The sequence below is a fragment of the Onychomys torridus genome, chromosome 1, assembly GCF_903995425.1.
Source record: "Onychomys torridus chromosome 1, mOncTor1.1, whole genome shotgun sequence".
In the NCBI taxonomy this organism is placed as follows: Eukaryota; Metazoa; Chordata; class Mammalia; order Rodentia; family Cricetidae; genus Onychomys; species Onychomys torridus.
The window spans coordinates 12,595,998-12,858,895 of record NC_050443.1 but is presented as its reverse complement, the minus strand read 5'-3'; the positions used below and the strand labels follow the sequence as shown (position 1 = coordinate 12,858,895).

General features: G+C 50.9%; 12 protein-coding genes and 1 long non-coding RNA gene across 28 annotated transcripts; 6 read left to right on the top strand and 7 right to left on the bottom strand.

Moving 5' to 3' along the window:
- Nucleotides 1-673: 673 nt before the first annotated feature.
- Dedd2 (death effector domain containing 2) lies at nucleotides 674-16,041 on the bottom strand. Its single transcript, XM_036204218.1, has 5 exons — nucleotides 15,908-16,041; nucleotides 14,966-15,338; nucleotides 13,672-13,794; nucleotides 9,590-9,736; nucleotides 674-1,798 (listed from the first exon to the last, which is right to left on the bottom strand). The coding sequence occupies exons 2-5, from the start codon at nucleotides 15,297-15,299 to the stop codon at nucleotides 1,407-1,409; spliced, it is 996 nt and encodes a 331-aa protein (XP_036060111.1). The 5' UTR covers nucleotides 15,300-15,338; nucleotides 15,908-16,041; the 3' UTR covers nucleotides 674-1,406.
- Nucleotides 16,042-17,527: 1,486 nt separating this feature from the next.
- Nucleotides 17,528-24,971, top strand: Znf526 (zinc finger protein 526). The gene is made up of 3 exons (XM_036184747.1): nucleotides 17,528-17,809; nucleotides 20,214-20,298; nucleotides 20,390-24,971. Exon 3 carries the CDS (start codon nucleotides 20,407-20,409, stop codon nucleotides 22,405-22,407), a length of 2,001 nt encoding a protein of 666 aa, XP_036040640.1. The 5' UTR covers nucleotides 17,528-17,809; nucleotides 20,214-20,298; nucleotides 20,390-20,406; the 3' UTR covers nucleotides 22,408-24,971.
- Gsk3a (glycogen synthase kinase 3 alpha) lies at nucleotides 24,743-34,532 on the bottom strand. The gene is made up of 11 exons (XM_036184761.1): nucleotides 34,064-34,532; nucleotides 32,256-32,443; nucleotides 30,480-30,563; nucleotides 30,217-30,327; nucleotides 28,474-28,604; nucleotides 28,279-28,385; nucleotides 27,343-27,440; nucleotides 27,161-27,256; nucleotides 26,320-26,506; nucleotides 25,965-26,057; nucleotides 24,743-25,413 (listed from the first exon to the last, which is right to left on the bottom strand). Exons 1-11 carry the CDS (start codon nucleotides 34,344-34,346, stop codon nucleotides 25,340-25,342), a joined length of 1,452 nt encoding a protein of 483 aa, XP_036040654.1. The 5' UTR covers nucleotides 34,347-34,532; the 3' UTR covers nucleotides 24,743-25,339.
- Nucleotides 34,533-38,342: 3,810 nt separating this feature from the next.
- Nucleotides 38,343-46,593, bottom strand: Erf (ETS2 repressor factor). Of its 3 annotated transcripts, none has more exons than XM_036198715.1 (4): nucleotides 46,414-46,593; nucleotides 41,826-42,060; nucleotides 41,352-41,467; nucleotides 38,343-41,247 (listed from the first exon to the last, which is right to left on the bottom strand). In XM_036198715.1, the coding sequence occupies exons 1-4, from the start codon at nucleotides 46,433-46,435 to the stop codon at nucleotides 39,971-39,973; spliced, it is 1,650 nt and encodes a 549-aa protein (XP_036054608.1). In that variant the 5' UTR covers nucleotides 46,436-46,593; the 3' UTR covers nucleotides 38,343-39,970. The 3 variants fall into 3 exon arrangements, with proteins under 3 accessions (XP_036054608.1, XP_036054618.1, XP_036054625.1); XM_036198725.1 differs by lacking the exon at nucleotides 46,414-46,593 and adding an exon at nucleotides 44,229-44,335; XM_036198732.1 differs by lacking the exon at nucleotides 46,414-46,593 and adding an exon at nucleotides 42,161-42,544.
- Nucleotides 46,594-63,576: 16,983 nt separating this feature from the next.
- Cic (capicua transcriptional repressor) lies at nucleotides 63,577-89,708 on the top strand. The gene is given in 22 exon segments (XM_036208412.1): nucleotides 63,577-63,947; nucleotides 66,293-67,324; nucleotides 67,326-69,102; nucleotides 80,422-80,571; nucleotides 80,655-80,886; nucleotides 80,975-81,104; nucleotides 81,195-81,377; nucleotides 81,456-81,621; nucleotides 82,371-82,573; nucleotides 82,656-82,881; nucleotides 83,327-83,430; nucleotides 83,670-84,891; nucleotides 84,965-85,152; nucleotides 86,089-86,210; nucleotides 86,311-86,477; nucleotides 86,565-86,852; nucleotides 86,958-87,277; nucleotides 87,658-87,908; nucleotides 88,011-88,162; nucleotides 88,247-88,378; nucleotides 88,527-88,655; nucleotides 88,732-89,708. Coding segments are annotated over 21 exon segments (7,530 nt in total). The 5' UTR covers nucleotides 63,577-63,947; nucleotides 66,293-66,307; the 3' UTR covers nucleotides 89,103-89,708.
- Nucleotides 89,709-90,331: 623 nt separating this feature from the next.
- Pafah1b3 (platelet activating factor acetylhydrolase 1b catalytic subunit 3) lies at nucleotides 90,332-93,488 on the bottom strand. 2 transcript variants are annotated; one of them, XM_036208392.1, is made up of 6 exons: nucleotides 93,367-93,488; nucleotides 92,884-92,978; nucleotides 92,609-92,698; nucleotides 91,823-91,939; nucleotides 91,622-91,744; nucleotides 90,332-90,667 (listed from the first exon to the last, which is right to left on the bottom strand). In XM_036208392.1, exons 2-6 carry the CDS (start codon nucleotides 92,959-92,961, stop codon nucleotides 90,380-90,382), a joined length of 696 nt encoding a protein of 231 aa, XP_036064285.1. In that variant the 5' UTR covers nucleotides 92,962-92,978; nucleotides 93,367-93,488; the 3' UTR covers nucleotides 90,332-90,379. The 2 variants fall into 2 exon arrangements, with proteins under 2 accessions (XP_036064285.1, XP_036064293.1); XM_036208400.1 differs by lacking the exon at nucleotides 93,367-93,488 and adding an exon at nucleotides 93,089-93,198.
- On the top strand, nucleotides 92,890-99,136 carry Prr19 (proline rich 19). 3 transcript variants are annotated; one of them, XM_036208375.1, is made up of 3 exons: nucleotides 92,890-93,466; nucleotides 97,818-98,489; nucleotides 98,576-99,136. In XM_036208375.1, exons 2-3 carry the CDS (start codon nucleotides 97,871-97,873, stop codon nucleotides 99,055-99,057), a joined length of 1,101 nt encoding a protein of 366 aa, XP_036064268.1. In that variant the 5' UTR covers nucleotides 92,890-93,466; nucleotides 97,818-97,870; the 3' UTR covers nucleotides 99,058-99,136. The 3 variants fall into 3 exon arrangements, with proteins under 3 accessions (XP_036064268.1, XP_036064275.1, XP_036064261.1); XM_036208382.1 differs by lacking the exon at nucleotides 92,890-93,466 and adding an exon at nucleotides 95,814-96,265 and having other exon boundaries at nucleotides 97,865-98,489; XM_036208368.1 differs by lacking the exon at nucleotides 92,890-93,466 and adding an exon at nucleotides 95,814-96,265.
- Nucleotides 99,137-102,870: 3,734 nt separating this feature from the next.
- On the top strand, nucleotides 102,871-104,417 carry Tmem145 (transmembrane protein 145). The gene is made up of 2 exons (XM_036197050.1): nucleotides 102,871-103,101; nucleotides 103,593-104,417. The coding sequence occupies exons 1-2, from the start codon at nucleotides 102,898-102,900 to the stop codon at nucleotides 103,839-103,841; spliced, it is 453 nt and encodes a 150-aa protein (XP_036052943.1). The 5' UTR covers nucleotides 102,871-102,897; the 3' UTR covers nucleotides 103,842-104,417.
- A 645-nt stretch (nucleotides 104,418-105,062) lies between these two features.
- Megf8 (multiple EGF like domains 8) lies at nucleotides 105,063-156,008 on the top strand. 2 transcript variants are annotated; one of them, XM_036190278.1, is made up of 41 exons: nucleotides 105,063-105,960; nucleotides 113,860-114,023; nucleotides 114,624-114,830; nucleotides 115,760-115,940; nucleotides 116,028-116,116; nucleotides 117,461-117,876; nucleotides 118,249-118,394; nucleotides 118,575-118,697; nucleotides 121,457-121,611; nucleotides 121,870-121,989; nucleotides 122,536-122,680; nucleotides 122,759-122,922; nucleotides 125,602-125,802; nucleotides 126,198-126,398; nucleotides 127,092-127,316; nucleotides 128,069-128,187; nucleotides 128,267-128,398; nucleotides 128,486-128,599; nucleotides 128,849-129,097; nucleotides 129,566-129,765; nucleotides 130,106-130,316; nucleotides 130,413-130,662; nucleotides 131,311-131,443; nucleotides 134,068-134,315; nucleotides 134,396-134,506; nucleotides 134,644-134,762; nucleotides 135,086-135,293; nucleotides 135,962-136,142; nucleotides 136,572-136,735; nucleotides 137,296-137,440; nucleotides 140,552-140,783; nucleotides 141,923-142,046; nucleotides 142,157-142,370; nucleotides 142,560-142,774; nucleotides 146,062-146,269; nucleotides 146,423-146,582; nucleotides 146,905-147,097; nucleotides 147,959-148,129; nucleotides 148,607-148,737; nucleotides 150,232-150,364; nucleotides 153,255-156,008. In XM_036190278.1, exons 1-41 carry the CDS (start codon nucleotides 105,774-105,776, stop codon nucleotides 154,521-154,523), a joined length of 8,358 nt encoding a protein of 2,785 aa, XP_036046171.1. In that variant the 5' UTR covers nucleotides 105,063-105,773; the 3' UTR covers nucleotides 154,524-156,008. The 2 variants fall into 2 exon arrangements, with proteins under 2 accessions (XP_036046171.1, XP_036046109.1); XM_036190216.1 differs by having other exon boundaries at nucleotides 142,154-142,370.
- Nucleotides 156,009-158,109: 2,101 nt separating this feature from the next.
- Cnfn (cornifelin) lies at nucleotides 158,110-160,193 on the bottom strand. 2 transcript variants are annotated; one of them, XM_036167224.1, is made up of 5 exons: nucleotides 160,133-160,193; nucleotides 159,380-159,582; nucleotides 158,875-158,985; nucleotides 158,429-158,565; nucleotides 158,110-158,320 (listed from the first exon to the last, which is right to left on the bottom strand). In XM_036167224.1, the coding sequence occupies exons 2-5, from the start codon at nucleotides 159,414-159,416 to the stop codon at nucleotides 158,231-158,233; spliced, it is 375 nt and encodes a 124-aa protein (XP_036023117.1). In that variant the 5' UTR covers nucleotides 159,417-159,582; nucleotides 160,133-160,193; the 3' UTR covers nucleotides 158,110-158,230. The 2 variants fall into 2 exon arrangements, with proteins under 2 accessions (XP_036023117.1, XP_036023126.1); XM_036167233.1 differs by lacking the exon at nucleotides 159,380-159,582 and having other exon boundaries at nucleotides 160,133-160,187.
- Nucleotides 160,194-168,184: 7,991 nt separating this feature from the next.
- On the top strand, nucleotides 168,185-181,983 carry LOC118569875. 4 transcript variants are annotated; one of them, XR_004943093.1, is made up of 4 exons: nucleotides 168,185-168,288; nucleotides 176,300-176,447; nucleotides 177,812-178,069; nucleotides 178,189-181,983. It is a non-coding gene; the product is annotated as an uncharacterized LOC118569875 (long non-coding RNA). The 4 variants fall into 4 exon arrangements; XR_004943099.1 differs by having other exon boundaries at nucleotides 177,775-178,069; XR_004943095.1 differs by lacking the exon at nucleotides 168,185-168,288 and adding an exon at nucleotides 168,748-168,921.
- Nucleotides 172,192-191,650, bottom strand: Lipe (lipase E, hormone sensitive type). Of its 6 annotated transcripts, none has more exons than XM_036168106.1 (10): nucleotides 190,750-191,650; nucleotides 180,700-181,235; nucleotides 178,163-178,253; nucleotides 177,910-178,055; nucleotides 177,511-177,696; nucleotides 177,115-177,406; nucleotides 176,154-176,381; nucleotides 175,855-176,031; nucleotides 173,055-173,494; nucleotides 172,192-172,728 (listed from the first exon to the last, which is right to left on the bottom strand). In XM_036168106.1, the coding sequence occupies exons 1-10, from the start codon at nucleotides 191,648-191,650 to the stop codon at nucleotides 172,516-172,518; spliced, it is 3,210 nt and encodes a 1,069-aa protein (XP_036023999.1). In that variant the 3' UTR covers nucleotides 172,192-172,515. The 6 variants fall into 6 exon arrangements, with proteins under 6 accessions (XP_036023999.1, XP_036023965.1, XP_036023971.1 ...); XM_036168072.1 differs by lacking the exon at nucleotides 190,750-191,650 and adding an exon at nucleotides 188,921-189,454; XM_036168078.1 differs by lacking the exon at nucleotides 190,750-191,650 and adding an exon at nucleotides 188,487-188,748.
- Nucleotides 191,651-193,611: 1,961 nt separating this feature from the next.
- Cxcl17 (C-X-C motif chemokine ligand 17) lies at nucleotides 193,612-196,096 on the bottom strand. The gene is made up of 3 exons (XM_036196939.1): nucleotides 195,997-196,096; nucleotides 195,357-195,458; nucleotides 193,612-193,716 (listed from the first exon to the last, which is right to left on the bottom strand). Exons 1-3 carry the CDS (start codon nucleotides 196,094-196,096, stop codon nucleotides 193,619-193,621), a joined length of 300 nt encoding a protein of 99 aa, XP_036052832.1. The 3' UTR covers nucleotides 193,612-193,618.
- Between the last annotated feature and the right edge of the window lie 66,802 nt (nucleotides 196,097-262,898).

Sequence of the window (262,898 nt, the reverse complement as noted above, 5' to 3'; positions counted from 1 at the left end):
TGTAGCAGCAAGGAACGCCTCAGCTTCAGGAAGATGAGGAGTGAAAACCCAGGGTTGGGGGACCCTTGGCTGCCTCTCCTCTCCGGTTTCCCATCCCCAGGGCTCTGTCAGCCCCTCTCACTGAGTAGACTGAAAATCCTGGGGTCCTCTTCCAGAGTTCAGTTCCCAGCTGCCATTTCAGGCAGCTCACAACTAGGGGGAACTTCAGCTCCGAGGGACCTGCCACGTCGGGCCTCCATAGTCTGCACTCAGTGCACACCCTCCCTCCACCCACCCCACAGCTGAAAGGGCTGGAGATGCTCAGTGGTTAAGATCACTGGCTGTTCTTCCAGAGGACCCAGTACCCTCATGGCTACTCAATTAGCTCTAAGTCCAGATCAGGGTATCCAACACCCTCTCTGGCCTCCTTGGACCCCAGGAACACAACTGGTGCACAGGCATACATGCAGGCAGAACATCCATACACATAAAATTGAAAAAGAATTCCCCTCTATGGACATACAGAGTTCTACAAAGGGCATATGAACAGAGCTGGGAGGCAATGAATCCGAGGCCTTCCTTCCTTCCTTGACAGCTAAGGGAAATGAGGCCTATAGCAGCAACTCCAGCCCTAACACGAGGCCACCACAGGAGGCACAATTCTTCCCCTTGCCCACCAATAAAAAGTACTTAGTCATGATGCCCACCTATGCCCTTTCCAGGGCAGTTTTATTGGTGCGATTTGTAAAACATCTTGCCACTGGCCAAGTCTTTGCCTTCCCTTGAGACAGTGGCTGGTTCTGGCCCTAACTCTGTAGACAACGCTGACCTGGAATGGTGGATGTGGCCACAAAACTCACGTGATAGTCTGTGTCGAAGAGTCTAAGGACAAGTCTGTATGGAGCTCCAGGGAGCAGGGAAGGTGATGAGTGTTGGGTGTCTGTGTGGACAGCAGGCAGAGCCCTGGCTGGTTAGATGGGCGAGGTGAGCAAGCCCACAGGCACCCCAGCTCCAGGGCACACCGCTGTGACTGAAGCCCTGATGTGGACAGTAAAATCTGAGATCCTGAGAGAGAAGCCCATAGGCTAAAGTGTGTGGGGCCGGCCAGCCTCAGCCCAAGGTGAGAGACACAATGTACAGGGAGCTTTGGTGACTCTGGCTATGCCTTTCTGCTTTGGGGCTCAGCAAACCTGTCCCCAAGGCTGAGGGAATCCACCCGGAAGTGGGGGAGTTTGGGAAGGAAGCAGCTGGAAGTGGTTTATGCCTCAAAGCCCACATCCTACAGGAGAGGCTGTCAGGAACCTGCAGACCTGATGCAGTCCTCAGAGCTGCTGAATAGACAGTTGTCTGGGAGCAAGATGGTCATCTTCCAGGGAAGAAGGTGGCCCGGAGACTTGGAAGTGGGGTCAGTCTTGCCAGATCCAAGATCAGGATGCCTCTGTCCCACGCCGACCCCCTTCCTCCTCCATCAGCAACAGGCGGCGCCGGCCGGCCTCATAGTCAGCCTCGTCCACACTGACCAGCAAGCGGACAGCCTCCCGGCCCACGGCCTCCCGCAGGGCCTCAGTCAGGAACACACCCCGAAGGGCCTGCAGCAGGGCACCACTCAGATAGTCACCCCAGAAGGCATCCAGGTAGGAGAGCTCTGAGAATTTGATGTCACACACCACAGAGCCCAGGTCCCTTGACCGCAGCACGGCAGTGGCTTGTCCGAACACATCCAGCTGCCGGGCCAGGGCCTGCGGTCTCCGGGATGCCACGCCCTGCTCCAAGGCTGGCCCATGCTCACAGTATTCTGCTCGAACCCGGAGCCGGATGTCTGCGGAAAAGGAGCGGCTCATCAGTGGACACCACAGTTCCTTTGCCCTCTGCCCCCTCCCCCGCAGCCACACCAAGGAAGTCTGGACACCTACTCCTCTCTAGGAGGCCTGGTCTGCTACTTCTGAGATGTGGTATCCTCTCTCCAATTTTAACACCTCCTCACCTCCCTGAATCACCTGGCTGACTCCATCCAGCTCAACACTGCCTCTCCCACTGAGGGGTATTCTTTCCCCAGTTCCTACAATTCTTTGCTCCAGTGCCCCCTCCCATTGAGGCCCACCCAGATCAGGCCTACTCTAGATCCACCCACCACCTCACCTCACTCTCCTGCAGCACATTCAGCTCCCCAGACCCAGCCTGGTTTTCCCAAAGGTACATGTCATCTTCTAACCCACTCTAGCAGTGGCATCCTGAGTTCCCCAGATAGCAACCCCCTGAAGGACCTGTACATTGCTCTGGCACATACCCTGGGGTACAGAACTGGTACTCAGTATTTGTGACTGTTTGTGAATGGCAGCCAGCCTCACATCACCTCTCACACAGTGAGAGGCCCTGATCAAACAAGCAGCCCATCCTCCCAGCAAGCTCCAGGGAGCAAGGGGTCTCAGCAAAGCACAACAGACCAGGCTCTGCTGAGGTACAGTACTCTTTCCACAGAAGGTACAATGACAGAGAAGTAAGCCCAAGGCTGCTAAGGGCCACTGGGCCACCCAGGGAGGAGAATGAAGCCCACACAGGGCCAAAGAAAAAGGGAAGGAGACCCCTGAGTTCATTATGTATCAGGAAGAACCATCAGGAATGGCAGGCACCACCAACAGGAATGGCAGGCACCACCAATAGGATTGGCAGGCACCACCATCAGGATTGGCAGGCACCCCATCAGGATTGGCAGGCACCACCACCAGGATTGGCAGGCACCACCAATAGGAATGGCAGGCACCACCAACAGGATTGGTAGGCACCACCAACAGGATTGGCAGGCACCACCATCAGGATTGGCAGGCACCACCAACAGGATTGGCAGGCACCACCAACAGTTCCCACTTTCACTGAAATACTTTGAGGTATGTTTCTGTTACTTAGCCACTACCTACATCTGCCCAAAGGAGGTGGCACCTCTGCCCAGGGGACCAAGACAGGGCTTCTAAAGACAGTCCATGCTAGCTAGCATGAGTTTGGGCTTATCACTTCTCGTCCACATCCCCGTGGGAAGCTGTTCAGTGCTGCCTCTTCATACCTGACACAGCTGGGCAAGGTGCAGCTGTGCTTGGGAACCACAACAGCCAACACTTCTAGAACACTGATAACTGCCAAACATCCTGGACCCCAAGTGCCTAATCACAGAACTCAACTCACAAACAACCCTGTCAGGCAGGCCCTTTCAACATCCCATTTACAGATTTGGAAGTGGAAGCAAACAGGAGCAAAGTGACCAGCCCAAAGTCACACAGCCTGGCATAGCCTCCTAGATTCAGACAGCAAGCTTCTCCAAGAATAGAAATCATTGTAGCCAGGGGTCATTAGACCATTGCTGTGCCCCAGGGCAAGTCAGAGCCTCTGCAAACACAGGTCCTCACCTAGACCAAGGCATCTCTGCCTGAAGAACTGTTAAAGAGAAGAGTGGGCAGAAAGCAACGAGCCATTGGTGAGGCCATGGCACACTGGATGCTCCTGAAACCACAGGGGCCAACAGTGTGAAATGCCAAGTGACTGACACCGGGCATGCCCCAACCCTGAGGTCAGGGGCCACCTTCAACCCAACGGGAAATCAAAGCCCTAGGAGGAGGATGAGTCTTAGCATTGTGGGCTCCTGTCACCTTTCACGGAAGTTCAGCAGAAAGCAGAAGGCGGGTCCCCAGAACCCCAGATGACTTCTTACCACACTCACTTCCTCCCCCCACCCCAAACCCTTCCTCTTTGTGCCTTCAGGGGAACCCAGAGAAGTCGGCCCAGCCTCAGCTCCCAGGCCTACTCATGGACCCAGCTGCCTCCATCCTCTGGGCCCCCATCCTCGACTCCTGTAAGCCTCTGGCCACATCTTCCCAGCTGAGGGTGGGGACTGGGGGAGTGGGAGAAACAGAACCTGCCCAAGGCCATGCAGGGCTGGGGAGAGGCAGAGCCAGAGGCAGCTGGTAGAGTCCCACAGACCTGAAAGTGAATCCCAGCTCTGCCATACTCTAGCTGTGGGGCCTTGGGCATGTGACCTCACCTCTCTGAGCCTGTTTCCCCATCTGAAAAACACAAACAAGAGGTCCCTGCTGCACGGTGGTCACGAGGAGTCAATGAAGCAGCTGCTATAGTGCCTGACTCAGACTTCCAGCCACAGAAGGACACAGAATCAGGAACTGCGATTTCAAAACCCACCTCTCTATCCACATGGCTCCCACCCAGGCTCTCACCTCTCTACTGGGTCTCTAAGTCAATCTCCTCCAACCCTCCCAACTACTGTCCCATCTTCCCACGCCCTGCCTTCTGGCCACCATAAAATACCCCTCATGCCCTCACAGAATGATCTACCCACCTCCTCTGCCCAGACCACACACACTCACCCAGCAAAGCAGAGCATAAGAGACCCACTTCCAGCTCAGCCAGGCCCTTCCCTGACCCTCCTCCTCCACAGCACATAGATTACTGAATGGACATTGAAAACATCCGTCTACTCAGATCACGTGTGGAGGACAGAGCACAGAGTACCAGGCATCCAAGGATGAAGAAGGGCATGCCACAGGCGTGGCAGGGACAAGCCCCACTGTTAGCGCTCCTCCCATGACAGGGCCACCTTGGGGCTTTTCCTGTCTTAGCCCATCTAATCCTCAGGTACTTTCATCGCTGCTGTTCACAGGTAAGGAAACGCTCTGCCAGCCCACAACCCACCTCTGACCTGGACACAGATCACAGCACAGGAAAGAGAAGGACAGGAGGCACACAGTGAGCTCCACCTGCCATAGTTCCACCCCAGTCCTGAATCACCTGCTAACTACACAGGCTTCTCCTTGACCCTGAGCCAGGGTAAACAGGTGCCACCTGAGTGACGGGCTGCCCCAGCACTGCGTGCAGAATGTCCCTAAACCCTCTGATCATCTCCACAGCTTTACGAGGCAATGCTGTGCCTCCTGCTTGTGGGTGAGAAGCTGAGGCACACAGGTTGAGTCACCTAGACAGACCACTCCAGAATTCTATCTAAGGTGCCCAGCTCCATTCAGAGCCCAAGCTCTTAACCACCCAGTGCTGTCGGCTGCCTCTCACACAAGCGCATATAAACACGTAATTAGAAGGCATTCTAAGGCCACGAGGGAAAATGATAGGCAGGACTAGAGTTCCTTTCTAGGAAATGGCACTTGAAGTGAATGTGAGGAAGATACACTGGATCAGCCAGGAAAACCAGAGAAACGGGAAGAGGGGTGTTTCTGGAAGAGAAGAGTGTTCCAGAATGTGCAAGAAAAGAGCTTAGGACGGTCACCAGCTGAGGGGACAATGCAGCTGAAAGGAGGCAGAAGGACACTGGCAGCAGGGTTGGGAGCTCTGGTGTCATTCAGCAGCAAAGCAACTTGCTGCAGACATCTGGAGGTGACCACACCTCTGCACACCTCAGCGGTCTCCCCGCAGCACTACCCTCAAAGGTCCACGGTGACCACTGGGCCCCGAGCATGACAGACACGTGAGGACAAGACCCCCGGCCTCAGTGACAACCACTAGAGCCGCTTCGCGTGGGTGCTGAGTTGGCAGGAACAAGGAAGAAGCCGCAGAGAGGCACTCAGGAAGGAAGCAACATGCCCGGCTCAGGCTGCAGCCGTGGCCCTGGCTGGGGCTGGCTACAACAGCTCTACCTCGGCCGTGGTGGGGACATGCCTCTTACACACACGAACTTGAGCACCTCCCTGTCCCTGCCTCACTTGGGGGCAGAAAAAGGTGCAGAAATGAGAGGGCTTCTTGGGTAACACCAGAGTGATGGAGGGAGCAGGTTCCAACTGGAGTGTCTGAGAGCCCTGAGGTGAGTTCCCTTGGGGTTCCTGGGTGGGTGGGCTGGACAAACACCTAGACTCTCACAGTCCACATGGCCTCCACGGAAATACACACCACAGTGAGGGCTGGCCACTGCCCTCCTGGACTCAACCGTGGCCTCCCACTCCAGCTGTCTGGCTGTGTCCTGACTAGTCCAGAGTTATCTTTCTGAATGCCAACTCCTTCATCTCCCACTGAACTAGACAAGAGAGGCAGCTACCAAACCTCAAAGAAAGTAAGCAACTGACTCTTGATGGAAGAAAAAACACTGAGACCCCAGGAGAGAGCCTGGAAAATACAAACATCAGCAGAGAGTGCTGGTACATACCTGTGATCCTAATGTAAGAGAATGAGGCGAGGAGGATTGTCACAAATTCAAGTCCAGCTTGGGCTTGTATATGTATATGGTGTTCCATCCAAGCCAGCCTGAGCTAAGTGTGTTATCCCAAGAAAACTTAAAAAAATAAAAATAATTTTAAAAATTCAAACTTAAAAAAAAAAAGACATTGGATCTGTCCATGAAATAAATAACAAGACAAATGACAATTGGGATGACTGCAAGACATATACCCATGAGATGACATCAGCCATAATGGACAACTCATGACGAGCCTCAGAATTATTAGGTCACTCCATCTGTTGTATATTTTCCATATACAACACTGGGCCAGGCAGTGGTGGCACATGCCTCTGACCCCAGCACTTGGGAGGCACAGAGGCAGGCCAGCCTGGTCTACAGAGTGAGTTCCAGGACAGCCAGGGCTACACAGAGAGACCTTGTCTCAAGAAAACAAACACAAACAAACAAAATTGGAAGCTGGGCATGGCAAGACAACATGCTTGGAGACAGAGGCAGGACGGTCAGTTCAGGTCAAACCTTGGCTATATGGCAAGTTCCAAAAAAGGAAGTAGGGAAGAGGGAGGAAGGGAGGAAGGGAGGGAGGAAGGGAGGGAAGGAGGGAGCAGAGCCAGCTCTGACAGCTCACGTCTGTAACTCAGCTCTCAGAGGCAGAGGCAGAGGCAGGAGGGCCACCTGCCTAGTCCCCACAGCCAGACCAGAGGCAGGAGGGCCACCTGCCTAGTCCCCACAGCCAGACCAGAGGCAGGAGGGCCACCTGCCTAGTCCCCACAGCCAGACCTGCCTGGCCTGTTTCCGCTCCTAGCAGTTTCTCCCATCTCTCCATCAAACCCTCACGGCTTCCGAGCCAACCTGTGACCACTACAGGCACATGCACACGCAGGCTTTAGCTCCTGCTCGCCTTCCATGTGGGATGCTTCCTGTCTGGAACCTCTGATTTGTCTTATCTTCCCTCCAGAGAACCAGCTCAAGAGAACCAGGCCCCGGCAGGCACTCTGTAGACACCGAGGGAACAGCCAGAGGAGCTCCGGCCCAGCTCTGCTGCCATGGTCTCCTTCCCTTGCTCTTCATTACATCTGCATAATGATGGACACAGGCCCTACTTCAACAGCTGTCTTGAGAATTGGAGGTCAGACAAGTATCACACTCAGCAGTGTCCACTGGATGGCCCTGAAAAGTATGTGGACTCAGGGCCTGTGTCCATACCCAGGGCCCCAACTACCCTTCTCACTCCCTCAAGCACCCAGTAATTTAGTTCTGTCTCTCAACGGTGGCAGCTGACTGGGGGGTCAATCGCTTTAAGCATGCTGGAGCAAGAATGGCCATGTTAAAGGTAAGTCATCCCCATTTTTCAGAAGCGAGAACTGGGGCCCAAGCAGGAGGAACCTAAGGCAGCCCCACCCTGTTTGGTGACTCAGCATCAGATGAGCATTTCATGGTCCTTCAAATCCCAGCCACACCCTGACTAACAACCTCCTGGCCTCAGGGAAGAGACTTGAAGCCTGGATGGTCCTGCTCAGGTTCTCCCCAACCCTCAGGGCAGTGGCTCCCTAACCTACCCAGCCAGCTGGGTGCTGTGGTAATTGCCGGACTCCCTGCACTGGGCAGCCAGCCCCTCAAGCCAGGCCCTCGGAAGGACACAGGCTGGCTATGCTCTGTGCTCCTGGCACAGGTATCTGCCGCCTCATCTCTGAAGTGGGGGCAACACCCACTGCCTGGGAGGCCCCACAGTAATGGGAGAGGCAGGTGTGTAAGTGCTTACTCTATGGTTGGGAAGAGGCATCCCAGGCCAAGGCCTCCTACGGATCCCACAGATTCCGAGAGCCCCTTCTCCAGCTTCTGTGCTGGCCCCATCCTGGCCTAAGCATGTCAGCTGCTGTCTGTAACCTCTAGCTTCCAGGAGCCTCTTCCGAGTGTACTGGACACTCATCTGACGCATCTCACTGAAGACTTCCACTAGCATCACCTGGCCTCAGTCTCTCCACAAGGGTGTCCCTGCAGGCCCATCAGAGCACTTGGCCCATCCCTGGCTTTGTGCCAGCTAAGATCTCATGCTACCTTGGCGTATTTGTGGTTATCCACTTAACACACTACCATGAAGCCACGGACTTCCCAACCTGGTCTAATTCTGTGTCCTCAATGCTGGATGAAGAAGAGACGCTCAATGAGAAAAACTATGTGAAAGAAATGGGAAGTGAACCATTCTGGGGCTCCTACAACCCAGAATAAAATCTAGATCTCCAAGGCCCCTCCTGTCTCCACCCACAAAGCTTCTGCTTCCAACACTCGACCCCACTGGGCACTGCAGAGGTCACATCCCAGTTCCCTCTCCAGCTTTCTCAAGCTTGTCCTGAAAGCAGTACCTCTATAGAGACTGGAGGGGCCTTCTGTACCCCACTGCCTCTGTGTACATCAGCCTGGCTGCTGTTTCCCCTGATCTGTGTTCCCGCAGCCTAGACACATGATTCCAAGGTCAAGGCCAGCTTTGGGACTCTATAGTGAGTACCAGGTAAGTGTGGGTCATAACAAAAGCCTATCTCAACACAAAGAGGGAAAAAAATGAAACTAGAAGCATGGACAAAAATCCAAACTCCCAGCCATGTTGTAGCTGCCCAGCCTTCTGCTAGGGCCTGGCTGGCTCCCACCAGCCCTTGACAGCCTCTCCCATTGTCTCAGCAATCCCAGTTCCAATGGACTACCACCCAGCTCAGCAGCAAGGTCAGCTCTACAGGGACAGGGAATCTCTGCTACAAGCCCTAGACAGCAAACCTCACATACACACGTGGCTTGTACCAGGCACTTTTCCAAGTGGGTTATGTGGTTGACTGTCTCTTCTGACAACAGCTCTAGGCAGGACCATTATCATCTCACTGTACAGATGTGAGGACATGATCTTCACCCCACTCAGTCACCTGCCCAAGGTCAGGCAGCTTCTTTAAATGCCCAGGCTATAGCCAAGCACAGTGGTACAGAATCTTTAAGCTCAGCACTCAGGAGGCAAAGGAAGGAAGATCTCTGTGAGTCTGAGGCCAGCCTGGTCTACAGAGTGAGTTCCAGGACACCCAGGGCTACATAGTGAGACCCTGTCTCTAAAAAAAAAAAAAATGAAAAAACAAGGCTAAGATGTAACTTGGCAACATGACCTGGAGTCCTCAATTCTCTATCCCCACCACACCCTTCACTGAATCAGAAAAGGCTGCATATGTAGTCTGTCTGTCTGTCTGTCTGTCTGTCTCTCTCTGTGTGTGTGTGTGTGTGTGTTTGGATCCTTCACCAAACAGCACCAGAGAAGTCAAAAATACCACTGTGCTCCACAGATAGTTTACCTACCCACCGGGTGTCACATCCCAGATGAATGCAGTATGGCTCACCCTCGAGCTGTGTAGTCCACCATGGGCACAAGTGCTGTCCAGGCCCACGGGTACTTACCACAGGTCACTTTGCCTTCTGATGAGGGCCTGCCCAGCTCCTGTTGCTGCTGCTGCTGCATGGCTGCTGGGCCCACTCTTCTCCGCCGCCTGGCACCACTGCTAGGGCGGCCCCGACTACGACGCTGCCGTTTGGTTGGAGGGGAGCCTGAAGGACAGAGGAGAGCCAGCTCAGGACCAGGAAGAAAGAATACCAAGGTGGGTGTTCAGGAGAAGCAGAAGGCCTCGCTTGGTGCAGTGAGCCTGTGGGGGAGCCTTCTAGAAGTGGTCTTGTCTAGAAGAGGGGCCACCTACCAGTATCTGTAAGGGTGAATGTGCATACGCCACTACACAGTAGACCCTTGCAGGTCTGACCCTAAAGAGGGGCCAACACGTTCACAACACAACTGGTGTGATCCCTACCATTTGGTCTCATTTTCTCAGGAAAAAGCAGAGTATGGTGGCATACACCTCTAATCTCAGTAATTGGCAGAAAGATCAGGAATTCAAGGCCAGCCTATCTTTAAGAGATCTTAACTTCTTACCCCCAATCCTCCCACCCAAAACAGAGAAGCTGAGGATATAGCTCAGAGGTAGTGTGATCTAACGCACGCACGCACGCACGCACGCACGCACGCACTCGCACTCTTGCTCAGAATAACTACAAACCGACCTTGTGCTTCATCTAATGGATGCTGACAGTGGAGAGTGAGGCTGAGTTAGAAGATCAAGGAATTCCAGTGCGGACTAGACAACAAAGTGGTGCCTTACAACCAAAATAGCACCAAAAAGAGCTGCAGAGATGGCTCAGTGGGAAAAGGAGCTTGCTGCTCGGACCCAGGTGACCAGAGTTCAATCCCTAGAACCACATGAAGGAGGAAAGAGAGGCCACTCCACAGAGTCGTGCTCTACATTCATATGTGTGCACCACGAACCCCCACAGCATGTGCATGCGAGTGAGAGCACACACGCGCACACACACACTAGCTGTAAGATTTTAAAGGAAAATGGAGTTGGAAAAAATTACAAAAAAGGAAGGAGGAAAAGATGTAATGAAACAAATGTGTATAGGTTGCAACTCTTGGCAGTCGAGAGGAAATCAGAACACTCCTTACGTGTTCCTCCTCCTGCAAGCCCTAGAAGAATACATTAGGAACAAATGAACCTCTCCAGACAAAATCTGGTATTGCCTCATCACTGTTGTAAAATAAAGGAAGTAAACCTGTTCCAATATTAACGGCCAAGATTTCCACCGTAAAAGAAAAAAGCCAGGGACCCGGGAGATGACTCAGCAGTTAGTGCGCACATTACTCCTGTGCAAGACCCAAGTTCAGTTCCTTGTACACCTGCCTGAAGAGATCCACAACCACGAGTAACTGCAGCTGTAATTGTAACCGATACCTTCTTCTGGACTCCTTGGGGACCAGCACTCAAGCGCACAAACCCAAAACATACACACAATTAAAAGCAAATTTAAAAGCCTCAAGGATTATAGGCACGGGCCACCAAACCCAGCTCGGAGGGACATTTTCACCCACTTTCCCATGCAGCTGAGAAGCAGGGCACACACCCAGCCCCAGCTGTTGGTCTCTAGATATTGAGGCTCTAACAGAGACCAGGCTCCTGGACAGGCAGATGACTTTGGGGGTGAGAAGTACCCAGGACACCTTGGAATGTCATAAAGTACAAAGCACTCAAGAGAGTGATGCGCACATGTCAACAGGACGGAGCCCAAGCAGCCTAAACGCTGGCAAGAGCGACTAATTGACTATAACAAAGTAAACAGAGCAGGCCGCGGTGCGCACGCCTTCGATTCCAGCACTGGGGGGGAGAGGCAGGTGCAGCGCATGTGAGTTTTGGGCTAGCCAGGACTACTTAGTGATACCCTGTTGCTAAACTGGAAAGAGAAAAGAGGGGTTGGAGAGAGCAGCTCAACTGTGGAGCTCCTGTCTAAAATCCCACCATGAGGCTCCGGGGGCAAAGCTTAGTGACAGCAGCCTTGCCTAGTATGAACAGAGCCCTGGGGTTAATCTCTAGCACCATAAACACAGAAAGTAATTGAAGACAAAAACATGACATTGTTTAAATTACTCAATGTTCCAGCCTCATGGCACAGAACAGTAATCACAGCTACTGGGTAGGCTGAAGCAAGGGGATCTGGGCAACTGAGAACCTGTTTCAAGTTGTCAAACAAACAAGCAAATAAACAAGTGAGTCACTATTTACAAACATTAGTATGGCAAATGGTTCAGGCAGCGTTCACAGAACGATGTTACACCCCTGCCCCTCCCAGGGACGACTGAGCGCAGAGCAAGCTGAAGAGCATCATCTTATACACTACTAACCAAAGCAAGAAAGTTACATCTATTCACTGAGCCTCGCAGATGGATAATGCGCCTGCTGCCCAGGCAGCATATCCTTGGAGGCCCACCTGTAGCCCCGGTGCTCAAGAGGCAGAGACAGGATTCCCAGAGCAAGCTGGCTCTAGGTCAGCCAGAGACCCTGTCCCAGTAAACAGAGTGTGAATTAGGAAGACAGCTAGTGCTTCCCTACACACTTCGAGCCTCTCCACATACATGCACACAGTGAATGTGGACCTACACACAGATACACATATAAGCACATCACATGTCAATACACCCCACTCCCACAAAGCAGTCACTTCACAGCGTACAAATTTGGCCAGAGCCAACTGATGACATGTCTCTATGTCAATGAAAACATGACAGGCACCAACACAAGGGGACCACACTGATCAAGGAACATTCCAGCCAAAAATGCGTAACCCCAATCTAACCAATCCTTTGCACCTAAATCCCACTCCAGAGGAAGATGGAGAGAAAAGAGACAGGATACCATCATGTGACAACCAAGAGCAATCAGAATGGTGTACACACCAAGCAACCCTGTAGGTGGACAAGTCAGAACAGTCTGGGCAGGGGAGGAGGGGGCAGAGCTGTGGTTTAGTGTACAGAGGGCAGTTAGTATATAGGAGGCCCAGGTTCCAGGTCCAGCCCCAGAAGAAAAAAAGGTAGATAGGTCCATCAGTCTGTCTGTCTGCCTGGTAATGAAGAAGTTTCTATTCTATACAGGTTAAAAGACCACTGCATGCCAGTTGGGCATGGCGACTCACATGGGAAGGGTGAGGCTGGAGGATCGCCTCTAGTTCAGGGGTTCTCAACCTTCCTAGTGCTGTGAGCTTTAACAGAGTTCCTCATGTTGTGGTGACCCCAACCGCACATTTTCGTTGCTGCTTCCTAACCATAATCTCGCTACTGGTAGGAATCATCGTGTTTTCCGATGGTCTTAGGTGATCCCTGTGAGAGGGTCACTTGACAACCCTCCGAAGGGGTCATGACCCACAGGTTGAGAACCACTGCTCTAGTTGTAGGTAACTCTGGGGTACATACAAAGTGAGTTCCAAGCCAGCCTGGGCTACAGGAAGAAAGCCCATCTCAAAATAATAATCATTAGGGTTTTTTGTTTTGTTTTGTTTTTAGCTGCACACACAACAAACAATACAAAGAGACTCAACTAAACTTATTCTCAAATTATGCCAGCTAATTCAGAGGCAAGTCTACTGATGTCTGCAATTCACTACCAAAGAGCTCAATACAAACCTCAGAATTTTACACACACACACACACACACACACACACACACACACACACTACAGTGGCAGAATGTTAGTGATCCCTGAATCCAAGTGAAGATATTCTCTGTACCATCTTAACTTCTCTGGATGTTTGAGATTTTACATAATTAAAAATTAGGGGGAGAGGGATTATGTACATAGATTGGAATACAGTAATTGAACTAATGAAAGGCATTTGCCATAAAATAAATCTCAGAAATGTGCCCAACCAAGGCTGCCAGGTCACATGCCTCAACATGATGCCATCGGAGTGAAACATGAGTCCCTGTGACATAACTCTGCTGCTTCAGGACACACGCTTCTTCCTATAGCAATAATAAACACAGACACACTGCAAAACAGACAGAATGACCCTTCAGGCCATTCCCTTGATGGGCAGGATGCAGGAGGTTATCACAGTTTAGGAAGAAGACAGGGACACGGTCACCCTACCCACCCAGTGGACTCACCTGTGTCCCACTGACTCGGCTGAGAACCAGCAGAACTGCTTGACTGTCGCCGACGCCGGCAACTGCCCTCTGTCCTTTTGGAAGAAGAGCCAGAATTGCCATAACTGTATCGCTCAGGCGACACTGGAAAAAAGAGAATGGAAGAAGTATTCCCAGCTTCCTTACCTCCCAGGTCTAGCCTCCTAGGAAGAAAGCCTGAGCCAAAGGATGCCTAACCCTGGTCCCTCAGAGGCCACACCCAAACACCCACTCCTTCTCAAGCACCTCGTGGGCACAGGTTGCTCAGAGGCATCCCAGGACACAGTACTCATGGGGCTGCCTAACCCATGTCAACAGCTCCAGCTGTCAGGCTTATTCTTTTAGGAGTCCCGGTTCCTGCAATACCCTACCTGCTCCTGGCTTACTCTGGAGCCCCCAGATACAAGTATGCCTTTCTGCCTCTCTTCTAGAGCCTGACACTCAGACATATTTTTCCAAAATCAGACAGTCTATCCCTAGAGGTGCCCTTCTGTTTACACAAATCCCACAGGCTTATTATGGGACAGGAAAGCTCATAATCACCCCTCCCCAACCACCATACTCTATCTCTCAAAAAAGAGCCCAACAGCCTGCCTATACACAGGCCTCCCGGTACCTGACCCCTCCCAGCTCTTCCCTTTCTGCCCAGGGATCAAGGGCCTCAACCCTGGAGACAGGACAGGCAGGTTTGAATCCTGGTCCCCTTACTTGCTATACATGCTATGTGTTTGATGTATTTTCATGTTCCACACCCCCATTTTAAACGCCATCTTGTTGGAAGAGAATTCCTTCATCGTTACCCAGTTTAGGGCCACCTCCCCTCTTTTTGATCCATCTCACTCAATCTATGACTGTATCTAAAGCCAAGTTCCGTGTTTATTATTAATTGACTCCCTCTACTAATGCAAGCTTCAGAGAACGGACATCTCGGTCTGATTTCCTTTGTGGCCACCATGAAGGATGCAGTTCTCACATGCAACAAGGTAACTTCTCTGAGCCTGTTGTTTTTCCTGTGCGGGGGCAGGCAATAAGGTGACAGATCCTATGGAAGGTTTACCTCTGCCTGGCATACAAAGCTCCACACACAATCATTATTGATTGATACGGCCCAATTCCACAAGCTCGCTCCTACCTCAGTAGCCTGCCTTTGGGGTTTCCCATTTTAGAAAAGGGCTGTGGGGCGGGGGCTGAAACCTGTATCAGGACACCACAGGAGCCCAGTGGGAGCAGGGTGTTCCGGTCCCAGAAGTCCTGCAACCTCCCATTCAAACCTTACCTGGCCGGCGTCGCTTGCGGGCCAGATGTGGCAGTAGGTCGTGGCGGGCCAGCACGCGCAGGAGTTGGCTCAGCAGCCTCAGGTTGCTCTCGTCGCACTGCCCACGGCGTTCCAGCTCCAGGAGCAGCTCCAGGCCGCTGCGGGCGCGGGCCAGGCCTCCAGGGGCGCCGGGGGCCTCATCCAGCAGAAAGGCCAGGAGCTCCAGTTCGCACTCGGTCAGCTGCCCGCCCACCACCTCGAACATACGGTGAAGCGACAGCATGCCGTAGTAATCCAAACACTCCTCCTCCTCCCAGCTCGGGGCCGGGGCCGGGGTCGACCCGGGCAACGCCATTCCCAGGGGAGGGGTGCGGAACAAGCTCAGAACCAGGGCCTAGAACCCACACGGCGGGCGGGCGGGCGGGGAGGACGGCGTGGTCAGCGACGCGGCGGCCCGGAGCCCGCACAGGCCAGCGTGGGGCCCCCGCGAGGCGTCTCCGGGCAGGGTCGCCCCGCACCCTCCAGGTCGAGACGCCGGACCCCAGCGGTCCACCGACCCGGCGGGCCGGGCAAGCGCAGGCGCCCCTCTCCGGGTGGTACGTTCCGAACCTGCGCCCCGGCCGACCTAGGACAGCAGCCCGGAACGAGCCTCGCGGCCCACTGCAGGGCACCTGGTCCACCGCCCGGCGACTTCGGGTGGCAAATGTCCAGCCGTGGCGCTTGGTTCCGACCGCTAGGACCTTCCAGCTAGCCCCACGCCCCCACCCAAGCGGTCCCGTTCACAAGTGACCCCCGGACCTCTGCAAGCGGCACCCACAAAGGCAGCCCCGAGCTCCACGCAGGTAGTACCGTCGGAGCCCGGCCCCTCGCCCTACAAGGGCGAGCTGTCCTGCGATCGCCCCAGCACCCAAGTGGTTCCATCTGCCCGCCACCAAACGCCCTAAGGCCTCCCTGGATCCTCACCAGATTCCGGCGTCCGATGACTCCTGGGCGACGGCCGCAGCCACTTGTTTTGAAGCTTTCTGGCACCTTCTCTATTATTACGCCTGCGTCACCTCGCTCCTCCTCCTTTGCCCAACTCGCGCAGGTGCGACCGCCACGCCCCTACGGCGCAAGCGCAGAAGGAGGCCTCCAAGCCCCACCCCTCCAGGCCGCCGGATCTGCCCCCACCCCGCCGAAGCGTCCCTGTTCGCCCGCGCCGCGCTTGCGCAGCGCCAGAGCTTTGCCGCGTCCCGCAAACTGGATCGTGTTTTGAGTTTCGATGTGTGGCCCTTGGATCTCACGACGTGGCCTGTTGGAATTATCCCATAGACTACATCCCCGTCCTGATCACGACCTGCACGCCCACATGACTGATGCCAACAGTCAGGACGGCCAGGGCTCCCAGGAGCTCGCAGGGCTGATAATCCGGACTTTTATTAAAGTGCCACATCCCACCCCACCACCCGTTCCTAGGCATCCAGGAATCGACGCCTCAGCTCTGCTGCCGTCTGAGGTCCTATCTGGAAACCCTCCCTCATCCAGCTCCCCAGCCCCAATGTATAAAGTCCTCCAGTCGCATGCATGAGAACGATACCTCTTGGCAACAGACCCCTCCCCCCTAGGTGCACATTCCGAAGACGTCCATCAAGACCTCCTCCCACCACAGGCACCCACACCCAGGGGTAGAACCGCTCGTCTACACAGTCTCTTTTTTTTCTCTGCCCTCTTGGGCCTCGGAGCTACTCAGAAGCTCCCCTGATCTGCGTCTACGAGAGCAAGCCTGAGAGAGAAGTGGAGGCGACCGTGTCCTTGTGTCTTCGTGTCCCCTACACGGGGCCTTGGGCGTGATGGCCGCTGCTCCTCCCCACTTAGGTCACTTAGGTGAGGTCAGGGCTGGCACGTGCCCGAGAGAGCTCTCTTCTCCGACTGATCTCCAGCCCGGGGATTATCTCCCTGAGAGGCGGGAGACCTTGGCCGGAGGCACCGGCTCAATACTGGCTGTCTCCTTTCTCTGGACCTTAGCTTTTCCTCCTGTGAAACGGACGGCAGTGGAAACAGTCCACTGTGTACTGTGTGCTCTCTGTGTGGGTATCACTGAATCAGACGAAAGCCATTTATAAACGGGAAGGCTTCTATGTTAGGTGGGTTATATTGGGTACCCACAGGGAATCGGGCCGCGAGCTGAACTTTTGTTGTTGTTGTTGTTTCGGTTTTTCTAGACAGGGATTCCCTGTGTAGTTTTGTGCCTGTCCTGGAACTCACTCTGTAGCCCAGGCTGGCCTCGAACTCACAGAGATCCGCCTGACTCTGCCTCCCGAGTGCTGGGATGAAAGGCGTGCGCCACCACCGCCCGGCGAGCTGAACGTTTTTTACCTATACGAAAGTCCAATGCCTCTAATAGCCTTCCAGGCGGATGTGATTCAAGCCCACTTTGCATATGAGTAAAACTGAGGCGGCCCAGAAAAGTTCCTCAAGTGTGTCGGGCTTTGAAGCTATGCTTCAGAGACGCTCAGTCTCTTCCGCCCAGAGAGGCTACCCGTCAAAGCCTCGCGTAGCCCAGTTCACTTCGGAGACCTCGCTCTCTAAGGGTGCACACTTCTCTCTGAATTTTCAAACAGCAGGAAAAGGAGCGGCACGGGAGAACTGCGCAGGCGCCTCCCCTGGGCCCGGGCACCGCCCACAGGGCACTGATGTCTGCGTGGAGAAACTCTGCAAGCCCCGCCGGAGGATCAACACGCAGGCGCGAGGGCGCGTGCCCTGCGCTACCGGCTCTGATTGGCCGCCTCGGGTGAGGGCGCCGCCCAATGGGAGGCGTGGATAGTGAGGGGTCCCGCACGCCTGCTGCGGAGGGTCCGTGTCAAGAGCGGCAGGGGCTGCTTGGAGGTGAGAGAGACGGGCGAGGGCGCCGCGGGGCGGGCGGGGAAGAGAGCGCTCGGCGCAGGGGCAGAGTGGAGGAAGACGGGAGGGCACAGTAAGGGTCGGAGAGCCTTGGGGCCTGCGGGTAGGGCTGGAGTAGCGAGGGATGATCGACAGCTCCTTCCTGTGTGCCCTGGAGGCGTCGGTGGAGCCCCTGGTGTGTGCAGGACCCAGCTTGAGCTCACTTGCACACACGACCCCTGCAGGGGCCCTCACGCTGCAGGGGAGTCTGGTAGGAGGAAAGGGCGGTGTAGCGGGAAAGTTGAACTTTCCGGCCCCTGGTGGAGGTGCTCAGGTCGACTTTCTGTATACAGAGGTTTAAGCTGAATTCCACCTACCCTGACACGGCACAGTGGAGGATTGGGGGAAAGGAATGCAGGCAAGAAAAGTGCCAGTTTCAGGTTACCTGGGCTACTTTCTAGAAAGACATTTCTTAGGATTGTGTCCGTGTTGTTAAAGGCGTTTTAGAAGGGTTTTGTCTTTTAGATGAGATTCGTGGTGGATGGGCTCCTATGCACCATGCTTTTACTGCTGTGAGCTCATCGTACTTTTTAAAGTTTGTCCATCCACTCCTTCTGGTTCAAGCCAAGTAGCATGCTCTGATCCAACCCCCAGAATAGTTCTGTCTTGCCAGTGGGGATGTGATCAAGGCAAAATGCAACTTCCCACCTCCTGCCACCACCCCCATCCCCAGCCCTGTCTTAACTGTTTTTAGAAAACCCCTTTATGGAATGGTTCAAACCTAACGAGGAGCCAGGTGTAGTGGCACATGCTTTCAATGCCAGCACTGGAGAGGTAGAAGTAGGTAGATTTCTGTGAGTTTGAGGCCACCTGCTCTACATGGTGAGTTCTAGACCAGCCAGGGCTAGATGTTTCCAAACAAAACCCACTTAATGGGAGATTTGGAATTGGTAGATAAGGAAAGTTTAGGTCTTGAACATTTAGCAAATCATTTATTCATGGAGCATTCATTGGGCATCAGCTAAAAACAGGGCCTTGTGCTGGGCTGTGTGCTGTGGAAATGCATAGAATGGGAGAGTTGGGCTGGTAGAAGTGTAGTGTGAACAGGGATGATTAAGGTCCCAGGACCTCACTTCCTATAGGGAGCCTTATTCAGCCACTGAATACTCCTATGTACCTACTGTGTGCTGGGCATTGAAAACATGTTCCTTTCTTGGCATTGGAAACACCTCAGTGATGAAGAAACTAAAATTGCTGACCTCTGGGATCAGTCCATGAGCAGCTTCTATACCAGGGCTACCAGCAAAGTCTACTTGCTTCACATACAAACGGAAGTGAAGAGGTGAAGGTGGCCACTGGCACTTGGGAGGCAGAAGAAACAAGACTGAGAACCAGTCTCTGCTGTGTACATACTGAGGTCAGGGCTAGCCTAGGTACATATAAACTCCTGTTTCATAAACAAAAACCAAAAGCAGGGGCCAGCAAGATGGCCCAGCAGATAAAGGTGACCCAAGTTCAATCCTTGGAATCCACATAAATGTTGCAGGGAAAGGATGAACTCCAAAAAGTTGTCCTCTGACCTCCACATGAATGCCATGGAATGTATTCATGCATACATGCACACAGTAACATAAGCAAAAAATGGTGGGGGGGCCTTCAAGATGGTTCAGCAGGTAAAGGCAATTGACACTAAGCCTGATGACCTGAGTTTCATCCCAGAACCTGCATGATAGAACCAAATCCTGCAAGTTCTCATCTTACCTCCATACATTTGCCCTCAACTAATAAACAAGTGTAATAAAGTAAAAATAAACTGTCCTTTAAAAAGATGAGGATTGAAGCTGGGTGTTGGTGGCGCATGCCTTTAATCCCAGCCCTCAGGAGGCAGAGGCAGAAGGATCACTTCAAAGCTATCCTCTACTGCATAGCGAGTTTGAGGCCAGCCTGGGCTGCATACAAACCCAGGGAATTGGCTTTTGTTAACAAAGTACCTTAGTTTTGTGGCCAGTCCGTCTTTTAGTTCCATTTTACAGGCGAGAAAACTGTCTCGAGAGAGGGAGCGAAAAGGGAGAGCTCAAGAGCCAGGCAGTGGTGGTGCACGCCTTTAATCCCGGCACTCGGGAGTTGGAGGCCAGCCTGGTCTACAGAGTGAGTTCCAGGACAGCCGGGGCTGTTCCAGAGAGACCCTGTGAGGAAAACAGGAGCGCAGATTCAAGCTGAGGGAGGTGTAGTTCTCTCTTTTAAATGCTTTCCATGCGAGTGAGTGTACCAGAACAGGGAAGGGGTTGCCCAGAAAGGAAACATCCTGGGCAAAGGCTGAGAGGGGTGTGTGTGTCTGTGTCTGTGAGCGCACATCTCTGAGGGGGCAGCATCAGAGGCCAGGCTCCAGAGTACCCACTCTGTCTTGCAGATACCCTCCTGTAGTAGCTGCAGCAGGCTGAGACACGACATCATGAAAGACTGAGGTATCAACATTGAAGTTGATTGACAGACTGGTGAGTAATGGAATGAGCAAGGAAGCGCCCCAGACAACCCACTCTCCTTGGGTTCCTGGCGTGCCACTGGCTCCTGCCCCTCTTTCTCCAGGCATTGCCTTCCCCAGAATGGCAGAGATGGTGGCAGAGGCAGCTGAGATGCCGACGCAGTCACCAGGATCAGTGGAAATTTCAACACCTGTGTCAGGAGAGCTGGCAGAGCTGGCAACAGCAGTAACTGAGATGACCCCTGGGGAGGCCCTCGCCTCCTCCCTCTTCTTCCAGCACCACCAGTTCATGTGCTCTGAGTGCGGCAGCCTCTACAACACCCTGGAGGAAGTCCTCTCCCACCAGGAGCAACACTTGCCCACCATGGCAGAGGAGGAGGTGCTGACTACCCAGGCCACAGGCCTGGAGCCTGAGCTAGTGCCTGGCACTGGGGAGGGACCTTTCCAGTGTGGTGAATGCAGCCAGCTCATCCTCTCCCCCAGTGAGCTCCTGGCACACCAGGATGCCCACCTGCAGGAGTCTGCAAGCCAGATCCAGTACCAGTGTGGAGACTGCCAGGAGCTCTTCCCCTCACCAGAGCTGTGGGTAGCTCATCGCAAGACAGAGCACCTTTCCAGTACAGCAGACAAAGAGCCGCCCGTGCTGCCGCCTTTGCCTCCCCCAACACCACCACCCCCGCCAGCAGAAGTCAAGATGGAGCCCTATGAATGTCCGGAGTGCTCCACCCTCTGTGCCACCCCTGAAGAGTTCTTGGAGCATCAGGGCACTCACTTTGACTCCCTGGAGAAAGAAGAGCGTAATGGGCTAGAGGAGGAGGAAGAGGAGGAGGAGGAGGGAGAGGAGGAGGAGGAGGAGTCAGACGAGGAGGAAGCCGCTGCAGAGCTCACTGCTGATGATCTGGGAGGTGACAAGGCCACAGGCGATCCAACTCAGAGCTGTGGGGATTGTCCCCAGCACTGTGCCTCTTCAGGGGCACGCCGCCGCCGCCGCCGGGCATCTCGTGGCCTAGCATCTGCCACCCACCCCTACCACTGCAGCCAGTGTCAGCGCAGCTTCAGCTCTGCCAACAGGCTGATGGCTCATGGACGGGCCCACGTGGGTGGTACCCATGAATGTACCACCTGCTCCAAGGTCTTCAAGAAGGCGGCCTCTCTGGAGCAGCACCAGAGGCTGCACCTCGGGGAGGCCCGCTACCTCTGTGTCGACTGCGGCCGTGGCTTCGGCACTGAGCTCACACTGGTGGCCCATCGGCGAGCCCACACTGCCAACCCACTGCACCGCTGCCGCTGCGGCAAGACCTTCAGCAACATGACCAAGTTCCTCTACCACCGGCGAACCCACACTGGGAAAAGCGGAACCCCCACCAGGGTAGCAACTGTCTCCCCCGCTCCAGCTAAGCCCACGCCCCCACCTCCACCTCCGCCGGCCCAGCTGCTCTGTCCACAGTGCCCCAAGTCCTTTGTCTCAGCCTCCCAGCTTTCTGGGCACTGGCGTGCAGGGCATGGCTCCCCTGAATGCCAGCACAGCTGTGGGGTTTGTGGCAAGGGCTTCAAGAAGCTGGTCCATGTGCGTAACCACCTGCGGACACACACAGGCGAGAGGCCCTACCAGTGTCACTCCTGCGGCAAGACCTTTGCTTCTTTAGCCAACCTCAGCCGCCACCAGCTGACCCACACGGGCCTGCGTCCCTACCAGTGCCTGGACTGTGGCAAGCGCTTCACACAGAGCTCCAACCTACAGCAGCACCGGCGCCTGCACCTACGGCCGGTGGCCTTTGCCCGTGCCCCTCGTCTTCCCATCACTGGCCTCTACAACAAGAGCCCCTACTACTGCGGAACCTGTGGCCGCTGGTTCCGCGCCATGGCGGGCCTGCGACTGCACCAGCAGGTCCATGCCCGAGCCAGGGCTTTGACACTACAGCCTCCCAGGTCACCGTCTCCTGTCCCGCCTCCACCCCCTGAACCCCAGCAGACTATCATGTGCACAGAGCTGGGAGAGACCATCGCCATCATTGAGACATCCCAGCCCCTGGCACTGGAGGATACACTGCAGCTGTGCCAGGCGGCACTGGGCGCCAGTGAGGCGAGTGGACTGCTGCAGCTGGACACCGCCTTTGTGTGACAGAGTGCAGGAGAAAGGACGAAAGGGTTCGGTTACAAGACTGAGTCGGCACCTCGGGAGAGGAGGACCCCTCTGGTGAGCTGAGCTGGCACCCACATGGCGGAACCCACCATGCTGGCCTCTTCTAACTGCCGCCTCCTCAGAACAAGCCTGCCAGGTTTCTCCTGTCACCTTCCTCTGCCCAAGGTGAAACCGAAGCGCTGTGAAGAGATGCGATCGGCCTCAGCCCCTGCTGCTCTTGCAGAAACAGGGCTTGCCCAGGTTCTTTGCACAGCATCACCCAGTGCTCAGCAACACCAGGTAACCTTTGAGCACCAACCATAGGCCAGGCCTGTGCCACACACTCTCATATACCTCTTCAGATCTGCTCGTAAACCCACCCCCACACACCTTCCCCTGGACTTTGGGTGCCTGGGACTTAGCTCTACTGGGTACAGGAAGGCACGCAGTTTCTCTGAGCTTGCTTCTTCTCAGTTCTGACATTATGAAAAGAAATCTGTAGGTACCCCCAGCACTCAGCTCAGATTGGGCGATGATGAAGAGCCAGGAATGAACCAGACACAGCTCTGAACTCGGGCATGCTCAGCCCGGCAGGAGCAGCAGATGGAAGTAGTTTGAGTGCTGCCCTAGCTCTCTGGGCCTCCGCGCTCAAGGCTTCCCTCACAGGGGCCGTAGTGCCACAGGCCAGCGGCAAGTCAGACCTGAGGATCCCTAGGCTGTGACCGGAAAGTGGAGGGACAGTGGGATCTGAGGATAGGGAGCAAGCCTCCACAGGAGATGGTCGAGAGTGAGAGACTCCTAGTGGCCAGTTCCTGAAGTAAAAGCAGGAATCTGCCAGTGGAAAAGAACATTCCAGACAGGACATCCAGTTATAGCTGCAGTGAACACCCGACTGCCTGGCAGTCTGAAGCAGGGCACTTAGCATTGTCCATCAGGCCGGACATTGTGTATCATCCCTCTTGTATAAGCAAGGAAACAGCAAGTCTCAAGCTGGGTAGAGGTGTCGTGAGATTTGAACGCAGTTCTTAGGACCATCTGTATTGTTCTGAGTAAGATCTAAAGCCCAAAGATGTCACATGTCCGGGGTTTATTCCCCTGGAGAAGGCAGTGTCATGGAGCATTTGGGATTTGAGGGGCCTTGGAAACAGGAAGGGATCCTGTTTTTCATAGGGTATCCTTCCCTTCCCTAAGATGAGTATAGGAGACCAGGGGGGCAGGGCTCCCCCAGACCTTGACAGACCATGATGCTCCAACAAGTGAAGCAGAATGTTGCTGGGGCTGGGCATTGTCTGGGAGATATGCTCAGGGTTTGGAAGTTGGGGTGAGTCACTGAAGGCATGTCACAGGATGTCATGTCTCCCTGGATCAGAGCAAGAAGAGTGTGAGGCTGGCAGTGGTCCAAGAGAGGATGAACAGAATTGAGCATAGGGTCGAGTTGGTAGACAACCCCAGTGACCAGTGAACCTTCTAGGTCTGTCTCTTAACCCAAGGTAGCCATTCTCACCCTACTTCATAACTGGCTTGAGCAAAGGGATAATTCTGTCCTGCAGGGTAGACAGGGACCCCTGGGGCTGATGGAAGTGTCTAGCAGAGCCCAGAAATCTTAGAATCCCTCAAGGATATGTTCCAAAGTTCCTTTCTGGGCATCAGGAGACTCCATCAGGAGGACCCAAAGTTGCTCGCTCCCTTCTGGAGCCTCCTACCCACTCACTGCTTGGCACCATGTGGAGACGTCATTTCCTTCTGCCCATGGTGCCCACCATCTGGCTCCAGCATATTTTAAAAGTCAAGGGGAAAATCCAGGCAAGGTGGCACAAGCCTGCAATCACAGCATTTGGGAGCCTAAGGCAAACTCATCTCCAGTTCCAGGCAGACTTGGGCTATAATTAGAAGACCACCTCAAAAAAAAAAGGGAGAAACTAAACTCTCTACCTCCACCCTCCCGAGGCCGCCACTTCCCAACATCCCTGAGAGAAGAGAGGCAAGTGTTTCAGAGTCAAGCCCGGGGTAATCTGCCCGTCCACACACACCCCCCCACTGAGTTGACAGACTCATCATCCGGGGTCCCATCTGGACCCTGCAGAAGACATCCCTTTGTTCAAGTCCTGACCTTGCCTCTTAGTTCTGGGGTGCCAGCCACTCTGAACTCATCTCACTGATCACCCAGGACACTCACCCTTGCCCCAGCTGAAGCAGCTGGTTTGTGCGAGGTCATGGGCAGCCCCACATCTGTGGTGGATAAGTACTAGTGCTTTAGGGGTTTCCAGCCTAAGGTACAACTTATTCCAAACCCTGAACCCCCTCACCTCTGTGGAAACAGGCAGCCAGACAGGAAGAAGGGTTTCATGCCAATAATTTATTGAACGGAGGTCTGTACACAGGCAAACCTTACTGTGGAAACTAAGACACCAGGGGCTCTCCTACTCCCTCCTTCCAGGATGGGAGAGGGGGGAGCCTTGGGAGCAGAGGACAAGGGGGGGTACAGCTGAAGGGGGGGCAGGTTGGATGGTGTGAATCGACGTTTTTCTTTAAGAAAAAAATTATAACAATCTATTTACACCCAGGGGGCCAGGGAAGGGAGGAGGAGGTGGGCTGGGCTGGTTCTATTTACAAGGGACATGGGGAGGGGGGAAGTAGTGGTAGCCTAGGGGAGGGGAGGGGACCAAGGGGTAGAAGGTCCTCATACCCCCAAATCCCCTGTCCATCCTTCTCTTCCCTCCCCACAACCAGTTAAAATCCTCTTTAAAAAGCCCCCCACAAAGGTGAGGCTGGTGAGGGAGGGAGGGCCTAGATGTTGGGGGTAGGAGTTCATTTACCTCTGCCCTCTAGTCTAGGGGCCCAGCCAGGGCAGGAGCTTGATGGGCTATGGCCCCCCTTCCCAGCCCCACTTGGGAGTTCCCAGATGGATGTGGAGGGGTAGTTGGTGGGGCCCTCAAGAAGAGTTAGCGAGGGTAGGTGTGGCATCAGGTGCCTGCCAGTCTGGGCCGGTTTGAGTCTCAGTTAAAGCTGAAGGAGGGGAGGGGAGGAGTGGACAGTTAGCTTTTGCATCATACCCCACCCCCATGCCCATGAGAGCATAACTTGCTTCAAGACACTATGCAAGAAGCTGACAGCTGTCACTTCAGGATCAGGGCTACAAACTCAGATGCCAAGGGGCCAGCTTGACACTACAGTGGCTCACGTCAGGGAGCCACCCTCCACAGGAGAGGGGGGCAGCTGGACAGGGCTCCAGCTGCTGTCAGGAGAAAGGCAGATCACAGCTGCCAAATCCAATTTTCTTCCCCAAAGAAACAGGAAATCTGGGTTTTTAACCAAAATGGCCCAATCTTTAAATGTGGGCAACTTTCTGTTTATTTGTTCAGACCAAGAAATGTTTGGTCGTCTAGTTGGCACTTAAATGTACTGCCCTATAAAGCTGGCTGCTGACATACTGTAAAATACGCCTTCCGTGCCATCAAATGTCAACAACTGGAAGCCTGTAGGAGACTGTCGTCACCAAGGACAGCCCCCACTTCACACGCCCTGCTTTAGCCTTCAACACGTGCTGCCCAGCTTACCTTGTGAGGACGAGGTGAGGGCAGCAGGGCCTGCTGGGGACCTCAAGTGAGGAGGGATGAGAATGGCGTTGAGAGACGGTTGGATGGAGAGTTCTAGACACAGGAATTCACATGCCCAGTCAGGGAGAGGCAGGGCATTTGGAAAGCCAGTTAGGGTTAGGATGGGGTACCAACAGGGACCCGGCAAGGCCAGGTGTACACAGGACTCTAAGTGTAAAAGTGGAGAAGGCCTTGGCATCCAGCTACAATGTGGAAGCATCTGGCTAAGCCCAGGGCCGCCCTGTCCCCTCTCAGCCCCCCGGTCCTGGCTCTTCACACGCCCAACAACTCCTTAGGGCCCAAGCTGTGCTCTCACCACCAGGACTGAAGTTGAAGAGGGGGGGAAGCGGGCGGTTGTTGGGGAGCTGGGTTCCAAGACACCGCAGTTCATCGAAGAAGCTGTGGGCGCAGGCCTCTAGTGGGGAGAGCCTTGAGGACGGGGTGTACTCCAGCAGGCTCGAGCAGAGGGCAATGGCCTCAGGGGGTGTCCGCGATTTGAACACCTGTGGGGAGAGGCAGTGGGAGGGCTGTGGCACCAGTGTGGTGTGCCTCATAGTGCGTGCCCATGGCTGCCTGCCTCCCTGACACCCAACTCCCCAATAAGGAAACAGGCATAAACATTGAGCTGGGTTTCCTTGCCACTACATAAATGGGAATCTTGTATTTACCTACGGGTTCTCAACTTTTAAAATTCTATAAACCTCAAAATCTGAAAGTGTTGTTGACTGACTCCCTGGATAACTTACTTTTATGTCTTAGATCTGTTTATTTTACTTTATGAATGTTGCGCCTGTGTGCATATGCCTTGACCACCTCATGTCTGTAGGATCCCCTGGAATTGGCTTACAGGTAGTTGTGAGCTGCCACATGGATGCTGGGACTGGAACCCAGGCCCTCTGCAACAGTAACAAGTGCTCTTAACCACTAAGCCGTGTTTCTCTGTGTAGCTTTGCGCCTTTCCTGGACCTCACTCTGTAGACCAGGTTGGCCTTGAACTCACAGAGATCCGCCTGCCTCTGCCTCCCGAGTGCTGGGATTCAAGGCGTGCGCCACCACTGCCCAGCAAGCCATGATTTTTAAGCCAGGTCCCCAGAGCAGTTGGCCTCCAAGGGGACCCACCCCTTGGGCCATGCTGTGTATGTTCCTAGTTCTGCTACCTTTGTCCAGGGGTGAGCTTTGATCTGCGGGAACTTGAACTCTGTGTAGTTGGGGTTCATCTCTCGGATTTGTTCCCGGGTTGGCGTTCCTAGTACCTGTGAAGGAAGGGGGGCAGGATGTGTGAGACAAGGGCCCTTCCCTAGGCCCACCCCTGCCCTCCCTGGCTCTGCCCCGCCTTCACCTTGATGATCTCCACAAGCTGGTCCACCCCACTGTCCCCAGGGAAGATGGGCTGGCCAAGCAGCAGCTCAGCCAGGACACAGCCAGCCGACCACACATCTGAAGGGAAGGGTAGAGGTTCAACATTAGGCAGCCAGAGCCACCAAGCCCACTCCTTTGCACTCTCTGCTCCTGGTGGTTATCTCAGAGGTTCTTGCCCGAGACCATACCCGGTGTGGGAACACGGGGGCCTGATCCTAAACTTTCAGGGCCACTTGGCTCAGCTGTGCTTACAGCCTCCATGCCCTCTGTGAGTGATCCCAATGAACCCTTTACACCCTTCTCTGCTTCTTCGCTAGGCCCACACAAGGCCTGACCCTGCCAACTGGCACCTGTGTGCTTCGGGGCCCAAGAAAGCTTTCAATCTTGGACTAGCTATCTCACCACCTAGCCTCTGTCCTGCCCAGGGGAAGAGCTGTGGCCTGGCCCGCTCACCCTACTCTGTACCTTGGCCTGCACGGTCCAAGTTCACACCTAAGGAGCACACCAGCTCCTCAGACTGACATTCCCCTTAACCCTTTCACATTTCAGCCTTTCCTCAGGACAGAAAAAGACAGGCCCTGGGAGCAAGCCATACCCTGCTAACAGTCCCCCAAGGTTACCGCCATCCCCTTCCCTCCAACAGAACAGGTTGACTGGGAGGGGCCAGAGGCAAGTCAGTTTTGAAATTCAGCCCTGCCCTGGCCAGCTGTTGAGCCCCTGGAGGGGAGCTGCATAGCAGCCAGCCTTCCATTGCTTAGCTGCTCAAACAAGATGCACCAGTGAGCGCCAGCCTCGTCAGCCTGTGAGGACCAGTGTAGGAACAGACGGTAAGCTTTAATCACCAAGCTTGTAACAGTGCCCAAGAGCTCAAAACCTGCCAAGACTGCCACTCCCCAGTCCCCGTCCCCTAACTGACCGATGGATGAGGTGTAATCTGTGGCTCCGAAGATGAGCTCTGGGGCACGGTAGTACCGAGAACAGATGTAGGAAACATTGGGCTCCCCCCGAACCAACTGCTTTGCACTATGGGAAGAGACGGTAGGGTTAAGCATAAACCAAGGCTGAGGCTCTCACCCCTTCAGGAGTCCCACAGGCTCCAGGTCAAACCTACCTGCCAAAATCGCAGAGCTTGAGGACAGCAGTGTCGGGGTCCACAAGCAAATTCTGGGGCTTGATGTCACGGTGACACACCCCTTGGGAGTGGATGTAGGCCAAGCTCCGGAAGAGCTGGTACATGTACACCTAAGATGGACAGGGCACAGCTCAGCTCCAGCCCACTGCTTCCCACACGCACATTGGTGGCCCCATCAGGCCACTGTCCCTGCTGGCTGTCCCATGGCCTCAGTTCCTGAATCCTGTTTGAAACCCCTGGTTCTAGAACTTTAGTGCCTGCCATAGTCATTTGGACTTACCAGAATAGGCCAGAAGGCCTCATTCCCAGTTTCTGATTCTGCAGCTTGAGGATGGCATGCTGGGCTTGGGCCTGGCTCCCACATAGGGAACCGCTGCCCCAGTCACCTCCAGCAGGAGCCTTAGGAGTGACACCAGGTCTTGCCATACCCCAGGGTGTGGGCCAGGCACTCTGCCTCCTCTCTCACCCAAACCACCTCCTGCTGACAGCTCTTCTTCTCCAGCTTCATTTCCTGCCTTCCTTACACCCCCTAACTAGAACCTAAGTACGGTTTTTAGTTTGGATTTGTTTTCAATTTGTATTACATTTTGATTGTGTATACATGCCCGCCCCTGGGGGAGGGGGTTACACATTCGCCGTAGACCACAACTGGCAATCAGAGGACAACTTGCTGACATCGTGAGTCCCAGTAATTGGTTCTCAAGTTTGGTAGCAAGCACCTTTACCCATGGAAAAAATTTTTTTTTAATTTTTATTTATTTATTCATTTATTTTTTGGAGTTAGGGCCATACACTGGCTTCCAAGTGGGCCTTGAACTTGCAATCCTCCTGCCTCAGCCTCCTCAGTGCTGGGATTACAGGCATGCACCACTACATGCAGCCAGGACCTTTGAGTTTGCATTCTTCTGCATCCCCTGGGCCTGATGTATACCGCGGCACGCAAGGCTGTTTCTGGGACCCCCTCCTCCTGTGCCTGTATCACACTACTCTCCTCCCAGCGTTCCTTGGTCTTTCTCACCCCCAGGCAGGGGAGGGGTATTCAGTTTCCAGAACTCCCCGTGGCCCTCTACATCAGCAGCAGCTCCTCAGCTTTATCATTGTCTGTGATGGTGCCTATAACCTCATCAAACACAGGTCTTTGTTTTAAAGACTGTCCTGGAGCTTGCTATGTAGACCAGGCTGGCCTTGAATGCAGAGATTCTCCTGCCTCTGCCTCCTGAGTGCTGGGACAAAGTGTGCACCACCATGCCCAGGCAAACAGCTCTTCGCAGGCAAGGCCTGGGTTTCAGTCAGCTGTGCCTCAGGAACTGCTCAGCACTGGCTAAGCATAGGAGCAGCCACAGCATATCTCACAACTGGAGAACTGCCCTCCAGTAGACAGCCCGACGGTGGCGGCAGCAGCTCACCTGGGGACAAGTGCTGAAGCCATGAACAGGGCCACAGGTGGTACGGGCACAGCCCCCCGTGACTCTAGGCTTCCACACTTCCCAACCCCAGTGGTCCTACTGGGCGCAGCAGCCCTTTTCCACCTCCTTGGCAAGCCCTTGCCTTGGCCCTGCCCTGGACTTAGCCAAACCCATCTGCAAGCCACAAGGCTGAAGGTGGGAAGCATAGGCCTCCAAAGACCAACCTAACTGGAAGATGAAGGAACCCATGGGCATAGGTGGCCCAGAGCCCCTGGTTTTGTGGGCCTGTGCTCCAGCAGCCTGCCTGCCTGCCTACCTTGACATAGATGATAGGGATGATCAGCTTGGCCTTGGTAAAGTGACGGGCCACCCGGTACACTGTCTCGGGCACGTATTCCAGCACCAGATTTAAGTACAGCTCATCTTTCTGGAGGGCAAAGGAGAGGTGAGACGTTGTAAGGGAGGGTGTGCAGAGAACAGTGAGGGGCAGGCAGGACCTCCTGGGAAAGGCAGGCAGGAAAATGGATAGCATCTGAGTATGGCAACACCCCTACACACCTTAGATTCCCAATGTCTCACCTTCTCCCCACTGGAGTAGAAAAAGTACCGTAGCCTCACGATATTGCAGTGGTCCAGCTTACGCATAATCTGCAGCTCTCGGTTCTAGAGGGCAAAGGAAGAATCTCAATACATCCGATTCCCTGCCTCCCTCTGGCCCCAGTACCGTCACCTCCACCCCACACCTATTTCTGCTAACAGAGAGGCAGCTGTTCCCTGTGTTCCAAACTCAAGGCTCCAAGGCCTGGGGGAGGGAGAAGAGGAGGATTCGTTCTTCACCCCTGGCCCCTTCCCCTCACATGCAAGCTGGTGCCTATAGATCAGTTAGTCCTGGGCCACCAATGTGCTTACTTCAACATGCTTCTTAGAAGTTTTCTAACTACTGCTGACATGTAAAGCTCAATTATTTCCTTCATAAAGCCAGCCCTCAACATCTCTTGGAAAATTTACTGAAGCTAGGCCTGGTGGTGCTGGCCTATGAACTCAGCTATTCAGAAGGCTAAGGCAAGAGGATTTCAAGTTCAAGGACAATCTAGGCATACCTTAGTGCAGCTCTGGGTCAAAATAAAGAGGAAAGAGTGCTAGGGATCTAGCTAGCTCAGTGGTAGAGCATGCACAGCATGCACAAACCTCTGGGTTCAATCCCACATACCACCAAAACTAAAGAAATGAGACCACATAAACATCACCACCAAACACGGGCACAAGCAGCCATAAACAGCAGTGGTTGCCTGGTCCACCCCGACCCCAACACCCTTATCACCTCTCAGTTGTGAGTACTGGGCACTCACAACTCCAGCTTAGACCCTAGACTCCACACTTCCAATCTCATCTTCCTCTCCATGCCTGAGCCTCTTTCCACTGTCTGCCCCCCTCTAGGGCCTCAGAAGTCTTCCCAGATCCCTCTCATCTCTGCAGTTCAGCTCCATCAAGGTCTGACTGACAGCCCAGAGCTCCGGCTGAGAACCTTCACTGACCAGCCCCAGGCCCGGGCTGTTACTCCATCTAATCTGGTACAGTCCTCCAAGCACCACGCAGCATTCCACTTCCCTCTCGTTCTCCTGGTAGTTCCCCAGGCCTCTGCTAGCTCACAGAGCACCCTCTCCTCCAGAGACAGAACCCTTCCCTGCACCAAAACAAGTCTTGAGTGAGCATCCAAAGGCTGGATTCCACTGGGCACCTGTCGACACCTGGGACAGAGCGCGACATTCAGGGCTACCAGCACAGCCTTTCCAGACCTTTTCTTGTGGAAGAGATGTGACCAAGTGGTTGAGAAGGCCTCGGGAGTCAACAGGCCAGAGCCTCCCCCAAAGGGGCCCTTACTATGCAGCCTCATTTCTGCTGATGTAGGGCAGGAAGAGCAGCAGTACCTGCCCTCAGAAGTGCTTCAGGTAAATTAAATTAGAACTTGCCTGTCAAGCACTTACCCTAAAGAAATGCCCAGTAAACATTAGCTCTCAGCTATTCTGGAATGTACATTTCCCAGCTTCCTCCCAGTTCTTTCCCTTCCTTGCTTCTCCTGCGGCCCATGCTTGGGTCCCACTGAAATCCCAGGCTCAGGCTGGTGAGATGTTTCAATAGATAAAATGCTTGCCATGCAAGCCTGATGACCTGAGTTCCATCCCTAGATTCCACAGTAGTAGGAAAACCAACTCCCAACAGTTTGCCTGACCTCCACATGTGCACCATGGCACACATTAATAATTTTAAGAACATTAAGTCCCAGATACCATCTCTATTGCTGGGCACAACTGGCAGTCACTCCCAGTCCCCAATCCTCCAGTCCACCCAAGCTACCTTGAACCTTTTGTCCTGAAGAACCTTCTTGATAGCCACCAGTTCCCTCGTCTCTGCCAGCCGGGCCTGGTACACAACTCCAAATGAGCCATTGCCAATCACTTTGATGTCGGTGTAAGCCACCTCTTGGGAACGCTCTGGGCCTTGGCCTAGAGTGGCTACCACTGTGGTCACCTTCCCGCTGTCACCTAAGGAACAAAGGGAATACAATCCACTGATCTTTCCTCCTTGGCCAGCACAGCCCAGGGAGGAAAGCTGTTCAAAAAGCTCACTGCAGGGAAGGGACAGTGATTACTTCGTGACAGAGTAACTGTCTGGCACACACCTTGGGTCCAATACCTAAGCATGGGGGAGGAGCTTAGGTACTCCAGTGACCTGGAGCCTCTCTCCAATGAACCCTAAATTCTACTTCCGATATTGGAGGACACTGACATGCAAACATACTTTCCATTCATGGGTAAGCACCTCTTAATTTCTCCTTCTAGCAAACAACAGCAAGTCACTTGGTGGTGGGGGCCACCACCACCTCAGGTATAGAATCCAGCCACACTGGGCTCCCCAGCCTTTGGCCCCTTCTGCAGGGCAGGCACAAGGTACCATCTTCCATCAAAGGAGCAGAAACCACGGGGTGTTCTTTCTTCAGAAATGGTTCTTTGGCCATTTTCAGTCAGAGGGCACTGACTCTAAGTCCTCCCCAGCAAAGTTAGGACCATTACCACTGCTCCTGAGTGACAGAAATGAACTGATCGAAGTGGCAATGCCCTGACCCTCCCTTGGGAGTAGGGATGGGGGTGCCGTTACTGTTACCAAATACTTTGCATTGGGATGGGCACTGGCCTGGCCTCTCCATCTGTGTGGTCCTGAGTAGCACCTGACCTGAGAATGGAGCAGCTGATCTCCCAGACTGCTAGGGGACATTCTGTCCTGGTACCCAGTCTCTGAGGAGCAGCAAACCTTGGTGCTGCTCACCCACTCCCTTTAGGAAACTTATCAACAAATTCTAATTGGGAGGGGGCAGTGAGTGACATTTTGAAAAATAATCCTATATTGCTTTTTTTTTCCCCCCAGAGCCAAAGAGCCACTTCAAACCATATTTTATAGTAGGTGTAACCCATGCCATCCTGTTCCATTTTTGCTAAAGGGCCCCCCCCCCCCCCCCATGTTTTTTAAAAGAACACTGCCGAGGAGCTTGATTTGAAGCCCATGTTATTCCCAATCTGTTCTTATATATAAACAGCAATGATTATTTACTGTCTTCATTGGGGACACAAGGCTATACATTTTCAATGGGGTAAAGTGGTAATGTCAGGCCTTATGTTTTAAGCCTGGCCCTGTTCTGTGGGAACATTAATAATCCTAAATCTGTATTTCGAAAAGAGATTCAATCCAAATCCCCATTTCTAATGGAAAGGAAATGAACAACCTCCTTTTTGTATAGGATGGTGGCTGTGATCTTATTCTTGTCTCTTAGGGGACAATAATCCAAGATCACCATTGGCAAGTACTATGACCTCTGATCCTGTTCTCTGTAGATGGCAACGTCGTCAAGTACCCGAGACCTTGATACTGGATACAGGAAGAATGAGGCCTGTGACCTCTGTTTCTTGGATGTTGGTAATTCTGATTCTAAACTCCAAGTGATGGTAACCCCGAAACTCCTTTATCTGGGAGACAGAGAGCTCAGATCCCAGGCTGAAGCAGCACGGTGACCTCGAGCTTCTATCTGGGTCCGTGAAAGAATCTGATCGCCGTCTGATGGGCTTGGGAAACCCAGATCACCACCCCACAGGGCGCCCCTAAGTACTCACGGCCCAGCTTCACTCCGGGCGGCGGGAAGCTAGTGCCCGCGCCGGGGCCACCGCTGCCTCCTCCGCCGCTGCCGCTGGGGCCACCCCCGGAGCTCGAAGCTCCCACGCCCCCACCCATGGCCCCGACTGACGCCTTCCCGCCGCCAGTGCCTCCTGGGCCGGAGGCCGAGCCCCCGGGGCCGCCGCCACCGCCTCCGCCTCCGCCGCCTGGCTCCGCAAACGAGCTGGTCCGCGCCCGGCCCGAGCCCCCAGGGCCGCCTCCCGAAGGCCCGCCGCCACTCATGGCGCCGAGCGCAGGCCCAGGCCGCGGGGCTCGGGCTGCCTGGGCTGCCCCCGCCGCTGCCTCTGCCGCCGCCTGCCCTGGGCTCCGGCCTCTTCCAGGCCGCGCCGTTCGGGCTCCGGCTCCGGCCCAGCGCCCGCCGCGGGGCACGCCGGGAGATGAAGTCCCTCTGCGGTCGGCTTCGTTGTCGCCACCCACGACTCGCACAGCACGCCGGGAAATGGAGTTCTCAAGACCTCAGAGTAGCAGGCAACGCGGGGGGGGGGGGGGGGGGGGGTGTTTCGCGCTGCACGTCGGGAAATAGAGTCCTGGGTAATGTCATCCGACTCTGCCAAAAGACAACATGAAACCCTTCGGAAAACATAGCCAAAGCCACACACTCACTACACAGATGCAACAACAAGCCCCATCGGGTATCAGAAATAAAATCTTATCTACTTCGTTCTCGAGCAGCATCCCAGCCAGAGGCATGCCGGGAAATAGAGTCCAGTTACCCGCCAACTCTATGGGCTGTCGGTGACTTCCTGAGCCCGGTGCATTCTGGGAAATCGAGTCCGCACTCGTGAATACTCAGTTCTTGGACTGTGAAGCACACTGGGAAATGGAGTCGTCACCACGCCCTCACCGCATTGCAGGTGTAGAGCGGTTTATAAAGCACGCGAAGAAATGAAGTCTCAAGTGGTCCTCAAAACCCAAGTACATACTGTAACTGGAAAAGATAGGATAGGAAATGGAGTAGGCATCGCACTCTCTCTGCCCAGTTAGCTGCGCCGCAGTTCCTTCCGGGAAATGTAGTCGACACCAAGAGTTAAGCGCATTGCTTCAGTGAGCCTGATGTCTTCTGGGAAATGAAGTTCAAGACAGCATTGAGGAAGAGGATAGGAGCTACCATTTGCCAGAAGCATGCTGGGAATAGTCCATAGTGGCATCTGACTCTTTGTGAAGCTAGGCGCAGAGGCTTCTTGGGAACTGTAGTACAAAGGGAGTACTGTGAGGTGCAGGTGAAAGGTTAAGGACGGCAGTTCCCAGGGGAAACTGTAATAAGTTACAATGTCTCCTCCCTGGTCCCTAGGTCGTAAGAAAGCCGTGTCTCAGAACACTTGTTTTCAGTTATTCTACCTTTCTCTAGTAATATGGTTAAGACCAAGAGGATGAGCTGCCCAAGGTAAAAAATTATACAGATAGGTAGGTAGGTAGATAACTATTTCTGTCCTGAACCCCCTCAGTTTTCTAAATTACAGGATCCTAGAGAATCCAAATGAAGGGAACCGGCTACAAAAAGCAGTTTCAGCTTTCTTGCGCCTGTTGAGGCGCCGCGTTTACCGACTAATACCCGGAAGAAAAGAAGTAGCTCCAAAGGACACTGGGGAACTGTGTGTGTGTGATGAAAGTGCTGTCCGCTCTCTGTGCTTTACTTTACTCGCAGCCTGTGTTCGACCTGATTTGTTCGGGATTTTCTGAAGCCTAAGGTCCAGTCGACTCGGTCCGGGTTCCCGACTGCAATTCTCTGTGGACACAGAGACAGCGTAGGGCTAAGGCCTCCTTAGACTACATTATCCAGAAGGCAAAGCGCGAGTACTTCCGCACCCTTTGCAAGCCTACACACTTGGTGCTCGACTGGAGAGGGCGTTTCTGGAGCAGCACAGCCGAATGGACGGCTGCCGCCCTCTGATGGCTGCTCGGAGTTGAAAAATAAAATTTAAGTCAAGCCCGAAGGCATAGGACCAAGAAGTCTCACTAGGGTGTGCGGCAGGATATAACTGATCATTTAACCGCCAGACCCCGTGGGACCTGAGCAGTGGGCTAGTCTTTGCATTGGGCATTGGAGGGTGAATGTCAGAGATGATCTGTAAAATGTCTCCAAGTGTCTGTCTCAGAGGGTCCTAAAGATGTTTGGAGGAATTGATGGGGAGCCATGAAGAGATAAAAAGAAGTCTTTGATAGACTATAAGAGGCAGAAAACAATTGTTTGGGGGAATGAGATCTCAAGAGATCTCTGTGAAAGGTATGTGAGAGAATGAGAAATTCTGAGGATCTCCGAGCAGCCTGAGTAGGTGAAGGATGGCTAAGAAACACAAGGAAGAGACTTTGGAGTTGTGTACGTTCATGGGAGGAGGGCTAGTGTTGTAAATGGGATTTTAGGTGGAATGAATTCATCTGTAAAATGCCCTTGAAAGATCTGAGGACTTCCTAGTTGGAAGCAAAGATCTCAGGACCAAGGTCAGGTGTCTTTTGTTTGTTTCTTTTGAGAATAGGGTCTCAGCTCACGCTGGCTTCAAGTTCACTATGAAGCTGAAGATGCTTCCTGGCCTTCCTGCCTAGGCCATGCTGGGATTACAGGCACTAGGATGGATTTGTGACACTGCTGGGAACTGAACCCAAGGGTCTTGAACATGCAAAACAAGCGCTCTACCAACTGAGCCACATCTCCAGCCCTCCCTTCTTCTCTTCTGAAATAGAGCCTCCTCTGGCATGGTGGCGCACACCTTTAATGCCAGCACTTGGGAAGCAGAGGCAGGCAGATCTGAGTTCAAGACCAGCCTGGTCTACAGAGTGAGTTCCAGGACAAACAGAGCCACACAGAGAAACCTTGACTCAAAAAAAAAAAGAGAAGAAATGGGGTATTGTTCTGTAGCAAGGGTAGCCTCGAACCAGAAGCCATCCTCCTACTGGCCGAGCCTTCCCAGTGCTTGAGGCATGTGCCACTACACTGGGCTCAGGGCATTTTGCAGGAAATGTTCCAGGCCTACCAATGGATTTAGGTGGGCGATTAAAGACCTGGGGAGAGCTGCTGTCTTTAAGGCCAAATATCACCTGTGACATCCCACACAGTCAAAATCTGGGGCAACAAGTTTGATTAGACCATGATCTGACCTCTGGACAGGTTCTGAAGCTCAACGCTTACCAGACATGTGATTAGAAGTGCTTTGAAGGGTTCTGCTGAGGCTACTAACCAGTCCTGCTTCTTTCTTGCAACGACAACATCTGCCTTCCTCTATCACCCCACTAACAATTCAGCTGCATCTACGTTGCCAGGAGATATGTCTCATCCCAACTTCCAGAAATAACCCAGTGGTTCCCACCCCAGGGAATGGCTTACATCACCCAGGAGAGGGAGCAGTTGCCCACAGGCTGCCACAGGAGCCTGTTTCTTGCCAGTATCCCAGTCCTGGATGTCTCCTCACTGCCAACTGAAGGCATCATCTGGGACCACCCACCCACTGGGGGAGGGCTGGCACAAGCTGAAGTTTAAGTGCAAGAGTAGACAGCAGTTGCCAGTCCAGTGTTCGTTCCCCCTCAGGGCTGCACAGGGTGGTGTTTTATAGCGAAGCCAGTCCAACAGGCCAGGAGCTCTCCAGTCTCTCTCTTATCTCTTAGCAACTGTATGGCCTTGGGGGAACCCCTTCCCCTTTCTGGGCCTCAGGCATCACACCTGCACTGCCCAGGTGGGGTTTGTATCCACCAGCAATCACAACCTGAATTCTTGATGGTTGTTAATAGTTCCTTCAGGACTCAGCTCTCCAATTTGGTTTTCTAGCTTTATGAGCTCATCCGACTCAGCCATCTTGGCTTGCCACCGGAAAATCCAGTTGTTGCAAGACCACGGGATTTGGAGCCTCTTTACTGAATATCTCAGCTCTAGGTCATTGGCGAGTTTAATGAAGCCCTTTGTTGAATGCTTAAAGGACCAAAATGCTTGAATATAGGACATACAGTAATCCCTCGCAAAACCCACTGGCTGGGGGTCTCACCCTGGTGGGACAAAGATTACCAATTATCTTTGAGGGTTTAAGACTTAGTTTTATTGGGGCTGGAGAGATGGCTTGATGGTTAAGAGCATTTGCTGCTCCTGCAGCTGTCCGAAAGTCAGTTACCAGCATCCACGTGGCAGTTCATAGCCATCTCTGTCTCCTTCCAGAGCATCTGACACTCTCTTCTGACCTGGGGCACAGACAGCACACACGATACAGGAGTATGCATATAGACCAAACACTCATATAAATTTCTTAAAAGATTTTTATTAATGTGTGAATGTATTCCAGTTCTGCGTGGGTGCCAGGAGCCAGAAGGGGACAACAGATGCCCTGGAGCTGGAGTTACTAGTTGTCATGACCACCCTACATGGGTACTCTGAATGGAACTGAGATTTTTCTGGAAGAGCAGAAGCATTCAAACACCAACTCATCCCTCCAGCCCAAGATCTGCATTTCAAGACACTGCCGGGCTCACTGCAGAAGGATCCCCGGCAGTGATAACACGACACTCCCCTTCTGTTATATGGCCCAGGCAGGCCTTCAACTTACCTCATCAAGTGCTGGAATTGCAGGTGCGGACCACTACACCCTCCTCCTTGTACACTTAAGGGAGATGAGCATCATGCTAGAGGTAGTTCAAAGTACAAGACCCTCATCTGGGGACCTGATCAGGGTGTGGCTTAGCAGTCAGAGCCAGAGGGAAAAGCAATTCAGGTAACAGGGAGAACCAGGGACCAGAGGCTCGACCCTGCTGAGGGTCCAGGAGGCAGCTTGGATGATAGGAAACCAGTCAAGGAATACAAGACTGGAGAAAGCCAGAGACCTTCATCCTCAACTCTGAGGTTTGCACCACCCAAGAGTAGGCCAATAGCTCCCCAGGCCTATTTGACCTGTTAAGATGGAAGCAGGTGTGTCTAGACCTGTCCAGAATTAAGGCAAGCCTGTGGTGGAGCTGTGGCTGGCTGCACCCAGTCCCTAGGACAGATTACCACATGCAAAGGTCCAAAGTTTTATTGTTTTGAATACATTCTCCAGCAGCCCCCTTATGTCCCATCCCACCCTCCATTCCCCATACAGAATAAGGCTTGACCACAGCCCTCCAGGCCACCCCTGGGACCCCAGCTGGGAGGCAGAGAGGGGCTTCCAGTTTGGTTTCAAGGGACCCCCTTCCTGTCCCCTGACCCACCTGCCCATGGGCCAGACCGAAGAGCAGCTGGGGGTGGGTGTGAAGGGCCTGGACCAGTACTGGGGTGGCGTGGGAACAGGCACTTGTAGAGATTTGTGGCCCATAGGCGGCACCCTCACCTTCCTCTGCCTCCCACCCCACCACCCCCACAGAATTTTTGGTTTATAAAATTGTCCCTCTGGCCCCTGCTCAACCTTGTGGGGTATGAGAAACCCAGGCACTCACAGCCCCTGGAGGGGCAAGGAAGGCAGGGTCAGGGCTGGGAGGGGGCTATGGAGGAGGAGGACGAGGTAAGAGGCAGAGAACAGGGAGGGAGACAAGGCTTTACTTCCTACGATTGTAATTTTTAAAAAAAAGTTCCTGGGTGTTAAAGGCCAGAGCCTCTGTTCAAATAGAAATCCCCAGAATGGAGGTGCCCCCCCCTTAACACCCCCCTCCCGCCCCCCACCACCACTTTGCCCAGAACTTAGAAACCCAGAGATAATGAGATTAGCCCCTAGCCCTGGGCACCCACCCACCCTACCATTAAAAAAAAAAAAATTAAAAGTTTTATACAAAATGAGGGGAGGAGAAAGGGAGGAGGGGGAGACTGAGGGAGCTGCCCTCACCTCCAGGGCTTTTGGGGGGGGGTTAAGGCAGCAAAAGCTCAGGGAAGAGGGGGCACACGGGGCCCTTGCCCACAGCTCTCAGGAATCACGGTGCTCCAGGGAGAGCTGTGCTGTGGCGTGCTGGAGGTCAGAGCTCACCCGTCGTGGGGTGAGGGCCCCCCCGGCCTCCCCAGGGCCTGCGTCCCCACGCACCTTCTTGTCCTCACCCTCATCCTCAGGGCCCCCGGGGAGGCCCCCGCCCCCCTCCAGGCGACAGTCTTCACTCCAGCGCCGCTTAAAGCGAAGTTTAAGGGGCATGCACTGGGCAGCCCCAGGTGCCTCTCCGGGCTCCGGCTTGGGGGGAGCAGGTGGGGCACGGGGGGTCTTGAACACCTCCCCATCTTCCTCATCCTCGTCGCTGATGTCAGTCACCTCCACCTCCTCGGACTCGCCTTCTGAGATGGGCTCCACCTTGATCTGGGGTGGCGGCGGCGGCGGGGCCAATGCACCTGCCCCCTCAGCCAGCCCACCTGGGCCACCGCTAGCCTTGTCAGTGCCTGCTGGAGCCTTCTCGCCGGCTGCCCGCTGCCGGCGTCCTAGCGGGGGCGGCTGCAGCTTAAACTTGAACGGGGATGAAGAGGAGGAAGAGGAAGACGAGGCTGAGGAGGGGACCGGCGGGGTCTCGGGTGCCATGGGAGGCAGCGGGCACTTGTCAGGGCGCTGGGGCTGGGGCACCACCAGCCCAGGGTAGTGCAGGAAGGCTCGGGGACTGAGGTGGTAGTTGTAGACGCTTTGGGTGTGGGCCTGCAGGTACCGTTTCATGTCCTCAGGGCTGAAGGAGAAGTGGGAGCCTCCCCCTGAGCCACTAGGGCCCCCACCGCCACTAGGGTACATAGGACTCAACGTGGGCGAGGGTGTGTAGGCCAGGTGGGTGGGGGTCATGGGCAGAGCTGGGGAGAGCTGAGGGGGTAGAAGGGAGCCAGGCCCAGCCAAAGGTGACACAGGGAAGGGGCTTAGGGGTTCGGGGCCACCCCGGGGCCGGGGGTAGACACGGAAGACACCAGGGTCATGCGGGAGGCGGGCCAGGGGGGGCCCTCGGAAGGCACCCAGCTCTGGAGGGCCAGGTGGTCGTGCCCGAGGGTCCTCTCCCAAAGGCTCCTCCAGCTCTGACGTGCCATCACTACAGTCACTGACTGAGCCCCGGCCCAATCGTCGGGCTACCACAGCGGAGAAGAGAGAAGAGGAGGATGAAGAGCAGGCCGGTGGAGATCGGGGATCCTCGGTGGGGGACAGCACCTCGGAGGGCGTTGAGGGAGGGAAGCGGAAGTGGCTGCCACCCGATGGCACTGGAGGGGCGCTTTGAGGCACTGCACCCCCTGACAAAAGAAGGGAGGACTCGGCATCAAGATCTCTGGTCCACGCTGGACACAGGAAGACCCACCTCTTCATTCACTCCAGGCCGTGCATCCCCCACACTCACCGGCCAGACCCACGTCGATGAAAGGGTAATTAACCAGCACCAGTTTGTTGAAGTTGAACTTGTAGGTGAACCGTTTCCCCTTGGTCTTGTGCAGAATTCGCTTGTTATAATAATAGCTGTGGGCACAAAACACCATGGGGCCATCAAGCTACACTCCACAAGACCTAGGCGCCATGACACGTGGCTGGGTGCCACTCATACAGGGTACCCAATAGCCTCAGGCCATAAAAGAGAAATCAAGTAGCCAGAGAGTGAGGACCACACCCTAAGCTCCAGTGTGACTACATTCTCTGCCTAGGATACCTCTGCGTGACCCAGGAGCTCAAAGGGCCAGGACTTGCCCAGGGCCCCGAGTTCACACAGCTAGAGGATCTTATAGAGCCGGACATCAAACCCAAAAACCTGTCCTCATGCACCGGGGTTTCCAACCATGGGGACCTGCCACTTGTACTCGGGCCCACAGCCCCTCCTCACCGCAGGGCCCGGCTCAGCTTGTCATAGTTCATCTGGGGCTTGCACTTGCGGACCCCCCAGAGGCGGGCCACCTCATCGGGGTCCTTGATGACAAATTCCCCGTAGTCTCCCTGCCAGGCAATGACGCCCTGGTACTCCTCCTTCCGCAGCAGCTCCAGGATAAAGTGCCACAGCTGGATCTGCCTCGAGCCAGGGGACGACTCCGGCTTGTAGGCCCAATCTGGGAAGGCAAACCCTGGAGACACAAGACAGGGAGCGGCCTAGGGTCAAGATGCCAAGTTGGGGGCTCTGGGTCACACCCTAGAGTCCACCCCCTGCCCAGCCCCTCAGCCAACCGAATCAGAAGGTGACAGTGCGCGTGTGTGCATCTGTGTGAAGGGGTTCCACAGGCGCTAGGAGGAGGGGAAGCCGGAGCCCGCTCCAGCGACACCAGGAGAAACAGGAAACCAACGGCGGCGGGTCCCGGGGCCAGTGCCAGGGGGCCAGGCACCAAGCCAGGATGGCGGGCAGGGCTGCCAGTGGGGGAGGGGGAGGGGCAGGAAAGGGCACACGTGGCCAGCAGGATGGGGGTACAGCCCTCTCTATGTACCCCTACTTCCATTTAGAGCCAGTAGTGCCCACCCAGCCCCCAGCTTTTGGGAACCTCCCCTTAGAAACATATATGATCTTTCCTCTTAGACCCATAGATGCTATTCCTCCCACCCAGAGCTGGAGAAGGTTTTTTTTTTTTTTTTTTTTTTTTCTTAAAAGGACCAGGCCGGGTGGGGTGGCTGGTTGATGATGAGGTCAGTGCTTGCACACACAGAGGCTTCTGTCTTCCCTTGAGAGTGAAACCCAGACTGTCTGAGAGCCCCCCCCCACCCCAGCACTGGACCCTCGGAGCCACAATGGCCTCCCCCAGTCCGTCCTCAGGGTATGGATGGAGAGGACCTGGCGCAGACAGAGCCCAAGCAGGCCCAGAACTGTCTTCACCTTCCTCCCTCTCCTGCCATCTCATCCTCAGTTTATTCCCAGCCCACCTGCTGGCCCGCCCCCAGCATTAACCTTGGGTAGAGGTTGGCGGTGGGCTGACTTGGTCCCCAGAGGGGGGTGGGCAGCCTGGGGTGGGGGGGGGGCTGCGGTTGTTATTTCCCAAACCCCCGGGTAATCAGGGGCCATCAATAATTCAGCACTAGGCAGCCGGTAATGGAGGGGTGGGAGGAGGCAAAGGGGAGGAAGGGAAGGAAGGGGGGAGGCAGATCAGGGGCCCTAGAGCCACTGAAGAAAGAAGACCAAGGTATATGGCTAAAAAAGGGGCGGGGTCCCAAGCCCTAGCCAAACTGGTGTGTGTTCAGTAACCCCCTCAAGCAGAAACCAACCAGGCCTCAGTTGCAAGACTGAGCCTCCTCAAAGCCTCAACCCCAATGTGAGATCCAGAAGCGGCTCCTTCCCCTCGAGAAAGGCAGGAATCAGGAGTTCCACCCCTTCAGGAACCACCTTTTCCAAACGCGTTCACTACTCAGTGTTCCCCTGCACAGACTTTGGAACCCTGGGCCCAGGTAGGAAGGGATGGCCGGTCCAGCAATCCCCTCCCCTAGTCTATATGCCCCAGACAGAAAGAAATCCCTGCCTGAAACCAGCCAGCCACTGCCAGGTTCCAGGAACCCGATTTCTAGATGTTTGGGACCTGAGCCTAGAATCCTGCACCAGCAGCCCTACGCAGTTTAGCAGGGGCAGCCCCTGACAAACCCTCCTAAGACCCAGGCACCCAAGCCTCGTCCTTCTCTTGGGAATCCAGGTGTTCACCCCATTATCTTGGTCCTGCTACAGAGAACCAAAGTCCCAGGATATCCTCTAGGGTTCAGGGGTCTTTGTGAACCCAATTAATTAAGTCACCCCTCCATATACCCTGGAACCACCTCCAAAAAAAAAAATCCCCCGACTCCCATCAGAGCACGAAGCTCCATGCTACCTCCACCTCCGTTCCAATCTGACTCCAGTCCGGGGGCTGGAGGGGGGGGGCTGAAGTCCCTAAGACATCAGTCTGGAGGTGGAGGGGTGTACCGACTTCCACCCTCCCCCCCCAAAATTAAAGCCACCCTTCCCAGCCCACCAGCCCCAGCCTCCGTGTCCCGGTAACCAGGCAACGTGTGTGCAGCGGCAGTCCTGGGAGCGGGGGAGCAGGAGGCTAAAAATAAACTTTGCAGAAGAGAGGGAGAGAGACTACATGCAACACAAAGGGAACTCGGAAAGGAGGTGGGGGGGCTCTGGAAAGGCCTCAAGCCCACATTCTGGGAGCTGTCCCAGGCCCCCTCGTTAACCTCCGTCCCTGAGCAACACAACCCCCAGGGCCTAGACCTCGGCTGCCACTTCTGGCAGAGACCCCTCCTCAAGCCCAGGCCCACCCCAGCACCACCCTAGTACCAGCTTTCCTCATCAGGACACAGCATACACGAGGGCCTGTTCCCAGCTTTGGGGAGGGGACGGAGTGGGGGTGACGTCAGGGTGTCTCAATGGGGCTCTGTTCCCCAGGCCTTGGAGCCAGGAGCCAGGCACCGGCAAGGAGACCATGTGTGTGTTGTATACGGGTCCACGTGCTTAAATCACGGAAACACCAGCTCTGCAGGAAGAAAGCTTGGGAGTACAGGACCTCTCCGGCATGGGGGTCCGGTGGGCTGGGAAAAAGCCGCTACAACTGAGAGAGGGTTCCTAAAACAGACAGGGTGTAGAGGTGGCTGCAGACAGGAAGGGCTGTGATGGCTGGGTCCCAGAAGGCACACCTGGATATCCCAGACCGTGCAAGCCTGGGTGGGGGCGTAAGTTCTGGGAAAGAACCCCCAACTTAACACGACTGCCTAAACTTTTTTCTTATGGGATTATAGGGGTCAGACAGGAGGGTGAGGGGGGGTTGAGGAAAAATACGCCTGCCTCCCGGGGGGCCTGAACACCTCCCCCACTCCAGGCAGACCTCGATGGCGCCAGAGCCGGGAAGAAAACAGGAAGTGGGAAACAGCCACGGCGGAGAAGAGAAGCGCCGGGATGGAGGATCGGATGGAGGGGCGCGCAGTGGCCGGCAGCCGGGGAGACAGACCGACCTGGAGGCCGTTCCGGCCCCCCGCCTTCCCCTGAGCAGCTACACGCGACCAGGACCCCAGGCAGGGCTGCACTGGCCCTACAGGTCCCGTCAAGCCAAGGCCCGGAACACAGAGGGAAGACAAGGCGGGGTTGTCTGGGCGCCTCGGTCCCCTCCCCGGGCGAGGCGAGGCTCCGGTTGCCCCCAGGGCCCGGGAGCCTGTGGGAGTCGGGGGAGTGAAGTGGGACGCACGTGACTGACCCTACGGCACAGCGCACCCCTGCCCCACCCCCGCCCCCTCCTCGGCCCCAATCCCCCGGCGCCGGAGCCCCACTCGGAGCCCTTTAAGAGCCGCCCCCACCCGCCGAGCAGGGAGGTGGGGTGGGTGGGCCGGTCAGGGCACACACCCGCACATCGGAGCCCGGGCCGCGGCGGCCGCCGCCGGGGGAAGGAAACAAGTTTGAACAGCGGCGCCCGGCCCCCTTCCCCCCCTCCCTCGTCCCCGCCCCGGGCCGGATTCCGACGGGGCAGACGGGCAGGGGGCGGCGAGGCCCCCTCCCCCCACCCCCCCGCGCGCGCCCGGGCGCAAAGTCCAGCCTGTGCAAGCCCGGGGGCGGCGGGGGAGGGGAAGGGGGAAAAGTCCGAGTGGGAGGGGGGTTAATCCTGCTGCCCCCCGCCCAGCGAGGGGGGGGAGGGGAACCCTGGCCCCTTAAGGAGGAGCAACTTGGCGGGGAAGAGAGGGGCGGAGGAAAAGGACGGCCCGCTGAAAAGAGAGGCGCAGGATCGAGGAGGGGGGAGGACGACGAGGGAGCCTCTGCATTGGCCCCCCCCCCCGTCTTTCCCACCCTTCTCAACTCCCGGCCTCCGCCCGCGCCGGAGGAGGGTACCCAAGTCTCCCCTGAGCCACCTTAAAGCGGCGCGTTCTAAGGTCGGAAACAAAAAGTTCCTTTTTCGAACGTTCGGGCTGCGCTTTGGAACTTTGCGACTCCGCGCGGGCGGGGGAGCGAGAAGGCGGTCGGGGGAGGGGCGGTGCAGCCCGGACCCCGGGTCCCGTGCTCCCCACTCACGCCCTGCTCCAGGCCCTCCAGCATCCGGCTCACCCGGTGCGGGGCACGCGCCGCCGTGAAGGTCACGGGCCGGACCGCGCAGCGCAGAACCCGGCATAGCGGCCCCGGTGTCGAGCCGCCCCCCCCCTCGTCCCGCACACGTCCCGGCCCCCGGAGTGCAACGTGACAGAACGGCAGGGAGGGACACTGCCACCCCAAGGATCCGCCAGAGCCCAGGTGGCCGGGTCCGAGCAGGCAGAGCCCAGCACCCGCAGCACCCGCACCGTTCCAAAAGGACCCACGGCATTGGGGCTCCCAGGCAGCACCCCGGCTCGCGCCGCGAGAAGCAACAGGTCTCGAGTGCTCGGGGGTCCCCCAGAACTGGGGACCCATCGGGCTCCCCTGAACCCCTTCAGCCCCCGCCCAAAGTTTTTCCTCCCGGTTTCCCGGGGCAACAAGTCTCCCCCACACGTGCTGCCCCCGCCCCCACCTGTGTCCGCCGGGGTCTTCATGCTGGGGGGCCCGGGGCAAGGCGCCCCGACTCCGGGCCGCTACTCCTGGTGCCCGCGTTGCCCCGTCCCGTCCCGCGCCCGTTGGGACGCCCTCGCCGCCGCACCCGGCCTCGCCTCTCAGAGCCTCTCCCCTCCCCGCCGCCGCCTCCCGGGTTAATATCGCACTCCGGGGCCGGGACGCCCACGCCCCCCGGCCGGCGACGTCACCACCGCGTCGCCATGGAGACGCTGTGCCCGCCCCCTCCCGCGCACTCACACACGCTTGCCGGCGCGCAGCCACTGAGGACCGGCCGGCTCTTGGCTTAAAGGGGCCGCGCGGCGGGGGAGGGAGGAAGAAGAGGGCGGGGAGGGGCTGGGGGGGTCCTGGGGGTCACGACCCTCCTTGGAGACTCTAAGTCAGCAGAACTTAAGTCTTCAGCACTCACTACCTGCTGCCTCTCTTCTGCCTTTTCCTGGCTCCGGAGTTTCTTTTGGGACCTTTCGGAGGAAAAGGAATTTTTTGGAGGGGGACGATCAGAAATTTTTGTGGGGAAGGGGCAGAATCTTCTCCGCAGGGGGCGGAGTCTGGATCTTGGAGGATGATCAAGAGCATAGCCATTTCCCAGCCTGGGTTTACCCAACCCCCCTCAACCCCGAGCCTGAAAGAGGGCAGCTGTCCAGGGGTGGGGTGGAATGGGTGGGAAATATTTCCCAGCATCGGAAATGGGGAGGCGGCTGTACCCTCGGCTCCTGTGGAGATGGGGTCTTGGCCTTCCTGATAGACCCAGTCCAGCTGGGGAGGAAGTGACCAGAGGATGCATTCGGGAGCCCCCACAATCATCACCGTCCTCAGGCTGCAGCTGTCCTGGGAGCGCGGCCGGAGGTACCCCCACCTCCACACTGGAGCAGGGGGTTCCGGAGATAGTGCCAGGATGCAGGGGGCGACCCAAGTCTGAACAAATGTGCTCCGGAGGAGCACTTGGGGGTGAGAGGAAGACAGGGCTTAAGACTAAAGGCCTGAGCGTAGGGGAAGTGTTAAGAGTGTTCTCTGCAGCAGATGGGAGGAATGGATGGAGCCTGAGGCTGGGAAACAGGAAATCGGGGTACCGATCGGATGCAGGTAGGCAGCCTGCAGCGGGGTAGAGGGCAAGCAGAAGCTATATTCTCACAAGCTAAGCATAAACACAGTCTCAGGGAAAATGAAAAATAACCCGGAGTTAGCAAAGCGAGGTAGGGCTGGGAGACTGAAAAGATGATGAATCAGACTCAGCCGGGAAGAGGGAGGGCCCATCGGATCGGGTTCAGGCTATGGGTTCTTAGTGCTTTAACCCCACACTTCTCCGTTGCTGGATTCCCATTTAGCCTTTAAACTAGCTCACCGGTGCTTCAGAGACGTCTCATGCGCCTCCTTAGGGAGAGAGACGAGGGCCTCCAGGGAAGTGTCACCCCCTTGGGGAATTATGTAACCTTGCCTGCGGACAGTGCCGCTCCCCACGGATATGTAACCCTCCCGGAGCAGCGTGGTCCAGCAATAATCACCATTGTTACAATAACAGCTCTCAATTCTGAGTGCTCACGATGTGCCAGGCTCTGAGCCAAGTATTGTCTGAGGCATCTTCATACTCCCAATGAGGGTGTTACTACTGTAACCCCTATCACAGATGAAAAATAAAAAAAGGCTCTTTCTTATAGGGGAAATCATTCTGCCAAAATCCTATAGCAAGGAAGTGCTGGGATTAGTATCCAAGCCTGTACAATTAGTATCCAGATCTGTATAATTCCAGCTTTGCCTGCACTTCACTGTTTGAAATAGATCAGTAACAGGCCCAGTGTCCCCTCTTCCCACCAGGAAAACAGACCTGAGTGGCAACCCTAACTAACTCTGCTACCCTCTCTCTGACCTAAAACAAGTGAACTCACCTCTTTGAGCCTCATCTGTAAAATGGGGCTACTGGTAGACCCTAAAAAGATTAAAAATTCTTGTTAGAGCCGGGCGGTGGTGGCGCACGCCTTGAATCCCAGCACTCGGGAGCGGACCTCTGTGAGTTCGAGGCCAGCCTGGTCTACAGAGGGAGTTCCAGGACAGGCTCCAAAGCTACACAGAGAAACCGTGTCTCCAAAGAAAAACAAACAAAATTATTATTAGAAACCAGGATATGATGTAAATGCACAATAAATATTGGGCTGGGGTCTAGCTCAGCATATGTTTGGCATGCTTAAGACGCTATGCTACACTGCCAGCACCAATAATTAATTAAATGAAACTAGGCATGCTGGCTAGCTCACTCCTATAATCTCAGCACTCAGGATGCTGAAGCAAGAGGATTGGTCCAGTTCAAGGCCAGCCTGGGCTATTTGGGAGTTCAGGACTAGCTTGGGCTACATCCTGAAGCACTGTCTCAAGAAAACCTATAAAACAAGGGACTAGAGCAGTGGCTGCTCCTCCAGAGGACCCAGGTTCACTTCCTAGCACCTACATGGCAGCTCACAACTGTCTGTAACTCCAACTCCATGGGATTCAGCACCCTCTTACTGACTTACTGCTCTTGCAGAGAACCCTAGTTAGGTTCTTTTTTTTTTTTTTTTCCTTTATTGAGAAATCTTTTGTTCATTTTACAAACCAACCACAGATTCTCCTCTCATCCATCCTCCTGCTCCCCCCACAGCCTTCCCCCACTACCCACTCCCATCCCCCATCCCCTCCTCCAAAAAGACCTCCCATGGGGAGTCAGCAAAGCCTGGTACATTCAGCTGACACAGGACCAAGCCCCTCCCCCCTGCATCAAGGCTGTGCAAGGTGTCCCACCATAGGTAACAGGATCCAGAAAGCCAGCTCATGCACTGGGCTTGGATCCTGATCCCACTGCCAGGGGTGTCCTCAAACAGACCAAGCTACACAACTGTCTCCCATATGCAGAGGTCTAGTCTGGTCCCATGGAGGCTTCACTGCTGCCGATCTAAAGTTCTGAGTTCCCACGAGCTTGGTTCAGTTGTCTCTAGGTTTCTGCATCCTGATCTTGACCTCCTTACTCATAGAATTCCTCTTCCCTCTCTTCCACTGGGCTCCTGGTGCTGGCTGTGGATCTCTGCATCTGCTTTCATCAGTTACTGGATGAAGGCCCTAGGAAGGTTCTTAACACCTATATAAGACAGACAGTTCACAACTGCCTGTACCTCTAGCTCCAGGGAAATCAAATGCCCTCCCTGTCCTTAGCTGACACTCACAAGCACACACACAATTTAAAAAACTTTTTTTTTTTTTAAAAAAAGAGGGTCTTAGCCGGGCGGCCTCCCAGCACTCGGGAGGCAGAGCCAGGTGAATCTCTGTGAGTTCAAGGCCAGCCTGGTCTCCAAAGTGAGTTCCGGGACAGGCGCAAAGCTACACAGAGAAACCCTGTCTCCAAAAACCAAAAAAATCAAAATAAAATGAAAAAGGGGGTCTTGATTTGTAGCTCTGGGTAGTCTAGGACTCACTATGTAGACTAGACTAGACTGACTTTGCACTCACAGAGATATGCCTGCCTCTGCCTCCTGAGTTCTGGAGTTAAAGGCGTGTGCTACCCAGCTAAAATATTTTTTAAATAACAAAATAAATATACAAATAAAGTTGATGCTGGAAATAATTATAAACAGTGAAAAACATACATTATATATATGTACATGTACTATATATGTGTGTGTATGTGTGTGTATGTGTGTGTGAATATGTTAACTGAGTGATCATATTCCTCATTGATATGAGCACCCTGTGCCCCGCAGACACACAATTTTAAATGACACACATCATTGGCAGTATGAAATTGTGCCAGTCATGGTGGTGTATGCTGTAGACTTGAGACAAAGATCCTGAGTTCAAAGCCACTCTGAAATATGTGGCAACATTCTGTCTCAAACAAACAGAAGGTGTTGGGTTAGCTACTATGTCCACTGCGCTCTTACAAGGTACTAAGTTAAGATTTTTTTTTGCGGGGGGGGGGGGGGGGTTGAGACAAGGTTTCTCTGTATAACAGGCCTGACTGTCCTGGAACTCACTTTGTAGACCAGGCTAGACTCAAATTCACAGAGGCCCACCTGCCTCTGCCTCCTGAGTGCCAGGATTAAAGGGTTAATCATCACTGCCTGGCAAGTTGAGTATTTTCTAAAATAATTTTATTATTTTTTATGTGTATGTGTGTTTTGCCTGCATGTATGTCTGTGTACCACATGTGTGCCTGGTCCTCAAAAGGCCAGAAGAGTGTGTCAGATCTCCTAAACCTGGAGTTAAGGATGGTTGAGAGCTACCAAATGTATGCTGGGAATTGAACCCAAGTCCTCTGGAAGAACAGCCAGTGATCTTAACCATTAAGCAATCTCTCTACCTCCAACAGTACAATGCTAAATTAGAAGGGGGTTGAGCACCTGACAGCAATGGCGCATGCCTTTAATCCCAACACTCGGGAGGCAGAGGCAGGCGGATCTCTGTGAGTTCGAGGCCAGCCTGGGCTACAAAGCAAGATCCAGGACAGGCACCAAAGCTACACAGAGAAACCCTGTCAGGAAAATTTTTTAAAAAAGGGGGGTGGGGTGGGGGTATTGGGCACTGCTGCAGATGCAGCCCAGCTACTCCTGTGCTTGCTTCTTCTGCACAAAGTCCTGCATTCTATCCCCCAACCCCATTAAACAGGACTTGCACTCTCTTGTCATTCCTGCACTTGGGAAGCTTGGCTGCTGGATCAGGAGTTCAAGGTCACCCTTTGCTGCACGAGAGGTTTGAGAGCACCATGAGCGACCGCACATTCACATAGACTCGTGCTGACAAAACTAAAGCCAGAGTTTAGTGATGATGCACGTCCACAATCTGAGCTAGCCTCCTCTACCAAGCAAGCTTAGTGCAAGGCCAGCCAGAGTTGCAGGAGACCTTGTCTCTAAAGTAAATAAATGCTCAGGTGGCTGGCGAGATGGCTCAGTGGATGAAGGTACTTACCACTAAGCCTGACAACCTGAGTTTTATCCTGGAACCCACATAATAGAAGGAAAAAAGAGTCAACTCCTAAAAGTTATCCTCTGATGTTTACATGCCTGCCATGCATTCAGGCACACATGTATACAAAACTAATAAATAAATAAATTGTTTGTATTTCTTAATGATTTATTTATTTTTATTTTATGTGCATTGGTATTTTGCCTGTATGTCTGTCTGTGTGAGAAAGTCAGATTCCCTAAAATGGGAGTTACAAATACTTGTGAGCTGCCATGTGGGTGGGTGCTGAGGATTGAACCCCAGTCCTCTGGAAGAGCAGCCAGTACTGTTAAGCACTGAGCCACCTCTACAGACCTAAATGCTTTTTTTTTTTTTTTACTATTTTAAAGTTTATTTTATGTATATGAGTACTCTATCTGCATATATGACTTTATACCAGAAGAGAGCATCAGATCCCACTAAAGATGGTTGTGAGCCACCATGTGGGTGCTGGGAATTGAACTCGGGACGTCTGGAAGAGCAGCCAGTGCTTTTAACTGCTGAACTGTCTCTCCGGCCCCTAAAAGTTATTTTTAAAGCGCGAGAGAATGGGAGCCCTGGTGAAAATGTCTGTGGGTTTTATGACTTTTGCAGTAATTTATTCACGGATCTTATTGTAACTTCTCTCCAATCCATGTAACTACCATATGGTCACTCACCCTAAGGTTGTAAAGTGGTGATCCCAACTGGAAGACACCCAAAGAGTCAAAGTTATGTATTAATGACCATTCCTTGCAGGGAGGCCATGAAATCAAGGCCACTGAGTCGCCGTAGTCAGCCAGAGTACCTCCTCATACATCCTTAGTGCCCTGTAAAACCTCTGCTTTCATTTGGTTTTGGTTTTCTTTTTCTTTTGTTTTGTTTTTGTTTTTTGTCTTGTTTTTTTCAAGTCAGGGTTTCTCTGTGTAGTTTTGGTACCTATTCTGGATCTCACTCTGTAGATCAGGCTGGCCTTGAACTCACAGAGATCCACCTGGCTCTGCCAACCAGTGTTAGGATCAAAGGTGTGTACCACCATCACCGTGGTGATCCTGGAACTCAACTCGCTCAGTAGACCAGGTTGGCCCTAAACTCAGAGATCTACCTGCCTCTATTTTTTTCCCTCAGAGCTGAGGACCAAACCCAGGGCCTTCTAGGCAAGCACTCTACCACTGAGCTAAATCCCCAAACCCCTACCTGCCTCTTTTAAAGATATACAACACTGCCCTGCCACCTAGCACCCCCCCCCATTCTTTTTTTTTTCTTTTTTTTTTTTTTTTTTTTTGAGACAGGGTTTCTCTGTGTAGCTTTGGGAGCCTTTCCTGGAACTCATTCTGTAGCCCAGGCTGGCCTCAAACTAACAGAAATCTGCCTGTTCCTGTCTACTGAGTGCTGGGATTAAAGGCTTGTGCCACCACGAGCCCCCCCCCCCACACACACACACCTTTTAAAGACCAAGTTTCTCTGTGCAGCCTTGGGTGTCCTTGAACTGGCTCTGTAGACCAAGCTGGCCTCCAACTCACAGAAACCCACTTGCCTCAGCCTCCCGAGTGCTGGGGTTTAAGGCATGAGCCACTACTCGGCATGGTGGTGCACACTTTTAATCCCAGCACTCAGGAGGCAGAGACAGGTGGGTCTCTGTGAGTTCCAGGCCAGCCTGGTATACAGAGTGTGTTAACAGTGAGTGGACAGCCAAATTTTATAGTGAGACCCTGTTTAAAGAAGAAGAGGAGGGGGCTGGAGAGATGGCTTAGAGGTTAAGAGCACTGGTTACTCTTCCAAAGGTCCTGAGTTCAATTCCCAGCACCTACATGGTGGCTCACAACCATCTGTGATGAGATCTGGCGCCCTCTTCTGTATACATAATAAATAAATAAATCTTTAAAAAAGAAGAAGAAGAGGAGGAGGAGGAGGAGGAGGAGGAGGAGGACCACCAGGTAGTGGTGGCGCACAGCTTTAGTCCCAGCACTTGGGAGGCAGAGGCAGGCGGATCTCTGTGAGTTCAAGGCCAGCCTGGTCTACAGAGCCAGATCCAGGACAGCTGTTACACAGAGAAACCCTGTCTCAAAAACCCCAAAAAAAAAGGAGGAAGAGGAAGAAAGGGAAGAGAAAAGAAAGCTTTGTGTCTGCTGCCATGAAAACCGGTGTAAATAACTTCTGTCCAAAGGACAATGAAGATGACCTCTCTCATGGACCTGACTGTGGTGATATATTGTGTACCTTAATAAATTTGCCCGAGGATCAGAAAATACAACAAGCCACCAGATCAAACATAGATGCCAGGCAGTGGTGGCACACACCTTTAATACTAGCACTCCGGAGGCAGAGACCCATCTGGATCTCTGTGAGTTCAAAACCACCCTGGACTACATGAGATTGATTCAGTCTAGGAGAGAAACAGAGCCAGGCAGTGGTGGCACACCCTTCAGTCCCAGTACTTGTAAGTCACATGCCTTTAATCCCAGCACTAGGGAGGAAGTGACATGCCTGGGCAGAGAAAGGTATATAAAGCTTGAAGAGACAAGAACTAAGTTCTTTCGTACAAAGCCTTTTCAGCTAGAGCTCTTTCAGCTAGAGAGCTTTTCTGGCTGAGGACTTAGAGACATTCAGTCCGAGGATTTGTGGAGTTGTTGAGGTGAGACGTGGTAGTGGCTTGTTCCTTTGTCTCTCTGATCTTCCAACATTAACCCCAATATCTGGCTCCAGGTTTTTTATTAAAAGACTACTTAAAATTTCGAGCACCACATGGCAGACTTTATTCTGTTGCCACGTTGACACAGATCACATCCTCATGTTGTCAGAGCATAGACAAGACCTAGACATGATGGCCATAGCCATTAAGAAGCTGTGTCAGGAAAATTGTTGCCAGAATTGTCTACATAGTGAGTTCAAGCCAGCTAAGTCCAAAAAAAGGTCCCCACATTACATACAGACTTATCCCGTCCCGTCCCCCACCCTTTTTTTTTTTTTTTTTTTGGGAGACAGGGTCTCTATATGTAGGCCATTCTAGCCTGGATGTATCCAGGCAGGGCAGGATAGGCATAGATAAAGCTCAGTGGCTCAGAGCTGTATTCACAATACCTTCATTAGTATGATTTATGAAGCAGGAGGACTTCCACATTACTTGGATTCCTCTGTCTTTGGTGTCAACTCTCAAAACTGAGGAGACCCCATGGGAACAATGTGGGTGGACAATCATAAAAGTAAGAGCACTCTTGTAAGCCATGTGCCTCATGAACATAAACCCCATGAGCAACATGACTATGTGGCTTCAAGCAATACAACTCAAGGACACTGTACGCTAACATGGACAGTGCTACCTATCTCCTGGGTAGGCCACCAGTGGTAGTGATATAGACCCTGAACAGCCATCCACTGTGCCTCCAATAAACCACAGTCAGGGCATAGCAGTTTCATTACAGTCTTGGTTAATAGATACCTCATGTTCTAATTAAATTCCTTGGGCCTTTGTAAGCATACAATTATGTGATCTGTTCCCCTCCACCGATCATTGAGGGAGTAACTCACCTCCCTTCTTTCTATATACAAGTTAAGACAGTAGGATTCCCCTGAAAGGTGACATATCCTCTCATTTTCAATGAGATGAAGGAGGTATGGTGGCAATGTACCAATAATCAGCACACTCGAGAGATGGAGTCAGGAGCATCAGGAGTTTGAGGTCATCTTCATCACATGTCCAGCATGAGGTCAAGAATAATGTGGACAGAGCTATGTGTGGTGAGTTAGTCCCAGCACTTGGGAGGCAGAGACAGGCAGATCTCTGTGAATTTGAGGCCAGCCTGGTCTGCAGAGTGAGTTCGAGGCCAGCCAGGCCTATTAAACAGAGAAACCTTGTCTCAGACCAAAAAAAGAAGAAGAAAGGAGGAGGAGGAAGAGGAGGAGGAGGAAGAAGAAAGGAGGAGGAGAAGGAGAAGAAGAAGGAGGAGGAGGAAGAGGAGGAGGAGGAGGAAGAGGAGGAGAAGGAGGAGGAGGAGAAAGAAAAGGAAGAAAAGAAAGAAAGAAAGAAATAAAGAAAGAAAGAAAGAATGAAAGAAAGAAGGTGGTGGACAGAATTGGGGAGACAGGGCTTCTGTGTGTAGTCCTGACTGTCCTGTAACTCACTCTGTAGACCAGGCTGGCCTCGAACTCACAGAGATCCACCTGCCTCTGCCTCCCAAGTGGTGAGATTAAAGGTGTGAACCATCATGCTTGGTTCCTTAAGATTTCTTTGTAAAATTATTTTAAGTCACATGTCTATGCTTGTGCATCTGTATTTGCATGTGAGGACAGGTGCTGTGGGAGACCAGAGGTTTCAGATCCTCGGGAACAGGACTGCAGGCAGTTAGGAGCCACCTGACACAGGCGCTAGGAACTGAAGTTAGGTCCTCTGGAAAACAGCAAGTGCGGTTAGCCCTTGTGGCCTGTCTCCAGACCACCCTTTAAAGATTGGTTTATTTGCATTGTATGTGTAAGAATCTTTTGCCTGTGTTTTTGCAAGTGCATTGTGTGTGAACCTAGTGCCAGCAGAGGCCAAAAGAAGGTGCTGGATCCCCTGAACTGGAAATACAGACTGTTCATGTCTGTCTAGTGAGTGGTGGGAACCAATCCTGGTCCTCTGTAAGAGCAGCAAATGCTTTTAAGTGCTAGACCACCTCTTTTCTTTTCTTTTCCCTTCCCTTCCCTTCCCTTCCCTTCCCTTCCCTTTCCCCTTCCCTTCCCTTTCCCCTTCCCTTCCCTTCCCTTCCCTTCCCCTTCCCCTTCCCTTCCCTTTCCCCTTCCCTTCCCTTTCCCCTTCCCTTCCCTTCCCTCTTCCCTTCCCTTCCCTTCCCTTTCCCCTTCCCTTCCCTTCCCTTTCCCCTTCCCTTCCCTCTTCCCTTCCCTTCCCTTCCCTTTCCCCTTCCCTTCCCTTTCCTTCCCACCTTCCCTTCCCTTCCCTTCCCTTTTCCCTCCCCTTTCCTTCCCTTCCCTTCCCTCCCCTTCCCTTCCCTTCCCTTCCCTTCCCTTCCCTTTCCCCTTCCCTTCCCTTCCCTTTCCCCTTCCCTTCCCTTTCCCCTTCCCTTTTCCCTTCCCTTCCCTTCCCTTCCCTTTCCCCTTCCCTTCCCTTCCCTTCCCTTTCCCCTTCCCTTCCCTTTCCTTCCCACCTTCCCTTCCCTTCCCTTCCCTTCCCTTCTTCCCTCCCCTCCCCTCCCTCCCTCCCCTTCCCTTCCCTCCCTCCCCTTCCCTTCCCCTCCCCTCCCCTCCCCTCCCCTCCCCTTCCCTTCCCTTCCCTTCCCTTCCCTTCCCTTCCCTTCCCTTCCCTTCCCTTCCTTTTCCCTTCCCTTCCTTTGAGACAGGGTTTCTCTGTGTACCCCTGGCTATTTTGGGACTTGATCTGTAGACCAGGCTGGCCTCAAACTCAGAGATCCTCCTGCCTCTGACTCCTGAGTGAAAGGCATAAGCCATCATGCCCAGCTGCTAGGCCACCTCTTTAGCTCTCCAGAAATATTTGTAATCAAAAAGTGGTAGCTCGGATTAGGGATTTAGCTCAGTGGTAGAGCGCTTGCCTAGCAAGCACAAGGCCCTGGGTTCGATCCTCAGCTCTGAAAACAAACAAACCAACCAAAAGTGGCAGCTCATGCTTCCTATAACCTAGCACTCGGGAGGCTGAGACAGGAGGATTTCAGGTTTTAGGTCATCCACTGAGTCCAGATCAGCCTGATACATGGTTAACCCCTCCATGTTAAAGAACAGAGACAACAAAGGTGGCTAGAGAGATGGCTCGGTGTCCTTCTGGAGGACTCTGGTTCAGTCCCAGCGCCCTATGGTGGCTCACAACTATTCATTTCCAGGGGATCCAACAACCTCTTCTAACCTCTATGGGCAGTGTGCACACATGGCACTGCTACATGCATACACATAAAATAAATACATCTAACAAAAAGTTAAAAGGGAGCCGGGCGGTGGTGGCGCACACCTGTAATCCCAGCACTCGGGAGGCAGAGCCAGGTGGATCTCTGTGAGTTCGAGGCCAGCCTGGTCTACAGAGTGAGTTCCAGGACAGCCAGGACTGCTTCATAGAGAAACCTTGTCTCAAAAAACCCAAAATAAATAAATAAATAAATAAATAAATAAAAATAAAAAAAATTATTGGACATGTTAGCCCATCCCTTTAACCCCAGCACTCAGAATCAGATGCAGGTGGATCTGTGAGTTTGAGGCCAGCCTGGTCTATATAGCAAGTTCTAGGACAGCCAGAGCTATAAAGTAAGACCCTGTCTCAAAAAAAATGCCCCAAAGTATTTTATTTTTTTGTGTATGAGTATGAGTGTTTGCCTGTATGTATGTCTGTGTGCCATGTGTGTGCTTGGTGCCAGTGGAGATCAGAATGTGTAACAGATTCCCTGGAACTTGAGTTACAAATGTTTGTGAGCTTCCTGGTGAGTGCTGAGACTTGAACTCAGATCCTCTGGAAGTTTCCAGCCCCTGGTTTATTTGGTTTTTTTGGGGGGTTTTTTTTGGGCGGGGGTTGTTAGGGGGTGTTGAGACAAGTCTCATTTATAGCTCCGGATGGCCTAGAACTCAGAGAGATCCATGCTGGGTACAGGACATGTGTGTATCGCAACACACAAGATTAGAAGACCCCTTGAAGGAGTTGGTTTTCTTATTCAAACATGTGGGTCCCGGGGATTGAACTCAGGGACTCAGTCTTGGTGGCAAGCACCTCTGCCTGACAGGCCACCTCCTTAGCTCTCTTTTCCGTTGTCAATTTATTTATTATGGTGCTGGGGATGAAACCCAGACAGAGCCTTGTCAATGCTAAGCATGAGCTCACCTACAAAGCTACATTCCAAAATCATTAAATAACTTATAAGTGGTAATAGATTATAGTACTAGGTGATATTCTGAAATATATATGTGTCATAATGTACAAATCAGATTAAATATTCTTTCTTAAACATTTAGCTCCCTTTTTTTCAGATAGATAGGGTCTGTCCATGTAACTTAGGTCTTGGTCCTTCAGCCTCCGAATGTTGGGATTTCTTCCTGCCTTATTATTTCTTCATGGTGAACACGGTTGTTGTTTTGTTTTCTTGTTGGTTCCTGAAATAGGGTCTCAGCTGACCTCCAACTCACTCTCTAGCTAAGGCTGGCCTTGAACTCCTGATCATCCTACTTCCAACCTCCGAAAACAGACCTGGGCCTGGGTTTCCTCCCCCCCCCCCCCCCCCCCCCCAGACAGGGTTTCTCTATGTACCTTTGGAGCCTTCAGGCCTCAAACTCACAGAGATCCGCCTGGCTCTGCCTCCCGAGTGCTGGGATTACAGGCGTGTGCCACCAGGAACCAGCTTTCTTCCTTCTTTTGAAAATAAGGAACTTCACCCTGCTGTGCAGAAAGCAGTGCCTCTCACTGCTCTAATTCACTACCTGGTCCTAACAAAGCCACCCGGATCTTTTATTCTTTATCTTTTCTCCCCTTCCCTGCCGGGAATGGAATCCAGGACCTCAAACCCAGTTTGCAGACGCTCTACCTCTGAGCCACACCCTCAGCCCTATTTACATTTTAAAAGGGGTGGAAATCAAAGGGGAGGAGGGATTAAGTGACCTTCCCACTATCACACAGCTGGGAAGAAGCAGCCCAGCTGAGATGTGACCCCAGGCAACCTGAGGCAGTGCCGTCCCACCTCCTGCAGCGTCATTGCTCATGCACAGGGAGTGCAACTGGGTACATAAGTTAACCACAGTTTATGTAATTCTCCCAGGGGCAGGGTACAGCTCTCTGAACACACACCTTTCCTCCAATAAGGCTTGGTCCATGTGCTTTCCCACTAAGAGCTCTCCTTGAGTGCCTGCTTGCTGTTAACTTTCGCCAGTAGTCTGGGTGGGTGAGTGCTGGGGGATCCCCCTCTGTGGCTGTCATAATCACATTCTATCCAGAAAGTCCGCACTACAGCAGAACACTTCCTTGGCAGGATGTGTTTGTTTAATCCTCACACCTGATGTGAACGGACTGGGGACACGACTTCACCCTGACCCATTCACGTCTCCGCAGTGTGCCTGGATGGACAGTGGGAACTGTGAACTGCCCAGCAGGAGTCTCCCCACAGACAGCACAATCTCCTTTGTATCCAAACTTAACAAGGGCAGTTGGCATTTGCACACTTGAAGAATTCTCTGTAACTGCTGTAAACGCCCTGGGTGACAGCATGAACCATTCACTAGGGGCTATCCAAATGATTTATGTGATTTCTGTCTCTGTTTTTTGTTTGTTTGTCCTGGCTGGCCTGGAACTTATGGAGATACCCTTGCCTCCCTCCAACTTCTTAAATCCGTGGATCTCAAACTTTGTAATGCTGGGACTTTTTAATACCGTTCCTCATGTTGTGGTGACCACCCCCCCCCCAACCGTAAATTATTTTCATTGCTACTTCAGAACTGTAATTTGCTGTTAAGAATATTAATGTAAATATCTGATAAGCAGGATATATAATATTCGACCCCCTAATAGGGTCCAGACTTACAGGTTGAGAACCACAGTCTTTTTTTGTTGTTGTTTTTCGAGACAAACTTTCGCTGTGTAATAGCTCTGGCTGTCCTGGATCTCGCTTTGTAGACCAGGCTGGACTCGAACTCACAGAAATCTGCCTGCTTCTGCCTCCTGAGTGCTGGGATTAAAGGCGTGCGCCACTGCCAACCAGTGAGAACCACTGTCCTCAAATGGTGAGCTTAAAGGAGAAAGCTATGCCCAAGCTGGTTTTTTTTTTTTTCTTTTTTTTTTTTTTTGGTCCTAAAAATTTTCTTTTATTCTTGCGTGTGTGTTTTTCAAGATAGTCTCACTATACAGCCATGGTTGGCCTTGAACTCTGTAAACCCCTCCCCCCCATCAGTTTCCCTAGTGAGGACCACCGCTATTGTTTTGGGTTTTGTTGTTTGCCCCCAAAAAGGGTCTCATGGTAGCATGGGCTGGCCTCAAGTGGTGTGATCTGGAATAGCTTCTGCTTTTGCCTGCCCCTCCAGAGTGATGAGATCACAGGTCTGTGTTACCCAGCCTGTGCTGTTGGTTGGTTGGTTTTCCAAGACAGGATTTCTCGGTGAAGCTGTCCTGGAACTTACTCTGTAGACCAGGCTGGCCTCGAACTCACAGAAATCTGCCTGCCTCTGCCTCCTGAGTGCTGGGATTAAAGGCATGCACCAGCACTGCCCGGCTGTTGTTTTAATACAGTCCTGATACTGAACACAAGGCAGCTATAGCTCCATTCCTGGACTTTCTTGACAAAGGTAGATTTTCTCCAGGCTTGGCATCAACCTATGTAAATGCACAATGTAGTTGGGTTTAGGGCTGTTCTGTAATCCCTGCACTTGGGAGATCCTGTCTAAAACGAAGAATAAACCAATGTGCACAGTATAAATTTCTCTGAGGCTGATTGATAGAGCATTTGCCCAGCAGGAAAATAATGAAAACAAACTGCCCTACCAGTCTCTTTAGTCTAGGATCTTTTAGACTAGTATAGAATCAGGGATTTTTGTTTTGCTTTTTTGTTTTTCAAGATAGGGTTTCTCTGTGTAGCCTTGTCTGTCCTAGAACTCACTCTGTAGACCAGGCTGGCCTCGAACTCACAGAGATTCACCTGCCTCTGCCTCCCGAGTGCTGGGATTAAAGGTGTGTGTCACCTTTTTTATTTTAATGTGTATTTCTTTTTGTTGTTGTTGGTTGTTTTGAGACAGGGTTTCCTCTGTGTAGTCCTGGATGTCCTGGAACTCTGTGTACACTAGGTTGGCCTTGAACTCAAGAGATCCATCTGCCTCTACCTCCTGAGTGCTGGGATAAAGGTATGTGTCCAAATGTGCATTTAAAAAATGTGCATTGATGTCTTGCCTGTATGCATGTCTGTGAACAACTTGTGTGCCTTATGCTTGCAGAGGCCAGAAGAAGGTGTTTGATCCCTAGAACTGGAGTTACCCACTGTTTATGATGCTGAGCATCAAATCTGGGTCCTCTGGAAGAGCAGCCAGTGCCCTTTACCACTGAACCATCTGTCCAGCAACAGGCATGGACTTTAATGTTCAAAATCCTAACATCTGGGGGACTGAGGAAGGAAGACAGCCTCGAATTTGTGGCCAGTCTGGACTACAGAGTGAGAGCAGAGTTGGGGGGGGGGGGCGAGGAACAAGAAAGTGTAAGATTTTATTAGTTCTACAATAACATGGGTAATAGACTAAGTTCTCTGCTCTGTGAACTTCTAAGGACAGTTAATTTTTCCTGAATTCCTGTGGACAGTGGGAAGTTCCTATATGTAGTGTGGAACTGCTTCCATGTAAGTGCCATGGACAACTGGTACTTTTTGCATACCCTGTGTGAAGCAGCCATATACCACAGGACATTCTTTTACAAGTCATCCAAATATTAGGATAGTGTCTTAGTTAAGAGTTTCTACTGCTGTGGTAAAGTACTATGAGCAAAAGCAACTCAGTGATGAAAGGGTTTATTTCACCTGACATATCACTAAGTCCATCAGAAGTGAAGCCAGGGCAGAATTGAAGCAGAAGCCATGGAGGGACTGTACGTAGTGGCTTGATCTCCATGGTTTGCTCAGCCTGCTTTCTTATATAGGACCACTTTCTTAGTGGCACCCACACACAATGGGTTGGACCATCCCGTATCAGTCACTAATTAATTATGACAGTGTACCATGGACTTTCCTACAGGATAATCTAGTTTCTCCAGACAGGGTTTCTCTGTGTAGCTTTGCGCCTTTCCTGGATCTCGCTCTGTAGCCCAGGCTGGCCTCGAACTCACAGAGATCCGCCTGCCTCTGCCTCCCGAGTGCTGGGATTAAAGGCGTGCACCACCACCGCCCGGCAATCTTACGGAGGCAGTTGAAGTTCACTCCATCTCAAGACTCTTAGCCCGGGTCAACATGTCGTAAAAACAAGCCTACACTGACAGTACGATGAGCTGCGATAGAACAGACGCGTTTTCCTTGCTACTACAGTCTGGAGCGTCCATCAAAGGCAAGAGAAACATTCGTCAGAGCTGGTTTAAATCGTTCTTCTTTATCCTTTGGTCCAAGGGAAACCTGATCCAAGGGAAGGAATTCACACCTGGTGTAAACTCGGCATCTGGCAACAACCTTCTACGGCGCAGAGGGTATGCGGCACAGGCTCTCCTCCTCACCTCCAGTGTGACACCCACCCCGAGATCTTTACAAATCTTTCTTCTGGTGTGAGCAATCACAGGGCTGTTCGGAGTGGAGTGTGAAACCCCAGGAAGCGCCGCATTTCCCCATCCTATGCCTCAACCCAAGTTTGGAGAAGGGAGGGTGCTATCAGAAAAGTGCGCCGTCCCAAAATCCATGTCTTGGAGTTGACTTGGCCCCACGGCCCCAGCCACGCGCGTTGCCTACACCGCAGTGCACGCTACCCCACAACCGCAGGTCCTCTCCTCTCTCCTGGTGGCAACAGGGCTTTCCGCGGGGCCGCGCCAGAGTTTTCGAGACTGCTGATTGGTCGTAGTTCGGCCACCCGACAGCCAATCACGCAGAGGGAAGGTGACATCACTAGTTCTTTTCCCATCCCCCTACCCCAAACTTCTCTACTCTGGCTACCAGCACCAACAACCTCGTGGGGGAGGGGTAAGAGAGTAGAACCGGTGAGGTCATTGCGCCGCCCCAGCCGTTGCTGATTGGCTGCGGGACTCGAGGGTGTCGGTTGGCTGCTCCTCGCACCTCCCCCTCGTGCCGCTACCGCTGCCACTGCGAGGAGCCACTGGCGACGCCAGAACCGGGAATCCGGGTGAGTCGGGGCCCTGGGTCTAAGATGTTCCCGGTGTCCAGCGAGACTCAGGAGGAACTGCCCTTTCAGACTTTTTCTCCTCGCCCGGGTTCTTTGGTGCTCCAGGCACTCTGTCACATGGGAGTTGTAGTCTGCCTTATGTTGTCGACTACCGGCCGGATACAGGAGAAGACTACTATTCCCAGCAGGAACTGCGATCAGCTGGTCAACAAACGCTCGGGTCACGCCTCCTCAGCTTTCTCATTGGACGACATGTTCTTTAGCCCCTCCTCCCGTTAGTTCATTGGCTACTGTCCTTTGCAGGGGCTGGGTTCCTGCCAAAGTGCATGGTGATTGGGTACTGTATTTGTCATTCGTCACAGAACTAGTCTGTTAATTGGTTAAAGCAGATGTCCATCACTTGTTGTAAGGTAAGGATCTAGGCTTATCAGGCAGTCGTAGGCTTAGGTTGGTGTCGGTCCCGGAGGGAGGCCGGTCTTGGAATTTAGCCCCGCCTCTTGGCGCTGCCGGAAGGGCACGATTGGTCTCAGCGAGTGTCGCTCGTGGCCGATAGGCGGAGCCGACTAGACTGCGAATATCTATTGGTCTAGGTTGGCGCCGGTCAGCGGGGTTGTGGCCGCCAATTGGCTGGTTGCTCCAGCTGTTGCAGGTCCATTCACCATTTTGTGTGTTGGAGTAAAAAAAAAGGGAGAATCGAGAGGGAGAGCCGGAGGGGGGGCGGGGAGGGACCGGACCGGACTGAGCCGGGGCCACGGCCCCCCGCCCCGAAACCCCGCGGAGCCCGAGGTGAAGGGCGGGGCCAAGGCTGACACAGCGTGCGGGGTGGAGGGGAGCTGGAGGCCGAGAGGGGACAGGTGGCAGGGACGGGAAGGGGGTACAGGGCAAAAGAGGTGGGCGGAATGGTGTGGGAAGGGGAGACAGAGTGGAGGAAGTGGTGGGAAGGGGGGAGTGGCAGAACGGAGTGAGTGGGGGAAGAGGGTAGTGGGCAGAGCACTGGCAACAGGAAAGGAGGGTGATAGGACAGGATTAGATGAGGCTGACGGGGAGGAAGGGGATCGAGTTGAAGGGGGTGATGAAGAGAGGCGATGGGCAGAGGTGTCAGGTTTGGAGGTCTAGAGATGGCTGACCGGAGAGTGACTGGGAGGAATAGGTGATAGAAATAAATGGGGTGACCAGCAGGGGTAACAGGAGGGGGCCTAGTATCCGAGGAGAAAGGTAGAGGAGGTGACAAGATGGGAGAGTGCAGAGAAGATGGTGCCAGGAGGGTGAATGGAAATAGAGGGTACGAGACCCTAAAGGACATGGGGTGACCTGGGCTTCAGGAGTCACCTCTCCCTTCTGTGAGAGAGGTGAGGGCCCACAGGACCCTGGCTGGTAGTCAGCTACGGTGGACAGGAAGAGAGTAGGCCCCAAGAAAGAGAGGTTTGGCTCCAGGGTAAAGAGACCGACCAGTTCAGACAAGAGGGCTAAGGGATGTCAGATGGTGTGCTTGTAGGCCCTGGGTGGGGTGTAAAGGTTCGTGTTTGGGCAGGGTTGGTACCAAATCCCAGGCTCCAGAACGGTGCCCTAGCAGGTCAGTGGGGAGATGGCAATGGAGTCTGCCTAACTCCAGAGCACTTTGGGTGCCAATCTCAGGCCCTGCAGACTCTGCCTATGAAAACCCCGGGATTGTCCCACAGGAAGAGAAAGCCCCAAGTTGGAGAGCTCTGGGATTGCGGGTAGCCTGAAGACTGTCAGAGGGGCTCTGATTGTGTGTGACTTCTGGGAGCATCTAGGGCAGTTGGACTCATTTTTGGCCTCTCAAGTTTTCCAAGTCACTTCAGAGTAAAGTTTTGGGGGTTTTGTTTTGCTTTTTTTTCCCCTTTCTTTTCTCAGGGCAGCTTGAAAGGGGGCGGGCAGAATGACTGTTCAGGAAGTGGGTGAGGTTGGCTTGTTGGGCTTGTCCTGCTTTCTCTGACCTCATCCTACTTATCCCCACCTGGAGTTGGAGGGCATATTTGGGTATTTAGGGACACTGACCAGTTAGTTCAGACATACTGCCCAGCCAGCCCAGTTTGGGTGAGGATGCATGCAGACCAGAAGTGGGGGCTGGGCCTGCAGGCATCGCACTGGGTGCTGTTGGGGGAAGGGGAAGACTCCCATGTAGTGGGACAGAGAAATTCTGGGGTGTGCAGTTCTGTGTCCCACTGTGTGATGACGTGTGCCTGTATTTGTGCGCATGCGTGTGCTCATGTACAGTTCTGTGGCCGTGCTGGTATGAGCTCTTGCCCCAAACGTGTCCCTGCCTGCTCTCTGCCAGGATCTGGGAAGATGGCTGTGCCTGGCAGCCCTGGGATGCAGAGCAGAGTGGGCAACCTTCCCTAGGGACTCTCAGCTGCGTACTCCTTCCTTCCCACAGTACCTGGCCATGCAGGACTTCCTGGAGGGGTGGAGGGAGGAAAGAGGCTCGCATCTCAGCTGTGTGGCCTCCCTTTCTGTGGCTTGGTGCTTATGTATGCTGGTGTGTGTGTGTGTGTGTGTGTGTGTGTGTGTGTGTGTGTGTGTGTGTGCGTGCATTTGCCTGTGTGCTCTTGGTGTGGTAAGAGTGAGAGCAAGCATGCCCTGTGGATCATGTGACAGGCAGCACACAGAAGTGGCTAGGAGCACAGACTCTGGAGTCCTAGAGAGCTGGGGTTCAGACCCCCTGAATCGGCTACTTCTTAGGTTGATGATCTTAAATCACTTTGTCTCTCTGGACCTTGCTTGATAGTAGCACCCATTTCTTAGGGCTGTTGCGAGAGGAAATTAGCAAGCTTAGCAGAGGGCTTAGGACAGTATGAGTGCTCTGTAGTGTGAACTCTCAGGGCTCCTCACACTGCTTGGGGCAGTTAGAGCCTGTAGGCTCCATGTCCCCTGTGGAGAGAGCAGGTATGCAAATGCTCCCCAAGGAGCCAGGCTGTGTATGTTTAGGAGACCCAGGTGCCAGTCTGTGTCTGTATGCTTGCCAGAGCTCACATGAGTTAGGGATAGCCTTGTTGTGGGTCATGGAATTCAGACAGTCAGCTCAGCAAAATAGAAAGTCCCGCGGGCCCCTGGGTCTGTGGGTATTCACAGTTGCTTCCGATGATCTCTGCTGCTCTCCTGTCTCATAGGTGGACAGACAGACAATGAAGCCAATGAAGAAGGTGTGCCCTAGCCTTGTAGGTTCTGCCAGCGGCAGCACGTCCCCACCAGCTACCAGGGCCAAGGCTTTGAGACGGCGAGAGGCCAGGGAGGGTGACAAGCCAGAGGAGGGTGATGAGGAAGCACAGCCACAGGAGCAGACAGGGCCAGAAGAGGCTGAAGAAGGTGAGGAAGAGGAGGCTGAGCAGGACCCTGGAGCTGAGGAGCCACCTCCAGAGCTGCAGCCCAGTGACCCGACTCCAGGCCTAGCTGAGGACCCCAAGGGGGATGGGGAGGCGGGCCGCTGGGAGCCTTCACTTAGTCGCAAGACAGCCACATTCAAGTCCCGGGCCCCAAAGAAGAAGTATGTAGAAGAGCATGGTGCCGGAAGCGGTGGCATGGTAGGAGCCCCTGAAGAGCGTGAGCGGACCCCTGAGGATGCCAGTGCCCTGGGTGTACCTCCAAGGCCACCCACTTCCACCCGGTCCTCCTCTACTGACACAGCCAGCGAGCACTCAGCTGATCTGGAGGATGAGCCCGCTGAGGCTTGTGGTCCAGGCCCCTGGCCCTCTGGTGGCACCAGTGGTGCCTATGACCTTCGGCAACTAAGGTCTCAGCGGGTGCTGGCTCGGCGTGGTGATGGCCTCTTCCTGCCTGCTGTTGTGCGCCAGGTGCGCCGTAGCCAGGACCTGGGTGTGCAGTTCCCTGGGGACCGGGCCTTGACTTTCTATGAAGGGGTCTCAGGTGGTGGTGTGGATGTAGTTTTGGATGCCACGCCACCTCCAGGTGCACTGATGGTGGGCACAGCTGTCTGTACCTGTGTAGATCCTGGTGTAGCTGCCTACCGAGAGGGGGTAGTGGTGGAAGTGGCCACTAAACCGGCTGCCTATAAGGTCCGTCTCAGCCCTGGCCCCAGCTCCCACCCAGGCCCACCAGGCACTCTGCCACAAGCCCAACAGCCACTGCACCGTGAGCCCGAGGAGGCTGTGTGGGTCACCCGCTCTAGCCTGCGCCTGCTTCGCCCCCCCCTGGGAACCTGAGGCCTTGCTGAGGAAGCACCTTGCAGGCCCAGAGGAAGAGCAGGCTGAGCCTGGGGTCACATTGCCTCCTTGCCCTTCTTCCTTGGAGCCCAAGCAGCCTGAGGATGCTGAGGTCTCCAACATCAGCTTTGGTAGCAACCTGGGGACTCACTGTGCAGAGGGTGAGGAGAAACACCCTCCAGCCCTGGGCACCCCAGTCCTGCTCCCACTGCCTCCACCCCAGCTCCGGTCACCGCCCCCGAAGTCCCCAGCCTTTGCTGGCCCTGGTCGCCCCGGTGAGCAGCCTTCGCCCTGCCAGGAAGGAAGCCAGGGTGGCAGCCGGAGCAGCAGCGTGGCCTCCCTGGAGAAAGGAGCTGCACCATCAGCCCGTGCTCGCACACCATTGACAGCTGCTCAGCAGAAGTACAAGAAGGGTGATGTGGTCTGCACGCCCAACGGTATCCGAAAGAAGTTCAACGGGAAGCAGTGGCGCCGGCTCTGCTCTCGGGATGGCTGCATGAAGGAGTCCCAGCGGCGGGGCTACTGCTCACGCCACCTTTCCATGAGAACCAAAGAGATGGAGGGCCTGGCAGACAGTGGGCCAGGTGGGACTGGGCGGCCTGCTGGTGTGGCAGCCCGTGAAGGAAGCACTGAGTTTGACTGGGGTGACGAGACCTCGAGGGACAGTGAGGCCAGCAGTGTGGCAGCCCGGGGAGACTCTCGCCCACGCCTGGTAGCGCCTGCCGACCTGTCACGCTTTGAGTTTGATGAGTGTGAGGCGGCTGTGATGCTGGTGTCACTGGGCAGCTCCCGGTCAGGCACACCTTCCTTCTCACCGGTCTCTACACAGTCACCCTTCTCGCCAGCTCCCTCCCCCTCCCCCTCACCACTCTTCGGCTTCCGCCCTGCCAACTTCAGCCCCATTAATGCCTCACCTGTCATCCAACGCACTGCTGTTCGTAGCCGCCACCTGAGCGCCAGTACCCCTAAGGCAGGTGTGCTGACCCCACCGGACTTGGGCCCCCATCCACCGCCACCTGCCCCTCGAGAGCGCCATTCCTCTGGCATCCTACCCACCTTCCAGACCAACCTAACCTTTACTGTGCCCATTAGCCCTGGGCGGAGGAAGACGGAACTGTTACCCCACCCAGGGACATTGGGGGCCTCTGGGGCAGGAGGTGGAGGAGCTGCCCCAGATTTCCCCAAGAGTGACAGCTTGGACTCCGGAGTGGACTCGGTGTCCCATACACCTACTCCCTCCACACCGGCTGGCTTCCGGGCTGTATCACCTGCTGTGCCCTTCTCTCGCTGCTCCCGTCAGCCGTCACCATTGCTGCTGTTGCCCCCACCTGCTGGACTTACCTCGGACCCAGGGCCTTCTGTGCGAAGGGTGCCTGCCGTGCAGAGGGACTCACCTGTCATTGTCCGCAACCCCGATGTGCCACTGCCCTCCAAATTCCCTGGAGAGGTGGGCACTGCCGGTGAGGCACGGGCTGGGGGACCCGGGCGGGGTTGCCGAGAGACCCCAGTGCCCCCTGGGGTGGCCAGTGGGAAGCCTGGCCTGCCTCCGCCTCTGCCTGCCCCCGTGCCCATCACTGTGCCTCCAGCCGCTCCGACTGCTGTGGCCCAGCCGATGCCCACCTTGGGCCTGGCTTCTTCACCCTTCCAGCCCGTGGCCTTTCACCCTTCACCTGCTGCCCTGTTGCCAGTTCTAGTGCCCAGCAGCTATCCCAGCCACCCGGCCCCCAAGAAGGAGGTCATCATGGGCAGGCCCGGAACAGGTAAGCGGGTAGGTGGCTGGGCTACCGTCTGAGCTGGGCTTTCGAGAGTGATGAGCCGCCTGTCCCAGGATGGCTATGGGGGAAGGTGGTCTGCCCCTGCACAGATGCGCTAGAGGCTCACATGCCAAGCAAAGGACTTTTCAGACTTGGTGTGGCATTATCAGAGGCTGCTTGTTAGGGACTGTCGTCAAGGTTCTACTGAGAATGCATTCCCCAAGTCAGGCCTCTGTGGGGCAGATGGAGGGACAGAGTGATAGTCATGACGACACCTCCTGGGCCTGGAGGACTGGGCCTCCAAGAAGATAAGCATTACGCACGGTTATCTTGCCATGTTTCACACCCAGCCCGTAACACAGCACTCGCCACATACACCCTGTGCTAACCCATTTCTGATGTTAGCTCATTTTGTCTTTGCATCCCTGATAGGTGGGTGCAAGGAATGTGCTTGTTTAGAAGAAACTGAGGCCAAATTAGTGATGTTACATTATTAAGGCAGGCTGGCTCTGGTGCTTAGTAAAAGAAGGGAAGACAGACGGCTTTTTTTTTTTTTTTTTTTGCTTTTTGAGACAGGGTTTCTCTGTGTAGCCCTGGCTCTCCTGGAACTTGCTGTGTAGAATAGGCCAGCCTTGAACTCACCGATCTGCCTGCTTCTGCCTCCCAAGTGCTGGGATTAAAGGTGTGCACCCCCACCCCCAATAAGACAGAGAAGACTCTTAACAGGCCCTTTTCTATTTATGTGGAAGGCCAGGATTGGAAGGTGGGTACTGGGCACTCCTCCAGCTGTGAATCTAGCTAGCCTGGCTATCCTGAGAACAGGGTGTAGTAGATAGCTGTCTGTAAACAGTGACAAGCTAAGTGGTTGGGGGTTGGTGGTCAGTATTCTGGAAGCCACGCAAGTCTTGAGAAGATGTTTATCCAGCCAGAAAAGTCAGGAAGGGCTTGGAGGAAGGGCCAGAGGCCTGTGAACGGCGACGCCATGATGGGCGTATAGATGGATCAGGCTACGGCAGGTAGACAGGGGAGTGTGCAAAGGCATTGAGGTAGAAGCAGATAATCAGAAGGCTAGAGACTATAAAATTAAGGTCCCTGGAAAGTAGGGGGTTATTGGGATGTGCAGCTGAATTGGTGAGCAAGAGTCAGACTTCAGAGGGTCATTTTTATCCTGGGGACAGTGGGGGAGTCATTGAAGGTTTTGAGGAGATGTGATCATTGCTGCACTGTGGAGGGTGAGTTCAAGCCCTGAGGCCAGAGGAGATCATAAAGGCAGGAGTCTGGTTTGTGGATGTGGGTAGCAGTTGATGTGGCTTGGGGAGGAGCCTTGCCCTTAACAGGCACCAGCCTCGGCCTGCCTCCAGAGCCAGGGCACGGGGACACGGCTGTGTCTGTCCGAGGCTGTGAAATGCACCCTTCTCTCCTGCACATTTTGCACTTGTTACAGAAGCTGACCCATGGACTACCATTTCAGCAGGGATTTCTGTTTAAGATCTGTAAAATGCAGGTGGAGGTCTCTAGCCACCCTCTGAGCCCTGTTTCTTGCATGCCCACAGCCCCTATTGCTGAGCTGTATGCCTCTCGGCACACACACGCACTCCAGTGCTGGGTGGGCAAGGTTGGCATCACTGCAGGTAATGCTGAGGCCTACCAGGACAGGCCTAGGAGGGGCTCTTGTCATATCCAGATGAGGAAAACTGAGGCCTTGTCCAAAAGAAGGTCCTGATGTCACCTGACAGGGAAGGCACATCTTTGCCTTACCCAGGTCTTCCAGCTTCCAGATCGTAAGACTCACTGCCAAGAGCTCTGGTAGGCTTAGTGAGGACCAGCAGTACTGTAGCTGGCATACCATGCATGCGCCCTGCTGAGTATTCACTCAGAGTCCTCACAGCACCCTGGGAAGTCAGCATGAAGATTCCTTCCCATTAGATGCCTGGGGGCCTGCCTGCCGCTCAGAGAATCTGTAAGTCACTTACCTAAGGTCACCGAGCTAAGAAGAGAGAGGGCTGGGATTTGAACACACACTATCTGGCTCCAGATACCAGGCATTTGAAGCACTATCAGTGTAATGATGATGATGATTACAACAACCCTTTATTGAGCATATACTATGTGCCTAGCCCCAGGCTTGGGGCCATTTCATCAAATCCACCTGATGCTAGGAAACAAGGATTCCCAGCTCTGTTGTCCAGATGTAGAATTAAGGTTCAGGAAAGGGAGGCCCTTTGCTGGAGGCCACCTGGTTGTCAGAACTTGTTCAGCGCCTGTCCTGGCAGTTCTGAACAGTGACTCCCTGACTACACCCATACTGTGGTATCTGGGCTGCCCTCAGGGCTGCAGGCAACCAGCCTTTCATTCTTCTCGCAGAGGCCTCCCTCTGGAGGGCAGGTGCCTGGGGGGCCTACTGCCTCTAAAGTTCAAGTAGGGCAAGCTGTCTAGTGGTACAATAGGGTCACACAGTCCTGGCCCCTTTTGCTCTTCCAAGTCAGGGCCTGACCCTCTATCAGAGGGTAGCAGGTGTGAGGGGGTGGGCCAGGGCAGCCTGCCTGCTCCTGCCCCCTCCCCAGGCATTTGCTTCCTCTGGGGGACATGCTGGGGCAGGCTGCTGGCATTCTCTGCATTCTGTTCATGGCATGGCCAGCCAGCTGCCATTGCCACCTCCCTTTGACTCTTCCCGCCTGTTCCCCAGGAAAGGAACCCGCCCCTCCTTCCAACCTGTAGTCTCTGCCCAGGAGGCCAGATGTCCCATTCCCATTGCTGGGGGTCTCCTTCCCAGCCCCCAGCTTCCTGCATGGCTCTGCAGTGTCGACACTCACTGCAGCTCCTGGTTCTCCGTGCGGTTGTCTTCTCGGGGCTTGTGTCCCTCTTCCAACCACTGTGTGTCCATCTTTCCCCTGGGCGCCAGGTGGTTTTCTCTTCTCTTCCTGGGTCTTTATTTCATTTTCTAGACCTCTGACCTCTACCTGTCTGTCTGTCTGAGGACTGGCGAGGTACACCTTCATGGTTTTGTTCCTGCTTAGGCTCCAGACTAGCTTGTCAAGCTTCCAGCCTTGGCTCCCAATACAGGGGTTCTGGGTCTGCCTCGGCCTCCCCTGGCCCTCCCTTTCCTAGCCTTCCATTGACCTTCACCTGTCTGGTATATTTTGTTGTTGGTGCTGGTTTTTTGAGACAAGGTTTTTTATAGTCCTAGCTGGCCCTTGAGCCCTTCCTTCTGCGTCCACCTCCTGGGTGCTGCGGTCACAAGCATGGGCACTGTACGTGGCACTGGGGGATCAGACCCAGGGGTTTTTGCATATTTTTTCCTTTGGAGACTAGGTCTCATTTTGTAGGCTAGACTGACCTTGAACTTAGGGCAGTCCTCCTGTTTCAACCGCCCCCCCCCCCCAGTGCTGGGATTACAGATGTGTGCTGCCACAGCTCTTATTGTTTAGATCCTCTTGCTGCCTTTGCCCCAGCCTTCTACCATAGTCTGTGTATGTCAGAGTCTGTTTTTTTCAAATGTTCATTTATTTATTTTGAGAGAGAGAGAGAGAGAGAATGTGCATGTATGTATGCCTGAATGTGCCACTGTGAGTTTGTGAAAGTCAGAGGACAATGTATGTTTATCATGTGGATTGTGGGACTTGAACTGAGGTAGTGAGGCTTGGCAGCAAGCTACTTACCTGCTCCCTCATCTCTCTAGTCCAGGTTCTTTATCTTTTCAAACCAGTTGCCAAACACTAAGCCCCCCCCCTCCCACTTCCTTTAAATTATTAGTGTGAGGAGCCAGAAGACAGATTGTAGAGTCAGTTCTCCCCTTGCGCCTTTACGTAAGTTCTGGGAGTTAATTCAGGTTGTTTGTACAGCAAAAGCCTTTGTGTGCAGGGCCCCCCCCCTTCCCCACACCTTTCTTAGAGAGTATGAGAAGGTTGTCCAGGCCTGGGAGCTCTTTCTTGGTCCTTTACAAATTAGCTGTCCATTTTTGCCCTGAAACCTGCTGAGAAATGTTGGTGTCTAGCTTGTACATCCACCCACCATACACCTGTTCCCCACTGGCAGGAAGATGAGGCTATATGGGCCAAGCTAGGAGATCCGGCTCGAGGGGGTGGCAGGAAAGCAGGTTCCATGCCCACCCACCCACCCACCTGCTAGAGGGCATGACCCCAAGCATCCCCACCCCAGTCTTCCAGGGGACACATTTGGTGCCAGCTCGAGACCGAGCAGCATTTCACTATGCCATGAGCTGTGGGAAAAAATGAGGCCTAGAGAGGGGCTGATCAGTCCTGGGGTAAGTGAGTGGAAAGGCAGATGCTCCGGGATGGGACAAGGGAGAGCCAAGAGAGCTATTTCATCTGAGGAAGCTAGAGGCCAGGGACAACTCTGGTTCTTGTAGGCTTGAGAAGGAAGTGGAGGTAGGGTTTTCATTAGAGGTAACATATGAAGTATGATGAGTAAACGGAGTTCAGGGGCGTGAAAGAAAGTGTGAAGGTGCATGAACTGTCGGCTGTCTGGAGCTGGAGATGTCACTAGACTCCAGACTTGGAGGATGGGTGCCATGGAGGAGGAGAAGCCCAGGTCGGGCTTGAGACCAAGGCTGAGAAAGAAGCTAGGGCAAGTGAAAAGCCTAGAGGAGGGGGAAGGTTGGCTCTCAGTGTCAGATATCAGAAGACTATCCGAGAGAGAAAGAATCATGGGAAGAGCGTTACTTGGGGGAGACGATAAGAGAAGGAAGGAACTTTCCTGAGCCTGTAGGAATCTTCGTAAGAGACCCCCAGTTCTCTCCAAGCTTAACAGCCTCTAGCACCGGATACTTAGAGGGGTCAGGCTGCCTCCTCGTGGCAGCTGGCGGCAGGGCAGTAGACGTACGCATGCGCAGCGCGGGGGGGGGGGGCTGCATCCCGGAGACCCTGGCGCCCGGGCATTAATGGCTCCATTAGTGGCCGGGAGGGAGGCGCATTAGTAGCGGCGGCGGCGTCTGGCTCCCATTACCACCGGCGGCAGCGGCTGCACCGCAGGCGGCTGGACCCTAGCCCGGTGCGCCGCCTTCTCCGCCCGCACTTCGTCCCTGGTTCCCGCTCCACATGAGGGCGCGGGTAGGAAACCCGGGTCTCTATTTCGGCTGAAACGCTGGAGTCGGGCAGGCTTGGGTTCAGATGTCGGCTGTGTCACCTCCTGAATGCAAGATGTCTCTCCCCGCCACCTCAGCCTGTTGCTTGAGAAAAAGACAGGAAAACGGTGCACCTGGGGCTTTGTGGACACAGACAGGCCGCGCCCAATCCCACCCGCACCTATGGGTGCGTGCTCCCGCGCACCCTTGGGGGAAGCTTACCACCCCCCTAACCAAGGCGGCGGGTCTCGGTCCTTTCTATTGGTTACTGTTGCACCTTCCGACCGCCGATTGGCAGAGCACCCCCACTTCTGTGTAGTTAACCCCTGCGCGGCCAGGTCCTCCTGCTGGGTGATCCTCCCCCCCCATCCCAGACAGACTGGGTGCCAGCTGGCCTGCGCCCCGTCGCGGCCCGCGTGGGTGTCAGGCCGGTCGGGCACCCGCCCGCCTTCCAAGCACAAAGCGGCTTTGTAGGGCCTGCCGGGGACTGGCTGGGGGCCAGGAGGCTAGTGGAAAATCTCGTGAGCGCTGAGAGGAGGGGAACGCAGGGCGGCGCCCCCTCCTCCGCCGGGCCGTGGCGCCTCCCTCAGCTGGAGCGGACCTGCCCGGGAGCCTGCACACAACCACTCACTTCCCGCCTTCGCACCTTTCCACCCCCAGGCCCCATCCCGCTTGCCACCTGCATCCTGCTCTTCTCCCAATCCCTGGGGACCCCCCCACTTACCCCCTCCCTCTTTTTTCCTTGCTCCCCCTGCCTACCCTACCCTAGCTTGGCTCACACTGACTCACCCTGACGCTATTTTTAGCCCCCCATCCCTGTGGAGCCTTGCCAGCCCAATCCTAGGCTCGTTCCCCAGGCAACCCTGGCCGTCGCCGACGCCTCCTGGGATGGGTGGGTGGGTAGGTGGGTGTGTATGTGGAGAACCGGTGAGGGAAGCTGGGGACACCGGGGTGGTGAGCCGAGCCCGGACCGGGCTGGAGAGCAGGGTAGGGAGCAGCCAAGGGCGGCTGGTGAGGGCGCGGTGCCTCACGGGCTCAATAAATGGGCCATGAGTTCCGAGTCCCTTGGTCCGTCAGTATCCCTGGCAGCTTGCCGCAGGCGTGGGGCAGGCCCTAGCCTGCACCACCCTAGGTGGCTGTTGATGTGTCTGGGCTCTCTGTCCCCAGGCCAGGATGGTGTGTTTTGTTGGGAGCTATGTGGTTTTGGGCTAAAGCTTTTGTGGAGCTGATGAAGGGTGGTGCTGCGGGTGGTTCCCGTCATAGCCCTGCCCAGTACCTTCCGTGAGTGAAGGATGGCTGTGTACCTCCCCTCAGATAGGGCTGGGGCCCTGGTTTAGGGCAACCCTCAGCCCTTTCCAACTTGGGAGGCCCCAGTGAGGGCTGGGTATGGCTGGAGGGAAGCTGTTTGGGGGATAGGACCTGCTCTTTCCCTTTCACTCACAGACCACCCCCACCCAGGGTTCTTCCACTCCGAACAATAGAAGCTAAGTATAGGGCTGGCCCAGTGCCCAGGGCAGGGGGGCCCTTCCCACCCGGATTCCAGCCCCTCCCTGCCACTCAGGGCCCCCACTTGGTTGTACCCTGCCCTGAAAAGGGCCTCTTCCTAGCCTTTTTCCATGGGTACTGTGTGTTCTACCAGATGTGCAAATCGCCCCAGATGTGAGGCCCTCTCTCCGTGCTGTGCTGTGCATGGCTTTTTCTCACCCAACAGTGGTGGGGAAGACAACCTTCTCTGAGCTCTGTCCCTGGGCCACACTAGAGTGGGGAAGGGGTTAACTTGCCAGTGGGTGACTCACTGAGACTTACCGTTGGAAAGAGGTGGGGAAGCAGTGGGGAGATAGTGGGCCACATTGATTTCAGCCTCACATTGCAGTCCCTGGGGCAGTGAGGTAATGGAGGGTCTGAGTCTGGGGCTGCATAAAGGAGGGGCAGTCACCTAATAGTCCCGCTGGTAGTCCCTCCAGGCTGTCAGCCAAGTGTCTGGCCCTCTGGAGGTCAGAGGGTTACCGACCTTCCTGTCCCCTTAAGATCAGGTTGCTCAGTTTTTGCCCTCTTCTGCCTTCAGCTTTGTTGTTGACTGGGGGCAAGCTGAAAAGGAGGGGTGCCTGCTCTTGTTGAAGACCTCTCCTTTATAGAAGCCCCTCTAGGTCCGCCTGACCCTCTGTGACTGTTCAGCCTATTTGTCAACCCCAGACTCTCTCCTGCCTGTGCTTACCTTTCTGTACTTTATTGTCATGTTTGATCTTGTTTCTGGGCCTTTTTGGAATTCCCTGTTTGTGTCCACCTTGAGTACTGACCAGAGCACTTGAATTGGATTCCTGAGTTTTTAAAGCCCTGGCTAATCATGCATAATTTACTCAGTCTCTTTGAACTTCATTTTCTCACTTAAACAATGGGTGTACAGCTGATCTCCCTCTCTGGGTGGTTGTGAGACTTCTGAGAAAGGAAACATACAAGCTTCCAGCACGTGGTTGCTCCAGTCTTTTCTTTTTTTTTTGAGACAGGGTTTCTCTGTGTATCTTTGGAGTCTGTCCTGGAACTCACTTTGTAGCCCAGGCTGGCCTCGAACTCACAGAGTGCTGGGATTAAAGGCGTGTGCCACCACCACCCAGCTACCTTTTCTTTCTCCTGGTCTTTTTTCTGGGTGCCAGATGACCCTAGAAGGTGGGTAGTGGTGTGACTCAGTGCTTTACACTGTACAAGCTCCAGAGTAGCTGATAGCTTTCTAGTGGAATGATGGTAGAAGGCCACAGGACTCTGGATACTGAAGGAGTCGGTGCCCTGGAGTGTGGGGCTAGTGTCTGTGAGTTGGTGTGGCCGGGGATGGCAGTACTGAATGGGTACTTAGAAAGGCTGTGTGAGAGTGAGTCTGGGTATAGTGGACAAGCAATGTCTGCTGAGGTTGGCCTAATTCATGTGGGCTGGTGGAAGTATTGAGTGTTACTAAGGCATGAGGTTGAGGAATGTGAAGTGATGGTGGGGTAGGGAGGTAAAGATCATGTCCTTTTGAGGTAGTACATCTATGCCAGGAGGTGGGTGGAGTATGACTTCGTGTGTGACAGTACGGGTGTAAGACGTGCGGTGTCCGTAGTGGTGTGTAAGCGATAATGGGTGTGGCATGGAAATAGATCTATGAGGAGTCTGCGCACGCCTGTATACTTGAGTTAGGGCTCAGGGATGATTTGCCCAAACCTTCACCTCCCTGCAAGACCCGGCTCGCCAGGTCGGCCACGCCGCGAGTGAGCGTGTTCCTCGCGCGCCCTGGACACAGCACGGCACTCCACTTGGGGCCTCTGCAGCACGGCACCCTGAACCGCCCCCCTGGCTTGCTGCCTTTGCTGCAGTGCGCCCTCCCTGCCACCCTGCTGCGGGCCCGCCCCCGGCCGGCTTGGAGCCAACCGTAGTCCACCCCGCCCCGCCCTTATTTGCATATGACTGACGTTCCCCCGGGGCGGCCAATGGGGGTGGGCGCGGTGGGGCCTGACCCGCGCGCGGCGTCAGCAGCCAATGGGCTCAAGCGCAGGGGGCTGGGCTTGCGCGGAAGGCCGCGGGGGAAGCGGGGAAGGGGCGGAGGGAAGGCGCGGCGGGGGGAGGGGAGCGCGTAGTAGTGGCGGGGCGGGGAGGCGGCGGTGGTTCGGCGCGGGGCTCGCTTGGAGCGCACGGACGCAGCCACGCTAGTCCGTCTATCCGCCTGGGACCCGAGGTCGACCAGGTGCCCAGCCGCCGGCTCAGGGCCCGAAAGGCGGGGCGGCGGCGCTGTCTGCCGGGCGCTCCGGGCCAGAGCCGTTACCCGCCGGAGCTTCGAGGGAGGGAGGGAGCGAGCCAGCCAGCCAGCCAGCCAGCGGAGAAGGGAGGGGGCCGCCCCCGCGCACGCGCGCCGCGCCCCGCCCCGCCCGCCCCGCCCGCTGGACTCTGCGAGGGAGGAGGGAAAGGGAGGGGGCGGCGCCGATGGCCCCCGAGCCGCGCGCCCCGTGACGGCCCCCGCGCGCGCCGGGGGGCGGGGCGGGGACGACTCGCGCTGACCTCCCCCGCCCCCTGGGCGGCGGGAGGCAGCGGCGCTTTGCGCAGGCGCGTCCGGCGAAGACCCCCGCGTGGGGCGGCCGGAGGGGGCTGCGGGGGGGGGGCATGCGGCGACGGCCTCCCGCTCCCCCCGGGCCGGAGCGGCGACGGCCAAGGAGCGGGCTGCGGGCGGAGCGGCGTCGGCCGCTGAGGAGGTGCGAGCCCCTGTCGGGCTCCCGCCGCTCCGGACCATGTACTCGGCCCACAGGCCCCTGATGCCCGCGTCCGGCGCGGCCTCTCGTGGCCTCGGCATGTTCGGTCAGTAGCGTCCGGCGCTGGGACTGCAGGGGTCAAGATGTCGGGGTGCGAAGTGCGGAGTGTCGGTTATGGGATGTAGTACCTGCGCGGGTGAGGAAGAGTAAAGGGATGGCAGAGAAAGTTTGGACTCTAGCAGGGCCGAGTGGTTAGCGATGGCAGGTGTGAGTGTAGCCGAGCGGTGGGAGTGAGGAGTGGGGTGTTCATGGAGACAGGTGTGGTGCTAAAGTGACGGGGTGCTACAGATCCGTTGTGATTGGTGGGTAGGGGCTACAGAGTAACAGGCTTTGGAGTCTGGGTTAGAATAGGAGCAGACCGAGTCCTGCTGGTGGAAGGTGTGGAATATGGGGGCACGGAGTAGTGGTCCCAGGACAGGTTTTGTGAGAAGCCCCGTTGCTCAGAACAGACTGTGGGTAGCAGTAGTGATGGTGTGATTTGTTGGGAGGGCGGGAGAGAGGCACACCTACCTGGAGGGTGAGGGTAGCACCAAAGGACTGCCCCATTGTCTGCTTGGCCTCTCCATCCCTCCGTTTCCAAGAAAGCTAGGAGGTCTTGATGAGGAAGATTTTTGTGGAGATGGAAACACATCCAGGGCCTTGCAGGCTGTCCTGGGGTTGGAGTCCCTAGCTGGCTTTGGGGTGGGGGGGCAAGGATGTTGGGAATCTTGAGTGCCTTCCAGTTTTGTTCCCTGCTTCCCTGTTCCCTCTTTCTTTTAGGGCTCCTTTCCTTTGTCAGTCCCTCAGAATCAGGTCTCGAGGCCAGGTCTTCATATAGTGCTCCCCCAGATTCGATTTCTGGTCTTGGGGTGGGGTCACCTCAGGTCAGGTTGCTCTGGAGCAGGGGGAGGCAGGGAATGATGGATATCAGAGATAGGGCGTTTCCCTCCTTCCCTCTCCCCCTGAGCAGGGGCCTCTCTTCTCTGCTGGTTCCACTTCCCCTGGAGCCTGCGGCCTGGCAATGTGGGGAAGCTCACTGATAGCCTTGCTCCTCAGTCCAGCAGGCGTGGTCCCAGCTCAAGAATCACCTACTTTGCCACCCAGCTTTCAGGTGGAGCTGAGCCTGAATGTTGGACCTTGTAAAATCCCACTGGTGATGGGATTATCTTCCTGTCTGTCACCTCAAGGAAATACCTGGCACTTTAGCTTTCTCTCCTCTGTCCCATTGTCCCTGCCTCCTCTTCTGGGGAGTTTACCACACCTTCCATCTTTCTGGGCAAGGAGACTGGACACTGGGCATGAGATAAGCCCAGGGGTTCACAGGGAGGGAAGCTTCTGACTGGGTGTTGGAGTCTGTTTAGAAGACAAAAGAGGAGAGCCACCTGGACCCCACCCAGGAAGGGCAGGTCTAGCTCTCTGGGGACTGGTTTGGGGGTGGCAAGGAGGGTATTACTCACTATGGGGCTGTTTGAGATTCCAAGCCGTGGAAATGAGTAGAGACAGAAGGGGAAATAGGGCCCTTAACCTCAGGAATGGAGAAGGGGGAGTGTGAGGCCAAGGTGAGGGGCTACATCAGATGGCAGCATAGTTGTGAGGATGTGATGACATGGTTGTGGGGAGGGTTGTCCAGCCTTGCAAAGGTCTTAGGACATCAGAGTGGGGAATGGCAGCTGAGAATGACCTGGTTTGTGGCAGGAGCCAGTTCCTCTGGCTTGGTCCCTGGTGGCAGGGCTGGTGGAGGTTGGGACGGAGGACTGGGACATGAGTACTATTTCTCTTTCCTGCTTCTCTTTCTTTTTTCATTTTACTCACTTATTTTTTTTTTTGTAAATCTAGAGACCTTTTAGGGATTTTTTTCCCCCTGATTGATGTCTTACTGACCGACCTAAGAGGCAGAGGGTATAAAGACTGGGTGGAGCCATCTCACACAGGTTGGGTGGAGGTTAGGGCCAAGCTCTCCTGGTACCCAGCTCACATGGCTTCTTCCTACAGTGTGGACAAATGTGGAACCTCGTTCTGTGGCTGTGTTCCCCTGGCACTCTTTGGTCCCCTTCCTGGCACCCAGCCAGCCAGACCCCTCTGTGCAGCCTAGTGAGGCCCAGCAACCTGCCAGCCACCCTGTGGCCTCCAACCAGAGCAAAGGTAAGGGGTAGGGACTATGGGAATGCTTGGGGATGGGGGTCCAGGTAGCCCAGGAGCCCTCTGATTGACTGTTCTGCTCCTAGAACCTGCTGAGTCAGCTGCCGTTGCTCATGAGCAGCCACCAGGAGCTGCCCCTCCTGACCCTGGGCGGCCCCCTGGAGCCACATGCCCTGAGAGCCCAGGGCCTGGACCTCCACTCACTTTGGGGGGTGTGGATCCTGGTAAAAGTCTTCCTCCTACTGCTGAGGAGGAGGCCCCTGGCCCCCCAGGAGAGCCTCGGCTGGACAGCGAGACGGAGAGTGACCATGATGATGCGTGAGTCCTCAGGGCCTGGCATAGGCTGGGGAGCTGGGGGCTGCAGAGTCAAACACATGCTCCTCACTGCCCCTCATGCTCCCCACAGCTTCCTCTCCATCATGTCTCCTGAGATTCAGCTGCCTCTGCCACCTGGAAAGCGCCGGACCCAGTCCCTGAGTGCCCTGCCCAAGGAACGAGACTCATCTTCTGAGAAGGATGGACGAAGTCCTAACAAGGTGTTTCCCTTATACCTGAGCTTTGCTCCCCGGGACCCCAAGCCTGTGTCCCAGCCCTAACTCTCCTTCTCTGGGCTCTGCTAACGGCAGCGGGAGAAGGACCACATCCGTCGGCCCATGAACGCCTTCATGATCTTTAGCAAGCGGCACCGGGCCTTGGTCCACCAGCGGCACCCCAACCAGGATAACCGGACTGTCAGCAAGATCCTGGGAGAATGGTGGTATGCCCTGGGGCCCAAGGAGAAGCAGAAATACCACGATCTGGCCTTCCAGGTGATTCTTCTTCCCCTTGGCCCTTCCCAGTGTCCTCTGGTGGGGTGGTGAGTGAAGGGTCGCCCCCTTTCCTGCCAGGTGAAAGAGGCCCACTTCAAGGCTCACCCAGATTGGAAGTGGTGCAACAAGGACCGAAAGAAGTCCAGCTCAGAGGCCAAGCCCACGAGCCTGGGGCTGGCAGGAGGGCACAAGGAGACGCGGGAACGGAGCATGTCGGAGACGGGAACCGCTGCTGCCCCTGGGGGTTAGTCAGCTCCTTGGCTCTCCCCTGCCACCTCTCCCCGAGGGCTGCCAGCCTTCCCCTTGCTTGCTCAATCCCTGCCTGAGCAACTTGTCTTTTTCGTTGCTTTTGAGGACTCACCCACAAAGGAACTGGCAGTTATTTTACGTGAATGAGCCAGGGGGTGCAGAAAAGAGACCCAAGTACCAATCATTGCCTACTACTCTTGATTGAGCATTTACTACATGCTCAAAAGTCAGATCTCTTTTCCAGATGAGGATATAGCCTCAGAGATGCCAAGTTACTTGAGTAAAGTCCTAGGCTAATAAGTGCCACAACCAAGATTTAAACCCTAGTTTGGTTGGCTCCCCGAAACCATAGTTGGAACCACTGCCACTCAGTGTGCCCTGGATCGGCTGCCTCTAGGAGTTCTGGGGTACTTTTGGGGGTATAATGGTGTGGATATGTGAGAGTGGGGAATCTTACTGCTTCTCTCACATAGGAACACTAAGGCTCAGAAAGTTAACTGACCAGCCAAAACCTCATGGACCAGTGTCCAGGTTTGCTCACTGAGAATGTCTGCTGCCAGGAACGGGCTTGTCCCAGAGGACAGAAACTTCAGGGAGGAGATGTTGGGCTGGAGATTGGTGTTTTATCTCTACCAAGTGACTCAGGAGCTCCAGCCTGTTTGTGCCCAAGATCTGGACACATCTGTCCAGGTGCTGGTGGGAGGCCTCCTGACTTTGACAGCCCCAACAACTTGTGCTTTCCAGTGTCTTCTGAGCTCCTGTCCGTTGCAGCCCAGACACTCCTGACCTCGGACACCAAGGCTCCAGGCAGTGGCCCCTGTGGAGCAGAGCGACTCCACACGGTTGGGGGACCTGGTTCTGCCCGACCCAGAGCCTTCTCCCACAGCGGAGTGCACGGTCTGGATGGTGGGGAAGTCGACAGCCAGGCACTACAAGAACTGACCCAGGTTTGAGGCACAGGTCACCAGGGAGGGAGGGCTGCATGAGGCAGCAGACCCAACTAAATCCTCCCTGCCACCTGTTCCACAGATGGTTTCTGGCCCCACGTCGTACTCGGCCCCAAAGCCTTCCCCCCAGTATGGCACTCCAGGATCCTTTGCAGCTCCTGGTGAGGGAGGTACCTTGGCCACTAGTGGGCGGCCCCCACTGTTGCCCCCTCGAGCCTCTCGATCTCAGCGTGCTGCCAGTGAGGACATGACCAGTGATGAGGAGCGCATGGTCATCTGTGAGGAAGAAGGGGATGACGATGTCATTGGTGAGTAGGGCAGGTGTACAGTCCTGGTGGGGCCTTGTACCAAAGGCTCAGAGAGTGTCCAGAATCCAGGTCCCTGGGCTTCAGGATCCTTCAGCCTGTTCTTTTCCATGTTTGTTTGTGGCTGTAGACCGCCAATTCTGCTTTGGCCAAGGAGGCCGCCTGCCATGCAGGAAACCCAAGGACATGGGTGTCATTCGCAGAGCACTGGATGCTCCTCCCAGTGTATGTTTCAAGTGCTGCTCTGGTCAGATGCACACGGCCGTGGGCCCAGGACTATCCTCCAGGGCCCCTCTGTCCTGCCATGCTGCTGCCATGGTCACCATCCGTCCACTCACTAGTCTGCTTGGCACAGAGCTGAAGCCAGAGCTCAGATTCTGTCCTAGACTGTTTCCTCCTGGGTGGTTCGGTATTCATTCCCTTCCCCACGCTGTTGCTGTCCCCTCAGCTGATGACAGTTTTGGCGCTGCCGACATCGACCTCAAGTGCAAGGAGCGGGTGACTGACAGTGAGAGCGGAAACAGCTCTGGGGAGGAGCCCGAGGGCCACAAGGTGAGGCTTGTTGGCGGGGTAGGATGCTGTCCTGCTGCTCTCAGAACGCTCCTGGACGGTTGACCCGGGGAGGATGGGTCTGAAGACAGCAAGCTGCTTGGCTCGTGGGCAGTTGGGTCACATCCAGAATGAGTTGGCCTTCAGCTGGCAGAGGTGCTTTTGGTTTTCCTGGCTTATGAGTAGGCAGGGGTTCCAGCTGTCTACACTCCCTGACTTGGATTTCTCTTTCCTTAACCCAGGGCTTTGGCCGTAAGGTGTTCTCACCTGTCATCCGCTCCTCTTTTACCCATTGCCGTCCAACCCTGGACCCCGAGCCGCCAGGGCCCCCGGATCCACCTGCAGCCTTCAGCAAAGGCTATGGTCCCACCCCATCTTCCTCCTCCTCACCTGCTTCCACTTCAGTCTCAACCTCCTTTTCACTGGGCTCTGGAACCTTTAAGACCCAGGAGTCTGGTCAGGGCGGCACAGCAGTCCCGCTACGGCCCCCACCTCCTGGAGCTGGGGGTCCAACAACACCTTCCAAAACCACTCGGTTTCTTCCTACGGATCCTGGCACCTTCCGGCGCAAGAGACCAGAAAGTGTTGGCAGCCTGGAGGCACCAGGCCCCTCGGTCATTGCAGCACCTCCCAGTGGGGGAGGAAACATTCTGCAGACACTGGTTCTGCCTCCAAGCAAGGAGGAACGGGAGGGCAGTGGTCCACGAGTGCCCGCAACCCCGGCCCCATCACTGGCCTATGGGGCTCCAGCAGCCCCTCTGTCCCGCCCTGCCGCCACCATGGTCACCAATGTGGTACGGCCTGTCAGCAGCACCCCTGTGCCCATTGCCTCTAAGCCCTTTCCCACCTCTGGCCGGGCTGAGGCGTCTTCAAATGACACAGGTGCCAGGACTGAACTGGGCACTGGGTCTCGGGTGCCTGGGGGTTCCCCATTGGGTGTCAGTTTAGTGTATTCAGATAAGAAGTCAGCAGCCGCCACCTCGCCAGCCCCACACTTGGTAGCTGGTCCCCTACTGGGCACTGTGGGGAAGGCACCTGCTACTGTCACCAACCTGCTGGTGGGTACCCCGGGCTACGGGGCTCCTGCATCGTCTGCTGTTCAGTTTATTGCCCAGGGAGCCCCAGGCAGTGTGACCCCTGCAGGCTCAGGAGCAAGTGCTGGGAGTGGCCCCAATGGGCCAGTACCCCTGGGCATCCTGCAGCCGGGTGCCCTAGGCAAGGCTGGGGGAATCACCCAGGTGCAGTACATCCTGCCCACACTGCCCCAGCAGCTTCAAGTGGCACCCGCCCCAGCACCACCCCCTGGGACCAAGGCAGCAGCTCCTGGTGGCCCTGCACCCACCACCAGCATCCGTTTCACTCTCCCTCCGGGCACCTCGACCAACGGCAAGGTCTTGGCTGCCACTGCGCCCACTGCTGGCATCCCTATCCTGCAGTCCGTACCTTCCGCCCCACCCCCTAAAGGTGAGGCACGGCATGGCAAGGATTTGGGCCCAGCCTGTTTGATTGTCTCCTAACCTTTTGTTGTCTCTTCTAGCCCAGTCAGTTTCTCCTGTCCAGGCCACACCTGCAGGGGGCTCAGCCCAGCTGCTTCCTGGGAAGGTGCTAGTTCCACTGGCTGCCCCTAGCATGTCAGTTCGAGGTGGAGGGGCTGGCCAGCCACTGCCCCTGGTTAGCTCTCCTTTCTCAGTACCTGTCCAAAATGGTGCCCAGCAACCCAGCAAGGTAAGTAAGACACTGGTAGTGGCTCACCTTGCCTCACTGTTGGGTGTCATCCTTGTGGTCACCTGTGCTACTGCTTGTCTTCCCTGTTTTCCCCTTTGGGACTTAGACTGGTGGTTTTTCCACTTACGTGTTTATCTGAAGCTTGGGGGTTGACATTTATTAAGAGTGTGAGAAGAACAACAGGGCAAGCGCAAGCTGTAAATCCTGGCAGTTGTTGGGAAGGATGGGGATAGGAATAAGGAAGAGGAAGTCATGCCTTTTGAGTAGGGGTTAATTAGCAAGGGAGGTCTGTAAGCTGATGCAGAAAATGAGTTGGGGCTGGGTATGATGGCACACCCATTTACTTCTAACACTCGGGAAACAGAGCACATGGACATCTGGGTGAGTGTAAGGCCAGCCTTCTGCACAATGAGTTCCAGGCCCACCTGTCTCAAAAAGGTGGGCAGGGAAACTGGAGAGCACTTGTTCTTACAGAGGACCTGGGTTCCCAGCACCTCTTTAGTGCACAACCATCTGTAACTCCAGTTCCAGGGGATCAAACGCCCTCTTCTGGCTTCCACAGGCACTGCATGCACACAGTGCCCATGCAGGCAAAACACTCATACATAAAAGTAGAAATAAGAAGAAAAAAAGCTGGGGATGTCCAGAGAAAGCCCAGAGTGTCTGCGAAAACAGGCTTAGGAATTTGCTCAGTATCCTACGAGGGAGACGTGAAAAGGGAACATGGACATTGTAGTTAGAACTCAGGAGAGCAGGTAGGCTTAGCAGGGAGGATCTGTGAGCAGCTGCCCGTTTTTCTTAATGTTGCTGTGCAGCCCACTGCTTTCCTCGTTGCTCAGTGTCTCTCTGTACCTGTTCATCATCTGGACCCTCCTCAGCCTGCAGTCCGTGCTCTCCTTCTTTGGGATCACATCTCACTCTAGCTTTTGCCCACAGATTATCCAGCTGACTCCTGTGCCCGTGAGCACACCTAGTGGCCTGGTGCCGCCCCTGAGCCCAGCCACAATGCCAGGACCCACATCGCAGCCTCAGAAGGTCCTGCTGCCCTCTTCCACAAGGTGGGTCCAGTTACCCCTTTTCCTCACTGCAGGGCAGACCGGGGGTGGGGTAGGGCCAGCCCACCTCACTTGACTCCTCCCATTTCCTCTCCTGTGGCAGAATCACTTATGTGCAGTCAGCAGGTGGGCACACTCTGCCTCTGGGTAGCAGTCCTGCATGCAGTCAGGCTGGAACAGTGACCTCATACGGGCCCACCAGCTCTGTAGCTCTGGGCTTCACATCGTTGGGGCCCAGTGGTCCTGCCTTTGTACAGCCCCTGCTCTCAGGTGAGGGCTGGCCTGGGGACTTGGGGTGGGGTTGCAACAGCTCCAGACCCTGACTTGGTTCCTGCCTTCTCTGTCTTACCCCAGCAGGCCAAGCTCCACTGCTGGCTCCTGGCCAGGTGGGCGTGTCACCTGTACCTAGCCCCCAGTTGCCTCCTGCCTGTACAGCCCCTGGAGGTCCTGTCATAACGGCGTTTTACCCTGGCAGCCCTGCACCCACCTCAGCACCCCTGGGCCCACCTTCCCAAGCTCCTCCAAGCCTGGTCTACACGGTGGCCACCAGCCCCCCCCCCCCTGCTGCTGCCATTCTGCCCAAGGGCCCAGCAGCCTCTGCCACTGCCACTCCAGCCCCCACTAGTCCTTTCTCTAGTACCACAGGTGGGTGTCAGGGAGACTCTGCGCAGGGTTTGTGCAAGTTGGGGAATTCAGGGAACGGGCTTCAGTGAGGCCTGGCTTAGTAGATGTTCCTTTCCTTACCAGCAGGCTCCATGACCTACAGCTTAGTGGCTCCCAAGGCTCAGCGGCCTAGCCCAAAGGCCCCCCAGAAGGTGAAGGCAGCCATCGCCAGCATCCCCGTGGGGTCTTTCGAATCAGGTGCCACTGGGCGGCCTGGACCTACATCCCGACAGTCTCTGGACTCTGGCGCAGCCCGAGAGCCAGCTGCTCCAGAATCCGAGCTTGAGGGGCAGCCCACACCCCCAGCCCCCCCACCTCCCCCAGAGACGTGGCCTCCTGCTGCCCGGAGCAGCCCACCCCTACCCCTGCCTGCTGAGGAGCGACCTGGCACCAAAGGCCCTGAGACTGTAAGTATCTAGCTGGCTATGGACTTCCCTAGTGCTGGTCTGGCTGCTGGCCGCTTTTAACTGTTCTTTTTCCTCTGTGAGTCTCCTGCCTATCTGCTGTATATCATCATATTTGGGGTCTGCATTTGGGGTATCCTGGCCTTTGGAGGGAGGTCAAGGGTCTCATTTTTCTTCTCGCCTCATCTTGTTTCTGGCTAGTGGCTCCTCATCTACCCTACTCTGCTCCTTTTTGAGGCTCGTCTCTGTAGCCTAAGCTGGTCTACTACTTGTGGCAGTGCCGAGTGCTGGATTACAGGCCTGAGCTCCCATGACACCCCCCCCCCCTTTATAACTCCAATACCTCTATCTAAGCCCAGTGTTCTTGCCTATCCCCACCCTAGGCCAGCAAATTCCCCAGCTCATCCTCAGACTGGCGAGTCCCTGGGCTGGGCCTGGAGAGTCGTGGGGAGCCTCCCACTCCCCCCAGCCCAGCTCCTGCTCCAGCAGCCACAGTCCCTAGTGGAAGCAGCAGTGAGGGCAGTAGTGGGAGGGCAGCTGGGGAGACACCTGAGCGCAAAGAAGTGACGACTTCTGGCAAGAAGATGAAGGTGCGGCCCCCACCCCTGAAGAAGACCTTTGACTCTGTGGACAAGTGAGCAGGGACCGGGATCTTGGTGGACTACCTAGGGCTGGTGGGAGATGGGGCAGCTGCAGACTGAGACAAAAAGGGGTGACCCTGCTGGCCCTCCAGCAGGGTCCTGTCAGAAGTGGACTTTGAAGAGCGCTTTGCTGAGCTACCCGAGTTTCGGCCAGAGGAGGTGCTGCCTTCACCCACCCTGCAGTCTCTGGCCACCTCGCCTCGGGCCATCCTTGGCTCCTACCGCAAGAAGAGGAAGAATTCCACTGGTAGGCAGCCCTGGCTCCTAAGTAAGTGGGGGACAGCCAGAGGCCACCTGCCTCCACTAAAGCAAAGTCTGCTTGTTTGGCTAGACTTGGACTCGGCGCCTGAGGACCCCACCTCACCCAAGCGCAAGATGAGGAGACGGTCGAGCTGCAGCTCAGAGCCCAACACCCCCAAGAGCGCCAAGTGCGAGGGTGATATCTTCACCTTTGACCGCACAGGTGCCAGTATTCAGGAGACCCAAGGGCTTCCAGGAGTGGTGGTGTCGTGAGGGTAGTGGGGCAAGGCTTGGTGGGCACTTGGGTGATGGCAGGGAGGACGGGGTCTCTGCTGCAGCCGTGACTGGACTCCTCCCCTTGACCTGGGCAGGCACTGAAACGGAGGATGTGCTAGGAGAGCTGGAGTATGAGAAAGTACCCTACTCATCGCTGCGGCGTACCCTGGACCAACGCCGGGCCCTGGTCATGCAGCTCTTCCAGGATCATGGCTTCTTCCCCGTCAGGTGAGCAAGGCTCATACTCCTGGGAATCACTCATGGGGACTTGACCACATCTCTCACCATCTTTCTGTCCCCCAGCCCAGGCCACAGCAGCCTTCCAAGCCCGCTATGCAGACATCTTCCCATCCAAGGTGTGTCTGCAATTGAAGATCCGAGAGGTTCGCCAGAAGATCATGCAGGCAGCCACTCCCACAGAGCAGCCCCCTGGGGCCGAGGCCCCTCTCTCTGGACCACCCCCTACTGGCATGGCTGCTACTCCTGTCCCTACTCCCAGCCCTGCTGGGGGCCCTGACCCCACCTCTCCAGGCTCGGACTCTGGCACTGCCCAAGCTGCCCCGCCACTGCCTCCACCTCCAGAGCCTGGGCCTGGACAGCCTGGCTGGGAGGGGGCTTCCCAACCCTCCCCACCTCCCTCTGGCCCCTCCACAGCTGCCACAGGCAGGTGAGGCGCCCTTGAGAAGACCCCAGGACCCACAGGTCCACACCCTCAGGATATGGACAGTACAGATGGCAGGAATTGGGGGTCAGACAGTGGGTAGTTACCTCCTCCCCAGGAAGCCATTTTGTCCTTTCCAGTTGGCGTGGGATGTGGCCTGTTCCCCTTGTATATAGTCCCTCCCTGTGCTGGGGGTGGGGGGCACAGCTGAGGGGCAGCAGGGGCACAGACTCCCTCCTGAGCCCCCTTCAGAGCTTTTCACTTGTACTTTATGCAGAACGGCTCCTGTTGAGGGCTGCAAGCTGGAGGGTAGCATGAGCCTTGGGCCACAGGAAGAGGCCTGTGGAGTAGTGGGGAGTTCATGCATCCCCCCTTTTCCCCCAGAGGGGCTAGACTCAGGTTAGTTTGGGGTGGGGGGGGCTCCTGCACTTTGCCACAGGCACGGGGAGGATTTTCCCCACCCTCTGCCCTCCCAACTTGAGTTGTACTTTCTAAGAAGGTGATTTCCCCCTTCCATTGTCCCCATTCCCAGAACAAAACATGTTGATCATGTGCAATATTTCTTACTGTGCCGAGAAGCCGCAATGACCGAGATTAAAGCTGTTTAACACACCCATGGCTGCTGACTTGCTTCTCAAATATTACTTGGGGCAGTTCCAAGACTGCCACTAGGCCATCACTACCCTGTTATAGTCAGGGGACTTTGTGCTGACATCTCTCTGCCTGTGTGAGTGAGGCAGCCTGAGCAGTCTGGGTAGGCTGAGACCTTGAGCTGTGAGAAAGGCAGTTTATCACTTCACTTAATCACTGCAAGAGGCAGAACTTAGGAGGCCAATTTGGGGCCAGTGGAGAAGAGTCCACCTAAGACAGACTTAGCAAAGGTATGAATCCTGGAGGGTGTAGAAGGTCTGAGATGGCATCCGAACTTGGGCCAGACCACCAGAAGTTAGTGTGTGTCAGCCGGGACAGCTCCCTGAAGGGACAGCTCGGGGGTGTGATGGTGGGATTTGATGGGACACTGATCCAGAGATTTTCTGACTTTGAACCTAACAGTAATGACAGCAAACTGGTTCCACCCAGAACTTCCCCAAGCACACTACTGAAATTCAACTGACTGCAAGAACCAGAATGCCTTGATGGATTAGTGATCTACCTCAGTTACAAATAGAAACACCCCGCATAACTATGGGGGTCAAGGATCTGGCTGACGGTGGTACCCAGACAAGCCTAGCCATAAAGCAAGAAACAAGCAGAAGGAGAATTTAATGTCATGGGAAGGAGAGACGCTTAGGGTGTGGTCTCTGGCAGAGGGATGCCTTGGCCCTGGTCTTGAGCCAGGAGACGAAGAAGCAAGGCGTGTAGGGCCCGGCAAACAGGTGTGTACCCCAAGCGGCTCAGATGTAGGTAATCATACATGTCATGGTGGCTTATGGTGCCGTCAGAATGCACAAAGCCAGGGTCTGCATCTAAGAAGTGGGCTCGGGGGTGGCCAGCCAATGCTGCTCGTACCAGCTCGTTTACCTGTCGGTTTTTCTCCCGAAGTGGGTTGGGGTGCTGGCCCCGTGGAAGCAGGCCCTGAGGAGGCACACCAACAGTAAGTTGTCAGATCAGCATTTCCCAGACCACACTGAACTGTCCACCCCCCCCCCCCCCCGGAAATTCTCAGCTGTAAAATGTTTAGGGATGTGAAAATATGGAGGACAAAAGAATAGTTCTGGATACCATGTCCCAGCTCCCAGTCAGTAAAAACCTAGGTGGCAGGCAGCCTGTTTCCAGAGATCACTCATAAAAGACATCATGCCAATGGGTCAGTGGCCTCTTTCAGAGGTGGAAATGTCTTAGCTAGAAGTGATGAAGCTTAATTTATTCCAGGAATGACTGACAACTTTTTTGAGTTACCCAACTCTCAAAAATACCCAGCATTCCTTTGGGCAACAGGCTAACTGGTCCCTGAACATAGCCTCAATCACAGCCACCCTTTGTTTGAAGACAGGGTCTGACTGTCCTCACTGCATAGACCAGGCTAGCCTCTAATTCAGAGATCTCCCTGCCTCTGGAGTACTGGGATTTAAGGTGTGAGCCATCACACCTAGCTCACAGCTACTTTTTTTTTTTTTTTTGAGACAGGATTTCTCTGTGTAACTGGCCTCAAACTCACTCTGTAGACCAGGCTGGCCTTGAACTCACTGAGATCTGCCTGCCTCTGACTCCCAAATGCTCGGATTAAAGGCATATGACACCACTGCACGGCTCACAGCCACTCTTAAGAGAGTATGGAAATCTCCTACCAGACAGAAAGCCATTGTGCCAAGCTGCCCAGAAGTGTGCCAAGCAGAGCTAGCTACTTCTGGGGTCCCACATCATAACCACACTTTTTTTTTTTTTTCAAAGACAAGGTCTTGCTGTGTTGCCCAGAACAACCTCAGTCTCAATGATCCTCCTGCCTCAGGCCCTAGAGTGCCACGATTAAAGGTATTTGCCACTATGACTGGCTGCCACATTTCCTTTCCCACCCTTCCAAGCTCTCACCAGCACAACCACCCGTGCCTGGGGCTGCAGCTTGTTCACAAGTTGTACAATGGCTCTGATGCCACCCGTCACCTGCTCTGCTGTGTGGCTGTGGTTGTTGGTGCCCACCCAGACTACCACGATCTGTGGAAAGAGCGACACAAAGCAATGGTAAGGAGGCAGGCAAAGGGAGCGTTAACTCGCCACCCAAGCCTTGCTCACCTTGGGTCGGATGTGTTCCAGCTCCCCATTCTCCAGCCGCCAGAGTACATGCTGCGTGCTGTCCCCACCAATGCCAAAGTTAAGTGCGTGCAGAGGAGAGAAGAGCTCCCGCCAGATCTGTGGGCGAGGAAGGATGTAGGCACTGGCCAACCACCCATGTCTGGGTGATAACTAAATGCCACTATGGATAAGCCTTACTTGATGAATGAAGTCTGGTTAAATCTCAACCTTGAACAAACTCCAGTAGGGAAAACTTCATTTCATAGAACCTAACAGTGTCTTGCTTTAACCAAAATCCCACCAGAGGTACACTCATTTTATAAAATACCTGTCTGCTTGAACCATACAGGGAGCTACCAGCAATACAACTGAATCTCACTGTGAAAAGAGCCACTGTGGCTGAACCTGTCTTAGGGAAAGATTTTGTGACTGGCAGTCTTTGCAGACTACTATTACAATCGACTTCACTTTCTGTAAAGCTATTACAACTTTGTGTAAATCTAATAGGGGCTGTGCTCTATTTTAAAGTAAATAGCAAAGAGCCTCACCTTCAAGCTATTTTGAAGGAAAGCCTCAATTTAAGTCTTGAGATAGACAAACCCAGCCTGACGAACTCAGGGCACACGCTATATTCCTAGCAGACTATTGCACTGACATGGGATTCTTAGATTCCTTCTACCATGGGCATTTCTGTACCCGCTTCTTTGTCTGGCTTGGGTTCTGGGCCCAAAGTGCTAGTGAGGGTATATGCCTGGATGAGGAAGGAGGAAAGGGGCGAACCCTCACCTCACACTGGTGCATTAGCTGGACCAAGGAGTCCCCGATGAAGACGACTTCTGGTTCCTTGTCTTTGCTGTCGGCCACAAAACGATGGTGCTGCAAGGAACCAGGAAAGAGTCCGTGGCACGCATGCTCCAGGCCCCGCCCCACCCTGCTTCCTCAAGCTGGACAATCAAAACCGGCTTCCCACCCAGGGGAAGGCGAGGACACCACGAAGCAGGGTTCTCTACACGCACCCGCCCCTACGTCCCTAACCCCGATGACTGCGTGGGGTCACTCACCAGAGACATCCAGCGCCCGTCGCCCTGCACGTCCTGCACAGGCGTGGGCTTGCTGGCCGGGTTCTCTTCCCCGCTCATCCTCAACACCGCAGCCCCTGCGGAGGAGATCCGTGGAGTCCGCCCGGGAATGCTCCGCCAGGACGTGGATCCGCCACGCCCACCCCTACCCCCCGGCCAACACAATGGACCGTCCCGCCGCGCTCACTCGCGCGCGCGCAGGGCGAAGGCCAAGCCGGGGACGCCGCCTCCTCTCGCAGAATGGAAACCGTCACGGGGGAAGGAACTCTCGCTCCCCTCCCCTCCCCTCCCCTCCCCTCCCCCGACGGAGGCCGGGCTCGTCTGTCGCTTCCCGCTGGGACCCTCGCGACCACGGCGGCGCGGCGCGGCGGGGCGGGGCAGGCGAGACCACGCAGCGTGCGTGGCGGGGGGCGGAGGGGTGGAGAGGGAGAGACAACCCAGAGTTGTCGGGAAGGGGTAGCGTACCCGAAGAGCCGGCAACGAGCAGGGACAACCTAGCGCACTTCCTCCGGGGAGGCAATCATTTGCTGCCAGGCCAGAAAACTCCGGATCAGACCACCTACGGGTGTGTGTGTGTGTGTGTGTGTGTGTGTGTGTGTGTGTGTGTGTAACCCATTCACGTGGGAGAGGGAGTGGACGGGCTCATTCTTGGATCCCGGAGGGGGTGACTCGGAGGCACCCGGGAAGGGACGCTCCCATTTCCTACTGGTGTGGGGGAACTTGAAAGGAAGAAGCCCAGCACTCCGGAGGCAATGGCCGACTGATCTCTGAGTTCGAGGCCAGCCTGGTCTACTTAGTGAGTTCCAGGATAGCCAAGGCTACACAGAAAAACCCTTGTCTCAAAAACAAACAAACAAACAAAAACAAGGAAATGAAGCTGAGGCGGCACCAGAGTTGCTTTGAGGGTGTCGAGATTTTTGTTTTGTTTTCAGATGACGTCCCAGGCTGGCTTTGAACTCAGAGATTCACCTACCTCTGCCTCCCGAGTTCTGGGACTAGCTCCAGCTTCAGCATTAGGTTTTTAATTGGTATAAAATCTCAAATACCTAACTTTATGCCTTCGAGGCACCATAGTACCTACGTGGACTCTAGAAGGTGCAGAAAGCGGAAATTGGAGATGGCTGCAGGGCCCTGCCCAGGTCCGACCTGGCACCGCCCCTGCGGATCCCCGTGCGCATGCGTGGCCTCTTCTCCTCGCTCTAGATACCAAGTGCCTCCACTCACTCCAGTTGGGTGGGTCTGGACTCTAGCCAAGGCTCCCTGGCTCTAATCCCAAAGCAGTCTCCCCAGGGTCTTACCCTTCCCTAAATGGCCTAGCTGTTTTCACGCCGTCTCACCTCCAGGTTGGACATTCGAATCTATCCATTCATTCTGGGTAGTGTGATATTGAAATAGTGAAGAGTTTTACTTATTGTGTGGTACTGGTATAAAGTCATTACTGAACAGGTACAGTGCTTGCCGAATGAATGTTAATTACATTAATAGGTCAGAAGTTGGCTGTCTCCATGTGTGGAGGAGACAGATTCTAAGGGTTTGGGTTTTTCTTGAAGTTTGGAAGTGTGGTGTCCCATGCAGCTGAGGATGACTTTAAACTCTCCATCCTGCCACCTCTACCTTGGTGAACAGGGTTTCTTAAACTTTCTCTGCTTGAGCCCTCCTGTTTTTAAAAAGACAGGTCTGTCTTACTTCATAAAGTAGTAGACTGTCCTGGAACTCACTGTGTAGGCCAGGCTGGCCTCGAACTCACAGAGTTCTATCTGCCTTTGCCTCCCAAGCAACTTTTCTGTTTTTTTTTTTTTTTTAATGTTTATTTATTTATTTTTTATATTTCCAGCACTGTGCTTCTATAAGGAGGGAAAACTTTTTATTTACAGACAAAACATTGCAATTCATAGCATATAGTCTTGGAATAGACTCTGAGGCAGGCTCACTGGCATTGCATAGACTGATGGTGTGTATAGTTCAAATGTGTACACTATATGTTCCCAGCCACAGCTGCCATGAGGTATTTTGTTTTGTTTGTTTTCTGAGACAAGGTCTACGTAGTTAGCCCTGCCTGTCCTGGAACTTGCTATTTGTAGACCAGGCTGGCCGTGAACTCACAGAATTCCTCCTTCAGAGTGCTGGGATTAAAGGCTCTCACCACAAGTTTTGAGTTGCAAAATGGATAAGCACTGTTAGAAACACCTTAGGTTTATTATGTTTGATTTTGTTGTACTTTCAGAAACCTTTTAGTATTGCCAAATTTTTCATGACCACCCTCCTTTGTTAGGTAATCCACATGAGCCTGTGACCCAGAAAGCCTGTGAGCAAGGTTTGAGAGCCACTGAAGATTAGAGAAGCAGAGAGAAAAGTCATATAATTATTAACATTTTGACAGGGATATACGCTGGCATAGTTTCGTTTGACTTGGAAGTCTGAGGGCCACCCGTGGTGGTGCACACTGCAATCCCAGCGCTTAATAAGTAAGGCAGGAGAATAGAGTACCAGGCTATCCCGAGCTACATACATAAGGACACTACCTCAAGATCTAAAAACTAGTCAGCTGAGAGACAAGAGGCCAGCCTGGGCAAATGAGCCAGCTAAACAAAACAACCCTAAAAACTAAAAAACACGTGAGGGGACACGTCGTGGTCAGCAGATAAAATGGAGGTAGAGAGAATACCTGAAGCAAGTGGAGAATGGAAACTACCAAGCATTCACCCACAAACGTGCTGGTGGTTCAGTCAATCTCTTTACAAACTGCATGGGAGAAGTCCTACTATCAACCGATTTTACAGATTAGGAAACAGGTGGGCAGTGGTGGCGCACGCCTTTCATCCCAGCACTTGGGAAGAGGCAGAGGCGGGCGGATCTCTGTGAGTTCGAGGCCAGCCTCCTCTACAGCACGAGTTCCAGGACAGCCAGAGAAACCCCTGTCTCGGAAAAAAAAAACAACCAACAAACAAAAAGGAAACAGGCTCAACGCAGTCACAAAGTTTTCTGAAGTCACACAGCTTGAAAGCGCTGGTTCCAGTGTGTGTTCACAGAGCCTCAGTGAGCATGGAGCCCAGCGCCTTCCATTTGGACCTGATACGCCGTCCGCCAGTGGCTAAGCCAATCAGCATCGAGCAGGGGGGCGGGCCTAGAGGCAGGGCTGGGCGGGGCTATAACTGTCACTCTTGGTGCCACGTGCTTCTCCTGGAGACGCTGAGGCGGGGGCGTGGCCAGGGCGCGCATGCGTGTGGCGTGCTTGCTGGTTTAACACGCGCTCAAGGGCCGGAAGAGCGCGAACAGCTTCGAGGCCCGAGTCTCTACAGCAGAGAAGCCATTGCTGCCCACGGCCGCGAGGAGCCCGGGGTGGGGTTCGTTGGCAGAGACGAGGGTGAGGCACCCCTCCCCCTGCCCCCACTCGGCCTCTGGGCCGCCTCAACTGTCAGGGGTAGACCCCCACTCCGAAAGCCCTTAGGAATTGAGTCCGCCCGAAGCAGGCCCTGCGGCTCCCCGGTGCCCTCTCCTCCCGCCTTACGTCTTGCCTTTTTTATTTTGAGACGAGGTCTCATGTAGCCCAGGCTGGCCGCAAGCCTAGGAAGTTGAGGATGTTGACCGTGAGCGCCTGGTCCTCCTGCCTCGGCTTTCTAAACGATGGAGTTACAGACCTTCACCACCGTGCGAGCTCCCCCTCCTGCCCTCATTTACCATTTCCTGTGTCCTGTGTACCTTGCCGAACCGTGGGCATCCTCGCTCTCCCAAACCTCGTTCTAGTCCGTCAAGTTCCTCAGTTGCTCATGATCTCGTTCCATTTGTGTGTGTGTGTGTGTGTGTGTGTGTGTGTGTGTGTGTGTGTGCTGTTCTTTTTGAGGCACTATCTGGCTGTGTAGTAGTCTTAGCTGGCTTCAAACACATGATGCAAGGGGAATGAATATATCAGGTAGCATCCCACTTGGTCCATCTTCTATCATTCATTCATTGTGTTCTTTCGTTTGTTGGCTTGTTTTTCGAGACTAGGTTTCTCTGTGTAGCCCTGATTGCCCTGGAACTCACTCTGTAGCCCAGGCTGGCCTCGAACTCACAGAGATCTGCCTGCCTCTGCCTCCCGAGTGCTGGGGAGAAAGGCTTGTGTGAACACCACCGGCTTATTTATTTTTAATATTTAATGTTACACACACACACACACACACACACACACACACACACAGAGGTGGTACTGCTGCTGAGTATAGGAACCTAGGTTTATGCAGTTGTTAAGCAGGTGCTCTATCACTCTGTATCCCAGCTTTTATTTTTCCAGTGCTCAGGGCTTCATGTGTGCAAGCCCAGACTTTTTTTTCTTCTAAAATTTATTTTAAATTTGTGTGTGTGTGTGTGTGTGTGTGTGTGTGTGTGTCTATGTGGGAGTATGGGAATGTGATTGATTGCAGATGCCTGCAATAGCCAGACGAAGACATCAGATCCCCTGGAGCTAGAGTTAGGCTGTAGGGTTCATCTGAGATGGGTGCTGGGAACTGAGATTGGTCCTTTGAAAGAGCATTGAGTGCTCTTAACTGCTGAGCCAGCTCTTTAATCCCCTAAAACACAGGGTTTTTACATTTTTTATTTTTAAACAGGACCTGTGTTACTTAGGTTGGTTTTGAATTCACTCTGTAGCCCAGGCAGGCCTTAAACTTCTGATTCTTCTGCTTTAGCCTTGTTGAACAGACAGGATTAGAGGCTTGCACAACCAGGCCTGGCCATCATCTTTTAACTGTTTTTTCCATGTTCTTATTCTCTGTTACTTTGTCCCCATTTCCTGATCTTTTTTCCTATTAACTATCACTACCTGGACCTCATTTTGGACTCCTGTGGCCAGGCCTTTTCCAGTGGTTCCCTGTACACTTTTTTTTTCTCATCTCTCTAAATAGTATTTTTTCTTTGCCCTGACCATCTTTCCCACTTAGCTACTGTCCCTGATTTATCTGCATCTGATGACCACCATGCCTTCTAGGCCATCATGGACCCTCGGGGACCAGTCTCTCAGCCTCTCCAGCAGCTTGAGAAATCTGGTCGCATCCGGCGTCGCAAAACTAGGGGGGAGCGAAACAAGGCCCTGGTGAGTGGCTATCGACCATTGGCCCGTCAGGATCCCCCCGTGTCCAGTCGGGATCCATCTGCACTCCTCCAGGATCCTGCAGCGTCTGCAGCCCCCAAGCTTGTCGTCATAACTCAAGGCAGGTTGAGTCGGGAGCACCGGGGTCTCTTCAGCCATGAAGTGAAATCCCTGGATGTGGCCCGGCTGCTTAACAGTGGCTCCTTGGAACCATGTACCCCCCCACTACCCACCAAATCCTCCTGCAGCCCAGGCAGAGGCCAAGAACCAGCCTTAGAGTCAAGAGGCAAGGAGAACCAGGTACCTGGAGGTGTAGACTCAAGCCCACCAAGTTCCCCAGGGCTCCCTGTGTTGGGACGACTGCTGGAGGAGATGCAGTGCCAGCTGACTCTGCCACAAGCCTTTCCCACGAGGGACCTAGTGCGCGAGTCCAGAGATGCCATTCTAAGAACCTTACAAGGCTGCCATGGCTGCGTGCCTGATCTTGCCCTGGTGCTCCGAGGTTGCCGTTCACCCTTGCCTGGTGAGTCCACTTCCTCTCCCCCATCCTTCCCTTTCCCTTCTCCACTGTGGTTCAACTGGTCTCCATGCTTCTTTCTTCCGTGCCAGAGACGAAGCCTAGGGTCCCTGAGAGACGGAGGAAGACACCTTCTGGTATCGACGTTCCTGAGCATGCTCCAAGGGAGGGGAGGCAAAGGACTCAACAGGGGACAAAGGGGATTAACCTTGCCGGGCCTCATACTTGTAGCAGCAACCCTTCACACAGGGCCAGCCTGGTGCCACCTACAGATCACCAGCTGCCAATCGTGCCCTCAGTATCTTCACCATCTGCGATAGCTTGTGGTCCCCCAACAGCTTTTGATATGCTGAAAAGCATCTGGCTCATAGCCACACCACCCCAGCCCCAGCCCCGGGATATCTGCCCACCTCAACCCCTACCTCAGCCACCATCACCCTTGTTGCCCCGAACATCTGGCAATAAGGACTTGGACTGGAGCCCCGACCCTCCTGCCCCACTACTCAGCCTTTCCTGGGTGGTGACCCAGAGAAGTCCAGAGTCTTGGTCCTTCCCCCCAATGAGACTGTACTGAGGAGACTGTGGGTAGGGTTGTGGGGCAGGGGTCCCATGCTCCCAGTCACCTCAATAAAACACCATCTTGGTCCTCTTGATTTCCGGTGAGTGGCTGTTTCAGGAAAGCAGCTTTGTAGTTTTGTTTGTTTTATTTTATTTTTTGGTTTTGTTTTGTTTTATTTTATTTTTGGGGGGTGGGGGGTTGTTTTGTTTTCTGAGACAGGGCTACTCTATGTAACCCTGGCTGTCCTGGAACTCACTCTAGACCAGGCTGGCCTCAACTCAGAGATCCCTCTGTCTCTGCCTCTGGAGTGAAGCAGCTTTCTTTCTTTCTTTTTCTTTTCCTTTTTTTTTTTGGTTTTTCAAGACAGGGTTTCTCTGTGTAGCTTTTCGCCTTTTCCTGGAACTCACTTGGTAGCCCGGGCTGGCCTCAAACTCACAGAGATCCGCCTGGCTCTGCCTCCCGAGTGCTGGGATTAAAGGCGTGTGCCACCACTGCCCGGCTAAAAGCAGTTTTCTTTTTTAAAAAAATATATTTATTAAAATTTTTTTCATTTTACATACCAACCCCACTCCCCCCTCCCTCCCCTTCTCCCCCCTCCTCACCTCCCTCCCACTTACCCCCATCCACTCCTCAGAGTGGGTAAGGCCTCCCATGGTAGTCAACAAAGTCTGGCATACCAAGTTGAAGGAGAGCCTAGCCCCTCCCCGTTGTATCAAGGCTGAGCAAGGTATCCCACCACAGGGAATGAAAAGCAGCTTTCTTTAGGTCTGAATTCTAAGGCCAAGATGGAGAAGTATATGACTTGTTACCTCGCTGGAGCCTGAGGGACCAGCAAGCCTCTCAGTGCTTGGGGTGGTGGAGACAAGAGGGCTGAGTTCACAGTTATCCTTTGTTTGAGCCAGCCTGGACTATGAGTCCAATGAACCCCAACAAAACAAAACAACTCTCCCCTCTAATACACACAGTAAATTAATAATCATCCCAAGTCACATGGTAAAGACCTCACACAAAGTTTTCCCATGCATTTCTTGCCCCCCCCCCCCCACACGCCCGTGTGTGTGTGTGTGTGTGTGTGTGTGTGTGTGTGTGTGTGTGTGTGTGAGTGTTTTGAAATAGTCTCCCTGTGGTAGCCCTGGGTGACTTGAAACTTGCTATGTAGACCAGACTGGCTTAGAATTTGGAGCAATCCACCTCCGTTTCCCAAGTGCTGGGATTAATTGCTTGTACCGTGGCTCACACTAGGAATGGTATTTATTTGCCACTTTGGGAATGTAATTTAGGACCATGCACATGCTAGGCAAGCACGCTACCACTGAGCTACATCCACAGCCAAAAAGCTTTTTGTTTGTGGCTCTTTGTTTTTAAACAGATTCTCACTATGTGGCCCTGGCTGGCCTGGAGTTCAATGCACAGACAAGTCTGGCCTTGAACTCACAGAGAACTGCCTGTCTCTGCCTCGCAAGTCCAGAGGTTAAAGGTGTGCACCACCACCACTATTAGTTTGTGTGTGTGTGTGTGTGTGTGTGTGTGTGTGTGTGTTGTTTTTTGAGTCAGATGCTCACTCACTGGCTGACTTGGAACTCGCTATGCTGGTTTTGAACTCACAGAGATTTGCCTGTCTCTGCCTACTGAGTGTTGGGATCAAAGGTGTTTGCCACCACACCTGGTTGGAGATTATTTATCTATTTTTTGGTTTTTCGAGACAGGGTTTCTCTATGTAGTTTTGGTGCCTTTCCTGGATCTCGCTCTGTAGACCAGGCTGGCTTCGAGCTCAAAGAGATCTGCCTAGCTCTGCCTCCCAAGTGCTGGGATTAAAGGCGTGTGCCACCACTGCTTGGTCAGGAGATTTATTTTTTTAAGATAGTCTCACTGTTGTTCAGGCTGGCCCCATGTTTGCCATGATTCTCCTGCCTTGGTCTTTTGAGTACTGAACTTGGGTTCCACATATGCATCAGTATACCTGGCTCACAGTATTAATACACACACCCATCAACTATGCCCTGTCTCCAACCAGTCTGCTTCTTTCTTTTCTCTATCCTCCCCCCCCCCCCCCTCCCGTCTCTTGCTACATAGCCCTGACTGCCCTTGACATCACAACAATCCTCCTGAGTTCTGTGATTAAAGGCCTTTGCCAGGACACTAGGCTCTAGCCTGATTCTTGATAGAAATATCCATATGGATTTTTTTTTCTGTCTTTCTTGTTCAATTGCCAGACAGCCCAGGAGTCACTGTATGTACTATACAGAAGGTAGGAGCTGAACCCCGAAAAAGGAGATGAGTTGCCAGGGTTTCATGGCCTTTGGGAACAGAATGTGCACTTTGAATCCTGTTCTCTGGCAGATAGATCTCACGTGGGGGATAGTGCACAAGCAGAAACAGGTATTGTTAAATTTGGTGTGATAGCACATGCCTGTAATCTCAGAATTTGGGAGGCAGAGGCAGGAGGATCAGGAGTTCAAGGTCACCCTCCCACAGAAATACAGCAGAAAAAAATTAAATAGAAAAATATAATTTTTGAGGTTAGCATGAGCTATATGAGACCTTGTCTCAAAAGCTAACAAAAACGAAACAACAAACAAACAGGTACCCTTGAATGCTCTAGCTTTAACCCTGGGGACCTACAATCTATAACACATTCAGCTCCCAGGGAAGGGATCAGGTCTGCTATCCTTCACCTCAGAACCTAGCTTAAGTTCAGACTCATGCACTTTCCTTAGGTGGTGTATCTTGAAGCTCAGCAGGAAGTCAGAGAGGGACAGAAAGAGAAGAAACACTGAGAACCCACCACGCAGAAGGCTCTGCACCAGTGGTTTTCATTTCCACCCTCTCATCTTTCCAGATAGGCACCGTAATCTTGGTGGCTGGTGAGGCTCAGGTTGTTTAATCAACATGCCCCAGATCCCACACTTAGCGAGGGATGGAGCCAAGAGCTGGCTCTGAATTTGGGACACGTGTTCAGCTTAGCTCTGGCTGCCCACTGCTCTCCATCCAGCACCGCCTCAGTGTGGACTACAGCCGGCTGGAGAGAGATCTAGAAACATCACCAGTAGTCTGGAAAAATCCAGCCAGTACTGAGAGCTAGGCAGTACTCTAGATTCATCTTGGGTTTTAACAGGGAATAGAAAAGTCAAGTTCTGAGCTAACTGTTGTGGTAAATGCTTAAAACTGAAACACGTGGTGGCCTAGGTAGGAGGAGGCTACATAACTTGTCGTTAATTTCTGCCTGTGTGGGGCTGACATTCTAAACAGCCTATTAAGTGAGGTTTAATTGAACTTTTTGTGTTTATAGACATATTCTTGAGATGGGCATGGTGCTGAACACCTATAATCCAACATTAGGAGGTGGGGGAGATCAGGAGTTTGGGAGGGGCTCAGGAGTTCAAATCCTTAGCTACATGGCAAGTGTCAGTCCAGCCAGGACTACATGAGACCCTCCCAAAACAAAACAACCAAAAGAACGGTTAAAACAATTGTTTTCTAATCTTTATGCTCTCCGATAAGGTGCCTAATGAGCACTTAAATTAGGTAAGGTAGTGTAAAGGAGAAACAACTTTAATTTTGATTCAATTTAAGCCATATGTGGCTAGTGGCTATCGTACTGGACAGCACAGGTCACTGTCCTTAACCCATCAGTTATAACCTACTGGTCAGGATTATGATGGAGGAAACACTGAGAAAAGTAATTAGAGGTACGTTCATTGACGGAAAAGGTCAGAATGCAAGGAGACACCCCACTCCTGGTGCCTAAGGTTCAGGAGGAATGTAGAGAGGTCAAGTGGAGGGCGATCATTTACGTCTCTAAACTTCATGGGGTCTGGACACGGCTTCTCTAACCTGTCTTCTTTCTTTCAGATCATGACTCGCCCATCCGCGGCCAACAAGAACTTCCCATACCACGTGCGAACTTCGCAGATCGCCTCCGCTGGGGTCCCCGGACCCGGAGGGAGCCAATCCGCAGATAAGGCATTCCCGCAGCACGTCTATGGAAACGTGACGTTCATCAGCGACTCGGTGCCCAACTTCACGGAGCTCTTCTCCATCCCCCCGCCCACCTCCTCTGTAAGCTCCGCAGCCCCGGCGCCCGAGGAGCTGCTGGCGCCGCCCCTGGAGTACCTGACCCCGCTCCCCGCCCCGCCGCCGCCCCCCGCGCCCTGGCGCCTGAGCCCACCCCTGGCCTTCCGTACTCCCCGCGCCCCAACGCCCCGACTCGACCGTCCCCCGGCGCCTGCGCCCACCCTGCCCGACTGGGTCCTGGCGCTATTGCGCACGCCCCCGAGGACGCCCCGCGCAGTGCCCCCGCCGCCCGCCTTCCGAGGCTGGTCCCCACCTCCCCCACCGCCGCCAGAGTTTGCCCCGCGCACCCCGACGCCACCCCTTGAGTACCTGGCCCCGCTGCCCAGGCGCCCAGCCACCCACTCCTTCCCTGACTGACACGTGCGTCCATGCTTGGGGTGGTAGGGGTCCTCTAGGGGGAGGGGGACGGGCCTTCGGGGCCGCATTTGCTCCCCCGAGGGTCCCAGACGGCCTCTGACCCTGACCCCCCATCCCAGGCCGGGAAGCAGGTGGAGGAGACAGCGGTGGCGGCGGCAGCGGCCCCGAGGGGCCGCGTGGTGACCATGGCCGAGCTGGGCGCAGCCTCCCCGCCCCCTCCGGCTCGGTACCCCAAGGCGGTCGACTCGGGCTGGGATGGCCCGACGCCGTCCTACCAGCCGCTCGTACCCCAGACGGCTGCGCCGCACACCGGCTTCACCGAATACTTCAGCATGCACACGGCCGGGGGCCCTGCACCCCCGGTCTGAGCATCCCTGCCCCGCCTCTGCCCCACGGGCGGCGCACCGGGCCCCGGCTGGGCTCCGGAACCCCCTCTCTTTCCCGGCCCAAGGGCTCGGCCATGCCAGGCATTCCCTGTCCTCCCCGCTCCCCGCCCCTCTCACACCCCGCACCCAGGTAGGGTGCGCTGCGTCCCGCCCCTTTTCCTCTGGTGCCAAACGGTCCCGCGGAAGCCGCTCTCCGCGTCCCCTCCCTCAGCCCCTGCCCCGAACGGCTCCGGAATCTGGACTCCCGCTGTTCCGTGATCTCCGCCCCCCTGACCCCCTCCGAGACCTCTGACCCTGCTGGACTTCGGAACACCCGTGACGACCGCCTGGACCCTGCCCGTGACTCTCCAGGACCCTGCGACCCACGAGCCACTGTTCGGGGACGGATATTGTGAAGTTGGTCGTCTCTACGTTGAAACCCTCTCTGGGGTTTGTGACCTCGGACCCGTGCTTTGTCCGTCCCTATCTGCATGTCAGGGGCCTTCCCATGGTCCCTGGCAGAAAGACGTTTTCTCTTCTTGCCAAAATAAAGAGGATTCGTTGAGTTTTTATCTATAACATGGCTTCTTTTCCATCTTAAATTTTTTTTTAAAAAGTCGTATTTATGAGTGTTTTTTCCTGCATGTATGTCAGTATGTGAGCGCCTCATGCAGGAGGCCAGATCCTTTTAGTAGAAAAATCTACTGGATCCCCTGGTAGATAGTTGTGAGCCACCATGTGGGTGCTGGGAATGGAACCCAGGTCCTCCGCAAGAGCAACAAGTGTTCTAAACCACTAAGTCATCTCTCCAGCTTCTTTTCTGTCGTGATGGTGCTTAGAAACAATTTAAGCCCTACGGGTTTCAGTGTGTCCATCTATGAAACAGCACTTGGGGTCTGGAGGCCCGAGCCTGCATAACCTGATCTTTATGTTGATCCTGAATCTGGAGCACAGAAAAATAACCATCTAGCGCAGCTTTCTACCTCTCCTTTATTTTGTTCCTATCAGAGGTGGAGGCGCCCTCCAGTGGCGCAAGCTTTGCTCAGCCACCGACTGGCAAATACTTTCTTTTGAGGGGATTTGGGGTTACAATCTTAGCAGTACGCATGCGTAATCCTCTCTGTGCTGGATTCCTGTTCACTGCTGCGCAAGCGGCTGGGAACAGATGGGAGGGAAAGTTTCCGGAAGTCTTCCTCGGAGAAGGGGTGGGGCTAGGCGCTCCGTAGTCCTCCCGGGGCCGCTCTTACCCGCAGCTCTGCATCCTCTCGCCTCCTCCTAGCCTGGCCTCCTCGCAGAAGCTGCACGGCTCCCGCCCCCTTGCCCTCTCAGCGGGTCTCCACCCCCCCCTCCCAGGCCTCTCTGGCCCGGGACTCCCCAAGTCTCTCTGATCTAGCCCATCCGGCTCCATAGGGAGGCTTGGGTGGGTAAGCAGAAGAGTGAGCCCAGGGGATCCGGACCGGGACCCTGAAGGCAGGCCCCGCCCCCGCCTGGAGGGGTCGCCCCGGGAGTGTCCGGGCCAGGCGGGTCCCGGCCCCGCACCTGCTATGGAGGACCCTGCTAGGCTATAGAGCACGTCGCCTCTCGGGAAGGTCTGTTTTGGCCTTGCAGCAGCCTGAGTCCAATTGTTGGGCACCATTTATGGGGGCGGCCCCCTTATGGGGGCTCGTGACGCTAAGGGACCCCTACGGTCCCTAGGGGTCGGCCCTATCCACAACAACTCCGTGTCCAAGGCCTTCCGTGGGTCGCTAGGGCCGGCACCTCGGCTTCAAGAGCCTGTCCACAGCGGCCCTTTCCTTGGCCCGGACTGCGTCGCGGGTACATCGCTGGGCTCCAAGGCCATGCTGCACCTATAAAGGTGGCACCTGCAGGGCTGCACTCCTGTAGAGGGTCCTCTCCGGGTCTTCACCGCCCTCCCGTCCCGGGCGGGAGGCGGCGATGGCCTTGGGCCGAGCTCTGGCCGTGGCCCTGGCACTGGCTTTGGCAGTGCCGGGGCCGCTGTCCCTCAGGGTCCTGGCGGGTGACTGCAAGGGGCAGCGGCAGGTGCTACGGGAGGCTCCAGGCTTCGTGACGGATGGTGCGGGCAACTACAGCGTCAATGGCAACTGCGAGTGGCTTATCGAGGGTGAGTGGGGCCGCGTGGGTCACTCATTTGCTCGTTCATTCACCGGCGCGTTCATTCACTCTGCGCATTCCTAGAGCCCGGCTCCTTTCCGGGACTTTCGCTGTAAAATGTTGAACGCACAGGGTTGCAGCCAGCCCGGGCCCTAACTCTGATAGGAGGGATTGTATGAAGAGTCAGATTGACAGTTACAAACCAGGAGTGTTAGAGAGGGGTATTTTTCCTCACTTGAAAAACTTGGACTCTTAAGTCCTCAGGGTCTAGGCTCCATTTCATACTAGTTTTGTGACGTTGGACAGATTAATTTTGAAGGCTCAGTTTCCTTTACTCCAAGTGGGCATAACATTAGTACTTCTCTCTTAAGTTAAAATGAAAGGAGTCAGATATTTAACACGCCCGATGTCTGGTATAGTGTATTAGTCAGGGTTCTCTAGAGAAAGAGAACTTACAGAGTGAATCTGTATAGACATAGAGTTTATTAGAATGGCTTACAGGCTGTGGTCCAGCTAGTCCAACAATGGCTGTCTACCAACAGAAGGTCCAAGGATCCCGTTACTCTACAGTCCATGAGGCTGATGTCTCAGCTGGTCTCAGTGCGTGCCAGAATCCTGTGGGCTCTAATGCCAGGGAAGGAATGGATTTGCTAGTGAAAGCTAGAGCAAGCAGGCAAAGAGAACAAGCTTCCTTCCCCTGTGTCCATTCTACAGGCTGCCAGCAGAAGGTGTGGCCCAGATTGAAGGTGGATCTTCCCACCTCAAAAGATCTGGATTAGCTGGGCGGTGGTGGCGCACGCCTTTAATCCCAGCACTCAGGAGGCAGAGCCAGGTGGATCTTTGTGAGTTCGAGGCCAGCCTGGTCTACAGAGCGAGATCCAGGAAAGGCGCGAAGCTACACAAAGAAACCCTGTCTCGAAAAACCAAAAAAAAAAAAAAAAAAAAAAGATCTGGATTAAAGTGGGTCTTCACACTTCAAATGGTTTAACTGAGAAAAAAAATTCCCTTACAGGTGTGCCCAGCCATTTAGGTTTTAGTTAGTTCCAGATATAGTAAAGTTGACAACCAAGAGTATCCATCACATATAGTAAATGTTCAGTAAATGCCATTAGGGTTATTGCTGTGTTTGAATATTTCAATAAAACCATCTTTTCAGTCATAATCAGAAATTATATATGCCACCATGACATGGCAGAAAGACCAGAGACCTTCTTCCCAGCAATCCTGTGAGGGAGACCAACATATTAACAGTTGACATACCAGAATGCTCCCCAGAGAGAGCCCAGAGGAAGTCCATGAACTGGGAGTGAGGAGAGCAGAAAAGCATTCTGGAAGAACATTCTAGAAAGAAGGAACAGCCTGTACAAAGGCCCAGGGAAGACATCTGTCTCAGGAGTCTGGTTGATACAAGGGCATGGATGGGAGGGAACAGGAGCATGGGATGCTTTTGAACAAGTGTGTGTGCTAAAATCTAGTATGCTAAAACAGGTCCAGGAAGAAGCCAGGGCTGGTGGCAGAGGCGGAGGTGGGGTGGGGTTGTGAGTTTGAGGCCAGCCTGGGCTACAGATTGAAAATCTTTTTTTTAAAAACAATTTATTTATTTTTATTTTCTGTGTAAGAGTGTTTTTGCCTGCATGTATGTCTGTGCACTTTGTGTGTGCCTGGTGCTAAAGGAGGCCAGAAGAGGACGTCAGATCCACTGGGACTGGAGTTACAGATGGTTGTGAGCTACTGTGTGGGTGCTGGGAACTGAACCCTAGTCCTCTGAAAGAGCAGCCATTGCTCTTAACCTCTGAGTCATCTTTCTAGGCTGCAGACAGAATCTTAAGTAGCCCAGGTGGCTTGAACTGGATTCATCTTCCTGCCTCTTCCTCCTTAACTCTGGGATTCTAGGTGTGTGCCACCATGCTTTAGGTGGTACTTTGGGCTCGAACCCAGGCTTTCATGCATGCTAAGCAAGCACTCTGCTAACTGAGCTACACCCCTATCCTGAGACCCTGTGATCACTTCCTCTTCCCTCTTCTCCTCCACATGTGCATGAGCGTGCAGGTCTGGATAGCATGTATGTTGCTTGAATTTTAAAAGGTCTTATAATAAAAACCCAGAGCCGGATATTGGGGTAAATGCTGAAAGATCCGAGAGACAAGGGAACAAGTCACTGCCATGTCTCACCTCACCAATTCCACGAACCCTCTGTGGAAAGCCTCTGAGTCCTCACCTGGAAGGCTCCAGCTGCAAAAGCTTCTAGCTGAAAGGGATGCGTCTACGAGGGGTCAGAGGGCAACCTCTTGTATCAGCCCTTGCCCCCATCTTGTTTGAGGCACTGTTGCTTGCCTGGTCCAGGAGCTTCTGGACATTCTGTCATTTCTGCTCCCCAGCTCACTGTAAGTGTGCTGGTGTTGCAGCCATGCACCAGTGCATCCAGCTTGATGTAGATTCTGAGGATCTGAACTTTGGTCTTTTATTGCCTAGGACATCTCCTCAGCTTTGAGGGTTTGGTTTTGTTGTGAACAGGCTCTCATTGTATAGCTCAGGCAGGGTGGGATGGGCATGTCTGTCAGCACCCAAGGAGACAGTGTTCAGGACTGAGGTAATGGTGGGAAATGGGAGTTTAGTGATTGGGCCTAGGGGAAGGACAGAAATCTGCAGGAAGCTACATAGGAACGGCCACTGAATACATACAGTTTACTGGGGAATAAAAGTGACCAGCCTCTCTGAAGACCCGAGGGAGGTGAGTATGTCTTAGCATCTATGTCTCCGTTTGTTTGGTATGTCTCTACAATAGACTGGGAGTTGAGAAGGAGCCAGAGCTGGTTCTTGAATATTACATTGGCAGTTTGGGCATTTCCATGGGGATGCCAGAGAGCTACCGAATGGTTTAGAGCAGGCATTTTTGTTAGCTAGAGCCTGGGTAGAGGAGGACAGACTAGAGGTTTGGTACGTGGAAACAACGGAGTTCTGAAGTGGGTCAGGGGTTGAGGTATGAACCATGCTGGGAGATGTTTGTGAATTTTATCCAGTGAGATAGGAGCTAGCTGGTTGAATGTGGGGTGTGGGAGACACCTCTGAGAACCAGCATCTTAGGTAAGAATGTAAGTGTGTAATCCAAATACTTGAAGAGGCAGAGGCTGGGACATCCCAAGTTAGAGACTAGCCTGGGCTATATAGTAGACTCTTGTTTCAAAATAACTCCAGAAGTCTAAGTGTATTGGTTGCTTATTGTTTGTAGCCCAAGTTGGCCGTGAATTCAGAACTCCCCTACCTCAGCCTCCCTAGTGCTGGGATTGTGAGAGTGTGCACCATGCCTAGCATACCCACTTTTTCTTTTTTTTCAGAGATGAGGATCGAACCCAGGGCCTTGTGCTTGCTAGGCACGCGCTCTACCACTGAGCTAAATCCCCAACCCCCTCTCATACCCACTTCTTATACCATGATTGTATTTTGTCTGGTCCCAGACTTCCCAGCATCCTCTGGAGTAAGAGCATCGGGCTTCCACCAGGGGCAGGGCAGGAGGTGGGGTTTGGGATCAGATTTCTTTCTGGAATAGTGTCCGGTAGAAACCAGAGACCTTGAGCTTTGGGGGGGAGGCAGATGGTGAGCCATCCTCCAACTGGCTCTTGACAGACTGGCGCTTGTTTTGGGTCCCAGATGGAACGGGGTGTTTGGTGAAGGCTGGTGAGATTCTGGGAGATCTGGATTCTTGGTTCTGCTGAATGGTTTTTGTGCAATTTCCAAACCCTGGTGGGGATGTATGTTATATCCCTGGGCTCTGGTCAGGAATCTGTATGTGGTATCAAAGCCAGAGAGAGTGGTCAGCTAGCTTCTCTGTCTATCTGTCTGTCATTCTTTCCTCCTTGTCGTCGTCTTCTTCTTCTTCTTCTTCTTCTTCTTCTTCTTCTTCTTCTTCTTCTTCTTCTTCTTCTTCTTTTTTGGTTTTGGTTTTGGTTTTTCAAGACAGGTTTTCTCTATATAGCCCAGGCCTGGCTGTCCTGGAACTCGCTTTGTAGACCAGGCTGGCCTTGAACTCACTGAGATCCCTCTGCCTCTGCCTCCCGAGTGCTGAGATTAAAAGTGTGCACCACTGCTGCCTGGCTTGGTCTTTTGTTTTTTGAGATGGGGTCTCATGTAGCTCAGGCTGGTCTCGAACATGCCATCAATGACCCTAAATCTGTTTCCCAAATGTTAGGATTATAGAGATGCCTCACTACACCTGGCTTTGTAGTGGTGGCTTTTTGTTTTTGTTTTTGTTGTTGTTTGTTAATTTATTTTAGGTTTATTTTTGTATGTTTGAGTATTTCACCTGTGTGTATATATGCATAACATGTGTGTGCCTGGTGCCCAAGGTCAGACGAGGGTGTCAGATCTCTGAAGCTGATGATTGTGAGCCCCCATGTCGGGGCTGGGAATTGAACTTGTTCTGAGCTACAAGTTTTCTAAGCTGATGAGCCCTATCTGTAGTCCAGACTTTTTTCTTTTAATTTCTTTGAGTCTTTGAGATTACAATTATGTTTCTCTGTTCCCTTTTCTCCTTCCAAACTCCCATACACTCTCCTTGCTCTTGTTCAAATTTATTTTAAAAACTTAATTGTTGTTATATACATAATGTATATAAATGTATATTGCTCAATACATAAACACAACCTGCTTAGTCTGTATGGTTTGGCTTCTGTTTTGTGTTTTGGTTTGCTCCGGAGGCAAGTTCTTGTTGTGTTGCCCAGGCTGGCCTTGGACATGGTCTTTTCACTCCCGCCTAACCAGAGGTAGAATTACGTGTGTCGACATGCTTTTTCATGTCTCTTCGTTCTCTCTTCCAGCAACTGCTCAACCCTTGCTCAGTGCCAGGCCAGTACCAAGGCAGTCTTTGGGAAGAAATCAGGCCTGGGCCCAGGTCCTGTCCTGTGGTCCTCCTAGACTTTGTGGGGACAGGGGATAGTCCTAGACACAGTGCTGACACAGAAGATTGAAAGTTATCTGGGGGTGCATGACTCGCAAAGAGAGGCTCCTAACCCAGCCCTGAACCATCACGGCAGGCTTCCTGGAGGAGGCCTCCAAACATAAAGCAGCTTGTGCAGAGGCCCAGATCCCCATGGAGCCGGGATTCCAGACATGATTCACTATGCCTGACTGCTCTAGTGACAGTATGAGAGATGAGGTCAAGTTCCAAATACCAGGTCAAGGGGCTGGCTTTTCTCCTCGACTCAACCGTGAAAGCCTTTTGAGCAGAGGAGGGCCAGGACCACGTGTCAAGTTGGGAAGAACCTTTAGAGACCGTGTTGGGGTGAGGCCTCAGGCTGCATGTGGACGGAGGCTGTATCAGTGACTGGGAAAGGGAAAATGACGAGGGCAGTGGCTGGGCAGGGCTCATTACTGAGCATCCTGGCTCTGGCTGGCAAATTATAGTCATCTTGTTGAGAGTTCACACCAGCCTCGGTGGGTGTGGAGAATCTTTCCCATTTCATAGGAAGGAAGCTAAGGCCCAGAAGACCCATAAAGCCGAGGCAGGAGTAAAAAAGATAGAGAGAGCATAAGAAAAGAGAGCACCCTCATCCTTTCAGGGTTCTGTGTTGTTTTTGAGATTGTCTGGTCATGCAGTTCTGCAGGCCTGGAACCATGATCCTCTTACCTCAGACTCCAGAGTGCTGCAATATAGGCAAAGATGCCTTCAACTTGAGATCCTCCTAAGTACTGGGGCAGCAGGTGTGGGCAGCTAAGCCCGGGTTTGTGCAGTTGGGAGCCCGGGGCTTTGTGCATGCTAGGCAAGCACTCTACCAATTGAGTCACATCTCTAGCTCCCCAACTCTATCTCTTCTAAACATCTGTGTGCTTTCCAGTTTCTTGGCCTGTACTCATGCTGTTTCTGCTAGAAACAGTCTCCTGCCCGAGAACCTCCTAGTGCATGCTAGCCCCTCACTGGGGGATTCTAGGCAGGGGCTCTACCACTGAGCCACACCCCAGCCCCTCACTGGGGGATTCTAGGCAGGGGTTCTACCACTGAGCCACACCCCAGCCCCTCACTGGGGGATTCTAGGCAGGGGCTCCACCACTGAGCCACACCCCATCCCCTCACTGGGGGATTCTAGGCAGGGGTTCTACCACTGAGCCACACCCCAGCCCCTCACTGGGGGATTCTAGGCAGGGGCTCTACCACTGAGCCACACCCCAGCCCCTCACTGGGGGATTCTAGGCAGGGGCTCTACCACTGAGCCACACCCCCAGCCCCTCACTGGGGGATTCTAGGCAGGGGCTCTACCACTGAGCCACACCCCAGCCCCTCACTGGGGGATTCTAGGCAGGGGCTCTACCACTGAGCCACACCCCAGCCCCTCACTGGGGGATTCTAGGCAGGGGCTCCACCACTGAGCCACACCCCAGCCCCTCACTGGGGGGTTCTAGGCAGGGGCTCTACCACTGAGCCACACCCCAGCCCCTCACTGGGGGATTCTAGGCAGGGGCTCTACCACTGAGCCACACCCCAGCCCCTCACTGGGGGATTCTAGGCAGGTTTTACAGCAGAGCTGCTCCCTTGGCTCACCTTTGGTCATTTGTATTCCCACTTCTGTCAGATTTCCGAAGAGGTCCCTTTCAGAATTGCCCGTTTATGTTGGCTTCAGCTGGAACACATAGTGGCTTTTCCTTGTTCTGGCTTTTCATGAATAGCAGCTATGTTCAGAGAGGGCGCTAGCTGTCTAGGATGCCGAGGCTAATTGTGGATTGTGGAAGGCCTCTTAGTTTCAGGAGCCCGGACAATCACTTCTGCTTTTTATTGGCCAGGCAAGTCACTGAGTTCCTTCCTGGGTACAAGGGGCAGGGGATTTAGTGCTCACTTAAATATCCCCAAGACAGGGTTTCTCTGTGTGTAGCCTTGGCTGTCCTGGAACTTGCTCTGTAGACCAGGCCTCTGGCCTCAAACTCAGAAATCTTCCTGCCTCTGGTTCTGAATGCTGGGATTAAAGGCGTGCGCTACCACTGCCCAGCTTTAAAAAATATGTATGATTTAACAAGACCTGTACAATTTCAAGCCAGCATTCACGTTTAAGTTTGGGAAGCACGAGAGAGAGAGAGAGAGAGAGAGAGAGAGAGAGAGAGAGAGAGAGAGAGAGATATGAATGTGGCATGTGGCTGCACACATCAATAATCCCAGCACTTGGAAACTGAGGTTTTAAGCCAGCCTATGATACAGGAAACACTGTCTCTTGGAGGAAAAAAAAGTTTGCTTTCTTTTAGTACAGGGGATGGAACCTGGGGTCTCACACACACTGGACAGTGCTCTACCACTGAACTACATCCCCAACCCTGGCCTAAAGATCTTGCCAGGCAGTGGTGGTGCACACCTTTAATCCCAGCACTGAGGAGGCAGAAGCAGGTGGATCTCTGAGTTCACGGTCAGCCTGGTCTACAGAGCAAGTTCCAGGACAGCCAAGGCTACACAGAGAAAAAAAAGGCAGGTGGTTTGCCCAAGGTCACATAGCTGGTAGCTGTTCAGGAGCAGCCCAGATTTGAGGACTGGCAGTATAGTTTTCTTATAGAGCCAAAGTAAGCAGAGACAGAGTCGTACAGATGGGGCCTGGGGTACTCTAAGATGAGCTCTTTGTTCATGGGGAGGAGACAGGATTCTCCTGACATATCCTGCTTAAGGCCTGGCCTGGTATCAAGACCACTGTGCTGTGGTTGAGAAGGCTTTTGTGAGTTTCTACAGATTAATTTATGGTGGCCATCCAGCCCAAAAGCAGAGCTGAGGATGTTGTTCCTCTGAGCTCCTGTCCTCTGCCTGCCCAGCTGTGTGAGACAGGAGCTCCTTGGAACCCTCACATTGCCCAGAACAAGGTGTGGTGGTGTCAGTGGGAGGGCTGCGTGGATCCTTGCAGAGAAGGGTCATGTTGGAAACTGGCCCCCTGTGCTTGTTTCCCAGCCCCGAGCCCTCAGCACCGGATCCTGCTGGACTTCCTTTTCCTGGACACGGAGTGCACTTATGACTACCTGTTTGTGTATGATGGTGATTCACCCCAAGGCCCGCTGCTTGCTAGTCTGAGTGGGAGCACGAGGCCCCCACCCATTGAGGCTTCCTCAGGCAAGGTTAGTGGTGACGGGGATATGGGACCATGGTCACGGGGACCTCGGGAATATGAGGGAGAGGAGCACACCTAGGAAGAATCGGAAAAGGTCAGAAGAGATCAGAGGAGACACAATGGAAAGTGGAAAAAGACAGAATGCCGGGTTTGCTGGTGCACACCTATAATCCCTGTGCTTCAGAGACTGAGAGTCTGAGGCCAGCCTGGGCCTCATAGTGAAATCCTGACCAAGCAGCTACAACAGCCTAACAGAACCCTCCACATACACATAGGAAAGAGACCAAGGGGGTGGGAGGCTGAGGATGTAGTTCAGTGGGTAGAGTGTTTTCCTAGCATTCACAAAACCCTGGGTTTGATCCCCAGCACCTCATAAAATAACTGTGGGGGTACACACTTGTAATGCCAGTACTGGGGAAGTGGAGGCAGGAGGATCAGAACTTTGAAGTCATTTTCATCTATATAGTGGGTGTGAAGCCAGCCTGGGCTACATGAGATCCTTTCTCAAACACAACAAAAGGAGACCAAGAAAGGCAGTGGGTTCCCGAGGGGTGGTCCACCATCTGGATGCAGCCCACCCATTACCCCCAACCCTCTGGTCTTGTAGATGCTGCTCCACCTCTTCAGCGATGCCAACTACAACCTGCTGGGTTTCAACGCCTCCTTCCGCTTCTCCTTGTGTCCCGGGGGCTGCCAGAACCATGGACAGTGCAAGTCACCAGGCGTGTGCCTCTGTGATCCGGGCTGGGGAGGTCCAGACTGTGGCCTGCAGGAGTGCTCAGCCTACTGTGGCAGCCATGGCACCTGTACCTCGGTGAGCTGTCCCCCAGTGAGCCTCCCTGGGATCGTGACCTGTGACCATATACCTGCCACACCTGGCTAAGACAGGGCCCTGTTCCCTCATGACACTCACTCCCCGCTGCTGTGGGAGCCAGTCCCCTCTCCTTCCAGGTCTTTCCCGGACATGACTCCAGCCCTACCCCACCTCCTCCTGCCCCTCTCTCTTTGAGACCTCACTTCTGGCTCTGTCCTCATCTTTAACCCACCTTCACCTGGGGGTAATGCCCCCTGACCTCTGTTTGGCCTGGGTCCCTGCCATGATTTTTATTATATATACAGTGTTCTGCATGTGTGCCTGCAGGCCAGAAGAGGGCACCAGATCTCATTACAGGTGGTTGTGAGCCACTATGTGGCTACTGGGAATTGAACTCAGGACCTCTGGAAGAGCAGCCTGTGCTCTTAACCTCTGGGCCATCTCTCCAGCCCCCCCCCCACTATGATTTTTGTTTGATTGTTTTTGAGACAGGGTCTCATTTGGTAACCAGGCTGGCTTTAAACTTGAGACCCTCCTCCCTCAGTCTCCCGAGTTCTGGGGTTACTAGTCTGTGTCCCCACACCTGTGCCCCTGCCAGGACTTGTGCCCTTTCACCCCTGACCTTACATGTCCCTCTGCACCCCACCGTGGGATCTGTATTGTGTCTAGAACCCTCCTTACCCTCAGCCCAGACCTCATGTACGTGTCCTTTTCTGTCTGTCCTTGCCTTTTCTGTGGGTCTGTCTGCTCTGCCCGACCTCTGTCTCCCTGGGTTGTACCTTGTGTCTCCTGCTCCTTTTCTTTGTCCCCTTGCTTGTCCTTTCTGTCTGTCTCTCTTTTTCTACCCTGTCTGTCTTGGATCTGTTTCTTTCTGTATGTCCCCTGGTCCATATCTCGTTCTCTCTGCCTTTCTGTCTCCTTCCTCCCAGACCCTGGGACCGTGCCGCTGTGAGCCTGGATTTCTTGGACGAGCCTGTGACCTGCACTTGTGGGAGAACCAGGGAGCTGGCTGGTGGCACAATGTGAGTGCCGGGGACTCTGCCTTCTCTGCCCGAATTGGGGCAGCAGGTGCCTTCCTGTCCCCACCTGGGCTGCTGGCTGTCTTTGGAGGTGAGCAGATGTGGGGAGGGTGAGCTCGAAGGGTCTGGAGGCCTGTCAGCCTGTGCCTGGGCTTTGAAGGCCTCATCTCATTTGCAGGCCAGGACCTTAACAAGGCTCTGGGGGACCTTGTCCTGTACAACTTCTCCACAAACACCTGGGAGTCTTGGGACCTGAGTCCTGCTCCGGTACGGACCTTCCTCTGCCCTGACTGGGGGCCTGCCCACTCACAACCCATCACCCTGCTCCCCCATCCCCGACAGTGCGTCTCGTGACCTGCTTCTCCCTGTTTCTGTTTTTGCTCACTCAGATTCCTCTTCTTGCCTTCCCCGCTTCTTTCCATATGCTCTTGCCCCCTTCCCTCTCCCCATTTGTCCCCTCTTCTCTTTCCTTCCCTCTGTTTCTCCTTCCCTCAGCCTGCCTTCTTCCCTCCCTTCCCTCCCTCCATTTTTTTGAGACAGGGTCTCGGACAGCCCAGGGTAGCCTTGAACCCCTGATTTTTCTGCTCCTTCTCATGCTGGGATTGTAGACATGCATTAGCATACCCAGTATCTGTGTCTCTATCAATTGCCTTTTTCCTCTGTCTGATTTCTTGGTGTCTGTTCCAGCTTGGTCTGCACCCTCTGAGGCTGTCGCTCAGCCTTGCTCACTTCTGTCTCCTGCCTCCTCACACTCTCCCTGGGTTTATCTGTCACCATCTCACTTTTTATTCTCATGTCGTCTCGCGTGTGCACCTTCCTTCTCTTCTTGTTATTTTTATTTTTATTTATCATTTTTTTTTGAGACTGGGTTTCCCTGTGTAGTCCTGGCTGTCTTGGAACAGGGTGTGTAGCCCAGGCTGGCCTCGAACTCAGAGATCCGCCTGCCTCTGCCTCCTGAGTGTTGGGATCAAAGGTGTATGCCACCATCTCCTAGCTCCTTCCTTCTTTTTTTTATTTTGTGTTAAGGGCTTAGGCTGATGTGGGTCCCAGTCTGTAGCCCAGGCTAGCCTTGAATTCACGGCAGTCTTCCTGCTTCAGCCTCCTAAGTGTTGAGATTAGAAGTGCATGCCGCCCGGCCCTGGCTTCCTGTTTGCTCGTTCTTTATCTCCCCCTCCTCCTCCCCTCCCCACCCTCTTCTTCTTTTTGTTTGGCTTTTTTTTGTTTCGTTTTGTTTTGTTTTTTGAGACAGGGTTTCTCTGTAGCTTTGGTGCCTGTCCCGGAACTCACTTGGTAGCCCAGGCTGGCCTCAAACTCACAGAGATCCGCCTGCCTCTGCCTCCCGAGTGCTGGGATTACAGGCGTGCACCACCACTGCCTGGCTTGTTTTGCTTTTTTGTTTGTTTGCTTGAAGCAGGGTCTCATGTAGCCTAGTCTGGTCTCAGATTCACTATGTGGCCCAGGCTAGCCTTGAACTCCTGATCCTCTTGCCTTTGTTACTGCCTCAGTTGTCTCCCAGTCCTTCTCTGCATGTCTGTTTGTCTGTCTTTGCATCTCTCTGCTCTGGCCGTCTCCATGTGTCACCATCTCTGTCTCCCATTCTCTTTCCTACAGGCTGCCCGTCACTCCCATGTGGCCGTGGCCTGGGCTGGCTTGCTCGTGCTGATGGGTGGCGAACTGGCCAATGGCTTGCTCACCAATGATGTGTGGGCCTTCAGCCCCCTGGGTGGAGGCCACTGGGAGCTTCTGGCTCCACCTGCTTCCAGTCCCTCTGGGCCCCCAGGCCTGGCAGGCCATGCAGCTGCTCTGGTGGATGACATCTGGCTGTATGTGTCCGGTGGTCGCACTCAACATGACCTCTTCTCTTCTGGCCTCTTCCGTTTCCGCCTGGACCACACCAGCAGGGGATACTGGGAGCAGGTGATGCCAGCAGGTGGGCGGCCCCCTGCTGCCACCGGCCACTCTATGGTGTTCCACGCCTCCTCCCGTACCCTGCTGGTCCATGGTGGACACCGACCTTCCACTGCCCGGTGAGTGTCCTGTCCTACACTCCTGATCCAACACTCTGGGTGACCTTAAGAGGTTTTGCTCACTGACCCAACTCCTGTACTCATGTCGTTACTTCCTCCTTTCATCCTTCATTTGTTCACTTTCTTATTCCCTCACCCTCATAGACACTCTCTGATCCTTTACTCAGGTTCTGACCAGTCGCTTCCCCACACACTTCCACTCATTCACCTGTTGTCTGGCTCTTGCCAGATTATGCAAGGTATCAGACTCTGCCCAGACCTGGGTCCTGCCCATAGCAAATGTCTTGTCAGGATGGGATATAGACTGGTCGTGGCCCGAGGAGGGAAGGAAGCCCTTCTTGCCCTGAGCCCTGGCCTGTCTCTTCCCTGTAGGTTTTCTGTGCGAGTTAATTCCACTGAGCTCTTCCATGTGGATCGTCGTGTATGGACCACGCTGAAGGGCCGGGATGGGCTCCAGGGTCCACGGGAGAGAGCCTTCCACACAGCCAGTGTTCTGGGAAACTACATGGTGGTCTACGGTGAGGTGATTTCCCTGATTATGTCTGCCTGCTAGGGGCCTGAGCCCACCCTGAGCCGAGACTCAGTCTGGATGTTGCTTTCTCTCCCAAGGCTTGCCTGAGCCCACCCTAAGTTAAGACTCCGCCTGGGTGCCCCCCCCCCCCCAGGCTTGCAAGCTGTGCCCTTTCCTCCTCTCCCAGGGGGCAATGTGCACACCCATTACCAGGAGGAAAAGTGTTATGAAGATGGCATCTTCTTCTACCACCTTGGCTGCCACCAGTGGGTGTCAGGGGCTGAGCTTGCCCCACCAGGAACCCCTGAGGGTGAGTGCTTCCTTTATTTTCCTGAGGGCTTTTGAAGGTCTCTCAATTTTAGCGGGAGCTGCCTCAGTTATTACCTTGGTGGGCAAGGCATCTTGTTCGAATGGCCTCTGGAGGGAAGCATGGACTAGGACGGGGTGGGTGACCAGGAAGCAGATGTAGGGCACTGAACTTTGGTTTTACTTCTTATTTTTAAATGTGTGTGTATGTGTGTGTATGCAGAGTGCACACGTGGAGGTCAGAGGCCAGCCTCAGGTATCGTTCTCAGGAATACTGTCCACCTTCTTTGAGTCAGGGTCTCTCCTTGGCCTGGAGTTTACCAGCTAGGATAGTCTGGTTGGCCCTAGACTTCCTCTTGGCTCTATGTCCACAGTGCTGGGATACAGGTGTTCTGTCATGCCTGGAACTCCAGTCCTAAAGCTTGTGAGGCAAGCACTTTACCAACCGAGCAATCTTTAAGCTCCAGAAGCTAGGGTCTAGTTGGGAGTTTGCCAGGTTGCAGCTGTCCTAAGTTGCTTCCTTCTTCCTTCCTTCCTTCCTTCCTTCCTTCCTTTCTTTCTTTCCTTCCTTCCTTTCTTTCTTTCTTTCTTTCTTTTCTGAGACAGGGTTTCTCTGTAGCTTTGGAGCCTGTCCTGGACTAGCTCTGTAGACCAGGCTGGCCTCGAACTCATAGAGATCAACCTGCCTCTGCCTCCCGAGTGCTGGGATTACAGGCGTGTGCCACCACCGCCCAGCCTCCTAAGTTGCTTCTTAAGAAGCAGTGACTTCATGGTCATAGTGAGCAAGAGGTAGAGACAAGATGGCTGACTTCAAACAGGCATCTCCATAAAAACACACCTTGATCTCTGCACCTTATTCTCCTCATCCACAAAAAGGGCTTCTGATATGGCTGTGTGACCGGGCTGCTGTGAAAGTGAATGGAACTGATGTGTGACTCGTGAATAGCACAGTGAAGGGTCAGCACACTGTCTTCTTCCAGGGTTGTTCTGTGTCTTTTCTTCTCTCTCTCTCTCTCTCTCTCTCTCTCTCTCTCTCTCTCTCTCTCTTTTTTTTTTTTTCTCAAAACAAGGTTGCTCCATGTAGTTATGGTACCTGTCCTGGATCTCGCTCTATAGACCAGGCTGGCCTTGAACTCACAGAGATCCACCTGGCTCTGCCTCCCAAGTGCTGGGATTAAAGACATGGACCACCATAGTTCACTTTTTATAAGCAGAAAGGGGGGTTTCTTGGTTCCTTTGGGTGAAAGCATCAGGCTGGTGCTTGGTGAAGGATGGCCTTGATCATTTCTCTCTGGTTCTCGGCTCCCTTCCTTTCCCACTTGTTTTCTCTGTTTGTTTGTTTGTTTTGTATGTGCTTGTGTATACGGGCTAAGCCGGAGTGAGTGCGTGGAGGTTCACAACCTGCAGGAATCAGTTCTGTTCCTCCACCATGTGGGTCCCAGGGATTGAACTCAGGTTGCCAAACATGGCGGCAGGCGCTTTTCCGAGATGAGCCATCTCAGTGGCCTCTTGCTTGCCTTTTGTAGATGTCACCAATAACTGTTGAACTGTCTACTCACTTCCCATTCTCAGAGTGGCCTGTAAGCCCATCATTCAGGAGGCTGAATTTGAGACTAGCCTGGGACTACAGATAGAGAGCCTGTCTCAAAAGGGTGGGGCTAGAGAGATGGCTCAGGGGGTGAAGAGCACTAGCAACACCCACATGGCAGCTCACAACTGTCTGTAACTCAAGTTCCAGGGGATCTGACATCCTCACACAGACATACATTCAGGCAAAACACTAATTCACATAAGAATAAATAAATCTTAAAAAAAAAAGCCCAGTATAGTGGCACATACCTTTAATGCCTTTAATCCAAGCACTCAGGAGGCAGAGGCAGGTGGATCTCTGAGTTCAAGGCCAGCCTGGTTTACATAGCTAATTCCAGGAGACCCTGTTTCAGACCCCCCCCCCCAAAAAAAAAAAAGCTGGACATGGTGGCACACATCTTTAATTCCAGCACTTGAGAGATTTAATTCCAGCATTTGGGAGGCAGAGGCAGGTGGATCTCTGAGTTTGAGGCCAGCCTCAAGTTCCAGGACAGTCTGGACTGCACCCTGTCTCAAACAAACAAACAAATAGAAACACAAAAACAACCAGTAAGCAAAGCAAAATAAAACTAAGATGCCCAGAGGGAGGAGACTCCTCTTTCCCAGGAATTCTAGGAATCAGGTCCCCCATCTCAAGCTGTGACTGGCAGATCTGAACTAAGGCCCACATCCGCCAGAGGCAGTACAGCTCTGCACAGGTCTCCGGGCTGGGGATGGGAAAGGGTGGTTTTCCTCAGGACATCAGGAAGTCACCAGAGAGGAGGTCTAGTGCTGCTGGAGGGACGTGAGTAGGTGAGACCGAGGCAGCCTTCTAGGGCTGCCCAGTGTGTTCTCCTGGCTCCGCAAGGATCACCGCTCATTCTGCTTATGGGGAAAGAAACCAAGACTTGGCAAGGTTGAGACTCCCGCCTGAAGCCATAGGACAACTCATAGTTGGTGTGTGATTTGAGTCTGCATCTGTCACAAAGATCTCACTTTGTTGGAGGTGATTTGAGCAGGGGCATCAGGCCTCCGAGAGACGGGAGAACATAAGCCAGGGCAGAGCCTGACAGGCCTGGAGAGTTTCCTTGCTAGGTAGGGCCTAAAGCAGCAGTAAACTGGTTAGGCTGAGGGAAGGGCGGGAACCACGAAGGCAGAAGCCAGGAAAGGTCTGATCTCATGACTTTATTCCAGGCCGAGCAGCACCTCCTAGTGGTCGTTACTCACATGTGGCAGCTGTACTTGGTGGCAGTGTCCTGTTGGTGGCTGGGGGATATAGTGGCCGGCCTCGTGGGGACTTGATGGCCTACAAGGTTCCCCCCTTCGTGTTTCAGGCACCCGCCCTGGATGTGAGCACTGGGGTGACAGGGAGTGGGTGGCCTTGGGAGGAGGGAGCATGGCCTCTACAGATGAGGGGTCAAGTGGAGAGAAAGTCCCTGGGAGAGAAGTGGAAGAATGGGGTGTCCTGTAGTATAGGGTTTTCCAGGGCTGAGGGCAGAATGGAGTGGGGTCCTCAAGGTGCTGAGCAGTTGGGATTAACTGGGACAGTCACAAGGATCGAGAGTTGGCAGACGGCTCCAGGTTGACACCCCCCTGTGTCTCTGTAGTACCACTTGGACTACTGCTCCATGTACACAGACCACAGCGTCTGCTCCCGAGACCCGGAATGTAGCTGGTGTCAGGGGGCTTGCCAAGCAGCACCGCCTCCGGGGACTTCCTCAGGAGCCGTGAGTAACTGCTCCAGGCTCTCTGTCCACTGTCACGGAGGCCAGCCCTTAACGTCCCCTGCCTAAGTGCTCAGCCTTCTAAGATCCTCATTTCCTGCCTCCTGCCAATCCAGAGCCTTGATCTCTCCTAACACCTGAGTCCCTTTGAGTTTAGAAACCTGTCCCTGGATACCTGAACCCTTGCTCTTAATTTCCTATAGACCAGTGGTTCTCAGCCTTCCTAATGCTGTGACCCTTAAATCAGTTCCTCATGGTGTGCTGACCCCAACCATAAAATTATTTTTGTTGCTGCTTTATAAATGTAGTCTTGCTACTGTTCTGAATTATGATATAAGTATCTGATATGCATGATGATCTTAGGTGACCCCTGTAAAAGGGTCATTTGACCCCCAAAGGGTCTGCGACTCACAGTTTGAGAACCACTGCTATAGGTCAGTCCTGCTCCAGTTTCCTGCTGGCCACTTTGCTGATGCTCCAGCCCAGACCATGCATCCACAGCTCTTCCTAGATCCCCTGAGTGTACAATGACTCTGATTTTCCTTGCAGTGTCCAGCGGCCAGCTGCCTGGGCCTAGGCCGCCTCCTAAGTGACTGCCAAGCATGCCTGGCCTTCAGCAGCCCCACAGCGCCTCCCCGCGGACCTGGCGCGCTAGGTTGGTGTGTGCACAATGAGAGCTGCCTTCCTAGACCTGGTGAGTGCCAAGCCGCAGTGGGGGAGGGGTTCAGACTTCCCACTGACCCTCCAGCCTCCCACACTCCTGTCCCCTCAGAGCAGGCCCGCTGCCGAGGGGAGCAGATCTCAGGCACCGTGGGCTGGTGGGGGCCAGCGCCTGTCTTCGTTACTTCCCTGGAGGCCTGTGTCACCCAGAGCTTCCTGCCTGGCCTGCACCTGCTCACCTTCCAGCAGCCACCCAACGCCTCTCAGCCTGACAAGGTGGGGGCCAGATGGACCTGGGGATGGAGTTGACCTAGGGTTGCTTCTTTTCAAATGAGTCTTTCTGGGAGGCAGTGCTGGGGATGGAACCCAGGGCTTTGTGTATGCTAAATATTCATGCCACCATGAGCCATACCCTAGGCCTCTCTGGCAGTTTCTAGGCAAGTGCTGAGCTGCTGAGTTAGAGTCACAGATTTTTTTTTTTTTCTTACTTTTTATTTTGACACAGGGTCTCCTTAAGTTGCCCAGGCTTGCCTGGAACTCACTCTGTTTCTAACAGACCTTGTGTTTATCTTTCTCCCTAGCTCCCCTGTAGGTAAAAGGGCAATACTGTGCCATGAGGCCCTACAATTATTTTTTTTGTATGAGTGTCCTGTCTGTGTGTGTGCCAGAAGAAGGCATCAGATCCCACTATAGATGATTGTGAGTCACCATGCGGTTGCTGGGAATTCAACTCAGGACCTTTGGAAGAGCAACCAGTGCTCTTCACCTCTGTGCCATCTGCAGTCCAAATTTTTTTTTTTTTATTTGAGTAAAATAACACATAAAATTTACCATAATAACTCAGTACATTCAAAAGATTGTAGAAAAAGCTGGGCATTGTGGTGCACACCTTTAATCCGAGTACTTAGCAGTCAGAGGCAGGTGGAGCTCTGTGCATTTGAGTCCAGCCTGGTCTACAGAGTGAGGTCTAAGACACCCAGAGCTATATAGAGAAAGCTTGTCTCACACAAACAAACAAACAAAACAAAACAAAGATTATAAGAACAACATTTTTGTCATTCTCCAGTTAGTTCTAGATTTATTTACTAATTGCTTCCTGCTCAGTCTTCCCTGAACCCCTTGGCCAGTGAATTTGCCAGCTGTGGACACTGGATATAAATGGAGTCATGTAACCTGTGGCTTCTTTGTCTGGCTTCTTTCACTTCACATGTCTTCAGGGCTCCTTTGTGCTGTGACTTCACTTGGAAATGGATTTCATGCTGGACATGGTGGTGCATATCTGTGAGCCCAGCCCTTGGAAAGCTAAGTAAGGCAAGAGAGAAGAATTTTGAAGTCCAAGTCAGCCTATACTATGTAGTGAGACTCTCATAAACAAAACAAAAATCCAAAGAACTTCATTCTGCATTGGTGGAGAAGGCATGGTGGCCAGAATGTGGGTCAGCTGGGAAGTGACAGGGCGAATTCTGACACTCAGCCTGCCTTTTGATTTTGTTTCCTCTGGCATCACTCACGTTGGTCTTTCAGCTCACTTAGTCTAGCAGTCCCCTCATGTACATGCTCAGAGATTTGTCTCCTTGATGGTTCTGAATCCTGTCAAGTAGACAATTATTAGCCACCACAGCAAGCCAGGTTATGGCAATGCCCTTGCCTCTACCTCCTGAGGGCTGGCATTAAAGCCACGTGCCACCAGACTCAGCCTGCTTTTTCTTAAATCCAAGCAAGCTTTCCCATAACAGAACTCATACTTCCACTTTTTTTCATTAGTTGCCCAGGCTGGCCCTGATAGCCTCGGCTCAAGTGATCCTCCCTTGGCTGCCTCCTGAGTAACTGGCACTGTAAGGCACATGTTCCTGTGTGCCTTGTCTTCCCTCCCTGAGGAGCCTAGGCAGACCTTGGACTTGCTGTGTGGTTGAGACTGATCCACTTTCCTCCTGAGGACAGGAGTTTACAAGCCTCTGCCACTGTGCTAGCTCACACTTCTTATTTTGGACGGTTATGTAATAATTCTGTTTACATCGAAATGCTGTCCTGATGTGTGCTTACTTAGTTATTTGTTTGGGGATAAGGCCTGGCTATAAAGTCGAGGCTGGTCTCAGTCCCTCTGTCTGTGTCTCCCAAGTGCTGGATTTATGGGTGTGGCCCAACAAGTCCAGGTTTTGTAAATTATATAAATAGTCTCCAGTGATGAATACTTGGGTGGTTCTGTTCTGCTGTTTCAGAATCACCTAGCAAGTAAACCTTGTGCTGTGTCATCACTGGGAATGTCGGGCCTTGCCTTGGGAGGGCTGGTGAGAAAGCAGAGGGCTGAGGACAAAGATACCAAAGGATCCAGTCTTCAAGTTTAAAAGAAGTTTAAAAGTTTTTGTTTTGTTTCTGTGATAGCCTCGTATTATGTAGCCCTGGATAGCCTGGAACTCCCTATGTAGACCAGGTTGGCTCCAAACTTACAGCTAACTGCCTGATTCTGTTTCCCAAGTGCTGCTGGTATTAAGGCTGTGTGCCACCATGCCTGGCTAGTTTTGAGAAAAATTTAAATTTACTATTAGTGTGTGTGTGTACATGTATGTGGGAGGACAGCTTCATGGAGATGACTGTCTTCTTCCAACTTCTTTAGGTTCTGAGGACTGAACCCAGGTGTCCAGGCTTGAATGGCAGCCACTTTACCCACAAGGCATCTTGCTGGCCCCTCAGTCTTTTGAGTTTTACTATGACCTAAAGATGGGATTGGGTTGGGGGCCCAGGTGGAACCTGTGTATACTGTCTGAATTTGGTCTTGACACTTTTTCCAGAGGGATGATGGGCAAGCTTCCTAAACTCAGTGCCCTATCTCAGTTTCTCATTGGTGAAGGTGTTTTGGCCTGTCTTCTCTGGTTCTGGTGTGGCCTGAGGGTTGTGGGTACTTAGTGACAGTCCAGAGAGAGACTTACATATATATCCCGTCTCTGGATGGTACAGGTCTCCATTGTCCGAAGCACAACTATCACCTTGACACCCAGCCCGGAGACAGATGTGTCCCTGGTCTACCGAGGTTTCATCCACCCCCTGCTGCCAGGAGGGCCAGGTGGCCCTGGGGCTGAGGATGTGGCTGTGTGGGCTCGGGCCCAACGCCTCCATGTCCTGGCCCGGATGGCCAGAGGCCCGGACACTGAGAACATGGTGAGGGATTCTAGTATTCTGAAGTGATTTTTGGTAAATATGGTCATGAGTGTGATTCAAGGCAGCTGTGGTAATGTCAGGGTTCTGGGAGACAGCAGGGAGCATTCATGCATGGGTATATCCTTAGAGGAAGGAGGGGGCTTTGGGGCTTTTAACTGTGAGGAGAATTTGGGGAAATTCTGGGGAGGACGAGAAAGGTTTGAGTGACAAGTCAGATTTCCCTGAGGAGGAGGTGGGTCATGGGGAGGGGCGGCAACTTTATAAAATCCAAGGATCCCTGAGGCCCTCTTCCTCCCGGGAAGAATTTGGGTCCTTGGAAGGAAGGACTGGGTGCTTAAAGAGTGGAGGGTGGAGATGTCTGAGGTTGTCCTGTCTGGTCGCTCACCCCACTACAGGAGGAGGTGGGTCGCTGGGTGGCTCAGCAAGAGAAGGAGACAAGACGTCTGCAACGCCCTGGCTCTGCTCGCCTCTTCCCACTGCCTGGGCGAGGCCACAAGTATGCAGTGGAGATTCGAGGCCAGCTCAATGGCTCGGCAGGCCCAGGGCACAGCGAGCTCACTCTCCTGTGGGATCGGACTGGAGTGCCAGGAGGCAGTGTGAGTGTCTAACCTCCTACTCTATTCTTGGCTCTGGCCTCAGATCCTCTGGGCTTTCAAGTTCCAAGTGACAAAATCTTAAGTCACTTGATCCTGATCATGACTCCTGCCTTCAACTTTGGACCCACCAGACTCTAACATTTGATCCCAGGCCCTGATTTGATTTCCATATTCTTTTTTGGAAGATGCTAGGATGGAGCACAGGGCCTTGTGCTTTCTAGCAAATGTTTTACCACTGAGCCACACCCCAGCCCCTCACTGGGGGACTCTAGGCAGGGGCTCTACCACTGAGCCACACCCCAGCCCCTCACTGGGAGATGCTAGGCAGGGGCTCTACCACTGAGCCATACCCCAGCCCCTCACTGGGGGATTCTAGGCAGGGACTACCCCTCCACTGTGTCCTCTCCCTCTTAACCTCTTGTTTGTGGCCTAGGCAAGTGCTTTACTCCTGAGGTACACCTAATCCCCACCTGTATTCTGTACTCTGTCCAGATCTGACTCCTCTCCTGACCCCTGCCCTCCATATTTTGACCTTTAGTCTCTAGAGTCCTTCAGACCCTAGCCCCTTTCCTGTGCCCCTTTCCTGAATCCCCATTGTAGCTTTTATGCTGTGTCCAAATCCTTAACTGCAGTCATCATCTCCAACTGACTCTTCCCTAAACCCTGACTCCTGTCCTGTGTGTCCTGCCCCAGGAGATCTCCTTCTTCTTCCTGGAGCCCTACCGCTCTTCGGCGTGTACCTCCTACTCCTCCTGTCTGGGCTGCCTGGCTGATCAGGGCTGCGGCTGGTGCCTCAACAGTGCCACCTGTCACCTGCGTCAGGGAAGGGCCCACTGTGAGGATGAGTCCCTGCTGGTGCTGGTGCCTGCCCTCTGCCCACTCTGTGAGGAGCACCGTGACTGCCATGCCTGCACCCAGGTGTCTACTGGGATAGGTCCCCTTAGAAGTGACACAGACAGTAGAGTGTCCTGGCAAGGGGAGATAGCTGGGACGAGTGTTAAGTGGGAAGTAGAGGAAGTGAGGTTGGGAGGCAGAGCGTGCCCTGCGGCAGAGGTCAGAAAAATCATTGAGCATTCTTCACCAGGGGCTGGTGGGTATTTATCTGCTTGACCATCGTCAGCCTGGAGTAGGTGGTCAGGCCTGCCAGCTCCAGCTGGGGACATCCAGCTTCCTCTGCTCTGCTACCTGTTTGTGGGGAGAGTTTGTTCCTATGACCTGCAGGGAGGCCATGGACCCCAGACTCTTCTTGGCATTCAGTCCTAAGCAGAGTTGTGTTTCATTGGCTAGAAATTCATCTTTTTTTCTTTTTGATACTCACTCTTGCTGTATAGCCTGGGTTGGCCTCCAACTCATGATATTTCTGCCTCCACCTCCCAAGTGCTGGGATCACTGGCATGTAGCACCAACTATGTCGGACTCCCAGTTGGGTCTTGTGTCGGGATCTGGTCTAGTGACTGAGGTTGGGAAAGTATATGCCCCTTTGCCCTTCTCTCCCCTTACTTGCCCCCTCCCCCACCTCAACTGCTATTATCCAAACAAGGGGTGAGAGCTAGTAGACAGACGTGTTTGTGGCTGAAGGTGATTGCAGGTGGACTAGAGGTGGGAAGGAGAGGGAGCTGGATTTTGGGTAGGTGAGGGCTGAGTTCTGACCTTGTCCTCCCACACCCCAGGACCCCTTTTGTGAGTGGCATCAGAGCACCAGCCGCAAAGGGGATGCAGCATGCAGCCGGCGAGGCCGGGGCCGAGGTGCCCTGAAGAACCCGGAGGAATGCCCCCCACTCTGCAGCCAGTAAGCCTAGCTAGGTCTGGGAGGGGCGGGTGTGCATGGGGTGTGGGCTGCAGTGACCTGGCCCTGCTTTCACCCCCAGACGCCTGACCTGTGAGGACTGCCTGGCCAATTCTAGCCAGTGTGCCTGGTGCCAGTCCACTCACACCTGCTTCCTGTTTGCTGCCTACCTAGCGCGGTACCCACATGGAGGCTGCCGTGGCTGGGATGACAGGTATGCTCCAGGGGCTGCGCTGATGAGATGGAGTTCCCAACCAGGGCAGTGTCCTGGGTTCTGACCCTCACCCTCATCGCTCTGCAGTGTGCATTCAGAGCCACGGTGCAGGAGCTGCGGCGGCTTCCTGACTTGTCATGAGTGTCTGCAGAGTCACGAGTGTGGTTGGTGTGGCAACGAAGACAACCCCACTCTGGGACGGTGAGGGACTTGGCTGGTTGGGTGGATCTCCTGGCTCTCCCTGCTGAGTAATTTTAATGACCTGTTTCTCTGCCCCATTGCCTTGTCCTACATCCTGTAACTGCCCTTTCTGTTTCCTTATTGGCGTCTACTGTTTCCTCCTTTACTTTTCCTCTGTTTTCTTCCGTCTTTCTGTTTTTTGTCTGTCTTTATCTCTGTTGCTGTTTCTCCGGCTTCTATATTGTACCCCTCTGATCTCCCACTCCACAGGTGCCTACAAGGGGATTTCTCTGGACCCCTGGGTGGGGGGAACTGCTCTCTGTGGGTGGGAGAGGGCCTCGGGTTGCCCGTGGCTCTCCCTGCCCGCTGGGCTTATGCCCGCTGTCCAGATGTGGATGAATGTCGCCTGGGCCTGGCAAGGTGTCATCCACGGGCAACCTGCCTGAACACGCCTCTCAGCTATGAATGTCACTGCCAGCGTGGCTACCAGGGCGATGGCATCACACACTGTAACCGCACGTGAGTGAGATGTGGGTTGCCATAGAAATGTTGCCTCAGGGCTGGAGCTCAAGATAGAGGGAGGAAACCATCATGGTAGTGGGCTCTCAGGAGAACCGGTATCCTGGTTAGCATAAAAGTTTTCACCTTGCAGACGAGGACCTCAGTAGAATGGCAGGGTGCTCAAGGTAACCCTTTTACCATAGGAACAGGGTACTCCTGGGTTGTGGGCCATAGCCTTCAGAATTGCCATGGAGATGGAAGAGGATCTAGTTGGAAGGGAGTTTTCATAGTGGTGCTATGTGGTTTCTATGGAGACAGGGATCACCACGTGTGCTGGGGTTGTCTTGGAAACAGGTTTACTTGCACAGCTCAGGACCATGGGAAGAAGAAGCCACTTGTGAGAATGTGGCAGTGGGTGGAGATGATGGGGTGCTTTGAGGACTCTGGGTCACCAGCCTTTTCCCCTCCTCCGCCATGATTCTTCAGGTGCCTGGAAGACTGTGGCCATGGTGTGTGCAGTGGTCCTCCGGACTTCACTTGTGTGTGTGACCTAGGTTGGACCTCTGATCTGCCCCCACCCACACCTGCCCCAGGACCCCCTGCCCCACGTTGCTCTCGAGACTGTGGCTGCAACTTTCACAGCCACTGCCGCAGGCGGGGACCTGGCTTCTGTGATGAGTGCCAGGGTAAGCCACCATGGTCTGAGTCTCATGGTCAGCTTTGCCAAGACCGGGGGGCAGGGGCGGGGGCAGGGAGAAGGTGCCTTTTCAGGACTCTCACCTCTTCCTTTCTGAGTCTCCCCTCAGGTCCCGTGGCAACCCCTGCCCCAGTCCTTGCTTCTGTCCCAGCTCTCTGGTCTGGCCTCGCTCCCCTCTTTCGGGGCTTGCCATTTCTTCCCTGGCCTAGGCCTTGTTTGACTCTTTGAAGCAGCTTGGGAGGAGGTCTGGGATCAACTGAGTCAGGTGGTCTGGGCCCCTTCTTGTCCTTGCTCTTGACTTTGTGTCCCACCTGCTGGGACCTCCACAGATTGGACGTGGGGGGAGCATTGTGAACGGTGTCGGCCTGGCAGCTTTGGCAACGCAACACGCTCTGGGGGCTGCCGACCCTGCCAGTGCAATGGGCATGGAGACCCACGCCGTGGCCACTGCGATAACCTCAGTGGGCTCTGTTTCTGCCAGGACCATACTGAGGGAGCCCATTGTCAGATCTGCTCTCCAGGATACTATGGGGACCCCCGGTAAGTCAAGAACTGGTGGGGCTGGCCAGAGAGGGCTTAGGGACCCCATGGGGTAAAGCAGGACTGCTCTGACACTATCTCTCTCCTATTCTGCAGAGCTGGTGGCTCCTGCTTCCGGGAGTGTGGGGGTCGTGCCCTCCTCACCAACGTGTCCTCAGTGGCTCTGGGCTCCCGCCGCTTTGGGGGACTGCTGCCTCCAGGTGGTGGGGCAGCCAGAGCTGGACCCGGCCTGTCCTACTGTGTGTGGGTTGTCTCGGCCACGGAAGTGTTACAGCCCTGTGCTCCAGGGACCCTCTGTCCTCCACTCACCCTTACTTTCTCTCCAGACAGCAGTACCCCCTGCACAGTGAGCACTGAGGGACTAGGGTTTAGTTTATCAGCCAGAACCATGTCCCCTTCCCAATTCGGGTTCCCTAATTAGGTCCTGACCCCCATGTCACTGTTGGTTTGTTTGATCCTACATGTCTAAAACTGTTCTAGGCTCTAAGATCCTCCCATTTCCCAGTTATTTTTCCTATTTCCTGAGTTCCTGCCTCTCATTATTCAGATTATCCAGCGCCTCCTTCCAGACCAGCCATGGTCAATTCTTACACCTTTGGTGCCCACTCTGATGCATTGGTAGTGGCCACTACTAATGTAGTACTGCATATCAAGGAAGAGGTTTGGTGCCTGAGTGTCTGGTTTATTAGCTGTGTCTCCTTTGGATGCAGGATGGGAGGGGCAGCCACCATGCTTGTACAAACATGGTCTGCCCTGCATGTTCAAATAGCCCATTCCCTAGACTTAGGCTATTCTCTCCCATTCTCTCATATTCTCTCTCTGGTATAGGCTCTTATCATGGCGCCCAGACTCACTCACAGTGAACTCAGTCTTCCTCACCCTCCCATGTAGCTGAGATCAGAAAGCGTTTCCACTGCATTCTGCTGTCTCCTTTTGAGCCCTTCTCTCCCAGACTCCAAGCACATCCGTAACTCTTGGATCTATACCTTTTCAGCTGAGCTACGTCCTGGCCTTTGATGGGTTCCCACGCTTCCTGGACACTGGTGTTGTGCAGTCAGACCGGAGCCTCATAGCCGCCTTCTGTGGCCAGCGGCGGGACAGACCCCTCACTGTGCAGGCCTTGTCTGGTATGGGAGTTTGAGAGAGTGAGATTGGTTTGTCTTGGGCTTCTCCCCATCTCATCCTCCAGTATTGGGGATGGACTCCAGTCTGGGGTCGCTTAGGGGCTGGGCACATTCTCTCCCATTGAGCCCCACTCTAGCCCCCCTCACTAGTAGATTCTAGTCAAGCATTCTCTCTCCAGCTCCATCCTGACCCTTGTTCTGAGCTTTGAAGATTTTTTGGTTTTTAAACTGGGCTTTGTATCCTATGCTTCTGCACCTGTCACTGATTGGGTGTAGAACCCAGGTCCCAGCTCAGGGACTGGTGTGGGTTGCAGGTGACACAGTCCTTTGCCTAGGTAATATGGCTTCTCTCCTGCACTGTGGTTGAGAGCAGTCGGATTTTGCTGGCTAGGCTGGTTCTGGAGAAAGGGATGAGTAGGGTATGTCTGTAAGGGTCTTCCACTGTGGCTGGTGAGAACCCTCAGCCATCTCCTTACCCTAACACTTCTGAAACCAGAGAGTTTTGTCCCTTGGGGGACATTTGGCAGTGTCTGGAGGCATTCTGAGTGACAATGAGGGATACTTCTGTCATCTGGTAGGTAGACACGGAGATGCGGCTGTTCATAGTGTAATACACAGGAGTGAGTATTCACACCAAAGACTTGACCAGCCCTCAGCATCCACCTGGCTGAGAGGGTAAGAGACTTAGGAGAGGGAGTGCCAAGGAGGAGCTGGCTTCCTGTGGTGCTTAAGCAAGCTTTTAGGAAATGCAGGGCAGTTGAGGCTGGAGAGAAATGGGTGAGTTACTGGGGCCAGTTTGCTGTAGCATATGTGAAACCCCAGGCCGTGAGGGGACCGCTAAAACTGAGGGGCTCTGCAGTGGTGAGCCAAGGGCACATGTGCTGCCCTCACGGACTGGGAAGGGGACAGACAGCCTCTTTCACTGAGGCAGTGGGAAGGAGTGGACCCTATTGTGTCTTGGGAGGTGGAGCTAGGCGAAGCATCTTTAAAGAGGGGAATTTGGCTGGAAGCGAGGTCAGAGGCATGGGAGGGCAGCTTCTCCAGGCGGAAGAGTAGCAGGCACCAGGCCCTGAGAACAGGCTAGAAGGCCAGTACTGGAGTGTATGGGATGGCAAGAGTGAGAGATCTTGAGTGCAGAGGAGTCTTTAGGGCCGGCCCTATGGGTACCAGAAAGGGAGTACTTTTTTGTTGTTGTTATCTATCTATCTGTCTATCTATCTATCTATCTATCTACCTACCTACCTACCTACCTACCTACCTACCTATCTATCTATCTATCTACCTACCTACCTACCTACCTACCTACCTATCTATTTATTTATTATGTATACAGCATGTATGACCAACCAGAAGAGGGCACCAGACCTTATTACAGATGGTTGTGAGCCACCATGTGGTTGCTGGGAATTGAACTCAGGACCTCTGGAAGAGCAGTCAGTGCTCTTAACCTCTGAGCCATCTCTCCAGCCCAGAAAGGGAGTTTTTTAACTTGAAAACTCACTGTAGTCCTGTTTCCTCAGCTTCCCTAGTAATGGAGTTGTTACAGGGGTAAGCCACTTGGCTACGCTCATTCCATTCCTTCCTTTTTTGAGCCAGGGTCTCATAGCCTAGGTCAGCCTCAAACTGACAGTGTGGTTGAGGATGACCTAGGACTCCTGATCCTCCTGCCTACATCTCCCCAGTGCTGGGATAATAGGCATGTGCACCCATGCCAGGCTTTATGTAGTGCTGAGGACTGAACCCAGGGCTTTGTCCATGCAGGCAAACATTCTGCAAAAACTGAGCTAGTTACATCCTGGCAACTGCAGAATGACCTCGAACTCCTGACCCTCCCGCCTTCTCTCCGGGGTGCTGGGACTGCAGGTGTGCACCACCACCACAGTGCTCCTTCTCAGGAGAGCGGCTCTTGCAGAAGAATGCTGTGAGTTGTGGAAGGCTCGCAGCTGCCCACGGAGGGGTCAGGTTCATGCCTGTAAAGATCACAAGGGCAGCAGGAGTCAGTGGGAGGTGGTGCTGGTGTTCCGTGAGGCAAGACACTGATTTGACAGCAGCCAGCACAGCAGGCTGTGGCTAAAGAGAAGGATCTGGGCATGTGGTAGGCACATAGAGCTAGAGCGCTAGCCTGAGAGTTAGGTTGCAAATGGCTGAAATTTAGAGCCAGCTGTGATGGCATATTCCTGTAACCTAGCATGTGCGAGGAACAGGCCAGAGGGTCAGGAGTTCAAGGTCATCTTCAGCTACGTAGTTCAAGGCCAGCCTAAACTAGGAGACCTTGTTTGAAAAAAACAAAACAACCTCCCCACTCAAAACTAAAGTGTGCTGTTGGATGGTGGCGGATTTGCTTTAATCCCAGCACCCAGGAGGCAGAGGCAGGTGGATCTCTGTGAGTTCAAGGCCAGCCTGGGCTACAGAGCTAGTCCAGGACAGGCTCCAAAGCTACAGAGAAACCCTGTCTCGAAAAACCAAAAAAACCCAAAAAACAAAAGAACCTAAAGTGAGTGTACTTGATAGACTGGGTAAAGGAGGCTGTGTTGTAATGGCTGATTTCCTTGGGAGTTCTTGTCCGCCAGCATAGGAACAGTGCCTAGAATGGACCTCCAGCCAGCCCTCTACCTCTTTCCCCACAGGGTTACTTGTGTTGCATTGGGAGGCCAATGGCTCCTCATCCTGGGGATTCAATGCTTCTGTGGGCTCTGCCCGATGTGGATCAGGGGGGCCTGGCAGCTGCCCCGTCCCTCAGGAGTGTGTGCCCCAGGATGGAGCTGCAGGTGCTGGTCTCTGCCGCTGCCCTCAGGGCTGGGCTGGCCCTCACTGCCGCATGGCTCTGTGTCCTGAGAGCTGCAATGCCCACACTGGAGCAGGGGTTTGTAACCAGGTACGGAGGGGGCAGGAACCGCCAGCTGGGAGAGGGATGGTGTGCGGGGCTCCTCTGAGCTTCTTTCTGCTGTTCCCCAGAGCCTAGGTGTATGCATCTGTGCTGAGGGCTTTGGGGGCCCAGACTGTGCCACAAAGCTGGATGGCGGACAGTTGGTCTGGGAGACACTCATGGACAGCCGCCTCTCAGCTGTGAGTTAGAGAGACAACTTTGTCCTGTGGCGCAGTCTTCTACTTCCACTCTTGAGACTACCCGTAAACCTTCCACCTAGGCCTGACACTTGGTCATGACCTTGGCCTGACCTCTAGCATCCTCATTCCCACTTCAGGACACTGCTAGCCGCTTCCTACACCGCCTGGGACACACTATGGTAGAGGGACCTGATGCCACTTTGTGGATGTTTGGGGGCCTGGGCCTGCCACAAGGTCTGCTGGGAAACCTGTACAGGTGAGGACTGCTCTCGGGTGTGGGACACTTGTGTAAGGAAGCGTACTTTAGGGGCTGCTGAGATAGCTACTACCTGGCTCACCCTAGGTATTGCGGAAAAGCCTCTCAGGAAAGGGATCCCCCAAAAGTGGTTGGGACACTTGTTATAGGAAGCTCACCTGTCTGTGGGCACCAGGAGGACTGTTTGGGAATGTTAACTTTCCTTGCCCCAGAGAATGTTAAGATGGTTGTCATAGGGAAATCAACCCAAGGATTGCTAGCACATCTTTAAGGATGTGGGAACCACTGCTTAATAAGACTGGTATTTTGATTCTTGGCTCCAGGTATTCAGTCAGTGAGCGCAGATGGACACAGATGCTGGCAGGGGCTGAGGATGGGGGCCCAGGCCCATCACCCCGCTCCTTCCATGCAGCTGCCTATGTGCCTGCTGGCCGTGGTGCCATGTACCTGCTTGGGGGCCTCACAGCTGGGGGCATCACCCGTGACTTCTGGGTCCTTAACCTCACTACCCTGCAGTGGAGACAGGAGAAGGTGAGCCTCTGTCTCCACCCTAGCCCTGTCCTCACAACAGGTCCAACAGATGAGTTTTATCACCAGAGGTATCTGTCCTCAGGGTTCCAACAGAAGTGCGGGAAGAGGGGCCTGGAGTGTATCTTAGTGATACAGCCCCTGCTTAGAATCCCCCAGTGAGGGCCTGGGGGTGTGGCTCAGTGGTGGAGCCCCTGCCTAGAATCCCCCAGTGAGGGGCTGGGGTGTGGCTCAGTGGTGGAGCCCCTGCCTAGAATCCCCCAGTGAGGGGCTGGGGGTGTGGCTCAGTGATAGAACACTTGTTTATCTTACACCAGGTCATGGGGTCAATCCCCAGCACCACAGTAGGGTAGGGAGTTGTAAAACTGAATGTTACTGGCAACCTAAATTATGCATTTGTAGTTACAAGCTGGTCCTTGGACAAGGGCCTGTGACACTCCAGTTGACACTAAGTGGGGTGCAGCTCCATCCAACAACAGAACAAAGGAATAAGGACTTCTCGTTGTGCCTGGAGAAGTGGGTATGGAGCAGGCAGGACCCACCTGGGCCCTGGCAGGCCAGAGTCTACACAGCCCTGTGGAACTCTACTCCTTAGTTGGGGCTGATCTTACTTCTCTCCATAAATGAGTCCCCCTCCACCCCTCTGGGTGACACTAGCTCTCTATCTACAGGCCCCTCAGAACATGGAGTTGCCAGCGGTTGCCGGCCACACCCTCACTGCCCGTGGAGGCCTGTCTTTGCTCTTGGTGGGTGGCTACTCTCCTGGAAACGGCTTCAATCAGCGGCTGTTGGAGTACCAGCTGGCAACTGGCACCTGGGTGTCAGGAGCCCAGAGCGGGACACCCCCGACAGGTGGGCTGCCGTGGAAGCTGTCTGGACTCTGCTCAGGCTTGTAGCCCACTCCATGTTCTGGTCACTGCCACTGAACTAAAAAAAAAACAACAAAAAAAACCTCCTTGTCGTCTTCTGACCCCAGCTGGCCTTCCAGGGACACGTCTCTGGCATGTCCAGTTTCTCCCTCAGTGTGGCTACCATCATCCCCTTCCAGGTCCTGAGATCTCCACCTCTCTCCCGTCCCTCCTCCCTCCTCCTACCCTGTCACATCTTCCCAGTCCTGCTACCCTTCCTGGGGTTGTCTCCTAGACCCTAAGGAGAGGGGAGGAATGAAGGGCCCCCCAAGTCTGGCCACAGGGCCATTCAGAAGGGGATCCCAGGAGGCCAGGGGACAGCATTGGCTGCCAGCCCTTCCCTGCCATCTCTGTGGTCCTTTTGCCCCTCCAGGTCTCTATGGTCATTCTGCAGTCTACCACGAGGCCACTGACTCCCTCTATGTGTTTGGGGGTTTCCGCTTCCATGTGGAACTGGCAGCGCCTTCTCCGGAGCTCTACTCTCTGCACTGTCCTGACCGCACCTGGAGCTTGCTCGCACCTTCTCAGGGGGCAAAGGTTAGGACAGCTGGCTATCACCACAGAAGGGAGGTTCCCCAAGCCCTGCCTTCCCTACCCAGCTTCCTGTCTCCTGTTCCTTCCTTGTTGAACTATGATAACGGCAATTGCTTCTTTTTCCATCCCTGGTTTGGAGGAAAGAACCCTTGGCCGGGAAATCAGAGGCCGGGTTTCTGCCCCAGCACACCCTGACTGGTCCCCTCCCCTTCTTGAGCCTACCATATGGTCACCTGTAACCCTTGCCTTATAAGGTTAAGGAGACGGGTGTGGGAAGGACAGTTACATGTGATGTACACACACCCCTGAGCCCCTGTGGGGAAGAAGGGCACAGAAGAGATCAAGTTTATAGGACTAGAGTAGGTTGTGGGGCCCAGGGATGGTTCTGTGGGCTATTCTGCAGGACCCAAGAGTTTTCCTTCAGAAAAAGGTGAAGATGGGATAAGCTGCCTGAGGCGGGGTGGGGGATGGATTTATGGGTGGCAGGTGGGTTGGGACGGAGCATGTGGAACTAAGGGTAGATAGAGCTCTGACAGGCCCGCCCTCCATGTGTCTCCCAACAGCCCCGTCCCCGGCTTTTCCATGCTTCAGCTCTGCTAGGAGACACCATGGTGGTCCTTGGGGGGCGTTCCGACCCTGATGAGTTCAGCAGTGATGTTCTGCTCTACCAGGTCAACTGCAACACCTGGCTCCTGTCCGACCTCACACGTGAGTCCCTGTTGCTATACCCAGGGAAATAGCCATGTGGATCCTTGTCCATGGTCCTGACCCTCTTTAGAAGTCACTTGGGCCTCTGGTGATCCATCAGCAAATTCCTTTCCCTTCCATATATCTAGAGACCACGGAGTTACTGTCTTTTTTTCTTTCAACAATTTTTTTTTTTAGATTTTATTTGCTTTATTTGTGTATGTGGGGGTTTATATGCACACATATGGTGGTTAGAGGTCAGCTTGAAGGAGTTGGTTCTGTCCTTCTGCATATGGATCCAGGGAATTGAACTCAGGCCATCAGGCTTTACCCACTGAGCCATCTCATGGACCCTTTCTTTTTTTTCTTAGAATGGCTTATTTTTGTCTACTTACTGTTTTATTATTTGACATATAGTCTCAACTATGTCAGTTTGGCTGGCCTGGACTCACTCTGTAGGCCAGCCTGGCCTTGAACTCATAGAAATCCACTTGCCTCTGAATCCTGGGTGCTGGGATTGAAGGTCTGTGCCACCACAGAAATACTTCTTTATTCTGGTTATAAAAGTAATAGTAATCATTGTACATAATTTATAAAATAGGAAGAAAAACAAAAGCTCTGTAGCAGCAACCACTGTTGTAAGTAGAAAGTATCCTTCCAGGGTTTCTGTTCACAGGTCAGAAATGGGCTTAAAGAATTGAGAGATGGCTCAGCAGTTACAGATGCTTTCTGTGTATCCATGAAGACTAGAGTTCAGATCTCAGCACCCACATAATGAGTCGAGTGTCCCACACATGTATGTAACCCCAGCTCCAAGGCAAGCAGAGACTGGAGGGTCACTGGAGCTTGGTGGCTTCCAGACTAGCTCAGAAAACTCAGGTTCCGAATTCAGGGAAAGACCCTTCCTCAAAGGGATGGGTGGGTAGAGAGTGATAGATCACACACACACACACACACATTAAATAATCTTTTTACACACATTAAATAATCTTTTTAAAAATTGGAAGTTTAATATATAGAAATGTAGAATGTACTGTAGAATAAACTTTACTTTTATGAAGCTCAAAAGAAACTTCCAAAATAAACAAACAAGCAAACAATAAACACAGTGCTATTTATTTGCTGACCATTATATCCTTAATACCTGGACCGCAGTAATTACATGTTAGTGGAAGAATATAAAGGGGGAGTATAGATAGTTTAGAACTGGAAAGGAATTTGTATTTTGTAATAAGCAAAATGTTGACAGAGAAAGAGAAATAGGCATATGGCTTTTTTTTTTTTTTTTTTTTTTTAAATGCTTCTGAGACACTCAGGCCTTGCACATAAAAGACAATTGCGTTACCGCTGGTAGCTTCAGGCAACTGTTCTAGGTCTGAGCCATGCCCACACCTCTCATTTGTGGATTCTAGGCAAGCACTCTACTCCTGAGCCATGCCTCCAGCTCCCAGCCCTGGAATCTCCACAACAGATATTGCTCCTTGTAAACCTGGGAATAAAAATAGGAATGTACTGTACATCACATACTGCTCCCTTCCTATCAACAGACAGGTCCCTGTTCTCCCACTTCTTATCTCCTTGGCCTTATGGGTAGGATTCTGGATAAATGCTCCACCATGGAGCCATGCCCCCATTGGAGGAATGTCCAATGTGAGCGCTGTTGCTAAGCCATGACTTTAGACCCATCTAGCCTTTTCATTGTGTACTGTGATAGCTTGTATCCCTAGGACCTGTGTTCTGTGTGCTTTCTCTTTTCCCTTTCTCTCTTAGGCTGTCTAATTCCCTTTTACTCTAATTAGCCTTCCTAATATTCATTCTGTCTTGGATTAAAAAAAAAAACCCAGGGGGTTGGGGATTTAGCTCAGTGGTAGAGCGCTTGCCTAGCAAGCACAAGGCCCTGGGTTTGATCCTCAGCTCTGGCAAAAAAAGCAACAAAAACCCAGATATTAATTTAAATTTATATGACATTTAAACCATTATATGTAATATGAAACTTAAACCATTTAAAAATGGTCATAGAGGGTTGGAGAGATGGCTCAGAGGTTAAGAGCACCGCTTTCTCTTCCAAAGGTCCTGAGTTCAATTCCCAGCAACCACATGGTGGCTCCCAACCATCTGTAATGAGACCTGGTGCCCCCTTCTGGCCTGCAGACATACATGTAGGCAGAATACTGTAAACATAATAAATATATAAATGCAAGAAAGAAAGAATGAATAAATAAATAAATAAATGAAAGAGTGAATGAATAAGTAAATCTTTTTAAAAAAATGGTCATAGAGCTTTGTGTGTAGCCAAATGGCAGGGTACTTGCTTGGCATGCACAATGGCCTGGCTCCAGTTCCTAGCAAAACGCACACACACACACACACACACACACACACACACACACACACACACACGCGCACACGCGCACACACGCACACGCGCACACACACGCACACGCACGCGCACACACACGCACACGCGCATGCACGCGCGCGCGCACATACAAATAATTTATTATTATGGTGGCATTTAGAACGTTTACTGTCACATAGCTTTTGGTGCTGTGTGACCACCCTCTCCCTCTGGGCCCTCTCCTTTTGCTTGTTCATTCTGTAGAGTGTTCTGGGTGGAACCCAGGCCTTGTGCTTGCTAGGCGGCACTGTACCTCTCTGCACTTCCCCAACCCACTGCTGCTGATCTTGTCTTTTCTTTTTTAAGCGTTCTTGATATTTTATAATACAGGTATGAGTGTTTGTCAGTCTATATGTCTGACAGAGGTCAGAAGGAGGTATCATATCCCCTGGAATCGGACTTACAGATGGTTGTGAACCACCATGTGGGTGCTGGAAACCTGACCTGGGTCCTCTCCAGGAGCAACAAATGTTCTTAACCACTGAGTCACCTTTCCAGCCCCCACCTCTGTTCTTGTTCCTCTCTTCATATTGTTTTTCCTGTTTGTCTACCTTTCTGTTCCTCTCTTTGCTGCCTGATTCTCCAGTCCATCTGTCCGTCTCCTCTCTGCCTTTCTCTATCTGCCTCCTGTCACTCTGTCTTCTCCACATATCCCTCTTGACCGGTCTTCTGGTGGCTCTCTTCCTTGTGTTTCCTGCTCTCTACCTGTCTCTGAACACTCCATCTTTCTTCAGGTCCAGCCTTTGTGGGATCCCCGATGGAGGAGTCTGTGGCCCATGCAGTTGCAGCAGTGGGTAGCCGCCTATATATCTCTGGAGGATTTGGAGGAGTGGCCTTGGGCCGCCTGCTGGCATTGACCTTACCCCCTGACCCCTGCCGTCTGCTGCCTTCACCTGAAGCTTGTAACCAGTCTGGGGCCTGCAGCTGGTGCCATGGTGCTTGCCTGTCTGGGGACCAGGCCCACAGGTAATCATAGTGACTGACAGTCCATTGCACAGTACATACTGGTGTTCTCTGAGGGCTTTAGGAGGTGGGCTGGACCTGAGGGAGGTCTTGAAGTTTGACTGTCTGGTTCTGGTTCATGCATGGGGAAGTGAGTGATTATGAAAAGTGGAGGTGGTTGGGACTGCTCCAGTATGAGCCCTGCTTGTACCCTGAGTCTCCCTTCTAGAGAGCTGGGTGGGAACTTGGTTCTAAGTGACCAGTGTAATTTGCACCAGCAAAGACTGAAGGCGGTGCTGCACCTAGGGTGTTTGCAAAGTCATCTGCATTGGCAGAAAGAAGGGCAAGTGGGGTCAGCTCAGAAAAGGCTTCCAGTACCTGCTGAGACCAGTCTCTGACTGACTCTTCAGTTTCCTCACCTGCAGTGCAGGAATCCACACATCTCCCGAAGCCAACAGCTCCTTGGTTAACTCATTTTCCTGTTCTGTTGCTCTGTTGGAAGCCTGTTTATGGGTTTTGTTTGTACCATTATAGGCAGCAGAGCATGTGACCATGCATCCTGAGGTATTGTTAATGGATTTGATTATGGGATGCTGACACACCCACTCGTGGGCCTGTGGGTCATAACAGGAGTACCAGGTTTTTTTTTGTTTGTTTGTTTTTGTTTTTTTGGAGCTGAGGATCGAACCTAGGGCCTTGCACTTGCTAGGCAAGCGCTCTACCACTGAGCTAAATCCCCAACCCCAAGGACCAGTGTTTTTTTCTAAAATCTGGATAATGCTAAAAATCCATGAGCTTCCAAGGAATTATAGATCTGTGCTGTGGATGAGGCAGGGGGATGGAAAGCTTCAGTTTAGAGACATTCCTGGGGTGCTTCTGAGGGACCGAGAGGCAAGGGGAGGTGGCACAGGGAGACCTGACCTCTAGCTGTGTGAGAGGAAGGACACTGTTTTGGGTAGGGACAGGGAGCAGGGGACAGTTGGTAATGTCTCAGGTCTCAGTGGCAGGTGGACATCACCCATGTATCACCAAGGGGTGGGGTTGGCCAGGACCCTGAGGTACAGCCTGGGACATAGTGTAGGGTGTGGTTCTGCTGGACCATGTTTAAGAGACAAAGCATGAATCCTAGAAGCATGTGAGTGAGCCAGTCTCATGCCCTCTAGGTTGGGCTGTGGGGTGCCTCCCTGCTCCCCAATGCCTCGCTCGCCTGAGGAGTGCCGGAGGCTGCGGACCTGCAGTGAGTGCCTGGCCCGCCATCCTCGGACCCTGCAGCCTGGAGATGGAGAGGTGTGTAGTGCGCAGAGGCCTGGTCTCCACTGTGGTTGGCTGGGTAGGAAGAGCTATGTCAGAAGGGATGCTAAGCCCCACAGAGCCCACCAAGCCCATGTCTCCAGCAGGCATCCACTCCCCGCTGTAAGTGGTGCACCAACTGCCCCGAGGGTGCCTGCATCGGGCGCAACGGGTCCTGCACCTCAGAGAATGACTGTCGAATCAACCAGCGAGAGGTCTTCTGGGCTGGGAACTGCTCAGAGGCTGCCTGTGGGGCCGCCGACTGCGAGCAGTGCACACGAGAGGGCAAGTGCATGTGGACACGGCAGTTCAAGAGGACAGGTGAGTCTGCGGACGAGGTTTTCAGGGGGCCTGGACCCCTAGGTCTTGGAGGGAAGCTGGGGACTAGACTCCTGAGTCTGGGGGAACAGAGCTAAGGCTTCCACCCTTGGCCGGGAAGAAGAATGGTGGAGCTCCTCGGGGAGGGGGTCTGGGAAGCAGGCCGTGACTACCCTGTGCCTCCAACGCCAGGGGAGACTCGCCGTATCCTGTCAGTGCAGCCCACGTATGACTGGACTTGCTTCAGCCACTCTCTGCTGAATGTGTCCCCCATGCCAGTGGAGTCGTCGCCCCCACTGCCCTGCCCCACCCCCTGTCACCTCCTCCCCAACTGCACCTCCTGCCTGGCCTCTAAGGGCGCGGATGGGGGCTGGCAGCACTGTGTATGGAGCAGCAGCCTTCAGCAGGTAATGCCCATGTCCTGCTGCCCAACCCCGGTGTCCCCAACTCCAGCCCTCTGCCCTTTCTCCTTCCTCTTGCCTGCTCCTCATTTCGCATGCCTCCTGCTGTTGTGGCCACAACTCAGTCCCTCCCTGCTCCCCTTCAGCCCTGTGTCCTTCTAGCTCTTATTCAGGGCCCAGTGGGACACTCTCCGAGAGGGTCGGGAGGGCCTTGCTTGCCCATGGGTTGAAGGTGTGTCTGGTGGAGGTGGATGTACTTGACAGGCACAGGTGGCTAGGACTTAACTGTCTGTCACATGGACTGCTTCTGGGAGGTCCAGACCGGATCCACCTAGCACAGTTTAGCTGTCCCAGTGGCAGACAAAAACATTTGCTTGGCCTGCCCCAGTGGAAGCAAGTCAGATCCCCTCCATTGTCAATCAAGAGTTGTCTGATTCCCACTGATGTCTGCTCCTCGTGCATACCCTGATGGTACAGGACCCAATGGCAGTGTGCCAGCTCACCAAGCCACTGGGAACTGTGATTGGTTCAGCCATGCCCTCACCTTTCACCAAGTAGACTGCAGTGTGTGTGTGTAGGGTGTCGGGCAGAGACGAGGAGAAACTTCCATTTTAAGAGGTGCTATTAAAAAGATTCCAGCAGCTTCCTGCACGTCCCAACCCATGAGGGCCCAGCACAGAGGACTGCCAGCTTCTGGAGCTAGATTCCTCACCTAGGGGTGACATATTGGCTTATTTAGCTTGTAATCAAGTCCCAGGCTCTGGGCCTGGGGAGATGGCTCACTCAGTAGAACAGTCCCCTTCAAACACAAAGACTGGAGTTTCGTTCTCACAACCCACAATAAAAACGTCCAGCTGTGTAGGACTTGCTTGTGATCCCAGTGCTAAGGAGGACCCTGAACTGCGTGGCTAGTCTAGCCTCCTCATGAATTCTGGGCCAGCGGGAGACTAACTCAGAAACAGGATGGACAGCCGCATGTGTGCACACACACAAAAGCTCATCTGGACCTGGGTTTGGATGTAGCATGCATGCTGGTATCCACATAAGTCCTCTGCAAGAGCAGTATGAGCTCTTAACCTCCTTAGAGTCCAATTATTCTGAAGCAGGAGAATGAAGCTGTAGTGTGGTGGTGTGTGCCTTGTAATTCTAGTACTCAGATGGCTGAGGCAGGAGGGCTGCAGGTTCCAGGTCAGCCTGGGGTATGGAGAGACCCTGTCTGAGGTGTTGGGGAGAACAGAACTTATGAGAATTTATCCCATGGCCAGGGCACAAAAGTGTTGGGCTCCTTGGCCGAGATCTGCTCCCCAGGCTCCTCCCACAGCCGGCCCGGTCTCAGAGGGCTTGGCGCTCTGGCTGTAGCTGTCAGGGTTTCTATTTCAGGATTTCACAATTGCTTTGTTTCTTCCTAAGTGCCCTTGGGCAGCCAGCCCAGATTAATCTCACCCATCTTATATTTCATGTAAGGCAAAACACTAAATAAAATGCTCTTGTACCCATTGGTATATTCCCAAGGGTCCAGACCTCATTCTGTAAGCAGCATGGGTCCCAACCAGCAAGTGATGGCTTATGAATTGCAGACTGGCTTCTCACCCAGGACAGCTCCTCCACCTGCTGGATGAGTTGGAAGTAGCCTGTTTGCCCTGAAGCCAGGCACAAGTTTGTTGTAAGAAGTTGTGGCTTGGGGGCTGGAGGGGTAGCTGAGTGGTTAAGAATATACTGACAGCACTGGGCTGTGGTGGCGCACGCCTTTAGTCCCAGCACTAGAAAGGCAGAGGCAGGCGGATCTCTGTGAGTTCAAGGCTAGCCTGGTCTACAGAGTGAGTTCCAGGATAGCCAGAGCTATGTAGAGCAACCCTGTCTTGAAGAAATAAATAAGTAAAAACTAAAAACAAAACAAAACAAACAAACAAACGGAAAAACCCCCAAACCAAAAAACAACACCACTAACAAAAGGCTCCGGCTGCTCTTCCAGAGGACCCAGGTTCAGTTCCCAGCATCCACATGGCAGCTCACAACTATCTGTAACTCCAGGATCCAGCATTGTCACGCAGACATAGATCCAGGCAAATAAAAATAAACAAGTTATTGAAAAGAAGCAGCAGCAGCAGCTGTTGTTTGTAACCCTGGTGCTCATGACACTCACTCTGTGTCTGCCCACTGCCTTCTTTCATGTATAGGAGACAAGTGTCTAAGCCAGGCAGGGACAGAGACTGTCAATGTAATGGGATCTTTGGTACACGGGAGTCTCTTTCTTTTAATCTTTAAAAATTACTTATTTATTTGATTTTTCAAGGCAGAGTTTCTCTGTATCCCTGGCTGCCTTTTGTCCCAGAACTCTGTAGCCCAGGCTGGCCTTGAATTCACAGAGATCCGCCTGGCTCTGCCTCCTGAGTGCTGGGATTAAAGGCATGTGTGCTACCACTGCCCAGCTTATATGGGTTTTTTAAATATTATTATTATGTGAGGAATTTTTTTAGTGCACTAGGCTGACCTAGAACTACTCTTCTTGATAACATTTACCTATTTATTCATTTGGGGAGGGGATGCGTGTTATGTGGAGGTCACAGGACAACTTGTAGGTGTCAATTCAATTCTTCTAACGTCCATATGGGTCTTGGGTCAAACTCACCTTCAAGTTTGGCAACAGGTGCATTTATCCTGTGAGCCTTCTTGCCTGCCTTGTCTTTGAACTCTTGATTTCCCTGCTTCAGCCTCCCAAATACCAGCACTGCCCAGCTCCTTTTGGGACATGGGTAGAAAGTTCAGCAGGGCTTCCCAGGGGTTCAGCACAGCCCTAGAAGCTGCCCCTCTCTGTGTCTCACTCTCCTTGGGGTGTGGCTGGTGGCTGATGGCTGCCTCTGTGTGTGTCTGCTCTCTTCCTGCTTTTCCTTTCACCCCTATTGACTCATCAGCTCCTCTGTCCAGGGTTCTCCCAGCCCAGGGCTCTGTGATCTTTCAATTCCAGACTCCTGATCCCATTTCCATTGTTTTTAAACATAAGGTCTCCTGTAGTCCAGGCTGGTCGTGAACTCATGTAGCTGAGGATAACCTTGAACTCTTGATCCTCTTGCTTTCACCTCCTATCTGCTGGGATTGCAGACATGAGCGTCTATGCTGGGCTCATCCAATTCCAGTCGTGATGTCTGGTTAGAAAGGCTTTGAGGGAGCTTATAATGGCCTAGCTTCTGTTCTGAGGTAGCTAGAGCCAGGGAGGGTGGGGCCTGGAGAAAACGGTACAGTCTGGGTAGTGTATTTAACTCCCTTCCCCGTCTCTTTTCCTCACCTCCGGACAGTGTCTGAGCCCCTCCTACCTGCCCTTGCGATGTATGGCTGGAGGCTGTGGACGGCTACTGAGGGGGCCAGAGAGCTGCTCCCTGGGCTGTGCTCAGGCTACACAGTGTGCCCTGTGCCTGCGACGACCCCACTGTGGCTGGTGTGCCTGGGGGGGCCAGGACGGAGGTGGTCACTGCATGGAAGGTGGCCTCAGTGGTCCCCGAGATGGTGAGTTTGGGAGCTGGGCAAGCTGTTGGCCAGGGTACAGAGAACAAACCGCAGAGTGGTTCTGCTTTGGGATTCAGAGGTGGGGTGGCCCAGGTGTCTGGGGCAAGTGGTGCATCCGTGCCCCAAGTGAAGCCCTGTGTCCTCTGGGGTCAGGCCTAACATGTGGACGTCCTGGGGCATCCTGGGCCTTCCTGTCCTGCCCCCCGGAGGATGAGTGCGCCAACGGGCACCATGACTGCAACGAGACTCAGAACTGCCACGACCAGCCCCACGGCTACGAGTGCAGCTGCAAGGCAGGCTACACCATGGACAAGTGAGGCCTAGTGGGCAGGGCAGGAGGAGGGCGGGCAGACGGACAGGGGAGGGGTTGTGGGGTGGAGGGAGGAGACACGACGTGGAAGAAAATGGGGCCCAGGTTACAGGTGGTGGACCAGATCTATGAGACAAGAAGGCAGTTGCCTGGCCCAGTATGCAGGGGCACAATGGCTGGAGAAGCCAGGGAGGAGTGAGTTTCCAGGAGAGGGTAGTGAACGGGAGGGCGGGGTAGGGAGACCCAGGGTGAACAACCTGTTGAAAGGGTGTGGGGCAGTGGGTGAGGTCTGCGTCCCCTGCCCTGATCTCTGCTTGCCCCGCAGTGTGACCGGCCTCTGCCGCCCTGTGTGTGCCCAGGGCTGTGTGAACGGCTCCTGTGTGGAGCCTGATCACTGCCAATGCCACTTCGGCTTTGTGGGACGCAACTGCTCTACAGAGTGCCGCTGTAACCGCCACAGTGAGTGTGCAGGCGTCGGGGCACAGGACCACTGCCTGCTGTGCCGGAACCACACCAAGGTACTCCACCTGCCGCTGGCACCTCGGGCCCTGCCTGGAGACTGAGCCTCTCAACCTGTGTGAAGAAATGGTTTTACTGATTTTTAAAGTGTATTTTGGTGGTGCTGAGGATGGAACCAGGATGTTTGACATGCTAGGCAGGGGTTCTACCACTGAGCCACACCCCAGCCCCTCACCGGGGGATTCTAGGCAGGGGCTCTACCACTGAGCCACACCCCAGCCCTCACTGGGGACTCTAGGCAGGTGCTCTACCACTGAGTCACACTCCAGCCCTCACTGGGGACTCTAGGCAGGGGCTCTACCACTGAGCCACACCCCAGCCCCTCACTGGGGGATTCTAGGCAGGGGCTCTACCACTGAGCCACACCCCAGCCCCTCACTGGGGACTCTAGGCAGGGGCTCTACCACTGAGCCACACCTCAGCCCCTCACTGGGGGATTCTAGGCAGGGGCTCTACCACTGAGCCACACCCCCAGCCCCTCACTGGGGGATTCTAGGCAAGGGATCTACCACTGAGCCACACCCCAGCCCCTCACTGGGGGATTCTAGGCAAGTGCTCCCACTATGAAGCCCTGCCCAGCTCTTGTACTGAGTCATCTTGAGGTTTATTTCTAGTCCTGAGAAGCCATGAGCAGGGGAGGGATGGGAGAGCCCTATTCTGGGGAGATGTGAAAAGATTTGGGGGGCAGTGTGGTAGTGGATGGGGGTGTATGGAAGGCTTTGTCACTCAGGGCTTAAGGGCTGGGGCAAGTGAGTAAAGTGGGGGCTGAATTGCAGTGCGGCTGGGATGGGCTGCCTCACCCTTGTGTCCCTGTTCCACGTTTCCCCAGCCCTTTTGATGGCACTGTCCTGTGTTACCAGGGTGTCCACTGTGAGCAGTGTCTCCCACTATTTGTGGGTTCAGCTTTGGGAGGCGGGACCTGCCGGCCCTGCCATGCCTTCTGTCGAGGGAACAGCCATGTGTGTGTCTCCAGGAAAGAGCTAGAAATAGCCAGAAGGGAGCCAGAGAAGTACTCACTGGATCCAGATGAGGTGAGGGGATGAAGTCTGCATTCCTAAATCTGAGGGAGGAGGGCTGGGCCTGGACTCCTGGGTCTGAGGGAGGAGGGCTGGGGCCTGGACCCCGGGTCTGAGGGAGGAGGGCTGGGCCTGGATCCCTGGGTCTGAGGGAGGAAGGCTGGGCCTGGATCCCTGAGTCTGAGGGAGGAGGGCTGGGTCTGGAGCCCTGGGTCTGAGGGAGGAAGGCTGGGCCTGGATCCCTGGGTCTGAGGGAGGAGGGCTGGGGTCTGGAGCCCTGGGTCTGAGGGAGGAGGGCTGGGTCTGGACCCCTGGGTCTGAGGGAGGAGGGCTGGATCTGGACCCCTGGGGCTGAGGGAGGAGGGCAAGCCTGGATCCCTGGGTCTGAGGGAGGAGGGCTGGGCTGGACCCGGGTCTGAGGGGGAGGCTGGGCCTGGACCCGGGTCTGAGGGGGAGGCTGGGCCATGTCTTTCTGTGTCCTCGCTTGGTCAGGTTGAGAAATGGGTGACGGAAGGTCCTAGTGAGGATGAAGCCGTGTGTGTGAACTGCCAGAATAACAGCTATGGGGACAAGTGTGAGAGCTGTCTCCATGGCTACTTCCTCCTGGACGGGAAGTGCACCAAGTAAGAGGGGGGACTTGACCCACCCTTCTCATTAGGAGGTACCTGGGATCCAGACCTCCCTTGCCTAGCTGTCAGTCAGAAGCGAATGAAGTGTAAGAGAGCTGGAGGCCAAACAAGGGGTGAGGAAAATGCTGCCAACCCAGTTGAGAGGTTTGTCACATCGGTCTGAAACGCAGGCTACAGGAAACCTGCAAGGAGACAGTGGGCTCAGATAAGGCTGCTGGGAGGGGCAGAGCCCACCACCTCCCTTCTGTGCCTGCCCATCTAAAACTTCCGAAAACTGTGGGTCCAAGCCGATTGTCACCTAAGGGCCTGTGGTCTGGGGCAGTGGGCTTGACCTCTGAGAGCCTCAGAGGTCATGGGCATTTGGCACCGGCCACAGCACAAGGGATGGCTCCAGCCCTAAGGTGGAGGGTGCTTGACAAAGTTCCAGCAAAACTTTGCCAAGAGATTCTGTTGCTGGCATAAGGCTTCTGCTTTCACTGTGAGGAGTTGTTTGCATAATGGGTACTTCTCTGCTTATACAGCCCGTGGGGGTATATGTTTATGTTCCCGAGGGAAACTGAAGACAGGGGCATGGCCTGAAAGGAGAGTCACAGAAGGAAGAGTCGTCCTTGTGACTCAGGGATTGTGGTGCCAATAGGGCAGAATCTAAGATATGTCTTGCTCAGCTCTGAATACAAGATGTCACAAGTATATCTGTTGTGCTATACTGGAGCCTGTGTAGAGGGGCTAAGAATAGTGTGAGCTGCCGGGCTGGCGGCGGTGGTGGCGCACGCCTTTAATCCCAGCACTTGCGAGGCAGAGCCAGGCGGATCTCTGAGTTCAAGGCCAGCCTGATCTACAGAGTGAGATTCAGGACAGGCACCAAGCTACAGAGAAACCCTGTGGCAGAAAAACCAAAAAAAAAAAAGAGTGAGATGCCAGGGTCTTCCTTTCTGGGAGTGTATAAAAAGAACAGGCCCCACTAGACAACTGAGGAACAAAAAATGCTATAATCAGCCAATTAAGTGCTTACTATGAGATATTTTGTAAAGCTTGTATTTTAGAAAACATCTAATGATTGTACACATAACTTGGTTAAGGTAAAAATAATTTCAAACTGTCTAACATATTATAACCCCATGAGCAGGCAGCCTAGACATGGGCTGTAAAGGCAGAAGGTCTATGCTGTGCTGAGAAACTTTCTGATTTGACAGAGCCGTCTGAAGATGTTGTTTCAGATGAGACTGTTCTGTACTTGGCCTTTTCACCCTGGACATTTAGTGGGGAGTGAAAAGGAGATCCGGGGCTCTGGTGCTTGCCAGATGACTTACGTAGTCAACGTGCTACATACATAAAGAGTCCTTCTGGTTGGGAGAGAGAGGCGCTGCACCCTCAGATGTGCGGCTGTCCCTTTCTTCCCTGCCAACTCCACACCTCCTCTTGGGGAACTGAGCCCTGCTGAAGCTGGACTTCAGCAGGCATTCACCCTCTACTCTCTTCCATCCTCAGATGCCAATGCAATGGCCATGCTGACACCTGTAATGAGCAAGATGGGACCGGCTGCCCGTGTCAGAACAACACAGAGACGGGCACCTGCCAGGGCAGCTCTCCCAGTGACCGCCGAGACTGCTACAAGTACCAGGTAGGTCTGGAAACGCCAGCCACTGTGTCACTGAGCAAGAGGCCAGAGCTGGGCTGAGGGGCTCAGGACCAAGCATGTGGCTGTGAGTCTGCTTGGGATGGAGAGCATCGTGCAGACTTGCTGAGTCCTGGGCGGTTGTGCACAGCCCAGTGCGGGCCTCAGGGGTCTCTGACCGTGACAGTCAGGTTGCAGGCTGCAAGTGCCAGAAACCCACCTCAGAGTAGCTTAACATCTGAAAACAGGTCTGACTAGGCAGGGTGGCACACGGCAGCTATTCAGGAGGCTGAGGCAGGAGGATCTTGAGTTCAAGGGTTGTAGAGAGATACTGTTTCAAAAACAGTACAGTCTGAGGATGTGGCTTAGCTAGTAGAGTTCGCCTAGCATATGTGTGAACCCGGGCTTTGATCTCCAAAACAGCACAAACTGAGTGTGGTGGCATCCATGTGACCCCAGCACTTGGGAGGTTGAGAGAGGAGGATCAGAAGTTCAAGGTTAGCCTCAGCTACATAGAGATTGTGAGGCCGACCTGGGCTACATGAGACGCTGTCTCAAAGCAGCAGCAGGAAGAACAAGAAGAGCCTGTGTGGTCCAGGGCCTGTGTTTAGGAATGGCTGCCTCCAGGAGTTCCCAGGGTGATGTCAGGATGTCCTGTGGCTGACTCTGCCCCCCTCTCTGCCAGCTGTGCTTGCTTTCTCGCACATGGCTTTCCCCATCAGATGACCCCAGGCTAACAAGGGGCTCACTCATTAATGCTAAACTTAGATTTAAATCCCCTTTGGGAGCAGTTCTGATGGCTCCAGCCTGTAATTCTAGTTCTTAGGAGGCTGAAGCAAGAGGATTATTGTCAGTTCTAGGCCTGCATGGTGCAAGACTCAGTCTAAAAAAATCCTAACACAAAACCAAATTCCCCTTAGGTCTGTTTCTCTTTTCCGAAGCAGAGAGGCTGGCTTCTGCAGGCCCTTTCTGTCTCGGTCTTCTCTTGTCCAAGAACATAACTGTTTGTCAGTTGAGTTGTAGCTCCACCCTAAATGCAGCAGTTTCACATGCCTCGATGATCTCCGCCCTTTCCATCCTAGACCAGAAACTTTGCTTTACTGATGTATGATTGGGGATGCTGGGGAGGTAGTTCAGTCAGCAAGTGCCTGCTATGCAGGCATTAAGTCCTAAGTTTGTAGCCAGGCAGTGGTGGCGCATGCCTTTAATCCCAGCACTCAGGAGGCAGAGGCAGGTGGATCTCTGTGAGTTCAAGGCCAGCCTGGTCTACAGAGACAGCCAGGACTGTTACACAGAGAAACCCTGTCTCTGAAAAACCAAAACCAAAACCAAAAAAACCCTAAGTTTGGATCCTTAAATATACTTGCACAAAAATCACTCATACATATACTACAACATACACACACACACACACACACATACACACACACACACACACACACACACACACACACACACACACACATAGAATAGAAGCATGCCTCTGTGATGGAGCACTTGCCTAGAATCCCCCAGTGAGGGGCTGGGGATGTGGTTCAGTGGCAGAGCCCCTGCCTAGAGTCCCCCAGTGAGGGGCTGGGGTGTGGCTCAGTGGTAGAGCCCCTGCCTAGAATCCCCCAGTGAGGGGCTGGGGTGTGGCTCAGTGGTAGAGCAATAAGTCCCCTTATACTAGGTTTACAGATGTGTGCTGCTGTGTCCAGCAAAAGGAAAAACAAAAAACAAAAACAAAACTCTCACCAGTGCCAGAAATATCCATTGGCCTTTGCTAGAGTGGGCTGGAGATCAGTACAAACTTTCTTTGTTCTCTCTGTTGGCCGCTCCAAGTAGTGTTTATTTGGTTCTAATAATTATAGCAGTAATAGCCGGTATGTGGTGAGCTGCATGCTGTGCTTTGGAGGCAGTAGCTTAGCCCAGATGTGGGAGGCCTGTCAATGTAGACATGAGAAGAAGAGGCCCAGGACGTAAGTGTCCTGTCTTGGCCGCAGTGGCTGGTTGAGGAGTCCCCTGTGTGGACTGGAGTGGTTCCTGCTGAGTTACAGGAGTTGTGATAGCTTGCCTCTCTCCCCCATCCCTGTGTTCATTTCACATACGCTCATTAAGCACCTGGTATATGCCGACACCATGCAAAGTCCTGGAGCCCCTGTAGATCACAAAACAAGCACAATGTCTGTCCTCTGGGAGTAACATTCTAGAGGAGGGAGGTCAGGCAGTGGCCAGACAAGCAAGGAACATGGTGTTTAGGTGATGGGGTAAGGTTAGAAGAAAAGCTTCAGCAGAGGGGGATGTAATGCCTTATGCCTGTAAACTCAGTGCTTTGGACACTGAAGTAGGAAGATGAAGAGTTCAAGACCAGCCTGGGCTACACAGCAACACTCTGTCTCAAAAAGCAAAACAAACAGAAAAACACTAGAAGCGGTAGCTATGATCTCAGGACTGAAGAAGGCCTTGGTAAGAAGGTGACGCTTAAGGTGGAAGTGACTGTGACAGATAGGTGGACCTGTGGAGCCATCTAGGCAGAGAGGAGCAGCTGGTGTAGAGGCCCCGAGATGGGCATGTACCTGGCAGTTCAGAAGAAGCCAGGTGACGGTCAGGCAAGGCTGGCCAACTCTGAGCCAAGAGCCATAGATATGATTTCAGTTTCCCAAGCAAGCCTTGGTTCTTATCTTGAGGACGCATCTCAAGTTCAGTGAGGTTAGGTCACTGGCAGAGGGTCATGTAGCTAGTGAGGATATACAGCCAAGGTTCCCACAGAACTCCTTATGGCTGAGCATCAGATCCCCAGGCTGGGGTGCAGGTAGGGTGCTGCCAGGAGCACAGTGCAGTGGCTGTTGGGAATTGAGGGTCTCAGCACTGAGCTCAGTGCTGATGGCTACATCTACTCCTGCCCTATCCACAGTGCGCCAAGTGCCGGGAGTCATTCCATGGGAGCCCCCTAGGAGGCCAGCAGTGTTACCGACTCATCTCCGTGGAACAGGAATGCTGTCTGGACCCTACTTCCCAGACCAATTGCTTCCATGAGCCCAAACGCCGGGCCCTGGGTCCTGGCCGCACAGTACTTTTTGGTGTGCAGCCCAAGTTCACCAACGTGGACATTCGCCTGACACTAGATGTGACCTTCGGTGCTGTGGACCTCTATGTCTCCACCTCCTATGACACCTTTGTGGTCCGAGTGGCCCCTGACACAGGTGTCCACACTGTACATATCCAGCCCCCCCCACCTCCCCCCCCTCCTCCACCTCCTGCTGATGGTGGACCCCGGGTGGCTGGGGACCTAGGAGGACTAGGGACTGGAAGTGGACCAGGTACTCCGGTGGAGCCACGAGTCCGGGAGGTGTGGCCCCGGGGCCTGATCACCTACGTGACAGTGACGGAACCCTCGGCAGTGCTGGTGGTTCGGAGCGTGCGGGACAGGCTGGTGATCACCTACCCACATGAGCACCATGCCCTCAAATCAAGCCGCTTCTACCTGCTGCTGCTGGGCGTGGGAGATCCCAGTGGGCCTGGCGCCAATGGCTCGGCAGACTCACAGGGCCTGCTCTTCTTCCGGCAGGACCAGGCCCACATTGACCTGTTTGTCTTCTTTTCCGTCTTCTTCTCCTGCTTCTTCCTCTTCCTGTCACTCTGTGTACTCCTCTGGAAGGCCAAGCAGGCCCTGGACCAGCGACAAGAGCAGCGTCGGCACCTGCAGGAGATGACCAAGATGGCCAGCCGCCCCTTTGCCAAGGTCACTGTCTGTTTCCCTCCAGACCCTATGGGCCCGTCCCCTGCTCGGAAGCCAGCTGGGCTCCCACCTCCTGCCTTCCGCCGCTCTGAGCCTTTCCTAGCACCCCTGTTGCTGACAGGAGCTGGGGGCCCCTGGGGACCCATGGGAGGGGGGTGCTGCCCACCAGCCCTCCCTGCTACCACAGCTGGCCTACGGGCTGGACCCATCACTCTTGAGCCCACAGAAGACGGCATGGCCGGTGTGGCCACTCTGCTGCTCCAGCTGCCTGGGGGCCCTCATGCCCCCAATGGGGCCTGCCTCGGGTCAGCCCTTGTCACGCTTCGGCATAGGCTGCATGAGTACTGTGGAGGCAGTGGGAGTGCTGGAGGCGGTGGGCATGGGGGTGGTGGAGGCCGGAAGGGACTGTTGAGCCAGGACAACCTCACTAGCATGTCCCTTTGACCTGTCAAGGGTCCCCTTCACAGCTGCCAGGTCACCTGTTGGGGCCACTCTGGGCAGTCCTCAGAAGCCACTGGCTCCCTTTTCCCAGGGTTCCCCTTTGTTCTGCACTTAGTGATGATTTATTGAGCTGCTGTTTTGTGCCTAGCGCAGTTGTCGGCACAGGGGAAGCAGGAGGTGAGAGGAGCTTCCCTGATGTGGTGGGACTTGGGTTCTTGGAAGGAGACACACACACACGCACACGCACACGCACACGCACACGCACACGTACACTTACGCACACACTGGTTCAGAGAAGAGTGTCTCAATATTAGCAAGGCCTAACACTGAAGGATTGTGGGTAAAGGCGATTAGGCATTTGGAGAAACTAGACTGAGAAGGGCGACGGTCTGAGGGAAGACCTTTGGGAAATGAATTCAGAGTTGAGGAAACTGTAAGGCTGAAGGTCCTGAGGCTGGAACCATTTTTTTTTTTACCAGAAACCTGGTCACTGCAACCCAGATCAAGTGTCAGAGGAGGCCGGGGACAGTGGGACCTTGGGTTTTATCCTCAGAGCAGTGGGAAGCTGTTGGGCAGTTCTGTGGTGGGGAATGAGGAGCTATGTCTATTCAAGAAGTACCCCGGCTATGGAGTGGAGAGTGGGCTGGAGGGACGGGAGAGGCTGCAGGTGGGTAACAGTGGCAGGAGGAGGGTGGTGGCAGAGATGGTGAGTCAGGATCAGGTGCAGGGTGAGTGACAGAGTGGGACAGCGGTGCAGATGTTAGGATGAGGAAGAGGTGGACAGTAATGAGGCCATTACTGAGATGGGGTAGGCTGAGGCTTGTGGGGAAAAAGAAGAGTCTGGTTTGGGCTCACACAGAAAGCGCTCTGAGTATTTCCACAGCAGGGGCCCAGAGTAGTGAGAAAGGCAGCTGCTGGAAGACACAGTGTAGTGTCCTTTTGTGGGTAGGGCTAGGAGCCATCCACTGCTACTGCTTTCCCTGGGCTGGAGGGACAGTGGTGACCTGAGACTGGGGTCACCAACTGAGGCTGGAAATTCAGGCTTGTTTCAAGGGAGCCTCAGAGGAAAGTCCTCTGCCTGAGATGCCTCACAACCCTCTCTGGCAGGTGTGGGGTGGCAGTGGGGTGGGGGACTCTGGAGGGACCATCACTTGGCTCTCTTTCTTGAGTCTTTGGGGGATCTCCCCACAGGCCACTCCCACCTGGACCTCCTTTTTGGACAAAGGAGCTCTTCTAACCCTTGAGGACTCCCTTCCCCCAATCCTAGGCAGCACCCTGAACTTGGGACTCTTGCTTTCCCAAGACTGCAACTTCCAGGTGCTGTTTTGGCCCTGGGGTGGGGCTTGGGCCCAGCTTCTTCCCCTGGCTGGGGTTACCCCAGTCTGAGAGGCCCCTGCTGCTGTGTGCATGTCAGATAGCGGGGTCACATCGCAACAACAGGAGAGCAGCAGAAAATAAAGAAGCAGTAAATAAAGTCTGGGGAAGACAGGTGTCTTGGCTGCCTTCTGTGTGCGAGGGAGGGAGGGGGGGGCTCTGGGTGAGGGGAACCTGTGTCCTTGTCCTGCTCCCACCTCAAAGCCATGTATCCTGAGCCTGGCTCTGCCCATCTTTGGCAATAGAAGCATGCCACAGCAGGATCTCTGGTTCCCCAGAAGCAAGGTGAGGGAAACAGTGGGCAGGGGCATCTTTGTCCCTGACACAGTTTGGCTCAGGAAGAAACAGACAGCCTGTGTCTAGGCATTGTCATTAGACAAGAAAAACCTGGGCTGTAGAACACAGAAACCATACTATTTCAACTGGAGGAACTGAGCATGGAGAACTGGCTGTGGTGGTGAGGGCAGCAGCTGGGAAGACACTGAACAGTGTGGCAGCTGGGTGCAAATGGGCATTCTCTGATTGAAGCATGCTCGGCATCAAAGCTGAAAAAGCACCATGCTTAATCATCTTAGCCTTCAGTCCCTGGATATGCTAAACCCTCAATGTGAGGACAGGATCGGACCTGAGATCTCTGCCCTCAGCCTCACCTTGGCATGGATCTTTTGCTGCAAGTGCTCAGCAGTGCACCTTCTCTGTATGCTTACCCCAACACAAGTCACTTGCTTCAGTGCACAGCCAAGGACATGGCAGATTAGACTTGAGAGATGTTCAAGTCTCCCCTGTGGCTCAGGAATGACATGGGGTTTTCAGGCATCACTGGCCCCATGAGTTTTGCCTTATGAGAAGATGGTGGTTCCTACCCTCTGAAATGTGAGTATAAACTTGGCTTTTTTTTTTTTTTTTAAGATTTATTTATCTATTATGCATACAGAAGAGGGCGCCAAATTTCATTACAGATGGTTGTGAGCCACCATGTGGTTGCTGGGAATTGAACTCAGGACCTCTGGAAGGGCAGTCAGTGCTCCTAACCTCTGAGCCATCTCTCCAGCCCATTAACTTGGCTTTTTAAAAGATTTATTTATGTGAGTGCAGGTGCACAGGCAGCCCAGAAGAGGGCGTCAGATCCCCTGGAAGAGTTACAGGGAGTTGTAAGCTGCCATATAGCTGCTGTGAACCAAACTCAGGTCTTCCCCAAGAGCAGCCAGTGCTCTTACCACTGAGCCATCCCTCCAGCCTCCACGATAGGTAATTTACAAATTAGGAACCGCTACCCTCAGAGGAGAAAATGGGCTCAGAAAGGTTTATGAACTCAATAAGCTAACACAGAAGTGGCAAGGTTAAGACTGGATCCAGATATTCTGAGACCCAAGCATATTCAATTTGTTCCTTTTGCAGTGAATGTCACCATGTTGAGTTAAGGGAGTGTGATGGGCTAGCTTGTCAGGACAACCTTTGGGCGTCTTTTCCCCAAAGGCCCATCTTGTCTGGAGGCTGATTACAGGGGACTCAACGTCCTCTCCTGCTCTCTGGGCATCATACTTGCTGTGCACAGGTACAACACCTATGCACATACACATAAAATTAATACCTCCTCCCACCCTGAGACAATGTTTCTCTGTGTAGCCCTGGCTGTTCTAGAACTAGCTCTGTAGACCAGGCTGGCCTACGGTGAACTCAGTGATCTGCCTGCTTCTGCCTCAATGAGTGCTGGGATTAAAGAAGTGCACCACCACCACCTGGCCTAAAAGTCTTTCTAAAAGAGTCTATAGATCCTAAACGGGACAGCATTGTTTGAAAAGTGTATGCCTTTTTTTTTTTTTTAAGCTTTTTTACTTGAGGCAGGGTCTCAGTGTGTGGCCCAGGCTGGCCTCATACCATGCACCCCAGGCAGCCCCGGCTCCTCTTAAACTTCCTGCCTTAGCATGCTGCTGGGATTAGAGTAGGCTCCAGCACTTACTTCAAGACCTCTTTCTTGTTTTGCTTATTTTCAGGATGTAGGTAGAGGTTCAGATAGGCCACCTGCAGCTTCAGGGCTAATGGTTTCACTCTGTGAGATGCCTACAGGGAGACTCAGCAGAGTCATCTATGCAGCCTGTCCTATTAAACCGGTCTTCTGTGATACACCTAGACATCTTTCATGCATCCCACCTCCCTCAGCAAACCTCCCACTGCACCCAGATTCCTTTCCTGCGACAATAAAAAGCATGTAGGCGGGGTTGGTTTTCCGGTTTTTATTGTGGGTGTATTTTTTTGGAGGTGGCACAGGGGCAGTGGGACAGGCTTCCCCCAGGAGGCCAGGCGTGACCAAGGACTCAGGAGAGGACTACACGACCTTACTCGCGGATCTTCAGTTCCCGTGCCATCTGACAGAGGGCGCAGGGCAGGCAAAAGGTGAGGGTAGCCCAGTCGTGCCCGACGGAGCCCTGGAGAGTGTCAAAGAGAGAAAGCGATAGAGGTCAGGAGCTTTGCTCTGGGGTCCCCGGCCGCGGGTCCCCAGTGCTCAGTCCCCGTGGTCCTGGATTGGCGCGCACCTGGATGTGGTAGCGCTCCCGCATGCCTGTGCGCAGCGAGTGCAGGCCTCCGGGCAGGTAGGGCGCACAGCAGCACTCCCCGAAGTCGTCAGAGATGCGGCAGGCGAGGCACAGTGGAGCAAAAGTGCCGCACAGACCTGGACGGGGCGGGACGGTCAGGGTCCGGGCGACCGCTGTGCTAGTCTCCGGGGAGGGCACACGCGGTGGCACGGAGGGGATGAGGGTCCCCGGAGGACAGGTGTAGAGAGGGAAACCCAAAGACCCAAAGTAATCAGGGTCCGGGTCCGGAGTGGGGAGGACTAGCGGCTGGAGAGGGAGTGAGGTCAGCATGAGGAAGGAGGCTGGGGGCTAGATGGTGAGATCCCAGGCAGGGTGAAGATTGCAGAGCCCCACAAAGGGGGAGGTCGAAAGGCATAGGACGGGGTGTGAGGAGTTTGGGCACTCACAGACGGGCATGTCGTTACAGCAGTCGGTGAGGCCTGTGTGCCAATCGCTGAGCTGCGTCTGGTAGCAGGTACTGGCACACTGAGGCTGACTGGTCACTGGGTAAGACATGGCTGTGGAGGCAGAAGAGGGTCAGCAGGCATCCTCGCAGCGGCCCACCACATCGCTGCCTCCCTGCCTTCTGCCGGGCAGCCTGGGCAGGCCACCTGGCCGCCCACTTGAGGAAACATCACGGTACCTCTCCCATTCCTATCTGTCACATTTGGTCATCATCACCCCTAGTCTGTCCCTGTTGCTGTTGCCAACTATACATGTGCTTGAGCCAAGGCTGGGAGAAAAAGTGGGCACCACAGTTGGGCAGAGCCTGGACTTGCGACCACCTCCTCCTTCACGACTGGGCTCCAGCATTTCAGGGGCCTCTGGGGTAGAAGCAGGTGCCCAGGGGAGGGAAGTAGCCAGGTTCCTGCCTGGCACCTGGAAGGTTGTTGGTCCATCCAGTGATCCCACCTTTGCCTTTCACGTTGTCGTGCATCTCAAACTGCATCTCGCTGGCCCTGAGGAGGTGGCTGCTGTGTACAGGACGGCTGCAGGGGCTGGCTACACCAACAGCTACCGCAACGGAGTCTGTCCAAGGGATGCTGTATACTGGGCAAGGGAGGGCAAGGGACTAGGGTACTGGGGGGTGGTGCTGGACTCTCGGGGGAAGGGAGCTGAAGAGAAAGAGGCTGTGTTAGCCTGTTGGCTAGGAGGGATAGGGTGGGGCGAACAACTCGCCCATCTTTTAAACAGCTGCCCGACAGACCCCAGAGGACCCTTCTTGGAGCAGAGGCAGAGAGAGCAAGAGACAGGGATAGGTGTGGTGTGGCAGAGACAAGGTGGGAAAGAGCTCTGAGCCAGGTGCCCACGAGACATTGCTAGTGACACCCACAAGTGTGAAGCGCTTTGTTGCCTCTGCAAGCCAATTTCACCGTAGGTTCAGAGATGAAGAGAAGTGTACTGTGTCTGATGGACCAAGCCAAACAGGCTAGGAGATTGGGTGCTGAGCCCCAGAATTTCTAAATTCAGCTCAGTACCACTTGGGTTTGACAGGCAAGACTGGGAAGATGGGGCATTGGGAGAGAACAAGGTTCCTAGTTACTGACAGTCGAGAGACTGAAAGTCAAGGGACAGAAAGGAGACTGTGAGCCAGGTAGGCAGAGGAGAGAGAGCCAAGGGGCCCTGCCTGAGAGCAGAGGCTTTGGGGAGAGAAGGTGCTCCTACCTGCAGACCCACGTGAGGAGGTGGAGATAGAGGTTCTTGGTGACACGCAGACACTAAGTTCTCAGTGTCAGGCCAGGAGCTGCTTATATGGGCCAGGCCACACAGCCCTGGGCGGGGCTCTGACAGAGATGCCTAGGGAGCCTAGCCGGTCTGCCTGACCCTCTTCCCTTCCGCCTAGATTTTCCACCTTCTCTCCATCCCCCACACCCCTCTTCCCTTCTTGTTCCATCGTTCAGGACTGAAGACCTGGGGCAGAGATAGAAACCAGAGTGGGGCGAGAGAGAGAGAGAGAGAGAGAGAGAGAGAGAGAGAGAGAGAGAGAGAGAGAGAGAGAGAGAGAGAAAGCAGAAAGACCCGTGGCTGAGGGCAGGGCTAAGGGACCAGTGAGGCAGGGAAGCAGTGAGGGGCTAGGGAGGTGAGGGGAAGGCCTGGTCTGCTGTACAGAGTGGGTTTTCCTTTGAGTACCTTCTCATCTTGCTGAGTGATTTTGTCCGTGTTGAGGGGCAAGAAGGGGCATTGTTCTTTCTGTTCAAGGCCTGGAGACGTGGGGTGGGGGATGGGCAGTGTGTTTTAGGGAGTGATTCATATGGGGACCAAAGTAAATAAACACACCTCATCTCCACTTCAAATGGGAAGGGAGGAGGCTGGGGACTGACAAGAAAGGCCAGGGTGTGCCTGGTCGCGGTTCCAACCTGAGGGGGTGGTCTGGAATGTGAGTCTGAGGGAGGCAGGCTGGGGCTTTGGCTCCTGGGTCTGAAGGAAGAGGGTTGAGATCTGAGTCTGAGGTGGGGGAGGTTGGGATCTGCATCATGGGTCTGAGGGAAGAGTCTGGACCCCTGAACTAAGGGAGATGGGCTAGGTTGGGACCTGTGTGTTTGAGGGAGAAGAACTGAGCCCGGGTGTCTTAATCTAGAGGAGGGTCTAGACCCTAATAATGTCCCTTTGTCTAGGCTGTGTGTTCCTAGAGAGCTAGATCCAAGTTTCTAATGAACTGGGCTTCAGGGGTGAAGGGTATGGATGCTTGATTCACCAAAGTTTTCCCCAACAGGCCTGATGGGGTTGTGGGTGACTCAACAGGGAAGCGGCACTAGAGTTGGGTGGGGTTCCTACCGTGGGTGTCACCCCAAAAATACAGGAGGCACCAGAAAATTGGGGTGTCACCTTCAGAGAAGGCTGTGTCACCACGCCACAGTGTATGGCTGTGAGGTGGCAGCAAATGGATCACCTGATGCCTGGCCTGCTATCCCAGCTTTCTCCACATACCCAACACTCTAGGGCCCAAACCTTTGTCTCTCGGCACCGCCCAAATGGCTGGTGCGGTTTGTCCCCAGATCCACAGCAGCAGCAAGCATCATTTTGCTTGTGCGTGTCTGTCTCCCGGTGTGGAGCCTACATATTTGGTTGACATTTCCCACTTCATTTTTGAGTGCCTGACTCCTTATCACTGTGTCTTTGTCTGTCCAGCTCTAAATTAACCCTGTCCTTTCTTCCTCCCTCCCTCCTTTTCTTCTTCCTTCCTTTTGTTTTGTTTTGTTTTGCTTTTGAGACAGTCTCTCATGTAGCCCAGGCTGGTCTCCAACTCCCTGTGTATCGAGGATGACCTTGGATTTCTTTTCTTTCTTTTTTTTTTTTTCTGGAACTGAGGATCGAACCCAGGGCCTTGTGCTGGCTGGGCAAGTGCTCTACTACTGAGCTAAATCCCCAGCCCCGACCTTGGATTTCTTGCCTCTACCTTCAAATACTGAGATTATGGGCTTGCACAAACAAAACTACAGAGTCTGTCTGGAGCTGGGGATCGAACCCAGGGCCTTGTGTGTGCTAGGCAAGCAGTCTGCCAACTGAGCTGCTTTGACAGCTAGCTCCCTTCCTCCTTTTTATTATTTCTTTATTTTGAGGCAGGGTTTTACTCTTATGTAGCTAGGCTAGCTTCAATTTACGGCGATCCTCCTGCCTCAGCCTCCTGAGCTCTTGGATTGCAAGCACCAGCCATCACATCCCTTCCTTTCTTTCCTCATCTTTGCAACCATTTTGCCTCGTGTGTGTTTGTGTGCCCATTTTTTGGTCTCTGTCCTCTCAGACCCCATGTCTGTGCCTCCTCATCCTGGGGCCTCTGTCTTGTCTCACGGGTCTTCTCCTTTTCTAAGGCAGCCGCATGGCCCCTTCCCCATACTACAGAAAATGGACTGCAAGTTCTCAGGATCAGTCATAACTGAGGACCACAGGCTCCCAAGGTGGCAGCCTGAGTTGTGTATAAGTTCATTGCCATAGCCTGAGGCCCCCACCTAGATACAGCCACTCGTGCGGACTAGGACACTGGGGCTGGGGGAGTTGTGAGGTGGCTTTAAGTGGGAATTTGGAGGAGAGATCCAGAAGCAGAAAGAGAGGAGAGAGTCTGGGGAGCTGAGGGCTCATGACCCTACCACTAGGTGCTTGACTTTGTTCCCCCTTAAGTGGTGGACAGATTAAATATACAGTGCTTGGTTCCATTTTTAATTTTTGTTTTGTTTGGAGACAGGGTTTCTCTGTGTAGCCCTCGCTGTTCTGGAACTCACTCTGTAGACCATGCTGGCCTCAAACTCACAGAGATCTGCCATCTCTGCTGGGATTAAAGGCGTGTGCCACCACAGCCTGGCTTTCTTTCTCTATTTATTTGTTTATTGATATATTTATATATTTATTTGTGTGTGTGTAGATATTTTGCCTGTGGGTTTTTTTTTTTTTTTTTTTTTGCCTCCTGCTACCCATGGAGGGCCAGAAAAGGGTGCTAGATTCTTCCTTGGAGCTAGAGTTACAGACAGCTGTGAGCCACCATGTGCTTGGAATTGAACCTGGGTCCTCTGGAAGAGCAGCCAGTGCTCTTACCTCTGAGCCATCTCTCCAGCCCCCCCTTTAAAAAGTGTGAGCACATTAATGTGTGAGTTGGGGTCAGAGACCGCTTGTAGGAGTTGGTTCTCTAGGATTGAACTCAGGGTGTTAGGTTTCAGCAGTAAGTGCCTTTTCCTGCTGAGCCATCTCACTGGCTCCCAAAAGTCCAGTTGTGTTTTGAGATAGCATCTCAAAATGAAGCCTAGGCTGTCCTTGAACTTAGGATCTTCCTGCCCCAACCTGCAGTCTGGATTATGTATGTGCACCACCACACCTGGCTTCACTTGGAATTTCAGAGAAACGGTGAATATATTGCCAATATTGTTACATGGGAATATACTTCTGCTAAAACAGAATTTAATTATTTACTGGAAATTCAGATTGCATTGAGCTTCATGTATTTTATTCACCATGACTGGATCTTTCCCTTCAACAGCAAAAACCAGCAGGGTGTGCCCCAAATTCCCAGAGCCTGGATGCCCAGGTCCCAGTCTCCTCTCTTCCCTCAAAGTGCACCCCAGCTCCCTGCCCCTCAGGACACCAGAGTCAGGTGTTCCAACTCATCTCTCCTCAGAATTCAGGAATCCACATTTGAGCCCAGTTGCCCAACGTGAGTTTCACAAACCAGACAGGTTATACCATCCATGGCCCTTGTGGAACCAGTCTGGCTGAGAGGGCAAGTGGGCCCCCCCCTTTCCATCCTAAGCCTACTGTTTCCTTGAGGACTAACCCAGAAGAACAGGAGGGACTTGGGGAGCTTTAGGCGTGCCACTCACTGCTTGGTTTGGGTGTGTTGTATCTCTCTGTGTGGTTATGTGACTGTATGTGACTTTTAAAAAGAAGTCTTCCAGGCAGGATTTTTTTCTTTTCTTTTCTTTTTGTTTTCAATACATTCTGATTGCAATTCCCCCCTTCCACTCCTCCCAGTCCCCATCACCCCCAGATCTGCTTCTCCTGTTTCCCTTCAGAAAAAGAGTGGGCCTGCCGGGGATATCAGTCAAACACCATACAAGGTACAATAAGACTGGGCACAAACCCTCAGATCAAGGCTGGAAAGGCAAACCAGTAGGAGGAAAAGGGTTCCAAGAGTCAGAGACACCCCCACTCCCACTCTCAGGAGTCCCACAGAACCATCCAGCTAATAACCACGACATAGATGCAGAGGACTTGGAGCAGACCCGTGCAGTTCCGTGATCGCCGCTTCGGTCTCTGTGAGCCCCTACCAGCCCTGCTTAGTTGATTCTGTGCACTGCCTTGTGTGTCCCAGGCTTGTCTTAACTCACCACTGTGACTTGAACATACTAGGCAGACCGAGCTGGCAGTAGGTTTCCTGCCTCAGTCTCCTGAGTGCTGGGGCTGTGCACCTGCAATGTCTCTCTCCGCTTTGGTTTGTTTGTGGTTTGTTTGTTTTCTGTCTTTCGAGACAGGGTTTCTCTGCGAAGTTTTGGTGCCTGTCCTGGACCTTGCTCTCTAGACCAGGCTGGCCTGGAACTCACAGAGATCCCGAGTGCTGGGATTAAAGGCGTGCGCGCCACGCCACGCCACGCCACGCCACGCCACGCCACGCCACGCCACGCCACGCCACGCCACGCCACGCCACGCCACGCCACGCCACGCCACGCCCCTCCCCCCGCTGTTGGTGGTTTTTTGAGACAAAGTGTCACTATTGTAGCGTAAGCTGTTTCTTTGACTCTTTTAAAAAATTATTACTGGGCCAGTGAAATGACTCAGCGCTAAGGGTACTTCCCGCCAAGCCTAATCCCTAGGATCCACATGGTAGAAAGAGATTTAACTCCTATAAGTTGACCTCTGACCTCCATGTGCTTGTTCCATGCGCACGCACACTCACACACACAAATGATAATAATAAAATATATAAATAAATGTACACGCAGAAGCCAGAGGGCAGCATATGTTTCCGAGGGTGGAACTAGGGTCAACTCAGGTCAACTGGGTCACTCAGCAAGCCTCTTCACCAGATGAGGAACATCACATTGCCATCATGGGTAAGAGCAGCTGCGGTGGCCTGAGACCTTGGCTGGATGTCATGGCAACAGGAGTAGACATCTAGGCCTAAGGGAAGGGGGTTACTAACATTCCCTTTGGGAGGGTGAAGAAGGTCACAAAACTGTCATGAGATCACCCCAAGACCCTCCCCTGAAATTCCAGTCACCATTCCCTCTTGCCCCAGCTCTACACACCCCTAGAAATGCTAACATATAGAGAAGGCAGGCGTTGACGGACTTTCAGTGGTGTGCCTCCCTGGGCCACTCTGGACATGGAAGTAACCCCAAAAATTTATCTCTTTTTGCTAAGTTGTTCCTGGTAGAACCGTTCTTTGGTCTGTCTGTACTCTCTCTATTGAGGAGTAAATAGATAGTTTTCTTGCCTTTCCTCAGGAAAGTCATACAACAAACGGCCATATAGCCCGGTGGGGGCGGGGTGTGTGTGCCTAGAATTCGCTGTGCAGCCCAGGTTCATCTTGAACTTGCAATCATCCCGCCTCGGTTCTGGGATGATTGACACATAACCTTAGGTCATAGACTGTTGAGCAGGGAAGCCTGGGTTTTAATCCTGATTGCTTCTTTACTCTATGACTTGTGTGTGTGTGTGTGTGTGTGTGTGTGTGTGTGTGTGTGTGCGCGCGCGCGCGCGCGCGCGCGCGCCGTGGCACATGTGTAGGGTTGGAGGATAACATATGAGAACTAGTCCTTTCCTTTTGTCTTGTGAATCCCAGGGATCAAGCTCAGCTTGTCAGTCTCCCCTCCCCCACCATGGCTGCTGGCTATGACAACTTGGAGCCCGTTTGTCAAACTTCTCTTGACTTCAGTTTTCCCATCTGTGAGACTGATTGTGTTAAATAGCATTGTTGAGAGGTTGGAGCAAGATGTTTGGTGTAAAAGGCTTGGAACTGTACGTGGAAACAGGCAGGAAACACTGTTCTTATGGTGATGACGGTGATGCTTATGTGTTCGGCCTGTTGCTCTGGATACGAGGAACACAACCAAGTCTCTTGCTCATGCTCCTTCCAGCAAGCTTTTGGTGGCTGGTCATGTAATTGCACCACTGGGGTGTCTGTTTTGCCTGTGTTAGGAGGATATTTCTGTCGGTGCAGGTGATTCTGTCGTTGTGGGGCCGTGTTTTGTTTGTGTTCATAGGATGTTGTATGTGCTCTGTGGGTGCTGACATTGTAAGTTTTCACACCTAACTTGTATTGTGAGGGCTCACATTTGGTGGGATCTTGTGTCTCTGACTGAGGTGTTGGGAGTGTGTCTGAAGTAGGAGTCTTGAGGACACCTCTTTCAGTCCCTGAGGACTGCTGGAAGCTGAGTGCTCCCAAAATAAGCTCCAGTTTCTGCTCACTGGGGTTGGCTGGTCCAGTGGCTTGCGGAGAAACACAGGATGAAAGGGAAGAGCAGAGGAGACGATGTGGCCAGGGAGACTCTAAGGAGTATGATGGTGGCAGAGAGGGGAATGGCAGGGTGGGGAAGAGCTTCCTGGAGAGATGTGGACATCCGTCCATCCATCTGCCCGTCCATCTGTTTGTCCGTCCATCCATCCTGTGCATCTATGGAGTCTCTGAAATGTGTTGAGGTCTCTAAGGTGTAAGTGTTTGAGGTCTGGAGGGAGGTCCTCACCTGTGTTCATAATGTGTTACAGCAACAGTTCTCAGTGATGGAGAGACAGATTAGGAGAGGGACGGCCTGAACCAAGTCCTCTCTGAGGCGTGAGCTCTATCCAAATTAAAGAGCAGAGGCTGTGAGGCAGAGGCCCCTCCCAGACTGGGGTACCCCCATGAATCATTTTCTTATCATCTCCTGGCATAATGACATACTTGCCTGTTCTTAATCACTGTTTTTGACCCCAGCTTGGCTCAGCACCAACAGCAAGAAGTCTTGGACAAGGCTGAAACCGCGGAATCAGGGAAGAAAGGTCATTGGCAATCCTCATCTTTTGGCTGTCTCCCTTGAGTCCTCGTGGCCTGCCACTTCCTGGCTCTCAGATCCCTCGTGGCCTGCCACTTCCTGGCTTTCAGATCCCTCCCCTTTGTTTGCTGTAGGTCATTTCCTCTTTTTTTTCTGGGCCTGCCTTATCCATTAATCTTGTTTTCATCTGTGTGTGTTCTTTTTACATCTGTATTTTTTCCCTACCTATATCTCTATCTTGATTGTCCTGCACTGGACCTCAATTTTCTCACTTGTAAAAGGAGGATAATAATAATAATGACAACACTAATGAAGCTCCAGTCTCTTAGGACTATGAGGAAGACACGGAATAATTATGTGAAATGCTTTAGTACAGAACCCAGGCCGCAGTAAACTCAGTACAAGATAACTGTTATTATTGTTTTTAATCTCTTCTTTGGTGTCTTTGTGTTCCTTTCCCCTGGTCTCCACATTCTCCTCAAGGCTCCTTCCATTTTTTTTTTCAGCAAGCTCTACCCCTCACTTTCGTGGTAGGGACACAGGTAAGAACGGCATCCAGGCTAGAGATCCCCCCCTTCCTCCCTTGTGCTCCACCTCAGGCCTCGGAAATCTTGCCTGGGGGTGAGGCATGGCCCCAGTCCCACAAATAGCCTCATAAAATCTTGAACCCCAGATCTGTCATCCAGAGCAGGCAAACCAGAGTGACTCACAGGACCCTGGAGTTCAAATTCCTGGGCTCCAATCTTTGAGGTTCCTAATTCTCGGACCCTCAGACACAAAAATCCTGACCACTAATTTCTAACCTCTTTGGTCCTAAGTGCCCTTGCTCCTTTAGGATTAAGGAGCGTGGCTTCTTTTTACCAAGACCCACTGCAGCTGGGTATGATGCAAGTGTACAATCCTAAACGCCTCTGGAGGCTGAGGCAAATCAGAGGCCACTCTGGGTAACAGAGTAAGTTCAAGCCCTGTCTGTAATTTAGTGAGATGCTGTTTCAAAATAAAGAAGGGTTGAGGTTCAGTGCCGGGTAGTAGAGACCTTGTGTAGCATACGGAAAGGCCTGGGTTCAATCCCCAGTACTGGGAAAAAGAAGGAGAAAAAAGAAGAATTAGAACGCCTGAAAACACCCCATTCCGGCCCTCAGCAGCCTTCGCTCTCTCCAGAGGAGGACCTGACGCTCCCTGTGGGCGCTTTCCTGAATGGGCGGGCCTGCAGTCCGTGTCGGACAGCGATAGGCTCTGAAAGACGTCATTCTCCGCTAGTTTGGGTCAATCTGCCAACAGGGAACCTGCCTCGTAGGGCTCGGGTCGATTCGGCTAAAGGCCGAAGGGGTTCCCCAAGAAAACCAGCTCATCTGGTTGGTCCCGGTAAGTCCTTTCCAGAATGACCAGTACTGGGGTTCTGGACATAGCTTGCAGCGGCGGCGATGAGGGAGGTCGCTATTGGAGAAACTGAGTTCAGGGATGCGCACCCTCAGAAATGAATGCACCTATTGATTCTGTTCCTTGCCTGTCCTGCGCTAGGTTTCCTCCATTCGTCACTTCCTGCTGTCTGTCACGAATTCACTCGCGGTTCTCTCTTATAGTCATCCATTCACTCAGCGCTCACTCACTCACCCACTCATCACTTAACAAACATTTCCTGGGCTCCTGGTGTGCCAGGCCTGAAGCTGGGGACTGTGGTGATCAAGATGAGTCAGACCTGGGCCCTGCCCTCAATGGGAGCTCGGGTTAGAGGGAAGGACAGGCATTGGTGGTCAAGGGCGTGAAGGGGTAGGGAGGCACAGGAATCTCTTTTTTTGGGGGGGGGGGTTGGCATGGTCAGCAAAGAATTTCCAGAGAAGGGGCCCCTGGCGCTGGTCCTTGGAAGAGCACTAGGTGGCAGTACAGGTTATGAGAGGGTTTCAGCCTGTGCAAAGTCAGGAGGCACCTTTAGGTGCCCAAAGAGAAGACCCACGCTGTACCACCAGGGGAGCTGTAAGGCTGGAAGAGGATGAGGAGGTGAGCACCAGCTGGAGTGAGGAACTTGGTGTGTACTGCGTGCGTGCCAGGGATGGGCTAAGGCAGAGTAGGGACCAGAGCTGGAGGTGTGAGACTGGAATTTCTGTCAGTACACCAGGTGGTGGCCTCTCCAGTGCCTAGGGAGAACAGGGTGGAGCCTGGATCCGGCCAGAGGCTGAAGGGATGAGACAGGAGCTAAAGGCAGAACTTGTGGTGGGTGCGCTATGGGAACAAGACCCAGGGCTGTTGTTCCATCTCAGGGGGCTGCACTTGATGAGCTAGGAGCGGAATGAAGGTGTGTTCAGTGCATGGATAGAAATCCTTTCGGGAATTCTAGGTTGAGAGTTTTGTTGTTTTTCAGGGTCTTACTCTGGGGCACAGTTTGGGCCCAGCCTGGGCTACATAACGACCTCACTATTCAGTATATATCTGAGGGACCTCAAACAGATAGTAGTCCTGCTTCAGCCTTCCAAGCACTGGGGTTCTAAGTGTGAGCCATCACACTCTTGTATAATTAGTGGGACCAGCCCTAATGTTCTACTTCCCAGCGGCTCAGGAGAGAGACTACAAAGGGCGAGGACTATTTTCAGGAAATAGAATCTCAGCACACCGAGCTCTATAGTCCACTTGCTTTAATTCCTCTGAGATAACATCCTATCTACACAGCTTCAGTTCCGTTCTCGTGCTGAGCTCCTTTCTTGCCTGATTTCTCTCTACCTTTATCTACTGCTCCCTCTAAGTTCTATCTTAATTCTCTCGTCTTAATTCTGCCTCATCGAGGTCCTTTTCATCTTGTTCTTACCCAGCTAGTACTTCCTCATCTGACTCTTCCTCATCTTCCATCTCGTCCACACATACTCTCTGGTCAAAAATCCTCTTAACCCTCTCTGTTCTCCATCTCTAAGTTCTCTATGTTCCTCCTAAGTCTCCCAGAAATTCAGTTATAAACCCAGGCAACAGCAATCCCCTGGTTGAGCAAGGTCACCAGGCTTGAATTCTACGGGGTCATAAAGGCAGGTAAGAATTTTCCTCAGTGACCACCAGGCTTTCTTTTACAATCCAAAATGGAAGTGGTAAAGGAGGAGGTCAACTGAGTGCTAATGATTGGTTAGTGTATCAAAAAGGGGATTAATGTGCTCAGTCTACATCCCTAGGAGTGGTTAGGTAAGAAGTTAGGGGTCTATTAGTAAGGTTGTATAAAAAAGGAGGGTCTCACCCTATATTGCACAAGAAATAAAGCTATCTGCTGACCTAGGAGGCAGGTGCAGTTTCATATGGCCTTGGATGCTTGATAAGCATTTTAGATAAATACACTGTTAGGAGTTCTTTAGAAGCACGCAAGAAAATCATTTTAGGAGCAGGCTTAATATATAGAAAAGCTAAAATATCACCAAGACGTCTTAAGCCATGGCTTGGCCTTTGGAGAAGTCCTTGACTTTTCCAAGCAGTAGCTTTTGTGATAGCAGCTGGATTCCATTGAGGCTTGCAGTACCACACTTGGCTTTCCACGCCAGGTTTTGATTCAGAAGTTACCTGGGTAGATTAGGACCCCTGAGGTGGGGTCCCTGCTATCCTTTCCTTTAAGAAACCAATTGTGGCTGGGCGGTGGTGGCACACCCTTTAACCCAGCACTCGGGAGGCAGAGGCAGTTGGATATCGGTGAGTTTGAGGCCAGCCTGGTCTACAGAGTGAGATCCAGGAAAGGCGCAAAGCTATACAGAGAAACCCTGTCTCGGAAAAAAAAAAAAAAAAAAAAAAGAAAGAAAGAAAGAAAGAAAGAAAAAGAAAGAAGAAAAGAAACCAATTGTGGTTCTCTGTCTGTCTCTCCGTTTCTGACACAATTAAAACTGGTCCATCTTCTCTGCTCCCCACCTCATCAAGGGCCTGTCAGTCACCATCTCATCCCTTTAACTTCTATAGACGTGGTGTCCATTGGCTCAGCCCCTTGTCTTCCATTCCCTCTTCAACCCACCACATTTGGATGCCAAGACTCTGGGCAAAGTCTGTGGCAGCACATGCTCATTCATGGGCAAGGACCCAGGATAGCATTTCAATTTGTCATGGACCACTCCCTCTTTCCGGAAACTTCCTTTACAGCCTCTTCTCTCCTGCCTCCCTTCCTCTCCAGCTGATCCTCAGGACATTCCAACAGGGGCCTCCCATGACCCATTCCTTTATTGTGGGCCATAAGCTTCAGGGCTCTGTCTGTTCTGGGCCCCTTCCAAGCCTACCTTGCCTATTCTTTCAAGAATGATCCTAGTTTTTGGGTTCCAGCTAGAGTGAAACACATACCCCTCTCCAGTCCTCTGGATGTTTCACTAAAGTGTCTCATGGAATAACCTCTGAGCATCCCTACCCCAGTCTCTTCACAGGCATGTGAGCCTCCTCCCGGTCAACAGGCTACCTCATTGTCCACTCGCTTTATGGCTAGACCTCAGAGTCATGCCTGTAGCTTTGCTCTGTTATAATCCAATCCCTACCCTAACTGTTTTACTTATGCAACCTCATTGCTGGCTCTGGGATACTCCCTACCCTCATAGCCTCTACTCCAGCCCAGACCTTGCCTTAACTTGTCCCCAAGCCTCTCCTTTGCCTCCAGTGTTCCAGTCCATCCCCAACGCCTTAGCGTATTCTTCAACACTTGACCCTCATGAGGATCCTAGCCGCTCTACAGCTGTTACATACAGCTTTCTGGTGTGGAAGAAGCCTCCATCACTTACTGTCACGGTTCTCTACCTATCAAGTTTGTGCTATTTTTTTTTTTTTTTAAATTACATGTGTATTTTGTTTGCATGTCGTCTGTGCACCATATACATACCTGGTGCCCTTGGAGGCTCTGGGACTGGAGTTAACTCTATGAGCTCCCACATGGGTTCTGTGAATTGAACCCGGGTTCTCTGGAAACGCATTTAGTACTCTTTCTTAACCACTGAGCCAGCTCTCCAGGCCTGTGCTTTTTTTAAGGCCAAGTCCATCTCTTCTGTGAAACCTTCTCCAACCATCATTGCACAGACTCCCCGAACCTCGGATCAGTAGCCCCAGGAGCAGGCCTTGGGTTGAAATTGCCTCACTAGGTTCACGGTCTACCAGGGGGCAGGCCTCTGAGACTTAAGGACTATCTCAGGAAGGTAGAACTTGCATCTTAGGTGGTTTGGGTTGCGAGCAAAGCTAGTTCCCGTCCACATTCCTAGTTTCCCCTTTAGCAGACGCTTGAACCCAGTGCTGCCACCTGCTGGGCAAACACATTCCCTATTTTTAAAAAGGCCTAACTAATTAAATAGCTTTTATTTACAAAAGACAAAACCGACTAGCCACGGTCGGTCACAGCAGCAGTAGAAGGCAGTGGTGTAGTGAAGGTCCAGCTGTCTTGGTGACAGGTGTGTGTGCGTCCCCCTCTCCCAGGCTCAGCTTTCGGTCCCCACCCCGCCCCACTAACGGTCCCAAATTAAGGCACAGCCCGCCCCCTCCCGCCCAGCCTGACCGAGGGGCCCCGCTGGGCCTAGAGCCCGTCCCGGAGCGCACTCATCACGGAGGCCCGCGCAGATGGGAGCAAGAGGTCTTTTAGTGCCGCCCCCCGCCGTCCCCAGCTCCGGCTCAGCTCAGCGGTGCGGCAGGCGGGTTAAGGACGAGCCGGATGCGCTGCACGCACAACTCCGTGGCCTGCCGGGTCTCGCGGCACAGCGCCGCCAGGCTCAGGAAGCCATGCGGCAGGTCCTCTACCACATTCAGCGTCACCGGCTGGCCTAGGTCGCGCAGCCGCCGCGCGAACATGACCGAGTCGTCCAGCATGGGGTCCAGAGCGCACGCCTGGAGAGAGTGGGGGTCAGGGTAGGAGGGAAGGTTAAGTACAGGGACACGGATATGGAGTGGACAGAGGCCGGGCGTGAGGAGTCGGGGAGAGAGTGGGCGGAAAGGGAAAAAGGAAGAAATGAGGTTAACGGAATCCCCAACCTTTACCCAGCCCTGCCCCTATCTTTTCCACCCGCCCAAGCCTTCTTCCTACCCAATAAAAGTACAAGACAACAGATCTCCTGGTTTGCCTAGCCACCGGTGCACTTGCTAGCTCTTTCCCTAGGGCACCCATGTTCCACCCCACCACCCTCCAGCGGCACCCTGCCCGGCCTTGTTCTCACCACAATGTGCACAGGCGGCAGGGTCTTCAGCATGCTGTCAGGGGCCAGCAGAGGAGACATGAAGGGATTCTTGACGATGGGTGACGAGTAGAGGGGCATGTGGAGGATACCCTGGCTTGAGCGCCTAGGGTGGAAACCCTCAGGGAACGCAGCGCGCACTCGGGGGGCTCTGCCCATGGTGCCCACGTCATCTTTGGCTTCACCCTCTTCGTGGGAATTCTCAGGCCTCAGAAAAAAGTTGACATCGGAGGGTGTGGAGGGGCCAAGTGTCTCCATTGACATCGACATCTCGGGGGTGTCTGATGTCTGGGAGTTGCCCTTAAAGCTCAAGTCCTTTATTGTCAGGGTCTTCAGGGTATCTGTACCCAGCAAGCCTTCGGGCTGGGCCAGGGCTGCTTCAGACACACTCCTGCGCATTGACTCCGTGGGGCGCACGACCTCTGTAGGAAGGGCAAAGACAGAGGCTGCCTGAGGCCAGAAGATAAGCCTGGCAGTGAGCAGGGTGTTTGGATGGCAAGATAGGGTAGGTCAGTAGAAGGAAGGACAGTGGTCTGTGTGGGGAGGTCCAGGATACCCCCTCCCCCCAGACTCTAGGGTGAGTGTGGGTGGGGCGTTTGTGTCCAGGATTGCAATCGGAAAGCTGGTAGTCTTGGAGGTGGGACTGTGTTGTAGGGCAGGATGTACATGTATATATAGCCTGGGAAGTGCAAATCAGTTGACTTCTGGGCGCTTCCATCTTTCCTTCTGTGTAGTCCAGTCCTTAGCTTCTAAGTGATAAGAATATAAGAACTCAGAGGGATAAGATAGGATTAACTATCATTTCCTCCAGAGGGATCATGATGTATCAGGATTTTTCGTGTCTGTGCTGCTGGGGATAGAATCCAGAGCTTTGCATATGCCAGCTCCCAGCCCTTACAGGTGGGTTCTATGCAGATGCTCCACTGCAGAGCTGGTATTTACATCCTCTGGCGGGCATTAAGGTTTGACTGCCAGGCAGCATGTCTTGCTGTAGCTGCCTCGGGCCCCCAGCAGGAGGTTCAGCCAGCCTTTTATGACCACTTGACCAAGGGGCATGAATGAACTCATAGAGCGGGACAGGGGCTTCTCTTTACAGGCAGCTAACAGTCTTCAGGGTGTGTTACTCTCCCAGAGAGCTTGCATCTATAGCCAGGTGGATCTGCTCTCCAAAATGTCTTTCATATCTCCATTTTATCTCTTTCCACTGAGCAACCAGGCAAGCAAGTGCCCAGATGATGTGTGTCTAGCGCACATGGCACGGACATCTTGAAGGCACTGGCCTCCAGTCTGTTAATTTAATTGTGTCCTCACTGCTTATTGTTTTACGGCTCATGCGGTTTTATTTCGGGCAGTGCTGCTCTTTAGCCCTGGCTTGCCCCAGATGGGATCCTCAGGTTTCAGTGGTTCAGCACTACACCTGGTATTACCTTTCAGTTCCTACAACTTGCCTTTATCAGCCTATGAGGGCCAAAACTGTGGACATGGGGCATGGAATTCTAGTATGTTCTGAGAGCACCTGTGTGCCAGGCACTGTTTTGGCACTTGACACAAGGGGGGTAGCAGTCTTCACTATGACTCCACAAGGCAGATACTCTCATACCCATTTCACAGAGTGACAAACTAAGGGTTATAGATGCTGATATTTGTCCATTAACCCAGCAGTGAGTGAGGCACTGGTGGAGTGAGAAGCTGGGCTGGAGTGTGTGCCTCCCAGGACACCTTTTGGGTACCTTTCTCCTACAGAGAACCTCACCCCCAGGGCTCAGTGGTCCCTTGCTTCAAATTCAATTCCCTTTTAACTTGTGTGTGTGTCTGCATTTCCTGAAGATTCGAAAATTAGAACCTTAACTTATAGTAAAACACATGTAAACTGAAAAAACTGTGCGTGCGTGCGTGATTGATAGATAGATAGATAGATAGATAGAGAGAGAGAGAGAGAGAGAGAGAGAGAGAGAGGGAGAGGGAGATCACCCTCAGGTGATCTTCAGGGCACCATCCACCTTGGGTCTTTCTTCATTTTTCTTACATTTTTATTTTGTGTGTGCGTGTGCACATGTGGAGGTCAGATGACAACTTTTAGGGATAGGCTCCTGCCTTCCTCCATGTGAACCCTGGGATTGAACCCGGGTCAGGCATAGCAGCAGGCACTGAGTCACGTCAGCCGCCTTCACTGCCTTCACTGCCTTTGCCCAGACCTGCACTCCAGTAAGTCCCAGGGACTCGCCTGACTCTGCCCACCCAGGGCCGTGATTATGGCACGCACCACCACACCTGGCTTTATATGGGTTTTGGTCCAAATTCAGGTTCTCATATTTGCCCAGCAGGCTCTTTGCTTCTTGAGACATTTCCCCAGCCCCCTGAAGAATGGGTTTGTTGTTGTTGGGATAGGGGTCTCTCTGTGTAGCTCTGGCTAGCCTGGAATGCGAACTTGCTATGAAGACCAGGCTAGCCTCAAACCCACTTTTGAGTTTGTTTCTGCTTCCCAAGTGCTGGGATTAAAGGTGTTTGTCACTAAATCTGGCCATGAGAGCGTTTGTTTGTTTGTTTTTGTTTTGTTTTGTTGGGGGGCAGTTCCTGGGGTTGTGAGATCACTTGGGGGATGCAGAAGTAAGTCTGGGAAGTTTCTGGATGGCATCTGCTGGGGAAAACCCAGGGCTTGGCTTGTTGTAGGGACAAGGACAGAGCCAGCCAGGAAAGGTATCTTTGTAGCCCCATGTGTCCTGGGGCGTTTGCTTTGTCTAGGCTGTCCTGGCTAGGTGCCTTGGAATAAGCTCTAACTCACCTGATGTGGGCAATGAGGTCTTTTGGGGCTTTCGTCCGCTTAGCTCCAGGAAGGAGTTGAGCCATGAGGAGGCACCCAAGCGCAGGTCTCTGAGGAACAGAGATGTGTCCCTCTGCACCAGCCCCATCATGCCCAGTGCCTTCTGGTCTGAGTCAGAGTGGTCCTCTGTCTCTGTACCTGCAGAATGAATGAATGTGGGAGGCTGAGTTGGTCTCTCTAGGTGCAGCTCTAACACCCAGAACTGGGGGTATCTAAGGCATTCAGGCATCCAGCTGCCATGCTGAGGGTGTGGATCTTACCTGAATAGGCGCTGACACACTTAGAGAGTACGCTCAGTGGTAGCAGTGGGTCCATGAGGCTCAGAAGACGAGAGGGAGAGGCAGAGGGCTGCAGGGTGGTGACTGGGTAGGCTGCCATGATGCCATCTGGCACCCTCACTCCGTAGGCTGCTGCCCGAAGGGACACGGTGATGCAGAGGTTCCCCCCTGCACTGTCTCCTGCAAGGCATATCCGCTCTCCTGTTGAACCTATTGTGGGGAGAAGGGTCCAGTCATAGCCTGGCATGACCTGGGAGAACTGGGCTCTCAGGTGGGGTAAGTAATTCCTAAGGTCAAGCAGAATGCTATTGCAGTTACTGGCAAGAAGCAGCATGGATTTGGATCCCATGTGGTACGTAGTGGAAAGAGGGTGCAGACAAAGTTCTGGGGAAGCTGGGGGTCTGAGGAGCAGCAGTAGGGGCAGGTACTGCAAAGGGGAGCTCAGTTTCCCCAAGACAGGGGCATCGGAAGTTGGGAAACCGAAGGTCAGGGGGGTTCAGCCTGGGTACAGCCATGCTCTGCTTTGTGCCCTGGTGTCTTCCTGAGATGCTGGCATTCCAAGAGGGAGGTATGAGGACTTGGCAAGTAGGTAGGCATGTGAGCCAGCAGACTGGCAGTTCAGGAGGGCAGGAGGTGGGCAGCTGGGGAGGAAAGGAGAGACAGGAGAGGAGGGACCAGAAATGAAGGCGGGAATAAGGAAGCAGGAGGCAGAGATGACAAGGCCAAGATGGGAGATGGGCAGTAATGGGGCTAGCCCATAGCAGGGGGGAGGCAGATGGAGGGAAGGTGGGCTGGGTAGAGATGAGGCTGAGGCTTTAGGACCTAGGGACTTAGTGCCTCTGCAGGACAGGCCTGCAGGACAGGCCAGAGGTTGAAGAAGGGTGGTTAGGGCAAGGATGGGGGCGCGGGGTAGAGTCTGTGAAAGCAAGGACCTGGGTCTTACCGAGCAGGTCACAGTGCTTGACAGCCCAGCAGTAGGCAAAAAAACACTCTTCCAGCGCTCTGGGGAAGGGGGCCTCAGGGGCCAGGGAGTAGTCGATGGAGATGATGGGGACACCTAGCTCCTGGGCCCAGTTCTTGAGGTAGGGCTCATGGGATTTGGAGGTCTGTGCCACAAAGCCACCTCCATGGATGTGGACTACTAGGGCCCGTGAGCGGGGTGCTTGCTGGGGCCGTGGGCGCAGCTCCAGGCGTGAGCCCTCAGATTTCACCAGGCTGTTGAGCATCTTGCTGTCCTGGTGGTGAGGAGGGAGGGTGGTCTGTCAGGGCCTTCTTTGTCCCAGGGGATAGGCTCAGGGCGCTGAGCTGGTGCTGCCACTGTCTGGGGCCAGAGGCTTACCTGTCCTTCCCGCAGGTCATAGGAGATGAGCCTGGCTAGCACAGGCCCTGGGCCCGTGTGTGCCAAGGGAGGTGAGATGGTAACTGTGAGCTTGGGGTCAGAGGTTAGCGGCATCTCAAAGGCCTCAGGTGGCAGGCTGAGCAGGCGGCTTACCCTCACAGTGGTTGATGCCATGTTAGCCAGGGACTGGGGAGGAACAGAAGGGATGCTATGGAAGGGTTATGGAGGTGGTGGGGGTACATACCACCTTCTTCCTCTCCCTAGCCCAGTCTTTCCCCTTATGTGCTATCCTTGGGCCCAGGGTCCTGTGGTGACCAGCAGTGACTTCACTGGATGTCTGGGACTCAGAATCTCCATCTGTAAGCATGCTGGAGGCTCTCCCCTGCCCCGGCAGCTCACCGACAACACCTCGATCTCAGTGATGTTCCAGAAGGCTTTCCAGAAGTGCACATCCAGGTTCTGTATGATCCGTTCAAACTCAGCCCCACGCAACTCTGGGTCTATGGCGAATCGGCCACCAGTGAAGAGGGAACTGGCAGTCACACCTGGGGGTCAGGAGGTGTGTCAAGGAACCCTGGTGGAGACCAGGCTACTGGGTTGGGTTAGGAAAGGGGACAGGAGAGGATGTGGGTAGGGCTCGGCCACCACTCACTGAGGCCTGTCTCGTTCCGTTTGTAGTGTTCCCCGAAGGACACCAGCCCGATGGAGAGAGTCTGCAGGAACGGCCGGATGGCAGGTGTGAACTGTGAAGGGATGCCTGTGTCACCCAACCACCAGGAGACGGATGAGGATGGGGCACAAAAGGGGACAGAGACAGGAGTGGGCACATACACTTAGCAAGCTTTTAATGTGTTCCTACAGTGTGCTGTGGGCTCACCCTGGGCCCCTTCATGGACCTGGTGTCCTCAAGGGAAGGAGATGATGAACAAATAAAGATATGTGCAGGGGAATGTCTAACTCAACTAATGATCTGAAGAAAGGCACTAGGTGGATGGGCTGCAGTGATGACCACGGGCCAGGTTACCTGCCCAGGCTGAGAGCAGGGGTCTGCATGAGGAGAGGCCAGAGCAAGCACAGAAGCTGAAGATGCAGTGGCGCACATGGGTAGTAAGGGAAAGGAGGCATGGGTCAGAGAGAACGCAATGGTGTGCCTGGAGCAGAGTAGGCCAAGAACAAGAGCAAGGGAGGTCCTAGAGGCAAAGAAAGCTCTTCTAAGGCCCAGGCTGAGGGACTGGGTTTCATTCTGAGCATCTGGAGGGCTGTGGACTGTGGAGTAAGAACACATAGGCACTTCCTGAAGTCAGAAAGAACAAAGGGGTGAGACAGACAGTTGGGGCTGGGCACAGGGCAACTGAAAGCCAGAAATGGGGACATGACACAAGACAGGTCGAGAGAACTTGGGAAGATCAGCTGAGGCCTAGACAGGGATAAATGGCTGTCAGGGAAGACACCTGGCAGGTGGTAGAGGGGAGGACAGACAGGAAGACAAGGAGAGCAGCAGAGGAGACTCAGCCTCGGGAGGCTAAGGAGTTAGCAGAATTCTTGTTCATTCTGGAAACTGTTCCACAGCATGCAGGCTTTGGGAGGGAACAGGGACTGAGCAGTCTCATCTGAGATCTAGGGGCTCTGCCTTCCTGGAAGTTGACATTTTAGAGGGTGATGCAGTCTTGTGCTCTAGCAGAGCTGGGTCCTCAGGAGCTGGCAGGTGGCCCAGGCCGTGCTCTTGGCCAGGAACCCAGTAGGCCAAAGAGCACAGGAGCTGGCCTTTGTGGCTAGGACACTGATTCAGGCAGCCTGGAACTTCTTGATTTCCAGTGTTGATGCCAGGGCATGAAAGCAGGGAGATGGCTAGCTCTGCTGGCCAGATCAGTGTTTGTAGGTTTATTTGGGTGAGGGAAGAACCCCAGAAATAATTGTGTTGGGCTGCTCAGGCCCAGGAAGCCTGGAGTGATAGACAGGGACAGGGAAGCTGAAAGAGTGGTGGGCTCATCTCTCGGTGAAGCGAGAGGAGGTCCTGAGTGGGCACAAGGACCAAAGCATCACATAGCTCCTGGAATCCTTGCTGAGGTTCCTTCATACAGCTGGTTGGGGTTGCCTGGAGCTAGCATGACCCCAGACAAGGGCCTCCATTCTGATTTTAGTTTTCTATGTTCCCCAGTTTTCTAGTCCCCAAATCAATCATTTAGTTATTTATTTTTGAGACAGGGGTCTTTCTATGTAGCTTTGGCTTGCCTGGTACATCTGATGTAGCTCAGGCTAGCCTCTATCTCTAAATAGTTCTGAGGGTATTAGATTGCCTCAATTTCCACGTGGTGACAGGCTGCATCTCTCTGAGGTGGTTTGGGATGGGCAAAAGGTAGGAGAAGGCCCACAGCTAGGGTCAGAATGTCTCGTTCAGGGAAGAGATTAACCACAACCAGGTCTTCGTTGTCACCAACTCTGATGGATGAGTTGGTCCTGTCCTAAAGGCTGCCTAGAAATCATGTGGTTTCTACAGTGACAAAGCCCAGGTGCCAATCTGCTATCTGTGGGCTGGCACCTTCTTCCATATGGTCCAGAATCCCAGGCAGGGGTGCACTCACACAGAATGGACCTCTGAGATCAATACTGATTACCTTCCTAGGCACTCAGACTCAAATGAACCTCAGGGTTCAGTGGGCTGGAGATACAGCTCAATGGTGTGCTCACCTAACACTCGTAATACTTGAAGGAAAAAGAAAAAGAGCAAATGAATCTCTTCTCCCCCCCCCACCTTTTGCTGGGTTGAAGCTCTGGCCTCATGCATGTTTGACAAGTGTTTTATCACTGAGTTGTGGCCCCAGCCTTCTTGTTACTTTTGAGACAGGGTCTCCCTAAGATACCAAGGTTGGCTTTCATCTCACTCAGTAAGCTCAGCCAGGCCTTGGACTTGCAATCCTCCTGCCTCAGCTTCCCAAGTAGTTGGGATGTAACAGGCCTGAGTTACCAAATCCAGCTGGTGAAGAGGTTTCTGATACATGGTAGGTCTATCTAGTCATGGCTCATGAGTTGGAGACCTTGGAGTCCAGCTCTGAGCTCCTGCCAACTCTCCCTGCCAATCTGTGCTCTGATTTCCGAATCCAGCCACTGTGGTGGCTGTGGCTCTACTTCAAGGATAGGTTACCAGTGCCTTCACTGTGAATCCAGGAGGACATGGGGCAAGGGACTCACCTGGAAGCCCAGGCAGCGGCCGTAGAAGCAGCCTTTATGTAGAGTGACATACTCTTGCAGGAAGTCAGCGGTAAGTCCTTCATCACCCTCAAAGAAGAGCACCCCTGGTCGGTTGATAGCCAGCAGGCGCTGAGCGTAGTAGGCCAGGGCACGGAGCTGGGTGAGAGCAGCCAGGTAGGCCTCCAGTTCTGCTAGGTTGTGGCTGGCACGGAAAAAGATACTTCGGCGATTGGAGGCCACATAGCGGGATTTGTGTAGTAGGTGTGCTAGGCAGCAACGGGCTGTGTGCACCAAGCTACGGTATCCATTGGCTGGTGTCTCTGTGTCCAGGTCAAAATGGTGTGCCACACCCAACAAGTGGCCTAGGGTTGGCTCCAGCCCCAGTGCCTGTTCTCGGACACCTGCAAAGACATTGGACAGCCGCCGAGCTGTCTCTCCGGGGCCCTGGCTTGAGAAGAAGGCCGTGTTGTCCTCTGCAAGCGTCACCAGCGACTGTGTCATTGTGCGCAGATCCATGCTGTGTGAGAATGCCGAGGCTGTGGGGAGATGGGAAGGTGTGCTGTGATTACCTTGCTCTGTCAGGCCTGGGAGTCCAGGTCCCACCTTTCCTCCCTCAGGCCCAAGTACTCAAACCCAGGACCATCCTTGCTTCGATCCAGAAGTGCAAAGCTGTAGCCTCCTCCTTCAAGGCTCAAGGGTCTATTCCAAACCTCCTAGAGATTCAGGGACCTTCCGTTATCTTCTTTCTCACAACTAGGATTTTTATCTCCTCTCTCCCGAGGTCTGGGGCCTCAACCTCTTTCTGCTTACCTGCTGGGAGTGGAAACTCCCAGACTTTTCCTTGCTCTGCCCTCTCCTTCTCGGATCTAGGACTCCAGTCTCCTAAACCCCAGAGGACTTGGTTCACCAGTGCTGCTCCCTACCCCAGAAGCCGGCCCACCCTCTTCCTCTTCCTTCCAGGTATTCAAGGGTGAACTCTATCTTTGTTTACTCTCTTTAGATTTGTCCTTGTTCCAGGAAATCTGGATGCCCGACGGTTCCCTTTCTCAAGACCCATGTGCTCAAGCCCCATCCCGGTTCCTTTTCAGTCTCCTGGTGTTGCCCACAAGCCCTTCCCTTCTAACAGTGATGGGGATGTTAACCCCCCAGTTCAGCCGTTACTGTCTCCTAGGACTTCCCTCCACACCTAGCCCTCCTTTTGAGCCCTGACCATAATTCCAGCATCTCTGCACCAAGAACTCTCTCCTGGTCACTCCAGCTTGCCTGTAAAATCCCCTCCAAACTCCAACGCCTCTTTGTTTCTCTGCGGGGGGGGGGGGGGGGGGAAGGGGTGTCTCAAACTCAACATCCCTTCTCTAGATGGTCGCCTGGCTTCCAGCCTTGGCCACCTGTCTTAGATTACATTGTCTCACTCTCCTGCCTGAAACAGCAGTTCAATAGCCAATACTGATCACTAGCCAAGCCCATGCTAAGGTTTACTCCAAAGATCCAGAATAGTTCAGATCTCTATTACTGCCAGCATTCCCTTTTAGAGGAGGGCAAGCTGAGGCTCAGTAAGAAGCTGGAGGTTGTATGGATAATGGCAGAGCCAATTTAACCCCGATTTCTAGGTCCAGAGTTCCTACATAGGCATCAATCCTCCTAGGGCTCTCAAAGCTCAGCTTCTGTCCCTCAGAACCCAGCTCCATGCTTTGCTCAGCTTCCCAGTCAGGGTCCCCTATGATCTTCCTCCAGAGTCCGTGTTCTCCTTAGGCAGCTCTGTTATCTAGCATATCTTGGAGAAGTTGCCCTTGACCCTTTGGTAAGGACATTACAACCTTCCCAAGTGATTCTTTCCCTCTAGAAGCTTAGGGCCCTGCCTGGCTCCTGGGTTTGCAAGCCTTTGTTTCCATAGAAGACAATGTCTCCCTTCCAGATCCGGGGTTCTGGTAGCAGCAGCCATTTCTGTCTCTCAGCTGGCCTGCACTCACCCTCCCTGGCCTCTTCGGACTGGAGCTCCCCAAGCTGGCACAGCAGGTCTGTGGCTAGTGCCAGTAGAAGCCTGTGGCGATAAAGTGGGGGAGGGACCAGCCTAGTCAGGGTGTGGCCATTTGATTCACCTCCCATCCAGAATGGATAGTGAGAACCACATGTTGTAAATGGAGCCCAGAGTTCAACTCCTTACCCCTCCTGCCTGCTTGCTTCTTTAGCTCAACAGAGAGTCCTCGGGCCAGGTTCCTCTTCCTTAGAAGCCTCAAGTCCCAGCTCTGCAGCCCCTCCTCACCTAGACCCAGGAGCCCATGGCCCAGCTCCTCCTGGTTGAGAGTAGGGCTTAGCCCCCAGCCTCTCCTCCCTCACACTCCCTCATCTAGTCCCAGTCTTCTCCCCAAGGACCCAGGAGCCCCAGCCTTCATCCTGAACACACTGTCCCCTCTCACCCAGCCAAACTGCCCTCCCTCTCCCCCAAGTGCATTCAGGGAGCCAAAGGCTCAGTGATGTCAGTTCCCACCCCCTAGACTGGCCCTGGCACAGATGTCCCCAGCTGTTAGGGAAAAAGAGGGGGCCAGCCCTGCTTCTCCCTCCTGGGAGGACAAAGGCCGATTAAGGGCAACACCAGACTCAGCCAGGGGCCTGAGTCACAGGCCCTACTGCGTGGTATTCCTACATGGACATCCTTGGTTTACCTCCTAACTTCCACAGCCCACCCTGCTGTGACAGTCAATTCCATGTTACATTATGGGGAAACCAAGGCTCTCCCCTCCCCCCCAGGATCTTCCACATGCTCCTTACCCAGCCAGCTTTCTCACCCTCAGGCCTCAAGTGGAGGTGGTCCCATCTCCAAGTCCCCCTCACTTACCCACTGGGGCTTATTTCTGCTCTAGCATGTACACAATGTGCAGTCATCCTTTACTTGTTTTTATGTCTGTCTCCACTAGGACAGAAACAGATTTTTATGGAGGTGCAGAGCTCATAAAGTGGAATATGGCTACTTAGGAAGAACTCGGAATTACAAATAAGAAAGTCAGGTGTCGGGCTTTTGAAAGAGCCTGTTGCAAAGGAGAGGCCCTGAGGCTTCAGCAACATTTGTCTGGCTGTGGGTGAGTCCTCAGTCTCTGCCCCTGGACTGTCATCTTGATGAAGGAGAGGGTGGCCCCGAGGCCTAGCACACTCCAGCAAGTCTGTGAAGGGAAGAGGGCATGAAGGGTAGAGTGAGGTCCAAAGGTAACGGCTGGGCACTTGGGAGAGAGCTGTACCTTCCCAGGACCAGAGCCTCGGGGGCCGGTTAAGCTAAGCAACAGTTATAATGGGATACTGGCCTAGGTCACTTGCTGGTTAAGTGCTGGTGTGACTTCCTCATCTGGAAACCGTGCTGGGCCAGTCTGCTCATCAGGGTGGCACCTAGATAGTCCCATGTGCTAAGCATGTGCTACTTACTGCTGAGCGACATGCCCAGCTCATGGGGGCACTGCATGTGCATGCATGGTTCATTCTGTGGGCTCCCTCAGCTCAGCCTTGCTGAGATGGTGTGTCCGGATCTTCCCTACTGCACTCGTTGTCACTACCCTAAACAGTGTATGGCCTCCTCATCATATTATTTGCTTTGTCTCCCCACGAGACCCCAGGCACCTGGAGTTCAGGGCCTTGTCTGTTGTGTTGAGCTCTAAGCCAGGGCAATTTCCCACTTTCTAAACCTAGCTTCATCCACTTCCCACGTTGGGCACCTTGTATCTGCCATTTGCCTTTCTGCCACAGCTCACCCTATGACTGTCCCCCGACCCCAACCTGCGGGGAGCACGGGGTTGGGGTACTTATTGAAGACCACTTTTGGAAGAACAAGTGACTTGGCAAAGCAGCAAAGAAAGGGCTGGGTCCCTGAGCCCTCGTGACTTCGGGGCCCTGCTCTTTGCCCCGCTCATGGTAGCTCCCTGAAGACTGGGCTGGCTAGGGCCACGAGGAAGGGATATTGGGATTGCTAGAATCCTAGGCAGAGGGCACTGGGGTAAGGGCATACCCAATGGTGCTATGGGTGAGCATGGCAGGAATGGGGCAAAGGGTAGGGCTGAGAGGGGCATGGCAGTGGGGGAGGGGTACCGAGACAACTAGGTCCCAGCCCTTTGCCCTGGGAGATGTTTTTCTCCTTCGGTTCTGGGAATCAAACTTGTCCATGCTAGATAAATGTTCTGTCACTGAACCATGCTCCCAGCTCCTCCAGCTCTGCCCCGAGAAGCCACTTATCAGCTGTGTCAGGCCTGGACTTTGGGTCCAGGGGATAAACCAGGGGAATATACTTTCATGTTTCTTGACCTATCGAAGGTGTGTGTGTTGTATGCAAGCGTTGTGACCTATGTGTGTTTATTAGCCTTTAAGTATATGCGTTTGTCTTGGATTTTCAGCTTGTACAGGGTTGTGTCATGTTTTTAAGAATCCATGGGGTTGGGGATTTAGCTCAGAAGCAGAGCACTTGCCTAGCAAGCACAAGGCCCTGGGTTCGGTCCTCAGCCCTGGCCAAAAAAAAAAAAAAAAAAAAATTCATGTATTGATGATGTAGCTCAGTTGGTGGAGTGCTTGCCTACCTTGTACAAACCCTGGATTTAGTCCCCAATACCATATAGACTGTGTGTGGGGGTGCACACTTGTAATCCCAGCTTTATGGAGGTGGAAGCAAGAGGATCTGATGTTCAAGGTCATTTTGGAATACATAGTGAGTTCAAAACCAGCCTGGGATATATAGGACACCCTGCCTCCAAAAAAAAAAAAATAAATAAATAAGAATAAAAACAACAAAAAGAATCTATATACTTGTTTGGGTGTGTCATGGTGTATACGTGTGTTGAGAACAGAAATCACTATTTGCTCAAGCAGAGACTTAAGGTGTTATCATGCCAATCTCCCTCACCTATCCATCCATCTACGCCACCACCCAGGCCTGTCCCACCTATGTCCTAGGGACCTCAAAACTTGGCATGTCCCTACACTCCTGCCTCCCAATGCCGCACTGTATCATCCTCACTTGGCATGTCCCCACCTCCCCTGCCTCCCCCTGCCACACTGTAACACCCTCACTTGGCATGTCCCCACCTCCCCTGCCTCCCCTGCCACATTGTATCACCCTCACTTGGCATGTCCTAACCTCCCCTGCCTCCCCCTGCCACACTGTATCACCCTCACTTGGCATGTCCCCACCTCCCCCTGCCTCCCCCTGCCACACTGTAACACCCTCACTTGGCATGTCCTAACCTCCCCTGCCTCCCCCTGCCACACTGTATCATCCTCAATTGGCATATCCTCACCTCCCCTGCCTCCCCCTGCCACACTGTATCACCCTCACTTGGCATGTCCCCACCTCCCCTGCCTCCCCCTGCTGCAATGTATCCTGCTCACTTGGATGATTGTGAAGCTCTCTGTGTGCCTCTGATTTAAGTCTGTTCCCTGCAAAACATCTAGAGGATCTTTTGAAAACACAATCTGATCACTCCTTCCTCTCAGGATAAAGCCTCCCAATCCAATCTAGAGCACACCCTCCTGCCGCAGGCTCCTGTTGACAGCCTCCCTCCAACCATATGCTGCTCCTTCTAGCATCAATGTTTTTTTGTGTGTCTGTTTGGTTTTTCCAGACAGGGTTTCCCTGTGCAGTCCTGGCTGTCTTGGTACCTGCTCTGTAGACCAGGCTGGCCTCTGCCTCCCGAGTACTGGGATTAGAGGCATGTGCCACCACCGCCCAGCTAGCTTCAAGGTTTTTTGCTCATGCTGCTCTCTGTTTTACCTACTTTCCTTGTTCAGCAGTTAATTCCTGCCCATCCATGAGTCTGACATCACCTCCTTGGAAAAGCTTCTCATGATCATTTTCTTAGAATTTTCTCTTTTTGAAGACAGGATACATTTCTCATGTATTCCAGGCTGTCCTCAGACTATGGTAGTCAAGGATGACCCTAAACTTCTTTCTGATCCTCCTTCCTCCACCAATCTACTTCTGAATCCTGGGCACATGCCACCAGGCCTAATTGATGTGGTCCTGGAGATAGAACTTAGGGCTTTGTGCACGCTGGACAAGTACTCTAGTAACTCAGCTACATCCCTAGCTCTAGATTTTTCCTTTAATTGTATTTATTACACTGATGTTTACAACAGGCTTTTTTAAATGGTAGGAGAGGTTGAGAGTCTCATTCTGTAGTCTTGACTGACCTGCAACTCACTACATATCCAGGCTGGCCTTGAACTAATGGTGATCCCCCTGACTCAGCGTTTCAAGTACTGGGATCAGAGGTGTGTGCCACATGCCTGGCAACAGCAATAGTCTTATTAATATTTGTGTCCCCAGCTCTACTGAGTCTGTCCTGCTAGTCACAGAATGCCTAGGTGTTGAGCGAAGGTCTGGAGATTAAATCTTTCTGATGAGAGCCTTTTAGATCCAGAATTAAGGTTGGGGCATACAGCAGTTGTCAACTCCCACATTCCTTGTCCTGAGAAGGATGAAGGTGTCTCTCTGCCTTCACTGGCCAGGTAAGGAAGCCCAGCAGGCTGAGTGCCTCTGTGTCATCATTTGGGAAATGGGCTGATCTTAATGACAGCAGTCTCATCCAGTTACTGGCAAGATCACATGGATAAACAGACTGCTCCAGCCAGTCAGGATGCCCTTGGGGCAGGGGTGGAATCTGATTCACAGGTCTCAGGCCTGGCACCAGGAAGGGCCTCAGGAAACGACAAGCAATTCTCAGAGCTGAGCCTTTGCTTTTGTGAGTAGGTTTGACTGTGCAAGAGTCTTACTCAGGTAGATTCTTTCTGACTCCTCAGGACACTAAGGACAGCTTGGCTATTAATAGCCCCATGTCACGCTTGGCACATTCCTTTACTTATCAATCTAATAAATATTTGAATGTCCATGTGTCTGGCATTCTAGGTAAACAAGGCAGACACAAGCCCACTCTTCGGAAGCTCAGTGTCTAGTAGAGACAGTATACTCACGTCCACCTCTCCCGGCTTATTGTGTGCCAAAGAACATGCATTGGGATCTTACAACAGTCCTACAAGTCAGGTACTGCTATCATCATGTCTGCTCAGAGATCAGAAAAAAAATCAGGGAAAGGGGCCTGCTGTTTATTCCTTCACAGATCTTAGCAATTTGGTAAAACGGCTCTCTAAGAAACAGGTTCCAAATGGTATGTATCTTTGTTGTGGGACAAGAGGCTGTCTTTTGGTTCCAGCTTGAGTTCAAATCTGTCTTGGCCAGTATACACACTCTAGAGTTGATTATAATGCTACCCTTGTTTACCAAGAAGATAGGGGGAATGACAAATTTGGGGTTACTGGGGATTGGGGAACCATGTCAGGTTTGGTTGTTTTTTTTTTTTTTTTTTTTTTTTTTTTTTTTGCCTGCACAGGAACCTCTCACTGGGACTGATAAAGACACATGGACTGCAGGAGATGCATGGTGGAGCACTTGTTAACATTCACCAGACCCTAGGTTTGGCTATAAGCAGCGCCGCAAAATAGACAAGACTCCTAACTGAGCCAGGACTTAATGCCTGCTCTGACTGAGCCTTGCTTGCAACATCTTTTGCTGGTCTGCCACTGTTTCTCTAGGTCTAGGGAAGCTAGACAATAGCCCTCCCATCTCCCTAGGGAAGGTGTGGAGGTGCAAAGTCAGTTTAAAAGCTCTCTTTTTGGAAGTCCTGAGGATCAGGAGCTTCGCCAAAGTGTTACTGGGCTGACGAAGGTCGACAGCCAAAGAGCAAACGGACGGATTGACTGAGAGTGGAAGAAGGGACTGCGAGGAGTTTTTCCAGTTACCAGGTACTCCTACCACCTACCTTTCACAAGCCTGTACTCGTTCCTCATTTGGTAAAAGCGGCTAAAATCCTTCCCCATTATCCTCTTAAGAGTGCAGAAGACGTGAAAATCGGCGTTTGAATCATTTCCCAGGCCGAAAACACTCAGAGCGTAGCTGTTGCTCTTGGTCACACAGAGAGTAACGAACCCAAGCGGGAACACTATTCCGACAGAGTCGCATTCCCAAGACCGCACTGGGGTAGCCGGTAGTCCTCACGTCTGGGTGGGACATTCTACTCTCACATCACCCCCTTCTAATAATGGACGGTCTCCGCCCCCACCCCCACGCAGGACGGCAGTGGGTCAGTCCACGGACGGCCCTCCCCCCTCCCCGTTGTGGAAGTGGGTCAGTCCACCCAGTCCCCCTGTGCCCCGCAGGATGTGCGGAGTTTGTTCCGAGCTGCTACCGGCTCACCTTTGACCTTGCCTTTTCGCCACCGCCTGCGACTGCGGTTCCTCGACCCTTCTTTGGCCTGCTTGGAGGCCTGGGTCCCCACGATGCCCGATTCCACGGCTGGCTCCATCAATTCTTTCCAGTCCGGGCGCGGGGCCCAATTCCAGCGGTCGAGTCCCTCCGCCAGAGTCAATCCTCACCACACACCACCGCCAGCCCCCCAAACCATCCAATCCTGGGCCTGCTCCTCGCTAGGCCCCGCCTCCAATGGGTGGGTCTGGAAGCCTTGGCCCGCCCATTCGCTCAGGTTAAAGGAACCGCAGCCAACCACAGCAACGACGACAACAAAAAATGCAACCCCGGAGGCGGTGAAAAGTGTCCTCAGAGCCGAAATAGGGAGGAGTGGCGCTAGAGTCACCCCGACAGAGAATGAGCGTCGCCATCCCTTTCACCTTCGCATGAACTTGGCCCGCCCACCTGCCCCAGGAGTGGCAGGCACCTGCGGGCAGGCACCTCGGGCAGGCGGCGGGCCATGCCCTCGGGCCACCTACAGCGTGGGCGTGGCCGACTTGGGGGCGTGGCCGCGCGGGGTAGTTGTTAGGGAAGCCCCGCCCCTTTCCCCGCCCCCTCGCTTGTTCTTCCCTTGATTTTGAGACGGGGGTCTGTACCCTGTCGCTGAGGTTGGCCTGGAACCCGCCATGTAGCCTAGGCTGGCCTTGACCTCTCAGCAAAACAACTGCTTCCAGTCAGACAGACGTCCTCTCTCACACACACTCTCTCCCTGCTGGTTTTCATGGCTGTTTCTGGAGTTTTTTTTCTCTCTCCGTCCCGTCTTCTGGCCCAGAATCGAAGGGACGGGGGAGATGGGGTGGGAGTTGGGAGAAGAGGACGTTCTGCGCCTGCCCAGCCGCTTGCGGCCACGGGGTCGACCTAGCGAACGGAGCCTCGGTTGACGGACCACATGCCGGGGAAAAGGCGGGACACAGAAGAGGCGCAAGGCTCCCTGCGCTGCCCTCCACCGCACTGGGCGAAGCAAAGCTCGGCTTTCTCACGGAGCGAGCTTTTGCTCGGGTCCCCGAGGTGACTGACTTTCAGAGGGTCAGGACGGGGCTCTATGGCGTTACCTGCCGTCACTCCAGAGGAGCAGCAGGAAGAGCGGAACCTTGGCCGGCACCCTACCATGCTGTTTCCATTCAGCCTTGACTTGGCCACAGTCTGCCGCTGCCCTGTCCCGCCCCGTCTCCTAAGCCATGAAACAGTCATTCCATGGCCCCGAGCCCCGCTGGAGGCACCTGGCTGGGGAGTGTGCCCGGCGGCCCGGAGGCTGGGAATGCCCGGATGTTGAGCTTGTCTATACCACTCGGAAAGGTGAGGCCCACACTGAGCATTGTACTCTTGTTGCTTAGTTTGATGTCTGCCCCACGGTTAATAATGCGCCATTTATTTATTTATGGACTCATGAGTGAACGCTGGTAGGAGGGTGGTTTCTTTTACTTGACTCTTGAGTTAGAGCTCTTTCCTACCTCAGTTTGATTTCTTCCAAATCTTTTTTTTTTTTTTTTTTTTCCGGGGGTGGGGTGGGGGCAGGCAGCAGAAGAAAACCTAAACCTTGTTTTTAGCCCTGTGTTTACTGTTTCCAAAATCATTTTTTATACCTCAGCATCCCTCTCTACAGACTGGTGTGTGTGTGTGTGTGTGTGTGTGTGTGTGTGTGTGTGTGTGTGTGTTTCTCTCTATTTAACACTATTGTTGAAAAATGACCCAAGTGTTATAACCCCAGATACAAAAAATTCTTAGCACGAATAAGTGACTGGCCCTGGAAGGCTCCAGTCTTCCAGGTTCAGACTCACCTGTGTCCCAGCAGTGTTTGTGATTCTGGAGACTAGTCATCCCATGTGGTGATTTCCGGCCGTATCCTGGCAGCTTTGCACAATCAGGTTTCTTTTTGAAGGATCGTGGCATTTCGGGGATCACTGGTCCACTCTTTGGCTCTGAAAGATTTGACTTTGAAGAGGAACTCAGATGTTCCTCTGTGTCAGACACTGTAACCCAGTTAAAAAATGTCTTCCACTCACGGGCCGGGTGCTGTATGGATAGTTCATGTAGTCTTGCTAAAAACCCAGATTCCATCAAAGATCCCTGCTTGGATTTGGCTTCTTGAACTAGAGGTGTTTGCTGGGTTGTAGGGTCTGACTGTTCAAGTCTCTCTTGGGATGAAGAGTAAATTTCAGCAGGGGATTTCTTTTGGGGCCCAGGTACAGCCTGGGTTGTAGATGTAGCCTCCACTTCGTGTGGAGCTAGAGGTGGTTCTGCTGGTCCAGATCCTGTCATCCCCTCATGTTCTTCTCTGAGTTGGGGTTCCTGTTGAGTTGTAGACACTTTTCCTGTCCCTGGTCCCCAGTGGGAGGTGGCTTCCTGTTGATCCAAGTGCACTTTCTGCCTGGGAGGTGATTGCTGTGGTGCAGGGGAGGCTAATGGGGCAAGGATTTTCTGGAGCAGAGCAGATCTTTGTGGGACTCTTGGTACCTGCTGGAATTCAGCTTCGTGTTGGACAACGGGCTTTGGGGTACCAAATTCCTGCAGCATCTTTGCTCCTGGATGGTCTGTGAGGGTTGTTTCTGGCCCAGGATCTGGCTGGATTATAGGTCTCTGCTGTGTCTCAGATTTCCATTCTGGCCTAGACGCCGAGGTAGAATCTGGCTCCGCAGTTGGTATTTCCCTTGTGAAAGAAGTTGGTCTCCTAGGCTTCATCCCTCTGCCCCTACCCCTCAGGCTTCCCTCTTCACAGATCTTTCATGATGGCATCTCCCTTTGGGCTCTAATCCTGCATCCTGGCATTCCTGGTCTTCCTTTATAGCTGGCCTGTTGGTTTATCACTGCTGCCCCCTGCCCCCTTGATCCTTGCCAAATGTTTACTCTGTGCCTCTTACTTTGGGAGAGGGATTAGGACTAAGTAGGAAGGAGGCTCATGTGCCCTCCTCTACTGTATAACAAGAAGGGAGGGGCTTGTCCTCTTGTGTCATAAATAGGTCCCCACCCCACTCACCACTCAGTTAAAATGACCAGTTACGGGTTGGGGATTTAGCTCAGTGGTAGAGCGCTTGCTAGGCCCTGGGTTCGATCCTCAGCTTAAAAAAAAAAAAAAAATTAAAATGACCAATTACCCGTCTCATAGGCAAACAACTTAGTCTTCTGTTTCATCTGGGATGATTCTAGATGGATGAGTATTCTCTGCCCCCAGAGATGGGAATCTCATGTAGCCCAGGCTGGCCTCAAGCTCTTGATCCTCTTGTCTCCATTTCCCAAGTTCTATGAGCAAAGGTGTGTACCATCATAGTTCAGTATTTTTCCTGCTCCTGATACCAGAAGAATATTTGAGGAGTCTCTATACTTATAAGTATACTTATACTTATAAGTTCCTCTTCATTAATTCTCACAACTAGTTGCCAGTTGAATTGTCTTAGATTATTGCGCTGATCATTTTATACCTATGCTAAAAAGTAAACAAGTCTCTGTCACCCTATTTTTGTAGGCTCAAACCCTCTGGAATTGCAGCTGAGATCCTTCATACCATCTTTATAGCCTTGAACTCTGTTTCTACATTTATATCTCTTGTATTGCATTAGAAACACACAGAGTGCAGTAATAATGATGGGGATAATGACGACGATAGGAATCAAAAGCACTGAAGGCTGTCTAGATCCTAAGAAATCAGAACTTGTAGACCTTTATTATTTAATCAGGCAGTGTCTGATTCAGTGTTCTGCTTATTTTCTATGCCCCATCCAGATGTTGCACCTTAGAATGAGTGAAAGAATAAAGAATTAGGCAATGGAGAGAGAAAGAGGGTCAAGGAGGGAAAAGTGTGTGTAGAATCTGGGATGGGTTTCCAATGAACAGGGCAAAGGGTGACATGTGGATTGAATGTAAATCAGACCCCATTTGATTGAAATAACTGATACTCATATATCATACATTTGCATTATAAATATGCATTATGTATGTATGTATTTATTTTATTTGCTAATTTCCTTATGGTCAAGTGAGACCAATAGGAGGCTCAGGTTTCCTTGATTCTTTTAGGGTAAACAGAAGAGATAAGTGTCCTGGTGCCAAACACCAGGAGCTAAACACCGAGATACTGCAGGGTAAAATTTATTCACGGCTGGGCCTAACTTGCAGTCCCCTCCTTGGGAGTAGGAGAATGTAAGCTGCAGCAGAGAGAATCTTATATAGGTCTTCCATGACCTCTGCAAACAAGCAAAGCTTAAACAAAAGCAGAACTTTTTGCTGTTAGCATTTAGCACAAACACATTGTCAAAGTTTTTGACATCATTGTGATTGGCCAGTTTCAGAAAGCCTATCAAATTGACCAGGTTTGTAGTCTGTTGGTTTGAAAAAACACACAATAGGAACATGAATCTTATTTCACCCAAGAAATACAAGTACCAACATCAAGATTCTGGGAACGGACCTGGGAGCTGAATAAAAAGAGGAAGGGAGGCTCTGTCACTTTAAATTATTTATCCCATATTGAAATCAATAGTGATGAGAGAAGATGGCAATAGAGAACACAGTAGCCAATATGCTGGGCAGTGCCTTCTGAGAGCACTGGGGTGCTTCTGGTGAGGATAGGAGTGGGGGGAACAAGAACATGCTCGAGGGTTGATCACCTCTTTTTCACTCAGAGTGTTCACTTGAAAGAGTAGAGTTTCGGAACTAGAAGGGCAGAGCAACACTTGCTAGTTGACATCGTTTGAGAAATTGTTGGCAGGTTCTGGAGGGCTTGTTTGGCTTCCTGTGGTGCTTTTGGTGTCCTAGAGCGCAAATAAAAGGGAATACTGTCATCAAAAACTTACAACTACTTTGTTTTATTTTTATGTGTGTGTGTGTATGTGTGTGTGTGTGTGTGTGTGTGTGTGTGTGTGTGTGTGTGTGTGTCCCTGAGTGGGTTAGAATAGAATTTCAGATCTCCTGGAGCTGGAGTTACAGGTGGTTGGGAGCCACCTGACAAGTGTGCTGGGAACCAAACTACTGACGTCTGATTTTATTTCGAGACAGGGTCTTTCTGTGTAACAGCCTTGGCTGTCTGGGAACTCACTCTGTAGACCAGGCTGTCCTGGAACTCACAGAGATCTGCCTGTCTCTGCCTCCTGAGTGCTGGGATGAAAGGCGTGCGCCACCACTGCTTGGCTACTCTGGTCCTCTGAAAGAGCAGCGAGTGCTTGTAACTATTGCTCTGTCTCCCCAGCTCCTTTAAAAGCATTGCAAAGTGCAAAGTTTACTTTTTATGTAACTTTTGAAATTATGAGATGCGGCTGGCTGTGGTGGTACATGCTCTCAATCTCTGCACTCAGGAGGCAGAGGTTGGTGGATCTCTGTGAGTTCAAGGCCAGCCTGGTCTACAAGGTGAGAGATCTAGGACAGCCAGGGCTATATACAGAAACCCTGTCTCAAAAAAACAAACCAAGGGCAGGGGGTGTATGTGGCACAAACCAGAATCAAAAAGCCAAACAAGGGTGGAAGAGATGGCTCATCAGGTAAGACATTTGCCAAACTTTATGACCTGAGTTCAGTCCCAGAGACTGATATGGTAGAAAGAGAGAACTGACTCACAACTTTCTTCTCTGATCTCCACACATATGATGCACACGTGCGCACACACACACACACACACACACACACACACACGCATACATTGTAAAATAAAATGATAATTTAAAAAACAATGGTTTATTTGTGTGTGTCTGTGGTGTGCATATATGTAGGGTTGCACTCATGCCATAGTAGACATTTGGAAGTTGAGGGCAACTTGCAGGAGTCTGTTCTCTCTTTCTGTCTTGTGGGTCCCAGGGAATGAACTCAGCTCATTAGATTTGGCTGTAAGCACCTTTACCTTCTGAGCCATCTTTTTGGCCCTTGATTTACTTTTTTGTACAATAACATTTTAAAACAGACTGTGGGGCTGGAGAGATGGCTCAGCGATTAAGAGCATGAGTTGCCCCTTTAGAGGCTCAAGGTTGGATTCCCAGCACCCACATGGTGGTTCAAAGCCATCTGTAACTCCTGTCCCGGAAATCTGATCCCCTTTTCTGCCTTCAAGGGCACTGCATGTAGGTAGTGCACTTAAATACGTGCAGGCAAAACACCCACACACATAAAATGAAAACAAACAAAACAACCAACTGCTAGATGAAGGAAAAGCCCAAATCCTGTTCCACACTGACACTGTGTCATCTTCAGATATCAACGGGCAAGTCACAGCCTCCCTGTCTCCTTTTACTTGATCATTTCAGGATAAATCTATCTTGATGTTTTTGCTCTTTCTGTTTTCCTACAAGTTGGCATTGAATAGAGAGGGCTGGCTGCTGTCTGTGTTTGTTCGGCCTTCCCGGCCTGCCTCCATCCTTAGCGAGTCCTGAGTGTGGTTTAAGCAAGGCCATCCTCTTGAACTTACTGTTTTTTTTCTCACTGCCCTTGACATGATCACAGGGACACTGCTTCCTTTGTGGCTCCAGCACTGGTGTGGATTTTCTCTTTGGGGTTCTCAGGAACCAATCTGTAACAAGAGGCTACTGCTTAGACAAGGAAACTGGTATGTTTGAGAGTAGGGTTTGGCAGGGCTTCTGAGCACTCTGGTGCCCCTTTCTCACAGACTGGGGGAAAGGGCCAACAGGGAACAATAGAGACCTCAAGCTATGTGAACCCCAGGATTTCTAAGTTGTTTTTGTGTGACCTCTGTGGGTAGGGATTTGCTGACATGTTTAGAGAGGACATTTCTTCTGCTTTCAGTCTTTCCTATAAGGAACATCAGGTTAAAACCAGGATCTAAGATGCTTTTAGGGAGCCAGGAAAAAGTAAAAACCCTTCAGGAAGGTACAGGGAATTTGGGGAAAGTGTTGGTGGGGGTACACAAAGATCTGGGTAGGCATCTAGCTCCTGTCTGACTCAGGGAGAAAGCAGGCATTAGTGCTGCATCTGGTGGGATGCTGAGGTTAGCTCAGACAACATCTGTCCTGGTCTCAGAGGGGCTCAAGGGAGATGAGGGTTTAGGGTCACGATGGCACCAACTCTGTGGTTAAGGCTGAATTACTGACCTCTGCATTCACATTCTTGGCCGCCTTCCCGGAGCCACCTCCTAGAAGCCTGGCGTTGGTCCCCGTGGCTTCTGGCGATTCCTGTTGGAGGCAAACACATGTGGTTAACTTCCGGATAATGGAAAGGGAAGGCTCTCTGTGCCCTATCCTTCAGTGTTGTGCTACCTGGGTACCTAGATCAGCACAATCTCTGTGTCTCTGTGTCTCTGTCTGTCTGTCCTGCCTTCCACTGCTGGGCTCTCGGGAACTCCAAAAGAGGGATATTGTAAAGAGGGATGGGTAAAGAACTGAGACTTAAAATCTATCCTAAAGCCTGGAGAGATGGCCCAGTGGTTAAAAGGCACTTGCTGCTCTTGCAGAGAGAACCCAGATTTGAGTCCCAGCACCTACACGGTGGCTTGCAATCATCTGTAACTCTAGTTTCAGGGCATCCAGTGCCCTCTTCTGACTTCCACAGGCACTCATGTACAAAGCAAAAATAAATAAATCATAAAAGAAAAAAAAATCAGGCCTACTGAAAACCTTAGCTGAGAAAGTGGCTTCTGAATCTAAGGGAAGGCATGATGGGGTTATTGGGACTGCAACCTTCACATCCCTCATCAAAATACTGATAAGTTAGGTGAGAGCAAGGAGCAGATAACTGTAAACCAAAATTTCCACCTGACCCCTAAGTTGATGTGGTTGAATGCACAATTCAATTGACTGTTAAGAGAAAGGTGTTTGTCCTCTGGGACAGACACCTTGCATCTAAGCCTGTGTTGTTCTCTGTAGCTATCACCTCCATGTGTTTGAGACAAGGTCTTGCTATGCAGCTCAGTGTTCATCTGACTCCTGGCCTTCAGTGATCCATTGGAATCTGCTTCCTGGTAGCTGTGATTATTGGTGCTTTTCACCAAGCACACCCCTAAAATATTTCAATGACAACAGAAGATGAAGGCTTAAGGGCTGGTGATAGCTTAGCTGGGACCTGCTGCTAAGGCACCTGCTGCCAAGCTTGACAATCTGAGTTCCATCCTTGGGACTCATGAGGTAGAAGCAGACGATTGGCTCCTGAGGTGTGTCCTCTGACTTTCACACATTTCCTGTGTGTGGCATGTGTACCCACTCACAGAAAAATAAATCAATTAGCTATATTACAAAATTTTTCTTCGGGTTTCTGTTGCTGTGATAAAACACCATAACTAAAAGCAACTTTGGAAAGAAAGGGTTTATTTCACCTTAAAACTCTCAGGTCACACTCCACTTCTTGAGGGAAGGCAAGGTAGGAACTCAAGGTTGGAACCTGGAGGTAGAAACTGATGCAGATGTCATGGAGGAAGGCTGCTTACTGACTTGTTCCTCCTTGCTTGCTCAGTTTGCTTTCTTATACATCCTAAGACTATCTGCCTAGGGGTCTCACTGCCTATAGTGAGCTGGGCACTCCCACATCAATCATTAATCAAGAAAATACTCTACATCTTTCCTACTGGCCAATCTTAAGGAGGCATTTTCTCAACTGAGGTTCCTGCTTTTCAGATGACTTTAGTGTGGTGATATATTTTTGTAACTAAGAAATAAAGCCAGCCTGAAGATCAGAGGACAGAGTCAGCCACAGAGTTAGCCATAGAGGTCAGGCAGTGGTGGCACACACCTTTAATCCTAGCACTTGGAGGCAGAGGTAGAGATCTGCCTGGATCTCTGTGAGTTCAAGGCCACCCTAGACTACATGAAATTAATCCAGTTGAAAAGAAACATAGCCAGGCAGTGGTGGCACACACCTTTAATCCCAGCACTTGAGATTGCATGCCTTTGCTACCAGCATTTGGGAAGCACATACACCATTAATCCCAGCAGTAGGAAGGTTGAGATAGGAAGTGATATGGCTGGGCAGAGAAAGGCATATAAGGTGTGAGGAGACAGGAACTGAAAAGTACTTTGGGCTGAGGACTCAGAGAGAGGCATTCCATCAGAAGATTCGTGGAGTTGTTAGGTGAGAAGTGGCTGTGGCTTGTTCCTTTGTCTTTCTGATCTTTCAGCATTTACCCCAATATCTGGCTCCGGGTTTTTATTATAAGACCATTTAGGATTTGAGCAGCACCCTAGTTTGTGTCAAATTGACAACACACAAGTAGGGCAAAATTATAAAGATAGAGGCTTATAGATTTGAGAGTCTCGAGCTAGAACTGGGCCCACAATGACACCTCATTGAATCTTAGTTGGCAGTGTTTCCTGTTAAAACCAATAACGACAGATTGGATATATAGCTAAGTTTATGTGCTCATCTGACATGTATGATAGATACCCTGGATTTGATCCATAGCACCATGAAAATCAAATATGCCTTCATATGTTTTTTATAGTGTTTAAACTATTCTTTTTTGAGGCCGGGTCTCCATATTATACCTGGGGTTGGACCAGCTTCCACCTGATTCCCCAACTTCCACCTCCACCAATGCCCAGCTCATTTTTGTTGTTATTTTTGGTTGGGAAAGGGTCTTGCTATGTGGTCCAGCTGTCTTTGAACCTTCAGCTATCTCTCTAGCCCTGATTCCAATTGCTAGGATTACAGATGAGTACTGTGCTTGAATTATTCTTGTGTAATTTGTGACTTGATGTTCTGTTATGGCCTGAACGCTATCCTCCCAAATTCACGTACTAAAGATCTAACCTCTACTTCCTCAGAATGAGTATATTTGGAGATAGAGTTTTGAAAATGGCAATTAAGCTAAAATGATGCTTTTGTGGAGTTGTTTAATCCATTTTTATAAGAAAATGAGCCATTTTATAAGAAAAAGGGTGTGGTGGCACACACCTTTAATCTCAGCTCTAGGGAGGCAGAGGCAGGAGAATCTCTGTGTGTTCGAGGCCAGCCTTATCTACACTGTAAGTTCCAGGACAGCCAGGACTACACAGAGAAAAACCTGTCCCTGTCTCAAAAAACAAAACAAAACAAAAAAGGCCTTAAGGATGTGTACACACAGAGGAAAAACCATGTGACTGATGATATGGCAAGATGCTAACAGAATATGTCCCCTTAAAGCCTCTGTGTTGGGGCTGAGGAGACAGGGCAGCAGTTAAGAGCACTTACTGCTGTTGCAGAGGACCTGGGTTCTGGGCAGTTCCTATCCTATTGTAACAACAGTTCCAGGGGACCTGACTTCTTCTTCTGGCCTCCGGGGCACTGCGTGCATGTGGTGCACATATTACACGTGGGCAAAGCATTCTTATACATAAAATACAATAAATAAATCTTTAATAAAAGCCTTCTATGTTGGAATCCTAGTCCCTAATGTGATTGTATTAGGAAGTGGGGCCTTTGTGGGGTTAATTAGGTCATGAAGGTAGAACTCCCAGGAGTGGGACTTGTGTCCTCGTGGAAAGAGACCCCTGAGAACCTCAATTTCCACTGTTTGAGAATTGTCTGCACGCTGGGAGATGAATCTTACTTGAATTCAATCATGCCAAAACTCTGATCTCAGAAACCCTACTTTTGAAACTATGACAAATAAATTTCTGCTGGTTCTAAGCCACCCAGTCAACAGTGGGACTCTATCACAATCTCAACTAAGATTGCAGCCATTTCTCAGCCAAAGACAGAGGCCTTAGAAGAGATTCAGACCTTCTGGTACCTCAGTCTTGGATTTCCAGTCTCCAGAAATGTGAGAAAATACAATTTGTCCCTAAAGCCACTCTAACTGTGGTGTCTTGTTATGACACTCCTAACAAATATAGACAAAACCTTTCTCCTATAGTCAGGACTTTCTCTGGTCCTGTCCTGCCCCACGGTCAGGATGACTCTCTCCCACCTACCACCAGCAGCTGCTTGGTCCTAAGTAAACACACAGAGGCTTATATTAATTACCAGCTGTATGGCCTATGGGCCAGGCTTCTTGCTAGCTAACAAGCTATTATAATGTAACTCAACCCATTTCTATTAATCTATATGTTGCCACATGGCCATGGCGTTAATGGTCTGCTGGCATGTTGCTCCTTGGGCAGCAGGCTGGCATCTCCCAGCTACTCTCCTTTCTTCTTCCTGTCTCTCTCTTAGATTTCCTGCCTGGTTATAACCTGACTTGCCATAGGCTAGAGCAGCTTCTATAGAGCAATCATAGCAACACGTATTCACAGCATACCAAAAGACATCTCCACAGCATTCTCCTCCACTAACCTCAGAATCAGTGGTTCAGTGCTGACAGAGCTCACTGCTCCTGACACATGGTAGGCATTCAATAAGTGTTTGTTCAGTAGGTGCATGGACAAGCATTTGGAGAGGGCCTCCTTTAGAGATCATCTGGTTCAATTCAGGCCTCCTGCTCCCAGACTTGTGCCCTTTCTGCCACACAGATGGATGGTATTGCATCATTTCCCAGTGCTGTTTTCCAGTGTTCTCATGTGCTGTTTTGAACACTATTAAAATAATTTAAGCCAGGCGATGGTGGTGCACACCTTTAATCCCAGCACTCGGGAGGCAGAGGCAGGTGGATCTCTGTGAGTTCAAGGCCAGCCTGGGCTACCAAGTGAGTTCCAGGACAGCCTCCAAAGCTACAGAGAAATGCTGTCTCAACCCCCCCCCCCAAAAAAAGAAAGTTAAATGGGCATAGCCTTTGCCTTCTAATTTTTTTTATAGCATTTTCTCCTTGTGTAGCCTCTATTCTTCATTCAGCAAAAAGCCATACAACATTAAAACCAGAAGGAATCTTGTAGATGATTTAGTTGAATTCCTAAAGATAGAAGTTTTTAAATTCTAAGTGATCACATTTAGATATGTAGAAATGGTAACCCAATTGGAGAAAAATTTGAAAGTACAATAAACTTCATCATCATTATCACCATAATTCTGAGGCAAGGTCTCTCGTAGTTCAGGAGTGAGGATGACCTTGAACTCCAGATCCTTCTGTTTCCGTCTCCCAAGTGCTAGAATTACAGGTAAATGTTGTGATGCCCTGCGCAAGAACACATAATTTTTTAAAGATTTTTTTTTTGTGTATGAGTATTTTGCCTGCATGTATGTAGGTGTACCACTTGCATGCCTGGTGCCCTTGGAATCTAGAAGAAATTCTTGGATCCTCTGGAACTGTTGTGGATGGTTGTAAGCTGCCATGTGAGTGCTGGGAATCAGTTCTGAGTCCTCTGCAAGAGCAGTCAGTGCTCTTAACCATGGAGCCATCCCTTCAGCCCCAGCTTGTACCAGTCTTTATGTTTATTTACTTCTTATTTTTCCTCTAAATTTATTTTACAAAGTAGTCTCACTTTGTGTGGAATTATAAATTTAGTATAATCTTAGTATTATGCTTGTCTTTACTCCCCTCTCCTCCTCTTTCTCTGTCTTTGTTTCAGTCTTGTTGAGTAGCCCAGATTAGTCTAGCAGACCATACTGGGATACTTTTCTTTCTAATGGGTTAAAATAAGCATGTTATTATTAAGGCTATTAAAAGCAAATTTATGTTTCATCAAAAATTAGTCTTGGTTAATGCTTGCCCAGTGGCCTTTCTATCCAGATAGACCTGGGGCTTCCTACTGGCTCTCACTTAACTGTATGATGTATACTTCTTGGATCTGTGAGTCTCTGACTTGCAAAACAAGGATTAATAATGCCCAACTAAGTGAAGAATAAATTAATTACTGTGAATGTCCTGTGTCCAGACATCTGTTCAGGACATGAGTGTTATTATGGTTGTTACTGAGGACTACTAGTTGTTTGTTTCCTTCCTTCCTTCCTTCCTTCCTTCCTTCCTTCCTTCCTTCCTTCCTTCCTTCCTTCCTCCCCTTTCCCCTCTTCCACATCTCTCTACCCCTTTGCCCCATGTAGTTCAGGTTGACCTCAAACTTGATAAATAGCTGAGGATAACCTTGAACTCTTAACCTTTCTACCTCAGCCTCTGGGTGCTGGGATTTCAGACATGTGTCAACATACATGGCTTCTAGTTGTTTTCTGCAGACAGTGAATCTATCAACTCCTGGCTTTGTACTGGCAGGTTGAGCAAAAGTTAATTCTACTTGTTAAGATACTAGCAAATCTGTCTTCCTCTTCATTCTCCTTTTCCTCTAGACAGGGTCTCACTATGTAACCCTCCTTGTCTGCAGCTTTCTGTGTAGACCTGGCTAGTCTTGAACTCACAGAGATCTTCTTGCCTTTGCCTCCCACATACTGGGATTACAAGTATGTGCCACCATGCTAAGCTGATACATCATTATTTTGATTTGCCAGGTCTACCACATATTTACTTTGTGATTTTTTTTTAAAGATTGGTTGCTTAACTTGCTGTAATTTGTAAAATATGGCTAATAGTTCGTTGGTGTGTGTGTGCTGTTTCCTCTCTCTGTCTTGCACCAGAAGGGCTAGAGAGAAGCAACAGCTCCTCCTAGCAAAGGACATGCTTCAGCACCATGACAAGAACCAGGGATTCCTGGAGATAGCTGATTCCAGGGATCAGGAAAGTATAAGAGAAGCCTGAAACCTCTTGTGTCAGAAAGTAAGGAACTGCCAAAAAAATAAAAAATAAAAATGATGAAGGCATTAAAAGACTATGGAAACCAACCTGAAGGACAGTGTGAATAACATAATAAATGATGGCATAGTGCGCTACCTGTGAGTATCTGGCTCTGAGTCCATACAGGTATAAACAAGGAGGTAAAAGGAAGAAGGCCTGGAAAGATGGCTCAGTGTTTATAAGCCCTTACTTCTCTCCCAGAGGATCTGAGTTCAGTTCCTAGCTCCCACATCAGGTGGCTCATAACTGCCTTTAATTTTATCTCTAGGGATCTGACATCTTCTCTGGCCTCCACAGACACAGGCACACATAAATAAAAAGGAAAATAAATCTTAAAAAATAAATAAAAGGAAGAGCCTTTTCTTTTTTCTGAGATTTATTTTTATTATTTATGCATATGTATGTGTATGTATGTGTGTGCACCTATGAGTGTAGGTGTAAGCATTCCCATAGGCCAGAAAGAGGGCCTCGGGTCCTTGGAGGTGGTGTTGCAGGTGGTGTAAACTGCCTGGTGTGAATGCTGGGAACTGAACTCAGATCTTCTCTAACAACAAGTTCTCTTAATGGCTAACCCATCACTCCAGCCATAGGAGCTTTTTCTATAGTGGAATTCTGGGTAGCAAATAATCATTATTTGACTAACACCATAGTCAGAATTTTTATAGACAAGAATAAATGGCTTCTGAAAATTAGTTCACAAAAGTATGTTGACAAGAAGTGGGATATTGGGGATTGGAGAGATAGCTCAGTGGTTAAGAGCACTGACTGCTTTTCCAGATGGGTTCAATTCCCAACACCCACACAGCAGCTCACACCTGTAGCTACAGTATCCAACACCCTCACATAGACATACATGAAGCAAAACACCAATGCAGAAAATACAAGTAAATAAATTATTTAAAAGGTGAGGATATTGGCATGGCTTCAAAGCATCTATCCACAAGATGGTTGTTAATTACAAGATGGAAACAGTAACTTTACAGCAGACAAGACTGCAGATGGCACCTTTACCAGCAGGGCCACTGGTTAGGAGGAAGAAAGGGACTTGGGACTCTTCCATGTGCTGTGCTGGGAAGGACACATCACTTTTGTGATGCTTTACATTTTGAATTACCGTTTGTGTACATGGTGTGGGTGGGGAAGTGTGGAGCTTAGAGGAGAACTTTGTGGGGGTAGTCTGTTCTTCCCTTCCACTTTTTTTTTAATTCTTTTTCTTTTCTTTTTTTTTTTTTTTTTTTTCCGAGATGGGGTTTCTCTTTGTAACAGCCTTGGCTGTCCAGGAACTCACTCTATAGACGAGGCTGGCCTCGAACTCACAGAGATCCGCCTGGCTCTGCCTCCCGAGTGCTGGGATTAAAGGCGTGCGCCACCACTGCCCGGCCCCTTCCACTTTTATGTTGATTCTGGGTATCAAACTCAGGTCAGCAGACTTCCACTGAGGCCCCTTGCCAGCCCTTCTGTGATATTTGTGCACAAAGTGAATAAGCAGAACTTAATCATGAGGAAACACTGGAAAAACCCGTACTGAGGTCATTCTACTCTCCAGTACTCTTATAAAATATACAAAGAACTCCCAGGAAGGAGGGGGAAAGACTTAGAAGCGATACTATCTTGGAGGACACCAAGGTGACATGACCGCTGTATTCACTGTGAGTTCTGAAGTGGTCACACACGCACATTCCTGCCTTTGTGTGGGAATGTGTGATTGTGCATCTGTAGAGGTCAAAGGACAACTTTCAGCAGTCTGTTCTCCTTCCACCGCGTGGCCCTGGGTATCAAACTCAGGTGCCATTCTTGGCACAGCAGTACTTTACCTGCTGAGTCATCGTTTCAGTCCCCTCCCTTTTCTGTTTTTAGTTTTTTCCAGACAGGGTTTCTCTGTGTAGCTCTGGCTGTCCTGGAATTATCTCTGTAGACGAGGCTGGTCTTGAACTCACAGAGATCTGCCTGCCTCTGTCTCCTGAGTGCTGGGATTAAAGGTGTACGCCACCACTTCTCAAACAACTCTTTTTTTTCCTCTTGAACCCAGAAACTCTTTTTTAATTTAAAAAAAAAAACAGTTTTGATCATGGTATTATGGTAAAATGTTAAATGAGGGCAATGAGATTGCTCAGTGGTTAGAGGTGCCTACCACCAGGCTTGACTACCTGAGTTCAGTTCCAAAACATGATAGAAGGCAAAAACTAACTCATAAAAGTTGTCCTCTGACCCACATACTCCAGGCACCATGGACCACCAAACAAACAAATAAATAAATAAAACTTTAAAACAGTTATTAAAAAACATGAAAAATATATTGAAACTCTTTTCTTAACATTTTGAAAGCATGAAAAAATGAAACGAAAAATGTATGAAATCACGTATTTATTTTATATGCATGTATGTTCCTGGGTATGTGTGCATCATATATGTTCAGGTGCTTGGGGAGGCCAGAGGAGGGTGTTGAACCCCTGGAGCTGGAGTTACAGGCAGTTATGAGTTGCCTAATGTGGCTGCTGGGAACTGAACCTGGATCCTCTGCAAGAGCAGCCAGTGCTCTTAACTGCTGAGCCATCACTCCAACCCCCATTACATTAGATTTTTGTAAGTACAAAATGAGATCACAGTGTATTCATTGTAACACTTAAAACAGTGCCTGCAGAACAAGGTTTCCTAACACATGCCAGCTATTATCCTAAGTAATATAATTATGTAATATCACAGTTAGTGAGTAGTCTATTATAAATAGTTTATTCATAATATTCTCATATATTGTTATGTATTCCTTTCTTCTTTCTCCCCTTTTAAAAGTATATTGAGTATAGATGTAGCTATTAGAAGGTAAAGTAAGATTAGACTAAAAAAAAATTTGTTATGTGTTCGAGTATTTTGCCTGCACATATATATGACAGTTGTTAGCCACCATGTGGATGATGAAATCAAACCAGGTCCTTTGGAAAAGCAGCTGGGGCTCTTAACCACAGAGCCAACACCATAGCTTGTAAGATAAATTTTTATTTTGAAAATTGATTTAGAGATTATGTATGGGTCATTCCCTCTGGCTACTAATTGGCTCAGACCTATGTGAACATTGTGAAACTTCTTGGCTTGGAAAAGCCCATGTGGTTTGTGACAGCGCCATCTGGAGGCTCAAAGAAGTTACGTGACTTTTAACTACTTTCAAGATTGCAAAGCAAATGGCAAGTTCAAGGCATGTGTAAGTGTCTGGGGGAGTCTAAATGTGGATCCAGGTTTGTAAATGTGACTGTAGAGCTGTGTTTATCAACTTTGAGTGGCCTCTTTCAGGGGTATGGTATTTTTAGCTTTCTTAACTGAAGGTTTGGTGGTTAGTGGATAGAGGTCTACACAGCAAAGAATGGTTCAGCACCAGACTTAAGTAGAAAGTTTGGGACTGTAATTCCAGCTGTTTGGGAGGCTGAGGCAAGAAGATTACAAGTTCAAAGCAAGCCTGGGAAACTAAGAAACAAAACAAAACAAGAATAGGGGCAGGGCTTTAACTCAGTGACACAGTGCTTGCTTAGAATGTGTCTTAGGATTTCTATTGCTGTGAAGAGACACCATGACCATGGCAACTCATATAAAGGGAAATATTTAATTGGGGCTGGCTTACAGTTTCAGAGGTTCAGTCTATTATCATCATGGCAGGACACAGTGGTGTGCAGGCAGACATGGTGCTGGAGAAGGAGATGGGAGTCCTATATCTTGACTCAAAGGCAACAGGAAGTGCTCTGAGACACTGGGTGTGGCTTGAGCATATATGAGACCTCAAAGCCTGTCCCCAGTTACACACTTCCTTCAACAAGGCCACACCCACTCCAACAAAGCCACACCTCCTAATAGTGCCACTCCCTACAAGCTTATTACATTGAAACTACCACAGCATACATGGGGTTCTATGTCTAATCCCCACAGATACACACGTATATACACACACTAGCTGCAACAAGAAAAAACAACAGCATACCCTGGCATAGAGCCACAGAAGTGAATCACTTTGAACTTCGAAACCTAAGCACTTAGCTGATAGTTGCTGAGTGCTCTGCTAGATCGTGTGAGGGTTATGGAAATGATACAACAGTTTGTGCCACCAAGGTGATTAAGGTTACAGTCTGCAGGGCAGGCGAATAGGTAGAAGAGCTGAATCCTTACAGTGTGAGGCAGAATATGATACATGCAAAAAGAGTCTTGTTTGAGCTGAACATAGTCAGCAAGGGGAGAGCTGTGTGCGGTTGTGGGAGGAATCAAAGGAGGAATGGGAAGGTGTTAGCTTTTGAGCTGGATGTGTGAGTAAAGTTGAGCTGCTTTGAAAACATAGGGCCTGTTGGGGATCAGCAGTCTAGTCGTGGTGGAGCATAGAGTGTATCTTTGTGACTGGAAAAGGGGGTTGTGACTAGAACTTTGAGTCCATGGGGAGGACTCTAGCCCTGTGTCCATCGTTGTAATAGAGATGCCTTTTTTTCCCAGAGGGGTGCTTTGGGCCCCAGGATTGTAGAGCCCAGAAATTTCCAAAGACCTTCCTCTAGAAAGGAGAGAAGTTGGACACTGCAGAAGGCAGTTGATCCCAAATTTAGGGTTGATGCTGAGTATGCCACAAGTTATTTCACCCCCAAATAGCTGAGGGGTTGAGGGGGATGGTGTTCTCAAGTAGAAAGGCACATGGATGGAGATGATCTTGCTTCTGTGTGGTTGTTCTGTGAAGGACTGGGCTGCCCTGGCCCTGGTGAAAACTGGAACAGATTTAGAACCACTCCTAAGGTCTGCCTTCCCAAAGGCAGTGTTTTTAACAGTGTGCAGTATGAGCAAAGTGTCTGCATGGCCACTGCCTAGTGATAGGACCGTCCTAGCTTTTATCATTGGTGACTTAACTGGCACACTCTAAAAAAATATAGGACTCTTAATTTCTTTACTTTCCACCACAACCCCTCTAGTTGAGCCCTGAGGAAAGTTGTGACTTTTCTAGGACAGGTTAGGGGAGGGGAGGGACAGGGTCTTGTCTGGGCTCTGTACATGTGTGTACGTTGCCAGCTACTGTTGCAGACACTTTGGCATTGTGTCTTAAAGCTCACAGACTCTTTCGGGATAAGTAGGGCCCTTCTTTTTTGTTAACGAGGATACTGGCACCGAGAAAGGCGAACTTAATTGGCCCAACGAGATGTAGCTAAAAGAACATTTTAATGTGGTGTGTTGTTGGGATTGCCACATTTTCTACTCCTCTTCCCCGTTAATATCAATTTAATCTTTGGTGTGCCTGCTGCAGGCGAGGTGTGACTTAATCTTGAGCAAGGCAGGGTCGCACAAGCTTATAATGTTGGTCCTCAGGATACTGAGGTAGGAAAAGTGCAAGTTTCAGGTCAGCCTGGGCCACATATCAAGACCCTGTCTCAAGGGGGAAGAAAATTAGATGGGGGAAGGAGGGAAGAGGTAAAGAGAAAGGGAGGGAGAGAAGTAAAACAGAGAATATGATTGCATCTTATTTACCTGGATTTGGACTGCTGGAGACCATGGACATGAACATCACTGGCAGCAACAGAAGGCAGGAAGAGACTAGAACCTTCATTGTGGCTGTCTGTTGGTGCTTTTGTTGCTTAAAGACTGTGTGGCGTGTCTTCAGTTAGAGGCTTCTGATTTCTTGGAATGGCTTGGGTGGGGTAGTGTCTACAATTTAATCCCATGCCAGAGCACCTATTAGAAGGCAAGAACAAGAAGGTGGTGTTGGTGATGTTGGTAACAGATTGGACCAGGTGCTTTACAGGAATGTGGGAGGTAAAACTGGTCAAACAAAAGATATGCTGCACTCTTGAGAACAAAGGAGTGATTGACAGCTTGGCAGTGATCCTTGACTCCCCAACCCCTACTGTGTTATGATTTTGCTCTCTTAGCCTTTTTTCCCACTTGAATTTCCTTACAGCAAGAAATGGGGCATTGCAGGCTGGCAGAAGAGAGGCTGGCTGGTGTGTTCCCTCTGTCCATTTGCTTGCAAAGTACCAGCCATGGAAGTTGTACTGCATGGGCAGTTGCCCTGCCCTCCCTCACACTGTTGACAGTTCCCTCCAGTTCCCTAACCACATAAAGAGGAAGCAGAGCTGGAATAAGAAGAAGCAGTTCAAGTTGATTGTGGTGGTGTATGTCTGCCATTCCAGCACTGGGGAGGGAGAGGAGGACTTTAAGTTTGATGACAGAACCTATTTGAAAAACAAGAAGGAAGGAAAGAAAGAAAAACTAACAAAAATGAAGGGCTGGTGGCTGGTGAGCTAATGATCTGAGCTCAGTCCCCCAGGACTCACAGAGCGGAAGTAGACTAATAAGGAAGACTAATAAGTTGTCTCCTGACTTCCATATCCATTTGGTGGCATGCACACTCCTTCATCTCTAAATTATTAAAAATGAGGGGCTAGGATATAGCTTAGTGATAGACTGCTTGTCTAGCGTGTACAAGGCTCTGGGTTTGATTCTTAGCACCACAAAAAGCAAATAAAAACAAAGCAACAACAAACAAACAAAACCAGAGGCAGTTATCTTTGCTCCCAAATCCTTCTCTGGAGCAGTGGGGAAAACTAAGCCTTCCTTTGTTCATCAGGAAGTTGCTAAGGTTTAGTTGCTCTAGTCTACAGGATGGGATTTTATTTGTGGAGGATCACCAGAGCTTCAGGTCCAAGAAGGTTTGAGGAGTATGGGAACTATAGGCAAGAAGGAACTCTTGAACTGTGTTTGCCTACATTGGTGGGGATCTTGGCTCCAGGCTCTGGAAATGGCCCAAGGCAAAAGGAGAAAGCTAATAATGCTCACAGTCAACATTAGAGGTGACGATGCCAGCCAGCTTCCTTCAAACATGCAGCTCACAAAGGAAGGGAGTTTTCTTTCTGGCAGTCTTAGAGGTTTTATTCCATGGCCAGTCTGCCCTGTCACTTTGGAGCCTGTGTTGAGATACACATCATGAAATGAGTACATAGTGGAGAAAACTGCTCATGTCCCAGCAGCCAGGAAGCAAAGAAGACAGTGAGAAACATGAATCTACTATTTCCTTTAAGGGTGTTTATACCACCATGACCTAATTATTTTTCTACCAAACTCTGTCTCCTAGAGGTTCTTCTGACCTCCCAATAGGTTAGCCACTAAGCCTTTAGCTCAGTGGGCTTTTGGGAAGAATTGAAGATCCAAATTATAACGGTCTTGGAACATCAGCACTAAATTTGATGTCTATTCCAGAGACTTTAGGAATGTGTCAAAGAAAGAGGGATTGCTCAACTTGAATGCTGGGCAACATTTCTTAGGGCTCAAGGGATGGTGAACAAGGAAGTCTTTCCTAGAGCCTCCAGGGGTGAGGGAGTATATGAATTGATAAAATGATTTTAAAAATAGAATAATATATAAAAATAATCTGGAGCTCAGGGTAACTTTGAATTCATAACAATTCTGCTTCTGCCTCCTGCATTTTAAATTCTTTTTGGTCATTTCTCTTCTTCAGTTTGTCCAAGCTCAGTATCATGCTGGAGGGTTGTGTTAGGTCGTGAGCACTCTCTGCAGATTGATAGCTTGGTCTTAGTCTGGTAGCTGATGTGGTTTCTTTCTAGAAAGTTCTAAAGACAGTCCCTATTTTCAGGAGATTGATGATAATCAGGGGATGGTATATACTTCATAATCCTGAGATGCAAACGGAGACACCTTTCTAAGGTAGCAGGTGTTCACTGGGGACTGAAATGGTAATTAGGTAAGGTGTGGGTTTTTTAGATTTTTTTTTTTTAGATTTCTATTTACTTTATGTGATGAGTGTTTCATCTATATGTATGTCTGTGTATCACATCATGTAGTGCCTGAGGAGGCTAGAAGAGGGCATTGGATCCCTTGGGGCAGGAGTTACAGACAGTTCTGAGCCACCATGTGGATGCTGAGAATCAAATCCAGGTCCTTTGGAAAAGCAGCCAGGGCTCTTAACCACTAGGCTATTTCTCTAGACCCCTATTGTTTTTAGATATTTAATTTTTATTTGTGTGTGTGTGTGTGTGTGTGTGTGTTTGTGTGTGTGTGCATGTGCCATATTTGTACAGAAGTTGGAAGAGGTCAGAAGAGAGCATTGGATTCTCTGGAGCTGGAGTTACAGTGTGAGCCACCCAGTGTGGATGCTGGGAACTGAACTTGGTCTTCTGGAATGGCAGTAAGCACCTTAACCACTGAACCACCTCTCTAGCCCTGGAAGCTTAAAAAAATCATAACAATTTGATTCTGTGCCACTGTGTTACAAATAAATTTGAATTGATGGATATGTGAATGAATGTGGTGATAATACAAGAACACCTCTTTTAAAGATTTTTGTAAATATAATTTATTTATTTGTATTTTATGTACATTGGTGTTTTATATGCATGTATATCTGTGTGAAGGTATCAGATTCCCTAGAACAGGAGTTACAGATAGTTGTGAGCTGTCATGTGGGTGCTGGGAATTGAACCCAGGTCCTCTGGAAGAGCAGCCAGTGCTCTTAACCACTGAGCCATCTCTCCAGCCCCACCCCCTTTTATATTTTAGCTAATAAAATCATTAAAAAATTTAAATTTTAATTAAAATATAATTACATCATTCACCCCCTATTCTTCCTTCCTCCCTCCCTCTACAAATATTTGATGAATTGAGCAATAGCTTTCCAACTCCTTAACTTGGTCTGATAAGATAGAAGTTTGTGAAAATTCAGCCTATTAAAAGAAAGAAAAATTTCCTTTCTTCACATTGAGTTGCCATCCCTCCAGTCTGTGTTGAGGTCACTGTAAGATTGGGGAGCTCTCCCTCAGCTCTCCTCAGGTTTCCTCAGTCTGTTAGCCCCTACTCCCCTCGGCTCTGGCTGTCGGTCAGTTCCATCTATCTGATTTTTCCCTTTTTAGACCTAGGATAATGAGTACCATAGGTTGGCTGGGTCCTTCAGCTTTGTTATTATGGAACACTGTTAAGACAAATGGAATTTTCAATTGGATTCCTTCAGTAGCCCAAAGCTCTGAGGGCAGAAAAACATCTGATTTTGTTGCTCCAGTGCCTAGTGGATTGTGAGTTCAGTGCCAATATGTGATATACATAGTGAGTTCTATGATTTCCAACAATTTGGTGTCGGTGGAACACCTAGGTTCCAAGACGTGCTCTAACGATGTCGCCCTTGAAATCTTCACGATGGGCTTTCAGACATCTATCCCTGAACTGCCAGGAAATACGTGTATGGGTTCCCGGGCGCTTGCTCTCTGAGGCGCTGTCTCATCTTGTGCTCTCTTCAGTCCTGTCCTGATCTCCACAGGCACTGAAGCCGGCAGGTACCAGAGAACGCCCTCCAAGTGCCCCTCCATTCCCCACCCGCCGCTTTCCAAGTGACATCATCTGAAGACCCTGTGTCTCCAGTCTGTTTAAGACAGTGGTTCTCAACCTGTAGGTTGTGACTCCATGGGGTGGGGGTGGGGCAAATGACCCTTTCACAGGAGTCATTAAGTCATTTGCATATCGATATTTACATTATGATTCATAATAGTGGCAAAATTACAGCTATGACGTAGCAACAAAAATGATTTTATGGTGGTGGGGGTCACCACAACATGAGGAACTGTATTAAAGGGTCCCAGCATTAGGAAGTTGAGAACCATTTGTTTAAACTATGATATGAGATTGTCTCAGAAACTAAAAAAGAAGAAGATAATGCCAGCAGACATAGATCTGCCCCAGCACAGGTGGGAGGAGGCAGCGGGAGTGGGATTCGGCTCTAACTATGAACATGTCCAGAATGGGGAAGCGGACACTCCTGCGGCTCTGGCTGGACATTCCTGGAATTCAGTGTCTGCTGTGGTTTCTCTGCTTCACCTGACCACGGGGAAGTGACTGGAGACACAGGGTCTTCAGATGATGTCACTTGGAAAGCGGCGGGTGGGGAATGGAGGGGCACTTGGAGGGCGTTCTCTGGTACCTGCCGGCTTCAGTGCCTGTGGAGATCAGGACAGGACTGAAGAGAGCACCCAAGATGAGACAGCGCCTCAGAGAGCAAGTGCCCGGGAACCCATACACGTATTTCCTGGCAGTTCAGGGATAGATGTCTGAAAGCCCATCGTGAAGATTTCAAGGGCGACATCGTTAGAGCGCGGCTTGGAACCTAGGTGTTCCACCGACACCAAATTGTTGGGAATTATAAAATCTTCACTTTGAGAGCCAGTAAAATGGCTCTTCAGTGAAGGTGCCCATCACTAAGCCTACAGACTGGAGATTGATCCCTGGGACTGGCATGCTGAAAGAAGAGAGCTGACCTGCAAATTGTCCTCTGAGGTCTGCAGGTGCGCATGCGCACCCCACCTGACCCGAATAAAAATGTAATAAAGAAAAAAACTTCCCTTTTCAAATGTGATGATGCTTTGTGATGTGGGCTGAGCTGTTTTTGATAGTCAGTTGCAGTTAATATGAGTGGTTACCACATCTGTGGCCCTGTCTTAAAAAAAGAAAGAAAAAGTTGTACGTTAAAGTGCACATCTTATCACTTCTGTGATTGGACTTGACCTTTCTACCAGCACCCAGCTCTCCAAGTGAGTCGTTAAGTGTGTTTTACCAGTTATGGTCACAAGGTGGCAGCACTGCCTCATTGATGTTTCCTAGTGAGCAAATTAGACAGGCTGTTAGGATTAAGAAAAGGGTACCTTAGGTGACTAGGTCAACAGCGCTCTTCAACTCCCATCCCTGTAGAGTGACAGACTTTTGGTGCGTGTGAAACACTCGCATTTAGAATTAGAAGACACTTTAGAGAGGAGCTTGTCAAACTTTAATGTGCTTACAAACCACATAATCACCACACAAGGTAGTAACCTGTTTAAATACAGGTTCTGATATTTCTAGTGGGACCTGAAAGCCTTCCTCCCCCTCCCTCTCCCTCTCCTTCCCTCCTAACATGCCTGTTCTCTTTGTTGCTCTGGTCTTGCTGTGTTGCCTAGGCTGGCCCTGGACCACCACACACACCCTAGTGCTGCTAAGATCTGGTAATGCATCACTGCTGGTTGGTGGATCGCACTTCAGTAACCAGGGTTTAGAATCACTTTAGAGATGAATTTTCATTGCACCTGCTTTGATTTATGGATGAAGTGAGAATGAACCAATCTAACTTGTCTGCTGTAGTTACAACTTTATCATACAACTTTCTCTTTCTTTTTTTAAGACAGGGCCTCAGTGTGTAGCTCTGGCTGCCGTGGAACTCTATGTAGATCACAGAGATCGCCTGCCTCTGCCTCCCGAGTGCTGGGATTCAAGGTGTGCGCCACCATGCCCTGACTGACATGACTTTTGCTTTTACCTCCAGGGTGTGCTTCTGAGTGCTCTCCTCACTCCCATAGCCTCCTCTGTCATGTTCAGCAACGTCTCTTGTTTAGAAGTCAGAACTCGTTTTCACCTTTGGTCTGCACTCAAGTGTCAGTTGGTGACTCCCTACCCAAACCTTCAGTAGTTCTTGGGCAATCACAGGCCTTGTTCAAATGTCTCTGCCTAGTTGTCACGGCCCTGCAACATACAGCTCCACTTTAGCAAGCTTACCTAACTTCTGGTTTCTCCATGACATCGTTCTGTCACTGTGATCCCCGCTTCTTCCCCTTCCCTACACTGTGCTCAGTCTTCTTCAGTGGCAGTGACAACAGTGTGGGCTCTAGCGTTAGACACACAGTTTCTAGTTCTAAGTGCACTGTCAGCCCAGATAGATCGATCACATTCCTCTCTAGGGTCAGCATCTACAACAAGTAACCCCTTGTGCTGGCTGAGATGAATAAATGGGGAAAAAATCAGGCTTCTTCCCTGAGAACGTCTAAGTCAGCATCTACAACAGTGCTTATGTCTGTCCTTGTGTCTATTTCCCTAATCCGACTGTTCAAAGGACCAATCCCAAACCCTCCTCTCTCTGGAAACTTTCCCCAGCCATTCCTGACCCACTGACCCCACTCTTTTGTGAATTATTTCACCCATGTATTATCATTTAGTGTGCCAGCTCTCTCAAGAGGCAGTTGAAGGGTATTAGCTATGTGAGGGGTAATTTAAAAATTAATTAATTAATTAATTAATTAATTAATTAATTAATTAATTTTACATCCTAACTACAGTTTCCCCTCCTTCCTCTCTTCTCCCAACACCAACCCCTCACCCCCTCATCCCCATTCACTCCTCCTCTGTTTCTATTTAGAAAAGGGCAGACTCCCGTAGACATTGACAAAACATGGTATATCAAGTTGTAGAAAGACAAAGCACCTCGCCTTATATTAAGGCTGGGCAAGGTGACCAATATGAGGAATAGGGTCCCAAAAGCCAGTAAAAGAGTCAGAGACAGTCACTGTTCCCACTGTTAGGAGTCCTACAAGAGGACCAAGCCACACAACTGTCCCATATATATAGAGGAAGTAGGTCAGGTCCATGCAGGTTTCCTGGTTGTCAGTACAGACTCTGTGATCTCTTATGAGCCCAGGTTAGTTGATTCTGTGGGTTTTCTTGTGATGTCCTTGACTCTCTGGCTCCTACAATCTTTCCTCCCCATCCTCTGAAGGATTCCTTGGGCTCAGCCTAATGTCTGGCTGTGGGTCTATGTTGGTTTTCACTAGTTGCTGGATGAAGCCTCTTTGTTGACTATTGGGCTAGGCACCAGTCTCTGAGTACAGCAGAGTATTCTTCGGCATCATTATATTGGCATCTTGTTTTCTTTCTCCTCCAGTCCTGTTTGGTTCTGTCCTATCTCTGGGCCATCCAGCCTCAGGGGCCTGGCACTCCAGGCAGTGTCAGGGGTGGGCTCACTGTTGAGCTGATTTTCTTTTTAGTCTTTTGTGAGAGGTTTAGAGTTATTTTTAATGCTGCATCAGCTCCTGCAATCAAGTGTCATTCAGACCCTGGTAGATTGTGAATATCTTAGGGTCAGCTCTCATTGGGTCCTTCTCAATTTTGGTGATCTCTTTTGCATGTCATGAGATGGTCCCTCTCTGAGAGGGATTGATGAAAACATTTAAGTTATTATCACTCAAAAATTTTTAGCTGGGCATGGTAGTATAAGACTTTAATTCCAGCACTTGGGAGGCAGAGGCAAGTGGATCTCTGTGAGTTCATGGACATCCAGGGCTACATAGTAAGACCCTGCGCAAAAAAAGGTTGTGTTTTTTTTTTTTTTTTAAAGGTTGTGTGTGTTTGTCTGTGCATGTTAATGATGATGCCTTTGGAGACAAGAGGCATCAGATTCACTGGAGGGGGAATTACAGGCAATTGTGAGTTACCAGATGTGGACTCTGGGAACTGAATCCAGGTTCTTTGCAAGAGCAGCAGGTGCACTTAACTGCTGAACTATTCCTTTAGCCATGATGATTTTTTTTTTTTTCTGAGACAGGGTTTCTCTGTGTAGTTTTGGTGCCTGTCCTGGATCTCACTCGGTAGACAAGGCTGGTCTCGAACTGGCTCCTGAGTGCTGGGATTAAAGGCGTGCACCACCACCACCTGGCTCCTGATGAAATTTTTAATGAAACTCCAAGAAATGCTTTAAGGAAAATGAACACAGTAAGAACTTCAACACAATGAGAATTTCTTCAACAGTCAGGTGATGAGAAATGGGCACACCGTCCTATTTTGTGAGCTTATAACAGAATCCCTATTCTCTTGCTTCAGACTACACTAAGGACAGAACATCAACTGGTGAGCACAGGTTGCTCAAGGGAAGCCCTGTGCCTCCGACCTGGGCTCTATGGATTGTGTTTTCAACGCTAGTCAGAAGCAGCACCTTGGTATGTGAGGTTGGGTGTTTATTACAGCGGTTGTAGTTCTTTCCTGACAGCGGTGATCACAGCCATTATCTGCTGTGCACTTTCAATGTAGCAAAGATCTCCCTGAGGCCTGGAGAGAAAGGAGAGCAGGAGGATCAGGCTTGCTTAGTGGCCGATCTTCTCTTTTGATTGGACGGCTGTCTCTTCACTCATCACTTTCCCAGTTGGGAATTTTGGCCTTCTCTTCTGCCATGGGTCCCACCAAAGCCCATGGGTGGAAAGAACAGCCTCCTCCAAGCTGTCTTCTGCCTTCTACATGCTTGCTGTAGTTTGCTTGCCCCCCTCCCAGTAAGTAAGATAAAATAAATAAATAGAACGATTCCCAGTGATATAGTCATTTTATAGGGAAGAAGTGTTAGTCAAGTGCTCCAAGTTTCCCTGAGCAGCAGTGAAAGGCCTGGCCACCTGGGCTCCTCACAGCTGATCTGGAGGCACAGTGCCATCCCTCTGCTGTCTGGATAAAGTGTACATCTTGAGCTTAATCATGAAGAAATATTAGATGAGCCCAAATTGAGGGTTATTAAAAAAGCAAAAATGAACGTCTGGCTAAGACTCTTCAAAAAACGTCCTTTCAGCCAGGTATTGGGGGTAGCATGGAGGGGACAGGTAGGAGGCTTACAAATTCCAGGCCAGCTTAAACTATGTAGTGAGACCTTGTCTTAAGCAACAGCAAAACCAAAATGTTAAGCAGGGCATGGTAGCTCAGGTCTGTGACCCCAGCACTTGGGAGGTGAGGGTGGGAGGATCAGGAGTTCAAGGCCCACCTGGACTGTGTAGCAAATTTGAGAGGAACCTAGGCTAAAGGAGACCTCGTCTAAACAAATGAAAGGATGACCGGCGCTGGTTGCGGGGCTAGTTACTGAGTGGAGAGGTCACAGTCACTGCAGAGCCCAGTATCAGCATTCAGAGCTTTATTTGGAGGAAAAGGCGGGGGTGGGGGGTAGAGGGGACCGGGCCTGGTGGGGGGGGGGGGGGGGGGGGGGGGGGGGGAGAAGCAGAGTGAGCGTGGGTCTGCATCTGGCTTTTAAGGACTCCTGGTACAGAGCTACACCACGCATGTACTGATTGCATGACCACGCCGGGTGCATGTAGTGGCCTAGTGCACACTGATGATGTAAGATGCAAGACCCTGAACTGCACTTGTGTAGCTGGAATAAGGGCAGAATTCTAACACTGTAGACTTTTTGCTTATAAAAAAAGCGAGTGAATAGGAATAGGGGTATCATTTCTCCTGGAAAAACTGCTTCCAGCTGACTTGGTGGGCATCGGTTGGCTCTTATTGGGGAGGGAAGGGAGCTTCTGAAGTGGATCAGATGTGTCCAGATGGATTTAAGCTGGTTTCTGGAGCTTGGGAAAAATTTCAAACATGTTAAGAAGCAGCCATGAGAAAATTAGTTGCCATTGTAGTGTTTAGTATTCTGCTTGTATTGGTTAGTGTTAATGAGAGAGACAGAGAGATTGGGACTTGTTTTTAATTTTCATAACCTGAGATAGGCTTTATCAGAGACAGATCATTTTAGGCACCTGTTTCCTTTACTAGTTTGGCATCCAGGAGACAGGTGGTCAATTGTTGAGAGCATTTGACAGCAATAGATTGTTAACATTAGAGTCTGTTTTTGCAGAGCCCAGACACTTTTGGGTCTGGGGGTGTAAATACCTTTTAGCTGTTGCAGTTTCTTATTTGATGATCTCTGGACTCCAGTTCTGTGGTGATCCTGTAACCATGAGCTGAGCAGTTAATTAGAAGAGGGAACTGGGAAGAGAAAAGCTTGTGTGCACGAGAACTTACATCTTTGTAATTAGGGACAAGGCAGAGGTCAGGGCCCTGTCTGTGTCACTGTGCATGAGGAGAATCACTGCTGACAGGTCTGGAGTGAGGCACACGGAGGGAGCAATGAAATGAAAGCTCCTACCTTAGCTGGAAATCTTTTCCCATTAAGTTACTCTGAAAGTACAATTAAGTCTGGTGAGGTGGGTAAGGCTGTCCTCCCTGGCCCTACAATAGGGAAACGAGGAGAGGTGAGACCCCCAAAACTCCCAGGACCAGGTTAGTGGCTCTGGTGTCCAGAAGGAAAGAAACGGATCGCTTCCATGCTGCATTCTGGGTTCCCTGCGAACGAGCCTGTGGCCAAGCCTAGGTCTGCTGGAGGTCTTAGCTTGATGCTCCCATACCCCTTGGTGCCTGGGTGAAGTCAGCTGACCGGTTGGTTGTCTTTCTAGGCACTCTGAACAAGGCTCAACTGATGGCCTGGCAGGGCCTGCACTAGCCTGCGTGACCCCCCCCCTCCCCTCCCCCCCGCACTTAAAACAAGGACCCAGCAGCTTTCCGGAGCCAGCCGGACACACCGGCTTTTCTCTCTCTCCCCTGGTACACCTTAAATACCACAGATGAAACTTCCACATGTGGGGTAAGGAGCCTTGCTCTCCAGATGCTTAAGTTTTAGCCCTTATGCTGGGGAGGTCTGGGAGACAAGAGATGGACCTTATTCCATGTGTCTTGATTTTTTTTTTCTCTGATGTCTGCTGACAGCTTTAGGAAGACCTGCCAGGAGGCAGGGTGTGAACTGGTCTCTGGCTAAAGAGCCATCTTTGATTACTGTGATCCCCAGGTGGGTCTTGATCTTGAACTTATTTGCATGGATCTCAGCTGCTTTCAGACCCGTGTGTGCCTGTCAGGGCAGCTGGAGAATGAGTGGGAGGAGTTAAGGTGAGTTAAAGCCCAATATCGAGAGTGGACAGTGGAGAACAGGTAAGATAAGGTTCTTTGGAGTCAGAGATTCCTTAGGTTTAGAAACGCACGTGGTCAGGAGAAAGAGAAAGGACTTAGCTTAGGTAAAAGCGTGGGGATAAGGTAACTCTTCATTTGCCCAATCACTGACAGAAGTTAGATAATTCCCGTGAAATATCGGGGTTGAAACAGCCAAATTTACTGGTACCTGGGGATATTTAAGGCATTTGTCAGAGGAGGAATGGAACCACAGGAAGGAAGCCCCTGTGCCATGGCTGCAGTGCCGAGAGAGAAAAATAAAAAATTAAAATAACAGGATCCCAGGCTCCTATTTCAAGCGTCCTTGAGGATAGGCAGTCTGGGGACCGGCATTAACAGCACAAATTGCCTGAACCATCGTCACGATAAGGGTAAGGGCTGGGGTGTACGTACTGGAGGACCCCCCCCCCGGGGGGGGGTCCAGACAGCATCCTATAATTTGTCAAGATAGAATGTGTCGTGGTACACGGCTGTAGCCGTGGGAAGTGTCGGGAGACTCACCAGTCTTGGCGGCACATGTGGTGTGCAGGTTCAGTGGCTGGGCAAATGAAAAGAGCGTAATGGGGTAGGTTTCCGACAACGCTCAGTCCGGACTCAGAGTGAGCGGCACCAGTGTAAGGGCAGAATTCTAACAGCAACTCTCCCCATCTCCCTGCAACAGCAACAATAAAAACCCACCAACTCGATGAACTTAAAATCTCATAAACTCCCAAAGGTTAGCTGGACAACTTCCAAGTCCATCCTTAGCTTCACAGCGATTTGTAGGCCAGCCTGGGCTACAAAAGGAGGCCTTGTTTCAAAAAGAAACCGACAGCAGTAGAACCAAAAATGAAAATGTTATGGTCATGAAGACAACAATTCTGAAGAACTCTTCCACACTAGAGAAGACTAAGGGGACTGAGGACGAAGCTCTGAGATAGGACACTTCCCTAGAATGTGCCAGACCTTGGGTCCAATCACCAGGACTGTGAAGTCAGAAACCAAACTGAACCAAAAATACCCACTACTAAAAATAGCCATAAAAGAAACAACACAATTAAATGCAATGTCTAATCTTAGGTTGGAGCCTGGTTCAGAAAAGGATTAGTGGGTAAGGTAGACAGACTAAGACTAAGATCTGTAGATACGTGTAGTTCTTTGTATGATACCAGCAATCGTGTGGATTTTGATAACCACGATATACACATGAAAAACAATATTTAGGGTAATCAAGTACCAAGCGTATGGGAGCTACTTTCAGAATATTTTTAAGAGTCTGAAATTATTTCAAAATATAACATTAAAAAGAAAACAAGCCAGGGCCTGGGAGAGATGGCTCAGTGGTTAAGAGCACTGGTTGCTATTGTAGAGGACAAGGTTCATTTCCCAGCATTTACTTGGGGCTCACAACCATCTGTAACTGCACATCTTCTGACCTCTGCAGGCACTGTACTCACTGTATATGGGTGCACAGATGCACATGCAGGCAAAACATCCATGTACATAAAAAAATTGGTGATAATAATAATACTAAACAAGAAACTGCGTTGTCTAGCATATGTGAAATTCTGGATTTGATCTCCAAATTCACAGCCCCACATAAACTGGATTTAGTGGCACATGCCTGTAATCCCATCACTGAAGGTGAAGTCAGGAGGATCAAAGTCATCCTTGGCTGCATAGCAAGTTCCAGGCCAGTCTGGGCTAGAGATCCTGAATTAGAAAAAACAAAAAGGGCAAAAAAAAAAAAAAAAAAAAAAAACCCTTCCCAGCTAATGCATTGTCAAAGTTAAGAACTCCTTCTTTAAACTCAAATGTGCTTAATAATACTTAAAAACAGGTAACTTTTTGTTTTCTGAAATGCTGTTTATCCAAATTTCCAGCTATTCCGGTAATCTATAGACTGAACTCAGATTCCTGAAGGCACCATTTAGAGCCCTCTAGCATGGCCCTCTGCTCCTTGGTCTGCAGTCAGTCCTGACCCACATTGCAGATCCTGAAGGACCCCTACCTTCCTGTTCAGCCTCAGTCTTCTTTGTTAGTTCAATCCAGCCTGCTGTGCATAGTGAATTTGGGCTAGCCAGGGCTACATAATGAGATTCTGTTTCAAAGGAAGGAAGGGAAGAGGGAAAAAAGGAAGGAGGGAACTCATGAATATATGTATATATCTAAATGCTGGTTCTGCCTACAGGTTCTGAGATGAGGGCCGACTGTGACCTTTAGATGAGGCACAGACAGAAAGGTCCCATTACTAGGCCCCTTGCTCTTCATTTTTAGAGTTCAGGGGTCCCTAAAGGCATTCTGTAGGTTGTTGCTCACGGTTGCGTGGTTAAACCTTCTTGTTATCAATTTCCTGCATGACCTTTAATATTTGTTTTGTGCTTATTCATCACTAAAATGACAGACCCTTTTGATGGAATGGAATGCTTGGGGACTTTAAGGAATCCAACTAGGCCTTTTTTCTTTCCTTGAACATAACTCAGTAAACAAGTGACCTACTGAAAGGGGAATGTAGCCCAACCCAGGGAGAAGGGAGGGATGTAAGTTCCTAAGGGTGAGAGGGCCACCCCTGGTCTCAGACAACATCATAATTTCTAGGAAGTACACCGCTCCTTAATTGTTCTTAAATTATGCATCCTGCATGGCAACCTTTTTACTAATCCACTTCTGGCCCAGGGGATGTGTACATAAGTGAGTCAGTTCTCTCAGGAATCCTTTTCTGCTGCCTCCACTCCTTAGGTCTATGAAAGTGAGGCCAGAGGGACAGCTGAGAAGGAAGTCGGATGCCGAGAGGCATGGAAAGGAACAGGCAGGGTTGCCATTGTTCAAGGCCACAAACGCTGGCTTTGAAGTCTCCTCCTTTTCGTGATTGTTCCAGGAACAATCCCTCTTTCTGTTTCCTTATTGCATTTCTTCTTGGTGTATCCCTTTTATGGTCTGAGAATTTGCATAACAATTCAGTAAAAATGACTTCTTATGAGGTCAGGGAACCTGGTCCTGCATTTTCCTGAAAAAACAAACAAACAAAAACCAAAAAACTAACCATTAATTAACACTAGGTTAAAGAAGGGCCTTTGAAATTGTGTGGGTGATGTTAAGAGGCAGGTGCCCACGTGAATATTAAGTCAGAAAAGAGCCAATGTTGGCTATTTGTCAAATCTGAAAGTAGAGGTGGAACAAAATTCATTCTGGAAGGTGGATTTTGTTTGGGAGACCACAGAAAATTTTAAGACACTTTCTGCCCAGATTGAGTGAAAATGAAACTTAAATTACAGAGTTGGTCTACATTGGGCACATTGCTTAACTTCTTCATCTCGACTTTTTAGGCTGTAAAAATCCTGAGGCGGGGGTCTGGGCAGGCCAGCTGTGGGTGAAATGGTCCAGGGAGGTGGATGTTTCATGTCTCAGTAGGTAGATCTAGGAAAATACCTTTGGTCAAAAGGAGGTTGTGAGGGATGAGGTCACAGTTACAATATCCTGGAGGTATGTACCCCAAATTTATATAGGTTTGTCAAGCCCAGATACAGGTTCCAGGGAATGCCTTGCAAAGACCATTCATCTGGCTAAGAGAATTCCTTATTGTGGCCAGAGTCATTATTTTTATCTTTGTACTGTCTGTTGGTTATATCGGCACTGCTCGGGGCGGCCATGTCGATGGAAGAGCGTGCTGGAGGAAAGTCATGAGCCATGGTTACCTTTCTAGAGCTTTATTGGGAGAGAGGGGGAGAAAGGGGGAGAGAGAGGGGGGGAGGGAGGGAGGGAGAGAGAAACTGAGAGAGAGACAGAGACAGAGAGACTGCGCGCTCAAAGAGAAAAGGGAGACACACAGAGGGCCACCCGCTTTTAGCCTGGGCCTCGTCCCAGGCTGATGTTGTAATTAAGGACAGAACCCTTACACTGTCCTCATTTATAAGGTGTAAAGAGAAGGATTGAAGGAGGCTCCCATAAGGAAATGAATGTGTATGCACCAGAGCAGATTCCGGGCTGGTGGTGTAAGTGGAGGGAGCATGTGTTTTATTTGAACATAAGAAGGACTTCTTAAAGCTGGATCTCCCTGTATAAATAAACACAGTGGGCAACCTGAGATGACAGCCGATTCCCTGGAGAAAACACTGAAGTGGGGTCACAACAGAAGGCAGTACGCAGGTGTTTGCTACATGGTAGGTTAGACCGAAGACGTCATTTAAGAGGGAGGAGAAAAGGCCTGGGGAACCGGATGTTGAGAGGACAGGACTGGAAGGATGCTTATGGGGGACCATCACAGGCCAGGCACATGTCACACCTTGCATGGCTTTATTTACTCCCTTACTGTCATTTCCTGATGCGGTAAGAAGTGTCCTTGGTTACATATGAGAGATGAGATGGAAGCAGGTGCAGATTCTGCCCAGGGTCATCCAGCCAGAGCTACAGAGTCTTGTCTCGAAGTCTGTCCTGCCTCTCTATCGGACAGTCAAGTGAAAGGTAGCGAAGGAAAGCAAGGTGAGTTCATGTCCTAGTGAAGATAGAAAGGGAACTTGTGGGGCCAGGGGTGGTGGCGCACCCCTTTAATCCCAGCACTTGGGAGGCAGAGGCAGGTGGATCTCTGTGAGTTCGAGGCCAGCCTGGTCTACAGTGTGAGTTCCAGGACAGCCAGGGCTACACAGAGAAACAACAACAACAACCAAAAAGAGAGAGAGAGAGAGAGAGAGAGAGAGAGAGAGAGAGAGAGAGAAGAAAGAGAGAAGAGAGGGTACTTGTGTTAGATAGTATAATGGCTGCCTAATAGCCACATGCCATTGGCACCTGGGAAGACTGCTTATCTGGCGAGAAGGACATTTCAAATGCAATGAAGTCAGTATCTTGGGATGGAGATCTCTCTGGATATATTAGTGATCCAAATGAAGTTGAGGGTCCTTGAAAGTAAGTCAGGGACAGACCATAAAGCATAAGGAAGTTCTACTGCTGGCTGTGACTGACTTTGAAAAATGAAGGAGCTGTGGGTCAAGGGATGCAGAAACCTCCATGAGCTATATCAGGCAGTGTCAGATTCAGCTCTCAACCTACAGAAGGATTTGTTTATCCTTCTTGATGCCTTGATTTTGGCCTAGAGACTCATTTGAACTCTGACCTCCGGAACTGAAAGAATTGGGGAACAAATGCCTGTATGTAGTCTTTGTGTTCCAGAGTGTGAGCTGTTATGATTATGAGCACAGCAAAGGTGCCAGTCTGGGTGTTCAGGCTGGGACGGTTGCCTGGCATGTGGGAATAGTTGTTTCCTCTTCTAATTTCATATTTAATTTTCATCATGTTCTAAGTAGAAATGTGTTCAGTGCACCTCAGGATCATCTTCCAGGCCTCTGAAAGTCATCTTCTGATAATGGGAATGGGTTCAAAAAGCCAGAGGAAGGTTGTGGCAGGTGGAGGTGTGTCTTGAGTAAAGGAGGCGTCTATCTTTATCATAAGCAAGAGACCTTGTCAGTCTAAATGGTCCATCACGTGAATGTCATCAAAGAAAGTGGTCAGTAGATTTTTGTCTCATGAACTGACATGTTATGGCAAGCTGGAATCAATGTAGCTTCTGGACTTGCTGGCATTTTTGTGCTCTTCACACTGTCTCCTGCATTTATGAGGTGGGCATGCACCCAGTCTCCAGACAGGCACCTCACACTTTGCTGAGGGGTGGGTTTGTAGCTCAGGGTTTGGCTTTTTTGGTTTCTTTCCCTGGCAAATGGGACAGTGATAAACCAGCTCTCTCTAAAAGCCTCATAATGGAGCCATCCAGTTTCTTGATGCTCTGTGGATCCCTCTGTCCTCCAGGAAATCACACCTTTTACCAGTCCACCTAGATCCTGAGAGACTTACAAAGCCACACTGGGCACTACATGGGGGACAGATAAACCCAAATCAAACAGAGCCAGGGTTATGGGTGGGGGTGGGGCAGGTGAGTAGGGCTTGTTGTTATTGCTCTATTCTTAAAGGATACAGCCTATTCTCCCCCCCCCCCCCCACTCTTACAGTTCACTGCTAAATCCTCAGCTCTGGGCACAAAGAAACTGGTTTCCTCGCTTCTGCTGTGGTTTGGTTCCACCCACAGAGACAATGGGGCTATTTTTTCAGTAGTCAAAAGCCCTTGTGTCTGGCCCTGAAGCTGTGCCAAAGCTCACTTCTTCCTGTTCTGTTCTGGGCCAGCTCAGTCTACAGGCTTGAGGGTGGGGTGGAAGTCCTGGTCAATGTCCAGCCAAAGGGAACACTGGGAATCCTGGACAGTTGTGCACAGGAGAGCCATTTAGATTGTTGGCAGGTGAAACCAGAGCTGTGGGCCAGGATCTGGCTGACTGAGTTCTGACCTTGAATGAGTAGATTTGCCTCTCCAGGCCTTAGCTGTGACTTTTGTATTTTTGTTTGTTTGTTTTGTTTTGTTTTTTGTTTTTGTTTTTTTTTTTTAGACAGAGTTTTACTGTGTAGCCCTGACTGTCCTGGAAGTAGCGGACCTTGAACTCATAGAGATCTGCCTGCCTCTATCTCCCAAGTGCTGAGATTAAATGTGTGTGCCATTATTTCGCAGAGCTGTGACTTTTAAGATAAGACTGAAGATGAACTCTGGACCCAGTACACACACTGTCAGTGATACTTGTGCTTCCTCAGTGAGATGTGCACATCCTCCTGAAGCCAAGAGTCCACCCTCAGTCATTGTGTTGCCAGTGGGCTGCCTTGTAGTTGGATGGATATTATTTTTGGATAGGTCTTACTTTGGACCTCTTAGATGGAGTCTTGCCAAATTGTGGAAATTCTATAGAGGAGTTTGGACTCTTAGGAGTGGGGAATCAATATTGGTGAAATTCCGGAAGTTGGTTAAAGTGGCGCTGCTGGTGGCTGGCTACCGCCCACGGCGGCCAGCAGGAGGAGCGCTGCTGGCGAGGAATCACGAGCCAGTTACCTTTCTAGAGCTTTATTGAGAGAGAGGGAGGGAGGGAGGAAGGGAGGGAGAGAGAGGGGGAGAGAGAGAGAGGGAGAGAGAGAGAGAGAGAGAGAGAGAGAAAGACCACGGGGAGGGGAGAGAGAAGAGGGAAGGGAGGAAGGGGCGCAGAGAGGGCCTGCCTGCTTTTTAGGCTGGCCCGTGTCCCAGGATTATGATGTAATTAAGGACAAAAGTCTTTCAAGCATCAGGGGCTTTAAGTAGGAAAGTGACCCCTTAATCTGTTTTTTGGGACATTTCTGGTAGCTGTGTTCTACAGTTTATTTGAGCAATTCAGCTCTCAGCTAGGAGGATCAGCAGCCCAGGGGAGGGTGAGGGCCATGGGGAATTGGCAGTCTTGGTGACTAAAGAGGAAAGAAGAGAAAGCAGCGTGGTGGGGTGGGGGGGGCGCCTAAAGGTCTCTCAGCTGTCTGCTTCTCATTTGGGGTGGGTCAGATAAGGATGAGGGTTAGGATGGCTGGGACTGCGATGCTGAGCTGCGTTTGGGTCATACTGGATGGGGAACCTATGGGCTATCTACTCACAGAGCTACCCAGGCATCTAGGGGATTCTGATACCCCAGGAGGCTGAGGAAGAAGAAACAGCACAGAAGGTCTCTGGCTTTATGGGAATTGCAGACTTGGCCTCAGTCACAAGGCATGTAGCTGTGTACTTCTCTTTTTCCACTATTTCTTTAAAGACTTAGAGTGATTTTTCAGGGACCGGATATTATTAGCCCGACATCACACATAAATTACCAGGAAAAAGCAGGGAGAGGATGAGAAGGAAGGATGAACACAAACAAACAAGCAAACAAACAAACCAAAAGCAAACACAGGTATTCTAGAAAAAAGGATAACAAGGAAGAGTGGGAAGATGAAAATACACACTATAAAAATTTTAATGTTCTTTATAAACCATAAAAAGTCCAGTGTAAATGTAAAAGTTCTGTTGAGAACACAGTGTCCATGGCTCCGAATCAGGTTTGGTTAGGAGGACAAAGGGAAGTCACTAGAAGGATGATGCCAAGACCCGGAAAGACACCTTGCCTGTGTCACTTGGTTCATTCACCCTCTTGTGGAATGAGTTTCATAGATTCATATTACTGTAAAAAAACAGTCAACAAACGTTGTGTGTGCAGCACTTGCCTACTGGACATTGTGCTGTACCTTCATGATCTCATGTGGTTCTCCCAGTGGCAAATGGACATTTGATTAGCCTCAGTTTACAGAGGAGAGGACTAAGACAGAGTCATTTACTGAGGCCTCACAGTTTGTGTGCTCTAGCCAGAACTCAAAGTTAGGCTGTCTGGGAGACATAATCTCTCAGTAGTTGTATATGGTTTGGCAATTCTATAATTGCTTTGTTTTAAGATAGGACAGGTGGGGTGCAATATGGGAACAGCAGTGCATGCGTGTGTGTGTGTGTGTGTGTGTGTGTGTGTGTGTGTGTGTGTGTGTATGTGAGAGATAGATAGATAGATAGATAGAAAGATAGATAGATAGATAGAAGATAGATAGATAGATAGAAGATAGATAGATAGATAGATAGATAGATAGATAGATAACACCTCCTGTTGATGGCAGGAAGGCTGTGGGGATTGATGAGGAAAGACTTCTTCAAGGATGGGCCTTACATATAAGATATGGAATGTTTGTGAAAACTGAGATCTGTGGGTGTTGCCTTGCACCAGCTGAAAGCAGGGATCCTCAAACATTGATGTTTGAAACTCACTGAGCTGGTTGGCTGGGCTGGGGAAGGCAGTGGGATCTGGGCTTCTTGTGTTTCATTCCTCTGTGAAGTCACCAACAGGGCTAGGGCTTTTAATGTCTGGGCTATTACAAGTTGGGGACTTAGTGGGTGGACCCTGCAAGCACTTCCAGACGGCATCTCTCATTCCTATTTTCATTTCACTATTCATTTGCTTCTCTACCCCTTACATTCTTTCCTGCCCACTTCCCTTTATGAGCGGTTTCACTTCGCTGTCCCAGGGGCCTTACTCCTTTATAACCATATTTCCTGGCTCCACTCTTCATTCACGTGTGTTTTCCGCAGGCCTGTTCACGTCTGTCTCTCTTTCCTATCTTAATAAAATTCTTTTAATCTGAAACATTTAAATTGTTTATGTCAAGAGACCTAGTAGCTTTAGAAAAGTAAGGCTTTTTTTTTTTTTTTAAGATTTATTTATTTATTATGTATACTGCATATATGACTGCAGGCCAGAAGAGGGCACCAGATCTCATTACAGATGGTTGTGAGCCACCATGTGGTTGCTGGGAATTGAACTCAGGACTTTTGGAAAAGCAGTCAGTGCTCTTAACCTCTGAGCCATCTCTCCAGTCCATTTTTTTTTTTAAATCTATAAAACGAGCTGACATATTGACTGCATGTGTCTCTGTCAATGCCCTAGAGCCCAGGATAGGTCTCCAGGCCCTGCCCACAGGAGCCAGTGAGTGGCAGCAGAGGAACAAACTCCATAGACCACGCTGTGACCAGAGGCTCCTGCCCTGTAAAACAATGCATGAAGTGAGGCGTTCCTGTTTTCCCCCTTCACAGATAGTCTGAGCATGTGGCACCCTGCCCATGCTTGAGCCACTGACAGGAAGTGTCTTTTTGCTGCCCCTAGCAAAGATGGTGTGAGGTCTTATGACCAGTCTGTCTTTGACCTTAAGATGGCTCCTGGCCACGTGATTGCCCTTATCAAATATGGCAACTGAGCCATATGTCCTGTCTGTTTTGACGTTAGTATAGATGGCACCTGCCTAACCACTTGAGAGAACGTAGGCTTGTTCCAGGCAGGAGGGAGCGTCAGGTGGAGGCAAGTAAGTGGGTACCTTTTGGCGGGGTCCTGCCAAGCAAGATATGACACTAAGCAGGCATGCCACATGAAGCAGAGTTAGTGGAAGAGGCTTGAGGGAGGAAAGGAAGAGTGAAAAGTCCATGTCAGAGTGGGGGATTGCTCATAGAAGTCATAAATGCCCCGAAAAATCACGTTTCCCATGGATGAGAGGGGGAAAAAGAATTCTTACAGCCTGTAGCTGTGGACATCCCCAGGGATAGTGGGGGGACAGAATGAGGACCATTACCACACTCAACAGGGGTCGGCTTAGCTTGGCTAAGCAGGAGTCTCAGCGCGTAGTACTAGGATTTTCAAGGCTATGAAAATGAAAACTGAGTTCCAAGGGAATCTCACCCATAGGAAAAGGTCAGGGGTCATGTCGCAAAAGCCAGAAGGGCCTAAAGGAATTGTGCTCCTGAAGGGGTGTAACAGCCCAATTTAAACTTAAACAATTGCCGCTGGTGGATAGGTGGTAAGCAATCTGGTGAGCCAGAGCCTGTTGTGGGTAGACTGGGTCCAGGATCCTGGCATGCGAGGGGTCTCTCTGAGTCACGAAGCACCAATGTAATGATACGGTGGCAAGAGAGGGGCCTTGGTGGATTTGGAGGCAAGGTGCCCCATGGCAGGTGAGAAACAGAGACGCCATGCAGGCAGTGCTGAGTGAATAGTTTTATTTGGTGGGGGGAAGAGAGAAGGAAGGGGCAAAGAGAGAGAGAGAGAGAGAGGGGGCGAGGGTGGGAATGGAAAGAGAGATGGGGGAGGGGGAGTTTTCTTTTTTAAAGGGGACTTTACGTCAGGATGCAGGGCGGGCCCCTATAAGGCGGGCTAGAATGCCAACAGGAACCATCCTGTGGCTTGGTATTCAGTGGTGGATTCCAGGGCAGCTCCTTTCAGTGGGTTTTGCTGGGCTCCTCTGCCCTCCTGTGGAGCTGCACACAAAACTTAGCTGCTTCTCAGCATAGGCACTGCAGAGAGCAGTGGGTGGGGAACAGTGACATTGCAGCCAGAGATGTAAAGCACAGGCTGTGTCCATAAGGTCCTTGGCCAAGCTATGCAGAGGAGGAGCAGGAGGAAGAGATGTCTTTTTCCTGAAGCCTTGTCCATTAGCAGTTTGGTGGACAAGGGAGTTCTGTTCCCTACCTTGGATGAGGATATTATGTTATGCAGTTTATTTTCTGGGGTGTATACCACTCTTGTTTTAGGAGATCCAGAAGTAAAGGGACACCTGGTTCCATGTCAGATGAGCTACCAGTTTCCTTTGCCACCATAACAGAGTCCCTCATCCTCTGGAAATGGTTGGATCTGGAGATCTATTGGAGTGAACTTCCATGTTCCTTTTAGTTTTCAAGTTCACACTGTGGTCAGCTGTGAATAGGCAGGGGCAAGTGTCAAACTGTCCTAAACATTGTTCTTCTCACATGCGCTGCCTCCATCTAATGAGAAGATTGAATTCTGTTAATATTTGTGGCTCTTTGAACAGCTCTGTCTCAGTGAACTTCAAATGACCCTTCTGGTATGCTGAGGTGTCTCCACATTGATGCCATTGAGGGTTCCCTTCCAGTGTGTAGACTCCAGATGTTTGCTATACACATGACCTACCTTCCTGTCCTTAGGCGTCCTCTACAGCCCAGCACTGAAGCACGCTCAGTTTCTAGAGGGAGTTGTGATTGCTTTTCAAATTTCTTGGCCATATTCTGCCTGTGGTTTCCCAAAAGAAACATCAGGAAGTTCTTTTCATAGCCACCACAGACTCTGTTTCATATTTTTCCTTCCCTTTGAGCCCAGTAAAGATACCAGGTTTCCAGCATTCATGCGCATTGAGAATGACATTTATGTTTTTTTGAGTTGGCTAATATTTTCTGGGGATCCTCAAAACATGTATGTGAACCCACATAGTGTCCTAATGTCTTCCATATCACAGCCTCTTAAGAGTTTAAGGTGGGTGTCTGGGTGTTTGTGGGTTGGTCAGGGTGTGGAGTTAGTGGTAGTTGAGGTAGAGAGGAAATGATTCAGGAGCTGTTTCTGCATTTTTGCGCAACTTTCTTGTTAACTTGCAGGTGTCAGAGGCTGATGTTCAAAATTTTCTTAATTCAAACTGAAATCTACCTTGTTTCTTCTTGGGTGTGTATTGTGGGAAGTACCAGGAAGGTAGAGTTGAAATACCCAAACCTTCCTGAACATTCTGAAATCTGAGAACTGGGTGTTAACTGTTCTGATCTCACTATCTCTAGGCATGGGAGTAGGATGTAGAGGATTTGACAGTTTCTGTGGCAGGAGGAAGATCGGACGAGCAGAAAAGAGTTGGATTTGTGCTTTCTTTCTACATGCTTAATATTTCGGCATACTAATCTTTAAAAAATAGTTTAACTAAGGGTTGGAAACATGGCTCAGTGACTTAGAGCACTTGCTGCTCTTATAGAGGGCTTGGGTTAGAGTGTCAGAACCCACATGGTGGCTCATAACCATTTACAACCCTGGTTTCAGGGACTCTGATGGCAAAATACTCATAAACATAAACTAAACTAAACAAACCTGTTTTTTTTTCTTTTTTTTTTTTTTTTAAGTTTCACTAGGGCTGGGAGTATCACTCAATGGTTAGAGCACTTGCTTAACATGCATAGGTTCTTTGGTTTGATCCCAACATGACCATAAAGTTTTATTTTTGAACCTTGAAAGATGACCTGGGCCATGGCTTTGTCTGATGTTTTCACACTGAACCCCTTCTACCACACTGAGGTGCCAAGAAGCTGGGCACTTCCCCCTCTCCATCTTAAGGCTCCATGAAGTTTGGTGACTTCATCATTCCCTTTACTTCCTTAGATACTCATTTTAGCCTAATATCACTTAGGTAAAATCACGGAAGGCAAGGTAGGTAAAAACTTCCTGGACTTCATATTTTTTTTTTTCCTTTTGGTTTTTCAAGACAGGGTTTTCTTTTGCTGTGTAGCCATGGCTGTCCTGGAACTCACTCTGTAGACGAGGCTGGGCTCAAACTCACAGAGATCTGTCTCTGCCTCCTGAGTGCTGGAATTAAAGTGTGTACCACCGCTGCCCAGCTTTGGACCTCATAGTCTTGTGTTGGTTGTAGGTTCTTTGAATTCCCATGTCTCTAGGTGATCCTGGGAATCGGTTCTAAGCTGAGTCTGTTGGAACCCTTGATCGCCCCTTCAGTAAGGCTCAGCTTTGGGAAGGTAGGGAGGTGTTGAGGGCCTTTGAAGTCAGGCGGACTGCATGGGGACTTAATTCCACTTAGCGTTTTATTAACTGTGGACATTTGGTATAAGCTCTCAGAACCTCAGTTCCAGTATCTACAACATGATGAGCAGACCCCCAAACAGTTCTAATAGCTGACTGGTAGCAAGCACTTGACAGCGAATGAATCATCAGTATCTCTAGAGTTTAGCTATTATTGACATAATTTTTCATACAGAGAAGTTGTAAGTAGCGTGGTCACATGGATGTAACTCATGATTGTCAGAGTTGGGATTATGAACAGGCTTGGCCACTCCAGAGCCTGTGTCTGTATAACTTGTGACAGTTTAGCAAGGATTAACAGAAGAAAAGGTTTAAAGTCCTGGGGTTAGTGCTGGTGAAACAGCAGTCACTCATCAATGGCAGCTATTACCACCAGAGTAGAGGGACCTGTCTTCCATGAAGTGACAACTTTGACTTTGTGTGTGGAAAATGCTGCCCTCTGACAGAGTGAGGTGGGAGTGAGATGGGACCGTTCCGCTAAACTAGGGTTTGCAAGGTTTCTTACAATCCTCTTCTGTCAGACAGGGTTAATTGGCAAACACTTTGATCCCAAAGTTGCCTGACAGGCCCTGAAAAGAAAATATGGGCATTGCAACTGAGTGGCCATAGGGAGGGGCTCCCGCTCCAAACCAGATGCTCAAGAACCAGTTTTTGAGCCTTCCTTCAGAGAGTCTGGCCTAACATCTTGCCTCTTTGCTTAGGGGTGAGATAAGCCATCAGTGGAGCATAGTGAAGCCTCTACCTGAAGCAGCACAGGGAAGGAGACCTGCAGTGGGGGAGGGGAAGCCGTTTGTTGGCTTCAAAGGAAGCAAGCAGAAAGCTGCCTGTTTCCCTTGCCACCTGTGCTTTGGCTCTCTGCTCTGCCAGGTAGACAGCTTGGCCAGTGAGTCATCTGACACTTCTGCCCCATCGCAGGCATTGGCCAGGTTATAGCTACTAGCCTGGTTTGTTGAGTCCGAGGGACCTGGGTTCCTGTCACTCATACCCCCACTTTTCAGCTGTGTGACCTTAGTAGTTGTCTCACCTTGTCTGAGCCTCAATTTTCTCACTTCTGAGAGATTTGCAAGGATCAAATGAAATGAAATGCACAAAGCCCCTAGAGTGGCAGCTTCCATACTGCAGTGCTCAGTGAACACCTACAGTCCAGTTGGTACAGATGAGCGGAGAAATATAAGATATCATCCCTGCTCTTTAAGGGGTTATGATCTAGAACGGGTGCAAGCTAACACGTCAAGCACGGCATACCTGGCACAGCCCTAGCCACAGGCAGTGAGTAAGCCAAGTTACTTAGGGACTTCTTTCTCACCAAGTAATCATGCCCATGTGCAAAAGCTGGAGAGAAAGGTGGGTAAGCCCTCCAGGATGTTGGAACAAGACCAATATGTAGGGTGAGGTTAGCTTGTAAAGGGCTTATGCCTATGTCATGTTAAGGGACTTGGGGTTTCTTTTGAGGGGTGAATGCCATTGATTTGGAGACTTATTCTGACACTCGATTATAAAGTTAGAAGTTTGAACTTTGTAAACTGTGTGATGATTGTAGAGGAGTTTCCATACTAATACGTGTTAGTTATTTTGGTGCTCTTACCCTGTGAGGAACACATCCTGAAACAGGACACATCCACAGAAGAGTTGTTTATTGAGATAGGATAGGAAGAGACAGACGTGACAGGCCTGTGTGAAACACACGTGATTAAGAGGACAGGAAGAGAGGAGAAGAGGAGACCAGTGCAAGAATGGCGCCGGCTTTTTAAAGAGTGGACCGCGCATGCGTACAGGAACGCATGTGGCTACTCCAGGCATGCGCTTAGATTACATGGCTGCCGTGCTTTATGCAGCCATGCAAAACCACGGAGTCCTAGTCACTCAAGATGTTTTGACCCAGAAATGGCTATTTTGAACCGGAAATAACTAGGCGGTCTGCTGGGCAAGCCCAACCGTGTGGGCATGTTGTGACTTCCTATTATTCCTGACTTGTTTTTCTCTAAAAAAAATGAAAAAAAAAATGTGGATGAGTGGGTATGGGGTGCTGTTTCTCTCAAAGACTGCTTCAGGCTGAATGGTGGGCGTCGATTGGTTCTTGGGGGGAATGGGGAAGCTGGCTCCTGAAGTGCTGGGATAAAGCCCTGCAGCTGTGTCCATCCTTCATGGTGTGGCTGGTCCTGGGATGAAGTTCTGTCATGGCTTGTCCTGCAGCTGTCCATCCTTCATGGTGTGGCTGGGAACCTTCTGTCTGACAGGACACTGGTGACATAAAAGCTTAGAGAAAAGACTCATTATTGTTTTATTTTTGGAGTTGACACTTATCTGAGGTGGATCTGGCCTGTCCGGATGGAGACAGGACACTTATCTGAGGTAGATCTGGCCTGTCCGGATGGAGACAGGACACTTATCTGAGGTAGATCTGGCCTGTCTAGATGGAGACATGTTAAAAAGGTGGCTGTGATGTTTTAGTACTCTGCTTGATTTTTACCTGAGACAAGCCTTATTCGAGGTAGTTTATTTAAGGCACCTGTTTGTTTTGTTAGTTTAGCATTTAGGAAACACAGGTGATCAGTTGCTGAGTATTGAACAGTGATAGACTGTTATATCCTTAACCATCTGGATATTTTGATGGTCCTTTTGCCTCTGCCCTGTGTGGCCCTAGTTGGGAAAGGAAGGGGTGGTACCTTATTCCTCTGGAATTGGTGACAAGGCAGTGGATCCTGGTGTCCTCTGGAGCTTGAGAGTGCATGAGAACTTATTTTTTGAATTAGAGACAAGGCAAAGATCAGGGCCCTGTCTGTATGCACATGAGAAACACAGGCGGTAACTTTAAAGTGAGACAATGAGCTCTTATCTTAGTTGGAAATCTTTTTCATTAAGTAACTCTGAAAGAACAGTTAAATCTGGTGAGGTAAGTAACGCTGTCCTCTGTTCCCGACAATAGAAAGGAGGGGTGACATCCTAAAACTCCCAGGACTGAGTCAATGGCTCTGGTGTCCAGAAGGAAAGAAACGGATCACTTCCCTGCTGAGTTCTGGGTTCCCTGCCATGTCTATAGCCAAGCCTAGGTCTGCTGGAGGTCTTAGCTTGATGTACCCATGCATCTTGGCGCCTGGGGGCAGTCAGCTGATCGGTTGTCTTTCTAGGCAGCACCTTTAACAAGGCTATTGATGACCTGGCAGGGCATTTGCTAGCCCGTGGCCTTTTTCTCACTTAAAACAGGGACCCAACAGCTTTCGGGAGTCAGCAAGTGCCAGCACTTGGCAATTTTGTTTTCAGGCTTTTATCTCTTCCCTGGCACACCTTAAACGCCACAGATGATTCTTTTGCCTGTGGGGTCAAGAGCCTTGCTCTCCAGATATTTAACTTTTAGCCAGGAACAAGAGACTGATTTTACTCTCTGTCCTGAATTTTTTCCTGACGATTGGTTGCTTAAGGATAGCTTTCAGAAGATCTGCCAGTAGGCAGACTGTAAACTGATCCTTTTGGAAGACTTTGCTGATTTTTTTTTGTGTGCTTTTAGACCTGTCTGTGGTTCTCAAGGCAGTTTGAGAATGAGTGGGTGGAGTTAAGGTGAGTTAGGGCGAGTCTTAGAAACTGCCCAAGCCCGAGCATTTGAGCCCGCCCACTGCCAGGCAGAAGTCAGACAGAAAAGGTTGCATGTGGCTGACGCAGGAAGTGGGGAAGGAGAAGGGTTTAGAGCTTTAGCAGAAAGCTTGGAGATGAAGCAACTCTTATTTTCCCTTTCGCTGGCTGAAGTTCCCGCCACACTGTTATGCAGTCAGGTTTACCAGTACTGCAAAGCTGTTAAGCAGCCAGATTTACCGGTACCGGCCCCATCCGCCAATGTAAGCGGGTGGTATCTGCCATCTGTCCCATGGCTGTATCTGAGTGGAAAATAAAAAAAATGAAAACAAACAAACAAACCGGGATCAGACTTCAACTCAGGTGTCCCGAGAATGAAGTAAGATCTAAGATCAGCTCAAGCCCCCCCCCCCCCCCCCCTTCATCAAGGGATGGGAAGACCTGTGACTGTGCTGCCATTGGTCCACCTGGTAGACCCCAGAGGACATCTTTGCTCCTTCTCGTCAGGAGCAAAAATGTGCCTGCCATTGCCAGCACAGCCCGAGGACAACCCCTGGGGTGTTCATCGAAAAAATATCAGACTCCAGCCGTGAGAACAGCAGACTCACTGTGAAATATTGTGGCAGTATCAGTAGTGGAAAGCTGCGCTTCTCATGGCTGGCCACGGTGGCGGACAGCCCCAGGTGTATGCTGGTTGGTGGAAGAATCACAAGCCATGGTTACCTTTCTAGAGCTTTATTGAGAGAGAGAGAGAGAGAGACCGTGTGGAGGGAAGAGAGAAGGGGGAATTTAAGTTGGAGCCAGAGCAGGGCCTTTGGAAACGGCAGCTGCTGAGGAAGAAGAATCTGGAAGAGGAGCTGAAGGAATGGATGCCCTAGGAGTAGGGGTGGGAGCCGGAGGTCAGATAGGTGGAGGTTCATTAGCAGCATCTAGAGGCAGAGATTCCGGAGTCAGAGAATCTACCGGTTTAGACATAGCTAGGAGCACATGAGCAGGAGAGAAGGAATCCAGAAGAGACAGTTTAACACTGAGAAAGAAAGCAATGATATAGACCAACTCTTTCCATTTGCCTGTTCGCTGGCCAAAATTAGATAACTCCCGTAAAATATTGGGATTTTTTGTTATTTTCTGAAACATACTTGGGGCATCTCTCAGTACAGAGACAGATAAGCTTAGGAATCTTTAAGTAAAGCTTCAAGAAGACAGCCTAAGGGAGAGGAAGGACTGATTGCGTTGGAAGCCTTATTTCCCATGTCTGCTGAGGAGAGGCAGAACAAACAAACAAACAAACAAACATGAGCCGGAGCCAAGACCTCCAGGAGTCCCTGAGACCGAGGTCGGATCTCGGGCACAATCTGCTTGGTCGTCAGCTAAGAAGCAGTGACCCCGCTGTGTGAAGCAAGGATTCCCTGGGAATCCTTAATGTCCAACTGCCCCGTTGAGTGCCCAAAACGTGCCAGCTTCAGACAGCCCCAGGATGCACCCGACGGTGGTGGTCTTATTTTGAGAAATATCTCAAGCTGCAGACGTGGGAGATGGCTGGAAAGTTAGGCCTGCGATAGGGGCCGACTGTAGCCAGTGAAGACCGTGGCCAGGGGTTCCCCGGTTTCAAGAATAACCAGTGAGGTGCTGGATGCTCAAACGCTTGTTCTCACAGACTCAGGAAACTGTTTATGCTAGCCGAAAAGGGGAAAACTCACCAATCAGAGGAGCGGTATTGCGTGTGGATTTGTGAAGCCAGGTGAATGGACAGTGGTCAGGCACATATGGAGCCGAGTCCCCAGTCTGTGCGGAGCAGAGTTCCCGTCCCTGGTTCCTGGGTTTCCAGGTGCAGGACGCCCGGAAGCACCCATTCCATCACGGCACCAGAATGTTAGTTATTTGGCGGCGCTCTTACCCCGCAAGGAACACATCCTGAAACAGGACACATCCACAGAAGAGTTGTTTATTGAGATAGGATAGGAAGAGACAGACGTGACAGGCCTGTGTGAAACACACGTGATTAAGAGGACAGGAAGAGAGGAGAAGAGGAGACCGGTGCAAGAATGGCGCCAGCTTTTTAAAGAGTGGACCGCGCATGCGTACAGGAACGCATATGGCTACTCCAGGCATGCGCTTAGATTACATGGCTGCCGTGCTTTATGCAGCCATGCAAAACCACAGAGTCCTAGTCACTCGAGATGTTTTGACCCAGAAATGGCTATTTTGAACCGGAAATAACTAGGCGGTCTGCTGGGCAAGCCCAACTGTGTGGGCATGTTGTGACTTCCTATCAATAAGTGTTTTTTTTTTTTTTTTTTTTTGAGCTGAGGATCGAACCCAGGGCCTTGCACTTGCTAGGCAAATGGCTCAACCACTGAGCTAAATCCCCAACCCAATAAGTGTGATTTTTATCTGTCTGTCTGTCTATCTATCTATCTATCTATCTATCACCTATCTTCCTTCCTTCCTTCCTTCCTCCCTCCCTCCCTCCCCCCCCCCCCTCTCTCTTTCTTTCTTTCTTTTACAAAATCTTACTATATAGCTCTAGCTGGCCTGGAACTTCCTATGTATACAGGTTGACCCCAATCTCACAGAGATTCCTCTGCCTCTGTCTCTTGATTATTGGGGCTAAAGATGTGTGCCATCATATCTTACTAAAACACAGGTATTGAAATTTTCCCAGGGGCCTGCCCTGAGAAGATTTCTCCTAGAGTCCTGGGTAAGATGCTGTGGCTGGCATGGGTTAATCTGAGGGAAAAGAATCTATGTACACCATGCTCTTTTGTCTGTCCACTTTATTTCTCAAAGGCAAAGTTGTATCTGCACAGCTTCAGTTTTGTCCTCGTATTTAGCTTCTCTCTATCCCTTCTCTTTTGTCCTCTCGTAGGCCTAACTAAGCTCTTCTGCTATTGATCTCATCTTCGTCCTCCGTTCCTCCGTTCCCTATCTGTCCTTCCTCTTCTCCTCTCCTGACCTGACTCAAGTCCACCTGCAATCTACAAAAACTTTTCCTTGCCAGGCGGTGGTAGCACACGCCTGTAATCCCAGCACTCGGGAGGCAGAGCCAGGTGGATCTCTGTGAGTTCAAGGCCAGCCTGGGCTACCAAGTGAGTTCCAGGAAAGGCACAAAGCTACACAGAGAAACCCTGTCTCGAAAATCCAAAAAAACAAAAACAAAAACAAAACAAAACAAAACAACAACAACAACAATAACAACAACAAAACCCAACCAAAAAACCAAAAACAAAGAACCCGTTCCTTGCTGCTTTTCCTCTGGCCCAGCCACTCTCACGCTAAACCCAGACTCAGGAATTCTGCCCCAGTCTTCACTCCACCTGGTTGTGCAAAAATTCTTTGTCCTGAGTCTATAGCTCTGGGATGCCACTAGGTCTGTGAGAGAAAGGGATGGTCTGAGTTTCATTTGCACAAGAAATGAAGTTATGCATTTACACATGCGCCTAGGCTTAGGAGACAGGCGTTGTCTCGGTAGGGGTGTTACTTAGTACAGATCGGCCATAGGTCTGAGAGGCTTATAATGTTTGCTGTCATGGCCTAGGTGTTATGGATGCATAAGAAACTGATAGTAGGAAACAGCTGATATATTAAAAGCCAAATAACATCAAATATTCCTTGATAGTTGACTTCTCCTCTAGAAGGATTCCTTGATCCTTCAAAGTAAACCTTTATCATATACAGCTAAATCTCTATTTCATAGTCTTGCAGCCTGCAGCACACAGGGATTTTTATTTACAGTAAAGAATGCATTTGAAGGGAATGTGGAGGTAGAGGTGTCATTTAAGAAGCCATTAAACCTCTTGCTTCCTGTTGTCAGAGGCTTTACCAGTGTGTGAGGGAGGCTGTAATCTGATAATTCCTTAGCAGTGTGAATTGTGTAATATACCTCCCCAGGGCACATGACCTTGACGTGTCAGGAGAAATGGGGACATTAGTGAACTTTTCAGGAAAGGATTGGTTCTTCTTCTTCTTCTTTATGTGTATGAGTACTTTGCTTGCATGTATGACTGTGCACTTCATGATGACTGGTGTCCTTGGAGGTCAGAAGAAAACAAGGGATCCCTTGAAATTGGAGTTACAGATGGTTGTGAGCCACCATGTGGGCACTGGAAACTGAACCTGGGACCTCTGCAAGAGCCTCTAGTGCTCTTAATGGCTGACCCCGCTCTACCTCCAGGAATTTCAATTTTTTTGTCTTTTTATTTATTTATTTTTATTTAATAATTTAATTTAATTTCACATATTAGCCACGGACTCCCCTGTCCTCCCTCCTCCGGCCCCACGCCATGCCCTCCCCCCAGCCTACCCCACATTCCCATCTCCTCCAGGGCAAGGACTCCCCTGGGGATTCAGCTCAGCCTGGTAGATTCAGTACAGGCAGGTCCACTCCCCTCCTCCCCACACCAAGGCTGAGCAAAGTGTCCTAGCATAGGCCCCAGGCTCCAAAAAGTCATCCCATGCACTAAGGACAGGTCCTGGTCCCACTGCCTGGGGTCCTCCCAAACAGTTCAGGCTATTCAATTGTCTCACTTATCCAGAGGGCCTGATCCAGTTGGGGGCTCCTCAGTTATTGGTTCATAGTTCATATGTTTCCACTAATTTGGCTATTTTTTCCCTGTGCTTTTTCTAATCATGGCCTCAACAATTCTCGTTCATACAATCCCTCCTCTCTCTCTCACTGATTGGACTCCCAGAGCTCCACCTGAGGCCTGGCCGGGGATCTCTGCATCTGCTTCCATTAGTCGTTGGATGAGAGTTCTATCACAACAGTTAGGGTGTTCGGCTATCAGATCACCAGAGTAGGTCAATTCAGGCTTTCTCTGGGCCATTGCCAGTAGTCTATTGTTAGGGTATCTTTGTGGGTTTCTTTCTGGGAACCTCCATAGCACTTTGCTTCTTCCTATTCCCATGGTGTCTTCATTTATCATGGTATCTCTTTCCTTGTTCTCCCTCTCTGTTCTTGATCCAGATGGGATCTCCCACTCCCATAAGCTCTACTTCCCTTGACGTTTGCCCTTCATTACACCCTTCACATCCAGTTTGCTTATGTAGATCTCATCCAATTCTCTGTCATTGGGCGATCCCTGTGTCTGTCTTAGGGTCCTCTTTTCTAGGCAGCCTCCCTGGAGTTGTGAATAGCAGTCTAGTCATCCTTTGTTTTACATCAAGTATCCACCTATGAGTGAGTACATACCATGTTTGTCTTTCTGAGCCTGGGTTACTTCACTCAGGATGATTTTTTTCTAGATCCATTTGTTTGCAAACCTCATGATGTCATTGTTTTTCTCTGGTGAGTAGTACTCCATTGTGTATAGGTACCACATTTTGTTTATCCATTCTTCAGTTGAAGGGCATCTAGGTTGTTTCCAAGTTCTGGCTATTACAAATAATGCTGCTATGAACATAGCTGAGCATGTGCCCTTGTGGTATGATTGAGCATTCCTTGGGTATATGCCTAAGAGGGGTATAGCTGGGTCTTGGGGGAGATTGATTCCCAATTTTCTAAGGAAGCGCCATATTGATTTCCAAAGTGGCTGTACAGCTTCGATTCCCACCAACAGTGGGGGAGTTCCCCTTGCTCCACATCCTCTCCAGCATAAGCTGTCTTCTGTGTTTTTTTATCTTAGCCATTCTGATGGGTGAAAGGTGGTATCACAGAGTCATTTTGATTTGCATTTCCCTGATGATTAGGGATTTTGCACAATTCCTCAAATGTCTTTCAGTCATTTGAGCTTCCTCTGTTGAGAATTCTCTGTTTAGTTCTATAGCCCATTTCTTAACTGGACTGTTGGTCATTTTGATGTCTAATTTCTTGAGTTCTTTATATATTCTGGATATCAGCCCTCTGTCAGATGTGGGGTTAGTGAAGATGTTTTCCCATTCTATAGGCTGTTGCTTTGTCTTGTTGACCGTGTCCTTTGCTCTACAAAAGCTTCTCATGAGGTTTCAACAGGTCCCATTGATTGATTGTTTCTCTCAGTGTCTGTGCTACTGGTGTTACATTTAGAAAGTGACCTCCTGTGCCAATGCATTCAAGCCTACTTCCTACTTTCTCTTCTATCAGTTTCAGAGTAACTGGATTTATGTTGAGGTCTTTGATCCACTTGGACTTAAGTTTTGTGCACAGTGACAGATATGGATCTATTTGCAGCCTTCTACATGTTGACATCCAGTTATGCCAGCACCATTTGTTGAAGATGCTTTCTTTTTTTTCCCATTGTACATATTTGGCTTCTTTATCAAAAATTATATGTTCATAGGTGTGTGGGTTAATGTCAGGGTCATGATACCATTGGTCTACATGTCAGTTTTTATACCAGTACCAAGCTGTTTTTATAGTAGATTGTGATGCCTCCAGTGGTTGTTTTATTGTACAGGATTCTTTTGGCTATCCTGGGTTTTTTGTTTTTCCATATGAAGTTGAGTATTGTTCTTTGGAGGTCTGTGAAGAATTGTGTTGGTATTTTGATGGGGATTGCATTGAATCTGTAGATTGCTTTTAGTAAGATTGCCATTTTTACTGTGTTAATCCTACCTATTTATGAGCATGGAGGATCTTAAATTTTCTGACATCTTCAATTTTTTTTTTTCAGGAACTTAAAGTTCTTGTCATATTGGTCCTTCACTTCCTTAGTTAGAGTTACCCCAAGTTATTTTATATCATTTGTGGCAATTGTAAAGGGTGATGTATCTCTGATTTCCTTCTCATCCTGTTTGTCTATTGTATATAGGAGGGCTACTGATTTTTTTGAGTTGATCTTGTATCCTGCTATGTTGCTGAAGGTTTTTATTTGCTGTATCAGTTCCTTGGTTGAATTTTTGGGGTCACTCATGCATACTATCATGTCATCTGCAAATAGGGAGAGCTTGACTTCTTCCTTTCCAATTTGTTTTTTTCTTTCCGTTTGTTTATATGGTGTATTGCATTGACAGACTTTGATGTGTTTAACCACCCTTGTATCCCTGGGATGAAGCCTACTTGATCATGGTGGATAATTGTTTTGATATGTTCTTGGAGTCTGTTTGCCAGTATTTTATTGAGTATTTTTGCATCAGTGTTCACGAGGGAGATTTGTCTGCAATTCTGTTTGTTGCATCTTTGTTTGGCTTAGAAATCAGGGTAATTGTAGCCTCATAAAAGGAGTTTGATAATGTTCCTTCTGCTTCTATTGTGTGGAACAATTTAAAGAGTATTGGTATTAAGTCTTCTTTGAAGATCTGGTAGAATTCTGTGTTGAAACCATCTGGTCCTGGGCTTTTTTTGGTTGGGAGACTTTTAATGACTGATTCTATTTTCTTAGAGGTTATTGGACTATTTAAATAGTCTATCTGGTCTTGCTTTAACTTAGGAATGTGGTACCTTTCCTGAAAATTATCCATTTCTTTTAGATTTTCCAGTTTTGTGGAGTAGAGGTTTTTGAAGTATGACCTGATGATTCTCTGGATTTCCTCAGTGTTAGTTGTTATGTCCCCCTTTTCATTTCTGATTTTGTTAATTTGGATGCTCTCTCTCTGTCTTTTGGTTAGTTTGGATAAGGGCTTGTCTATCTTGTTGATCTTCTCAAAGAACTAACTCTTTGTTTCATTAATTTTTTGTATTGTTTATTTCTATTTTATTGATTTCAGCTCTCAATTTGATTATATCCTGGCATCTGTTCCTTCTGGTTGACTTTGCTTCCTGTTCAAGGGCTTTCAGGTGTGCTGTTAAGTCACTAGTGTGAGATTTCTACAACTTCTTTATGTGGGCATTTAGTGCTATGAATTTCCCTCTTAGCACTGCTTTCATAGTGTCCCATAAGTTTGGATATGTGGTGTATTCATTTTCATTGATCTCTAGGAAGTCTTTAATTTCTTTCTTTATTTCTTCCTTGACCCATTGGTAATTCAGTTGAGCATTATTCAGTTTCCATGAGATTGTAGGCTTTCTGTAGTTTTTGTTGTTGTTGAAATCTAACTTTAAACCATGGTGGTCTGATAGAACACAGAAGGTTATTCCAAGTTTTTTGTATCTGTTGAGATTTGCTTTGTGGCCAAGTATGTTTTCTATTTTAGAGAAGCTTCCATGGGGTGCTGAAAAGAAGGTACATTCTTTTTTCTATTGTGCTGGCATAACTGGTTGTCAACATGTAGAAGGCTGCAAATAGATTCATATCTGTCACCACGCACAAAACTTAAGTCTAAGTGGAACAAAGACCTCAAAACAAATCCCGTTACTCTAACAAAAAAGAATATACCTTCTTGATATAAAATACCACCATTTTGATGGAATGTTCTGTATTGATCGATTAAGTCCATTTGAGTCATAACATCAGTTAAGTCCTTGATTTCTCTATTAAGTTCTGATCTGGCAGATCTGTCCAGTGGTGAAAGTGGGGTGTTGAAATCTCCCACTCTTAATGTGTGGTTTTATATGTGATTTAAGCTTTAGTAATGTTTCTTTTACATATGTGGGTACCCTTGTGTTTGGGGCATAAATGTTCAGAATTGAAACTTCATCATGGTGGATCTTTCCTGTGATTAGTATGTAATGTCCTTCTTGATCTCTTTTGATTGATTTTAATTTGAATTTTATTTTGCTAGATATTAAGATGGCTACACCCACTTGCTTCTTATGACCATTTGATTGGAAAGACTTTTCCCAGACTTTTATTCTTAGGTAGTTTCTATCTTTGAATTTGAGGTGTGTTTCTTGTATGCAGCAGAAAGATGGGTCCTGCTTTCATATCCATTTTGTTAGCCTGTGTCTTTTTATAGGTGAATTAAGTCCATTGATATTAAGGCATAGTAATGACCAGTGATTGTTCATTCCTGTTATTTTTGGGTGGTAGTATGTGTGTACTTCTCTTCTTTGGGGTTTACTGTTGTGGTATTATCTATTGCCTGTGTTTTCGAGGGTGTATCTGACTTCCTTAGGTTGGAATTTTCCTTCTAGTGCTTTCTGTAGGGCTGGGTTTGTCGCTAAGTGTTGTTTAAATCTGGCTTTTTCTTGGAATGTCTTGTTCACTCCATCTATGATGATTAAAAGTTTTGCTGGGTATATTTGTTTAGGCTGGCATCTATGGTTTCTTATTGTCTGTATTACATCTGTCCAGGTCCTTCTTGAGAAATCGGGTGTTATAGTGATGTGTTTGCCTTTATAAGTTACTTGGCCTTTTTCCTTTGCCGCTCTTAATATTCTTTCTTTATTCTGTACATTTAGTTGTTTTATTATTATGTGGTGAGGGTACTTTTTTGGAGTTCCAGTCTGTTTGGTGTTCTATAGGCTTCTTGTATCTTCATAAGTATTACCTTCTTTACGTTGGGAAAGTTTTCTTCTATGATCTTGTTGAATATATTTTCTGTGCCTTTGAGTTGGTATTCTTCTGCTTCTTCTATCCCTATTATCCTTAGGGTTGGTCTTTTCATGGTGTCCCAGATTTCTTGGACATTTTGTGTTATAATTTTTTTTTGGCATTGGTATATTCTTTGATTGATGAATCAGTTTCCTCTATTGCATCTTCTATACCAGAGATCCTTTCTTCCATCTCTTGTAGTCTGTTGGTTATGCTTACAACTATGTTTCCTTTTCGTTTACTCAGATTTTTCTATTCAGCATTTCCTCTGTTTGTATCTTCTTCATTGTTTCTATTTCCCCTTTGAGGTCTTGGACTGTTTCCTTCATCTTTTTCATTGCTTTTTTCATGGTTTTCTTTCAGAGATTTATTGTTTTCTTCTGCTTTATTTGTATTTCCCTCTAGTTTTTTCTTTCCACTTTTTGTTTGACTTTTCATATTATTTATTGCTTTCCTCTACTTTTTTGATTGTCTTTTTCTCAATTTCATTTTTGATTTCTTCTTTAAAAGCTTCTAGCATCTTCATGATGTTATTCTTTAGGTTGTTCTCTTCTGCTTCTTCCATTTTGTGATGTTCAGGTCTGGCTGTTGGAGGAGGGCTAGGTTCTAGTGATGCTGTATTGCTCTTTATTTTGTTGTATGTACTTTCGTCTTGACTTCTGCTCATCTCCTCTTGGATTCATTCCTGGTCTTATCAGGGCTCTTGGTCCAGTCAGATCTGACAGATTCAGCATTTCACGAAGCCTCTCTTGGTCCAATGAGAGGTGGTGGATTCTGCTTCTCAGAAAGCCATTCTTGGTCTAATCAGGGCTGCCAGATTCCCTATCTCCTGAGTTTACTCTTGGTCCAATGAATGCTCTTTGTCCAATGAGAGCTCTCTCTTTCTCTGGGCAGGATGGGAGCTCTCTGGGTCATATGTGAGCTCTCTGGCCTGGATGAGAGCTCTCTGGGCCAGATGGGAGCTCTGGGCCAGATGAGAGCTGGGGGCTGGTCACTAAGTCTTAGGAAGTGGTGGTGATCTTGGGCGGGTGAGTGTGAGGACAAGGTGTGTAAATTGCAGGGTCTGCTGAGGGGTCTTGGAGAAGGGGAACCTTCCCGCCCTGATGGCCGGCAACTGGGTCCAAATTGGGTGGGTCTTCCCTGGGAACTGCTCGTGCCCAGGGATGGGACCTAGGGGCAGGCCTCCCTGAGTATGACCCCAGACACTCACCTCTGGTCCAGATGGGAGCTGGGCGCTGGTCTCCAATTATCAGAAAGTGGGGTGGGGGGCTTGGGCGGATGGGTGTGGGAGCGGGGCCTATAGATTGTAGGGTTCTCTGGGGGGGTTCTCAGAGCCCAGGCCAGATGGGAGTCTCCGAATTTCAGTTTTATATCATTCTTGTTCTAAAGTCATCCAAAAAAGACAAAAATAACCATGCCCTTATTGTTTCTCTGCAGATGCAGCATTTTTAAACATAGAAACTCTCTCAAATACGAGGTGTTATCCAGTCTGGTCTCCCAATTCTAGACTCAAGGGAGCCTCCTGCCTTTGACTCCCAAGTAGCTGTGGCTATAGGTGCATGTCACTGGCTACAGATTCTTTTCCTACTTTTTCAATTTGCAAAATCATCTCGCCAGAGTTATCTGATTCTTCCTAGAATCTTTGAAGACAGCTAGGCAGGTGCTTGTCTGGGCAAGGAGGGATTTTTTTTCCCCCAAGACAGGGTTTCCCCGTGTGATCCTGGCTGTCCTGGAACATGTTCTGTAGACCAGGCTGGCCTTGAAATCAGAGACTCACCTGTCTCTGCCTCCTGAAAGCTAGAATTAAAGGTTTGTGACACCACTGCCTGGCTGTAGGATGTCTTACATTTTCAATTAAAAGGAAAAAGATAAACAAACAAACAAACAAACAAACAAGCCTACAGTCTATAGGAAAACTCCAGAGAATATCTCCGTTTATGTATGTCCATGCTATAGTCCTACCATCTTAGAAAAGATGCTTGAGAACAAATGCAAAGCTTAAGATGCAGTTTAGACTGTCCTTCAGGATGAAATAATACAATTAAAGTATAATTGGAAAAAAATATCAGTAAAACCCAAATATTTCTGTGTCACCAGGTGGTAGGGGGAGAAGAACCAATGTTTCCTGCTTTGCAATTTTTCATAATAAACCTGTGAGATCATTCCCCTTCTTCAGGACTCTACCACGTCTGGCTGCTTCCTGCCCTTCCCTCAGTTCTCTCTTGCTTTCCTGTAACGTGTATACCCTACTTCCTTTCTTTCTCTCCTCTTTAATATCTCTCTCCCTCACCTCTTACGCTCCCCTTTTAGTTCATTGCTTGCACACAGATCATTTTAAATCTAGGTTCTGCATGTGCAAGAAAGCATGGGACATTTTACAAGTCTGGTTTATTTTGCTTAACATGATTTCCACTTCTATCCATTTTCCTGTGAATATCATGATTTAATTTTTCTTTATGGCTGAATAAAATTCCATTGTGTGTATGAGCCACAGTGTCTCCATCCATTCATCTGTTGAGGAGCATTTAGGCTGTTTCCATTTCCTAGCTACTGTGAATAGTACAGCTAATCACATATGTGCCTGCATCTCAGTTGACTTGAGTTTTTCAGAAAGATGGCCAAGAGTGGGATAGCTCTGTCATACAGTAGGCCTAATTTAAGTTTTTTGAGAAACCTTCATACTGATTTACATAATGGGTGTACCAGTTTACACTCCCATGAGCAGTGCATATAAGGGTTCCCTTTCCCACATCCTCACCAGCATCTCTTATTCCTAGTTTTCTTGATGATAACCATTCTGACTGCAGGAGATAGATACTCATAGCACTTTTACTGTGCATTTACCCCATGACTGATGGCTGAGCATGTTGAACACTTTTTAAGATATTATTTTGGCACTTATATATTTTTTTCTGAGAACTGTTTATTCAGGGGTCTTTAGCTCATTTATTGATAGGACATTTTTTGGTGTGTTTAGTCGATGTCAATCCCCCTCCCCCCCCAGTCTCTGATGAGGTGATACCATTTATACTATGCCCTTTAATCAACTGTAGCCCAGACTGACCTCACATTTACTATGTCAAGGATGAGTTCAAACTTCTGATCTTCTTTCCTCCACCTTTCAAGTGCTGGAATTACAGATGTACACCAAACATGGTCAACTTCCTGGGGCTCTGGGGATTGAACTCAGGGATTTGTACATGCCAAGCAAGAACTCTACCAAGTGAGCTATATCCCTAGGCCCCACAGTTTTTTAAATGTGTCAATTCCTTGTTTGATGTTGGCAAACTATTTCCCTCTTTCTCTGAGTTATTTTTTCACTCAACTGGTGGTTTCCTTTGCATTGCTGGTGCTGTTTTATTTTATACAGTCCCATTTTCCAGTTTTTTGGATTTTGCTGGCTTGTGTGTCTGTACACCATATGTATGCAGTGTTCTTGGAGGCCAGAAGTGAGTGTTTAATTCCCTGGAACTGGAATTACAGATGGTTGTGAGCCACCATGTGGGTGCTGGGAACTGAAGAGAAGGCAGTGTTCTTAACTACTAAGCCACCTCTCCAGCTCTATATTTAAAAATAATTTTTAGTTTTAAGTTTCTGTCAGATTTTATTTATTTGTATATCTATATATTTAGGTGGGTACATGAGTACCATGACACACTTGTGGAGATCAGAGGACAGTCTGTGCCATGAGGGTCTCAGGGATTGATTTCAGATTGTCAGGCTTGGCAGCAGACACCTTTCCCACTGAGTCACTTCGCAGGTCTCATTTTGAGATCTTTTTGCTATTAGAATCCTTTTTAGCAAGTTCTTTCTCATATCTTTATCTTGAGGTGTTTTGCCTATGGTTTTCTTAGTTTCAGGCCACCAAGCCTTGCCTAAGATATTTCTGGTAATGACAGACTTCCTTTTTCATTTTTAAATTTGTGATATTGAATACAGTACGGATGCTATGTAAATGCAGCATTAAGGGAACAGTGACAAGATAAATGTTTACATCAGTGCATATACTATAATTTTTTAGTTCCTAGCTTCTCCCCATATTCACTGTTCTTTAAGTATATATGCTTAACACTTGGGAGTGAAGATTTCTTTATGAAGGAGAATGTGTGGTATTTATCTATCTGAGCCCATGATATATCACTCAGTGTAATATTTTCCACTTCCATTAATCTCCTACAAATTTTATAATTTCATTTTTCTTTACAGTTGAGTACAATTTTATTATGTAAATGTACTACGTTTTCATTACCCATTCATCTGTTGTTGGGCCTCTAGGCATGTTCCACTTCCTTGCTATTGTGAAAAGAGTCGCAGTGAACATGGATATGCAAGTGTCTCTGTAGTAGGATACTTCAGAGAAAGAATTAATATCTGGTGTATATAAAAAAAACTACACAATTCAATGTCATTCCCCCTTCAACTGCCTATCGAGAAAAGGTCAAATGAACCGGACAGTTCTGAAAGGAAGAAATGGAGAGTCTTCAACATCCTCAGCCTTCAGGGAAATGAGGAGTAACATATCTTGAGATTCTGTGGACAGCACCAGGAAGACAAACAGCAGCAAAAACTGGTGAGGGTGTGGACGCTGGTGCAGTGTAAAGCACATGGGAACTGTGTGGAGGGCCTCAAGAAACTCAAAGTAGACTGACCCTATGGCTCAGCCAGGGCACTTCTGAGCATGTGCCCAAAGAACTCTACAGCTGCCTTCAAACTTGGTTTTTTATTTTTATTTTTTAATTTTTTTTTAGCCAAGCCTATTTTTCTCAGTAAACCTTAAAATAAGATTTATTTAATTTTTAATTGTGTGTATACATGCATTTCTGTGTAGGCAAGTGCAGGTGTCTCAGGAGGCAGGAAGATAGTAGGTCCCCTGCAGCTGGACTTACAGGCTCAGTGCTGGACACTAAACCCAGGTTCTCTGCAAGAGCAACATATGCTGTCAGCCACTGAGTCCTCTCTCCAGTGTTTTCAATAGAGCCTTAAAAGTGTTAACATAGTTCCCTAACCCGTCAAGAACTTGGTTTTTTTTTCAAAACAGTTCAGCCTATCTGCAGAGATGGTCCAGCCACTACAGCTAAGACTCACAACTAGAAAGACACTTGTTAATAAAGATACAAAATCCTTTTAAAAGTTCAATGCCATTCATAATGCCATGTCTTAAATTTCTGCCACTAGTCTGTTGAATTATCACAATGCACTTATTTCAGCTCATCCTGGTAGCTCATCGCTGCCTTTGTGATTAGGACTCTGTTTAAGTGGTGTATGCTGCTGCTGCTGCTGACAACGGAAACCATTAACTTTGGTTTTATTCAGGGTTTGCCTGTCTTTCAATAACTGCTCTTCACTTTAAATGTGGGACTTGAACAGTTTTGCCTTCTGTCTGTCTGCCCAGGCCCTACAGGATGATCATTCAGCACTACCCTTCTTTAAGACATTTCACACAGTTCTGTCTGGTTTCTCCAACTGCTGTGTAAACATGTCCTCCTTTTCTTTGACTGTTACCCACAGGGGAGTCCTGTGAGTCTTTTGACATTTGTTTGTTTTGAGCAGGGCCTTCCTGTGCAGCTCAGACAGACCTCAAGTCTGTAATTCTTCTGCCTCAGTCTCCTGAGTATTGGTATTACAGATATGAGACACAACACCTGTCCTCTTTGACATTGTCAGCTGTATTGCGCTGCACATCACAGACTAAGCAAAAGTACACAGTGAGTAATACAGGTAGGGACTGGCCACATGTGGGGCATCATGGGGTGTCTACAAGTTGTCCATCAGATCTACAGAGACTGTTTTACTCCCATTTGTATTTGCTTTTCTGGGGGAGTATGGGCATGCCTCACTCTCGAGAACCACAGATGTTCAGGAGTGCTGGGAGCAGGAGATCACACTGGCTTTTTGACTGGGATAGTTACATGAGGTCAGCCGTGGAGATTTTTTACTTTGGGCACTCCAAAAGTTTCAGGTTTTGAGCTGGGTGTGATGGCTCTGGCCTGTCACACTAGCACTTTTGAAGATGAAGCAGGAGGGTTGCCTCGAGTTCCAGGTCAGCCTGGGTTGCAGAGTGAGACTTCATCTCAAAATTAAACGGAATGAGCCAGGAGTGGGGACAAACCTGTCACCTCACCTCAGCGCTTGGGAAGTGGAGGCAGAAAGGTCAGGAGCTCAAGGTTATTCGTAGCACCAGGACACTTAACTAAATTGAGCCCCAGTATCAAAGAACAGTTTCAGATTTGGGAGTTTGTTTGGAAATCTGGGTTGTTTCCATTTTTTCTCTTCTATCTATCTATCGCTGTGATGAACATGCTTTTGTCTTAGGTTTCTCTTGTCTGAGAGCTAATATGTAATTTCCTGTAAATGGTTTCTTCTTGGTCTCTTGGATAATTTCAAATCATTAAATGTCAACCTGACTTGGAAGTCCCACTGGCAGAGAGAAAAAAAGAGGATTTCGAAACGGGTAATGAAATGGCTATTGTTTCAGCGATGGTAGACGTAAGGAACACCATAGTTGTTGTTTATTTATTTTATTTTATTTTATGTGTGTGTGTGTGTGTGTGTGTGTGTGTGTGTGTGTGTGTGTATGTATGTATGTATGTAGGCACATGTGTACATTTGATGCTGGGAATGGACATAGGGCTTCTCAGGTACTAGGCAAACTCTCCACCACTGAGCTGCATTCTCAGCCCCTCAGAAGGAACAAACCTTGGAAAGATAGAGCTTGTTTTGGAGCCTGGCCTAGATGTTGTCTTCAATGGAAAACATTAAGATACCCAAGAGGGAGTGTAGCTGCATTGCTAACACCTTAGGAAGAAGGAGGAGGAGGAAATGGAGGAGGAGGAGGAGGAGGAGAAGAGGTTCCCTAAAGACAGAACCATCTGACAGGGCTAAACAAAGGAATTGTACTTTAGAAAGGTGGATGCTGTTGGCTGTAAAAACAAACTAAAAATACAAAACAAAACAAAACAAAACAGAACAAAAAACCCAGACAAACAGGTGAGTTTCAAGAAGCAAGAACAATTCCAGAGTCTTAAAATTAGAGCCATTTCCGGGTGATGCTGTTGCAGTTCAAGCCGCGTAGTTCAGTTCAGGCTGAAGCACAGAGGACCTACAGCACAGAAGGAAGGGCTCCCCTTCCACATGAGCAGGGACCATTGAGTCCTGGGGCTGTTGAAAGGCCCTGGTTTCAATTCCCCACCTCCCTCCACCTAAAAACAAGGAAAAAAAAGTATTTCATTCAGCTTACAAGAACATTGTCTGGTCTGAATGGTAAAGAGCATCAGCTGCTCTTGCAGAGGACCAGAATTCGAATCCCAGGACCCATACGTGGCTCACAACCACCTATAACTCCGGTTCTAGGGGCTTCAAAGCCCTCTTCTGACTTGTGGGCACCAGGCACACATGAGGTGCAAATACATACATGCAGGTGAAATATACACACATATAAAGCAAATCTAAAAAAATTAAATAAACAAAACAAACAACATTGCCTGGGAGCTAGGGAGCTGCTGTAAACAGTCAACTGGATCAAGCCTGTTGGGAGCTGATTGGGATTGTGAGGATCTGAGTCTGGCCCCACAACAGGCCCTTGAAATCCACTCATGTCTTCTGCTTAGGTTTTGCTATTGTCAGGTGAAATGCCCATCTTCTTGAAAAACCCCTCTGTGTCTTTTGTTATTCTCGTCTTTGGTTTCTGTTGGAAAAGTTAGTCATCTTGGCTCTGCCAAGTAGAGACAATCCACCCTGACTTCCTGTGCCAGAGTCTTTTGTCACCACCCCAGCTCCGAGGCTAGTGCCCCGAGGTTTGTGTTTAACGGAGCTCCTCCTCTTTTCCAAAGAGACTCAAAGACAGAGAGTGTGTTTGCTTTCCTGACTTCCCTTGGCATCTGCCAAGATGCTGTTTGCACTGGAGATATGCAATGCGTGATGATGAAATTGGAAACTGGGGCTGGAGAGATGGACTTAGGAGCACTTGCTGCTCTTGCAGAGGATCTGGACTTGGTTCCCAGCATAACATGGTGACTCACAACTGTCCTAGGATCTGACATCCTCTTCTGGTATCCAAGCACATCAGGAATGCACACAGTGCACATACACATATGGAGGCAAAACATTCATATGAATAAAGTAAAAATAAATCTTGAAACTAAATAAATTAAAAACTTGAGTGCTTCCCATATAGATTTCATTCATTCCTTCACTTACTCTCTTATTAAACATTAGTTACCTGAATGTTCCCAGACACTAAGCTCTGTATTTAGGCACTAAATACACTAACAGGATGAAATGTGGTATAGTTCCTGAGGAGCTCACAGCTTAGTGAGGAAGATAGCCAAATGAACCAGTGGTTACAGATGAAAGAATAGAGGGTGTTAGGAATACAGGGAAGGGTTTCCCAACTCAAACTGCAGTGGTGGTACTGAGGGAGCTAGAGAATTTTAATGTGTAGCCCTGGCTGGCCAGGAACTCTCTATGTAGACCAGGTTGGCCTTTGAACTCACAGAGATCCCCCTGCCTCTGCTTCCTGAGTGCTGGGATTAAAGACATGCACCACCATGCTGAGCCACTCTGCTGTTTTTAAAGAGCTGAATTCTCAAGGAAGAATAGAAGCTGAGGAAAGGGCCTTCTAGGACAATCTGTGTGGTCCATGATGAGAGGCAGCACCGGGCTTGGGAGCTACAGTAGCTGTGCATACTGTAACAGAGAGCAGGAACAGGGAGAGGGCCTGGGGTGAGAAGGGAGCAGGGCAGATGGTGTGAGACTGGAAGGCTGCCTTGAGAAGTTTGGCTTTGGGGCTGGAGAGATGGCTCAGTGATGAAGAGCACTGGCTTCTCTTCCAGAGGACCTGGGATCTATTCCAGCACTGGGGTGGTGGCTCACAACCATCTGTATTTCCAGTTCCAGGGGACCCAATGCCTTTTTCTAGCTTTCCCAGCACCAAGCGTGCATGCAGTACACAGATATGTATACAGACAGAACACCCATACACGTAAAAATAATAAATAAATTTAAAAAAGTTTAAGTTTTCATCCTCAAGGTCATGGAACACATTAAATAAATAATAAAAATATTTTAAAAGAAGGAGTGCAGCAGCTGGAGAGGATTTTTGTTTATAGTCAATACTGATTCCCTTCAGGCAGAAAACCTGATTTTATCCTGGTTTTGTCGTTGTTCCCTGGACTTGTGAGGATGAGTGCCAGCATGCAGGCACCGAGAGACACTTGCTTCGTGAATTGGAAACACATTGCTTTAGCCTGCAGGGTGTTTCATGGAATGCTCTGTGGAGGCGGATCTGGTGTTCCCATCCCCAACAGAGGCCTCCTCATCTGCAGCTTGCCTGGGTGCCAGGCAAAGCTAAGGCAAACCTCACAAGCAACTGGAGGTGGGAGAAGTTCACAGAGGGGGAACTTCTCAGAATTCTTATCACTTCAACTAAACAGCTTCCCGGAGGAGGCTTTGGCCACAAGGTGCAGAAGGCAGCAGGATTCCCTTTGTTACCTACCACTGTGGTAATGACAGGCTCGCATTCCTCCTCCCACACTCCAAACTACACTTAAAGAGATAATCCAATCTTTTCTGTATTTTAAGAAACATTTCTCTCTTTATTAGAGATGCCATCTTCACCTCTGGCCACGGAAGCCGGTCCTTTGGGTGTATATTATGGCTACCAGTGTAGTGTTTGGGGGGAGCCTGAGTTTGTGAATGAGTGGGTCTCTGTGCTTTCATCTATTTCTTGTGTCTTTTCTTAGGCTCTTTTCCTTCTTGTAGTCGGATTTTGCTTTGGGCTACCAGCTCACAAATAATGACACAGCAACTTTTTAATTATGAAACCTTGGCCTTACCTTATGCTTGTCTCACTAACTAGCTCTTATAACTTAAATTAACCCATTTATTTTAATCTACATTCTGCCACATGGCTTGTTACCTCATTACCCAGTACTGCCCATGCTGCTTCCTCTGTCTGTCTGGCGACTTTGCTTTCTTTCCAGAGTTCTCTCTCTGCCCAGAAGTCCTGCTTACAGCTCCTGCCTAGCTATTATTGGCCAGTCAACTTTTTATTACACCAACCACAGCAATACATTTTCACATAGTGCACAAATATCCCACAACACCTTTTGATAGTTTATTATTTGATCGTAACAAGCAATAGATGAAAGCACAGAGACCCACTCATTCACACACTGTCTTATTTTGATGTGTTAGTTTTGCTTCATCCCATATTTTATTTTATTATTATTCCTTAGAAGCCTGTTGGTTTTCTAATGAGAGGCAGAAAGGGAGTGTGGATCTGGATGTGGGGTGATAGGGAGGAACTGGGAGGAGTAGAGAGAAGGGAAACCTTAATCAGGATATATTATGTGAGGCAAAATAAAAATCTATCTTCAGTAAAAGGAAAAAGCATGCATCCCCTATGATGTTGTCATTGTTATCTTCTGTGGCCTCCTGGAATGCTATCCTTTTTGTTTCTTTTATTTATTCTGTTTTCTGTGTATGGATGTTCAGTCAGAATGTAGGTATGTGCACACCTTTCAGTGTCTGGTGCCCATGGAGGCCAGATGAGGGTGTCAGGTCAGTTATAGATGGTTGTGAGTCTTTGTGTGGGTACTGAGAACTGAACCCAGGTCTTCTGCACAAACAGCCAGTGCTCATACCCACTGAGCCACCCCTCCAGCCCCATCACTGACATTTTCATGAAGTCCTTCAGAAGACAAAAATCTCTTCCTGTTGTAAACAGATCAAGTTCTAGACCCCTGATACCACGCAATGCTAGCTGCTGTGTATTATATATGGATATTGTTCTTATCTGCACTAGAAGGAGGGAATTGCATATGGTTTAGCTATGAGAATCATTCACCTTCTACATCAGGGTCATGCAAGTGTTGAATGAATTGTTTTGCTGAACTGTACTACTAACTTAGTGTAATGGTTATCTAAGTACCAGTGTGACTGGGTATGGAGTGGAGTGTCCAGATATTTGGTGACACATTATTCTGAGTATTTCTGTGAGGGGAGTTTTGGATGAAATTAACATTTAAATGGGTCCACTGAGTAAAGGCATTTGCTCTTCCTAATGTGGGTGGGCCTTATACAATCAGTCAGGTACCCCAGTAGAATAAGAGGGCTGACCCTTCCTTGCCTGAGAGACTTGCTCCTGTCTGTCTGCCCTTGAACTGAGATGATAATAGACTTTTTCCTGCTTCCAGACTCAGTCTGAAATGTTAACTCGCCCTGGATCTTGATCCTGCTGGCCTCTGGGCAGAAACTAATGGGTCTCTCTTGTCTGTTCAGCTTGCTGACTCACTCTGATCCATGATCCTTATTGTTGGATTTCTATGGAGAGCCTATTGATAACACTTAGCCTTTGAATTTAGAAATATTTCAGGGAGTGAGGAAGAATTTCATCTACCATTCCTGGGCCTGCATTGATAGAAGGCAGCTTTGAAAATGATGCAAATCTTTGATGCAGTCATCTGCTGAAATCCTCATCAGCTGACATTTCCCTCCTTCCCACATAGAACTTAGGTGGTAATCTTGGCCTGCCACTGTAATATCTGCTTGAGGCCTGCCTTGCTCCTCATTGAAGGCCTGTTTTCCTCATCTCTGAGTGCCTTTCCCTGCCCTACCTCATCTGAAGCCTCACTAAGTGAGGCAGACTGGCCAGCCTGGTGACTATGGGATAGTAGTTAGACTGTCCGGGTGATTCATGTGGTGTTACAAAGCAGTTTACTCTCAGGATCACTTGATTATGAATTAATCATTTCAGGCCAGGCAGGACGATCTTTGAGTAATCACACCATGTGCCTGTGGTGGAGCCTTCCTCCTGGAGCCTCAGGATCAGCACCCTGTGTGCTCACAAACTTTCTTCTCCCACCTGTGAAGCCACAACCTCCTCTACATAGTATCAGAGAAACACTGCCACAGCAGCAGCCCTGGAGACCCACATAGGGCCCAGATGAGAAGAGAGGCCGCAGATCTACGATCCCAGCACTCCAGAGGATGAGGCAGTAGGATCTAAAGTTCCAAGCTAGTCTACAGGTGAGATGCTATTTCAAAACCCAAAACTAAACCAATCAAGTGAAACAAACAAACAAACAAACAAACAAACAAACAAAAACAGAACAAAAGTTTCTCCCCTCCCTGTTAAAACCACACCAGTAAAAAGAAGGGTGACAGAGACAACTATTTACACATCTCTTTTTTAAAAATTTATTTTACTTTTTATAAATTTAATTTTACATATCAGCCATGGATTCCCCTGTCCTCCCTCCTCCCACCCACCCTGAACACCCCCAACCCACCCCCTATTCCCACCTTCTCCAGGGAAGGACTCCCATGGAGATTCAGCTCAGCCTGGTAGATTCAGTTGAGGCAGGTCCAGTCCCCTCCTTTCTTCATCCAGGCTGAGCAAAGTGTCCCAGCCTAGGCCCTAGGCTCCAAAAAGCCAGGCCCTGGACTAAGGACAGGTCCCAGTCCTACTGTGTAGGTACCTCCCAAACAGTTCAAATTAATTGACTGTCTCACTTATCCAGAGAGTCTGATCCAGTTCTATGGGGCCTTCTCACCTATTGGTTCATAGTTCATGTGTTTCCACTAGTTTGGCTATTAGTCCCTGTGCTTTTTCCAATCATGGTCTCAACATCTCTTGTTTATACAATCCCTCCTCTCTCTCGCCGATTGGACTCCCAGAGCTCCACCTGGGGCCTGGCAGTGGATCTCTGCATCTGCTTCCATCAGTCATTGGATGAGAGTTCCATCAACAGTTAGGGTGTTCGGCCATAAGATCACCAGAGTAGGTCAGTTGGGCTTTTTCTGGACCAATGCCAGTAGTCTTTTGTGGAGGTATCTTTGTGGATTTCTGGGAAACTCCTTAGCACTTTGCTTCTTCCTATTCCCATGGTGTCTTCATTTATCATGGTCTCTTTTACCTTGTTTCCGCCCCCCCCCCCCACTTCTTGATCCAGATGGGATCTCCCGCTCCCCTAAGCTCTCCTTCCCTCAGCCTTTGTCCTTCATTACTCCCCACCCCTCACGACCAGTTTGCTCATGTAGATCTCATCCAGTTCTCTGTCATTGGGCGATCCCTGTGTCTGTCTTAGGGTCCTCTTTTCTAGGCAGCCTCCCTGGAGTTGTGAATAGCAGTTTAGCCATCCTTTGATTTACATCAAATATCCTCCTATGAGTGAGTACATACCATGTTTGTCCTTCTGAGTCTGGATTACCTCACTCAGGATGTTTTTTTCTAGATCCATCCATTTCCCTGCAAACCTCATGATGCCATTGTTTTTCTCTGGTGAGTAGTACTCCATTGTGTATAGGTACCACATTTTGTTTATCCATTCTTCAGTTGAAGGGCATCTAGGTTGTTTCCAGGTTCTGGCTATTACAAATAATGCTGCTATGAACAAAGCTGAGCATGTGCCCTTGTGGTATGATTGAGCATTCCTTGGGTATATGCCCAGGAGTGGTATAGCTGGGTCTTGGGGGAGATTGATTCCCAATTTTCTAAGGAAGCGCCATATTGATTTCCAAAGTGGCTGTACAAGCTTTCGTTCCCACCAGCAATGGAGGAGAGTTCCCCTTGCTCCACATCCTCTCCAGCATAAGCTGTCTTCAGTGTTTTTGATCTTAGCCATTCTGATGGGTGTAAGGTGGTATTACAGAGTCATTTTGATTTGCATTTCCCTGATGATTAGGGATTTTGCACAATTCTTTAAATGTCTTTCAGTCATTTGAGCTTCCTCTGTTGAGAATTCTCTGTTTAGTTCTATAGCCCATTTCTTAATTGGACTGTTGGTCATTTTGATGTCTAATTTCTTGAGTTCTTTATATATTCTGGATATCAGCCCTCTGTCAGATGTGGGGTTAGTGAAGATGTTTTCCCATTCTATAGGCTGTTGCTTTGTCTTGTTGACCGTGTCCTTTGCTCTACAAAAGCTTCTCATGAGGTTTCAACAGGTCCCATTGATTGATTGTTTCTCTCAGTGTCTGTGCTACTGGTATTATATTTAGGAAGTGATCTCTGGTGCCAATGCATTTAAGACTACTTCCTACTTTCTCTTCTATCATGTTCAGAGTAACTGGATTTATGTTGAGGTCTTTGATCCACTTGGACTTAAGTTTTGTGCACAATGAAAGATATGGGTCTATTTGCAGCCTTCTACATGTTGACATCCAATTATGCCAGCACCATTTGTTGAAGATGCTTTCTTTTTTCCATGGTACATTTTTGGCTTCTTTATCAAAAATTATATGTTCATAGGTGTGCAGATTAATGTCAGGGTCTTCAGTTTGATACCATTGGTCTACATGTCAGTTTTTATGCCAGTACCAAGCTGTTTTTATTACTGTAACTCTATAGTAGAGCTTGAGGTCAGGGATTGTGATGCCTCCAGAGGTTGTTTTATTGTACAGGATTCTTTTAGCTATTCTGGGTTTTTTGTTTTTCCATATGAAGTTGAGTATTGTTCTTTGGAGGTCTGTGAAGAAATGGGTTGGTATTTTGATGGGGATTGCCTTGAATCTGTAGATTGCCATTTTTATTATGTTAATCCTGCTTATCCATGAGCATGGAGATCTTTCCATTTTCTGACATTTTCAGTTTCTTTTTTCAGGGACTAAAAGTTCTTGTCATATAGGTCCTTCAGCTCCTTAGAGTTACCCCAAGGAATTTTATATCATTTGTGGCTATTGTAAAGGGTGATGTATTTCTGATTTCTTTCTCAGCCTGTTTGTCAATTGTATATATGAGGTCTGCTTATTTATTTATTTATTTATTTATTTATTTATTTATTTATTTATTTATTTAGAGTTGACCTTGTATCCTGCTATGTTGCTGAAGGTGTTTATAAGCTGTATCAGTTCCTTGGTTGAATTTTTGGGGTCACTTGTGTATACTATCATGTCATCTGCAAATAGCAAAAGCTTAACTTCTCCCTTTCCAATTTGTATCCCCTTGATCTCCTTATGTTGTCTTATTGCTCTGGCTAGAACTTCAAGTACTATATTGAATAAGTATGGGGAGAGTGGACAGCATTATGTTGTTCCTGATTTTAGTGGAATTGCTTTTAGTTTCTCTCCATTTACTTTGATGTTGGCTGTTGGCTTGCTGCAGATTGCCTTTATTGTGTTTCAGAATGTTCCCTGTATTCCTGATCTCTCTAAGACCTTTATCATGAAGAGGTGTTGGATTTTGTCAAAGGCCTTTTCAGCATCTAGTGAGATGATCATGTGTTTTTTTTTCTATCCGTTTGTTTATATGGTATATTACATTGACAGACTTTCATATGTTGAACCACTCTTGCATTCCTGGGATGAAGCCTACTTGATCATGGTGGATAATTGTTTTGAAGTGTTATTAGAGTCTGTTTGCCAGTATTTTATTATTTTTGCATCAATGTTCATGAGGGAAATTAGTCTGCAATTCTCTTTCTTTGTTGCATCTTTGTTTGGCTTAGGAATCAGGGTAATTGTCGTAATTAGAGTTTTCCTGCCTGGCCCACAGTCAGGACAAATCTCTCACACCCGCCAGGCCCATAGACGCTCAGATCCAACCAAGTAAACACACAGAAACTTATATTGTTTACAAACTGTATGGCTGTGGCAGGCTTCTTGTTATCTACTTCTTCTATCTTAAATTAACCCATTTCTGTTAGTCTATACTTTGCCACATGGCTTGTGGCTTACCGGTGTCTTTACATGTTACTTCTCATGGCAGCAGCTGGCAGTGTCTCTCACCCAGCCTTCCACTTCCCAGAATTCTCTTCTCTCTTGTCCCACCTATACTTCCTGCCTAGCCACTGGCCAAACAGCATTTTATTTATACAGAGCGATATCCACAGCAAATTGTAGCCTCATAAAAGGAGTTTGATAATGTTCCTTCTGCTTCTATTGTGTGGAACAATTTAAAGAGTATTGGTATGAAGTCTTCTTTGAAGATCTGGTAGAATTCTGCGTTGAAACCATCTGGTCTTGGGCTTTTTTTAGTTGGGAGACTTTTAATGACTGATTCTATTTCCTTAGGGGTTATTGGACTATTTAAATAGTTTATCTGGTCTTGGTTTAACTTAGGTATGTGGTACCTATCATGAAAATTATTCATTTCTTTTAGATTTTCCAGTTTTGTGGAGTAGAAGTTTTTGAAGTATGATCTGATGATTCTCTGGATTTCCTCATTGTCTGTTGTTATGTCCCCCTTTTCATTTCTGATTTTGTTAATTTTGATGCTCTCTCTCTGTCTTTTGTTTAGTTTGGATAAGGGCTTGTCTATCTTGTTGATCTTCTCAAAGAACCAACTCTTTGTTTCATTAATTTTTTTGTATTGTTCTCTTTGTTTCTATTTTATTGATTTCAGCTCTCAATTTGGTTATTTCCTGGCATCTGTTCCTCTTGGTTGACTTTGCTTCCTCTTCTAGAGCTTTCAGGTGTGCTGTTAATTCACTAGTGTGAGATTTCTCCAACTTCTTTATGTGGGCATTCAGTGCTATGAATTTCCCTCTTATCACTGCTTTCATAGTGTCCCATAAGTTTGGATATGTGGTATATTCATTTTCATTGATCTCTAGGAAGTCTTTAATTTCTTTCTTTATTTCTTCCTTGACCCATTGGTGATTCAGTTGAGGATTATTCAGTTTCCATGAGACTGTAGGCTTTCTGTAGTTTTTGTTGTTGAAATCTAACTTTAAACCATGGTGGTCTGATAGAATACAGGAGGTTATTCCAATTGTTTTGTATCTGTTGAGATTTGCTCTGTGGCCAAGTATGTTGTCAGTTTTAGAGAAGGTTTCATGGGGTGCTGAGAAGAAGGTACATTTTTTTTTTTTTTTTGTTAGGATGGAATGTTCTGTAGATATCAACTAAGTCCATTTGAGTCATAACATCATTTAAGTCCTTTATTTCTCTGTTAAGTTTTGATTTGACAGATCTGTCCAGTTGTGAGAGTGGGGTTGTTGAAGTCTCCCACTATTAATGTATGGGTTTTTATATGTGATTTAAGCTTTAGTAATGTTTCTTTTACATATGTGGGTACCCTTGTGTTTGGGGCATAAATGTTCAGAATTGAAACTTCATCTTGGAGGATCATTCCTGTGATTAGTATGTAATGCCCTTCTTGATCTCTTTTGATTGATTTTAGTTTGAAGTTGATTTTGCTGGTTATTAGGATGGCTACACCAGCTTGCTTCTTAAGACCATTTATTGGAAAGACTTTTCTTAGCATTTTATTCTTAGGTACTGTCTATCTTTGAATTGGAGGTGTGTTTCTTGTATGCAGCAGAAAGATGGGTCCTGCTTTCATATCTATTCTGTTAGCCTGTGTCTTTTATACATGATTACGTTCATTGATATTAAGGGATAGTAATGACCAGTGATTGTTCATTCCTGTTATTTTTTGGTGGTAGTATGTGTGTACTTCTCTTCCTTGGGGTTTACTGTTGTGATGTTATCTATTGCCTGTGTTTTTGAGGGTGTATCTGACTTCCTTAGGTTGGAGTTTTCCTTCTAGTGCTTTCTGTAGGGTTGGGTTTGTGGATAAGTATTGTTTAAATTTGGCTTTGTCTTTGAATATTTTCTTCACTCCATCTATGATGATTGAAAGTTTTGCTGGGTATATTGGTCTAGACTGGTATCCATAGTCTCTTAGTGTCTGCATTATATCTGTCCAGGTCCTTCTGGCTTTCAAAGTCTCCATTGAGAAATCTGGTGTTATTCTGATAAGTTTACCTTTAGAAGTCACTTGTCCTTTGTCCTTTGCTGCTCTTAATATTCTTTCTTTACTTTGTACGTTTATGTGGTAATTATGATGTGGCAAAGGGACTTTTTTGGGGGGTCTAGTCTTTTTTTTTTTTTTTTTTTTGAGACAGGGTTTCCCTGTGTAGCTTTGCGCCTTTCCTGGAACTCACTTGGTAGCCCAGGCTGGCCTCGAACTCACAGAGATCCACCTCCCTCTGCCTCCTGAGTGCTGGGATTACAGGCGTGCACCACCACTGCCC

What these genes read in the sequence shown, in the direction of transcription:
- Pafah1b3 (XM_036208392.1), bottom strand. Translation starts at nt 92,961, where the DNA reads ATGAGCGGGGAAGAGAACCCGGCCAGCAAGCCCACGCCTGTGCAGGAC. An exon ending in AGCTAATGCACCAGTGTGAG is followed by an intron (nt 91,940 to 92,608) that starts GTGAGGGTTCGC and finishes CCTCGCCCACAG; the next exon opens with ATCTGGCGGGAGCTCTTCTC. An exon ending in AGGCACGGGTGGTTGTGCTG is followed by an intron (nt 90,668 to 91,621) that starts GTGAGAGCTTGG and finishes GTGCCTCCTCAG; the next exon opens with GGCCTGCTTCCACGGGGCCA.
- Prr19 (XM_036208375.1), top strand. Translation starts at nt 97,871, where the DNA reads ATGGACCCTCGGGGACCAGTCTCTCAGCCTCTCCAGCAGCTTGAGAAA. An exon ending in TTGCCGTTCACCCTTGCCTG is followed by an intron (nt 98,490 to 98,575) that starts GTGAGTCCACTT and finishes CTTCCGTGCCAG; the next exon opens with AGACGAAGCCTAGGGTCCCT.
- Tmem145 (XM_036197050.1), top strand. Translation starts at nt 102,898, where the DNA reads ATGACTCGCCCATCCGCGGCCAACAAGAACTTCCCATACCACGTGCGA. An exon ending in TCCCCCCGCCCACCTCCTCT is followed by an intron (nt 103,102 to 103,592) that starts GTAAGCTCCGCA and finishes CCCCCATCCCAG; the next exon opens with GCCGGGAAGCAGGTGGAGGA.
- Cxcl17 (XM_036196939.1), bottom strand. Translation starts at nt 196,096, where the DNA reads ATGTGTTTGCCTCCAACAGGAATCGCCAGAAGCCACGGGGACCAACGC. An exon ending in CCAAGAATGTGAATGCAGAG is followed by an intron (nt 195,459 to 195,996) that starts GTCAGTAATTCA and finishes CTCTTGTTACAG; the next exon opens with ATTGGTTCCTGAGAACCCCA. An exon ending in GGGCAGTGAGAAAAAAAACA is followed by an intron (nt 193,717 to 195,356) that starts GTAAGTTCAAGA and finishes TTTGCGCTCTAG; the next exon opens with GACACCAAAAGCACCACAGG.
- Lipe (XM_036168106.1), bottom strand. Translation starts at nt 191,650, where the DNA reads ATGAAGCCTAGGAGACCAACTTCTTTCACAAGGGAAATACCAACTGCG. An exon ending in CAAACACTGCTGGGACACAG is followed by an intron (nt 181,236 to 190,749) that starts GTGAGTCTGAAC and finishes ATCTCCCCACAG; the next exon opens with CCTCGGCATTCTCACACAGC. An exon ending in GTGTGTCAGCGCCTATTCAG is followed by an intron (nt 176,032 to 176,153) that starts GTAAGATCCACA and finishes TTCATTCTGCAG; the next exon opens with GTACAGAGACAGAGGACCAC.
- Cnfn (XM_036167224.1), bottom strand. Translation starts at nt 159,416, where the DNA reads ATGCAGTTTGAGATGCACGACAACGTGAAAGGCAAAG. An exon ending in CGACAACGTGAAAGGCAAAG is followed by an intron (nt 158,986 to 159,379) that starts GTGGGATCACTG and finishes CTGCCTCCACAG; the next exon opens with CCATGTCTTACCCAGTGACC. An exon ending in CTGTAACGACATGCCCGTCT is followed by an intron (nt 158,566 to 158,874) that starts GTGAGTGCCCAA and finishes CGCCCCGTCCAG; the next exon opens with GTCTGTGCGGCACTTTTGCT.
- Dedd2 (XM_036204218.1), bottom strand. Translation starts at nt 15,299, where the DNA reads ATGGCGTTGCCCGGGTCGACCCCGGCCCCGGCCCCGAGCTGGGAGGAG. An exon ending in CCGCAAGCGACGCCGGCCAG is followed by an intron (nt 13,795 to 14,965) that starts GTAAGGTTTGAA and finishes TCTTTTTTCCAG; the next exon opens with TGTCGCCTGAGCGATACAGT. An exon ending in AGAAGGCAAAGTGACCTGTG is followed by an intron (nt 1,799 to 9,589) that starts GTAAGTACCCGT and finishes CCTTTTCCGCAG; the next exon opens with ACATCCGGCTCCGGGTTCGA.
- Erf (XM_036198715.1), bottom strand. Translation starts at nt 46,435, where the DNA reads ATGAAGACCCCGGCGGACACAG. An exon ending in GAAGACCCCGGCGGACACAG is followed by an intron (nt 42,061 to 46,413) that starts GTGGGGGCGGGG and finishes TTGTGTCTCCAG; the next exon opens with GGTTTGCCTTCCCAGATTGG. An exon ending in CATCGACGTGGGTCTGGCCG is followed by an intron (nt 41,248 to 41,351) that starts GTGAGTGTGGGG and finishes TTCTTTTGTCAG; the next exon opens with GGGGTGCAGTGCCTCAAAGC.
- Znf526 (XM_036184747.1), top strand. Translation starts at nt 20,407, where the DNA reads ATGGCAGAGATGGTGGCAGAGGCAGCTGAGATGCCGACGCAGTCACCA.
- Gsk3a (XM_036184761.1), bottom strand. Translation starts at nt 34,346, where the DNA reads ATGAGTGGCGGCGGGCCTTCGGGAGGCGGCCCTGGGGGCTCGGGCCGG. An exon ending in GCCCGGAGTGAAGCTGGGCC is followed by an intron (nt 32,444 to 34,063) that starts GTGAGTACTTAG and finishes TTTGTTCCTTAG; the next exon opens with GTGACAGCGGGAAGGTGACC. An exon ending in CCTCACCTCGTCCTCACAAG is followed by an intron (nt 25,414 to 25,964) that starts GTAAGCTGGGCA and finishes CCCCTCCTTCAG; the next exon opens with CTTTAACTGAGACTCAAACC.
- Megf8 (XM_036190216.1), top strand. Translation starts at nt 105,774, where the DNA reads ATGGCCTTGGGCCGAGCTCTGGCCGTGGCCCTGGCACTGGCTTTGGCA. An exon ending in CTGGAGTGCCAGGAGGCAGT is followed by an intron (nt 126,399 to 127,091) that starts GTGAGTGTCTAA and finishes GTCCTGCCCCAG; the next exon opens with GAGATCTCCTTCTTCTTCCT. An exon ending in TGCAGTGGAGACAGGAGAAG is followed by an intron (nt 135,294 to 135,961) that starts GTGAGCCTCTGT and finishes CTCTATCTACAG; the next exon opens with GCCCCTCAGAACATGGAGTT.